The following is a 288358-nucleotide window of genomic DNA, read 5'->3' as shown; positions in this document are numbered from 1 at the left end:
AGAATCAACTGCTTCAGATTTTCCTTAGTTTCTGCTATGAGGGTTGTATTATTTGCATATCTTAAATGATTTATTTTCCTGCCACCAATCTTAATTCCAGAGGGATCTTTGTCTAAGTCAGCCATTCCCATAACATATTCACTATAATATTAAAAATGTAGGGGTGACAGTATACAACCCTGCTGCACCCCTTTTTCCACTCAAACACTGTCTATTTCTCCACTACTGAAGCTTCTTGGTTTTCATACAGCTCTCTTATCAAGAAGATTTGATGTTCAGGTATTCTCATTGATCTCATTACAGTCCACAGTCTGTTGTGATCCACGCAGTCAAAAGCTTTCTTATAATCAATAAAACAAATGAATACTTCCTTCTGAAATTCTAATGTTCTTTCCATAATCCATCTCATGTTTGCTATTTGGTCTCTTGTTCCTCTACCTCTCCTAAAGCCTGCCTGTTCTTGTGGCATTTCTTTATTCACATATGGCTTCAACCTTTGCTGTATCACTTTCAGCATAACTTTACTTGAATGAAATTAAAGTAATGGTTCTATAATTATTGCAATCTCTGGCATTTGATTTTTTTTGGGATTGGGATGATTTTCCAATCTCTAAGCCAGTATATTTTCTTCCAAACCTGTTGACAAATTTCAGTCAATATATTGACTACTTCATCCCCAGCTGCTCTCAATAATTCCACTGACACACCATCAGCTCCTGGAGTTTTTCCTTTTGGCAGTTGTTCCATTGCTGATATCACTTCACTTTTCATTATCATGGGTTCCTCAACATATTCTCCTTCAATAGTATTTTCTTTCTTGTACAAATCCTGTACATACTCTTTCCATATTTTTTTTCACTGCTTCTTCTTCCACCAGACATTTACCTGAATTACTTTTTACAACTCCAAATATAGGGATAAACTTCCCTGTAACATCATTTATTTTTCTAAGCAGATCTCTTGTTCTACCCATGATATTGCTTTCTTCAATTTCCTTGCACCTTTTGTTTAGATGTTTTTCCTTATCTTTCCTAGCCTGTCTTTGGAAATCTGTTGTCTAACCCTTTTTTTGTTTCTGTGAAGTTTCATTTTTCTTCTTTCCACTGCTATTTGAATAGCTTCTTCTCACAACCATTTACAATCTTTCTTTCTTGTTGCTTTATTAAGAGTATTCTTTGCTGCTTCTATGACTGTACATTTTATTTCTTCCCACAGTTGTTTTAATTCTCTTCCTGTCTTCTGCAAACTTTTTAATTTCTTACCGACTTCTAATTTAAATGCTTAATTATAGGATCTAAATCAAATCTGATACTGTCCTTTTGTTTTTTTCTTAGCCCTTAATTTCAATTTTACTTCAGCTATTAATAATTCATGATCTGTCCCACAGTTTGCACCAGGTAGTGTTTTAGCTGCTTGGATAGCACTTCTCCACCTACTGCCAACAACAATGCCTATTTAACAAGAGTTTTGCAACAGCACAGGTTCCAAGGGAATGGAAGGAGGGTAAAATTGTTCCACTGCATAAAGGTGGCGATAAGGCTGTAGCTTCAAATTATAGACTGGTCTGTATATCTGGAGTTGTGGTGAAGGTCCTGGAGAGATTGGTGAAAAGTAGGATACAGAAATGGGTTGATAACAGCAGTATTCTCTGTGGTTATCAGCATGGGTTTGTCAAGGGGAGATCATGTTTCACTAACTTACTTATGTACTATAACAAGGTGACAAATACCTTGGACAAAGGAGATGCATAAACAGTGGTGTACTTGGATTTTGCAAAGACTTTTGATAGACTGCCACATGAGAGGCTCTTAAATAAATTGAAACAGATGGGATTGGATAATAGACTTCTGTGTTGGATCAGTGACTGGCTGTCAGATAGGTATCAGAAAGTTGTATATGGGGTTGCAGTATCTCAAAAGAGAAAGGTCACTGGTGGTGTGCCACAGGGGTCAGTTTTGGAGCCATTGTTGTTCAATTTGTATGTTGATGATATTGGGTTGGGTTTAACTAGTGATTCCAGCTGTTTGCAGATGATGCAAAACTGGGGAGAGCAATGCACAATCAGACTGATGTTAATGCCTTACAAGAGGACTTGAATAGATTGCACGAATGGGCAGGTAAGTGGAACAATCAGTTCAATGTTGCCTAGTGTAAGGTTTTGAGATTTGGTAAGCAACGATGGGATGCAACGTACACACTTGGTGGGGAAACTTTAATGGAAGTAGAGGAGATGAGAGATCTAGGAGTGATTGTGGACAAGATGTGAAATTCAGGGGCCACATTTCACAAGTTGTGAAGACATCACATCGAATAATGGCAATGATGCGGAGAACCCTAACATGCAGAAATAGAGAGGTTATGATTCCATTTTATAAGGCCTTGATCAGGCCTCATATGGATTATTGTGCACAGGTTTGGTCACTGGGTTTTCATGGTGATGAGGATATGTTGGAAAGGGTACAGAGAAGATTCACAAAGGTAGTCAGTGGTCTTTGGAATGTGGAGTATGAGGACAGATTGAGAGAATGTAAGTTGCAGAGCCTCGTGAATAGGAGGAAGAGGGAGGATATGATTGAGACATATAAACTGGTCAGGGGTTGTTATCAGGTAGACATGGAAGAGATTTTTCATAGAATTGGAGAGGGAAGTAGAACAAGAGGCCATTGCTGGAAACTCTATAAAGAGGGCATGAGCAAAGGAGTGAGAAGCAGGTTCTTTGCATGGAGGGTGGTTTCTGAGTGGAATGCATTGCCTGAGTGTGTTGTGGATGTGGACACATTGAATCATTTTATGACGCAGTTGGATGAGCATTGTATGCAATAGTGAGTACCTCCCATGATGAGTCTCTGACTCCATGGAGGTCGGGTGTTGATAATAATAATAATAATATAATCCATCTGATTTCTGGTAGACATGGAAGATGTGTACAGTCTCCTGTTATGTTGTTGGAAGCAAGTTTTGCAACTGTTCTTTCTCATGCTTACATATGTTTAGGCGCAATGGAGATGAAAAAAAAATATAATTTCTTCTTTTTTTATGTCAATATCATTCACAGACGATTGTAAACTTATACATGGTACTAATGTACCATGTGCTCATATTATACTATATGAGCCAAATTACAATATTGCTTTTTATACCATCCTTTCTTTCATCAATAAAATATCATTTTTTATATACTATATTATATATTAATTCTTTATTTATTTTAATTTTAGCAATGGAACAAGCATGATATCATTGATTATACCTCCCAAGGATCAAATTTCCCGTGTATCAAAGATGCTTTCTGATGAATTTGGTACTGCTTCTAATATTAAAAGCCGTGTCAATAGGTTATCTGTTTTAGGTGCTATAACATCTGTTCAGCATAAACTCAAATTATATACAAAAGGTTAGTAAGAGATATAAATGAATACATCTTATTTTTTTATAATAATGCATAAAAGATAAAGACAATATCTTATATATATATATATATATTTTTATATAAAGATAATATCTTTATATATATATTACAAATATATACACTACCTACCAATAATTGTCTGGACATTTTAGCTGTGGTTAAATTCAGTCGGGGGTCTCTGGGGCCCCAGTCCCAGAACTTTTTTATGCACTGGACCCGGAACATTTTTCTGTTTTGTGACTTTTCTCCTTTAGTAATTAAGCCTAACATGAAACAGATAGCAATGGCAGGTTATTAAGATGTACATATGATTAGTGTGGTATTAACAAAAGATCATTTGACTGAAAGATAAAAGCATAGCTGACAATTGAGTTGAAATGCTAACTCTCTTCATCTGAATTCCATACGTGAAACTGCCATAACAACATTCACTATATATATATATATATTTCTTAGTTTTAATACGTTTACGAATTTTAACACGTTTGGTTGAATTTTATTGCTGCTTTGGGGCAGGCAAACTCACACACATCTAATTAATAACAATAGTTTTTAGTTAGATGCTGTACGCCCATGGATACGAGACCCTTCAACACTTCTGCTCATGTCAGAAGAAGGAGAATCCATTCCGATATTAGGGTAATCAATGCGTTTCGTGGGATGAGTGTTTATTATTATACGTCAGAAAATTAGCTTTCCTTTTATGAAAATTCTAGTTCTTAAAGTGGTAACTATTTTGCTTGTACAACAGTTGGAAAATTTATATATAAAGTACATGATTTCGCTTGGTAGTGACCAATTTGTACATCCTTTATTTCTTTCTCCCCTTCAGCATGAATTGGCTATTCTTGGCAAATTGCAGACTAGGTTCTCTGAAGTATGAGCGTACAATACTGTGTTTTCGGGTGCAACATATGGTTTTGCTTGAGTCTATACAGCATAGTTTTGAAGGGACATGTGATTAATTAATTAGTGTCATTTTTATCCCAGTTGTCTCTAATTGCACAATTTTTTGAGAAATGTATTACACAGACTGCTCATACCTTATTCACTGACATAATAAAATTACTTGTTTTTCTTGCCTTGTGCAGTATAGTGGCTGTTGGGGAGTGCATGTTGTTTACTGCTGCCAGCTAGTTACTGTCACCTGACGTGAACGTATTTCAGCTTTTTTCATGTTTAATTTCTTTTTTTGAAAAGTAAAATCAGAGCTGCGAGTTATATTCAAGTAAGTATGGTATTTCGACTATGGATAAGTACATTGGTACCTTCTTTAAACGGCGGAAAAATAACTCGGATGACAGTGATAATACAAAATGGATTTGTAATGACAGTTTGTGTGTAGTTTCTGAAGAGAAAGAGGTCTGTAACAAATTCTCAAAACACAGAATTCCCATGCAATATGCAATAATATGCAATGCAATAATATTAATACGCTTAAAGAAAAGAAAGATTTGCTGACTTGTTGGTCACTCGACCAGTGGATCGCATTCAAAGGTAAATACAATTGGGTATTTTGTAGGAACATGTTTCTGTTTTTTTGTAACTTTTCTTCCTTTACAGTAACTATGCCTACATTATTGTGTTATTATTCAACAATTATTTACAATTTTGAATGTGTATATATAAAGTCAATATCAACAGTTGCCTGATTATGAACTCATGATGAAAGGGACAGGTAGGTTTGGAGCTACCCCAGATAGCATTCAAAGGTAAATACAATTGGTTATTTTGTACGGGCCCTGGAACTTATTCGTTTAGAATTTAACCACTGCATTTTAGCAATTTACAATTAGTACGTTCACCACACCCTGCCATCAGACTGGGAACAGGTGAACCTTGATTCATCGCTCCAGAGTACCATTTTCCACTGGTCAATTGTGCAGTTCACACGCTCTTTGCACAGGCCAGATCAGCCACCTTGTTCATTGTTGTGATATTTGGCTTGCTGCTGCTCTTCTGTGGAAACCCAGTAAATGGAGTTCTTTTTGTACAGTATTAGTGCTCACTATGGTGTTACTGGCACTCTGGAACTTATCACAGGTGGTCTGTGCTGATTGTAGCCGGTGTTTGCATGCCACCCATTTTAACACCCTCCTGTTCCTGTCAGTCATTTTTGGCGGCTGCTCTGGGTGTTTCTTGCACTAGTGGTGCCAGAGCATCTTCATTCGCATCGCCAACTTTTGATTTTGGATGCTCCAGTTGAGCGGCAATGGCACATATGGATATGCCGCCAGTGTGACAGCCAATGATGACACCTCTCTCGAAGTCACTGAGTTCACGTCGTGTTGTCATACTACCTGTATTCAACTGCTTTGATGAAATACTGTTTCCTACTATCTGTACACTGGTTTTTTATGTTATTAAGAAACATAATGTTTCATTACTTCAAATAACAGGGATGTCTGAACAATTATTGGTAGTAGTGTACATATACACTGGTGTCCAAAACCTAAGGACAAACACTATTTCTGGCAATTACAACTGCAAATTCAGATGAATCAGCTTGTGGGCTAGGAGAGGTTTCCCTGCTCTCCATAGTAGACCAACATGCAGGAACAGGACACTTTATATATCACGATGATGAGTTGCAACAGAGAGCTAAAATCATGAATGGTATGCAGTATTAGTGCTTACTATGATGTTACTGGCACCCTGGAACTTATCACAGGAAGGGAGTGAAGTTCATGGGTGTAGGGCATGTGTTTGAGGGAAGAATGAAATTATACAGGTTCACACCTGTATAATTTCATTCTTCCCTTAGGTTGGGTTGCATTTAAATGGTTTTGGAGTGAGTGTACTGGAGAAAGTGTTGCTAGATGAAAGTACAGTGTGTGATGTGTGCAAGAGATCAGAAGAAAGAGATGAAAGGAAAAATCAGAATAATGGTACTGAAGAGACAGAAGTGTTTGGCAGTGGAAACAGTAGTAGTAGTAGTGAGAGAGAGAGAGAGAGCAGAGGAACAGGGAAACGGAGGGAGCTCGGTGGACAGGGAGACATGGCATAGGGAGAGTGGATGTTGAAAGTGGCAGTGAATGTGTGTGAAGATGGAGTATGTTGCAGTGTGGGTGGGGAAGTTGAGACTGAGCAGACATATGTTGTAAGTGTGATAAAGGTGACTGGGTAGGTGTGGTGGGGAAATCACAATCAACACATGGATTGGATAGGACTGGCTATAGACATAAAAATGAACTGCTGTGTTTATTTACAAATGTCAGGAGTATCAGAAATAAGGGGGATCAAATGGTTTCAGTGATTGAGTTTATTCGCCCGAAAATCATTGGAATAAGTGAAACATGGTTGAACGAAGATGATATTGTAACGGGAATAGAAATGGAAGGATACATTATTTTTCACGAGGATAGAAAGGGCAAGAAGGGAGGAGGGCTGCTGATGATAAGGGGAATTAAGTCCACATAAGGTAGATATGAAAGGGGGAAATAGTGGCAATGGTTATGAGGCAGTGTGGTGTAATGTGGAGGTTGAAAGGAAGATATATTTAGTTGGATGTTGTTATAGGTCTGGGAATGTGGACGGTGGCGATGAAGAAATGTATGAACAACTTGAATTAGTAAACAAAGGAAGGATAATTATTATGGGTGATTTTCATTATGGTGGTATATATTGGAATGAACAGGTACATTTGGGAATAAGGAAAATGAATTTCTAGAGTTCTTGAGAGATAATTATCTCAGGCAGCACGTAAAGGAGGGCACGCAAGAATCGAGAGTTCTAGATCGAATCATTTCATCAGAGGATGTGATTGTGAGAGGGGGTTTCACACTTTCCTCCAGTTGGTGAAAATGATCATGAAGTAATCACCTGTGTTGCGGCTAGTCGTGTGCAGATTTTTGTGAGGAAAGGATATATTTGGAATTATAAGGCTTGATTATGACAACAGCTCCAAGCTTAGGAGACAGCTTGGAGCTGTAACATGCAACGAAGAGTTGAGCGGTAAGGAAATAAATGCTGCATGGGAACTGACAAAGAAATACATAACAGCATCAGTGTGTGAATGTATTCCGAAGGCCAAAAAGCTGAATGAGGTAGGTGCAAAATGGATGAGTGTGGAACTTAAGCATGAAATCTGAAAAAATAAAGTACTGTACTTTGGAGGAAGTACAAGGTGAATAATATGGAGTAATAATTAGTCACATGAAGAGTATAAAAAATAAGCCAAGAAAATGACTCGGTTAGTAAGAAAAACAAAAGTAGAGTATGAGCAGAAGTTGGCAAATCAGGCAAAGAAAAACCCTAGAGTTTTTAGATATGTGGCAAGTAGAAGGAAGAATGATCATGCTAAGATGAAGGTGGCAGAATGGTAACAGCTGCAGAAGGCATTATTGATGAATTCAGTGATCAATTTATAAGTGTGTTTCATCTTGATCAGGGTGGAATCATGATAAGTGTGGAGGACATAGGAGGGAATGGCTTAATTGTGGGGGAGCAGGACATATTTGAGGAAATAACTAAGATTGATATCAATAAGTCAATAGGATTTGATGACATATCATCATGCATCTTAAGGGAATGTTCCAGGGAATTGGCTGTAGCATTGGCATGCCTGTTTAATAAAAGTCTTACAACAACACAGATTCCAAGGGAGTGGATGGAGGGTTAAATTGTTCCACTGCTTAAAGGTGGTTATTAGGCTGTAGTTTCAAATCATAGGCCGATCCGTATATCTGGAGTTGTGGTGAAGGTACCAGAGAGAGAGAGAGAGAATTGGTGAGAACCACATGACAAGCTCTTATATAAATTGAAACAGATGGGATTGGATAATAGACTCCTAAGTTGGATCAGTGACTGGCTGTTTGGATAGGTATCAGAAAGTTGTGTATGGGGTGCAGTATCCCAAAAGAGAAAGGTGTGCCTTTAGTGGTGTGCCACAGGGGTCAGTTTTGGGGCCATTGTTGTTCAATTTGTATGTTAATGATATTGGGATGGGTTTAACTAGTGATATGCAGCTGTTTGCAGATGATGCAAAACTGGGGAGAGCAATGTAGAGTCAAGCAGATGTTATGGCCTTATAAGAGAACTTGAATACATTGCTTGAATGGGCAGGTAAGTAGAATGATTAGTTCAATATCGAAAAGTGTAAGGTTTTGAGATTTGGTAAGTGACGATAGGATGCAAAGTATTGGTGGGGAAACTTTAATGGAAGTAGAGGAGATGAGTGATCTAGAATTAATGGTGGACCTGAAATTCAGTGGCCACATTGCACAAGTTGTCTTCACAACTTGTTCAGTGTGGCCCCTGAATTTCAGGTCCTTGTCCACCATTACTCCTAGATCTCTCATCTCATCACATTGGATAATGGCAGTGATGCAGAGGACCCTGACATGCAGAAATAGGTTATGATACCATTGTATAAGGCCTTGATCAGGCCTGTTGTGGATTATTGTGCACAGGCTTGGTCACCTGGTTTTCATTGTGACAAGGATACGTTTGAAGGGGTCCAGAGAAGATTCACAAAGGCAGTCAGTGGTCTTTGGAATGTGGAGTATGAGGACAGATTGAGAGAATGTAGATTGCAGAGCCTTGCAAATAGGAGGATGAAGGGAGATATGATTAAGACATATAAGCTTGTCAGGGGTAGTTATTGTGTCGACATGGAGATTTTTCATAGAATTGGAGAGAGGAGGGGTAGAATAAGAATTCATTGCTGGAAACTGTATAAGGAGGGTGTGCAGAAAGGAGTGAAGATTAGGTTCTTTGCATGAAGAGTGGTTAGTGAGTGGAATGCATTACCTGAGTGCATTGTTGGTGTAGACACATTGATTCAGTTAAGGCACAGTTGGATGAGTATTGCGTGCAATAGCATGTACATCTCACGATGAGTCTCTGCCTCCATGGAGGTCAAATGTTAATAATAATAATATACTCCACACACACACACGCACACGCACACAGAGAGAGAGAGAGAGAGAGAGAGAGAAGGAAGGAAGCAGATCTTTAGTAGCACTTATAAGGGTAGGAAGCTAAGCTTTCAGTGGGGCTTGAAAGCAGTGCAGAGATTGTATTTCTTTAAGACTCTGGCTTATTTTTCTGAAGTGCCTTGGACATAGGGGATAATGATAACATTACTAAAATCTTTCTGAAGAAAATGTTGAAGATTGGGAAAAGGATTGATTATTTTTTTGATACTGTGAGAGCTGTAGTCATTAGATATAAAAGTTTAATGTATGTGATTAAGTTCTGCTATAAGAGTGGATTCATTGGAATGAAGGTTATGGCTCTGTTTGGTCAGTGTTTTAATGATACCATATTGTTTAAAGGGGATGAGTAATTGGAAAGTATGTGAATGTGTGAATCCCTGTGTGGGTGGGCTTCCTGTATACTGAAAAGGACAGGTTACCATTGGATTGGCATGTTGCTAAGGTGTCTAGAAAGGCTAAACTATTATTCCATGGTAAACTGGATTCTAGGGTGAAGACAATTCAGGTAATAAAGGAAAAAGTCTAATGTGTCTTGGCCATGAAGTCAAATGGAGAACACATCATTTACATATTTTAACCAGATAGAACATTTGAGAGGGGCTGAGTCAAGAGCATATTTTTCAAAATATTGCAGAAAAAAATTGGCAAGAGAGGGTGAGAGGGGGAACCCACGGACGTATCCTCTATCTATTTATAAATTTTGTGCTTCCAAGAGAATAGCCAGAATGGATAGCAGAGGAAAACAAATCAGTAATATCAGGGGGGAACTTTGTTTATGGGATAAGGTTTCATTTAAGGGAATATTGGTGAAGAGTGAAGTGATATCAAAGCTAACAAAAATATTTGTATTATTTAACATTAAATTATCAATAGAAGTTTTAAACTGGATAGAGTTTTTTGTATAGGAAGTGGTACGACCAGTGAGGGGGAGGGGTAAGAGAACTTGCTGTTTTGCTAATTTATAGCATGAGAAATCTGTAGTATCTGCCCTGTAGATTCAAGCTAAATGTATGAGTGTGATGCAAGTTTCTTGCATTTAACTCTTGCAGAATGTTTTTGATGTCCTGATAATTTGTTTGCGACTATTACATATGAAAATTTTCAATGAAAGAATAATTAAGCATTCCATGTATGTTCTTAAGAGAGCATAACCAAATCACTATACTTTGTGTTTTAGATATTGCTGTCATCTGATTAAAGTTATATGAGAGGTAGCCTTGGATACCTTTGCACAGAATCAAATGAGAAAAAAACCTATGCTTCACCAGAATAAATATAAATTTGAAAAAAACTTTTTTTTAGAATCAGCAGCACATTTAAAAAAACCAGCCTAATATTAATAAATATGGTTGTATTAAATTTCCCAAGAGTTGGGAAACTTTAGCATCGTATACAGTTCAAGAAAGTTAACAACGTATTTCTTAATAAATAAAATTATTTACTTATTATCCTATATTTCACCGAAGTCAAATCGGCATCATCACGGGTTAATACACTTGTATTAGACACACAGACACACTTCAATTATGCCACCTATTGGCTTCAGTTGAGTGTTCTTGGTCATTGGGCTGAATGTCTGCAGATGAGAGTTTCCCATATGAGGGGGAGTCTGATACAACCATATTTGTTTGGGTTGGGATAGTTGGTAAGGGCTGCAGCTGATTCACGGAAAAGCCTCTCAAACTTGAATTTGCTTCAGTGGAGTAAGGTGGCTTTTTTTCAACAGATCCTATGCTGGGTATCCAGGACATGATCTGCTAATCCTGAGCAGCCATACAAGTGGAATCAGATATAATCCTGGTGCAAATGTTGGCTGTCCTACCTATTATGTTTGTTCAAAATAATTTCTTATTTTGTTTGTCCATAATAAGAAAGGTTGCAGCTGCAGTTTATCTGGTAAACTCTAGATAAATCCAGAGGTTGTAGCTGGTCTTTGGGGGAGTGGATAAGGGCTGCTTGGTTTGTAGGTGGTCACAAGATTGTGCTTTTTTAATATCTTAGCCACCTTTTCTGAGATGTCACAGATATAGAAGATGGTCATAGATTTGCTGTAATCTATGTTAGGGAAGGGGGGGGGGTTATGGCATGGTACATGGTGTGAAAATTCTTTGTATTTGTTGGGAGGTGTAGCCATTGGCCAAAAAAGTGATTTTTATGTGGATAAGTTCTGCATTGAGTGCATTGTTATCTTAGCAAATTAATTTTGTCCTGAGGACTAAGGTTTTTATAGTTCCAAATTGTTGGGAAGTGATGTGACTGTTGATGGATATATCTACCTGTGTGTGTGTGTGTGTGTGTGTGTGTGTGTGTGTGTGTGTGTGTGTGTGTGTGTGTGTGTGTGGGTTTTCTGCAGATGTGAAGGTCAGGGATCCATTTGGTTGTCTTGTAACTAGGTTGTCTCGGAAGAACAGACTGTTGTTACCTTCTATTTCTGTCATGAATTGCTGTTCAAATGGGAAAGGAAAGTGTTTAAGGTGTCCTGGCCATGTGGCCAAATTGCAAACACATTGTCCATATGGCATAGCTAAATAATTGGTTTAAGGGGAGAGGAATTTAGGGTATTCTTTTCAAATGTCTCCTTGAAAAAGTTAGTTGGAGGTGGGGGGGGGGGAAAACAGAGGTGAGCCCATGGCTATATTCTCGATTTGTTTGTAGAATTTTCCTTGCCAAACAAAATAACTCAAGTTCATAGTGAACTGACCTTTAAGCCAGTGTAGCAGAGTGTGAGGTCTTGTATACTGGACTTAAAAATGGGCCGAGTTTCTGATATGTGATGAGGTATTGCCAGTAGTATAGGAAAGCACTTTGGCTAAATGTTTAGCTTTGTAGGTAGTTGAGTCTACAATTGGGTGTAGAGGTACATAGACTACAAACTAGCTAAACTCTTAGTTAGTGTGTAGTCTATCTATCTATCTACAAACCTATCTACAAACTAGCTAAGGGATCTCATAAGCATAGCCAACAGCAACAGTGAAACAACGGGTCTTGTAACACTAGACCATGAAAAAGCTTTCGACTGCATTGAACATCCCTACTTATTCAGCTGCTTGAAAGCCTTCAGCTTTGGCTCAGGCATCATGCATTCTATTAAGATGTTATATGCTCAAAATGGTGTCCATTTTTAAAATTGCAACTTGGAATGTCAGAACTCTGTATGAAGCTGGCAAATTAAGAAATGCCACAAGAGAAATGAAGAGGCTGGGCATCCGGATTTTGGGAATTTGCGAGACAAGATGGCCAGGATCTGGAAAGTGTCAACAAGATAATACGACAATGTATTACTCTGGGAATGATGAGAACAAACATCGACATGGTGTAGCTGTAATAGTAGATGAAGAAATCAATAAATCAGTAATAAATTGGATTCCATTTTCTGAAAGGATAATGCTGTTACAACTTAAGGGAAACCCCATTAACATAAATATCATCCAAGCTTATGCACCCACAGCTGACAAAAGTGAAGAAGATGTTGAAGAGTTTTATGAACACATAAAAGAGATTAAAAATCTAACAAAGAAACATGATATAAACATAGTGATGGGTGACTTCAATGCAAAAGTGGTAAGAGAGGGTGATGGAGAAATTGTTGGCGAACATGGCTTAGGCACCAGAAACGACAGAGGAGATCGCCTAGTCCAGTTCTGTCAGGAAGAAGATCTAACAATAGCAAATACCTGGTTTAAACTTCCACCCAGAAGACTGTACACTTGGAAATCGCCTCAAGATAACCAACATAACATTGTCCGAAATCAAATTGATTATATACTGATAAATAAAAGATTCCACAGTAGTATAAAGAGTACAAAGACTTATCCTGGAGCAGATATCTCATCAGACCACAATCCCATAGTTGCAGAAGTACGTCTTAGATTAAAATCAGCTAAAAAATCACAAAAGAAGAAAAAGAAAATTGATGTAGAAAAACTGAAAGACCCGAACATAAATAAAAGTGCCAAGACACAGCTTAACCTGCGATTACAACAGATTAACATAGAAGAAAATAAAAGTGTGGAATCTCTTTGGAATAGCTTAAAGAATGCCATCGTAACAACAGGTATTGAAGAAGTAGGCTATGTGAATAATATAAAACAACAGGAATGGATGACAGATGAGATTCTTTCTCTTATTGATACAAGAAGAATGTACAAAAACAAAGACCTTGCCAGGTATACAGAAACACATAACATCATCAAGAAAAAAATAAAAGAAGCCAAGGAAAATTGGATGAAAAATTTATGTACTGAAATTGAACTGCTTCAGAAGAAACATGATAATTTCAATCTGTATAAGAAAATCAACGAAATTTCTGGAAAACTGAGGAAAAAGCAAATAGTGTCTCTAAGAGACGAAAATGGAAAAATAGTTCTAGAAGAAGAGAATAAAGCACAGATTTGGATAAAATATGTAACAGAACTTTTCAATGATACTAGACAGAAGCCTATAAATATAAAAGATAACATTCAAGGACCTGCAATCATGAAATTCGAAATAGAGAATGCTATACGAACAAGTAAAACAGGAAAAGCCAGTGGACCAGATGGTGTGCAAACAGAATTTTTAAAATTAATCGAACCAGATAACATCAAACTTCTTGAAAAACTATTTAATAAAATATATGAAAGTGATGAATTTCCATCAGATTGGCTCAAATCTACATTTATCACTGTCCCAAAGAAACCCAAAGCGAATTCCTGTGGTGACTTCCAACTTATTAGTCTAATGAGCCAAACATTAAAAATATTTTTGAAAGTAATTCCGAATCGTATTTATAGAAAAAGTGAAGAAACTCTAAGTGAAACACAATTTGGCTTTCGGAATGGTTTTGGTACTAGAGAGGCCCTTTTCTGTACCCAAATATTGATAAAAAATGCATAGAAAAACAGAAATCTGTCTTTATGTGTTTCATATTTTTTCAAAAAAGCATTCGACAAAGTCAGACACACTAACTTAATAGAAGTCCTTCAACAAATAAGGCTAGACGAACAAGACATAAGACTAATAAGAAATCTGTATTGGAATCAGTCAGCTACTGTTCAATTAGACAACATTACCACCAGTGATATTAACATCAAAAGAGGAGTGAGACAAGGATGTGTACTCTCACCACTCCTGTTCAACATATATGCAGAGGTAATCTTTAAAAAAGCATTGGAAGAATGTTCAGAGGGAATCACAATAAATGGAAAGCAAACAAAGTTTGCGCTTGAAAGTATCTTCAGGACTGGGGTAAGGTGGTACAACACCTTTGGTGTTGTACCCCCTTACCCCTGTCCTGAAGATACTTTCAGGCGCAAACTTTGTTTGCTCACACTTGGATAAAGGATTAAACTAAATTTATTATACTCTAACCAAGTGAAAAATAAACTTTCAATAAATGGAAAGATTGTTAACAACCTTTGATATGCAGATGACACCGTGCTAATTGCAGATAATATTATGGATCTCCAAAAACTCATTGACAGAGTATACATAGAAAGCCAAAGAATGGGAATAAATATAAACATCAACAAGACAAAATACATGATCATCAGCAAACATCCAGCCTCATCAATGAAACTGACACTCAATGGGAAAAATATTGATCAAGTGTCAAGATATAAATATCTTGGTTGCTGGCTTAATGAACGGTGGGATCCAGAAATAGATATAAAGACATGGATTGAAGTTGCACGGCAGTCCTTCATGAAAATGAGAACACTATTCTGCAATAAAGACCTAAACATGGAAGTCAGATGCCGAATGCTGAAATGCTACATGTGGTCTATTCTGCTCTATGGAGTTGAAACATGGACATTGAAGGCGACAACCATCAAGAAAATCGAAGCCTTTGAGATGTGGCTATACAGAAGAATGCTAAAGATATCATGGACAGAAAAAATTACCAATGAAGATGTCTTAAAATCCATTGGCAAAGCTAAACATCTTGTACAAATAATCAAGAAACAAAAAACATCATATCTTGGCCACATCATGAGAAACAGCAAATACCAACTTCTACAAACTATTTTGATAGGAAGAATTGGTGGCAAAGGAACTAGAGGAAGAAAAAGATTATCATGGTTTGACAACATCAAGACGTGGACAGGAAAGAGCAGTGCACAACTGCTCAGATTAGCACAAGAGCGCAGTTTGTTCGCCAAGATGGTCGCTGACCTTCGATAGAAGATAGCACAATAAGAAGAAGATATGCCAAAGCACACTTTTGCATGAAAATAAACAACAGACTTACCATGCTTAATCTACACAAAAAGAGCTCAATGGCAATTGTGTAAAGAGGACCAGAAAGTGGACAGCCTTGTTTAATGCCTCTGCTGTATAGTACAGATATGATAAGTCTGTTGTAAGCACACTTTTGCATGATGATGTTACAATTATAGCCCGCAAAGAACAGCATTTTCATAGTACAAACAGCATACCAACAATACCAAGCAGCCTCAGGAGCAAAACTAAATGTGCAAAAAGCCACAGGACTTTGGTGTAGCAAATGGACAAACTGAACCGATTTCCCAATGTCTGGTCACTGGTTTGCAGATGGAAACAAGTACCTGGGGATTTACCTAGGAAACACGTCCTCTTATGTGGATAAGAACTGGGAAACACTAATTAAGCATTCCAAGCAAGTACTAGGAAAGTGGGCAGCAATACGAGCCTCTGCCTCCACAAGAGGGAGAACAATAATAGTTAACCAAATAGCCACCAGTGTCCTTCATACACTAAAGATTCTCATGCCATTAGTGCAATTTATGAAACAAATACAGTCAACCATCTATCGATTCATATGGAACAAAACAAACTGGCTTTCCTATGCCAAGCTATGTACTCCTCTCAAAGATGGAGGACAAAACCTGACCTCCATTGACAACAGGATAACAATACTCTGCACTCGATTTCTCCTTAATACCCTATAACAGGAAATGGCACACAAATGTACCTACAAACTAGCTAAACGTTTAGCTCAAATCAGCTGCAGCCCTTATTAATTACCCCAACTTAAACAAATATGGTTGTATCAGACTCCCCCCCTCATATGGGAACCCTCATTCACATACAGTCAGCCCAATGACCAAGAACACCCAACCAAAGCCAATAGGTGGCATAATTGTGGGACTTGAGGTCTTCCAGTATCTCTCCTGTTTTTTTCATTTGTTACTGAAGTGTGCCTGCATGCACATGTCTAATACAAGTGTATTAATCCCTGATGATACAGATTTGACAGATATGACAAAATATTGGATAATAAGTAAATAATTTTATTTATTAACAAATACATTGTTAATTTCCTTAAAATATATGTGATGCTGGAGAATCAACGTATAAGTCTAAACACTAGGATTGGGAAATTCTTTAATTCTTAGGCCTTCTTACCAACAGCTAAGACTAGCCAACAGCACCCATAGTGTGCACCCCTTATTGGCCTTAGGTTTTCAGTCTAATCTTTACCACTTATTGTTTTGTGCAATTTTGTGTGTGTTTTTACAATTCTAATATTATTTCTATGATGAGTCTCAGTGACTGAGGTAAAATATGGGATTGATTAAATATGTTTTTAATTATTTATTTGTGCTGTTTTTATTCCATTAAACCTTATAATGAGATTCATTATTGAAAATTATGGAAACAACTACTGTGTTATAGTAAAACTTCACTTTAATATAAAACAAAAAAAAATTACTCCATGTTTCAACCTTCATATCAAGGCCATCATCTGGAGTATACACATATATACAAAAAAACAAGCTACACTGCAATCTACATGGTATGCTAAAGTTACAGTAATTTGTTCAATGGTTCATCACTTCTTTGTATATATGTGTATACTCTAGATGAAGACCTTGATATGAAGGTCGAAATGTCAAGTGATTATTTTTGTTTTGTATTAACTGAAGTTTTACTATAACATGGTAGTTGTTTCCATAATTTTTAATAATGAATGCTAATCACCATGTAACCATGAAGAAAGGGATTCTCATAATGAGATGTTCTGCTTATTTCATGCAACAGCAATATTTTTATTAACTTAAATAGCATTTCAGGTTTTTTTTTTCCTCTCTTATCCAGTTCCTCCAAATGGTCTTGTGATATATTGTGGTACAATAGTTACTGAAGAAGGAAAAGAAAAGAAGGTGAACATTGACTTAGAACCAATAAAACCAATCAACACTTCCCTGTATTTATGTGACAATAAGTTTCACACAGAAGTAAGAAAAATAGATGTTTAGCAATATTTAACATTTGATCTTAAATTTGATGTCTGATATTTTAGCAAGTAGATATGAGCATTGTGGCCTCTTTAATATTATACATATTTACATCTAAGTAGGTACTTATTATTATTATTATTATTATTATTATTATTATTATTATTATTATTATTATTACGGGTATCCCCATGGAGTCAGTAGACTCATCGCGGGAGACCCAAACTAGCAAAACAATATCTGTCATATCTCTTCTTGAATTCATTTACAGATGAAGAGCTCACAACAAAGTCAGGCAATGAATTCCACTCATTCACCACCCTCCAGGCAAAAAACCTTGTTCTGACACCTTTGTTAACCACACTCTTCTTTAATTTCCAGAGATGACCTCTTGTTCTTCCATCACTATCACACAGCTGAAACATTTCCCCTGCATCAATCCTATAAAAACCTTTTAGTAATTTGAATGTTTCTATCATATCCCCTCTTCTTCGCCTATCAGCCAATCTCTGCAATCCACAAGCTCTCAATCTATCAATGTAGGGAGCATTTTTTATATCACTCACCAACTTAGTCACTCTTCTCTGAACCCTCTCCACAGCCTCCTCATCTCCAAGGAATCCAGGTGACCAGACCTGAGCACAGTAATCCAAATGTGGAAGTATCAATGCTTTATAAAGGGGAATAATAACCTCTTTATCTCTGGATGTCAGTGTGTTCCTCAACAACCAAGTAATCCTATGTGCAATCTTGGACACCTTAGCAATGTGTCCTCTGAACTTCATCTCCTTATCTACCAATACCCCTAAGTCCCTAGCCTCATCAATCTCTTGGAGTACCTTTCCATCTATGTAGTACACAGCTGGTAATCTTTTAATCCCAAAATGCAAGACTTTACACTTTTCCACATTGAACTGATATCCATTTTCTTTTGCCCATTTTACCAGCTTATTTAAATCCTCCTGCAAACTTTCAACATCAGCTTGATTTTTTATTGCACTACACAACTTTGCATCATCAGCAAACAACTGAATATCTCCCTTTAAGCCGTTTCCTATATCATTTATATACAAATTAAACAACATTGGCCCAAGCACAGAGCCCTGAGGCACACCACCGGTCACCTGCCTCATTCTGGACTCGGCTCCTCCATACACCACCTTATGGTATCTCTCCCTGAGCCATTCTCCTATCCATATCACCAATTTAATATCCATTCCCATCTGCTCCAATTTGCGTAACAGTGTTCTATGGGGTATCCTGTCAAAAGCCTTAGCAAAATCCAGAAGTACCACTGTGTAGCCAGTTCCTTTGTCCAACTCTGATGTTATTCTATTATGGATAGTTAATAGATTGCTAAGGCAGGATCTACCTTTAACAAAACCATGTTGGCCTCTATAGAGTATCATATCCTGATCCACCCATTCTTGAATTTTGTCTTTAACCAACTTTTCCAATACTTTTACCACTACTCCTGAGATGGTGATTGGTCTGTAATTCAATACTGCAGTTTTAGAGCCACCCTTATGCAAAGGAACCACTTTGCCTAACTTCCACTCCCTAGGGACCATACCAGAGTTCAAACTTAAATTAAATATCCAGGTAAGAGGGGTTGACAATTCATTTGCACATTCACGCAACACCCGAGCTGATATTCCATCTAAGCCTACCGCAGTGTTTGCATTTAAGTTTCGCAATATATTTAATACCTCTGATTCTTTAGCTTCGATTCTCACATTAGGTATTGCTATAGGTATAGAGATATCCTCACTTGGGTGATAGACTTTTGAGAAGTGATCACTCAGTTACATCTGATTTTGTCACCTCAATACCATCAGCACCCACTAAGGTTATCCTTCCGAAGTCATTCTTCCTCTTACTTGCCACATAGCGGAAGAACTCTTTGGGATTACCCTTGATCTCTTTGGCTAAGGTCTTCTCATTATCTGATTTAGCTTTTCTTACTATGCTGGTAACCTTCCTAGCTTGAGCCTTGTACTGCTCATGGGTGTCCTGATCTCCCTTCTCCTTGTAAATTCTCCATAACATTTTCTTTTTTTGTAGTTCAAGCTTGATACTACTGCTCATCCATCTAATGCCTGCCTTGTTTGACCTCCTGACCATGGGGACACAATCTGATATTGCTTTCCTCAGATACCCACTGATTTTATCCCAAGCACTGCTAACATCTTTCCCTTGCAATATGTTCTGCCATGGGATGGCTGCAAGCTCACTCCGAAGCTTGTTATAATTGCCTAACCTGTAGTTTCGTACATACCCCTTCTTAATAGAAAAATCCACAGATTTTGCAACCTCCCAAGTCAATACCACATGATCTCTTTCACCAACTGGAGGTAACGAGGTCACCTTACTTATGCATATAACCTCTGAACCAATAACCAGGTCCAATACTCTCACAATAATAACACTCTCTCATAATAATAATAATAATAATAATAATAATAATAATCTTGCAGAGAAATATCTCGTATGTTTATTGTTTCTTTAAGCCACTTTTGTTTACAAGATGCAAAACGATTCTCAAAGAAAAAAATTAGTGAGAAAGCAAGAAGTCTGAGGTAAGAATCGAGATCATATGAATAATCAAGAGAAACAGCATAAAGAGAAAATTTTATATGGAGATTCTATGATTAGAGGATTAATTAATGAAAGCGTGACAAAATTTGTTTCCCCAGTGAAAAAATTAATAATATTAGTGAATGCTATCAGGATGCAAAAAGGTAAGGTGAAAGAATTAATTGTCTTGGTTTGCACTAATGACTTGAGAAGTGAGAAGTAGTATATGAGAGAGGATGTGAAGGAGTTGTTGGATGAAGCAAAAAAGAAAAACAAGACAGTGAAGATTGTAAGTCTCCTGCCATGCTATGATAGAGGCGAACTGAGGAGGAGAGCATTGATAGCCAACAAATCAATACACAGGTTGTCAAGAAGAAATGATGACCACTTTTGTTTGTGGACCTATTATCTGTGCTTGACAGACTGGACTTAAATAGTTTGTGTTAGTAGGTGTCGAGAGAGAGAGTGTGTATTTTGTTCACTGGGAGTGCAGAAGTGCAAAATCAGGAAAACTTAAGCACTTGGGGTCAGTGTGTGAAGGCACCCATGAAGCAAGTGATGTGAGGATGACCAACAAATGCAGGATCTAGTCTATCAAGTAACACTATCTAATAGGTTAGTCAGTTCAAGAAGTAAAGCTAATTGGGGCCTAAAGGGATGTTACAGTTTCTTTATACTAACGCTAGAAGCATAGGAACGAGAAAGTTTTTGCATTGGTTAGTACAATCCTGCCCAAAGTTATAGGCATTAGTGAGACTTAGTTAACAGCAAATGATATAGATACAGGGATAGAATGTAAAGGATTTAGTATTTTCAGGGAGGATAGAGAACAGACAGCTGGGGAAGGGTACAGTTGATGACAGCAGATGATGGCAATTTTCTTGGTGCAGTCTGGTATGAGATTGAGGCTAATAAGAAAAAATATACAGTTGTTTGCAACTATAGGCTGTGGTGGGCTTTGTCTGTACCGACTGGGCTGCAGAAGCTTATCTTGCTGATTAGAAACTGGAAATAGTATGAAAAACATGTTTGGTCTCAAGAATAGGGATTCCAGCTTATATAACCTTTGTTTACTCCCACTGTACCACCATACTACAGATTTTATGCGTTTCATGAAGAGGATTAAAATCAAAACATATTGTTATCAATAATACTCATCAAGCCATTCCTTAAACTTATTCACTGTTTACTCATTCACTATACGCTTCAGCAAATGCATTACACTCATCAGCCATGCTTCTACCCAGCAGAGATAGAGCAAGAGAAAATGTGCTGTCACTTGGCTAGGATTACTATACAAAGTAATGTGCAGAATGCAACAGGAATGGCATCAGCAGTGCTCTTGTAGCTATAGATAGCTTATTGATGTGAGACATTAGTAGAGGGTTATTTTATTATTATTATTATTATTCAGGCCTCCATGGAGTCAAAAGACTCATCGTGGGAGGTCCTTCCTAAAAAACACAAAGTCTATCAAGACTCATCGAGGGGAGGTTGTCCCCTAAGAAATACAAAGTCTATCATACCACTCCTTAAACTCATTGACCATTCTCGCTCTCACCTCTCCATCAAGCAATGCATTCCATAGTTCAACCATCCTCTTGCTCACAGTTTCCTTTCGTAACTTCCAGGGATGGCCTCTTGTCATCACTCCTTCACGCTGTTTAACCAAGTGAAAGAACTCCCCAGTGTTAACCCTCTAACCACCTCTCAACAGTTTAAAAGTCTCAATCATATCACCTCTCTTTCTTCTATCCACCAAACTTTGAAGTCCACATTCCCTATGAGCCGATGCTCATAACTGTCATTGTACAGTCCTGAAACCATCTTTGTTATCCACCTTTGTACTCTTTCCATAGTTCATTTATCCCCTTCAAATCCTGAGGACCAAATCTGAGAACAATAGTTGAAGTGTGGTCTAATCAGGGTCTTATATAATGGAATGATAACTGTTTTATCTCAGCGGGTCAGCATCCTTCTCATTATTGCAGCAATCCTCTGTATTACCTTCACCACCTTTGCAATATGTCCCCTAAATTTCAGGTTTCTATCAATCATCAACCCCAGATCTCTTGTCTCCCCTACTTCCTCCAGTATAACTCCTCCCATAGAGTATGCAGTGTCCCATCGATAAGGAAAATATATGTCAGACTCATGCAGTCTAATAGATATGCCATGGTTGACCAAATGGGTAAAATACAACAGTGGTCTATATATGAGCATCAGTGGCGGCTGGTGAAAATTTTAAGTGGGGGTGCTGCATATACAAAATAAAAAAAAATTCTTTTTTTCCTTATCAGTAACCAATTTATTAATAAATAAATTTACATATTAAAAAATTGCTTTATTAAAAATATTTCATGCTCACCACAAACAAACATCAATAATAAAAAAAATTCCGGTAATTGGACCACATGTTTATTAAGATAAATATCAATAAAAATAAAAATAAAAACCCAACAAGTTTCGTAAGTCATTCGACTTACATTTTCAGGGGTCAAAGGTAACTAAAAGTTTAAACACAAGAAATGAGAAATTACTCAAAATAGTTAATTTGATGCAGTTGTGGCCGTCTACCTGTTCATTAAATTAAATATCTGAATGCAGATTCAGTTCAGTACTAAGTTTGAACAATGCTGTCACATTCTGTTGTTCACATTCACATTGTCCAAAGTCTGAATTGGGTATATTTTTTATCAATGCAGACCAAACTTGGTATAGAATTAGGTCCTGGTTTTTGTTCCATTGTGTTGGAATTCTAAGCATGTTTGCAGCTTCTTTAAATTTTCTTATGTAACAATTTTTTTCAATGTAAGACATGCTTGTTTTTTGCCAGAGTACGTTATAGCCTGTGGAAGTTGTATGGTATGCCAGGCCTGATTTGTGTTCTCTTCTTTTTTTTGTACATCTTTTTGGTGTTCGTTCATGCGAATTTCCCTTGATCTTCCCATCTGTCCTACGTAGCAGATGCTACAGGAACAATGAATTTTATAAACACCTGGTTTTTTAAAGGATGATGTGGAAGTTTTGGGGGATGTAGAAATATTGAACTTTTTTTCAGAGGTAGAAAAGCAACTTTGATGTTATGTTTGTTTAGTAATTTGGCCATTTTGTCTATAACATTCTTGATGTATGGAATGATCGAGTTCTTGAAATCTTGCTTCTTTTTATTGTCTTAGCTTTATAACCATTTTTTTTTTTTAAGGATCTGTGTTAAATATTGAAATTCTTCATTTCTCTGTGCTGGAAATATTATAAGCTCTGTCCCTCGAAGTTTTAATTAAACTTATTTTTTGTGAGGGTGGTGGTGTGAGGCCCCATTAAGAAATCTTCCTATGTTGGTGGGTTTTCTACAGATGGAGAAGGATAATTTATTATCTTTTTCATTAACTTCTATTAGGACATCAAGAAAGGGAAGTTTTTTATGTTCTTCTTGTTCCAAAGTAAATTTTATGTTGTTGTGTATATTATTCAGGTAATCTTTGAAAGCAGTTAGTTCTTCTGTTGTTCCTGGCCATATGATGAAAATATCATCTACATAGCATATCTAAAAGTTTCGTATCTCACAGAAATAACATGTGCATGCACACAATTTATCTGTAAGCGACACTGCCCAAATGAGCAGTGTCGGAATCACTTGTAATGTGCAATCAAAAGCGCAAACGAATATCAGCGAGTCTATCTGCAATTGGCCGAACGTGATAATTCTGACACTGCGTTAGATCGCAGTGCATTTGTTTCATTTTCTAAAGTGTTAATTGAACAATTCCTATTATTAACTATTCGATCAATGTGAAAACATAATCTGTAACCTTTAACATGTTGTATTGCATTTATATAATGTTGTAAGCATTGTTATTATTTATAAACACAAACAAAATAAAAAAATAAAAATTTTCATTTTTTTCCTTGGGGTGCTGCAGTGTCACAGTGCTTATGTACAAGCTGCCACTGATGAGCATATTGGTCCCTGTCACAGATGGAATACAGAAACAGTTGACTTTACTGATTAATAATTTTGTCAGCTACAAAACTGGTAGAATGATTGCCACTTGATCATTGTTGTTGACAAGTGCATCCCTTTATGCCTATCTTTACTTCTAGTAATTTTTACTTCTAGCAGAATAATCAGCTGTATCTTAAGTCACTATAAGGATAACTTTTAACATACTTCATCGGCTTGTTTGGTCACCAGTATCAATTCATTTGAATATCTGCATGGATTACATACCTGCAAAAATATTTGGCATTTAATGTAGTCAACGTAATAGTCAACGTAATCAATGTAGTAAACGTAAGAGAGATTACGTTTTTCAACGTAATCTCTCTTAAGACTAATACATTTATTCCAGCAATGCTTCAGTGCCATTATCCTGTCCTTGTAGTGGTTCTCAGTAAGATCTGCAAAATACCCCTCTACAGCCAATCATCTCTTGATTCAAAGAAAAACGCTGACCAGTGAGGAAGAGTTTTAGTTTTGGGAAAAGATAGAAGTCAGAGGGAGCCAAATCTGGGGAATAGGGTGGGTGTTCCAACAATTCATAGTGCAGATCCCTTAATTTTTCATTGCCAAAACACCTTTGTGGGCAGGTGCATTGTCCTGATGAAAGATAATTTTTTTCTTCTGCAAACTAGGCCCTTTCTCATGAATTTTTTTATCTAGTATGGTTAAGAGATCGGAATAATATTCCCCGGTTATTGTTTTACCCTTTTCAAGATAATTAATAAACAAAATGCCTTTAGCATCCCAAAACACTGATGCCATGAACTTTCCTGCTGATGGAACCGACTTTGTCTTCTTTGGCATTGAACAACTAGCTTCTGTCCACTGTTTTGACTGCTGTTTAGGTTCTGGTGTGTAATGGTGAATCCAAGTCTCATCCATAGTAATAAACCGATGCATAAAATCAGTTTTATTTTTGCTAAAACGCTCCAAGTACTGATCAGAGATTTCCATGCGAGTGCGTTTTTGATCTGCTGTGAGCAAGCCCAGCACCCATCTTGTGCAAAGCTTTTTCATTTTCAATTCTTCGTGCAAAATATTATTATTATTATTATTATTATTATCATCATCCAGCCCTCCATGGAGTCAAAACACTCATCATGGGAGGTCGTTTTTAGGAAACACAAAGTTTATCATTCCACTTCTTGAACCCATTGACCATTCCCGCTCCAACCACTCTCTCAGGCAATGCATTCCAAGGCTCAACCATCCTCCATGCAAAGAAACCACTCTTCATCCTCTTCTGCACAGCCTCCTTTCGTAACTTCCACGGATGGCCCCTTGTAGTCGCTCCTTCCCGCTGTTCCACCAAGTGAAAGAACTCTCCAACGTCTACCCTATAACTGCTTCTCAACAGTTTAAAAGTATCGATCATATCACCTCTCCTTATTCTATCCACCAAACTCTGCAGTCCACATTGTTCTCATTGTTCACATATTGTTCTCAGATTTGGTCCTGGGGAACAAATCTGAGAACAATAGTCTAAGTCTGGTCTGATCAGAGTCTTATACAACGGGATAACGCTTTTATCTCTACAGGTCAGCGTGCTTCTCAGTATTGCAGCAATTCTCTGAGTTACCCTTACCACCTTTGCAATATGCTCCTTGAATTTCAGTTTTCTTTCAATCATCACCCCCAGATCTCGTCTCCCCCTAACTCCTCCAGTACAGCTCCTTCAATCAAGTATGCATCCTCCCATCGATGGATCCCAAACCTCAAGACTTTATATTTTGCTGCATTGAACCGACCCCCCCCCCCAATTCATTAGCCCATCTGTCTAGTTTATTCAAATCATCTTGCAGGGATGCCACATCTGCACTATTACTAATAACACTTCCCAGCTTCACATCATCTGCAAAGAACTGAGTGTCCCCTTGCAATCCATTGACAATATCATTGATATAAAGGTTGAACAATACAGATTCCAGTACTGAGCCCTGTGGAACCCCACTTGTAATCTTCTGCTTCCTTGATATATTGCCCCACCATACCTATCAGTCAGCCAATCCTGAATCCATTTGACTAATCCGACATTTAAACCCATGTGCTGCAACTTAAATATCAGCTTATCATGTGGCACCCTCACATGCCTTTGCAAAATCCAAAAAAATGTCAGTATATGCCTTTCCCTCATCACTTGCCACTTTATTATAAGCTCTTGTCACTTTATTATAAAAGGCAATCATATTACTAAAACAAGAGTGCCCCTTAACAAATCCATGTTGATTCTTACAGATAACATCTGCCCAATGCTGTATATAGTACCTCACTAATTTCTCCAAGACCTTAACAACTACTGATGACACACAAACAGGCCTATAATTAGACACTTCCAGTCCTTATGCAGCGGCACTATCTTACTTTCCTTCCATTCCGTGGGTACCTTTCCTGCAGCCAGACTTTTATTGAAAAGCAAAGCCAGGTCAACGTAGCTGTCAGGTCTTTAGCACATTCTCTCAAAACCCGTGGTGAAATACCATCCAGTCCAACAGCTTTACCGGTATCCAGAGTACTCAGTATTTGGAACACGCTCTCCTCTTGCACTTCTAAATATATAAATAAATATATCCTACTCATTCTTTTGAAATGTCTATAGTCTCAGCAATTTCATGCACTTTGACTCGCAGGTCATCCAATACCATATCGTGCACTTGATCAATGATTTCTGTTCTGGTGTTATTACACTTTTTTTTGGACGTCCTTCATGTGAATCATCTTCAAGGCTGGTATGGCCATGTTTAAACTCGGCAGCCCATTTCTTAATTGTCGAAAACAAAGGAGAAGAGTGTCCATAAACTTTTATGAACTTCGAATTAATTTCTTTTGGTGTTAAACCTTCTTTTTCCAAAGAATTTTATAACTGCACAATACTCAATTTTATCCATTTCAAGGGATACAGACAACACTTTTGCTTCAGACAGCTGTATAAAAAACTACTTAATAGAATGGATTATTATTATTATTATTATTGGTATCTCCATGGAGTCAGTAGACTCATCACGGGAGACCCAAACTAGTAAAACAATATCTGTCATATCTCTTCTTGAATTCATTTACTGACAAAGAACTCACAACTAAGTCAGGCAATGAATTCCACTCATTCACCACCCTCCAGGCAAAAAACCTTGTTCTCACACCCTTGTTAACCACACTATTCTTTAATTTCCATGGATGACCTCTTGTTCTTCATCACTATCACACAGCTGAAACATTTCCCCTGCATCAATCCTATAAAAATCTTTCAGTAATTTAAATGTTTCTATCATATCCCTTCTTCTCTGCAATCCACAAGCTCTCAATCTATCAATGTAGGGAGCATTTTTTACTTGCAATTTCACATTGATGCTTATGACAGATGTACCAACTTAGAAAAAAAAATCTTGCCAATAGTGTTGCCATCTATGGTCAAGGCCAAGAACTTTTCAGACCAACCTCGTATTTGGTTGTGATTCGTAAGTGAATCATAACCAAAGCAGGTGGTTATGATTCACTTAAGAAACAGTTTCAAATTGTATCATGGCATAAAGATCTGGTAGGGAAGGATGGTCACAGTGCATGGTAAGGAAGGCAAAATCAGGTTATGAGAAGAAGTTAGCGAAGCAGGCAAAAGGAAATGCCAAAGAGTTTTTCATTGACAAGTAGGAGGAAGAATGACTATGGAAGTCATCCTCCCTTTTATAAATATATCATAACTTTAATGAGTGCAGATGGTAGAGAGGTAGACGAAATTGTTAAGCTACTGAGTGACCATTTTGCAATGGTATATCATCCAGGTGAAAATATTGTTATGACAGAAGTGTCAATTACAGATGAGAACAAAGGTTGCTTAATTGTAGGCACTAAATATATATATATATAGTGCCTACAATTGCAAATGGAATGCCAAGTATACACTTGGGGGGGGGGTCTTTAAAGGAGGTAAAGGAAATGAGAGATCTGGGAGTGGTGGTGGACAAGGCCCTGAAATTCAGGAGCCACATTACACAATTTGTGAAGACATCACATCGGATAATGTCAATGATGCGGAGGACCCTGACATGTAGAAATAATGAGGTTATGATGCCATTGTATAAGGCCTTGATCAGGCTTCATATAGATTATTGTGTACAGATCCGTCACCAGGTTTTCATGGTGATGAGGATATGTTAGAAAGGGTCCAGAGAAGATTCACAAAGGTTGTCAGTGGTCTTAGGAATGTGGAGTACGAGAACAGATTGAGAAAATGTAATATGCAAAGGTCCTTGTGGGGTGGGGGGGATATGATTGATACATATAAGCTAGTTGGGTTGTTATCAGGTTGACATGGAAGATATTTTTCATGGAATGAGAGGTTGGGGGGGGGGGTAGAACAAGAGGCCATCAGTGGAAACTGGATAAACAGGGTGTGAGCAGAGGAGTGATGAGAAGGTTCTTTGCATGGAGAGTGGTTGATGAGTGGAATGCATTGCCTGAGTGTGTTGTGAATGTAGACACATTGAATCATTTTAAGGCACTGTTGGATGAGCAGTGTGCAATAGTGTGTACCTCCCATGATGAGTGTCTGACTTCATGGAGGTCGGATGTTAATAATAATAATAATAATAATAATAAATTTATTTGGTTGATTCTCCCATCATACTAGCTTTGTTTATTTTTATTGTCTATTTCCATATTCAATTTGCCATCATTCTCCATTGAGAATATAGTTGATGTTTTCTTCATTCCTGTCTACTTTCATAGTATTTGTTTTTTGTGATTTTCATGATAGTTCTTCTGCTTCTTTTTCTTCCTATGTTGGATTTTAGACCAAGTAGCCTGTTCTGGTCTCATGGTATTGCTTTTTTTTTGGTCTTACTATTCTTTTTCCATTTACTTTATATCCATATAGTATTTTAGACAGTCTGCTGTTGTTCATTCAGTTTCGATGTTCTAACCATTTTTGTTTGTATTTTCTTAATATAGCATTTAATTGGTTTTATATTCAGGGGACTGTAAAATTTCCTTATTTATTTTATGATCCTACTTGGTATATTTAACCGCTTTTCTGAGAAATTTCATTTCTGCTGTTTGAATCCATTTTTTTAAATTCTTTTTTAGGGTCCATTTCACTTCCATATCATAAAGTTAGTATAGACAGGATGTTGTATAGTCTGATTCTGGTGTGTTTTATACCAGGAATGGCTTAAATGTATTATTTATTATACCATTTACTTTAACAAAATTTGGTATTTTAATGTCTATATCTTTTTCATCTTCATATGATAAGTGGCATTCCAAGTATTTGAAAGTATTTACTTATTCTAATATTTTACTGTCTATTACTATTTTACTTTTTATTGGGTTTTCTCATTTGAAAGCTATTACTTTTGTCTTTACTTAATGATCTCTGTAGATCATTTAATCATTTAATGATCTCTGTGGATCATCTTTTGATGTAGCTAATACAATTTGATCCAGTGCAGTAGCACTGAATGGCATGTGAGCCTGTGTACTGTGTGAATGTGCAAGAGAGGTAGCAAACTACAGACCAATTAATATATCAGAGGTAAAAGTATTGGAAAAGTTGGTTAAATGTAAAATCCCACATTGGGTGGACAGGGATGCTGTGCTCTATATTGGACAGCATGGCTTTGTAAAGGGAAAGTCCTGTCTTAGTAATTGTGCTGTCACTTTATCATTTTATGATAAAGTGACAGCACAATTTAATAAAGGAAATGGCTACACCATGATATTACTAGACTTTCCAAAGGTGTTTGACAGAATACCACATGGAAAACTATTACAAAAGCTAGGGAAGATGGGAATGGATATGAAGCTAGTAGCATGGATAGGGGGTTGGCTGACAGACAGACACTAGAGAATAGTATATGGTGGAGTGGAATCTAGGCAAATGATGGTGACTAGTGCAGTACCTCAGGGTTTGGTACTAGGGCCACTACTCTTTAATTTGTATATCAATGACATAGGGAAAGATTTAAGAGGGGGGGATGCTCAGTTGTTTGCTGACGATGCAAAACTGGAGAGAGAGCAATAGTTGATAAAGGTGATGTAGATACCCTGCAGGATGATTTAAATAAATTAGCGTTGTGGGCAAAGAATGGTTGTCAATTTAATGTTGCAAAATGTAAATTTATCCATTTTAGGTTGAAAATGTTGCATGTGATGTATCATATTGATGGTGTAGTGGATTGCATGAAATTGATGAGGCTAGGAACTTGCAACTAATAGTGGTCACGGTTGCGGTTGCAGTTTGGATTTACACAGATTGTTATACTTTTTTTGATATCTTTACTTTTTATTTTTTGAAATTCTTCCTGTGTGGAAGCTTCTGAGGTGCCAGAGAGAATGGACCAAAGTTCAGTGTTAAATACAGCAGAGAGCTCTGATTGTAAGGAGCCATTGGTGGCGTTCATCTCAGAGAGGGTGGCATGAGTAGTGCCGATTTATTCCCGCAGTAGTGCAAAGCTGGCGCGGTTATATATGCAGAGGGCATTTTTGGAATGAAAGTTGATCTTTAGCTTAATGCAGTACTTTGGACAGACAGGTAAATCAGCAACCATCCACCTGGAGGAACACAAGTCATACATCTGCAACCACGACTATGGTCAGTCAGGCCTGGCTGGCCATGTCTTGGATACAACCCACAGGATCTCATGGCAAAAAAAACACCATGCTCCACCAGAGCAAATTCAAAAAAGAAAGACTATTTTTAGAATCAGCAGCAGCTCTCAGAAATCAACCAAATCTTAACAAATACAGTTGCATTAAGCTTCCTAAGATTTGGGAAACACTTATCATCAGAGATCCCACCTTACATTCCAGGCCACCTACAACTGCCCTTAGAGGGCACTCCACCTAGATAGGACTTTAGAGTCACCCACGTGGTTGGGCTTAGTATGTAGTATTTGTTATATGTTACATTAGTTTTTTGTAATCCCTGAAGAAGTCTCAGTGACGGAGATGAAATATAGGAAGTATTAAATTATTTTCTAATCCTTTCTGAGTACTGTATACAATTTATTAAGCCTCAAAACATGATGTCCTCACAGCACTTAAGCCTCTACACACGGATTAGAGTTGATGCCTCTTTCTGTATGCCTACCTTCTTGTATTCTGCAATAGATCTTACAATTTAGAATCAGTTAATGATTTTCTCTCTTACACACAATATGGCTTTTGTAGACATTGTTCAACTTTGGACCACTTAGTTCATTTAGAAGCATATTAGAGATGCATTTTATTATTATTATTATTATTATTAAGGCCTCCATGGAGTCAAAAGACTCATCGTGGGAGGTTCTTCCTAAGAAACACAGTCTATCAAGACTCATCGAGCGGAGGTCCCCCCCCCCAAGAAACACAAAGTCGAACATATACCACTCGTAAAACTCGACTGTTCTCGCTCTCACCACTCCATCAGGCAGTGCATTCCACATTCCATGGTTCAACCACCCTCCATGCAAAGAAACCACTCCTCACCCTCTTGCTCACAGATTCCTTTCGTAACTTCCAGGGATGGCCTCTTGTCATCACTCCTTCCCGCTGTTCAACCAAGCGAAAGAACTCCCCAGTGTCAACCCTGTAACCAACTACTGATGACACACAAAATGGCCTATAATTAGACACTTCCAGTCTGCTACCAGCCTTATGCAATGGCACTATCTTACCTTCCTTCCATTCCATGGTTATCTTTCCCACAGCCAGACTTTCATTGAAAAGCCAGGTTAAAGGCACTGTCAGTTCCCTAGCACATTCTCTCAAAACTCATAGTGAAATACCATCCAGTCCCACAGCTTTACTGACATCCAGAGTACTCAGTATTTGAAACACACTCTCCTCCTGTACCTCTAAACCTCGAACTTGCCCAATCCCTCTAGCATTAAAACTGACTCCTCCAAGATGAAATACTCCAATAAAGTGTTCATTGAACAATTCCACTATGTCCTCTGCATCAGTCACTCTTTCCCATTTTTATCCCACAATATCATTCTTCCACAGTCATTTCTCCTCCCACTGGCCACATATCTAAAAAATTTCCTAGGATTTTCTTTGGATCTTAGGGCCAATCTCCTCTCATATTCCAATTTCGTCTTCCTTACCATACTAGTCACGCATGTGTCTTATACTCTTCATGCATCTTATCTTCACCTGTGTCCTTATATCTCTTCCATAGCCTCTTTTGCATGCAATTCCTGTTTAATATTGTTTGTCATCCACTTTACTCCAAATTGTGTCCTCTTGTTCACTTGTTGTATACAACTTACCATTGCTGCTAACAAATATTCTTTCATAATTTCCCATGCACTAATAATATCCTGGCCTTCCAAATCCTGCCTCCATGAAACTTCCCCAAGTTGACGTCTTAGACTATTATAATCACCTGTCTTATAATTCCACATACGTTCCCGTCTCTTTGATACTCCTGCATGTCTATTCATTTTCCAAGTCAAAACCATATGGTCACTCTCTCTCTCCAACTGGTGGGAGAGATGTCATCTCAGTTATTATCAGCTCTTCTGATGCTATAACCAAATCCAAAACTCGTGAACCTCTTGTTCCCTCTATTACATGTTGCCTAAGACATTTTTCCCTCAAGAATTCTAGAAATTCCATTCCTAGAATTTCTTCTCCCTCTCTCCAGTTTATACTACTGTAGTTAAAATCTCCCATAACAATCATTCTTCTTGCACTTGCCACGCTCAACTGTCTCAACATCTCCTGGTCCCCACCCTCTGTGCTCCTTGGTATGTAGCAACACCCCACTAAATATCCTGTCTTGCCCACCTCCACCTCACGCTTTCAAAATCGTTAGTGCCACTGCCTTCCAAAGTCTCCACTCTTAGAGGACATAGGTCATCACTTATCATAAGCAGTACTCCACCACCATGTTTTTCCCTTCCTATCCTGCCGAAAAATGCTGTACCCAGTGACTTCTATTCCTGTCATTATATCCTCTTCTGTCAACCACGTCTCAGTGATCCCAATAATTTTTGGCCAGGCTGATGCTATCTGCACCACCAATTCCTCTCCTTTATTCTGGATACTCCTGGCATTAGTATAAAGCGGATAAATGCCGTTGTTTCTATGCCCAGCATTATCCCCTCGAGACTCCACTGGGCTCAGTGTTAGCTGATGTCGTCCCCTTTCTTCCAAGTACCCATTCCCACAAGAGGCCACCCCTGCTACCATCCTCCCTGGGACACACTGACTTTTTCAGAACAGCAATCTCTCCAGATGCCTACGTCCTTCCTCATTCAAATGTAAACAGTCTCTCACATACAATTCCTCTCTGTTCTCAAATGCACTCCAAGCATCCACATATTCCAGTCCTCTCTTGTCACACATTCTAGCTATTATGTCATTCAATATTACTGCTCTTCTGCTCAGTTTGTCATTATCATACCTAGGCAACACACATACACACACACTATCTTTCCTCTCTGTGTCTTCTTTCGTACCACCTCAAGCAAGAATCTCATATCTCTCGCTGCCCTATTTATACCACCACTCAAATCATTTGTTCCCACCATCACAATCATCTCATCCACCCTTTCACCTCTCTTAACTGCCAAAGCCACACTTTCTGTCGTTCCTCCTGGCAAACATTCCTCACGCATCCTATCTTGAACACCACGGATCATTGAGTCCCCATACATTATACCTCTTACCATTCCCTCTCTCCTATTGTTTCCATTTTCTCCTCTTCTTTCATTCTCAGACCTCTCTCTCATTCCCTCTCTCCTACTGTTTAGTGTTCTTTGACATGGAAAAAGCTTATGATGCTGCCTGTAGATATGGCATATTAAAAAATCTCTGTAACCTAGGTCTTAGACAACTCACTATATTTGTTAAAAACTTTCTGTCTAGCTGAGTCTTTCAGGTCTGAGTGAGAAGTACTCTATCTCGGCCATATCATCAAGAAGGGAGTGTTCCCCAAGGCTCTGTCTTACATATGACAGTTTTGATGTCAAAGTTAATTGAATCACTGAACAGCTTCTTCCCACTGTGGGCTATGTTGATGATTTCACTGTTTACTGTCACTCTTTTAACATGAGGGTAATTGAATGAGACCTTCAACAATTAGTTGATCATGTCTCTTCAGAGGGACAGCAAAAGTGTTGTATAAGAAATTAGAAATTAGAAAATCAGGCCAAGAAAAACCATAGAGTTTTTCAGATATGTGGCACGTAGAAGGAAGAATGATTATGGTAAGATGATGTTAATAGATGAAGATGATGAAATAGTAACTGCTGCAAAAGACATAGTTGAAGTACTCAGTGAACAGTTTATAAGGATGTTTCATCCTCATCAGGATGAAATCAGGAAAACCTCAAGTGTAGAAGACATAGGAGAGGATGGTTTAATTGTTAGTGAGTAGGAGGCATACAAGGAATTAAATAAGCTTGATGTCAATAAGGCAATAGGATTTGATGACACATCACAATGTGTCCTAAGGGAATGTTCCAGGGAGTTGTCAGTAGCATTGGCATGCATGTTTAGTAAGAGTCTTACAACAGCACAGGTTCCAAGAGAGTGGAAAGAAGGTATATTTCACTATAAAGGTGGAGATAAAGTTGTGGCTACAAATTGGCAGTCTGTAGTCTGTATGCTTGGAGTTGTATTTAAGATATATGGGAGAGATTAGTGAGAACTAGGATACAGAAATGGGTTGATAACAGCAGTATTCTCTCTAATTGTCAGCACAGGTTTGTTAAAGGTAGATCATGTTTTAATAATTTACTAATGTAATTTTACTTATTTACTTTTAACAAGATGACAAATGTACAGGACAAGAGAGATGTGTATACAGTAGTATACTTAGATTTTGCAAAAGTTTTTGATAGACTACGACACAAGAAGCTGTTAAATGAATCGAAATGGATGGGATTGAATGACGGACTAGTGAGTTGAATCAGTGACTGGTTGTCAGATAAGTATTAGAAAGTTGTGAATGGAGGGATGCAGTATTATCCAGAAAGAGGAAAGTTACTAGTAGTGTGCTGCAGGAGTCTGTATTGAGGTCATTATTGTTCAACTTGCATATTAATGATATTGGGATGTGTTTTACTAGTGATATGCAACTGTTTGCAAATGATGCAAAATTGGGAAGAGCAATGCAGAGTCAAGCAGATATTATCACCTTGCAGGAGGACTTAAATAGATTGTATGAATTGGCAGGTAGGTGAAATTGTCAGTTCAATGTTTCAAAGCACAAGGTTTTGAAATTTGGTAAGCAACGATGGGATGCAAAGTATACACTTGGTGAAGAAACTTTAATGGAGGTAGAGGAAATGAGAGACCTGGGAGTTATGTTGGACAAAACCCTGAAATTCAATTGCCATGGGCCTAGGATATAGCATGCATGATACCACAGAACGTGATAGCAATGTTCCAATACACATACAGTAATGAATTTATCATTTTTATTCTGGTTTATCAATTATTTAACAGTTGTGAAGTTATGAAAAACATCTGATATGTGTAATTAATTGTTAATAGGCTTTTGTTGTGTAAAACTTATGTACCACTATCCCTGATGATGTAAGTCTTACACATGAAACTCATTCAGTTTAATTGCTTATTTTTAATAAACCTCTTATTTTTGTTACAATGTGGTCTCAATACTGAAAACGTCCCACTGAACTGCATAACAACAGAAGCCTACATGTACATACTTTCTTCTTTTCCAAGACTGCTTCTTTACGTTTTTGTCTATCATGAAGTTATGGTTTTAATTTCCTTGTAAACAGTATCACTATGCTTGCTGAGTTAATCAATGTTTTCTTCGTGATTTGTTTGAAAATAAAAACCAAATTTTGGTTTTCTGCTTCCAAACTTTTTCATTTTTTCTTGAATAATATTTGTATATTTGTGTCACTTCTGAAAGTTGCTTGACTTTGAACCTTCTTACATATTATTATTATTATTAACACCAGACCTCCATAGAATCAAAAGACTCATCATGGGAATGATGAGTCTTTTGATTCTATGAAAAAAGACATCGAAAGCCCATCAAACCATGTTTTAAAGAACCTACTCCTTATGCCCCTGCTCATGCCCTTCTTATACAGCTTCCAGGTATTGTCCCCTAGTTCTACCCCCCCCCCTTCTCCCATTCTACAAAATATTTCTTTGATATCAACCAGGTAACACCCCTTTACCAACTTAAATGTATCAATCATATCCCCTCTCTTCCTCTTATTCAGGGCTTTGCAAATGGCATTCCCTCAATCTGTCCTCATATTGGACATCCAAAGACCAGTTATGATATTAGTCAGTCTTCTCTAGACCATGTCCAGTATATCCTCATAACCATGAAAACAAAGGGAATAAATTTTTGCACAATAATCCATACGAGGCTTGATCAAGGCTTTATACAACAGAACCAGAACCTCTTTATTTCTGCATGTTAAGGTCCTCTGCATCATTACCATTATTCAATGCGATGACTTCACAACTTGTGCTATGTATCCTCTGAACCACCACCACTGAAAGATTTCTTATCTCCTCAAATTCCTCCAAACTTTCCTCACCAAGTGCACACTTTACATCTCTTTGTTGCCTACCAAATTTCAAGACATTACACTTTGCAACATTTTCAGTTCCATACTGCTACCTACTAATTTAATCTATTTAAGTCCTCTTGTAATGAAGCAACATTTGCTTGATTCCTCATCACTCTTCCCAGTTTTGCATCAGCTGCTAACAGTTGAATATCATTGAATATCACTAGTTAAACTTATCCCAATATTGTTAATATACAAATTAAATAACAATGGTCTCAAAACTGACCCTTGTGGCACAAATTAAATGACTTTCCTCTTTCAAAATAGTGTTTCCCAATAAATGACTTGCTGATACCTATCTGATAGTCATTAACCTATCCAGCTAACTAGTCTATCATCCAGTTCCATCTGCTTCAGTTTAGTGACCAACATGTGGTGTGGCAATCTATCAAAAGCCCCAGCAGAATCTACCACTGTATATGCATCTCCCTTGTCCAATATATTCATCATCTTGTTATAGTACATAAGCAAGTTTGTAAAGCATGACCTCTCTTTAACATACCCATGCTGACAAGCACAAAGAATACCATTGTTATTAAGCCACTTTTTTATCCTACTTCTCACGAACCTCTCCAGTATGTTAACTACAACTCCAGATATACAGATCAGCCTATAATTTGTTGCCATAGCTTTATCACCACTTTTGTGAAGTGGAACAATTTTGCCTTTCTTCCAACAGCACAAATCCCAAAGGATGAGTGCTGTTGCCAAGACTCTTTAAACAGGCAGATGAAGGTTGTTGCTAACTCTTTGGAATATTTCCTTTAGGACACAGGGACACCTTTAGGATACCTATTGCCTCATTGACATCTAGCTTACTTAACTCCTCATATGCCTCTTGCTCACCCACTATTAAGTCTTCTTTCATTTTATTTAGCTTTTTGATCTTCAGAATACATTCACATCTATGTATTTCTTTATCAGTTCTCAAACCACATTGATTTCCTTACCACTCAACTCCTCATTCCCATGCTATAGCACCAAGCTGTCTACTAAGCTTCTCTTTCATCAGTCTTGTACTTCCACGTATATCCTTTCCTCACAGAAGTCTTCATATGGCTAGCCTCGACCAAAGGCTGTGTTTCAATATGAACTTAATTTTATCCTGCTCAGAACTAAATGGCAATCGCTTCCAATATCAGATCTCCTGTATCTCTTTGTATTATATAATCAGCATGAAGATATTATTATCAACAATAATATAGTCAATAAGTCTTTTCTTATTTCATTTGTCTTTTCTCCATGCGAATTATTATTAATTTTGACTGTCTGGCATTTTGGGTTCCACCAAAGCTTTGGATACAGTGGAAATCGAGATGATGTTTTCAGGATGGAGGCTGCTCTTGCCTGAACAATGTACTCTGTTAATACTTTACCACTTCTAATTATATATTGGGTTTTATCCTTTATCCAAGTGTTAGCAAACAAAGTTTGTGCCTGAAGTACTTTCAGGACTGGAGCAACTCATGGTAATGGTGATATAAGTTCTCATCACTTGCCTTAGTATCTCCCATAATGCAAAGCACATCTCCTTGTGGACATATAATGCTGTGCATTAAGGGAAGGGCCATTACCCAGACCAGTTTCGACCTTCATTGAGCGATGTTTAAGTAAAGACCTCTCTAAAAATTAGGTGGTCCCCTAGACACTCCCTATGAGTAACTGAAAGACCATCCAACTCAGTGGTGGCTCCACTCAGTGACAGGCTCACCCCACCACCAAGCAGAGCCATAACCTCAGTGGGGGGCCCCATTTGGGGGTAGGTTTCTGCCTGTTTCTGAGTGGGGCCCCCTGCTGAGGTTATGCCATAACCTCAGCAGGGGCCCCACTCAGAGACAGGCAGAAACCTACCCCCAAGCAGAGTCTCTCACATCTCAGGGAAAGTAACCACTTCTGTGCAAAAGCACATCAATGGGAGCCAGACCCAGAGGTGGTGATACTAAGGTGTAAGTAATGGAGGAGTGATATTTACCTATACGAGTTGCCAAAGGGTGTCACATCCTATTATTAAAATTCCCTGGATTAGAGATAAGTTTATGGAAGTTTTTTCACTTGGCTGTGCTACTAATTGTATATTGGGTTTTATCCCGTATCCAAGTGTTAGCAAACAAAGTTTGCACCTGAAGTACTTTCAGGACTGGGGCAACTTGTGGTTAAGGTAGTATAAGTTTTCATCACTTGCCTTAGTATCTCCATAATGCAAAACACATCTCCTTGGGGACATGTATAATGCCTATGCATTAAGGGAAGGGACACTACCCAGACCCGTTTTGACTTTTATTGAGGTCTCATCAGTTGGAGCTAGACCCAGAGGTGGTGATACTAAGGTGGAAGTAATGGAGAAGTCGTATTTACCTATACGAGTTGCCAAAAGGTCTCACACGCTATTATTAAAATTCTCTGGATTAGAGATAAGTTCTCTCACTGATGAGACCTCAGTAAAGGTCGAAACCAGTCTGGATAGTGGCCCTTCCCTTAATGCATAACTTTATCATGTCTGCAAGGAGATGTGCTTTGCATTATGGGAGATACTAAGGCAAGTGATGAGAATTATCCCACCTTTACCATGAGTTGCCCCAGTTCTGAAAGTACTCTGGGTGCAAACTTTGTTTGCTAACACTTGGATAAAGGATAAAACCCAGTATATAATCAGTAGCATAGCCAACTGGAAGAACTTCCATAAACTTATCTCTAATCCAGAGAATTTGGGGAATATTGATTGTTAAATGTTTAAGCGAATTAGTTGGGCAAGTAAAAGGAAGATGATCCTAATGGGAGATTTTAATTGCAGGAATGGATTCAAAAGAAGAAAACATATAGTAACAAGGAGAGTGAATTTGTTGAGTTTCTATGGGATAACTATCTAAAGTAGCATTTGATGGAAGCAACACGAGGTTTATGGTGTTAAATTTGGTGATATCCTCACAGGATGTGGTTGTGAATGAGGTATTAACACTACCACCTTTGGTGAAAGTGACCATGAGGTATTAGTTTGGAAGGTAGTCAAACAGGAAAAAGTTATTATCAAGAAGGTCTATATGTGGAACTATAAGGTGGGTGATTATCAGAAGCTCTGTAGTCAACCAGCATCAGTATATTGGGTTGATGAATTATGTAGAAAAGATGTTGACAGTGCATGGGAAATGATAAGGCAGTATCTAACACAAGCAATGCATAACTGCATACCAAGAGTTAAGCAAATACATAGAGTATGAGTTGGGTGAACGGTTAAATTATGCAAACAGTGTTACAAAAGAAGTTGTTATGGAGGAAGTACAAGAAGTTTACAGTGAACAGATGCATGAAGAATATAAAGTAGACCAGAAAAGTGACAATCATGGTTAAAAAAGAAAAAGTGGAATATGAGAGAAGATTGGCCAGTCAGGTCAATCATGCATATCAAAAAATCCAAAGGAATTTTTCTGCTATGCGACAAAGCAAGAGGAAAAATAATTATGGCAGGTTGATATTGGTGAATTGTTATGGTCACACAGTGACCATAACAAATGATATAGTGGAATCATTCGATGAACACCTCATCAGTGTATATCATAATGGTGTGAATGATGCTATGCAATGTGTAGAAGGGAGAAAAGAATTAGGAGAATTAAAGGTGAAAGAATCAGAGGTGAATCAAGTGTTGCTTGGGTTAGATATTAATAAGGTTGTGGGAATTATTATTATTATCTCAAGCAACTCCAAGGAGTCGACAGACTCATTGAGGGAGGCCCTAACATCATGTCAAGAGCAACTATTCGACATTCACACAGTATCTATCATACCTCGCCTTGAACTCATTCATGGTCATAGCACCCACAACAGACTCTGGCAGCTTATTCCACTCATTCACCACTCTCCAAGTAAAAAACCTAGTTCTAACGCCCCTGCTAACCACACTCTTGCCCAGTTTCCATGTATGGCCCCTAGTCCTCCCACCACCAATCCTATTCTCAAAAATATCTTCTGGATTAATCCTATAGAAACCCTTCAGTAATTTGAATGTCTCAATCATATCACCCCTTTTCCGCCTATCAACCAATTTTTGCAACCAACAAATCTTCAACCGGTTCTCATAAGGTTCATTCCACAGACCTGCTGTCATCTTGGTCACTCGTCTCTGGACCATCTCCACTTCCTCCCCATCACGAAGAAACCCTGGTGCCCATAACTGGGCACAGAAGTCCAGATGGGATCTTATTAAGGCTCGATACAGAGGAACAACAACTTGTTTGTCTCTGCATGTTAAAGTATTTTTCAGAAGCCAAGTGATTTGGTGAGCTGTTTTAGTCACTTTTGCAATGTGCCCCCTAAACTTCAACTCCCTATCCACCAACACTCCCAAATCGCTGGCCTCATCAATCTCCTGGAGTATGGTTCCACCAATGTGATATACTGCTGCTAATCTTTTCACTCCAAAATGCATAACTTTACACTTTGCCACATTAAATTGACATCCATTTTCCTAGCCCAATCCTCCAAACTATCCAAATCATCCTGCAAAATTTTGTCATCCTGTGCACTCACAATTGCTCTACCCAACTTTGCATCATCAGCAAACAAGTGAACACTCCCTCTCAGATCCTTTCCTATATCATTAATGAACAAATTGAAAAGTAGTGGTCCAAGAACAGAACCCTGTGGTACAGCACTAGTCACAAGCCGTCTTTTGGACTCCACTCCTGAATAAATCACTCTCTGGTATCTCTCCATCAACTACCCTCCTATCCATCTCACCAACCCTATATCCATCCCCATCTGCTCCAATTTACTGATTAGCGTAACATGTGGTATCCTGTCAAAGGCCTTGGCAAGGTCCAGTAGAATCACTGTAAACCCATATCCAGTTCAGCCGTCACTGTGTTATAAAACGTGAGCAAGTTACTGAGGCATGATCTACCCTTCACAAAACCATGTTGTCCCTCCCCCCCCCCATACAGTATCCCATTTTCATCTATTCAGTCCTGTATTCTTCTCTTGACTAATTTCTCCAAGACCTTGACAACGATTCCTGATATGCTAATAGGTCGGTAATTTACAACAGCAATCTTGGAACCTCCTTTATGCAGTGGAACTATTTTCCTCTCTTTCCACCCAGAATGGATGACATATCACCACGTATTTTTAAAGAATGTGCAAAAGAGTTAGAGATAGCCTTGTCCTGGTTCTTTAATGAAAGTCTTGCAGTGGGGGAGGTTCCTAAGAAGTGGAAAGGAGACAAAATAATGCTTCTCCATAAGCATGGTCTGAGAACAGAAGTTTCCAGTTATAGACCAGTCTGTATATCTACAGTTGTGATCAAAATTTTGGAAAAATTGCTTAGAGATAGAATACAGGATTGGGCTGACAAACATAAGATTCTCTATGATAGTCAGCAGGGATTTGTGAAGGGTAGGTCTTGTTTTAGCAATCTGCTTATATTTTATGATAAGGTGACAAATGTGTTGGATAAGGGATAAGAATATCACTGTATATAAGAATCATATACAGTGATATTCTTGGGCTTTGCAAAAGCATTTGATAGATTGCAACATGATAAGTTAGTGTACAAGCTGCGGAGGATAGGAATAGATAGTAGATAGATCAGTGATTGTCTCTCTGAACAATACCAGCAAGTTGTGTGTGATGGAGCCATGTCTCTGATGGAGCCATGTCTTTGAAGTTATTTACACAACCTGCACTCACAATGCACTCAGGCAATGCATTTCACTCACTAACAACTCTCCACGTAAAAAATCTACTCCACACATGCTTCTTCACCACATCTTTATACAACTTCCAGGGATAACCTCTTGTTCTTCTCATTTTAACATCCATTCTTTTTTATCATTTCTTCTGTATAAATCTGATAGAATCTCTTAAGAAGAGAACCCTGAGGCATGCCACTGATCATGGACTGCTACTGTTTAACTTATTTGTTAATGATATTTCATGTGGATTGATTGGGGATCTTCAAATGCTTGCCAATGATGCAAAGTTAGGTAGAATTATCAGGAGTAGTGCTGATGTTAATTCTTTACAGGAAGATTTGAATAGACTTTTAGCTTGGACATAGGAGTAGGATTGCATTTTGAATATTAAAAAATGCAAGGTGTTACACTTTGGGATACAGAGATATAAGGCTATGTGTACTGTATTGGTGGAGCTGTATTTCAGGAAGTGAACAGATTCTGGATCTTGGAGTGATGGTAGACAGTGGACTGAAGTTCTGCAGACACATCACACATGTTGTAAAGTTGGCACATCATATTGCTGCTATGATAAAAAGTACTTTAACATATAGGGAGGTGGTGGTGCCTCTATATAAGGACAGACCACATATGGACTATTGTGCTCAGATTTTGTCACCTAGTTTTTGTTGTGAGGTGGAAACACTAGAGAGAGAGAGAGTCCAAAGAAGTTATCAAGACTAAAGTGTTGGTTATGAAGAGCATTTGAGAGAATGTGGATTACAGAGATTGGTGGATAGGAGGAAAAGAAGAAATATTATAGAGACCTTCAAGTTAGTTAAGAGATTCTATCAGATTTATACAGAAGAAATGATAAAAAAGAATGGATGTTAAAATGAGAAGAACAAGAGGTTATCCCTGGAAGTTGTATAAAGATGTGGTGAAGAAGCATGTGTGGAGTAGATTTTTTACGTGGAGAGTTGTTAGTGAGTGAAATGCATTGCCTGAGTGCATTGTGAGTGCAGGTTGTATAAATAACTTCAAAGCTCATTATGATAGACATGTTGCTGGTTGAGTGGGTCACCCATGATGATTATGTTGACTCCATGGGAGGTTATTAAATAATAATAATAATAATAATAAATTTACTTTTGAATACTCACAATGCAATATTTGCTTAATTTGATTCATATCCACTTGTTTTTTATAAAGGAATTAACAAATAGCTAAAAATCTGAATATTTCAGTGTGTTTTTTTTTTCTTTCATGTTAATAAACCTGTCTGCTTTCTTCATATTGCATGAAAATCTCTTAAGCAGTATTGATTGATTATGTTGTATTTAAGATAGACTTGACTGTTTTTAAGACTAATTTTGGAAATTATTTTATTTATAATTTCAAAATGATGTTACATTTACATCTCTAAATGTTAAATCTTGCAGGCATTATCTGCACTTCTTGTAGATGATAACAAGTTTGGCTTTATAGTGATGGATGGAAATGGTACTTTGTTTGGCAGTCTTCAAAGCAATACCAGAGAAGTGTTATACAAGTTTACTATTGACCTACCAAAAAAACATGGTAAGATTTCAAATCATGTGCTGTGTTAAAGATTTTCTAAAACTATATTGGGGTTGGAACGATTACTTATAATAAGTTTTTTCACTTGGTTACAAAGTATATTATATGTAACAAGAAATTATGTTCTTGTTTTTATCCTATACTCAAATGTAAACAATACAAAGCATGCATGCAAAGTACCTTCATGACTAGTTGACTTCTATATAGAAGCTATTGACTGTACATCAATTGCCTCAGTATCCCATAATACAAACTGCACTTCCTTTCAGAAGTTTGCTTTGATTTGATCAGATATAGTTGTAAAAAAAACTTTCTACAACTATCAATAACTGGTTCAACCACTTCGTTGGCCAAGTGGTTAGCATATCCACTTTCCACCCAAAAGGCTGTGGATTTGAATCCTGCCATGGACATGGATGTTTGTGATCATCTGTGAAAATACTTGTGGTAGGGAGTAGATGGCATTGGTGTAGATGATGCAGTTCGCTGTAGTTGGTGGAGACGGAGAGTTGTAGGTGCCCTCTCTCAATGAATCTTTGGAGGTATCATTTAATGATGATGATTTTTTTAATACTTTATTATTATTATTATTACCCCAAGACCTCATGGAGTCAAAGACTCATCTGGGAGGTCCTTTTATCACACACACAGCTCATCATACCGTGCCTTGAACACGTTCAAACTCCTTGCAGACACCACACTCTCAGGCAAGGCATTCCAATCATTCACAACTCTGCACGAAAAAAACCTGCCTCTCACTCCCCTACTCACACCCTCTTTATACACTTTCCAGGGATGACCTCTGGTTCTCCCCCAATCTCCCACTATTTTCTGTAGAACTTCTCCAGCATTGATCCTATAACAACCCCTTAATAAGTTGTAGGTCTCTATCATATCTCCCCTTTTCCTCCTGTCCAGACTCTGCAAATTACATCTTCCCAATCTTTCCTCATACTCGACATTCCAGAAGTCAGAAACTACCTTAATCAATGGCCTTTGAACCCTTTCCAACATCTCTTCATCCTTCTCAAAACCAGGTGACCAAATCTGGGCACAATAGTCCATATGTGGCCTAATCAAAGCCTTATACAACGGAACAAGAATCTCTCTACTTCTACAGACCAGTGTCCTCTGCATCATTCCCAGAAGCCTTTGTGTTGTCATCATAATTTTGGCTATGTGTCCCCTAAATTTCAGATCCTTATCCACTGTCACCCCCAGATAGTGGATAAGGATTTCTTCCACCTCCAACAATATATTCTCACCAAGCATAAATTCTGCATTCCATCTCTGTTTTCCAAATTTTAAAACCTTACATTTTGCAACATTGAACTCACATTTCCGTGCCCAATCACTCAATTTATTCAAGTCTTTTTGTAAGGCCACAACATCTTCACTACTCTTCATAGTTCGTCCCAACTTTGCATCATCTGCAAACAAACTGAATATCTCCATTCAAATCTTCACCTATATTGTTAATATACGAGTTAAACAGTAATGGCCCCGAAACAGATCCCTGAGGCACTCCACTAGTGACTTTCCCTGTCCTAGATATCGCTCCTCCATATACAACTTGTTGATACCTATCAGATAGCTAGTCTCCAATCCAATGCACTAGTCCAATATCCAACCCCATCTGCTCTAGTTTGACTATCAATTTATCATGAGGTACTCTATCAAAAGCCTTTGCGAAATCTAAGTATATTACTGTGTATCCTTCTCTTCTGTCTAATGAAGCAGTCACTTTATTGTAATAAGTAAGTAGATTACTAAAACATGACCTCCCTTTAGCAAATCCATGCTATCCATCAAAGATTATACCATTGTTGTCAACCCAACTCTGGATCCTAGTTCTCACAGACTTCTCCAACAACTTAACCACAATACCTGACACACAGATAAGCCTATAGTGTGATGCTTGAGTTCGATCACCTTCCTTTATGAAGTGGCATCTTGCCCTCCTTCCACTCCTTAGGGACTTGACCGAGTGCAAGACTCGTATTAAAAAAATATGTCAAGACAGGTTCTCGCACATTGCTTCAGAATACTTGATGATATATTATCAAGTCCCACAGCCTTATTAGCATCTAGTTTACTCAACTCCCCATACACCTCTTGCTCACTTCAGTCTCTCTGCCCCATCATCTACTGCTCTCAGTCTCTCCATGAAGTCACATTCACGAGATTGAAAGACCTTTATGAATTGCTCATTAAGTATCTCCACCACACATTCTGCAACAGCTGTCTTCATACCATTTTCACCTATCAGTGTCATCCTTTCACAATCATTCTTTCTTTTACTGGCTACATATCAAAAGAACACCTTAGGATTCCTTTTGGCTTCATTAGCTAACTGCTGTTCATACCTCTCTTTAGCTATCTTCACCAACCAAGTCACCCTCCCTGCCTGGTCTTTGTAGACTGCATGGAATTGGTTATTTCCACTTCTCTTTTGCTGCCTCCACAATGCCCTCTTTCTCTGTATTACATGCTTAATCTCTTTATTCATCCATCTCACACCTACCTTATTTAACTTTCTCACCCTTGTAATACACTTAGACATTGCATTTACTAGATAGTTTTTGAAAATCCCCCAAGTTGTTGCATTGATCTCTTTTCCAGCTAACTCCTCATTCAATGCTACACCCGCAAGCTGTCTCCTGAGCTCTTCATAATCACCCCCCCCCTTGTAGTTCCATATATACGCTTTTCTCACAGAGGTTCTCATGGTCACTCTCAACCAATTGGTGGATGATTTGACATCTCATTTATAATTACATCCTCTGATGAGATGACCAAATCCAAGACCCTCAATCCTCGTGTGCCCTCTGTTACATACTGTCTGAGGTAGTTATCCCTCATAAACTCAACAAACTCATTTTTTGCTATCTCATCATTCCAGTCTATATTGCCCATAATGATCACCTTTTCTTATTTGCTTGACTAATTTGATTATACATTTCACTATCCCCACCATCCACATTACCAGGTCTATAACAACATCCAACCAAGTATTTCATTCCATTCACCTCTATCTCACACCATACTGTCTCAAAACCACTGGCATTATTTCCCTCTTGTATCCTACTTTGTATGGACATAACTCTTTCTCTATCATCAATAGCACTCCCCCTCCCTTTTTACCCCTTCTATCCTCACGAAACACATCATACCCTTCCATCTCTATTCCTGTCAGGATGTCGTCCTCTTCCAACCATGTCTCACTTATTCCGACAATCTTTGGGTGAACAAACACAGTTAATGCAACCATTTCATCTGCCTTGTTTCTTATACTTCTAGCATTTGTATACAAACACAACAGATCATTTCTGGATCTACAGCTAGTTCCACTGATACCACTCACTCAATGTCAATGTAATCTCTCCATGCTCGACTGGGGCCATTTTCCTTTCTGCTTATTCATTTTAAAACCCTTTTCAATTCAAACTGTTTCCTCTTGATCCCTGGTCATCCCATTTCTTTCCTGTTTACACATGCTCTCACCTCCTCTTGTAGCATCTACCATTCTCATGCTGTGAGAATGGTAGATGCTCCAAGTAGCTGTGAGAATGGTCTCCCTATTTCCCTGCTCCTCTTGCACACCCATTCTCTCATTTTCTATACTCATACCACTCACTTCCTCATTAAAAACCACCTCTTTAATCTCTCCTATCTTACTCTCCTGCTCTTCCACATCACTTCCCGCTTGATCTGATTCATTCTCTCTCACTTTACTCACTTTTCTACCTTCCAGCAACAGTCTCTCCAAGCAACTCACACCATAACCACTCAAATGCAGTTCATCGCTCCCATACAGTTCACTTCTTCCTTCAAACTCATTCCACACATTAACAAACTATGCTCCCATCTCCTCACACATTTCAGCCAGCATGTCTCTGATAAATTGCATGCATATGATAAAGAATTTAAGCAATGATACTATTTTCTTTCATGTGGTTCAAGAACAATTTCTAATTAATATCATTATAATTGCATAGTGTGCAATGCTATAACAGGATAATTCATGTCTTATTAGTTACAATTATAATATACCACCATAATTTATGTGTTCTATTGTTAAAGTTAATTGCAATGTAAACTGTAACATTGCATGTTGAAATTTAAAGTTTTTTTTTTTTTTCAAAGTTTGACAAAATATGATCATATATATACAGTACGTATATACATAATATGGTCATTCATATGAATAATATATAAATGTGTTTAATATCAATAATTTAAAAAAAATTTTTTTGACCTAATAACATTTTGTTTATTATAATACAGGGTATTTACATATATACAATAAAGTATACTATTACAATTTCTGTTCAGCACAAAATGTAGAATAGAGTGATTTTTTTTAATATAAATATACATTTTTTTTCAGTGTCAATATCATTGTTTATTTTTATACAGCCTATATACATATACACAATTAATAGTAGTAATAATAATAATAATAATTGTTTCTTTTGTTTCTTTGGGAGGCATTTCTGATTTCTTCCTCGAAGCTTTGTAGAGCTTATCCGAGGAAGATAATAGTTGGCGGTGGTTTCGTAGTTATGTTTCTATACCGGTTGCAATGTAGGTGTTGATTTTACTGTTTGTTGGTACGTTAAACTAATTAGAGAAACAGGAATTTCTCTCATTTTCATTCTCGCTATAATATATTTATATAGTGCCTGTTTCAGCTCTCTGTATGTACCTAGGTTTCTGTCGTTGAACGGCAGTTTGTTTATCGTGCCAGGTACGGGTGGCTTTGTAATAGTGATTGTTGTGCTTATATGTTATGTAGTTTGTTGACTGTGGTCTTGTTATCTGATATGTTGTTCTGGTTACTCCATAGGTTGGGCTGTAGTAATGTTTTAACATGACTGTGTAGTGGCATGTGTTTCATCTTAAATATTTTGTGTTCTGTCCGTGCTGCCTGCATAAGTGTGGGTTATTCCCAGAATATCAGTTTTACCATTCTATCTTGCAACCATTGTAACCTGTTAAGTCTGTAGTCTGTGCAGAATGCATATCATGTGATTGTGTATCTTAAAATGTTTTCACGTAATGCTTTATAGATTAGTATTTTTATGTGTGTCAGGGCAATGTTTTTTAATCGGTATAGTTTGCTTGCTATTATCCTAAGCTTGGTGTGTAGGTAGTTTATATGGCTATTCCAACTTTGATCAGCATCGAAGTGAAGTCCGAGATAGCGTGTTGTTTTCACCTGTATGATAGTTGTGGTTTCAGGTTCAGCACTTTGTTTATAGGAGGATGAATGTCGGATAGTGAGATATTTAGTTTCTTTCGGCAGGGTTTGGGGGTTTTTGAATATCATTAGCTTTGTTTTTCCAGGGTTTATATATATATATTTTTTCAAAATTCATTTTTACTTGGTTGGAATATTATATAAAAAAAAAGGTTTAATGACTATTACCGAGAGAAAAGATGACAAGACATATTTAAAAAAGATACTACTAGTTTACTAGTTTCATTACATGAACATCCTCGGGTATCACAATCAAAGAAGTATATAAAAAATTACAGAGACTTAAAATTGTACTAACAGAACAAGTATAAAAAACAGTAGCGTGTTTGAAAAAAATGCAAGTAGTTCCTAACAAACGAATACTATGCGCTGTCGCGAGTGCGCCAGTACTGAACAGAAGCAACGTGTGCATCAGAGAGATTGTGACTCAGGCTGTTGTTGATATGAGAGGAATCTAGAGAAATTTCCCTAGATTCAACAATCTTTCTTTCAAGTTCATGTCAATCTTTCTTTCTGATCTTGTCAACTGATGCAGGGAACTCTGTGAATCCAAGTGTTGGGAATGTTATGAAGAGTTAGATGCAGCAGCAGCATTAAACATGTTAACTTGCTCTCTGACATTAGGATTGGGAGATCCACCATTAATAGGAGGCTCTAGGGGAGGATGATCTGGAAGTGGTGGAGGTCTGTACAGCTCAGTATATTTTCCTTTATCAATACCACTCAAAACAATATCTTGAGCATATCATGTGTACAGATTCTTTGCCAAATATCATAGGCCTTTATATATTAGAATAAAAAATCGTTTAGAAATGTATACACTGGAAGATATGCATTTCACTAAGACTTTTGTTCTTTGGGTCTTCTCTCACAATAAATATAAGAATATTGTTGTACAACTCTCTTGGATCATCACTAGTATAGGCAGTTGGATCACTGATTAAATTCATAGGAAATTTTTCAACAATATATCCCACTTCATAATCCATGATGATAACATAATTTTTATCAAGCTTCAATTTCATTTTTTGGGTCCATGTTCCATTTGTTTTTTCCAAGTGTGTAATTTTTGAAGGCCATCCTTTGAAGTGAGGAGACCAATCTGATGACCTACTGAAAGTGTAACCAAATGATCCAGTGTATAAACTGCACCATCATTTTCCAAATTGCTAATAGTAGCTGAGTTATAGCAATTTGCATATTGCGATCGTGAACCTTTCATGTCTTGGATAATAATAATAAATAAATAAAAATTTATTTAAAAATTAAAACAAAATTAAAAATTATAATTTAAATTTCTAAATTTAATTTTTAAATTCCCTCATAAAATATATAATTGTAGTGATATAAAAACTGCATAATTACATATACATATTTTATGAGAGGTCTGCAGAAGTTCAGTTGTTATGTTCAATAGAACCTTGTAGATTATATTTAACTGCTACAGAAGACAAAGTTGACGTATTTAGTGAACACTTTATAAGGGAGTTTCAGTATGTCAGTAATATACTGGTCAGGAAACTGACAACTATTTCCCCTTATTATGTGTACAAATTCTTTGTCAAAATCATTTAGAAATGTTTTACTTTTTAATATTATTATTTTTGTACTGGCAGAGTTACTACCATATATATATATACATACACACACACACACACACAAAAGTTTGCAATCAAAAATCTAAAGAAAAATAAAGATATCGTAATCTTATGACAAGGGGAATGCAACTGTAGTTCTAAATAAAACAGATTACCGGGAAAAAATCTTAATGTTGTTAGAGTTGGATTGATAGAGACCCAATGAGAGAAATACACAACACTAATAACCTTCTACAAAAAGCCACAGAACTTCCAAGAAACATATGCCTTTCCACTCATTCATTACATTCACTCATTCCTAGGTTATATGGTCTTCCAAAGGTACACAAAGAAAACTACCCACTGAGACCTATAGTAGATAGCATTGACTCACCCACCTATAGGTTATCAAAATATCTAGCATCATCCTTAAAAGCTTTTGCAGGGAAATCTTCTCATATAAAAAACTCGACAGACTTTGTCTCTAAAATTAAGAATATAGAACTCAAGTCTTCTGACATCATGATGAGCTTTGACGTAGTAGCCCTCTTTACAAACATTCCAACGCAAGAAGTTCTCCATATTTTAAGTAACAAGATTTCAAAGAAGATGTTCTCTCTGCTATCTCATTGTGTTAATTCTGGCTACTTTGAATTTGAAGGTAAACTTTACAAGCTGGATAAAGGATTAGCAATGGGCAGCCTTCTCTCTCCAATACTACCGAATATCTTTTTTGAAGACTTTGAACAAAAGGCAATCTCCTGCTCTACTTTTAAGCCAAAAATTTGGATTAGATATGGGGATGACATATTCCTCATCTGGGAACACAGTATTGAGAATCTTCACACCTTTCTCAATCACTTAAACCACTTCCATCAAGACATAAAATTAACCATGGAGATGGAAGAAAATGGATCTCTATGTTTCCTGGACATTAAACTTACTAAAACTCCTGAGTCCATAAAAATCTCCATCTTTAGAAAACATACACACACAGACAGATACCTGCATGCGTCCTCACATCACTATCCGGCACAGAAGATGGGTATCATCTCAACTCTAGCTCATCGTGCTAGATCTGTACTGTCAGATGAAGAGGAACTAAAAAATGAGCTACAACATCTTAAAAGGACCTTCAAAAACAATGGCTACTCTTCAAAAAGTATCAATAAACAACTATACCACCGCCAACAAAACAACGTAGTAACGCAGGATGTCCGTCAACAAAACAACACAGAAATAAAGGACAACCCCCAAAGACTATATCTCCTTGTCATACATCAGCACGCTCTCCAAGAAACTGAGTAGAATTTTAAGAAAGTTTAACATAAAAACGTGCTTCTCTACTCTTCCCAAACTAAGATCAAGTTTAAGCAATCACAAACAAGCTCACAACCATCTACAATTCCCAGGTGTGTACAAAATCACATGTGACTGTGGAAAACCATACTATGGCCAAATGGAAAAGTCCATCCTCCTACGTCTCGAGGAACACCAAAGAGACATCGCTTACAAAAGAACTAGAGCTAGTGTCCTCTCAAGCCATGTCCTGTTTTCGGTTAACACAAATAATGAAGGCCACCAACATGAGATAAACTGGACAACAACTTCAAACCCGCACATATGCCACGACGAAGTAGAACGGCACATAATCGAGTCTAAAGAGATTGTCATGGACCCTCTTCATATAAACAGTAACCTCAGGCTATAATTTGCTCGACTCTTTTACCTCTGCTGTCAGATATTGGTGCACTCATGAAATCACATGCGCACAGGTTTCTAGCAATAGAACTTTAACACAGACTGTAGCTCCAGTTCAAAATAACTGTAGTTTAGAGTCGATTTTATATTTTTATAATATATGGTTTTATAGTGACTCAATTTTCTTTACAGTGTTTTTTAGCTTTCTATGTTCTATCATGCCTGAAGAAGTTGGCCACCCTGATGAAACGTTGCATATTTTAATAAATTTCATTATTTATTCTAATTCTCGGATCTCATTCAGTATATAAAAAGCATGAACATATCCCAATTCCGAGTCAACACTACTAGTCGTCATATATATATATATATATATACAGGGTGTTCGGGATAAATTTGACAGTTTCGTAAGGAAAAAGAAAATCTTCTTTGTATCTATTAAATTTAATGAATTGACAAAAAAACATTACAGGCAGAGTTAATTACAATACTATCAACAAGATTTACTCAAAATAACCACCATTAGCATCGATCACAGCTTCAATTCTGCTTCGGAACCTTGAACAAGCTGATGCTACAGTCTCCCTGGGAAGGGCCGCAAAAACTGTTTTAATTTTATCCATTAACTGGGCTTTTGTATTACTGGAAGTGCGATTGGTGTCTTTTTCAACTGCGCCCCATACAAAATAATCCATGGGGTTAAGGTCTGGGGAGTTTGGAGGCCAAACATTTGGACCGGTGAAGTCGTAGAAATTTTCAGACAACCATTTTTGACTTTTCCCAGAGGTGTGGCAAGGGGCCGAATCCTGCTGCCATACATACGGCCTACCATTGGCTACCCTTGTTATCCAGGGCTTGACTACAGTTAGCAACTCCACGAACAAAGCCCGAATTCCAATGCCAGGGTTCTTCAACACCTGTTCCTGCAGATTTGCGAGGAATTCTGCTGTACGAACGCAATCAGATCGTCTGCTAGGGATCTTTCTTCTTGCTACATCCTCGTAGTCACCATTGCAAGTCTCTAGTTCATGCCTGATTGTTTTTACTGTATTCAGGGAGCATTGGGCAGCAGTCGTAATATCCTTATTTTGATGGCGGGCACGAATCATCATGATACAAGTTATTCTCTTCCATGATTCAGGTGGGTTCCAGCTATCCATCCTTTCTGACATCTTGTATATGAATGAAGAAGGGTCCAAACTTTTAAATGAAGAGAAGTGTGTGTTAATACATGTAACTTACGGAAAAATATAATTAATTATAAATATGTCAAATTTATCCCGAACACCCTGTATATATTAGGATAACCAAGCAATTTTATATGCTTGGTTATTTTAGCACCTAATCCCAAGTATGCAAACAATTAAGTTTGCGCCTGAAACAAAGTTCAAGTCTAAAGATGGTACAACACCAGGGCAACTCATTGTAAAGGTGGGTAAAGCTTTGATCACTATTCTTAGTATTTTCCCATAATGTAAAGCACATCTCACTAGAAGATGTATACTGCAATGCATTATGGGCGGGGTCACTACCCAGACCGGTTTCAACCTTTTTTGAGGTCTCCTCAGTGAGTAGCTAGACCCTAAATACCAAGGTTTTAGTAATACAAAGCCTTATCAACTTTACCTATATAAGTTGCAACAAGGTGTATTAAGTTTTAATAAAAATCTCTGGAGGAGATATTGATGGGAATCTTGATGATGATATTGATGGGAATCTTGATGATGAGATATTGATGGGAATTGAAAAATCTCTGGAGGAGATATTGATGGGAATAAATTATTCCCATCAATATCTCCTCCAGAGATTTTTATTAAAACTTAATACACCTTGTTGCAACTTATATAGGTAAAGTTGATAAGGCTTTGTATTACTAAAACCTTGGTATTTAGGGTCTAGCTACTCACTGAGGAGACCTCAAAAAAGGTTGAAACCGGTCTGGGTAGTGACCCCGCCCATAATGCATTGCAGTATACATCTTCTAGTGAGATGTGCTTTACATTATGGGAAAATACTAAGAATAGTGATCAAAGCTTTACCCACCTTTACAATGAGTTGCCCTGGTGTTGTACCATCTTTAGACTTGAACTTTGTTTCAGGCGCAAACTTAATTGTTTGCATACTTGGGATTAGGTGCTAAAATAACCAAGCATATAAAATTGCTTGGTTATCCTAATATACAATATACCCAAGTTAAAAATTTATTCCCATATATATATATATATATATATATATATATATTCTGAACACATTCATTTTTACTCGGTAGAAAATATCATAAATTATTTTAAATGACTGATACCAAGAGATAAAGAGATGACATGGTTTATTTAAAAAGATACTACTAGTTTACTAGTTTTGTTGAATGGATCAACTTCTTCAGGTATCACAATCAAAGAAATATACAAAAAATAACAGAGCCTTAAAAATTTCATTAACAGTACTAGTCCAAAAAAAAAACAGTAGTACATTTTTAAAACAGTAATGCGAGCTTGAGTTCCAAACAAAGTGCACCAGTATTGAACAGAGGCAATGTGTGCATCAGACAGATTGAAACTTAGGGAGTTATTGATATGGGAAGAATCTAAGGCAATTTCTCTGGACTCGACAATCTTTCTTTCAAGTTCATCATAGCACACATGGATATTAGAAGTTTGTGTCCAGTCTACAATGTGTTGGCAGCCTTCATCTGAGTTAAAGGAGAAAAGAACGTGGCTATAGAGAGCGCTGACTCTAGTCCTGTTGTAGGAAATATCTCTACGGTGTTCTTCCAGACGAAGAAGGATGAATTTAGCAGTAGTATGGCTTTTTTCACAATCACATAAGATCTTGTAGATTCCTGGAAACTGAGTTGGAAGATGTTTCTCTTTAGGTTTACTAAGTATGGAGCGAAGTTTTGGAAGCATAGTAAAGCAAGTTCTGAAGTTAAATTTCTTGAGAATTTTAGCTAGTTTAGGAGAAAGAGAGCTGATGTAAGGCAAAGAAATAAAGGCACTGGGGGAAGAGGGATCTTCAGAAGCAGTTGTGTGACAGAGAGAAAGAAATGTTTCAATCTTATTAGGAGAGAAACCATTATTGATAAAAGTCTTTTTAAGAAAAAGGAGTTCATTTTCAATTTCTGTTTCTTCTGTTAGTAAAGATTTGGCCCGGTGTGCTAAGATAGAAATAATACCAAATTTTTGTGGAAGGTAGTGATGGGAAGAAGCATGAATATATCTGTCAGTATGAGTAGGTTTTCTAAAAATTGGAATTTTAATACTTTCAGAACATCTGGTAAGCTTCAGATCTAGAAAGGGGAGGCAGTCATCGGATTCCAGTTCGAAGGTTAGAGTTTTTTGGATAATTTGTTCTTAAGAAGATTTGAAAACTAGCCATTAAGAACAAATTATCCAAAAAACTCTTTGCTTTACTCTCCCATTGCATCAAGTCAGGATACTTCAAATATGACAATAAGATCTACTTACAAAACTCAGGTCTAGCCATGGGCAGCCCACTCTCTCTGATTCTCGCCGATATATTTCTTAACGATTTTGAAAAAAAAAAAAGCTATTAACTCCTTCCCCCTTTTTGGTATCATTATATAGATGATATATTCCTCAACTGGGAAGACAGTGTCAACAACCTCAATTTATTTTTGGACCACCTAAATAAGGTTCATGAAAAAATCTCTTTTACCTTCGAACTGAAATCTGATGACTGCCTCCCTTTTCTAGATCTGAAGCTTACCAGATGTTCTGAAAGTATTAAAATCTCAATTTTTATTTCTATTTTTATCTCTCAGCTTCCAGTCATTTAATCTACTTCAAATATATATATATATATATATATATATATATATATGTATGTATGTATGTATGTATATATATATGTATGTATGTATGTATGTATGTATGGAAAATATAGGCTGAGAAAAAAAAAATAATAATAAATAAATAAATAAATATATATATATATATATACATATATATATTATATATATATTTATTATTCTTTTTTTTTTTTTCTCAGCCTATATTTTCCAAACTGTTGGGTAAAGGGCTCTCCCATTGAGGGAGGGGTGGGTCTACTTCTCATGGTGACCCATTCCATCTTGGGAGAGTGTTTATACAGTTGTATGAATGAGTGTATATGAAGGTGAAAGACAATTATAATTGCAAACATCCATGCCCACAGCAGGATTTGAACCTGCAGCCTTTTGGCTGAGAGCAGATATGCTAACCACCCGACCGACTCCATAAACATATATATATATATATATATATCATCCTCACACGAGAGGTCCGAACATGACACGACAGTGCCATGTATGAATAAATGGTTAAAAGAAGGAAGGAAATTGTTGATATGTTTCATGAAGACATGAAAGTTGAAATCACTGAAGGAAAATAGCATGAGGAAGATTGCTCCTAAGGGCAAAGTCATAGAGAATGAATGAGGAGGAGGATGAGAAATTGGTTCAATAAGTGTGGGGGTAAGATGAACTGTATATGGGTGTGGACCAGTAGCTGCTTGCGTTTGCACATGATCAGAAGAAAGTGGAGGTGTGGTAGTGGCCAATTCAGTGGAAGAACTCCCATGGAAATACCTATACAAAAGATGCAGTGCAGCAACAGAGCATCCATGAGAAAGAGACTAGAGAAACTCAGTGTGTGTGTGTGTGTGTTAGAGAGAGAGAGAGAGGACAGCCAAACTGAAGCAAAAGACATTGTTGAGGTATTCAGTGATCAATTTATAAGTGTGTTTCATCCTGATCAGGGTGGAAGCATGAGGAACTTAAGTGTAGAGGACATAGGAAAGGATAGCTTAATTGTGAGTGAGCAGAAGGTATTTGAGGAAATAACTTTGATGTTAATCAGGTGATAGGATTTGATGTCATATCACCATGCATCTTAAGGGAATGTTCCAGGGAACTGGCAATAGCATTGGCATGCCTATTTAATAAGAGTTTTGCAACAGCACAGGTATAGACATATTTATTTGGATGTTGGAAAGTTGCTATAGGCCTGGGAATGTGGAAGGTGGTGATGAAGAAATGTATAAATTTAAGTATGTAAGTGAGAGTATTAGAGTGCATAAACAGAGGGTGAAAGAATTGATAGTTGTGGTGGGTACGAATGAATGGAAAGGAGATAAATTTTTTATGAGAGAGGACTTGAAAGTATTGTTAAAGGTAGTGAAAGAAAAGAGTGAAAGAGTTAGGACGGTGTGTCTGTTGCTACAGTACGACAGAGAGGCGTTTAGAAGGAGGACCATAATCGCAAATGACTTTATGCGCAGGTTATGCAGACGGTGTGGTGTGGAATTCGTGGATGTGTGGAATGAGTTTGATGGGCGAAAGGATTTATACAAGATGGACGGCTTGCATTTGAATGGATTTGGTGTGCGGAGACTGGAAAAAGTGTTGCTGAATGAAGTAAAAATGGATGTGCAGAACCAGGGAAACTAGAACTACCAAGGAGGGGGGGGTGGGAGTGGATATATGGACATCAGTGAGAGAGTTGAGTGTAAGAATGCATATAATGTACCCGAGCCAGTACTAAGGACAAGAAATCGGAATGGGATAGTTAGAATAGCGCATCAAGATAGGGGTGGGAAAAAGGGACCTCTGCATTTCATGTATACTAATGCCAGGAGTATTAGGAACAAGAAGGATGAATTTTTGGCCTTGATTTGCTCTTCCTGGCCACAAGTTATTGGCATCAGTGAAACATGGCTGACGGAAGATGATATAGTTAGTGGGATAGAATGTGTAGGTTATAGTGTGTTTAGGAGGGACAGAGAAAATAAAATGGGGGAGGGGTGTTATTGATGATAGCTGATGAACTGCAGCCAAGGAGAATTGAAGTTGTATCGCAGGATAGTGAAAAGAGCTCATTTGAGGCTATTTTGTGTGGGATTGAGATTGGCAGAAAGCTGCAAAAAAAGAAACAACTGTGGAGGGAACTTAAAGGAATAGGTGACCGGCAGACACATGAACAGTATAAAGCCCAGGCCAGAAAAGTAATGAGTGTGGTAAGAAAAGCAAAAAAAGGATTACGAAAGAGCACTGGCCCTGCAGGCTAAAGACAATCCTAAACAGTTATTTCGAAGCAAGTAAAAGAAAAAATGTATATGGCAGAATAATTTTAAAGAATGCCGATGGTAGGGGGGTAACCGAATCAGTTGATATAGTTGAATTACTGAGCGAGCACTTTGCAAGAGTATATCATCCAGGTGGTGACATTGCAGAAATGAATGAACCAAAAGCTTATACGGGAATTGTGATAATGAAGTGGAGGTGAGTAGTCTATTACAAAACCTCAATGTCAATACATCTGTGGGATTGGATGGTATAACAGCTCGTGTCGTACTTGAAGAAGCTAAAGAATTGTCAGTACCCTTGACCATTTTGTTTAATCTGAGTCTCGCATCTGGGTTAGTCCCGAGGGGGTGGTAAAGAGGGGAAAATAGCTCCACTGCATAAAGGAGGTTCCAAGACTGCTGTTATAAATTACTGACCGATTAGCATATCAGGAATCGTTGTCAAGGTTTTGGAGAAACTAGTCAAGAGAAGAATACAGAATTGGATAGATGAAAATGGGATACTGTATGGGGGACAACATTGTGAAGGGTAGATCATGCCTCAGTAATTTGCTCACGTTTTATAACACAGTAACGACTGAAATGGATAAGGGTAATGGGTTTTCAGTGATTCTGCTGGGCCTTTGACAGGATACCACATGGAACTCTAATCAGTAAACTGGAGCAGATGGGGATGGATATATGGTTGGTGAGATGGATAGGAGGGTGGTTGATGGAGAGATACCAGAGAGTGGTTTATTCAGGAGTGGAGTCCAAAAGACGGCTTATGACTAGTGGTGTGCTGCAAGGTTCTGTTCTTAGACCACTACTTTTCAATTTGTTCATTAACGATATAGGAAAGGATCTGAGAGGAAGTGTTCACTTGTTTGCTGATGATGCAAAGTTGGGTAGACCAATTGTAAGTGCACACGATGTCAAAATTTTGCAGAATGATTTGGATAGTTTGGAGGACTGGGCTAGGAAAATGGATGGCAATTTAATGTGGCAAAGTGTAAGGTTATGCATTTTGGGGTGAAAAGATTAGCAGCAGTATATCACATTGGTGGAACTGTACTCCAGGAGATTGATGAGGCTAGGGATTTGGGGGTGTTGTTGGATAGGGAATTGAAGTTTAGGGGGCACTTTGCAAAACTGGCTAAATCAGCTCATCAAATCACTTGGCTTCTGAAAAATACTTCAACAAGCTGAGACAAACAAGTTATTGTTCCTCTGTATTGAGCCTTGATAAGACCCCATGTAGACTACTGTGCTCAGATATGGGCACCAGGGTTTCTTCTTGATGGGGAGGAGGTGGAGAGGATCCAGAGACGAGTGACCAAGGTGATAGCAGGTCTGTGGAATGAACCCTATGAGAATAGGTTGAAGATTTGTGGGTTGCAAAAATTGGTCGATAGGTGGAAAAGGGGTGATATGATTGAGACATTCAAATTACTGAAGGGTTTCTATAAGATTAATCCAGAAGATATTTTTGAGAACAGGACTGGTGGGGGGAGGACTAGGGGCCATACATGGAAGCTGGGCAAGAATGTGGTTAGCAGGGGTGTTAGAGCTAGGTTTTTTACTTGGAGAGGGGTGAATGAGTGGAATAAGCTGCCAGAGACTGTTGTGGGTGCTATACCGTGCATGAGTTCAAGGCGAGGTATGATAAATACTGTGTGAATGTCGAATAGTTGTTCTTGACATGATGATAGGGCCTCCCTCAATGAGTCTGTCGACTCCTTGGAGTTGCCCGTAATAATAATATTTACAACTGCTTGTTGGTTAGTAAGTTCAGACATGTGGAGAGAGCATATTATATTTTTCTGCATAACTTGCACTTCGTAATTATTTGTGATAGGATTAACAAAAAAAAAATGTTTACCCTTATTTTTGAGCATAAAATTGTACAGATTTTTTCATTGCTAATTATTCTGATAAACATATCTCATGCAACATTCTTGATTATGAGTTGTGATGTGTAATACTAATTCCTGCTCCCAGATACTGAATTCCTCCCTTCCCTCCATGTTTCAGGATTGAGATGGCATGATAAAAGTGTCTGTATATGTTGTGCTTAGGAAGATTTTGTTTGTATTGAACATATTTTGATTGGCCAAACATTTCTTGTAAAACATAACAAAAAACAATCATTGCCATTTTTGGTAAGTAATGCATTTGCCCATTTCCATTTCAAAAAAAAATATTAAGAGAGACCTCTAGGGTGTCAGGAACTATTTTATTATTATGTAACACCTCCAGGGAGTCCCAAGACTCACCGAGGGAGGGCACCTACTCTACAACTCTCTGTCTCCACCATTCGATCCACCAACTACAATGAACCGTAACTACCATCATCACCTACACCAATGCCATCTACCGCCCACAATCACCACTAGTATTTTCACAGACAATCACAAACATTCATGCCCATGGCAGGATTCAAACCTGCAGCCTTTTGGCTGGAGAGCAGATATGCTGACCACTCAACCAACCAGGCCTACAATTATACGTTTTATGGGGGAATTTGAAATATATAATTTAAAAATTAAATCTATAAATTTAAATTATAATTTTTAATTTAGTTTTATTTAAATATAAATTTTTATTTATTATTATTAAGAGAAACCTCCAGAGTGCAGGAACTCATTGAAGGAGGCCACATACTAGACTGCTTGGAAAGATAAAAGAGAATAGTGTGACAGGAAGGGTAGTCAGTGTGTTGCCTAGGTATGATTGTGGTGAAATGAGGCAGAGAACAAGGATTATGAATGATATTCTGGTTGAAATGTGTGTGAGGAGATGGGAGTACAGTTTGTTAATGTGTGGAATGAGTTTGAGGGATGAAGTGAACTGTATGGGAGCGATGGACTGCATTTGAGTGGTTATGGTGTGAGTCGCTTGGAGAGACTGCTGCTGGAAGGTAGAGAAGTGAATAGAGAGAATTAATCAAATCGAGAGGGGGAGTGATGTGGAAGAGCAGGAGAGTAAGACAGGAGAGATTGAAGAAGTGGATATGAATGGGAAAGTGAGTGGTATGAGTATAGAAAATGAAAGAATGGGTGTGCAAGAGGAGAAGGGAAACAGGGAGGCTCATGGTGGACAGGGGTACACAGCGTGAGAAAGGTGGATGCTCCAAGAGGAGGTGAGAGCATGTGTAGGCAGGAAAGAAATGGGATGACCAGGGATCAAGAGGAAACAGATGGAATTGCAAAGGGTTCTAAAATGAAGAAGCAGAAAGGGAAATGGCCCCAGTCCAGCATGGAGAGATCACATCGAGTGAGTGGTATCAGTGGAACTAGCTGTAGATCCAGAAATGAGCTGTTGTGTTTGTATACCAATGATAGAAGTATAAGAAACAAGGAGGATGAAATGTTTGCACTAATTGCATCTGTTCACCCAAAGATTGTCGGAATAAGTGAGACATGGTTAGATGAGGATGACATCCTGATAAGAATAGATATGGAAAGGTATGATGTGTTTCGTGAGGATAGAAGGGGTAAAAAGGGAGGTGGAGTGCTATTGATGATAGAGAAAGAGTTACGTCCATACAAGGTAGAGATGCAAGAGGGAAATAGGGCCAGTGGTTTCGAGGCAGTATGGTGTGAGATAGAGGTGAATAGAATCAAATACTTGGTGGGATGTTGTTATAGACCTGGTAATGTGGATGGTGGTGATAGTGAAATGTATAGTCAAATAAGCCAAGCAAATAAGAAAAGGGTGATCGTTATGAGTGATTTTAATTATGGCAATATAGACTGTAATGAAGAGATAGTAACTGGAAGTAAAGAAAATGAGTTTCTTGAGTTTTTGAGGGATAACTACCTCAGACAGTATGTAGCAGAGGGCACACGAGGATTAAGGGTCTTGGATTTGGTCATCTCATTGGAGGATGTAATTATAAATGAGGTGTCAAATCATCCACCAGTTGGTGAAAGTGACCATGAGGTGATTACCTGGAGTTGACCAAGAGTTGACACCTGCCTTGACATATGACTGGGTGTGAGAACCTCTGTGAGAAAAGGGTATATATGGAACTAAAAGGGGGGGGGGTGATTATGAATAGCTCAGGAGACAGCTTGCAGGTGTAGCATGGAATGAGGAGTTAGCTTGAAAAGAGATCAATGCAGCTTGGGGGATTTTCAAAAACTATTTAGTAGATGCAATGTCTGAATGTATTCCATGGGTGAGAAGGTTAAATAAGGTAGGTGTGAGATGGATGAATAAAGAGATTAAGCATGCGATACAGAGAAAAAGGGCATTGTGGAGGCAGCATAAGAGAAGTGGAAATAACCAATTTCATGAGGTCTACAAAGACCAGGCAAGGAGGGTGACTTGGTTGGTGAGAGTAGCTAAAGAGAGGTATGAACAGCAGTTAGCTAATGAAGCCAAAAATAATCCTAGGGAGGTCTTTCGATATGTAACCAGCAAAAGAAAGAAAGAATGATTATGGAAGGATAACATTGATTGGAAGAAATGGCATAAAGACAGCTGTTGCAGAATGTGTGGTGGTGATACTTAATGAGCAGTTCATAAAGATCTTTCAATCTTGTGAATGTGACTTCATGGAGAGATTGAGAGCAGTTGATGATGGGGAGAAGAAACTGACTGTAAGTGAGCAAGTGGTGTTTGGGGAGTTGAGTAAACTAGATATAAATAAGGCTGTGGGACTTGATAATATATCACTGCGTATTCTGAACGAACATGCCAGGGAGTTGACACCTGCCTTGGCATATTTTTTTAATATGAGTCTTGCACTTGGTCAAGTTCCTAAAGAGTGGAAGGAGGGCAAGATTGTGCCATTTCATAAAGGAGGTGATCGAACTCAAGCATCAAACTATAGGCCTATCTCTGTGTCAGGTGTTGTGGTTAAGTTGTGGGAGAAGCTTGTGGGAACTAGGATCCAGAGTTGGGTTGACAACAATGGTATAATCTTTGATGGACAGCATGGATTTGCTAAAGGGAGGTCATGTTTTAGTAATCTACTTACTTATTACAATAGTGTGACTGCTTCCTTGGACAGAGGAGAAGGATACACAGTAATATACTTGGATTTTGCAAAAGCTTTTGATAGAGTACCTCATGATAAGTTGACAGTCAAACTAGAGCAGATGGGGTTGGATATTAGATTAGTGCATTAGATTGGAGACTGGCTATCTGATAGATATCAACAAGTTGTGTATGGGGGTGCGATATCCAGGAAAAGGAAAGTCACTAGTGGAGTGCCTCAGGGGTCTGTTTTAGGGGCATTACTATTTAACTTGTATATTAATGATATTGGTGAAGATTTGGATGGAGATATTCAGTTGTTTGCTGATGATGCAAAGTTGGGACGAACCATACAGAGTAGTGAAGATGTTGTGGCCTTGCAAGAAGACTTGAATAAATTGAGTGATTGGGCAAGCAAATGGGGATGTGAGTTCAATGTTGCAAAATGTAAGGTTTTAAAATTTGGAAAACAGAGATGGAATGCAGAATTTATACTTGGTGAGAATATATTGTTGGAGGTAGAGGAAATAAGAGATCTGGGGGTGATAGTGGATAAGGATCTAAAATTTAGGGGACACATCGCCAAAATTGTGAAGACAACACAAAGACTTCTGGGAATGATGCAGAGGACACTGACATGTAGAAGTAGGGAGATTCTTGTTCCATTGTATAAGGCTTTGATTAGGCCACACATGGACTATTGTGCCCAGATTTGGTCAAATGGTTTTTAGAAGGATGAAGAGATGTTGGAAAGGGTCCAAAGGCGACTGACTAAGGTAGTTTCTGACCTCTGAAATGTTGAGTATGAGGAATGATTGAGAAGATGTAATTTGCAGAGTCTGGTGGAGAGAAGGAAGAGGGGAGATATGATAGAGACCTACAAGTTGGTAAGGGGTTGTTATAAGATCAATGGTGGAGAAGTTCTACAGAGAATAGTGATAGATCAGGGGAGAACCAGAGGTCATCCCTGGAAACTGTATAAAGAGGGTGTGAGTAGGGGAGTGAGAGGCAGGTTTTTTTCGTGCAGAATTGTGAATGATTGGAATGCCTTGCCTGAGAGTGTGGTGTCTGCAAGGAGTTTGAGTGTGTTTAAGACACGGTATGATGAGATGTGTGTGTGTGATAAAAGGACCTCCCAGATGAGTCTTTGACTCGATGAGGTCTTGTTTAATAATAACAATAATAATAATAATACATGCATCAGCTATCACACTTATTGGCTGAATTCATTCACACTGCTTACACACACACAACATCCAATGGCAATCCATTCCAAGCATGTACCATCTTCTTCTTCTCTTTTTTTCAGCCATTTTCTGTCCACTGCTGGATGAAGGCCTCCTCCAGTTCTTTCCACCTTTCTCTGTTCTTGGCAATGATTGACTAATTTTCCCAGCAAAATTTGACAATTTATCACTCCACCATCCTCAGCCTCATTTCCCTTCTTTAGGAATCCAGTTCATTAGTATGGTGGTCCATCGCTCAGCTTCTCTTCTGGATAGATGTCCGGTCAATTTCCATTTTAGTCACTTGTGGTGAAGAATGATGTCAGTGATGCGAGTCTGGCTTCTTATCCAGGTGTTTTGCTTCTTATCTTTTAATGTGATGCCTAGCATTAACCTCTCCATTTTTCTTTGAGTTGTTAATTTATTTGCCAGTGCTTTTGTTAGCGACTAAGTTTCACAACCATATGAGATGACTGGAAGTATATACTGGTTAAATGTCTTCCTTTTTAAACAGTGTGGGACATCATTGTTTTGAAAAATGCTTTTCAATTTTCTGAATGCACTCCAGGCAAGTTGAACTCTCCTATTTATTTCCTTTTGGAGTCCACAGTTTAAATCAATGAGATGACCTAAGTATGTATATGAAGAGACTCTTTCCAAGAAATTGTTTTCTATTATTATGTTTTTTTTCTATTATTATGTTTTTTTGGTGTTACAAAATGATTAAACACGATTTTAGGTTTTTCTCTGTTTATCTTTAGACCGACTTTTCTGCTTTCATGATATAGGTCTTCTATCATTATATTAAGGTCTTCTGGAGTGTTTGCAAATATTATGATATCACCTGCATATCTTAGGTATGTTAAGTTTCTGTTATTAATTTTTATACCAAGGTCTGTCCAGTTTATATTATTAAATATTTCTTGAAGGACTGCTGTAAAGATTTTGGCTGATGGAGAGTATCCTTGTCAGACACCTTTTTCAATTGATATTTTATTGCTACTCGTGTGAAGGTGGATTATTGCTGTTGCAGTGAACTATATTGCCTGGAGGAGGTCCATATATTCTATAGGAACTCTCTGATTCTGGAGTGCTTTGATTATGCATTAGTTTTGATGGAATCAAATGCTTTTTCGTAATCAATGAAGGCTAAATAGAGAGGCAATTGGTTTTCTTCTGCTTTTTCTATTATTTGTTTTACTGCATGAATATGATCAATTGTGTTAAAGCCTTTAAGGAATCCTGCTTGTTCTACTGGTTGACTTGAGTCTAGAAGAGGTGTTAACTTGTTTGTTATTACTTTTGTGAGAATTTTGTACAGATTAGAGAGAATACTAATTACCTTAGTTCTTCTTTGTCCCCTTTTTTAAATAACAGTATCAGAGTAGTATTTTTCCAATTTTCTGGTATCTTCCCCTTTTCTAGACATAGATTTAGTAAGTTTATGACATGATAAATTATATTATTTCCTCCACATTTAATTAATTCTATGTGAATTAGGTCTTGACCAGGACATTTTACATTTTTCATTTGTTTTAATGTTTGTTTTTATTTCATCTGAAGTGAATGGAAGGGGATGAATTCCATATGTGATGGAGAAGAGTTATTTATAATTGATTTATCTATTGAAGGATCACTATAGAGTTCTTTATAAAATTCTTCTAGCCTGCTTAGGATTTTTCTTGGTTCCTTATTGTAGTTCCATTCTTATCTTTTATTGCATTTATTTGACTTTTGCCAACTGATAAATGTTTTCTTAGTATTTTCATATTTTTATTGTTTTCAATTGTTTCTTTTATTTTTTTAGTGTTGTAAATTCCTCACTGCAATATGGCATTACCTGTTGGGGAGGAGACTATTATAACAATCTGCTTCCATTAATAAGAATGCAAAACAGAATAATTAGAGCCATAACTACTACCGACTTTGCACATTCAACCAATGATCTGTATATCGTTCATAATATTCTACCATTTCAGAAACTGTATCTCTATGGTCGTCTGTTATGTGTAAAAAGAAACACTGAAAGTTTCTTGGTATATAATGTAGACTATGGATTGTCGAAACACGCTGGAAGTACCTAAGGCTAACAAAGAAATTTTTCATAAATCTTTTGAGTACGTTGTGATGAGCAGCTATAATAAACTTCCGAATGAAATTAAATCTATAACCTCAGAATATGTATTCAGAAAAAGATTGAGAAACTACCTTATGGGATTAAAGAATGTTGACAATTATTTTAAACGTATAGTATAAGAGATCATTATAACTCATATATCATAACCAATTAAAGTATTGATTTACAAATTGGTTCGTTTAATTAGGAATTAATATATATGCATTATTATAACTGGTAAGGGAGCCCTCTTAGATGCGATCCCTGGACTCTTAGTGTCTGTTTTGAGCTAATTGCTTTTTTAGTAACCAGTATGGCTATGGCCCTTGGTTACACATATTTGCATTAACTAACTTACATTACTCTAAACCAGTTACTTATCATAACCATTCGAAATATATTATATTCTACTGGCATATATGAGAAAACTTTTTATTAACCATAATAAAATAATAGCCAAAATAAGTGTTAGTACCAACAGAATGATACTTGAATTTTATTTTGTAACATTGTACTGTGCATTGAATTGTAATATTGTCATAATTATACAAGTTGAATAGTATAATATGTATAATTTGTATACGTGATGTGAATAAAGATTTAATTTAATAAGATCTTATTTCATTTCTCATATTTTTCCTTATTGTCTTGCATAGTTCTGCATATTTTATTTTAGAAATTAAGTTTTTGTCTTGTTTCATATTTCGTCTCTTTTTTTTTTAGTAGTTGTAAGGTTTCCTCTGAAAGTTTATGGTCTTTTTGTTGTTTGTTGCTTTTGAAGAATGCATTGGCTGCTGAGATTATTATTTCTGTTAGGTTTTTGCTTATTTTATTTATATCTTCTTCCTCAAATATATTTATTAAGTCTAGTTTTTCTTCATAATCTCTGATTGAGTTTTTCTTCATAATCCTTCTTGTTTTCAATAAGTTTTAAGTCAAAAACTTCTTGATTTTTTGTTGTTTAGCCATTTTATTCTTTCCAATTTGGGGTTTATTTTAATTTTGGCTCTGACCAGTCTGTGGCCACTTCCTGTTTTTACTTAATTTAGTACTGAGGTATCTTAAACTATTTCTTTATTATCACACAGTATATAATCTATTTCATTTTTTATTTCTCCATTTGGACATGTCCATTTTCTTTTAAGGGCTTTCTTAAAAAATGTATTCATAATATAAAGCTTGTTACTGATAGAGAATTCTGTAAGAGCCATTCCTGAGTTGCTGCTTGTACTATATATGTATGGTTCTATTGTATCTATTTGGTGAATGGGATGACCTACTTTGGTCATCCCATTCACCAAATCATGGTTAAAATTGCCCATTACTATAGTAAAGTTTTGATTGCTATTTCTTTTTTTATCTGCAGTGAGTCATAAAATGCAGTGTGGGATTAGGTGGCAGCATATATTTGGATGATCCTGATTTTAAGTTTAGAGTTTATTTTAAGTGTAATTTCTATTATTCTTTCATCTGTATAATTAAATTCTTCTATAAGGTGTGTAATTGTTTTCTTAATTAGAAATTCCACTCTGTATTGTCCTTTAGTTTTCCCGTAATAGTATAAGTAGTCTCAATTTTTTAGTTTTATTAAATGTTCATCCTGTCTGCAAACTTCACTTAAACCTATGATGTCCCATTTAATGTGTTTTAGTTCTTGCTGTAAGATGGTAAGGTCTTCCTCTTCTTTAAGTGCTTGACAATTAAATGTTCCTATATAGAGGAAAAGAGGATTGCATTGATTACTGTTATATTTATGAATTCTTTGGGCTATTCCAGTATTGCTTATTATTTGGGAAAGTTCCCCACTGCATCATGCTCTGGTCTCTATAAATGGTTTTGACCAGAGAAGTCATATAGTTGGGGAAATTTAGTTACATCCAGTGATTGCCCATTCTGGCCATGAGCTTTATGGCTTTTCTTTCTTCTTCTTGGCATTGTAGTGTAGGGGTTGTGGCCTAATCTCCTACACTGGCCACATAATGTCTTGGGAGATGCATTTTATAGCTTTCTACCAGTTCTTTGCTCAGTATCAACTTTGTGGAGGCATGATAGTAAGACTTCCTGGGTATGGCCCTCTGGATTTCACCGAAATATTGGCACTTCCATCTATATCAGTTCCATCAGGGTTTTTGTCTATGTTGTAGGTTGCCAGCCCACCATGGAAATCTATCCCAGGCTTAACTGTGCTCGACATGCTACAAGCATGATTGATAGCTAGTCAGCCAAGATCCTGGTAGGAGAACACAGCTAATCTCCCCCTTTAGTTTTATTGCATACCATTCATCCTCCATATGAGAAAAAAATCTAGCCCTCACCCACTTCTTAGAGCAGCATTCATTCTTAGCTTCCAAGGATGCCATCTTTTCCTTTCCCCACCCTCCTTAAAATGAAAAATTCCATCAACTGAAATCCGGTATGACCTTTTTAGAAGTTCGTAAGTCTCAATCATATCACCCCTCTTTCTCCTGTTTGCTAGTATCTGCAGTTTACAAATTCTCAATCTGTCTTTATAATCAGTATTCCACAAACCTGATATCATTTGTAACTCTCTCCACTGTTTCAGAATCACAACAGAAACCAGAGACCAGACCTATGCACAATAGCCCAAGTGAGATATTAGCAAGGACTTGTAAAGAGGCAAGATGACATCCTTATCTTTACATGTGAAAGTTCATTTCAGCATTGCAATTATCTTTTGAGTTTGTATTTTGCAATGTTTGCTACATGGCTTCTGAACTTCAACTTGCTATCTACTAACACTCAAAGATCCCTAGCCTGATCAGTTTCTTCTAGCATAATCCCACCAATGTAATACAACATTGGATATCTAATCATGCCAAAATGCATTACTTTTCATTTACTGACATTAACCTGACATCCATTTTCCCATTCCCACAGTTCCAACCTATTCAAATCATTCTGCAAGTATTGCATATCAGCAGCATTCCTGATTACCATGCATATCTTTGCATCATCAGCAAATAGCTGTATGTCGCCTGTCAAATCCTTCCCAATGTCATTAATGTACAGATCGAATAACACTGGACTGAGAACTGATCCTTGAGGCATTCCACTGGTTACCTTAAATCTTGCAGATTCACCCCCACCCCCATATACAACTTTTTCATATCTGTCAGTCAGCCATCCTCTTATTCAATAGTTTATAATCCAATCTCATATTCTCCAATTTATGAACCAGTCTTCCATGCTGTATTCTTTGAAAAGCCTTAGCAAAATCCAAACGTATCATGGTGTATCCATTTCCCTTGTCTAGCTCAGTGGTAACATTATTATATAATGTGATCAAGTTACTAAAACATGATATTCCCTTAGTAAACCCATGCTCTTCATTGCAAATTAGAGAGTCACTATCAACCCATTTCTGAATGCAAGCCCTAACCTTTATTTTCCAAAATCTTCCTGAGATGCTGATGTCTATAGTTAGATACATCAGTGTTTTCACCACCCTTGTGCAATGCGATTACCAGACAAATTCTTTCCATTCTTGCAGAGAATGGAAAGAATTAGTCCCTGTTCTGAGACTCAAATTATATAGCTTGCTCAAAGAAATAGCCAGTTCAGCTGAACACTCTTTTAGCACCCATGCTGATATCCCATCACTCCCTATTGTTGAATTCTTATTCAGTTTGTGCAATAGCTCTAATACCTCCTCTTCATATATCTGAGTTTTTCATCCAGTGAAGAGGTAGCAGTGAACTTAATGTTGCATACACAAAGTTGATAGTCTTTAGCAAAATGGGCACTCTTTAGTAGAACGACCTCTTCTGTATCTGTCACCCTCTCACCATCTGCATTCAGAAGAGTTATTCTTTCATATTCATTCTTTCTTTTACTTGCAGTATATCGAGAGCATTCTTGTGGGTTGTCTTTAGCTTGCAGAGCCAGTTTCTTTTCATAGTCAGACTTGCCTTTATACAACAGTTGTGACTCTTCTGGCCTGCTGCTTATAATTTTCATAACAGATATCATCCTTATGCACATGGTATTCCTTCTACACCATGCTTTTCTTATGAATCTCTTGCTTAATAAGATTACATATCCATTTGATTCCTGCCCTATTTATTCTTCGAACTCTCGAGACACATGCTAATATTGCATCATTTAAGTATTTTTTAAATGCTTCCCATGGACTGTCGATATTCTTCTCATCCATCAACCAGCCCCATTCCACTGAACTCAGTATGCTCCTCAGTTGGTCATAATTTCCTGCTTTGAAATTCAGCATGTAACCTTTTCTGAATGGAACATTCATAAACTTAGTCACTTCCCAAGTGAGTATTGAATGATCACTGTCTCCAACTTGAGGCAGAATAGTTACATCTTTAACTGAAATGCCCTCTGACACTATAATCAAGTCTAACACTCTTTGACCTTAAAATTTATAATTTAGAAATTATAAAATTTATTATTTAAATTAAAAACAATTAAAATAATTTTAAATTGTTTAAAATATAGTTTAAAATATAACAAATAAGAATATTAGATAATGTTGCAGCATTCTGTTGTGAATCTTGTATTTATCTTTAAGTGTTTCTGGTTTTTAAAATATATTTTATAATTCTTTAAGCAAAATAAAGAAGATTATATAACTAAAATTCAATTATAGATCAAAACTAAAATGCACATATCTCTTTGTTCTGCATGTAGGGCGTGGTGGTCAATCAGCTCTACGATTTGCAAGGCTGAGGATGGAAAAAAGGCACAACTATATCAGAAAGGTTGCAGAAATAGCAACCCAAATGTACATAAGCAATGATAAACCAAACGTTGCAGGCCTAATTTTAGCTGGTTCTGCTGATTTCAAACATGAACTCAGACAGTCAGACTTATTTGACCCTGTAAGTGTGTTCATTTATTGAGTTCTATCTGTAATTTTTGATATTCTTGTGAAAGTCTGACATTGTATATAATAATCATAAAATATTTAGCAATTAACTAAATTTAAAGATTAAACATTTTTTTTATATATTATTATATGTATGTATGAATATCAAGAGACTGCAAGCCAAAGTTTTGAAGTTAGTAGATGTATCATATGGTGGTGAGAATGGTTTTAATCAAGCTATTGAACTTTCTGCAGAAGTTTTAGCAAATGTGAAATTTGTTCAAGAAAAAAAAATTATTGGTGAGCTATTTTTCAATGTATTCATGTTAAAAATAAATGTATTCATTTTTTTTTTTGCAATTTTTTTTAGATTATTAATAATACTTCATATTTATTGACTCATATGATTATAAGAATTTCATGCACTTTCTTATCAAATTTAAATGTATTTACAAATTGCTATGAATGAACTGAAAGGAAGAAATACCATAACTTCTAAACTCTGAGTAAACTTGTTTTTTCTAAAAAAAAAAATATGACCTATGTTGTGTGTTAATTCATTCAATATCATTTCAAGAGATGTTTGCTGTTAAAGTATAATATTTTGTTGAATGATTTGTCATGCCACATAATTGATTTATGGCACAAGTTTTTGATGATATAAATTTATTTACACTTTAGCTAATTCTATTTAAACTCTCATCTTGGAACCTTCCTCAGGTGCACAATAGATATACATACACTCTGGATTAGAGATAGTTGATGGAAGTTTTTTCACTTGGATATGCTACCAATTATATATTTGGTTTAATCTTTTATCCAAGTGTAAGCAAACAAAGTTTGTACCTGAAGTATTTTCAGGACTGGGGCAACTCGTGGTAAAGGTGGTATAAGTTCTGATCACTTGCCTTAGTATCCCATAATGCAAAGCACATCTCCTTGCAGACATGTATAATAATAATAATAATATTATTATTATTATTATTATTATTATTATTAAACAAGACCTCATGGAGTCAAAGACTCATCTGGGAGGTCCTTTTATCACACACACACATCTCATCATACCATGTCTTAAACACACTCAAACTCCATGCAGACACCATACTCTCAGGCAAGGCATTCCAATCATTCACAACTCTGCACGAAAAAAACCTGCCTCTCACTCCCCTACTCACACCCTCTTTATACAGTTTCCAGGGATGACCTCTGGTTCTCCCCTGATCTACCACTATTCTCTGTAGAACTTCTCCACCATTGATCTTATAACAACCCCTTACCAACTTGTAGGTCTCTATCATATCTCCCATCTTCTTTCTCTCCACCAGACTCTGCAAATTACATCTTCTCAAACTTTCCTCATACTCAACATTCCTGAGGTCAGAAACTACCTTAGTCAGTCGCCTTTGGACCCTTTCCAATATCTCTTCATCCTTCTGAAAACCCGGTCACCAAATCTGGGCACAATAGTCCATGTGTGGCCTAACCAAAGCCTTATACAATGGAACAAGAATCTCCCTACTTCTACATGTCAGCATCCTTCGCATCATTCCCAGAAGTCTTTGTGTTGTCTTCACAATTTTGGCGATGTGTCCCCTAAATTTTAGATCCTTATCCACTATCACCCCAAGATCTCTTATTTCTTCCACCTCCAACAATATATCCTCACCAAGCATAAATTCTGCATTCCATCTCTGTTTTTCAAATTTTAAAACCTTACATTTTGCAACATTGAACTCACATCCCCATTTGCTTGCCCAATCACTCAATTTATTCAAGTCTTCTTGCAAGGCCACAGCATCTTCACTACTCTTTATGGTTCGTCCCAACTTTGCATCATCTGCAAACAACTGAATATCTCCATCCAAATCTTCACCTATATCGTTAATATACAAGTTAAATAGTAATGGCCCTAAAGCAGATCCCTGAGGCACTCCACTAGTGACTTTCCTTTTCCTAGATATCGCACCCCCATACACAACTTGTTGATACCTATCAGATAGCCACTCTCCAATCCAATGCACTAATTTAATATCCAACCCCATCTGCTCCAGTTTGACTGTCAACTTATCATGCGGTACTCTATCAAAAGCTTTTGCAAAATCCAAGTATATTACTGTGTATCCTTCTCCTCTGTCCAAGGAAGCAGTCACTTTATTGTAATAAGTAAGTAGATTACTAAAACATGACCTCCCTTTAGCAATTCCATGCTGTCCATCAAAGATTATACCATTGTTGTCAACCCAACTCTGGATCCTAGTTCTCACAAGCTTCTCCAACAACTTAACCACAACACCTGACACAGAGATAGGCCTATAGTTTGATGCTTGAGTTCGATCACCTCCATTATGAAGTGGCACAATCTTGCCCTCCTTCCACTCTTTAGGAACTTGACCAAGTGCAAGACTCGTATTAAAAAAATATGCCAAGGCAGGTGTCAACTCTCTGGCACATTCCTTCAGAATACGCGATGATATATTATCAAGTCCCACAGCCTTATTTATATCTAGTTTACTCAACTCCCCAAACACCACTTGCTCACTTACAGTCAGTCTCTCCTCCCCATCATCAACTGCTCTCAATCTCTCCATGAAGTCACATTCACAAGATTGAAAGATCTTTATGAACTGCTCATTAAGTATCACCACCACACATTCTGCAACAGCTATCTTTATACCATTTCCTCCAATCAATGTCATCCTTCCATAATCATTCTTTCTTTTGCTGGCTACATATCGAAAGAACTCCCTAGGATTCTTTTTGGCTTCATTAGCTAACTGCTGTTCATACCTCTCTTTAGCTACTCTCACCAACCAAGTCACCCTCACATAATGCTATGCATTAAGGGAAGGATCACTACCCAGACTGGTTTCGACCTTTATTGAGGTCTCATCAGTGGGAGCCAGACCCAGAGGTAGTGATACTAAGGTGGAAGTAATGCAGAAGTTATATCACCATATACCAGTTGCCAAAAGGTGTCAACATCCTATTATTAAAATTCTCTGGATTAGAGATAGTTGATGGAAGTTTTTTCAATTGGCTATGCTACCAATTATATATTTAGTTTAATTCTTTATCCAAGTGTAAGCAAACAAAGTTTGCGCCTGAAGTATTTTCAGGACTGGAACAACTCGTGGTAAACATGTTTACCACGAGTTATTTGCAAGTGTTTGCTTACTTGGATAAAGGATTAAACCAAATATATAATTGGTAGCATAGCCAAGTGAAAAAACTTCCATCAACTATCTCTAATCCAGAGAATTTTAATAATAAGGTGTTTACAGCTTTTGGCAACTGGTATATGGTGATATGACTTCTGCATTACTTCCACCTTAGTATCACCACCTCTGAGTCTGGCTCCCAATGACGAGACCTCAATAAAGATCGAAGCCGGTCTGGGTTGTGACCTGTGACCTTTCCCTTAATGCATAGCAGTATACATGTCTGCAAGGAGATGTGCTTTGTATTATGGGATACTAAGGCAAGTGATCAGAACTTATACCATCTTTACCACGAGTTGCCCCAGTCCTGAAAATACTTGAGCTGCAAACTTTGTTTGCTTACACTTGGATAAAGGATTAAACCAAATATATAATTAGATATATATACGAGTATGCTAATATAAACCAAACATCATCACTCTTAATGCAGCTGTCATAATTTTTCCTCTAGTATTAAAATTATAATAAATTGTATAAATCTTTAGCCTAATAGCTCAGATGTTCAGATGATGTGCTTGTAAATGGAGTGTCTAATGTTCTCCCAGTTGGCAAGAGTGACAATCAGAGCTGTGGAGTCGGAGTTAGAGTCAGAAGCAATTCTTGGTTACTGGAGTCAGAGTTGGTAAAAATGCACAGACTGTGACTCCTAATGAATTTAAATTGTAATATTAATAATATGTTAAAATTTTCTATTTCATAGATAATAATTTGAATGACCTATTTTTTTCAGGTTATATTTTTAGAATATCTTTTAATTTCAAGTTCTTTGCAAATTTCAAAATAAAACATATTTTATGATAATTTATATATTATATTAATGAAAGTGGCATCTCATGAAAAAATTCACAATGGCAAAAAAAAAAAAAAAGTATCAATAAAGTCTGCTGTTTCTGAACATTTTACAATAACAACAGATAGGAAATATAATGTTTCAATGTATTATAGAAGATGGTGATTATGAAAAAGCATGTGATGCAAAAATTAGTAGATTTTGTGGTTCTGATAAAAATGTACCTACAAGAATATCACATTTAAAAAGACACTTGCAACGTTTCATCCTAAAGTGTTAGAAGCTGTGAATGAAAAAGACAGCAATAAAAACATTCCCGCTACTTCAGAGCTAAAAAAAGATCAGAAATCTACTGGAGGGCAAACACAACTACCAAAATTCTTTACATCTGAAAACATTATTGTAACAATAATGCCAGAAAAGTTTAAAAACCAGATCATTGAATGGCAGTGAAGAATAGTGTACCTCTATCCTTTCTTTTCACAACCAGTCTTTTTAGGCTCAAGTGGTTAAATGGCTAGAAAACTTGCAGTCGGAGTTGAAGGTACCATGAATTGAGGAGTTGGAATCGGAGTCGAAGGTTTTTATGTACCGATTCCACAGCCCTGGTAGCAATAAAGTGATCACCTGTGTTTAGCCAGTTATATTAGAACTTCTATTAAGAAGGGATATATGTGGAACTACACAGCCAGTGATTATGAATAGTGTATGAGACAATTAGGAGCTATAGTGTGGAAAAAGGAATTGAGTGGAAACGAGACAGATAGAGCTTGGACATTGATGAAGAGCTGTTTAACAGCAGCAGCAGTCACTGAGTGTGTACCAAAGGTGAAGAGACTAAATAAGATAGGAATAAAATGAATGAATGAAGGGACTAATCATGAAATATGGAAGACGAAGAAGAAGAAAGCACTGTGGAGGCAACACATGATAAATGTTGGTAATAATCAGTTGCATAAAGAATACAAAGTGCATGCCATGAAGGTGACTTTCTGAGCAGAAACTAGCCAATCAAACCAAGAAAAATCCTAGCAAGTTCTTTCAGTATTTAGCAAGTAAAGAATGACTATGGCAGGATGATAGTTGATGTCAATGGTTGATTACTAACTGATGCAGGGGATATAATCAAAGTATTCAATGAGAAGTTCATCAGAGTATTTCATCCTTATGAAGGCCAAATCATGAGAGGCTGGAGTGAATAAGGAATGGTAGAGGGGAGGGGCTGATGGTGAGTGAGCAGGATGTATATGAGGAATTAAGAAAACTTGATGTTAATAAGACAGTATGACTTCATAACATATTACTTCCAAACACACTTATAGTGTATGTTTGAAATTAATGCTCTATGGAATTAATGACAACCTTGGCAGACCTGTTTAACATGAGTCCCAAAGGGGTGGAAAGTGGGAAAAATCATCCCACAAAAGGGAGGGGGGGAAGAATAAGTCCAAGGCTACAAATTATAGGCCAGTCTGTGTGTCTGGAGTTGTTAAGTGTTAGAGAGGTTGTTGAGGACTAGGATTTAGAATTGGTTGATATTAGCAGTATTCTTTATGATGGTCAGTAAGAAAAAAGGAAGATGCATATACAACAGTATACTTGGATTTTCAAAGGCAATAAATTCAAAGGCCTTTAAAAAATCCAAGTTATATGCATATACTTGTATATGCATCTCCACAACAAGCTGGTAACTAATTTGATGAATGGGATTGGATAAGAGTCTAATGAGTTGGACAGTTAATTGGCTGTCAGATAGGTATCAGCAGGTATGTAGAAGTGGTATCTCACAAGAGGAAGATATATAGACCCAATATAGACCTCTGTGGCATTAATGCCACAGAGGTCTATATTGGGCCCACTATTGCTATCTTGTACGTTAATGATATTGGGACAGGCTGAACTGCAAATATTCAGTTGGTTGCCAATCATGCAAAGTTAGAAGAACTATGAGGAGCAGAACAAATGTGACTTTGCAGGAGGATCTCAATAGACTGTGTGAGTGAGCAAATCAGTGGAGCTATCAATTTAATGTTGCAAAGTGTGTCTTGATATTGGTAGGCAAGGTTGGGATGCAGATACAATTAATGGCAAAATTTTGAAGGAAGTAGAAGACTTAAGAGATGTGGGAGTGATGGGCAGAGACTTGAAGTTTAGGGGCCACATTGGTAAACTTTGTAAGAATATCACAACAGATTATGGCAATGATAAGGAGGACCTTGACATATAGAAGCAAAAAATGTTATGGTTCCCTTGTATTAGACCTTGATCAAGCCACATAAGTACTACTGTGCACAGATTTTGTTGATAGTTTTCAAGAGGATATATTAGAGAGGTCTAGAGAAGATTCACTAAGTTGAGTTTGGGTCTGTGGAATGTGAAATATGAAGACAGATTGAGGGAATGCAACTTGCAGAACCTTGTGAATAGGAGGAGTAAATTAGAATATGATTGAGACATATAAGTTGCTGAGTGGTAGTTACTAGATTAATGTGGTAGAAATTGAAATTTTTCATAGAGTAGGAGAGAAGAGTAGAATAAGAGGTCATTCCTGGATGCTATATAGGAAGGGCATGAGCAAGGGAGTGAGAGGCAGGTATTTTGCATGGTAATAGTTGGTGAGTGGAATGCATTGCCTGAAAGTGTGGTGAGTTCAGAAACTGTGAATAGGTTTAAAGCATGGTTCGATGATCTTTTTGAATGAGGGACTAGACCTCCCCTTGATGAGTCTTTTGAATCCATGGAGGTCTGATGTTAATATAGCTTTCTGTGGTTTATCTTCAGAATTTGTAATTATTATTTGGTCGTTGGCAAAGAGGAGAGTGTTTAAGTTTACTGTAGAAGAAAATTTAATTCCTGGATGTAAATTTTTATTCCATTTTATTATTATTTCATTTAAGTAGATATTAAAAAGAGTTGCTGAGAGGGGACATCCCTGTCGGACCCCTTCGTTTATCTTTCTCGTATATGATAGCGAGTGACTTAATCTTATTTGTATTTGATTATTTTTATATATACTTGTGATAGCTTTTAGGAAATTATTTGGTATTTGTCTTTCTTTTAATATGTTAAATAATGTTTCTTTTAACTTTGTCAAATGCTTTTTCAAAGTCAATAAATGCAATACATGTTTCTAAATTGTATTCGCTTCTTTTCTCTATTATTAATTTTAAGCAAAAGGCTGGGTCTATACATGATCGTCCTTTTCTAAATCCATTCTGTACTTCTAAAGTTTTCAGAATATTTCATTAATTTGCTATTTAAGATTCTGCTATATATTTTGTAACAGGAATTTAGTATACTGATACCTCTATAGTTTTTAGGGTCACCTCTATTACCTTTTTTAAAGATAGGAATCACAATTGCTTTTTCCCATTCTATTGGGGGGGGGATACCAGTTGAATAAATTTTATTTAAAAATAATAAGAGTCTTTCTTTGAATCTAGTTCCTGCATATTTATATAGTTCTGAACCTAGCTTATCTTCTCCAGGTGATTTTCCGTTTCTTGTTTCTTTCAGGCTGATTTCTAATTCTTCTTTAGTTATTTCCTTTTCATTTTCGTTAATTGTTTGCCAATTGTCTTTTTTAAAATATTTGTCTGTCCACAATTCTGTGTAGTAATTTAGAAATTCTTCTAATTTCAATTCAGTGTTTAATTTTATGTTTTCTTTGGTATCTGCATTTAAGTGTTTCAAAATTTTATATACATTGGGTCTTATTTTATATAAATCATGTTCTAAATTAGAAACAAATTTGTTCCATGATTCTCTATGTCTTTTTCTGACTTCTCTTTTAGCTATGGCTCTTATTCTTTTATATTCTATTTCATCTTCTAATCTTTTACTGCTTAACTATTTGTGATAGGCTTCTTTTTTCTTTTTGATTATTTCTTTCATTGTATCATCCCAGATCTTCAGTTTTTTCCTTTTATTGAATTTTTTGGTCTTTCCTAAGCTTTCATTTGCTGCTGCATTTAGTATTGTTTTTATATTAAGCAATTCTATTTCTATTTTTTCATTTTGTTTTATTTTGTCTAGATATTGGTTAATTCTTTGTTCATATAGCCATTGTACATTTGTGCCATTCAATAGTCTAGTTTTATAAACAAATATTTCAATTTTTCTTTCTGTTCTTGTTACTTGTAGCCATTTAGGTGGTAATCTTAATTTTATTTTAACAAGGAAGTGGTCACTGCTTATTTCATATCCTCTGTGAACTCTAACATCTAGTGAAAATTTGATGTCTTTTCATTTAGTATAAAGTAATCTAATATTGATTTCCATCCTCTTGCTGCCCAAGTATATTTATGTATGTCTTTATGTTTATAGAAGGAATTCATTATTTTTAGGTTATTATAAACTACAAAGTCAATCAATTTTTTACCATTCCTGTTTAGAGTATGTTCTCCATGTATTCCTGTATTATTATTAATTTTCGTGTTTCCAATTCTTGCATTTAAGTCTCCTGCTAAAATTATGTAATAATTTTTATTTATGTTATTATATATGTTTTGTAGCTGATTATAAAAATCAATATTATCTTGCTCTCTTAATTCTACTAGTAATTCTACATAATTCTACTAGTAAGCTGACAGATTTTGAAATTATAATATGAATTATTTTAGCCTAAGAGTCGTAAGTATAGTCCAAAATTCTCAGGGTCATTTCTATCCAGAGACAAGTTGGAATTCGTGTCTGGATAGAAATTCTATTGAAACTGTACTGATTAATGTACTGGTAGCTAAATAAAGCATCTATTTCTTCCCTCTTGTTACATAGTTATCCTCAGAAACATATGAAATAATTTTCTTCTTTCTGTCTATGTGGATTACTCTCTATTCTTAATTATTATTATTATTATTACCCAAGACCCCATGGAGTCAAAGACTAGGAGGTCCTTTTATCATACACACAGCTCATCATAACTTCAAACACACTCAAATTCTCTGCAGACACCACACTCTCAGGCAAGGCATTCCAATCATTCACAACTCTGCATGAAAAAAACCTGCTTCTCACTCCCCAACTCACACCCTCTTCATACAGTTTCCAGGGATGACTTCTCCCCTGATCTCCCACTATTTTCTGTAGAACCTGTTGAAAGTGTTAGCTTGGTCCACCTTTGCTATGAGTTGCCTGGTGTTGTACTACCTTACCCCAGTCCTGAAGATATTTTCAGGTGCAAACTTTGTTTGCTCACACTTGGATAAAGGATTAAACTAAATTTATTATAGTCTAACCAAGTAAATAATAAACTTTCAACATCTTTCTCTAAATCCAGAGTAATTTAATAAAAAGTTGGCATACCTTTTGGCAACTCCTATAGGTAAAGATGACCTCGCCATTGCTTCTACCTGGTATCTGCACTTCTGGGCCTGGCTCCCACGGAAGAGACCTCAATAAAGGTCGAAACTAGTCTGGGTAGTGACCCTTCCCTTAATGCATAACATTATACATATCTGCAAGGAGATGTGTTTTGCATTATGGGAGATACTGAGATAGGAGTGATGTTAGTTTGGTCCACCTTTGCTACGAGTTGTGCAGTGTTGTACTACCTTACCCCAGTCCTGAAGATATTTTCAGGTGCAAACTTTGTTTGCTCACACTTGGATAAAGGATTAAACTAAATTTATTATATTCTGTAGAACCTCTCCAGCATTGATCACATAGCAACCCCTTAATAACTTGTAGGTCTCTATCATATCTCCCCTCTTCCTCCTGTCCACCAGACTCTGCAAGTCGGTGGACAGGAGGAAGACATTCCAGAGGTAGTTCGTCGGTCGCCTCTTCGTCAGGTGACTGATCTTAGTCAGTCGCCTCTGGACCCTTTCGAACATCTTTTCATCCTTCTGAAAACCAGGTGACCAAATCTGGGCACAATAGTACATGTGTGGCCTAATCAAAGCCTTATACAATGGAACAAGAATCTCCCTACTTCAACAAGTTAGTGTCCTCTAAACCACAGAAACCTATGCCTACAATATAACAATTGTTATTATTATTTCTCAGGCATCTCTGTGGATTCAAAGACTCATCATAGGGGGGGCCCACTCTAGCCATTGTTAACACAACACATAGCATACCTCTTCTTGAACTCTTTCACTGATGATGCACTTGCGACCATTTTTGGCAACCCATCCACCACTCTCTAAGCAAAAAATCTAGTTCTTGACACCTTGCTAACCACTTATACAATTTCCATGGATCACCTCTTGTTCTCTCCTTTCCTGCCATGTACTGAAAAGAGTCTTTGGTGTGTCAATCCTATAAAACCCCTTTAATAACTTTCATCATGTCTGTTTCTATCATGTCCTCTCTCTTATTCCCCTATCAGGTAGTTTTGAAACCCACAGACTTTCAATTTATTCTCAAATGGAGTATTCCATAGAGTTGCCATAATCTTGGTCACTTGCTTTTGAATCCTTTCCACCACTTCTTCATCCCCACAGAAGCCATGCAGCCAAATTTGTGTGCAGCAATTCATATGTGACCTTATTAAAGTCTTGTAAAGGGCAATAATACCCACATTATCCCTGCTTATCAGTGTGTTCTTCAACAGCGAGGTAATCTGATCTGCTGTTTGCCACCTTTGCAGTATTTCCTCTAGACTTCGACTCCCTGTTCATAATAACCCAGAAATCTCTGGCTACATCAATTTCCTGAAGTTTACTTCCATCAATATAGTACATAGCTTTTAATCTCTCCCCAAAATGCATCACCTTACACTTTTCCACATTGAACTGACAGCTATTTAAATCATCCTGTAGGATCTCCAATACCTTAATCACCATTCCTTAGATACTGATTGGCTTACAATTTGCTACTTCTGTCTTGGAGTCTCCTTTATGCAGTGGGGCTATTTTGTTCTCTTTCCACTTCATTGGCACTTTCTAAGTAGTGAAGCTTAAATTAAACAGCTTGGTCAGAGCAGCTGATAATTTCCTTGCACATTCTTGTAATATACAGGCTGATATGGAATCTAATCCCATGGCTTTCACATTAAGGTTCTGCAATATCCTAAGCATCTCCAATTCTTCAACCTCTATTTTCCTATCAATGTCATATCTGGCATTGTAATATCACTACCTAGATGATATACCCTTGCAAAATGATTATTCACAGTGACTCAACTGTTTGGTTTGCTTCAGTTATGTTCTTACTATCATCACTTTTTAAAGCCATTCTTCCATAGTCATTCTATCTTTTACTTGTTGAAAGAACTCTCCAGTATTTCTTTTGGCCTCGTCAACTAGCTTCCTCCCATAATTATCTTTGATCTTTACCATAACAGGTTAATCTTCTTTCCTGTTCTGTACATCTTATGACTATGCTGATCCCTTTTTTTTATGATCCTTCAACAACTTTTTCTTTTTCTGCATTTCAGCTGGAAAGGTAATAAAGACAATCCAGAGAATTGCTGCAGTATTGAGGAGGACATTGATCACCAGAGATGGCAGTTCTATTGTATAAAGCTGTTATCAGACCTCATCTGAATTACTGTGCTTGGATCTGGTCACTTAGACTTAAAGGGAATGAAACAACTGTGCAGAGGGTACAGAGGCAGATAACAAAATGATATGCGACTGCAGAGCATTGATCGTGAGAATAGATTGAGGACACGCAAATTCTGGTGGAAAGGTTATGAAGGAATGATATAACAAAGTAAGTTTTTTATATGGCGAATAGTAGGAGGATGGAATGCATTGCCTGAAAGGGTGGCAAGAGTGCAGACAATGAATGTTATGGTATGATATGCGTAGTATTGTCTAAGTCAGATCTCCATTCTTCATTTTTTTTTGGACCTTCGTTTTTTGATGTATTATCTCCTGGACATCCTATTTTTCCAACATCTCACACTTCTCAAAAATACAGTCAGTTGTAATCATTAGGTAGCTAGTAAGAATGTTACATATATTCTAATAAATTGTGTTTTCTGCCATGAATATATATTCATGGCAGAATAATATATATATATATATAATATATTAAATATTTAGCAACATGAATATGTTCCATAGAAGAGCCTTCACAATCAAAACTGACATGTATTCAGATTGAATATACTTTGTTTATTTGAACACATATGTGAGGGAAAAAAATTAGAAAACTCTTTTGGTACAGCTAGCAACTTTGTGATATATCCTGCTAAAATGAATATTCCAATATACATTTCAAGGCAAATTAGAATATGAATGAAAATGCCTTTCTTCAATATTATTAAAAAATTACATTAAATTAAATAAATACATTAAGATCAATTTTTAAAATTTATGTTTATAATAGATTTCTTTATTTATTTTAATTATATCTCAATTTAGGTGGCTATTTTGATGAAATTTTCCATGATACAGGTAAATACTGCTTTGGAGTAGATGATACATTACAAGCACTAGAGATGGGTTGTGTAGAAGTACTTATTGCATGGGAAAATCTAGATACTGTTCGTTGTATTTTCAAGAATCAGGCAACAGAAGGTAATAACTATTCTGTATTTTTTATTATTTGTTCTGATTAGAGCCCAAAATCTTGTAGATGAATAAATAGGATTGTAAATGACTGACCCTGAATCACATAGAATAATATAGGGCATGATTATAAATTTATAGTTTTTAAGACGAGTTCGAACCTGCCTGGGAGAGACAGAAAGTTTTCCAGTGACAGTTGGCTTGCATCAAGGGTTAGCATTAAGTCCGTTCCTGTTTAATATTGTGATGGCGGTGGTGAAGGAGGAGGTGAAAGAAGACACGCCTTGGACTATGTTGTTGTATGCAGATGACATCGTGCTGTGTGTGTAGAATCAAGAGAAGAAGTGGCAGTTAATTGGAAAGTTGGAGGAAAGTACTGGAAGAGAGAGGTATGAGAATGAGCAGAAGTAAGACAGAGTATGTATTGCAAAGTGGATGGCAGCCAGGAGACAGATCTGGAGCTGGAAGGAGATGTCATCAGGAAGGTCAGTGACTTTAGATACTTAGGTTCAACAATAAAAGAGGAAGTGGGATGCAGGATGGAGGAACTGGAGAGAGATGGCTGGAGTGCTATGCGATAAGAGGGTGCTGATCAATCTAAAAGGCAAAATCTACAGGACAGTAGTGAGACCAGCTATGACATATGCTATGTATGGAAACTGTGACCCTGAGGAAAAGCAACATCAGCAGGATGGAGGTGGTGGAGATGAGAATGCTTAGGTGGATGTGTGCGGTGGGACCAGAAAGGATCGTCTGAGAAATGACTATGTAAGGGGAACAGTGAAAATTACAAACTTAGGAGCAATACAGGAGGCAAGGCTGAGATGGTTTGGTCATGTGACAAGGAGGGAGGAAGAGTATGTGGGAAGAAAGGTCATGCAGATGGATGTGCAGGGGAGGAGGAGGTGCGGACAGCCAAAGAAGAGATGGAGGGAGATGGTGGAGGAGGATTTTGAGGATGAAGAACTTGGATGTGGCTACAGCCCAAGACAGGAGGCTGTGGAGGAGATTCACCACAAATAGCAACCCTACTTAAGTGGGAAAAAGCTGCAGAAGAAGAAGAAGACATTACATGTTAGCTACTATTAGAGGCAAGCTCTCAAACATTCTGTTAGTAATATTCCCAAAGATAAATCAGTTGGTAGCTTGGATAAAGAGATAAGACGATTGACAGAAATCATTGAGTTGTGTTTGGAGAAGAGTGATAATGATAATGTGTTGTACCACAAGGTTCTGGGATTGGTGTCATCTAATTTGTGTGTATGTGTGTGTATATATATATATATATATATTTTTTTTTTTTTTTAAAGAATTGAATGACTAGAACCAAGATTTAAGTAAAAAGGTTTTAATATTAAAACTAGTTTCGGCTTGTAACAGCCTTCATCAGGTGACATTATAAAAGAGAGAAAAAGAAAAAACACTGAAGCTTAAATAAACTCTGAACAGCATAGAGAGTCAATTATGTATAATTGCCGAAACTAGTCGTGTTTTAATATTAAAACCTTTTTACTTAAATCTCGATTCTAGTCATTCAATTCTTTTTAAAAAAAATGTATGTTAACTGAGTTAATGATCGTTCTTTCATATACGACACCATCCCATTACCACAAATTTATCATTGCCTGCAAACAATTATTGCTTTCAAATGCTGAACCATATATATATATATATATATATATATATATACACACACACACACACACGAGAGTGGTCTGAAAAGTTATTATTATTGTTATGGGCGACTCCAGGGAGTCCTTAGACTCATCGAGGGAGGCACTAAACATCATGTCCACACAACTATTCGACATTCTCACAATATCTATCATACCTTGCCTTGAACTCACTCACTGTCATAGCACCCACAACAAACTCTGGCAGCTTATTCCACTCATTCACCACTCTAAAAGTAAAGAACCCAGCTCTAACACCCTTGTTAACCACACTCTTGCTCAGCTTTCATAGATGTCCCCTAGTTCTCCCACCACCAGTCCTGATCTCAAAAATATCCTCTGAATTAATCCTATAGAAATCCTTCAGCAATTTGAATGTCTCAATCATATCTCCCCTTTTTCGCCTATCAACCAATTTCTGCAACCCACAAATCTTCAACCTGTTCTCATAAGGTTCATTCCATAGACCTGCTTTCATCTTGGTCACTCACCTCTGGATCCTCTCCACCTCCTCCCCATGAAGATGAAACCTAGGTGACCAAATCTGGGCACAGTAGTCGAGATGAGGTCTTACCAAGGCTCGGTACAGAGGAACAATAACTTGCTTGTCCCTGCTCGTCAAAGTATTTTTCAAGAACTAAGTGAATTGATGAGCTGATTTAGCCACTTTTGCAATGTGCCCCCTAAACTTCATCTCCCTATCCAGCAACACTTCCAAGTCCCTGGCCTCATCAATCTCTTGGAGTATGGTTCCACCAATATGGTATACTGCTGCTAATCTTTTCACCCCAAAATGCATAACCTTACATTTTGTCACATTAAATTGACATCCATTCTCCTTAGCCCAGAACTCCAATCTATCTAAGTCATCCTTCAAGACTTTGACATCTTCTGCATTCACTATCGCCCTACCCAACTTTGCATCATCAGCGAACAAATGAACTGTTCCACTTAGATCCTTCCCTATATCGTTAATGAACAAATTAAACAGCAGTGGTCCAAGAACAGAACCCTATGGCACACCACTAGTCATAGGCCATCTTTTGGACTCTACTCCTGTATAAACTACTCTCTGATATCTCTCTCCATCAACCACCCACCTATCCATCTCACAGCCTAACAATGAAAACAGGAATTTATAATTTCAAAATTATTTTTATTTTTCAACATAATTTTCCTTAACACTAATACATTTATTTCAGTGATGTTCCAGTGCCATTATCTTGTCCCTGTAGTGGTTCTCAGTAAGATCTGCAAAATACCTCTCTACATCTGCAATCACCTCTTGATTTGAAAAAAAAATGCTGACCAGCAAGGAAGGTGTTAGTTTTGGGAAGAGATAGAAGTCAGAGGGAGCAAAATCTGGGGAATAGGGTGGATGTTTCAACAATTCATAGTGCAGATCCCTTAATTTTCTCATTGCCAAAACATCTTTGCAGGCAGCTGCATTGTCCTGATGAAAGATGTTTTTTTCTTCTGCAAACCAGGTCTTTTCTCACGAATTTTTTTGTCTAGTCTGGTTAAAAGATTGGAATAACATTCCCCAGTTATTGTTTTTACCCTTTTCAAGATTGCCTTTAGCATCCAAAAACATCGATGCCATGACCTTTCCTGCTGATGGAACTGACTTTGTCTTCTTTGGCGCTATACAACCAGCTTCTGTCCACTGTTTTGACTGCTGTTTGGATTCTGGTGTGTAATGGTGAATCCAAGTCTGAAATATAGTAATAAATCAACACACAAAATCAGTTTATTCTTATTAAAATGCTCCAAACACTGTTCAGAGATTTTCATGTGAGCGTGTTTTTGATCTGTAAGATGGATCTACAGATTTGTGTAAGTGGACACCACACTTGCTGTGAGCAAGTGTGGCATCCATCTTGCACAAAGCTTTTTCATTTGCAATTCTTCATGCAAATATATCCTACACGTTCTTTTGAAATGCCTACAGTCTCAGCAATTTCATGCACTTTGACTTGCTGGTCGTCCAGTACCATATTGTGCAATTGGTTAATGATTTCTGGTGTTGTTACACTTTTTGGACATCCTTCCATGTGGATAATCTTCAAGGCTGGTACGGCCACATTTAAGCTTGGCAGCTCATTTCTTAATTGTTGAAAACAAAGGAGAAGAGTGTCCATAAATGTTTATGAAATTCAAATGAATTTTTTTTTACATTAAACCTTCTTTTATAAAGAATTTTCTAATCACACGATACTCAATTTTATCCATTAAGAGGTACAGAGAAGACTTTTGCTTCAGACAGCTGTATAAAACAAACTACTTGATAGAATGACTTGCAATTTCATATGGATGCTTATGACAGATGTACCAACTTAGAAAAATAAATCTTGCTGCTAGTGTTGCCATCTATGGTTGAGGCCGAGAACTTTTCAGACCACCCTCATATATATATAGTTCAGCATTTGAAAGTAATAGTTGTTTGCAGGCAATGATGAATTTGTGGTAATTGTAGAGAACTTTGATGTGTTGTTGCTACAGGAGAATTTAAATAGGTTGGTGTTCTGGGCAAATGAATGGAGGTACCAGCCAGTTATGTTACTGAGTGTAAAGTTAGGCCAGAGGAGCAGAATAAGGTGTATTTTATTGTATTGAGGAAACCTCACTCAGTGAGTGGAAGAGGCAGGACCTCTCCAGTACCTTAACCACAAGTCCAGGCACTCAGATTAGTCTCACTTTTAGTACCTGTGTGTATGTGGGTGGGGGAAATTTCACATTTCTTTGGGATTTTTGTCCTGTTGCAAGACTCTTGTTAAATAGGCTGCTGTTGACTCTCTGCTGCATTTCCTTAGGACATACAGTGATCTGTCATCAAGTCCTACTGCCTTGCTGGGATCAAGTTGAAGTGGGATAGGGACTTATTCGCTATCAGTTCTTATCCCACCATATCCTCTATGCTCAAGCTCCTCATGATGTCACTTATGAAGGTGAAGTACCTTGATGAATTGCTCATTGAACACCATGATTATATCCTCTACAACAGTTACCAATCTACCATTTTCATCAATTATCATCTTCCCATCATCATCTTTTCTTCTGCTTGCTATATTTATCAAAAGAACTCTCTATTCTTCTTCTTCTTGGCCTGATTACTAACTTCTACAGAGGTGTATTTGTTGACTACTCAACAAATACACCTTGATACAGTCAAGGTGTATTTGTTGAGTAGTTCATAGGTTCATCTGTTATGGTGAGTCAGTAGGAGGGATACGAGGAATTAATCTAACTTGATTTTAATAAGGCAGTAGGACTTCATGACAGATCACTGCATATCTAGTCTGCGCAGTTAACAGTGGCTATGCACTTTGCAATCATATGCCTGAGGAACGAGTGTCCTAGGTTCGATTCCTGTCAGTGACGTGAGGAGCTTAAGGATCTTCCTCAGCCACAGCCAAGTTAGCCAGTCTTGTGTGTGGACAGCAGGGTTTTCCCCCCGCAAACAGGCAAACTGGCCCCCGTGAACACACACGGATACAGTCAGGAATACTTATGACAATCCCTCCAGCCATAGGTCTGAATTGTCAGCTATGCCGGTCCCGAGCCCAGATAAAAAATGGGGGGGGGCGGTTGAAGTGGTGCCGTACCTCTCCGTAAAAAGAGCTCATGGCTGTTGAATCACCATGCAAAATGAAATGAACGAACGAACTGCATATCTTAAGGAAATGTTAAAAGCAGCCTTGACATACTGAATAACAACGGTATTGCTACAAGACAAGTCTCAAATAAGTGGAAAGAGGGTAAAATTGTTCCACTTCACAAAGGAAATAAGACTGAGGCTACAAATTATAGATCATTCCAGTCTAGACTTATGGTTAAGATACTGTAGAGGTTGGTAAAGGCTAGGATAGAGATGGATTGTACATCTCTTCTTTGTGATGGTCAACATGGATTTGTTTAAAGGGGAGTTATGTTTTACTCTACATTTATTGTCCATACCAAATGAGTTTCTCTCCTGTCCTGCTCTTTTTACTCCTCATGCAACTGATTATCATTATTATTCATCTTGTTCTCCTTTTACAATACTTTTTTCTTCCAGAAATTTAGCCTTCTGATCTATGGAATATACATTCAGAATTGCTGATCTTAAGTAGTTCTTGATCAGCCTAAACATTTCATAAATAACTCTCTCCTAAGCTTTTCATAATTAGTGGAATTTTAGCTCCATGTATATCCTTTGTATATCAGTTTAAAGTTCTCACAAATCCCAGGCTTTTCATAATTAGTTTCATTGTAATTCCATGACTATCCTTGTTCCTCAAAGAAGAACCAGCCAACAATATATTATACTATATATTATTATTATAATTGATTATTACCATTATGCATCCTGTGCTCCTCCAAAGTGCCTTCTTTCAGATTTCATACTTAATTCTGTCACTGATCCATTTTACACCTACTTTATTTAGCTTTTTGATCTTCAGAATACATTCACACATTGATGCTATGTATTTTGTTGTCAGTTCCCGATAAGCATTATTTTCTTTCTGCTCAACTCATCATTCTGTGTTATATTTCCAAGCTGTCTCCTAAGGTTGTCATAAGCACCAGCCTTGTAGTTCCACATGGCTAGTCACAAAACAGTTAATCACTTCATGATCGCTCTCACCATCAGAGAGAAGTGCAGAACCCCACGTAATCACATTCTGTGATGAAATGATCAGATCTAAAACTCTCGATCCTTGTGTACCCTCCTTCACATATTGCCTGAGATAGTTGTCACTCAAGAACTTGAGAAATTCATTCTCCATATTTCCAAATGCTATCTCTTCATTCCAGTCTATAATTCCATAATTAAAATCACCCATAATAACCACCTTAACAAAAGTCTTACAACAGCACAGGTCCCATAGTAGTAGAAGGAATGCAAAATTGTTCCACTTCACCAAGGTGGTGATAAGCCAAAGGCAACAAATTATAGGCCGATCTGTATATCTGAAGTTGTAGTTTAGGTATTGGAGGGATTGGTGAGAGCTAGGATACAAAAGTGGGTTGATAACAGTAGTATTCTTTGTGCTTGTCAGCATGGGTATGTTAAAGAGAGGTCATGCTTTACAAACTTGCTTATGTACTATAACAAGGTGATGAATGTATTGTACAAGGGAGATGCATATACAGTGGTGCACTTAGATTTGCAAAGACTTTTGATAGATTGCTACACCACAAGTTGGTCACTAAACTGAGTAGATGGGACTGAACTGGATAGGTAACAGGCTATCAGATAGGTATCAACAAGTTGTGTATGGGGGGGGGGGGCACTATCCCAGCAGAAGATTAAAGTCACTGGTGTACCACAAGGCTGGGTTTTGGGACCATTGTTATTTAATTTCTATATTAATGATATTGGGATGAGTTTAACTGGTGATATACAACTGTTTGCAGCTGATGCTAAACTGGGGAGGGTGATGAGGAATCAAGCAGTTGTGGCTTTACTGGAGGATGAATAGATTGTAAAGGGGGGGGGGAAGGACAACAGTATGGCACTGTCAATTCAGTGTTGCAAAGTGTATGGTTCTGAAATTTGGTTATCAACAATGGGATTCAAAGTATGCACTTGGTGGGGAAATTTTGAGGAAGTTGAGGAGACAAGAGACCTTGCAGTGGTGGTGGACAAGGATCTGAAGTTCAGAGGTCAAATTGCACAAGTTTTGAAGTCATCACATCAGATTATGGCAGTGATGCAGGACTTATGTGCATAAATAAAGAGGTTCTGGTTCCATTATATAAGGAATCCTTAATCTGGTTCCTTAATCAGGCATCATATAGGTGCACAAATTTGATCCTCTGGTTTTCATGGTGGTGATGAGGATATATTGGAGAAGGTCCAGAGAAGACTGACTAAGATGATAACTGGTCTTTGGGTTGTGGGATATGAGGACAGATTGAGGGAATGCAATTTGCCAAGCCTTGTGAATGGGAGAAGAGAGGGGGATACGATTGAGACATTTAAGTTGGTAAAGACTTGTTACCAGGTTAATGTGGAAGAAATTTTTTATAGCATGGGAGAAGGGGAGGGGGTAGAACAAGGAACCATCCCTGGAAGCTACAGATGGGGGTACTTGATATTGTCTGTAAAGAGATGGAGAGGTGTAAAATTGATTGGGCATTACAGAGGCCAGGTGGAATGGAGAAGGTCATTTCAAAAGAAAGGATGGTAAGCTAGTTGTTTATTCAAGAGGTGATTCAAAGCATCATGAGGTAGCTGTGATACTGAGAAAAATTCAGGCAAGACTTCTGCTTCATTATAATCCCATTACAGTAATGACAGGATACTTTGTATTAGACTTATCTAATACTAATACTAACTTATCTAAATACTTTGTATTAGTCTCATCTTACCAATGTGTCATTCGTGGTAGTTTACGCATCCCACACAAATAGACTGATGAAGAGAGTAAATACTTCTACCAGGATATATATACCAAAACAACCTGTAGGTTTTGGGATGCCTACAAAGGAGGGATGTACTTCTTTTATCTTAGGGGACTTTAATGCAAAAGTGGGAAAAAGTACGAGAAACAGGTCTGAGTGTGGCATATTTGGTCTGGGTGAACATGACATCCATTGTGAAAGACTGTTGGAATTTGCCCATTTTAATAGATTAGTTATTTCGATACCTGTTTTCAGAAATATCCACAATGGACCTATACTTGGACATCTAGCATTGATAGGTCAAGGCACCAGATTGATTACATCCTGGCTCTCCAATGGTGAAATACAAGCATCTTTGATGTGCATACGTGTCCTAGAGCAGACTGTGGTATAGACCAATAGCTAGAAAGACAGAATATTCCAAATCAGGCCAATTCCACTAGACAGGATGTTAGAGTAATCCCTACCAGGTTCACAGAAGAAACATCAACACAGTTGGATAATCTTTTGGAGACTCGTGAAGAGAACTAAACTGAAATGCTGTGGGAAAGGAGTAAAGGTTATAATACAGCATACAGCTAAGAAGTATTTAGACTTAGTTAGAAGACCAAGAGACTCATAGATATTGGATTCAACATGGGATCTGATTGAAATGAGGTGGCTGCAGAAAGAAAGAAACACAAACAAGGACTGAAGACAATAAGAGATTACACAGAGAAGTCAGAAAAGCCATCAGGCAGGAGAAGGAAAATTTTTATGTTAGCAAATGTGAAGAGATAGAATAGCAGTTGAGGGGGCACAATTATAAAAGGATGTTTTGTTTAGTTTGTGACCTAAAGCACAAGTTTAAGCCAACATTGAATGGAATCAAAGACAGAATGGAGCTGTACTAATAGAAGAATTGAAAATTAAAAACAGATGGAAAGAATACTGCAAGGTACAGCAGAGATGATAAGGAAAATTTTATTTGGAACCTCTTCCATTTAGGCATGAGGTTGAAACAGGTTAACAACCATAAGTACCCAGGTGCAGATGGATTCCCAGCATTTTTAGATTGACACTAAAAACACTCTTATTAGTTCAATAAGAGTGTTCAGAGAAAGAATCATGGCCTACAGACTGGAAGAGGTTAGTTTTCACACCACTGCAAGACAGGAGATATGATAGATTGCATGTGAGCAAGATTTTTATTACAGATCATTCGAAATAGGATTGAGGCCAAAATTGAGACGGAGATGCCTGAGGAACAAGCAGGTTTTAGGAAAGGCATGGTTACCAGAAATCAGATCCTTTGTCTTAGACAGAGCATAGAAAATATAATGAATTTGGATTCCATATGGTAATGTGTTTCATAGAATACTCTAAAACTTTTGACTGTGTTCAGCATATGAAATTGTGGAAGGAAATGAAAATAATGGGCTTTCCTCAACTCATTACCAGGTTGATATTTAACTTATACGGTAAGCAAGAAGCTACCATAAAAACAGGTTTTGGATTAACCCATCAGTTTCAAGTTGGCAAGAATGCCTACTTTCTCCTCACCCTTTTTAGTATTTATGCTGAGGACATCATGCGTATAGCATTGGATGAGGTTAAGACAGGAATACAATAGGCAGGTTGTTCAGTAATCTGAGGTATGCTGATGATACAATACTCCTTTGTAATAGCAAGGAAGAACTAGAATGAATTCTTGACAAAGCTTATGAGATCAGTAAGAACAGAAGACTTCAACTTAATCCTAGCAAGACAAACATTCTGGTTCTCAGAGAAATTATAGACTGGGAATCTCCTAAGAAACAAGTGTACCTTAACAGAGAAAGAACTGAGGAAGTCAACTGGTTCAAGTACCTGGGATCCATTATTAATGTGAAGAATTGCTGTTCAAAATACATTAAAAGAAGATTAGGAATGACTAAAACAATAGTCAGATACTTGTCTAAAATCTGGAAGAATGAATCTATCTCCACAGGAACAAAGTTAAGAATTCTGGACTTATGGATGTGTGTGAACTTGAAACCTAAAGAAGTCTGATAGGAAAAGGATAGCTGCTTTTGAGATATGGTGTTACAGAAGGCTGTTGAAGATATCATATACTGAAGGCAGACAAATGGATGGAGTGCTATAAGAACTTTAAAGTTCTTTAAGGATATTTACAGAAGGAAAAACTAAAATACTTCAGACATATTGAAAGAATGCAAGGAGGATTTCTCAAAACAGTAATAGAAGATAAAGTTGCTGGAAAAAGAGGAATGAGTAGACTCTCAATGAGATAGATGGATGGTGTGGTGTGTCTGGAGTGACTGATCTTTAGAGTTGAATCCTCCAGAAAAGAATGCAACAGGACCACCTGGTGAGAATAGGTTTGGCACATCACCGAGTAATGAAGTAACCATACAGCATCTGATGATGTCCAAGGAATAGATCATATTAAACAAAAAATGATTTGTTTAATATGATCAGTGCTGCATAGCATAATTGGTGAATACTGTATAATATGCTGTGGTATCTCTGCTGTAAAATAACACCATTAGATTAAAACGAAGAGAATGTTGTTAATATCTGTACAGTATTTATTTGATATATGTCACAGTCATTGGTTTCATGGAAAATATATCCCTAATGATGAGAAATTCTGTTTCAGAACAACAGATTATATACTTGACAGCTGAACAAGAGAAAGACAGGTCTTGCTTCAATGACAAAAAAGTGAGTATAAATATGATTCTTTTTTGAAACTCAGTTGTAAATAATATGTTAATAATGTATAGTATGGCATTGTTATTAAAAATATTCTATTCTTTCATTAGTTCTCATCTTCCCCTTGTGTGTTAGGCTCACCAGCTTGTTAGGGGGGATTAATAGCTCACTAGCTATTACATCCTAATGCAGGGGTGGCCACAACATGGCTCGCGAGCCGCATGCTGCTCACGTCCATGCATCACACGGCTCTTCACAATCTACCAGGAAAAAATAAACAAAAGAGAAGAGAGAGAGACTATTTTACTATAGGGTTAATAAAAATTACTGCAATAAAAAAGTTCAATTAGAAACACATTAAATAAAGTTTACTTTGAACGATTAGAATAATTTAACTACGTTGACAGCCACGGCAATTTTCAGGATTCGGGTCTCAGAAGCCAATTTGATTTAATCATATAATATTATTCAAAACCCTAATTATAATGCATAATAATCACCAAAAAACATACAGAATGTGTTTTTTTGGAAAAAAAAGTCTCACAAGTTATCTCGTAGTTGACATATGTAACAGAAAGTTCTTTGCAGTAGCCAACTATGAGTTAATTTGTACTCAGACACGCTTCGACTTGTCGTTGTTTCGCTAAAGCAGAGTTAGCGATATGTGTGTAAATTTGTCAGTAGTGAATCAAACTCAGTCGAGTACATTACATTTACTTCTTTCTTGAGTATTTTGTTTTCTAATTATTATTATAATATATATTTATAACCCCACAATATGGATAAGAAAAGACCACTGGCTCAATTATAGAATATAGAATTACATATTATAGAAATATATATATATATATATATATACATAATGCGGTCAAATTTTTTCATAAAGTAACTAATTCTAACATTTGGGCAAATGCATTGGAAAAGTTTGAGGAATCTCAAGTGGTTGTTTGTGATATCTCTGAGTTATTTGATCAGGTTTAGTGCAAAGATTTATTAAGTAATTTTTCATCATATGACCTGTTTTCTGCCTTCGGCAAATGGGTTGTCAACTTTGTGTCTGGATGCACTTTGTATCATGGTAGATGATCTTTATCCTCAAACTTTGCAGCTAATACTGTTGTATCACATGACTCCATTCTTTCACTCGCTCTCTTCCTTCTGTGTCAACAACCTGTCTGATTGACTATAAATCTAATACATAGTTTTGGTGTTGACCAGTTCACTGTACATCTTTTTTTTTTTTTTTTTCATTTGACAACCCTTATAGTACACAAATTACCAAAATGTCCAGATTATCAACTTCTAAACTCTCCCTCCTGCAGTGAGTCTTCAGACTCCTTGGAGGTGTCACGAATAATAATAATAATAATAAACCTAAATTCTGATCTCTAAACCATTCTTCAATGAGGTGCTGATAATATGGTTTATTTCGATAGTAGCAAAAACACAATCCTGTTTTATTTCTCACAAAATAAAACTAATGTTTTTCTTCTAACTTTTGACAAACACCCAAATCTCTTGAAAAGAAGAAATTTCTCTTCATGGAATTATTCTAACATCCAATTTTTTGTAATATTTGTAAGATGCTTATGCTCTTGGCATAAATGTATTTCAAATATCACTTCCTCTGCATCCAAAAAATTTGATTTCTTTATTGCTTAAGATATTGTACTTCTGAAAAGCTATTAATTCTATACAAATGGCCTAGTTAACCAAACGGTTAACATCTCCATCTACTTCCCAATGAATACATCATGAGCTTGAATCAGACTGCAGGTATGGATATTTTGCAAATATCTGTAGTGGAAGACCACCACTCTGCTCACTGAAGTGGCTTGAACAAAAGTCCATCCACTTCAGAACCAACAATAATTACATATGATAAGTTTTCAGCCTTGTGTGAGTGGGATTCACATTAAAAAAATAAAATAAAATACAATTCACATATTCATCTAACCGTTAAATAATGTTACACATTTTAAAATGGATAACAGCACTCAGTCATTCATTATTAAATAGTATTCATGTAATATCATGCAGCAGTATTAATTCAATCCCTAAAAATGCTTCACCCAGTAAAGAAGAGAGCAATTAGGCCAAATATTGACAAATCTCTTACCACTTCATTCTGCTCTCCAAAAATATTTCCATGGTTACTGTTCATTGGAATTATTATTATTATTATTATTGCACAGCCACCTCCACAGAGTTCCAAGACTCATTGTGGGAGACCTAAACTATCAACACAATATCTATAATATCTCTCCTTGAAACCATTAACAGACAAAGCACTCACAACTGACACAGGCACCCATTCATTCACCACTCTCTAAGCAAAAAATCTAGTCCACACACACACCCTTCCTAACTACACTCTTACTGAACTTACCGGGATGACTTTTTGTTTTGTCTCCACTAGCCAAGTGTAGAAACATTTCCCCTGAATCAATCCTATAATATTCTTCAAGCAACTTAAAAGTTGCTATCATATCCCCTCCTTTTTTGCCTATTAACCAACTTTTACACTCCACAAACCCTCAATTTCACAGCATCACTTCCCCATCTTGGTCACTTGCTTCTGGATTCTTTCCACCACTTCCCCAAGAAACCAAGATGACTAGATCTGAGCACAGTAATCCAGATGTGGTTATATAAAGACTTTACAAAGAGTAAAAATAACTCTTTCATTTCTGCTTGTTAGTGTGTTCTTCAATAACCAAGTAATCCTGTGAGCTACCCTGGTGATTTTAGCAATATCTCTAAACTCCAATTCTCTATCTACTACTATCCTCAAATCACTGGCTTCATCAATTTCCTGGAGTACAGCTTGTAATCTTTGTATCCCAAAATGCATAATTTTACACTTTTCCACATTAAATTGACATCTGTTATGTTTTGCCCATACTATCAGTCTATTTAAATCATCCTCCTTGATTAACTATTACTCTATCCAATTTGCATCATCAGCAAACAACTGAAATTTCCTTTCAAATTATTTCCTATATCATTTATGTACAAATTAAACAGCAGTCATCCAGGTACAGAGCCCTGCAGCACACCACTAGTAACCAGCCTTCTCCGGGATTCTGCTCCTCCATATACAGTACTACTTTTTGGTATCTGTCAGTCAGCCATCCTTTTATTCATATCATCAGTTTCATATTCATCCCAATTTGTTGCAGTTTGAGTAACAGAGTTCCATGCAGTATCGTGTCAAACACCTTTGCAAAATCCAGCAGTATTATAGTGTAGCCATTCTGTTTATCCAGTCCAGCTGTCACTCTATTATAAAAAGTTAGATTACTAAGGCATGACTAATCGTTTACAAAGCCATGCTTCCCCTCATAGAGTATTGTATTCTTATCCATCCATTCCAGAATTCTCTTTTTACCAGTCATGAGATACAAAGAGATACATCCCTGAAAGTTGAATAAAGGTGTGGTTAGTAGGGGTTTGAGGACTAGATTTTTTTGCTTGGAGAGTGGTGAATGAGTGAAATGAGTTTCCAGAATCAGTTGCGAGTCCTTTTCTGTTAATGGGTTCAAGAAGAGGTATAATAGATTGTGTGGATAGATTGGGTCTCCCACGATGAGTCTTTGGACTCCATGGAGGTACCTGTATAATACTACTACTACTAATAATAATAATAATAATAATAAATTGGTCTACAATTTGCTACCACAGGCTTAGATTCTCTTTTACGCAAAGGAATTATTTTGTCCTCCTTCCACTCTCTTGGGACTTTGCCAAAGATGAGAATTAAATTAAACAGCTTAGTCAAAGGCATCGCAGTTCCATTCTCATCAAATGTAGCCAATATTCCATCACTACCTCTACTTTTTCAACTTCTGTTCTCACATCAGTCCTTGCCACCTCTGCCATACAATATCTTCACTTGGATGATATATTTTTGCAAAATGATCACTCAGTAGCTCAGCAATTTTATCTGCTTCTGTTACCTCTCTACTTTCTGCACTCATTACAGTTATCCTTTCATGGTCATTCTTCCTCCTACTTGCCACATAATGCAAAACCTCTTTGGAATTTCTTTTCGCCTGTTCAGATAGTCTAATTTTGCCTTCCTTACCATGCTGGTCACCTTTCTTCTTATATACCTTTCACAACATTTTCTTTGTTTGCAGCTCAGGCTTAATGATGCTACTTATCCTTCTAACTCCTACTCAATTTACTCTCCTGACTTAGGGTATACAGTGTGGTTGCTTCCTCCTTACCCCTTGGCTATTCCCCATGCACTGTGAACATCCTTTCCTTGCAGATCTTTATACCATGGTACTCCTCCAAGCTGCCTCCTAAGTATCATAATCACCTGCCTTGTAGTTCCACATATCTTCTTCTTCTCCCATAGTCCTAAATGAACTGTTGGGTCATTCATGGCTGGTAGGTGATACTCTTTGCTAGCTTCCTCCAGTCGTCTCGGTCTCTTGTTCTTGATGTCAGTTGAGAAAGGGGGGAATTTGTCCATTTTTTGATGTTATCAGTCCATTTTAATCGAGGTTGGCCCCTAACCTTTGATCCCAGAATGATTCCTTTTAGTGCTTGCTTTGGAATGCCATTAGCCCTCTCCACATGTCCGAACCATTTCATCTGTCTTCTTCTGATGACTGTCAAAATATTTTCCCTTTTTCTCCCATCTATTGAATCAATCAGTTTTCGGACATTTTCATCAATTCTCAAAAGTCTTCTGTAAGTTTTCATTTCGAAAGACAGGAGTCTCCTCTCATCTTCCTTCAATAAAGTCCAGGCCTCACAACCATACAAGAGGACAGAATTTACATATACCCCCCTTCTTAAATGTAATTTTCACATGTTTTACTACCTCCCAAGTAAAGACCACATGATCATTTTCCCCAATTGGAGACAATGTAGCCACCTTTGTTATGGACAGGTTTTCTGATCCTATAACCAGATCCAACACTCTCATACCCCGAGTCCTCTCCATCACATTCTGCTTCAAGTAATATCTCTCAATAGATGTATACATTCCAATTCCTTCTTGCCATGTAATCTTTCCTCCCTCCAGTCTGTGTCTCTGAAGTTGAAGTCCCCCATAATAATTACTTGACTTGTACTAATTTGCTGATGCATGTCTTCCACATCATTCCTGGTATCCCCTAGCCTATATAGCAGCAACCAATTTTATATTTTTATTTTTATTTTTTGCATAAGAAAACATGGCGACAAAGACATTGATGTTGGCCGATATCAACATGTATGATTTAATTCAATGTATTCTTTGTTTGATGTATTCATTGCTGAGAGTGAATGGTGTGTGGTATGAGAGCAAAAACAGAGAGAATGTTTTGTAAACAAATATAAAAAATGTGAGTCATGAAAGAATGAAGCGAATGATAAGGAGTGTCAAGGTGCCGTGCAGAATGCAGTAGTGGAAGCAGTGAGTGATAGTGCACAAAATATGAATGTGAATGAAGAGAGTGTGAATGAAGTAGTTGAAAGTAATGTGGATGACTAGAAGCTAGCGTGGAACAAAACTGCACACTTGTGCGGACTCCTTCGCAGGACAAAATGTGAGCTCAAGCGACTGGGGAAATGATTGGGGAGTGATACAAAAGGATGGAGCATGAAAGAAAGAGTGAATAGGAAAAGCATGAGAAAATGGGAAAAAAAGGGAATAGTATTATTATGGGGATTCAATGATAAGAGGTGTAATTAAGAGAAAGTGATGAAAACACACAAACAAGTAAAGATAAGGAAGTTATTATTCCTCTTTATAAGCTATGTTTCAGCCATATCTTGACTATTGCACACAGATTTCGCCACCTGGGTTTCTTGGGGACTAGGAGGTGGTCGAAAAGATTTAGAGACAAGTGACCAAGATGGTGGACAGGTGTGTGGAATACTTCCTACAAGGATAGGTTGAAGGTTTGTGGGTTACAAAATTTAGTTGATAGGCAGAAAAGGGGGGGGACATGATAGAAACATTTAAAATATTAAAGGGGTTTTATAAAATTGATACACATGATTTTCAATATATGACAAATAGTCAGAGAACTAGGTGCCATCCATGGAAGTTGTGTAGAAGTGTAGTTAATAGGGATGTGCAGACCAAGTTTTTTGTGTGGAGAGTGGTGAGTGAGTGAGTGGAATGGATTGCCAGAATTGGTTGTGAGTTCCCTGGTGGTGAATGGATTCAAGGAGAGGTATGATAGGATTTGTGTGTATGATGGTTGATTTGGGTCTCCTGCGATGAGTCGCTGAACGTCATGGAGATGCTGTAAATAATAATAATATTTTGTCCTATTGGCCTCATTCTCATCAGATTGACTTAACACGACTACCACCTACTTGACTGACTCCTACTGTTGTTGGCTACAATTCATCTACTATCATCAACAGTACTCCACCCCCTGTTCTGTCTAGTCTATCGTTCCTGAAAACACTAAATCGATCATTCAGTCCCTGTAACTACATCATCTACTGTTAACCAAGCAATGTTTGGAAACGTTGCACTAACAATGCCAAAAACTTTTCTCTCTTGTTCCTAATACTTCTGGTATTGGTATATAGAAACTGCAGTATTCCTTTAGGTCCCCAACCACCTTTACTTCCTAAATTGACTATCTATTCAATATTTTTGCATGAGAGACTAGATTCTGCACTTGTTAGTCATTCTCATACTCATTTGCCTCATATGAGTACACCTTCACTCACTCACTCACACACACACACACACACACACACACACACACACACACTTGTCTGCATCCTCCCTAATTTCTTTAGTTTTCCTGGCTTCCACATTCTCAGTGAACAAAGCTTTCTCTGGACACCTAACTCCGAATTCATTTAAGTGCAGTCCATCAGCATTGTACAAATCTTTAAATCCATCAAACTCAGGCCATAGGTCCACAAACTCTACATTGTTCCTTCTGCACAATCGTGTTAGTTCATTAGCTATCATCACTATTCCTTCTCAGTTTACCTCTGTCATAGCATGGCAGCACACTCACAAACTTCACCCTCTCGCTCGTCTTTCAGTAATGTGGACTTTCTTCCAATAACTCTTTCACATATTCCCTCATGCAATACTTCTCACCTCTCAGATCACTGGTTCCAGTAAAAACAAGTAATTCTTTCACCTTTCCTTTCTGCATTCTGACAACATAACTAATATTATTAATTTTTTGCACCCTGGAAATGAGATTTTGTAGCGTTTTTTTGAATTAAATTAACTCCCTTATCATAGAATCAGAATAAAAAATTATCTGCTTATGCTCCTCTTGTTTATTCTTACAATTTTCTTTTTGCTTCAGACCTGCTTTTTTCTGTTCTCAGCTCGACTAATCTCTTGCTGTTGCTGCTGCCTTTCAATCTTGCGCTTTATCCTGTGAAGGACTACATGGAAGCGAGACATTTCTTTATTGAGGTCTTCTATGTTGTCCTGAACTTCTGTCACCAGAACTTTCGCATACACTATCTTACTGTTACTTTCAATGACCTAATTTATACCTCGTTTAAACCTGGAACCCAATACTTAAAGTTTCATGGCTTGATTCTTCTTCATTGTTTTGCTTCCAATAACACGCACCTCTAGCCCGTAAAATATCTCCAACACACTTTCTCTCTCTCTCATACCACAGTCCATTTTCTCTTGGCAATGAATACATAGTGCGCACACTACATTTCACAAAATCTCCCATGCCAACCCCCCCCTGCACAATGGTGTCTTGGTTGGCATTATTCTTGTTTGCATTGGTGCCATGAATAATACAATTTACCTATTGCACACAATATAAATATATCAAAAATAAATAAATACCACACAGTTATACACATGAATACTACAATCAAAATATCATTAAATCAATATTAAAACAATGACTTAGCTACAAGTTGACAATCACATTGTCCATCCAAATCTCCACTAAGAGTGATTGAGGAACTGGATATGAAGAGTAAGTGAACAAAAGAGCTAGTAGTGGTAGTAGGAATGAATGATTCAGTTGGAAACAAGGAGAATATAAAAATGAATGGTATGTTAGTGGAAATGTGTGAAGAGAATGTCATGAAGTTTGTGAATGTATGGAATGAGTTTTAGGGATAAATGGAACTATATAAGAATGATGGACTGCATTTGAATGGTTTTGGTGTAAACAATCTGGAAAAGCTATTGCTGGAAGTGGGAATAATTACTTCAGAGAATGATATTAGCAAGTAAGAAGATGGAAAAGCAAGGTAGGGTAGGAGAGAATTGAAGGAGTGCTTATGAATGAAGAAGCAAGTAACGTGAGTGAGGAAAATGAGAGAACGGGAGTGCAAGACAGACAGGGAAATGGGGAGGTCAAGGTGGACGGGGGGAGACAGCATGAAAAAGGTAGATGCTGGAAGTGAATGTGTGAGTAGACAAGAAAGGAATGGGTTGGACTGGAATGTGGGGAGTGCATTTGGGTCTAGAGAGGGTTCTGGGATGGATAAATGATAGAGAGGAATGGCTGGGAGAAAAAATGGAGGAGTTCCATCTAGGAGTTCGATATCAGTGGAGCTTATAATGCAGAAATTAACTGTTATGTTTGTATTTTTGAGGCCATATAGTGTAATGTACAGGTGAATAGATTGAAATATTTGATTGGGTGTTGCCAATAATGTGGAAGATAGTGACAATAAAATGTATAAGCAAATTTGCCAAGAAAATAGGAAAATCACTATGATGATATTCATTATGATAACACTGATTTGGATAGATAGTATCTGGATGTAAAGAAAATTAATTTCTTGAGGTATTGAGAGACAGCTACCTTAAGGAGTATGTAACAGAGGGCACATGAAGATCTTTGATTTAATCATCTCATTAGAGGATGCCATTATATATATATATATCAGATGACGAATCTCTCTCTCTCTCCAGTTGGTGAGAATGATAATTAAGTGATTGTGATGTTTGAGCATTGAAAAACAAAGGAATTGAATTCATTGCTTTATTGAATACGTTGTGGCCTAAGATAGTTGACATTAGTGAAACCTGGCTAGCAGAATCAGAAATTGTAACTGGGATCGAGTGTAAAGGGTGTAGTATTTTTAGGAATGATACAAAAGAAAGGAGAGTACTATACTACTAATGATATCAGATGACTTGAGTCCAGTTAGGATAGAACTCATGAAAACAATAATGGTTTTAATTTCCCATGTAGCAGTGAGTTTGAGGCTATTTGGTGTGAAGTGGAGGATGAAATATATCATAGGGTATTGCTAGAGACCTGGTGGTTCAATTGCAGGGGATGATAAAATGCATTACCAATTTACCCTGATGGGTACTAAACAAGGGATCACTAAGGGTGAGTTTATTATTCAAACACTGATTGGGTAGATGAGAAATCTCATGATAAGAATGAAGTAGAATTTATTGAGTTGTTACGAGACAACACTCTCAAACAGCATGTGAAAGAAGGAACTTGAAGTCAGAGTGTTAGATTTATTCATAGCATCAGAAGGGATCTCTGTTAAGAATATGACTATTTTACCACCAGTTGGTGACAGCAATTATGCTGTACTTTCCTGGGAAGTAGCTAATTATATTGATGTTCTAATTAGGACCAGTTACATAGAGAACTACAAAGTAGGAAATTATGATCAACTTAGGAGAATACCATTTTTGGTGGTGTGATATCATATATTGAATGGGGAAAATATCAGCAATTCATGGAAATCTTTGAAAAAGTGCCTAAATAAGGCAGTGAATATATCCCTGGAGCTCGAAGAATAAATAGGGTTTGAGAGAAATGGATGTGCAATTATTAAGCAAGAGATCCATAAAAAGAAGATTATGTGGAAGGAATATCATGAGAATAAGAGTGAGAGGAGTTATGAAATATATAAAATGCAGGCCAGAAAAATAACAAGTATTGTGCAGTAAGCTAAATTGGAGAATAAAAAGATATTGGCTATGTAGGCTAAAGGCAATCCAAAGTAATTTTATAATTATGTCATAAGCAAAAAGAGAATGAATTCAGAAGAATAACTTTACTGAATGCAGATAGTACTTACTGTCAGCAGCTAATGAGATTGTTCAATTAATAAGTGCCCACTTTGCTATGATATATCAACCAGGTGTATGTAACATGGTGAATGCTACTATTACATTGGAAGAACAGTTAGAGGTGCATGAGAATGAGGTTAAAGAGCCTGTTGACTAACCCAGATAAGAATCCGGCAATAGATGCAAATGGAATATCAGCACATATGCTAAAGGCATGTAGAGCTTAATTGGTTAGGCCGTTGATATGTTTGTATAACTTGAGTTGCAGCACAGGAGAGATGCCCTAGGAATGTATGATAGTTCTGTTTTACAAGGATCATACAAAAACCAATGTGCTGAGCTACTGACCTATCAATATCTTTGGAGTAGTGGTGAATATTTTAAAGTCACTAAAAACTTGCATACAGAAATGGATAGACAGACAAGCTATACTCTGCAAGGAACAGCATGAGTTTACTAAAGGAAGGCCATGTTTTAGCAATTTGCTCATATTTTGTAACAATGTTATGGCCATGTTGGATAAAGGGAATGGATACACTATAATACTGTTGGATTTTGCTAAAGCATTTGATAGGATACCACATGAAAGGCTGTTGCATAAACTGGAGAATATGGGTTTGGAATATAAACTCTTGACTTAGATAAGTGGACGGTTGACAGAGAGATATAAAAAATTGGTATATGGCAAGTGTGAATCTACCAGATTTAATCTTGGCTTGCACATCCCCTGAGACACTTCGCAAGTGCGGCAGTAGGTGGCCTCCTAGGGGCGATTCCTGGACACCTTGGTGACTGACTGGCCTGTTATGCTATTCCTCCCTTCCAGGGTTAGCAGCCCTGGTAGGGTTAAGTTTCCTCACTTGCAATAACTCATCAGATGAAGGCTCCGACTCTTATAGGCCGGAGCTAGGAAACTCGTCGAGTGTGAATCCAGATGTCTGTTTCTTGTTTGGAGGTGATCCTGCCATCCATCCCAGCGGCGTCCTCAGGAAGAAAGTTAAAAGAAAGCTCTGCAAAGACTGTCATCAACCCATTTATTCAAGTTCTCATCATGCTTGTTCTGGCAGTCAAGGAGTTCCCAATCTCAGACACTTCATATGTCAGGTCTGCGATCGTGCATTCTCTACTGCAGTTGGCCTTGGCGTGCATCGCACCTTGAAACATCCAGCTGAAGCCAACGCTGCAATAAGAACAGAGCGCGTCGAAGCATGTTGGACTGCCGAAGAAGAAAAGATCCTCGCCACACATGAGATTGATTTGATGGCTCGAGGGATAAAGAAAATCAATGAGGCTTTATTTAAGACGTTCCCATGAAGATCCTTGGATACCATCAAGTGTCATAGATGGAAAGCCAGTTACAAGCCTTACTTCAAGAATTGGCAGCTCATCTGCCACAAGTAGGGACAGGTAATATCTCCATATCTCCTGTCCCTGCCTCTCCATCTTCCAGCCACCATCCTGCTGTTGAAGAAGAGGCTTTGATTCTCAGACTGACATCATCTCTAGATGATCCTCCTCTTCCAGAATATAACTCAAATTCTTAAATATCTTATCCAGACTCACCTTCTGGGAATGGATATCACAGATCGGTTGAATGAACACTTCATGCCTCATCAACATCAGCCTATGTCTCATTCTACAATGACTTTGTCAAATAGGAAGCAGAGGAAGAGGACTTATGCAGCTATGCAGGCCCTCTATAAAAAGAATAGAGGGCAATGTGCCAAAACCATCCTTGACGGTACTTTCCCTCCACCTCTAGCAGACTTACATGATGATTTTGTCAAATTCTGGAGTACAGTCTTTTCTGCTCCACCTCCACACTTCCCTGATTATGATGACCATCCTACAATATTGAGGTCCATTCCTGTCCTTCAAATATACCAGCCTGTCTCCATCCAGGAGATTAAAGCAGCTCTTCCATCCAATTTCTCTGCCTCCGGACCTGATGGCTTTCCTGCATCTAGGCTTCAGAAGGTGCCATTGAAGATTCTTCAAGACTTAGTGAACATTCTCCTTTCCAGTAAAGTAATACCACCATACTTACGTGCTTCAAGAACTATCTTCATTCCAAAGAAAGAAACTTCAAGCTGTGCATCAGACTTTAGACCCATTACCATCTCCCCTGTGTTACTTAGACTCTATCATAAAATATTAGTTAAACAACTTCAGCATTATATACAGCATGATTATAGACAGAGAGCTTTTGTCCCTTTGGACAGCTGTGACGAGAATATATATCTTCTTTCTTCTCTTCTCTCTGATTCCTGACGCCACCTTAACCCTGTGTATATGGTGTTACTGGATCTCCAAAAGGCCTTTGATAGCGTCTCCCTTCCTGCTCTCCTTCGAGCACTGTCTGTTGCTGGATGTCCAGAACCCTTTCTTTCCTATGTTATGGAGCTATACTTGGGTAGTGTTGTGTCCTAAATAAACTAAGAAAGAAGATTTAACATGAATTATTCAGGAACAACTTTATTTAAATATAGGCAGAGAATGTGGTGTGTTGGCTATATACTGGAAAGGTAAATTTTTTGTATATAACACTAAATTAGGAGTAAGAAATTGTATAACAAATGAAAGAAAATTGTAAGACCTAACCTGTTGTGCATAAGGGTTAGATAAAGAAATTAATTAAAGTGTTACATTTATTTAAGAACCCCATTTCATGTGTTATAAGGTAGCAAAACCTGTAAGCCAGAGTCCAAAGGTCACCTTTTGACCGTCTAGTGTTATGTATACCAGGGGGGGGAGAAGTTATGAGAAAGAGAAACCAGAGCACTTTCCAAGAAAAACACAACAAGCGCATGTGCAATGTAATAGAGGGAGCTGGACACCGTGACATAAACCCACGTGACCGCGTTGGCGGGCATCACTATAGCTGAAAAACGCCGAGAAGAGAAAGAAAACAAAAGGGTCAAGCAACCCCCACTCGAGGCTTTTTGGTTCCGGTTTCCTGATCACTCGGATCTTGGTCCAGTCCGCACCTACAGAGAAGTTCCAGGTGGTCGTGGGAGGTATGAGGCATCTGTCGTAGCATACCAAATAGGGCTAGCTATTTCCTTGGACTAGGATAGCTGTGTTATGTCGTGCGACGGAAGAACCAAGTGGGCCCCTTCCGTTCTGGCTAAGCTCCTGAGCCATATCGTCCTTCCCACGGAGAATCCGGCTGTACGGTTTGTAGTAGGTGATCAGACAGATAGCAGACTGGGAACCTTGATGTTCTAGACAAGGCAGAAGAAAGCATCGAGTGTCATTCCAGGGATGGTAACGTAGACTCTTGTGATATATTTTTCAGTTGAGAAATTGTGTGCTTTCTAGAGAACAATTTTGTGTAGTGGACTTATTTCATGGAACCTTAAGATACTGTCTACAACCTGGCATGGGCCCATTTTGTTTGAGAACTGTCTGCCTAGAAAGGCCATGTTTATTCTGTATGAATTAGTAGTAATGTGTTAGATAATATAACTAGTGACCACGTGAGTGTAGAAAGTGTGATAAGTGTTAATGAGATAATGTTAAGTTGCATATAGAGGTGGTCCAAGCAAGTTCATGTATTTTGTTTATTAGTATTGAACCAAAGATATTACTTGAGAATGATTCAGATTACTTAGTAGTAATGCTACTTGTATAAGTTCTTTTATTAATAAATATGTTTCTTAATACCTGCCTGATCTGATTTAGTATATGAATTCAAACAGCTACTCATAAAATGACTATCGAACTTAGCAGGAAGAACCCACGTGTATGATTAAACAAAGCGGATCACGACTGCATGTAAGAATTTAGTGAACAGAGATTAGATTTTATTATAGTTTAATTATTGTGTATCATTCTGAGAGAGCCATCCTGGATAAGAGTCTCATCTATCCTCGGTATTGGCTGGCGCAGTTAAAATATAAATTTGTCAATGCTTATCGGGTGGACAGTCTCAGGAGATATGTTAATGGTCACGTCCCATACAAGGACAAAGCCCTAAACATTAAGTAACCTACACGTGGTTAAACTATAGAGAGGCCAAAGAACTGCTTGTTTAAAAAGGGGAGAGATTTAAGTAAAAGAAATGAAATAAGTATAGAATAAAGTTTAAAAGGAAAGATATACGAGAATAAAAGATTAAATTAAATCTTTATAACCGCATTATAGGACCTCTGCGGGTTTGCGTAAGCCAGACTTAGTGATTAAAAGAGATGGTGATGTTTGGGTAGTTGATGCCCAGGTGGTGGGAACAGGACACCTACTAGCCTATAGCCATAATAATAAAATAAATTATAAAAATAACCAAGATCTAGTTAGTAAGATACGAGAGGAGCATGGGGCAACTCTAAGGTTTACCAGCGCCACCATTTCTTTACATGCTGTATGGAGTGCAGATAGTTATAAGGACTTAAAACAGCTTGGGCTTACGCAGAAGGATATAAAAGTTCTTTCCTTGATGGCCCTTCAGGGCACACTGGTGACATGGCGTTGCCCCCAGAAAATGACTACAATGATTACTAGAACAGGCATAGGGTAAAACACTTGTAAAGGCCTATATCAAGTCTGGACGTGATGTAAGGGGTAGTACTACCCATAACCAGTACAAAAAAAAAAAAAAAAAAAAAAGACCAGTGGTGTACCCCAGGGTTCAGTCCTTGGGCCATTGTTATTCAATCTATATGTTAATAACATTAGGAAAGGTCTAACAGGAGATGTGCAACTTGCTGATGATGTGAAGATAAGCAGGGCAATGGGACTGATATCCAGCACTTACAGAATGATTTCAATAGGCTGGAAATTTTGGCAAATGAAAACAGCTATCAGTTTAATGTTAGTAGCTCTTCCATAATTTGTTCTTTAAGGTTAAGAAATAATCCATTTTGATGGTAGAGGCATTGCACCCTGTGTCCAACAAGATGTCACACTTAGAGCCTATGATATCTCCTCTAATTCTCATCATTCTTTCATTAGATGTTTGATATTTCAGAATTCTGTTATTTCTTCTGTGGGTTACATATCGAAATTTTGAGTTCCATCTGCTTATAGTAGTTTTCCTTGTTATGGAAACAATTTCTGGCGTAATGTCCAACTTTGTTGCAATTATAACACTTAAGAGGATTTCTTTGTTTTGTCTCTGTTTTAGATTGAGGAATAACAGACATCTGTTGTCTAACGTCATCTAGTCCTTGAATTACTTTACTTAGACTAGTTAAAATAGGTCGGCTTTGTTTTTCCACTTCCTGTTTAATCATCTCATTAATTTTTCCAACAGTGGGGTTTTGATTTTCTTGAGACTTCAAGGAATTAGCTGATAATTGTTTCACAACTTCATTAAGACTATCTATTATTGGTTGATTCAGTTTATTCACCTCCTGGTGAATTATTACTTCTGTCATCAGTTTCTTGTCAAATTGCTCCTTACCTTCAGTTATGCAGTTAACATTACTTGAGTTTTCTCCAATATCCTTTGCTTTCCCTTTTTCATCCTTATTTCTCCTTTCAATTCCTGATTAGTTGAAGGAACAATCAGTTTTATTCACAACATTCACAAGACTTACATTGGTTGAGGGATAAAGGTCTCCTAGTATTTGTTCTTTTTCCTTAACACTTTTGAGACACTCTTCCAAGGTAGAAATTTTCTTCTTATATGCTGTTTCTCTCAATTCTTGCCTAAGACCTTGCCGGAACTGTTGGAATACAGCCCAATCTAAGTGAGGTTTATCTTCATTAGTAACACTCAAACTGTTAGCTAGTGTCAATAACTGATTGTAAAAATCAATAACAGTCTCCTTATCCTTTTGAACGACTCTCTGTAACTTCCATAAATTAGGGCCTACACTTTTAAGTTTACAAAATTGAGACAACAAGGTCTCTTTAAATTTAGAATACTCAAAAGTTTCCCGAAGTATTGGAGAAGAATTTAAGAATGTTTTTGCTTTACCTATCAATTTACTTCTGATTAGAACTAGTAGTTAAAAATCAGTCCAGTTTGCTATTTCTCTAAGTTTTTCAGCATAGGTAAAAAAAAGTAGTACATCATCTGATTCTTCACCTGAAAATTGGGGAAAGACTTGTTGTGGGTTCACTGTACGAAAGAATTTACTATCACAGAGCTTGATGTAACAGCCATAGTGATTAATGAATTACTAATTTAAATAATACAATCTTTCTATTTTAAAACAAACTTTTATCTTTGCCTGATTCCAGATTATAACCAGTTCATTGTGATTTATTTAATTTACTTTCTAAAATTCAGGGAGTAATTCCACGATTATTATTACAAAGCTAAATTCAGTCTCTTAACTTATAGTTGTTAAATTACTTCTTATCGATTAAATCACATCCTGTAGACTGCGCCATTTGTCGTGACGTTGTTCTTCTCATGTTCAAATCCACCATCTTGTTTAGGTCACTTTCATAAAATAAAACACAACTAATTGTAAATTGATCCCCAATCCAAGGGTAGAGAAATTTCTATTATACTGCGCCACTCTAATAGCAGGATCAATTCAAAGTTAATTAGCAGTCTCCTCATTCATTCTGGCCGAAGTATTTGTTTTCTACTTGGGATTCCCGCAAGATTCGAATTTTTGTGAACGGTGCAATAAAAGGGAATTCAGGCAAACACAATAATTAGATTAACAAAATGAAATATTTAATATAAGCTATATAACACATACATAAATTTTACTTCTAATTTTAAACAATAGAAGCAAGTCAAACATTAGGTTAATTCAATCTCACATTAGTTCAATCTTCCAAACCTTTACATACACTTTCTCAGTTTCTGAGTTACGAAGTTCCTACACTTAATTAAACATAATAGAACTTCCTATCTAATCAGTTTCCACACATTTCTCAGCCATGCTATAAGTTCAAAATTATTGCAGGCACTAATAGCTGTAAATATTTCTCAAGCAATTCTTATCTTTAATTCTCAATTTCGAAGAATTTCCACAGTTAAGATCAGGTTAAACATAGCGTAATTAGCACTCAATTCTTCATGCATTGAAATAATTCAATATGATAATCCTTACCAGAATTAGTTCCTAGTACATCAACTACGTTGTGAATATACTTCTAAAATATATTTATTTCACTTAAGAACACATTTATAAGACTTATCCACAGTTATAACTAAAACACTATTAATCGCACTTTAGAACTCTAGACATCAACTGTAGGACACTTTAATTATCCTTGTTATCACTCATTAAACAATTAAACACTGTGCAGTTCTCCTTAGGGCAAATTAGAAATAAGTCGTAATTCTAGACCAACTGGGTTTATTCAGAATTCTTCACTGAACGTCCAGCTTTTTGTATTATCCGATCACGGCATTAATTTCTTTTTATTATTACTGCTGACTTCACCTTCAGCTAACTATAAGATTCAAACTTCTGCCCTTGAGAACCCTTCATTTACTTCCACTTCTCTAGTTTATACCCTTGCTTCCTTTCACTTCAAAAATTCCGTCCTAACTCTCTCTTACCTTTTTTTTTTTCTTTTTTTATTATTCTTCTCCCAGCTCACGCTCTGTTCCACTCACGCTCGTTTACTTCATGCGTTTCCATGACAACAAATAAACGTAAACATTTTCGTTAATGTTACATAAGGCTATACCACTACATTGAGTTAATAAAAACACAATAAATAGAATATTAGAGCTACTTAATCAACTCTTTCATTTCGCATACAGATAACTATAATAAAATTCACGTTACAATATATATATAAGTTACAATAAATTATACACATACTATTGTTTAATTAATTAATAGCTGATTAAATTCAGAATAAATACTTAAATAATAATTCTTAAATAAGGATTAATGAATAACTTTTATACAAGTCATGATTAATATATAATAAACAATGTTAAATGTGAATGAAAAAAACAAAATACACAATATAGTTTCATTCACAGTTTAACAGTTCACTGTTAAGAAAGGGATAAGAACTAGATTTTTCTCTTGCAGACGAGTGATTGGTATAGTTTGCCTTTATACTGCCTCTTAGCTCTTTTACCTCTGATTACTGCCATGGCATTGACATTTACACCATTTTTATGTCTTTATTTTACACTTACTATACAAAGCACTATTAGTTACTCTACTTAGCTAATTTTATTTCTTTTTTCCTTACCCTTTCAACTTCTGCATTCTTATGTCTGCTATTTACTCTTTCATCCCCATATTTTCAAGTATTCTGCTTACTCTTTTGTAAAGACTTTATCCTATATTATTTAAAAGGTGTGTATCGAAAATCAATATATAAATAGATCAGTAATATATAAGTAAATTTGAATCGCAATTAATTAATTATAATAATCAACATGTATGCATTTTCTAGACTGGAGTAGATCTGGAGCTAGTAAAATCCATACCACTATTAGAATGGCTTGCCAACAATTATAAGAATTTTGGTAAGTTAATTTAAACGATAACATTAAATGTTTTCAAATATAATGCATACTTTTTATGTTAAATGTATATGAAGCTGAGATATTTTAAAAGGCATTTATGTAAATAAGCACTCTTTTTACCTCCTCAAGATATTTAACATCAATAAAGTGGCAGGGAGGAAGAAAGATTAGTGAAATGATTTTCACTTTCAATTATAAGTGAAAAATTGTACAGCATTTATTTTTACCTTAGGTGCAAAATTAGAGATTGTTACTGACAAATCACAGGAAGGATCGCAGTTTGTGAAAGGATTTGGTGGCATTGGGGGTAAGTTATATTTCAGAATTTTGAAAGAAGTACTATAATAAATAAAATATAGTTTATCATAAAAATTCCTTTGACACCTGAATGTTTTTTTTAAATCAGTCTTGCCTACAAATAGCCGCAAACCCTATAGTATATTAGTACTGCAGGTGGATCAAGAGAATAAGCCAGAATCCCTACTGTGGAGTTGAAATGGGGTTGTGTTGTCTCTTCAGGGACAACATTTGCTTATTCTGATTGATCAAATTCCTGATTTGTATCACCATAGAATGTACAGAATATTATGATAGTACCACACGAGTAAGTTTGCATTATGGCTAACTTCCTATTAATAATTTTCTTCCAAATTAGTCTGGGTTTTTTTTCATTCTTCTAACAGTTGAAATATACCATCTTAGATTAGGTCTGCTCACGCATTCTCAAATGCTAAAAATGTCAAGTTCCTTCCTAATATCTTCATATCATTTGTTCACTCCCTTAATTTTCTAATCTTTGATCAACTGTTTTATTTCTAACCCAACTCTCTCTCTCTTCTTTAATATTATATTTAAAGCCAATCGATATTTTCCACCTTATCACTGAAAGTGCTGGCAAGCCCTTTAGAACATTCTTAAAATAAAACATTAAAAAAAAAAAAACAGTTACTTCAAACATATTTTGACAGTAATTTTACGTCAAACTAATTTAGGTGGGATAGGAATTGGATAATGTATGGAGATAGATGCTGTTACTACCTAATAAAAATGGTGTAAATGTCAATGCCATGGCAGTAATCAGAGGTAAAAGAGCTAAGAGGCAGTATAAAGGCAAACTATACCAATCACTCCTAGTGAAATGCTGATAATAAAACATTTTCCATCTATGCACATTTATTTTATATAATTATGTTAAATACAAAAGGTATATTTTAAGGTAAATAATTTTTGCATGATTTTATTTCTGAGGCTAAATGAGGATTTCTTTTTTTCTTAGGTATTTTACGATACAAGGTGGATTTCCAGAGTTTTGACTTGCTCGATGAAGTAGAGGAATTTAACTTGGAGGGCTTATAATTAGTTCATGTGGTATCGCAAAAAAATCACTTAAAATCGGCTTACAGAATTGACTAGAAATGTGGTATAAGACATTTGTTGCTAATTTAATTAATCAAGCATTCACAAAACAATCAAGTATGGGATGTTTTTTTTATCTATTTATAAAAGAGTATTTTATTATATCTAGCAAAGTTGCTGTATAAAAGATACCCATTATGCATAATATTCTATTAAATTCCATGTATAACTTTACACATATTTTTATTAAAAGCATATATATTTTTATTAAAAGGACAGTGGCAAATTTGTGACACTTAATAGCACTTGCCACTCCTTAAAAAATAATAAACTTATACTGAAAAAATTATGAAAAACCAAGCTAACTCTTGATAACAGTGTCATTTAATGAATATTCTTAGGCTTACAAATAAAACTTAATTTTATTTTAAGCTGTAATCATGATTTAAAAAAATACATATTTTTATTAAAAGTACATATAGTTCTTACTTATAAAGACAGGCAAATTTGTAACACTTAAGAGCACTTGATGCTCCTTAAAAAATAAATAAATTTATAGTGACTGTTTGAATGAAAAAACAAAGCTACTTGTTGGTAACAAAATTGTTTAATGAATATTCTTAGCTTTGCTAATAAAATAAAATTTTAAGCTATGATCATGGTCTGCTTCCTTTTTTCGTATTAGGCCTATTGGCCTGTTTTGGAGCTATCCTAAGCCCTTTCAAGCTGTACCCGTCCTGAGGATAAGGTGGCTAGCCCTATGCCTCCCAGTGTGTACTATGTCTGTAGATGTGTGTGTGTGTGTGTGTTCACAGGGCTGGTATGCTGAGGAAAAAACCCCAGATAAACTAGGGAGAAAAACCCTACCGTCTACACTCAAGACCAGCTAACCTGGTTATGTCTGAGGAAAATCCTAAGCTCCTCATGTTGGCGACGGGAATCGAACCCACGACACTCCTTTCCCAGGCATATGGTTGCAAAGCGCATAGCCACTCGGACAGCTATGAGCATGGTATTGATGTGATACATGCCAATAACTTATACCAATTAAGTTTTTTCCTTATTACAGAATCTAAATGCTTGATTTTCTACCTTGTAATGACTAGTACACAAGCAAGAGAAGAAAAATCTTTAAAAACATGTGATGTTTAACTATTTACTGCCAGCTTCCTGTCTGGACGCACACTATGTGTAATGGTAAATGGCTCCCTATCCTCCCACTATCCAACTAATGCTGGGATCCCACAAGGTTCAATTCTTTCACCGACCCTCTTCCTTCTATACATCAATGACACCTACTTCAGTTGACCTCCAACCCAATACACAGTTTTGCAGATGACAGCACATTGCACTCCTCCCTTTCATTTGATAAACCTTACTCTACACAATTCACTTCAACCCACAGAACATCAACCACAACTTCCCTTAACACAGACCTCCAAAACATCCTCCGATGGGGGCTCAGAAAACATCGCAAACTTCAATGCTAGTAAAACCCAGTTCTGTCTTATTTTCCACAAGAAAGAACCATTTTCCCCCAGTAACAATTTTGTTACTGGGGGAAAATAAGTGTTATTTTTGATAACACTCAAATCCCCAGACAAGACGAAATTTCTCTTCTCGGAATTACCATGACATCAGGCCTCTCCTGGCATAAACACATCACAACCATTGCATCCTCAGCTTCCAAAAAACTAGGCTTTCTCTTTCGCTCAAGATTAAGGTTAACAGTTTTCACTTCAAAACAGCTGTTAACCTTATACAAATCGCAAATCCGCCCAGCTATTGAATACTGTTCTCACATTTGGAGTGGGGCTCCTAAAAATTCCCTCAAAATGCTTGACTCAATACAGAGGAGAGCAATTATACTGATAAATGATCCATCTCTTACCAACTCACTCCCTCCCACTTTCACATAGATGTTTAATCTCTGCAATTTGTATATTCTACAAATATTTTCATGGAAAATGCTCATCTGAAACAACATCAGTAATTCCCCCACTCTGTACTAAACCCACTGGAACATGTACAACCACCTCCCAACATCCCTTCACAGTACACCTTGAAACCCATAGAACAAGTTTCTTTTCCTCCTCCTTCATCCCTGCTATTGCTGTACTGTGGAACAATCTTCCCCCTGAGGTATTTCCCAAGGAATACAATATACAGGCTTTCAAATCGAATGTTAACAAGTTCCTCCTTTCCCATCCCACTACCCAATATATGGTACTAAAGCATTATAGGTTGACCAGCCAACCTCTCATATATGGGCCCAACATTAAAAAAGAAAAAAAAAAATATTGTACCTCAAGGAGACATGAGTTATTGTGGTTGGAATGAATTATCATATTTTCAAAATTGAATACAGAGATGTGATAAAATTAGGGATATTGCACAAGTGAAATAAGAACTAAGCAAGCAGTAAACACTTTTAAATATTATTTTTCAAGTATTTTTCTTTTTCTTTTTTTGTCTAAAATCTGGATCTTCTGCAATGCAGTAAGTATTATTTTTCCTGTTATGTTATGTCATGTTAAATATTTACATTAAGATATTTTAGCATTGAGTTATAAGTATAACAGAGCAATTACTGGAAAGGTTCCTGGTTGTATGCATTTAAATTAGGTAGAAAAACTGCTGCACATGATGACTTAATAAAGCCATAATGAATATTACTTTATTACTTAATACCTAAACAGAAATGAGTCTGTTTAAATATTTCTTTTTGGACTCAGTATTTGACAGCAAATGATCCAGGAGAACAACTGTTCCTATAATTTTCACCAAGAAAATTATGAGTATACTCTTAAATCTAATATCTATTCAATATAGATTGCATATGACAGGGGTCGGCAACCTTTTCAGGCTCGCGGGCCACATTCAACTTTTATTTTTGATAATCGGCCGGAAGCGTTTAATTAAGAGAAAATAGTGAGTGAAAAAAATACTTAAGTTATCCATTTTTATTATATCAATCTTAAATAAACACAGAAATATTTAAAATACCTGATATGAGACAAGCATGAAAATGAAACTCAATGAAAATTATTATCACGTAAAAACAAAGTAATAGAGTTCATGCATCGCAACATGTGTGTCTCCCTGCTTAATGTGACTTTTGTGATTGTTTTCCCTTAACCAGATTATCTTATATCTACTTTATAACCTGAGGTGCAAATTCGAATCGAAGCATGCAAATTTTCATCAGTCAGTCGAAAAGAATATTTATTTTTTCTAAAACTCATGGCAGAAAATGCTTTTCGCAAATATATGTGCTTCCAAATGCAACTATCATCTTCTTTGCAAAACTGATTAATCCTTCAAAATTTTTGGTAATCATCTATAAAAGTTTTGGATATTTTCTAACGAAAATGCTTTCTTTAATGTTTCATTGTGTTGTAATTCCAAAACTTCCATCAATAGTTGGTTTGGTACGTCATCAATGTCAACATTAAAACGGTTAAAAAATAATCACATTTCGATGCTATTTTTATGAAAATTCCGTTTGTAAATCTTCAATGATACCAACAAAAGTTTCCTTTTGCGTTTGTCATCCAACTGTAAGTGCAGATTTGCAACATATATAATCATGTAGATTTTCTTCGACAGACATAGTTTGCCTTTGAAAGCTTTTATGTCAGAAAAGAGCTCTGCTAGTACCTTGGCCATGCAGGTTCAAATTAAGTTCATTAAGGTACGTTGTAATATCTACCATCAGGGGTGCACTGGCCATATTGCGATGTACACAGGCACCAAAAAGGAGGAAATACTTATAAAAAAACGTTTTTTTAAAGTGATTTTTTTTATTGGGGGGGGGGGTATAGGGGCCCCAACTAAAGTTTTGTACACAGGCGTCGGACACTACTGGCACGCCCCTGTTTACCGTAAATGCAAGAGACAATATGTTTTTTATCAGATAGTTGTGTAACGTCCTTATACTCAACCGATTCATTATGAATATTTTCCTTCTTAAACATGTTTGGCTGAGCAATCAAAGAAGCTTCTAATTTATTAATGATTTTTTCTAAGCTCACAGTTCAAATCCTTGTAATGGCTTTCATGTTCATTCTCATAATGAAGTCTGATATTATATTCTTTCATAACAGCAACACTTTTATGACAAATAAGACAAAGGGGCTTAGCTTACCCCATTTTCAATAAAGAAATACCTGCGGTCCCATTCATCATTAAATCTTCTTCCTTCATCTGCAATTTTACGTTTTCTTAAACCCGTTTTCGAAATTATTTTTAACAAATATATATGATGGGGAACGCGACTGCAAAAGTGCACTAAAATCTTGGTTGTCGTTGGATGAAGTCGCCTTTGTTATCCCCACTCATCATGACTGACATGGTTGACTCGTGCCAAGTTGCAGGGCGATATCACGAAGTATCGGCATCAAATTATTTTTAATTTATTATCCATATTATGAAATGTATTATTTAAATAATTCAACATATGGGCCACATTCCATGTAAGTATGGTCAACCTTTTATGGGCTGCCGGTTGCCGACCCCTGGCATATGGTATCAGTATTTTCAACTATCAAGGAAGCTTGGAAGGCTGTGTGTGTACTGTGTGTCATGCTGTTTAAAATGACAGATGAACAGCAAGGTCTGGCTGATTGGAAAAGACCTGAGTTTGATTCTCATTATGATGAGAGGAATTTTGATATGGACTTTTCAATTGAAAGCAAGTTAGCCTATTTCACATAAAAGGTAGCAGGACCCCCTCCCCAGCAACTCATGTTTCTCATCTTGAATATAGGTAAATTGCCAGAGAACAGAGGCAATTTACAGAAAAAAATACTGTTAGAGGGCATTGATGGCATTGTGAATAAATAATAGATAATGGCGTTATGTGTAGATGGAGAATGAGGTGGTGTATAACAGAGAACCCTCCTGCAATGAGTCAAATGGTATGTTGTAGGATTCATTGTGGGAGGTCAGTGCTATACAACACAAAGTAATATATCACACCATACCTTAAACTCATCCACTTTTTGCAATTTTACTACCATCTCAGGTGACACATTCCATGCTTCTACCACTGTCCTTGAAAAAAAACTGACCCTGCCCTCTTACTTGCCACTTCCTTTTGCAACTTCAGTGGATGGTCGTTGTTCTTGTTCCTTTTCATTGTTCTACCATATGAAAAATATCCCTAGTGTCAACCTGATAATAACTTTTCAACAACTTGAATGTCTCAATCACACACACTTAACTCTGTTGTGTTGTGATATGTTCAAAAATGCCTTTGCAAAATCTAAAAAAACTGATAGTATATGCCTTATCCTCATCGACCACTCTTATTATTCTATTGTAAAATGTACCCCTTAACAAATCCATGCTACATAAATAATATTGCTCTCATCTTCCGAATTCTATGTATGACTCCTTTCTAATTTTTTCAAAACCTTAACAACCATAAAAGAAATACAAACTAGTTTATAGTTTAACACCTCCATTCGCCATTACGGTTATGAAATGCACACCCCCCCCCCTTCATTTCTCAGGAACTTGCCTTAATGCAAGACTTTTATTAAAAGCATAGTTAATGGTACATTCAGTTCTTCTTTGGCCTTTCTGACATCTGGTGCTCAGTATTCGGAATACATCCTTTTCATTTACTTCTAAAACCCCACCCCTCCTGATGTCTCTAGGAATAAAGTCTGCTTTAACAGATGGATTACTCTAATAAAGTAATCATTAAACAGCTAAACTTTGTCATCTGCCTTGATCACCAAAGTCCCATCTCCATTCAGCAAGGTAATCATCGAGATTCATTCTTCTGGACTTGTAGCACTAGTCTCCTCTAATACCCTAATTTTTCTCCCTTTACTATACTAGTCACCTTCCTTGCCTAAGCCCCATATTTCTCATACAACTGTTCTCCACCTCTCTCTTTATGTGCCTTCCATAATCTTTTCCATCTGTAATTACTGTTTAATTTCTCGAGGTCAATTCAAATCCTTCACTTGAGGTATACAATCTGCCATTGCTGTCATCAATTTTTTTTTTAAGTATCTCCCATTCCAACCACTATTCCTTCAAATTCTTTCATTCACTGTATCCAAGCTAGTTTAAGTCTGTTATAGTTGTCTGCTTTATAATTCCACATAAATTCCTTCTACCTTGATGCTTTACTTGATGCATGCCTATTCCTCCTTCATGTCAAGACTACACTGTCACTAAATGCAGGTAAATATGTTATAGTCAAATCCTCTAATGCTATGACCAAATTCTAAACTTCGTGTTCTGTCAACCATATGCTGCCTAAGACATTTGTCCCTCAAAAAGTCCAATAATTCAGTTCCCAGTTTATATTGCTATAGTTGAATTCCCCCCAAAATGTTCACTTACTTTGCACTTGCCAATTCTAAATATCTTGTCCTATAAACTTCTACCACACCATTTACTCTCAAAGCCATTAGTGTTATTTCCCCTCTGATTCTCTATCCTGCTTTCACTGATACCAGAGACACTGAATGAATGAATGTCACAACTTTATTCCCTTTATTCCTAATACTCTTGGCATTTGTATACAGAAAAACCAATGCACTGTCAGTATTCAAAAAACTATTATACTCCATGCATACTCCACTTGGCTCTGCAACGAGGCCATCTTTTCTATATTCCATCCTTGCAGTTTTAGTTTCCTTATTCTAACACATTCACGTGCTCAGAAAGCAACAGCAGCCTGGTTGGCCAAGTAGTTAGCATACCCGTGTTCCAATCCTGCTGTGGGCATGGATGTTTATGATTGTCTTACTTGTATACTGCTATAATCTTTGATATGACCTTTGCTGTTCTTGCACTATTCAAACCATAATCATCATCAGAAAGCAACAGTTTCTCCAAATGCATTTGTTCTTCTATGTTCAAATGTAATTCACCTCTTGAAGCTCCCTTCTATTTTCCATATATCCATCCATCCACATATTCTATATCTCTCTCTCTTCCTACACATTCATGCTATCATCTCATGCATTATCACTGCTCTTCTCCTCCACTCTGCATTATCATACAGAAGCAATACTGGTACTATCTTCCCTCTGACACAATTCTGCGACACTGTCCTAATCTCAAATCTCTTATGATATGATTCATGCTACCTCTCCGGACATTCATACTAACCATCACTATCACAATCATCTCCTCTACATTTTCACCTAGCTTCATTGCTATACTCTCCATCATTCCTCATCATGAATCCAGGCAAGCACTCTCTACTTTGCACACACATACCCAAATCTCCATACATGAACAGCTTCATTCGTTCTTCTCTCACTGGCATCCCTCACCCTCTGCTTTCAATCTCTCTCTCTCTCTCTCTCCTTGCTCCCACACTCTCTCATCTTTCTCTAATTTCTTCTCTTTCCCCATCTCCTTTACTTTTGCCTACTTCTTTCTCTCAAACACTTCTCTCACACTCACTCTCATTCTCCTCATACTAGCTAACCTCTCTAGTCTCTTAATCTCTTCATTTACTTTTTCAACTCAGTCTTCATGCCTTAATTAATCTGTTATTTGTCTTCTTCTTTCTTATCCATTAGATGATGAGTTGAGTCCCCGTGTGCAAATCTTTGCCATCTGATTCTATCCCTGGCCATTTCTGTCATCTCTCTGAAGCTTGATAATTGTGACCTTTCCTTGAAAGACTAGCCAAGTTCTTTTTGGTCTGCCTCTTGATCTTCTTCCTAAATTAATTCCATTCAAAACTATATTTGGTAATCTTTGAAAGGATATTCTCTGAAGGTGTCCAAACTTTAAGAATTATAGCTATGATATTTTCTCTACAGTTTAATTCGGGTTTGACTTGCTCATTTGTTTTGTGTTCTGACCAGTGAGTCTTATTTATTTTTCTTAAGAATCTCATTTCAAATGCTTTGATTTTCTGTATTTCTATCTGATTGAATGTCTGAGTCTTGGCTCCATATGCTGCTGTAGGTATAATAATGTTTTTTTTTATAGTGTTTTAACTTGAGATGTTTTGAAATGCTGTTATTTTTCCATATTTTGTTTAATTTATTCACATTAGACCACCCTTTGTTACGTAGCATTTTACTGTTTCTCTGTTGTTGAGGTTGTGAGTAATGAAATTGCCAAGATATGTAAATTGCTTTCCTTGTTCGTGTATGTGATTTTCTAAGGTTTATTGAAATTTTTTCCTCATCTCTTCCTATTTTCATTGTTTTAGTTTTGCTTGGATTGATTTTCATTCCAAAAGTTTTACATTCTTCATTTAAAATGTTTATTGTTTTTTCCAATTGTTCTTTAGATTCTTCAAGAATAATAATATCATCTGCATACTTGATGTGGTTGATATTCATGCCATTTATTTGTAGACCTGGTTCTTCAGCTATGGATTTGCATATTTTTTCTAGATAACTAAATTTGGTGAGAGTGGGCAACCTTGCATGACTCCTTTTTCTACTTTGAATTTGTGTTTTTTTTTTTTTTTAAATTAAATTTGACAGTTGTTTTGTTAGTTTTATAATAATTTGCAATAAAGGTTTGTATGAGGGTGGTTTGAAAAGTTCTTGGCCTCAACCATAGATAGTAACACACTATTGGCAAGATTTTTTTTCCCTAAGTTGGTACATCTGTCATAAGCATTCATGCGAAATTGCAAGTCATTATATCAAGTAGTTTGTTTTATACGCTTGTCTGAAGCAAAAGTGTTGTCTGCATTCCTTGAAATGGATAAAATTGAGTATCATGCGGTTATAAAATCCTTTGTAAAAGAAGGTTTAACGCCAAAAGAAATTCATTTGAAGTTCATACAAGTTTATGGGTACTCTTCTCCTTCATTTTCGACAATTAAGAAATGGGCCACCCAGTTTAAACGCGGCCATACCAGCCTTGAAGATGATCCATGTGAAAGACATCCAAAAAGTGTAACACCAGAAATCACTGATCAAGTGCACAATATGCTATTGGATGATCAGCGAGTCAAAGTGCATGAAATTGCTGAGACTATAGGCATTTCAAAAGAACGTGTAGGATATATTTTTCATTTGCAATTGAAGAATTGCAAATGAAAAAGTTTTGCACAAGATGGGTGCTGCACTTGCTCACAGCAGATCAAAAATGCACTCGCATGAAAATCTCTGAACAGTGCTTGGAGCATTTTAACAAGAATAAAACTGATTTTGTGCATCATTTATTACTACGGATGAGACTTGGATTCACTATTACACACCAAAATCCAAACAGCAGTCAAAACAGTAGACAGAAGCCGTTGTTCAGCGCCAAAGAAGACAGTCAGTTCCATCAGCAGGAAAGGTCATGGCATCAATGTTTTGGGATGCTAAAGGCATTATGTTTATTAATTATCGTGAAAAGGGTAAAACAATAACTGGGGAATGTTATTCCGATCTTTTAACCAGACTAGACGAAAAAATTCGGGAGAAAAGACCCGGTTTTCAGAAAAAATCATCTTTCATCAGGACAATGCACTTGCCCACAAAGGTGTTTTGGCAATGGGAAAATTAAGGGATCTGCGCTATGAATTGTTGGAACATCCACCCTATTCCCCAGATTTGGCTCCCTCTGACTTCTATCTCTTCCCAAAACTAAAATTCTTCCTTGGTCAGCGTTTTTTTTTTTTTTTTTTTTCGAATCAAGAGGTGATTGCAGCTGTAGAGGGGTATTTTGCAGACCTTACCGAGAACGAACCACCACAGGGATGGGATAATGTCGCTAGAATAAATGTATTAGTGCTAAGGGAGATTATGTTGAAAAATAAAAATAATTTTGAAATTATAAATTCGTTTTTTCATTGTTAGGCCAAGAACTTTTCAGACCATCCTCGTAGTTCTGAATCACACCTAGAACTACAGCTAGTCATAGATTTTAAGATGTCTATCATTTTGTTCCTATCATTGGAATCAAATGCTTTAGAGGTCAATAAAACTACAGTATATAGGTAAATTGTATACCCAGTACTTTTCAGCCTACCATAGACTAAAAATATGGTCTATGGTAGACTTCCAGGTCTGAATCCTGCTTGATCTTCTCCTGTTGTCTCATTCATTAAAGTCTGGATGCTATTTTGAATAATGTGTGTGAAGATTTTATAGCTATGAAATGGTTCAGAATTATATAAATATGCAGGAATAAGGTTCAAAGAAAGACTCCTATTATTTTTAAATAAAATCTATTCAACAAGAATGGAAAAAGGCAATTGTGATTCCTATCTTTAAAAAAGGTAGTAGAAATGACCCTAAAAATTATAGAGGTATGTGATTGATATTCCTATTATATGGAAGCAAAATCTGACAAGAAAACAAAAAAGACAAACAAAGATTAATAACAGCTGAAATGAAGTTTATGAGAAAAACTGCAAAGTATATTCTGTTCAATCACAAAAGAAATGAAGAAATTATGAAAGAATTAAATCAGGAATCAGTAACAGAAAAAATTAAAAAATATAAACATAAATGGATGGAACACATTGAAAGAATGAAAGCAGAAAGATTATCAAAATGAGCCTTAAATTATAAACCACTAGGAAAAAGAAAACCAGGATGTCCTCTTAAGAGATTCACCAATGACTTCTAAGGCTGAAACAGGCCATTTTAGGCCTAAACCTTTGACAAGCATGATGATGAAAAACATTTATTTATGCATAGTCATGCTGGATTATTTTAAGAGGAGGTCATCAGCAGTCAACTACTTCACCACAATCACTATGGTTTATACCACTCTAGATACAAGTTGATCTCCTATCCTACATCACTCGCCTTTGGATACGTACCATGGAAAGGTGTGTAGAAACCTGAGCATTTCATGTCATTGGGTTTTAAACAGATATTTTTTGTAATCAGTAGTCAGCTTCCTCATTAGCAGTTCAGTGCCATAGTAATTTTATTATTTTTTTTTTCTCTTTTCAGATTTCTCTGCCAATGCTGAAATGTCTAAGGATTATTTTTTGCCTACCTTATCTGTCTATTTATCTCTAACCATTTCTGTCCTAAGTATCATATCCTCGCTCAGTCTCCAAAACTTACTCTCTTTTAATGTTCAAGCTATTACCCCTCACTCTCTCCACAGAGTCAAGTATAAATCTTGACTTAATTTAGTGCCTCCACGCTGGAAAATTAATTAAAACTTATATGCTTTTTCACTTGCCCATTAGTACTATCATATGTGCTACATATGATAGTATATGATAGTATACATATGATATAACTACAGTGTAGTTATCATTGGTACAAATTTATATATAAATAGCAGAGCAAGCAACCATTTAGTTTTGTGTAGTGACAGTATAACTAAATAATCAGAGAAACTTAAAGCATTTTGTGTAATTTCTGAAAAGCCAGTAACAGTGCTTAGGCAGACTATTCTGACTATTTAATTACAATGGTATCAGTATAAATAGTTATTCTGGATTTACCTAATAATGAACAGTTAATTTCTATCTAAAATATGTGAATTATATTATCAGTAAACATGTTACTTCTCTAGTGTTGGCCTGTGTATACTTATATATTCTGACTATGTATTTATGCTTAATACATAGCAATTCTTTCATAAAAAATTGGCCCACTTAGAACATAATTCCAATCTATGATATTCCTTTCTATTTCAAATTATCAACAAAATATTGTAGTCAACTGGAGGAACCAAATAATTAGTTTCTGAGTGGAGTGTAATATTGTGAACATCCTTTAAAACAATAATGATATGGTACTTCATAGTTTGTTACAGTGACTAAGTTTACTACAACAGTATTTGCTACAGTGAGATTTTTTTAATGCATTTTATTGATAACCGTAATATAAATATGCAAGTGATGCACCTGATATGGCAACAACTGCTAATTTAGCAGGTTTTTTTTTTTGTTGTTGTGTGAGAGAGAGAGAGATCAGATTAATACAATGCCTTCTCTACAATGTCTTTCTTATATATATTTTATTAGTCTTTCTTGTGTTTTTTTTTCCCAAAAAGTAATTTTTCAATTTCCATTACATCTTTATATAATTCTACATGAACCACCTCTATTAGTGAAGAACATATTTTGAGAAGCCAAATAAAATTCTCTGGCAGATGCTCTAAATAATTTTCTAAATTTCTGTGAGTAAAATGGATTAACCAGTATTTACAACAAACACGGCTAAATGTAACGTTTTTCTTCTTTTCTTTTTTAGTACCTGAAACTTCTGCATCGTCATTAATAACCGACTTAGTTGTCCTTTTTGACACACTCTCATTTTCAAAGTGTTCTGAGAGAGACTCCTTGTTTATCTTTTTCCAAAGGGAATATTCTTTCTTTTTTGGTTTTGTAATATAAGCGAGAGAATTAGAAGAAAAATCTGTCATCAAATTGGCAAAACTTGGTGCAGTGGAACCATGATACTGTTGGGAACTGCAGGCTTGTTTTATGTAATGCATGACAGCTGCTGTGAAAGGAAAACTGGAAGGGGGGCACTGCTTCATCTCTCTCTTACTGCCAATCAGCAAATCACTAAATGGTTTTTTTAACATTTTGCGGAAGGTCTTTTCTTTGATTGGACCTGAAACAAGTAACAAAGAAAACTTGTGAGCTTTGGTTGTTTATATCTTTGCTTAAACTAATTACTGATAACTGGACAACACAACAAAACTTCACTACATAATAAGAATAATAATAAACAGACTGCTGAATATTGTTTATTTAAGGATTAGGTTAACTACATATTATCTACTTTCCATAAAACTCACATTCTGTGATTGTTTGCCAATGACATTACAGTCATTACTGTATTTGTTCTGCATTTACAGCTATTAAAACAAATTGGTAACTTCATATATTCACTTTTCTTACTTTTTTGTATGAAAAGATATTATTTTGATATTTGAACAGCATCAGCAATCTTACAAAAATAGCATAATGAAATAATGCAATAATAATGACAAATACCTGTTGGTTTTCTGCTCAGGACATGGACTGGTTATTACTAACACAATATTCCAACATAAAAATGTGAACAAATTCACATGGAGAGAAGAGGCAAGGAATAAGAAAAGTCTCATTGACTATGTTATTGTTGATGGTGATGTTTTCGTCCTGGTGCAGGACACCGGTGTACAGAGGATTTGAAATTGGAAGTGATCACTATTTAGTCTTGAGCAGGATAAAACTGAATTTCATATTGAAAAGAATAACGCGGATAAAAGTTGAGCAGATCTCAGATGTGAACTGTAGACTAAAATACACAAACATGATTGAAGAAAAAATGAAAGAGTTTGAGAACACCAACCAAACCTTGGAAATTCAGTGGCAAGCCCTGAAGATTGCCACTGAATCTTCAGTGATTGATTCAGCCAGAGAGGCATGTGGTAAGATTGTCTGTAAGGATAGAAAAATCAGAACTTCATGGTGGACACAGGAAATTAAAGAGGCAGTGAAAGAAAAGAAGAAAGCATATCAAAACTTCCTGGTAAATAAGTCAGCTTGTGCTCTTAGAGAATACAGAGACAAATGTAAGAAAGCTAAACACTGTGTAAAACTAGCTAAGCAAAAGTCATGGGAAGACTTTGGTTAGAACATAGAAAATAAATATCGAGAAGATGGCAAGATATTCTAGAGATAGTTGAAGAAGCTCAGAAATGGAAGGAAAGAGTGCTGTAAAAGGAATTAGAGATGATAAAGATGACATGAAAACAGGAGAAAAAGATATCCTTGAAGTATGGAGTAATTACTTTGAAAAATTGCTAAATGAAACAAGCAGTGATGACAGCACAGTGGTAAAAAACACTGACCAGGCATGCAGTCAGGAATACATATCCATATTTGAAGTAGGAAAAGCCATCAAGAGCATGAAATGTGAAAGGTAGCAGGAGTATATAATATTCGACCAAAAATGCTCAAGTATGGTGGTATAAAAAGTCTTACAGTGGCTGCATTGCATAGTTCAGAAGGAATGGACAGAGAGACGAATTCCAGATGATTGGAGTAGAGCTCTAATAGTACCCACATATAAAAAGGAAAATAAAACTGAATGTGAGAATTACAGAGGTATTTCCCTACTGAATGTTCCTGGCAAGATTTATGCCAGTATACTTCATAAACAGTTGAGAAGGATCGTGGAAGAGAAGCTTGGTGAAGAACAAGCTGGATTCAGGCCAAATAGAGGCTGTCAGGATCAGATTTTCACTTTATGATAGATAGTTGAGAAATCATGAGAATATAACAAAGATCCGTATTTAAGTTTCAGAGATCTGGAAAAGACATATGACATGGTTCCAAGAGAGGCAGAAGCTATTCGAAATGCTATAGTTGTATGGTGTCAATGTATTATATCAAGCAATACTTAGTCTTTATTCGAGTTGTAAGTCAGCAGTTAGAATTGAATGAAGTACAGAAAGATTGTTTAATGTTAAATCTAGTGTCAGACAAGGATGTACATTATCCCCTCTGTTATTCATTATCTATATGGATCACATTATGCAGGAAAGTGGTATTAAACCTGATATCAATGTCAGCTTTTTGCTTTATGCAGATAATGCCATACTTCTAAATAAATCCGGTACAAGTCTTCAAGATTCCTCACTAAACTGAATAACTGTTGTAATCGATATGGTATGAAGGTCAGCACCAACAAGACAAAGACAACGAAGCTGAGAAATGGTGTTACACCCTGATATCTTAAGAATGTAAAATTCTCAGCTATCATGGTGTAACATGAAGAATAAATAAAATAAATTTGAACCCTGCATAAAAGATAATAGTTGAATTAATTAAAAGAAAAAGAAAGATTCTTGCATCCAATAAAATATATAAAGTATAAAGGTTTTGTTTAAACTAATTAACAAAAGAAAGAATATATTAATATTGTGATATGATTTAAATGAGAAAAGTTAAATAAATAAGACAGAAAATGATTAGTCACAAGAGATGGTATGTGAGAGGCTAGAGATTAAGTTATTAACTAAGTTCATAGAAAAATTTTAGAAAGGGGATTAAATTAGAGGCTAGCAAAGGAAAACAACAGACTATCGCTCAGGGCCGATTCCCGGATTGAGACATGTTACGGGCTTGCCGATCAAATGACGTTTGGCAGAAAAACGGCACCGTAATTGGTCGGTGAAGTAAAAACAAGTAGGGGGCAGAGAAAAGAAGTTAGAAAAAGTGCCGTTAGGAGAACAGGTATAAAAGGGTTGGAAACCCCCACCCCACAAGGCTTTTTTGGTTTTGATTCTGTTCCAAGGGAGCCCTTCACAAGCTCTTTCATAGGGATTTCACGGTGATTTCCTGAGTGGCGAGATTGGAGTTATATCTCCGACGCCACAACACGGAAACAAAAGTGAGCGGAATCTCGGTTCCGTATTTCCTATATGTGAGAAGTGAAGAATGCCATAAAGTCAAAGAAAAGGAAACATTCTTTGAGTTTCGACTTCAGTGACAACTACGAGAAGGGGAAAGAAGTAAAGAAATCGATGTCCACAGCCGATATATAGATGACAACTCCAAAGGGAGCGTAGAAGAAGCAGATTATTGGTGAGGTTATATCAAGATAGTTCAATCAGAAGAAGGTAAAGGTCCATATGAAAAACCCAAGAAAAAGGTACTGTAAAATATATCTAATGTTAACTAAAATTTGTCTGTGATAAGTATCATTATTCTAATACGGAACTGTTGAAGTGACCAAGGAAAATTTATACTAGGACTTTAGTATCTGACAGAATATATTAAAAGTAAGCTGGCTAGTGTTAATGTTATGTGAATAATTAAGTGTCCTGAGAATTTTGCATGTCTATTGTAATGTATAGGAAAGCTAAAATGTCATAGTTGTGTGTTAGTGAAAGAAAAGGTTTAGATAATCTACTTAAGTCTGAATAGTTAAATAGTGTGAATTAATCTTATTTGTCCATGTCAAATGAATTTACGTGTTGAATGTGTATGGCGGCATGATCGTAATACTAGTTATGTGTTAGTGCTATAAATGATTTAATTAATCTACTAAGTTTGAATAGTTAAATAGTGTGAAGTAATCTTATTTGTCCATGTCAAGTGAATTTATGAGTTGAATTGTTAAGGCGACATGATCGTAATACTCATTATAGGATCATAGCCTAATTACTTGTAATAAGCTAATGTTAGTTTATAAGTATTTAGTTTAGCATTAAATTGAGTAATCACTAAAATTGAAATTGTACCATGTTAAGGAATTTAATAAACCTTTGTTCAATGATAAAAGAGTTGTCTGAAATTGCTGTCCAATGCACCACTTGAAAAATTACGAACCTAATCACGCGGGAAATTAATGTTAAGAAACGAGATAGTGTCACGACTGCAACATAGTTACACTTTCAGATATATTTGAGTTTTTTCTCCCTGTTTATGTATATAATATCTTAAACTAAATATCCCAAAAGGCGCAGTATAAATACAAATATTAGGGGTACTAAGGGGAGAAATAACTTAAATATTAGTAAAAATTTTGGTGATATCTCATGCGTAGATAATAGAAGAACATAGATAAGAGGAAATAACTAGATAGAATAAGAATCGTAAAATGGGACACAACATAAATGGCGCAGCCGGTAGGATATAAAGTATAAGAAAGTTAATAGAATAGAATAAGAAGAATAGGTCACAACAATGGAGAAAAGAGTGAATGTAAAAGAAATTAGAGATGATAAAGGTGACATGAAAACTGAAAATGAGAAAGAAAATAGTCAGGAGCATTGAAAATATCAACTGCATTGTGAATTGAGAACCTATTGAACAAGTGAAACATTTCAGCTACTTAGGCACGATTTTTAGTGAAGATGGTAAATTAAATATGGAAATAGACAACAGAATCAACAAAAGCTGGTATGGTAGGAAGTCAACTGAATAAATTAATATGGAATAAGAGAGAAATTAGTCAAAACACTAAATTAGCTATATACAAGACACTGTTCAAACCAATTTTAACTTATGGATCTGAGAGCTGGATCAGAAATAGAACACTTGACCAAAGACTAGAGACCGCAGATATGAGAGTCCTGAACAGATGGAATCAACGGCAATATAATATTAAAAATGAGAATATTAGGAAAGAACTTGACATTGTCAGCATCCAGGAAACTCAGGTGGTATGGTCACTTAAACAGAATGGGTGAGGAAGATTAGCAAAACAAGTGTTCTCTGCCAGGTTGGCAGAGAAAAAGATCCAGAGGAAGATAAGAGATAGGTGGATTGATATGGTAAGAAGTGCCTTAGAAGATAAAAATATAAGATCTGATAATGTTGGAGTCTTGACAAGTAACAAGACTGATTTGAAGGAAAATTAAAGATTGGAAGTTAGTAATGATGTAAATTTTTCACATAGTACTATCATATCCTATACACTCCTTGAGGGTACATGGCAGGAATATTATCATCATCAATGATGATGATATACACACACACACAAGGGAGGAGGCTGAAAAGTTCTGATAAACACCTAGAACCAAAATTATATTAATGCAACTGATATAACCACAAGAAATAACATAATTTAAAGCCCTTTAATCCCCATGTTTCATCTAATTGTAATAATTTGTTCTTTTTCTTTTAGGGTATATAAGAAGACATGTCAGAGGTTTTGATCATCACAACTTTTCAGCACACCCTCGTATATATATATATATATATATATATATATATATATTAATCTCCCCCCCCCCCCCATACAAAAGGTAGAAGAAACTATAGCACATTATTATCATGGGATGGGAAAGAAGCCTATTGACATTTTGACATGAAGAAGACTATTTCAGAGGATGAAGGTATTTTTCTGTTGCCAAACTACTTGATGGCCTGTGTTGTTGTTGTATGGGATGCCAAACCTGCCAAGTCTGAACACATAAAGATTCCAGCAATCTTTATGTGTTCAGACATGCAAATCTCCCCCTAACCTTCCTGTATGGCTTACATAGTAAATGCCACAAGTGCAATGATGTCATAAATGCCTGGTGTTTTCATGGGATGATATGGAGGTTTGGTGGATATAAGAACTTAGAGATTTTATGCAATGGTAAAAAAAGCAACTTTAATGTTCTACTCACAGAGCAACTTGAAACTTTGTCTGTTACATTCTTGTTTCTTAAAATCTTGTTTAAATAAAGTAACTGTCAGAACTGTAAGGCGTTGGAATCTTTTAATAGGGTGTTCATTACCACTGTTGCATTCGCTTTGTCTGCTTTAACTATGGCTATGTTTTTATCTCGTCATTATTTATCTAAAAACATGCGACCTCAATAACAGAAGCTTTCTACAGAATTGCTAAACCACAGAAACTTACATATTCAAGTTGTATACCTGTCACACTGTGAGTGGGATAGGGATTACAATCTAGAAGTCCCACTCTTTAAAGACCAAACAGTATGTTTTCAAGCCATTTCGAGTCTCCAATAAGTAAAATGACAATCTCTCACTTGGCAATGAAAATTATCAGCTATCTGAATTAAGTATATATTATAAAATAAGTATAAATGATTTTAGTACATGATACAGAATTTAGATATTTACCATTCTACAGTATATCATGGATTTGGAAACATGGTATAAAAATTTTCATATATACATCTTTATGATTAAAAGTTTTACTTACAAAATGAACTTTTTTTCAAATGTGATTCCTTAGGGTGCCAAGTCTGAACTGTTTCTAGATAAAATGATGAAAGGGAATCTGAGTCCAAAACATCATTCCTATTGGCAAAGAAAATTATTTTTCTATCAATAAATGCACTGGTTAGCAAGACTGAACATAAACACCACCTAAAAAACATAAAAACTGAAATAACAGAGCTGTAATGCATCAGATAGAGAATAATATTCATAAAATGTGTAGTTCAAACACACCTTAAAAAAATTTTTTTTGATGGACATTTTTAACATGGAATTATAAAAGAATTTAATTCCTTATGCATTATATTAAATATAATGCATAAGGAGTTGTTTATACTGAAACATAACTGTGGTGATGTTCAAATAATAAAACATATGAAATTAAAAAGAGCTTTCTTTAAATAAAAATATACTTTCCCTGTGCACATGCACACATCTTCAGATCTGGACTTCAAATCATTTCTTTAAGAAGGAAATCACTGAAAAAATTTTGAAAGATTCTTTTTAAAATAAGACTCAATACCAGGGCTGATCAACAACATCTCATCAATTCTGAATGTTTTTTTTTTTTTTTTTTGGGGGGGGGGATAATTAACATATATGAGTTACTCTGAGTTATATCCTTCAGTACAATTGCTACCCCCACCAATTGTATGCAGTAATTCCAGCAATCTTTCCATATTCAACACATCTCTGGTACGCCTGTTTGAGAATGGCCACTGTATTCCATGATTGTATACCCATGGCAATTTGAAACTGTTTCCCTTCATGGTACTTTTAAGTTTTAAGCCCAAGAAAGAGGAAGATATCACAATAAGTAAGACAGGATGGGGAAAAGTGGGAATGCTGTGCTTGTCTATGAATTCCTATAGACTCTACAATTCTGGTATGGTGAGAAAAACAACACCTGAAGACAATTTGTGATGGTACTCCTAATGATAGTCTAACACAATTGAGATTTTGTGATTAGTTTCTAATTAGCAACTTTCTTCTAAATTGGCTATCATTTGTCAGGTCTCTGGGTGATCAGATATTTGGATTCTTTAAGGTAATTATATCAAATTGCATCAATCCAAACAAGGGAAATAAGGCAGAACTGTGTTTTTTTGGGCACTGAAATTGACAAGGCTATCCAAGCCCCATCAAAGAATGGTTTTAATATCAGAATTTAGGATTGCTGAGGTTGCTCTATAAGTTGTGGTGGTTTGTGTGGTGCAAGGTTAGTCAAGTGAGAAGGAGAAATGTAGTATACTGTCATCAGCAAAACTGTGTGTTAGACTGGTGGTTTGATATACAGAAGGAAAAAAGTGGGTCAGAAGACAGAACCTTGTAGGACTCTGGCATTAGTTGCAATTAGAAGATAGGTAACTGTCCACCATCATGCACAATGTGCAATCATAGAGGAAGCTGGAAATCCAATTGCAGAAATTATGGGACAAATCAAATGATAGTAACCAACTTATTTGTGCAGACCCAGTCAAAAGCCTTGAAAATATCGTGTAACTAATTTCACCAAACTTTTCCATAGCACTTATCCAGAGGTGGATGACAGATGCATTGTTTGATCAGCATTGACAGAACCGATATTGGCAATTATTTATTAGTTGAGTACTTTCAAGGTAGCACAGGAATTGGGTGATGATGATGGTTTTCTGCATTATGTTGGAGAGGACAGAGGCGAGAGAGAGAGATTGAGTGGTAATTTGTGGTAACAAACTACCACGTACAACCCATTTCTGAGAAATGGGTTATACATGGACAATTTTTAAGATGTAGGGCAGATATCACTGTAATAAGAGGGATTAAAAGGTGACATGTAACAGGAGTCAACTTTGGAGCACAAATCTTTAGGATCAGGGAATTTTTTGTATCTAATTTGAACAGAATTTTTTTCTCAACACTCAGTGCTCCTGTAATTTTTCCTGATGAAATGTCAGAGGAGCACTGAGTGTTTGAAATGGTTGGGGGGACATTTATCAAAATCAACTATGCATGCATTTTGAGGGCAAGTATGAGCCAAGACACTCATACTTTTCCTCATCACCCACAGAAAAGCCTTTGGCTTTCCTGTGGGTAATCATGATGCAATAACTGAGGTGGTGTTGAGTTAAAAGTTACGGCCAATTGCTTTGGTAAGAGATCAAAAAGCATGACTGCTGTTTGGATATGATGCAAGTTTCATGTGTTGGGATCTTTTGAAATCAGTTTTCGATGAATTGATGATTTTTTTGAAGCTGTTTTGGACTTTCATGTAAGAAATTTGTACAGCTTTGGCGCATTCTTTGGAGTACAGGCTTACTTAGGGGATGAGAATTTAGATATTTTATTTATTTGTTTATTTTTTAATAACCTTGCACATAAAACGTCACAACACCTATAACACAATGCTGCCATGTGTAGACAAGTCATTATTAAGGAGAAAGAAGTAATATATTAATGTTTCTTAAACATTATGTTTGTTTGTTTGGTATGTTTGGAGCCTTACAGTGTATGAGTGTTGACCAGTGGCTGCTCTAATACTTACATGATTAGAAGAAAATGGAGCAATGGTAGTGACCAGTTCAGTGGAACAATGCCCACAAAAATAACTATAGAAAAGGCATAATGCTGAACACAGCACTTATCAAAAAGTAGATGAAAGTCTGTGTGTGAAAGAGAGTCAACTATTAAGCAGATTGTCCTCTTCTGTATATCAAAAATTTCTTAGACAGATTTGGGGCACACTACCCCAAACATGAGAACAATATTTCAAGGTTGGTTAGAATGGGGAATATATGCTTCCATACTAGTTAGGATTACTTTGTAATGCTTTTTTGACATATGCTTAAGCTGAAGGTCCAAGAGAATGAGACATAGAAGTCATCCAACTTGGCATTCTTATATAAGCCAGACAACTCTTGGTTGTGAATAATAATGTGGGCATTGCTCTGTGGAAGAAGAGATAAGCATAAGGTTGTGGTCTGAATTACCTAAGGGAGATACAACCTTCACAGTATATATGGAGGCATCACTAGCAAGGAAGAGGTAGTGTGTTTGAGGTTTGTGTAAGGTCATTTGTGATGGCAAATGTCTTGGCACTTCTAACTACTTGCTTTGTGCAGTTGGAAAAGGAAAGCTAGTTGATATTGTGAACATTAAACTCTGAGGAAGATGATCTCACTGTTAAGAAAGTTGGACTAAAGGATGTTGACATTTAAAGAGAGGAAGTTAAATGGTTGGGAGAGCAATAAAAACAAAATGTGAATTTGACAGTGACAGAAATTTTCAGTCAAAGAAGATCATAATCAGGAGATTTCTAACTTGAATGCTTTATGGCATGGTATATCAAGACCAAATGTATCCACAAACCCTAACTACCCTTGAGTTGAAAGGAATCAAAGGGTGTGTATTTAGGAAAGTATTATTTATGTGGGTATTCCATGGAGTCAAAAGACTCATCACAGGAGACCCACTCTGTCCATTAACACAATACCTATTGTTAAATGTTTTGTATTTCTATTATATATTTCTACTACCCTGCTTTGTCTTTGTGTTCTTTACTTAAACCTCTGAAATATCATGAATGGTTGACTGCCAGCATTTATTTATTTCTACTAGATCGTATGTTCTCATGTTTTATAGTCAAATAAATTTATTTGTTTTATGACTGTGCCAGTGTTAGACTATGTATTCAGTGAAAGATTATAAGATTTTTAAATTAAAGACAAAGCAGATATTGTTAGCATTCCCTGTTTATGTTAATCTTTACCTTTAATTAGTCATGGCTTGATTATTCTTGTGCAGGTTTGAAATTTTTGAGATAGTGCATCAACAGAATCAGTCCAAAGTGTTGTTCACAAACCATTTAATTAAATCAAAAAGGAATATTTACACAATACTAATAATGCTAAAAGGTTATAGTACTAATGTTAACCTTCTGTGAGTAGGAACCACATAAAAAGGTGTGTGGGGGGGAGGGAACTTTAAGGTGGGAAAGAATTGTTCGTTTATGGAACAAGAAAGCCAGTTTGTATGGACATGTTAAAAACAGCTTTTTAAAAAGTGAAATAAAAAATTAAAATTAAACACAGTCATTTTGTGAGATTAAGGCATAAACTGCAATATGGCTGAGTAGTTATTTTAGAGAGTATTTGCTCTCTAACCAACAGGCTGTGGATGTTGGTGACTGCCTTTAGGTGGAAGATGAATTTCATCACCTGGTGTGAGACCACCACTGCACTTATTGGATGGAGGGCTGAAAAAGTTTCATGTTTGATCTCTAAAAGCAGAGTTTCTGGGCTATCTATGAAGATAAATAAAAATACATAAAGATTAATAAAAATAGAAAAAAAAATCCTTAATCCACTCATAGTACAAATGTACTGTGGAGATTTACAAAAAACTTTTGTAGGAAGAAGGAACCACACTAAAAAAAAAAAAGTCTCTCTTTTCTTTACTCCGCCATAGAAAAGCAAGTTCGTAAAATATACTATACTTAGCATACGCATATGAAAATTAATTGCAACTTTCCCAAACATTGTATGCTATTATATGTAAATATAGACATAGAAATAAAGGCATCTCAAAACTTTTGAAGCACATTTTTATCTGTGTTTTTTTTTTTTTTTTTATAATTTGTGGGCCACATGAAAAGTGGGATATAGGATACAGAAGCACTGAAAAGTGAGACTTCATTCAAAAACTTCATTCCCTCTTCTCCTAAGGAGGATACTTCACAAATTGAAAAATAATTTAGGTATCACAATTGCTTTTTCTCAAGGTAAAAAGCAATTGTGATACCTATTCTAGTTGAACTCAATTCTATTCTATTAATATTCTTTCATTAATATTTCTTTGTACCAAGTCTTTGTGCAAGTAAACAACTTTTTTCACAAGAATGAAAGGAAGAAACACATCCCTGTGAAGTATATCAGTTAGCAACATGGAGAAAGTTAACTTTCTGATATCTACTATTTTAACAATAATAGATAGTCATGTTGTCAACTCAGCTCATCACATAGCTCAGAAGCTTAGCATTATCCATAGGCTCAAGAAAAGAGCTATATAGTATACGACAGACAAGGATGACCTACTAACGGAATTAACCACAATATCCAGAGAACTTTCTTTAAATGGTTACCCAAAAAGACTCGATAACAAGATTCTCTTTACTGATATACCACATCGACAACGTGATGACGTCCAATACATCAGTACAATTATGATTCCTTTTGTCAGCAACCTTTCCAAAAAATTAGCTAACCTTTTAAAACCACATAAGATCCGAGTGGCATTCAAACCAATCAACACTATTCGGAAATTTTTAAGATCACCGAAAGATCCTCACCCATTCTACAAGTACTCTGGAGTATATAATATACCTTGCTCATGTGGTATTAGTTACGTAGGTCAGACCTCTAGAATAAATCACGTTAACGAGACACGCACATTGTCACGCACAATACCAATTTTTTGTATGAATTAGAACCATCAGTTATAACCTAGTCTGTAACCTTCATTTTAGCTTACTAGTTTGTATTCCCTAAGGATGCTAATAGAAAAAGATTGGCGAAACATGTAAGAGGATAAAATAAAGCTACTTGACAAAGATTATAAAAAAAAAGTGTAATAGTCTTAATAGATAGTCATATTACTGATATAATAGTACCACATGTAGTCATGTTACTGATATGTACCCTTGAGGGTACATATATGCTGGTGTCCAAAACCTAAGGACAAACACTATTTCTGAAGATTACAACTGCAAATTCAGATTAATCAGCTTGTGGCAATTTGTATAACTAACTGATGAGTTTGAATAGAAAGCGGATACACATTAAAATATTTGAATTGCATGCAAAGGGGTCACGTGGTAGCACTCAACAGGATAAAAGGCAAAAGGCTGCACACTAAGAAAACTGTGTTTGAAGGAAGCTCATTTTGTGAGGGAATAAAGTTGCAAACTTGGATGTCTAGTAATGTCTCAAAGACATCGTCTAGATCAGTGGTTCTCAAACTGGGTGCCGCAAGTATGCCACAAGGGTGCCGTGAAATTTTGAATCGTTTATTTGAAAAAAGCAAAATATTCAATTGCCACAAATAACTAAATCAAAAACAAAAAAATTATATATTTTGATTTTAATGGATGAAGCGCATATAAAAATTATCATTTTTTGTATCACTCTTATATTATATCCTGGGATTTCATTAGATCACCGTGTGTCGTAGTAACTAGATATGTGACGGCACATAAATACTGGGGAAAACGAACTAATGAATGGTTAATTGTCCTGCTGTCTGTTTGAGTATTTCTCTGTTCAATGTGACAAGTATTATACATGATCATTTCCCCTAAACAAAAATCATGAGTCTTTTGTCATCAGTGAGAATAAATGAAGTACGATATTAAAGTCGTTAAATTCAGTGAGTAGAGGTTTTTCTTATTGTTACATATTCCAACTATAACGAGAGACATCGTAAACAAATGTTTTTCCTTTTTCCTTTTTAGTTTAAATAAAATCTGTTTTCTTTTAAACACGCTTTCCTTCATATCTTTAATATCTGTAACATCAATTTATTTATGGGTTATATATACGAGTCTTTCAGAATCAATTAATCGGCACTTTACTCTCTATAAAAAGCAAATAATACTAGGGGTGCTGTGAAATTTATTTATTGATTTTAGTGTGCCGCCAGACAAAAAAGTTTGAGAACCACTGGCCTAGATGATTTACACTGGGAAGAGTTATTGAGAGCTTGAAGAATTACTGATATTGCCAGAGAGTATGGAATCTCACATAGTGTTGTATCCAGGCTCTGGGCAGAATTTCAAACAAATGGAATATGCTCCAGAGATTTGCTAAGAGGTCACTCACTCTATCATGAAGTATGAAGACAGATTTTTGGTTATAACAGCAAAACGTAAGTAATGCAATGCAGCAGGTCAGCTTGAAAGTTGGCTCCATTCAAGCACAGATACATGGATATCTCGACAAACTGTGACAAGTAGGCCTGTAGTTTGCATTCCTTTATCCATAGCTCATCGTAGAGCACATTTTCAGTGGTGTTGTATCCATAAAAATTGGACAAGAAACAAATGAACTAATGTACTCTTTACAAATAAGAGTCATTTTAGTCTTACCTCTGATAAGGGATAGATATGGCAATGCTGGAGGTCATGATGTAGGAAGGCATTATGCTTGATGGACACACCGAGCTACAAATGCTAGAAAGAGGAACTATGACTGGTGAATGATATTTTAACAAAGTTATTCAAATGTCATGTTTGATTGTTCTATGGTGGTGTAGGCAAAGAATTCATTTTTATGGATGACAAATGCCACACCACATCATATACGAGCAGCGGAGATACTTCTGGAGACTGAGGATATTAATCAAATCGAGAGGCCAGCACACTCCCCAGATCTCAAACCCATAGAACACATTTGGGGCGCAATAGGGAGATGTATTGCTGCTCGAAATTCCCCTCCAGAAAACAAACAGAGCCTTATTCCTCTGTGAAGGAAGAATGGGCCAGTTTGCCTCAAGAATTCCTGAATCACTTGGTACCGAGCATGGTACAACGTTGTGAGAACTGCATTCACAGTTTTCTGTAAGCACAGTACATTAATTCCTTAACTATATCTTTAGGAAATTTATAACTTTTGCCAAAAAGTACTGCAATTTAACACTTGTACAAAATTTCTAACACATTTTTTGTGTAATATAATTTATTAGTATGCTGACAAATTTATGTCCATATTTGGCTGTTGTCATGAAAATTTTTTTATATACAGGTAAAAATGCAGTTTGTCCTTAGCTTTTGGACAGCAGTGTATTAATATGATGATAGTATTACATGAACAGCTTGAATCATTACTAACTTCCCATCAACAATTTTGATGGCAAGAAAAAGATTTTCCTATCTTTTTCTTGCCATCCCAACTTTAAATACCTGCATTGCTAACCTTTCCTCTTCTATTCCATTTAAGTGACTATACCACTCAAGATTAGCTGTGCTCACACATTCCTGAATGCCAACAATGTCGGGCTATTCTCTACTATCATTTTTAATGATTCTGTAGAAAGTTGTTGTTCCACTTAGACAACAAACTTGCAGGGAAATTATATTCTTGTTTAATCATTTAACCATGTGTAAGTAAACAAATTTTTGCATATGATGTACCTTCACGACTAGGCTACTTGTATATAGATTCTATATACAAGTTCTATGCTACTGCTACTTCGCATGCAAACTTTGTTTGCTTACACTTGGATAAATGATTAAACAAGAATATAATTTCTTAGCAAGTTTAATTTAATATGATTCTGATATTAATGCCATCCTTCACTTGCTTATTTTTTCAAAAACCAGCAACTGCAATTACTAGTTTTTGATTTACTGTTTTATTTCTAACCTAGCTCTCAGTTCTGTAAGTTAAAGCTGATTTCAACTATCTTGTATACAACTACTTTAGTATTTTCATTAAATTCTCTTATTCCACATAAGTATTCAGTTCATTCCTCACTATACAAGCTTTGCTTATTCTGTTGTCCACTTCCATATTTAATTTGCAATATGCACTAAAATCTCTGCCTAAATAGCTGAAATATTTGACTTTTTATGTGACTGTAATTCTCGCATTAAGTTTTATTTCCCTTTTTATAAAATGGTACTAAGAGAGCTCTGCTCCAATCACCTGGATGACCCTCTGACCAGTCGTTCTGAATGATGCAATGCAGCCACCATAAAATCTCCATATATTTGAGCTTTTCTGTCCGAATTTCATCTACTCCAGCTGCCTTTCCACATTTCAGGTTTGTGATGACTTATTCTACTTCAAGCATGGATATGTATTCCTGACTGCATTTCTGTTCGGAGTTTCTACCATCATGCTAACACTGCTTATTTCATGTAGCACTCTTTCAAAGTAATTACTCCAGACATCTAGAATATCTTTATCTTCAGTTTTCATGTCACCTTTATCATCTTTAATTCCTTTTACAGTATTCTTTCCTCCATTTCTGAACTTTTTCAATAGCCCATATTTTGCCGCCTTCCTGATATTTATTTTCTATGTTCTTACTAAAGTCTTCCCATGATTTTTGTTTAGCTAGTTTTACACAGTGCTTTGCTTTCTTACATTTTTATCTGTATTCTCTAAGAGCACAAGATAACTTACTTGCCAGGAACTTTTGATATGCTTTCTTTTCCTTTACTGCTGTTGTGTCCTGAATAAACTAAGAAATGTTTTAACACGAATTATTCAGGACACAACTTTAATTAAACATTGGCAGAGAATGTGGCATGTTCGCGATAGATTAGAAAGATAACTTTATGTATATAAATCAAAATTAGAGCGAGAAATTGTACAAAATTGTATAAAAATGTTTGTAAGACCTAACCTGTAATGCATGTGGGTCAGATATAAGAATTAAATAAAGCTGTTAATTCTATTTTAGAACCCCATTTTATGTATTATAAAGTAGCAAAGCCTGTGAGCCAGAGTTCAAGGGCCACCTTTAACCATCCTGTGCTATGCATACCAAAAAGGGGAAAAGAGAAACTAAAGCACCTTCCAAGAAGAACACAACATGTGCACGTGCGATGTTGTAGAGGGAGCTGGAAGTAAACCCACGTGACCGCGTTGGCGGGTATCGCGATAGCCGAGAAACACCGAGAAGAGAACGAAAACAAAAAGGGCAAGCAAACCCCACTCGATGCTTTTTTTGGGGTTCCTGTTTCCTGACCTCTCTCGGACGTAGCGTCCAGTCCGCTCTGATGGAGAAGTTCCTGGCTGGCCGTGGAAAGCATTGGTTCATCTGTCGCAACGTTTGAGAACGGCCTAGCTACCTCCTGAGACTAGGATAGCTGTGCGATGTCATGCGACGGAGGAACCAAGCAGATGCCGTCCATTCTGGCTATGCTCCCGAGCCATATCCCCTTTCCTGCCGAGGTTCTAACCATATAGTTGATCGAAATTGATCAGACGAAAAGCAAAGTGAAGAAGCCTTGATGACCAGCCAAGGCAAGAAGAAAGACATAGCATCAATACAGAGACGTATTGATGCTATGTAAAGACATAGCATCAATAAGTCAACAATAAAGTAGACTTTTATATTGTGATTTCCAGTTAAGAGTGTGTTACCCTAAGAAAGTTTGTGAAGTGGACTAATTTTATGGAACTTTAAGAACTATCTACAACTGGGCCCTGGCCCATTTGTTTGAGAATTATCTGCCTAACAAGGCCATGTTTATTTTGCAGGAATTAATAGTAAATGTGTAGAATGATATAACCAATGACCACGTGAATGTAAAAAGGTGTGTTAGATATCAATGAGATAATGTTAAGATATTTATAATGGTGGTCTATGCAAGTTTATTTATATGCTTTGTATATTAGTATTGAACCAAGGATCCTATTTAATAATAATTCAGATTAATTAGTAATAATGCTTACTTGTATGAATTCACTATTTTATTAAACATGTTTCTTAGTACCTGCCTGATATATGAATTGTTAATATATGAAATCAAACAGCCGCTCATAAAACATTGACAAACTTAGCGGGAAGAACCCACGTGTATGATTAAACAAAGCGAGCCACGACTGCATGCAAGAATTAGTACTGAACATAAAATTTATTATAGTTTAATTATTGTGTATCATTCTGAAAGCCATCCTGGCTAAGAGTCCCATCTATCCTCAATATTGGCTGGTTCAGTTATAATATAAATTTTGTCAATGCTTATCGGGTGGACTCTTTTAGAATGATGTGTAAATGGTCACATCCCACACAAGGACAAAGTCCCAAACACTAAGTAACCTACATGTGGTTAAACTATAGAGAGGCCAATAGGACTGCTTATTAAAAAGGGGGAGATTTAAAGAAAGAACGGAATAAGTGTAGTGTGTCTTAAAATTAGAAGATTATATATGGGAATAAGAGATAAGTTTAACAAGGAAGTAATAAGAATAAACAGCACATAAGAACCAAAAATAAGCTAAGTAGCGATGCAACACTGCCTCTTAGTCCATCATTTTGATTTCTCTATCCTTACAGACAACCACACAACATGCCTCTCTGGCTAAATCAATGAATGTTTTCTTCAGGATTTGCAACTGAATCACCAAGGTTTGGTTCTTGTTTTCAAACTCTTTCATTTTGTCTTCAATTATGTTTTTGTGTATTTCAGTCTACAGTTCACCTCTGAAAGCTGCTCAACCTTGATTCATTTTAAAACTTTCTTATACACTCTTCTTTTCAATATGAAACTGAATCTTATCCTGCTCAAAACTAAATAGTGATCACTCCCTATTTCAAATCCTCTGTATGTTCTTGTGTCCTGAACCAGTGGGAAAACATCGCTATCAACTATAACATAGTCAATGAGACTTTTCTTTTTTCTTGCATCCTCTTTCCATGTAAATTTGTGCACATTTTTATGTTGGAATGTGGTGTTAGTAATAACTAATCTAGCAGGCATTTACCATTATTATTAGCTCTAAGCTTTTCTCTAAATTTTTTCAAAACATTTCTATGTCTGCTGTTTAGGTCTCCAACAAGGACCAGCTTTGCCTTTTTCATTGCACCAGCTGAATTCTCTAATTCCGCAAAAACTTCCTCCATTTCTTCCATGGTAGAAACTTCTGTGGGACCATAAGCACAAATAAGTTTCATTGTCCAGTTCTCCATTCTGATATTTACCCATCTATGGCTTAATGGAGGTCCTTTGATACATACCAAGGGATGCATTTTTTTAAAACTTCCTTTAGAAATTTTTAGTTACTGAAAAATTGGGGAATAATCCTGCATTTATATGTAATAACTAGGCAACAAAAATCTTAAAGAGTAATCAAAATTTAAATAAGAACACCTTGTATCCCTTAAACATCTTTAATGTACCCATATAATACATATACCACACTTTGGAAAACACTGTCCTATAATCGTGCTTTTTTGAAGTCCATCAGATTGTATTCCATGCCCACGTTGAACAGCAACTTCAAACAAAGTTGAGTAGAGTAGACTACCTCTCCAGTGCTTATGCTATTTTCACAGTGATACCTGACAGGGTGAAATACCAGACTATTAAATAAAGGCGTGGTTGTGCTATTTTGACTGGACTCTTTAACATTAGTATTATTACCAAGGATGAATGATGGGTTAGATAATTCAGAACCCCTGCTGTAGAGACCACCAAGCATTAATCTTTTCAAGCCACTTCAAGGTTTCAAATAAGCAGTGTGGCAGTCTCATGCTAAAGATGATCTACTACCTAATGACATTCACAAATATTCTATGCCTGCAGTGGAATTCAAACTGCCTGTTGTAGACAGCAGATTTTCTTATTAACTCATATATTTTGTTACACAATAAAAATATGAAGGTGCTTAAAAGCAGAGGAAAAAAATGAAGCACTTCAAGTAAAGATAAAAAAATTTTACTTTTTTTTTTTTTTTTTTTTAATGGAATTAACAGGCAGGTGTAATGAAAACACATCACAAAAATTAAGATTTCATTGCTGGGAGTTAGAAAATAACATTTATCTCAGGATGATTTTCTGGTAAAAGTAATCATATAAATAATAATGGAATATATATCACCTTAAGTGCCTTAAGTGTTTAGTTCATGCCAAATGTGAGACCAGCATGATTATTGGGAAGCCTTAAGTGGCACAAAAAAAAAGTTCCAGGTTTGGTCTCTCTTAGATCACTTGTGATAATATAAGCATAATAGGTTACATTTCATGGATGATACACACACACACACACACACACACACACACACACAGAAAAAATATATATTATGGGCTACTCCATGGAGTCCTTAGACTCATCAAGGGAAGTCCTAAACATCATGCACTATCCAATATTCTCATAGTAACTATCATACTTTGTTTTGAATTCATTCACAATCGTGGCACCCACCACAGACTCTAGCAACCTATTACACTCATTCACAACTCTCCAAGCAAAAAAATCAAGTCCTTACATCCCTGCTAACTACACTCTTGCTTAGTCCTCCCACCACTAGACCTGTTCTGAAAAATTTCTTCTCTATTAATCTTTAAAAACCCTTCAGTTTATCTCAATCATATCTGTAACCCATTAATCTTCAGCCTGTTATCATAAGGTTCATTCCATAGAAGTGTTACCATCTTGGTCACTCGCCTCTGGATCCTCTCCAACTCCTCCTCAGTGCCAAGAAACCTAGGTGATCAGATCTGTGTGGCAGTAGTCAAGATGGAATCTTACCAAGGCTCGATAAAGAGGTATCATAACCTGCTTGTCTCTGCTCATCGCAGTATTCTTCAGAAGTAATCCTATTAGCTGCATTTAACCACTTTTCGCAATATGCCGTCAAAACTTTAGCTCCTCATCCACTAACACCCCCAAATCCCTGGCTTCATCAATATGGTACACAGCTGGTAATCTTTTTGCCCCAAAATGTTACATTAAACCGACATCCATTCTCCTTTGCCCATACTGCCAGTCTATCCAAATCATCCTGCAAAATTTTAACATCTGTATTAACTATTGCTCTCTACTCAATTTTGCATCATCAGCAAACAACTGAATAGTTCCTCCCAGATCCTTTCCTATATCATTAATGTGCAAATCAAATAGTAGTGACCCAAGAACAGAGCCCTGTGGCATGTGACTAGTCACAGGCCTTCTACTGGAATCTACTTCTAAATATACTACAGTCTGGCATCTCTCCATTAACCATCCTCTTATCCACTTCACTAACTTTATATCCATTCCTATGTGCTGTAATCTATTAATTGGAATTCCGTGCAGTATCCTGTCGAAAGATTTGCAAAGTCCAACCACCTTTATCCAATTCAGCTGTCACTATATTATTAAAATGTGAGCAAGTTAACTGAGGCATGACCTACCTTATCACAAAACTATGTTGTCCCCCTATTGTCTATCAATTCCTATATTTTGCTATTAGACAGTGACTCCTGATATTCCCCCTCCCCTCTTTCCATTCCTTTGAGACTAACCCAGAGCTGACTTAGAAGATTAAATAACATGGTCAACGGCACTGCTCATTCATTAGCACCTTCTCATAAAACTTGAGCTGGTATACGATCTCCCATAGCTCAATTTACATCAAAGGTTCTGTAATATAATATGCTATGCACTTCCAGTTCATTTACCTCGGTTTCCATATAACCCTTTGTCTCTCTCTCATTACTACAGTATCTCCACCTGGATGATATACTCTTGCAAAGTGTTTTCACTTAGTAATTCTACTACTATTTCACCTGATTCGATGATCTCCCTACCACTGACAATCATTCTGCCATAAACACTCTTCCTTTTACTTGCAACATGCTGAAAGAACTCTTTGTGATTATCTTTGGACTGCATTGCAGTCATGACACTTTTAAAACATTGTATAAATTCAGGTTATTTTGTATACAAGGATACTATCTACAAACAAAACTAGACCTGGCAACAGAAAACCCTATCTCCCAAGCTTGGGAGGATGGATGTAAACATCACATCCCTCCATCTCTATTCCTCTCAGGATGTCATCCTCATCCAACCACTTCTCACTTATTCTAACAATATTAGGGCAAATGAACTCTATCAATGCTAAACTTTCATGTCCCTTAGTTTGAATACTTCTGATATTCGTAAACATACATAAATACTAGCTCATTTCTGGTTCTATAACAAGTCCTACCAACCCCACTTCTCGTATATGATTCCTCCATACCCCCGCTCCCCTCAATTCCTTTCTATCATCACAGATAGAGAGGAATTACACCTTTTCTCAGACCTAAATGTTGCCTCCACATCCTTGGTCATCTCAACCCTTTCTTGCACATTTACACATCCCCTTCTGCATCCCACACAGTATCTTCCTGTCCACAACGGCTCAGCTCATTTCCTTGTCTGCCCTGTGTTCTCTCTCTCTCATTCTTTTCATCATGCCACTCATCTGTCCATTCACAAGCTCTCTTACCCTACTTTCCTGCTCTTTTGCATCACCTTGATTTCCTCAGGCTTTCCTTCACTTCAATCATTACTTACTCTCACTCTCTCTCTCTTCCTTCAACAGTTTTTCCAACTGGCTTACACCAAATCCATTTAAATGTAGCTTGTCTCTCATCCAGCTCCATCTGTTCTTCAATGATGAACATATTATGTAGCATTTTTTGAAGTAGCTGTATTTAACTACTGTTTGACACTAAAATTAAGTACATGTTCCTAAAGTGAAATACATTTTTAATTCTCTTGTGAACAGTTTTGAAAATAAACTATACTCTGAAACAATAGGCTGCTAACACCCCCCCCCCAAAACCATAGCTGAATGTTCAAGTAACATATCTGCCCTTTTCTTCCTTCAAATTGTTCTTTCTTTCTAAGTTAATTGCATCTGATAATTTAGAATTTTTCAATAATAAAACGGAACTATAAATTATTGAAATTGAAATTATTGTGGCAGCAAGTCTAAATGCTCAACATAGATTACAATTTTTTCTCAAGAGCATTCGAGAAATCAACTGAAATAATTAAATATCCTCAACAATGCAACTCAAAACAAGGGATGATTCTACATCAAGTCTAGTCTCTAATTCAACATGACATGTACACATTTACCAGTAGTTCGCAGCAGATCACAATACTAGATAGCAAACAATTGAAAGAACCTGTTAAAATCTTTTTAGCTTATTTGTGTATTTCTCCTGATAATGTGAAATGCAAGAATTTTCATGAAACTAGTAGTGATCAATAAGAATTATTCTTTGCCATTTGGTTCATGTGGAATAAGAATGGCAAAAAACATTTCTAATATGTTCTCAAGCCACAGAAGACTACACAATGATAGCATGCAATAATTTAGAATTTTTCGACAATAACACTGAACTGTACTTATGAGCTGTTAAAACTTAACTATTTCCATGAAATTATTTTATAATTCTTTTTCTGGTAAAATGTTTGAAGTTTCATTCACTGATTTACAGTTTCAATGATTTGCCCTTCAATAAACTGTGTTTTAGTGAACAACAGATAATTGTTGTTTTGAGGAACTGCCTTTCTAGGAATTGCTTTTCAGTTAACTGCTGTTCAATTAATTGTCATTTGGTAAATTGTCTTTTGATGATTGTTTTCAGTGAATTTTCTGCACATCATTACAGACAAATCAAAGAATACATAAAAATAGCTCTGTCCAATCATGCACTAATGCTATGATGAGACTAAAAAAAAAAAAAATGCTAGAATCCACGGAAATAATGATCAATTCTGACCACATTAATTAAATCTCAGTTACAGCTTATCAGATTGTTATTCTGCTGCAATTCAGCTATGATGACTGCACACATGTAACCAACAATAACATTAAGTCCACAATAGTTTCAAATGACAGCAGTCCATCTTTATAGACGATCACCATATATTTTAATGTTTATTTGTGTCTGAATCTTTTGAACAGGCAAGCTTTAGGAGAGGTAGAGAAACTAGAGACCAGATAGCAAACATGAGATCGATTACGGAAAGAACAAAAGAATTTCAGAAGGAAGTATTCACCTGTTTTGTTGATTATGAGAAAGATGTGATTGTGTGCATCACAACAGACTGTGGACTGTAATGAGATCAATGGAAATAACTGAGCATCTAATTTTCTTGATAAGAGAGCTGTATGACAACCAAAAAGTGCCAGTAAAAACGGTCTTTGGAGAAACAGTGTGTTTGAGTAGAAAAAAGGGGTTCAACGGGGTTGTATACTGTCAGCCTATCTTTTTGACATTTATAGTGAATACATTATGATAATGGCTAACTTAGACAAAATCCAAGCCGGAATTAAGATTGGTGGCTGAAAAATAAATAATTTAAGATATGCAGATGATACAACTCTTATAGCAGAAACTAAGGAAGATCTGGAGTGGTTGATCCTATTGGGTAAGATTTAATTTAAAAATCAGCAAATTAACTTTAAGTTATTTGGAAGTTTATTTTCCACTTGGTTAGACTATAATAAATTTAGTTTAATCCTTTATCCAAGTGTAAGCAAACAAAGTTTGCACCTGAAGTATTTTCAGGACTGAGGCAACTCATAGTAAAGGTGGACCAAGCTCTCATCACTCCTTGTCTCAGTATCCCCCATAATGCAAAGCACATCTCCTTGCGGACATGTATAATGCTATGCATTAAGAGAAGAGCCACTACCCAGACAGGTTTCAACCTTTATTGAGGTCCCATCAGTGGTGATGCTAAGGCAGAAGCAATGGAGAGGTCATATTTACTTATGCAAGTTGCCAAAAGGTGTACCACCTTATTATTAAATTACTCTGAATTTAGAGAAAGATGTTGGAAGTTTATTTTCTACTTGGTTAGACTATAATAAATTTAGTTTAATCCTTTATCCAAGTGTAAGCAACTCATAGTAAAGGTGGACCAAGCTCTCATTAAGTTGCCAAAAGGTGTGCCACCTTATTATTATTAACATCTTTCTCTAAATCCAGAGTAATTTAATAATAAGGTGGTACACCTTTTGGCAACTCGTATAAGTAAATATGACCTCTCGATTGCTTCTACCTTAGTATCACCACTTATGGGTCTGGCTCCCACTGACAAGACCTCAATAAAGGTCGAAACCAGTCTGGGTAGTGGCCCTTTCCTTAATGCATAGCATTATACATGTCTGTAAGTAGATTTGCATTATGGGAGATACTGAGACAAGAAGTGATGAGAGCTTGGTCCACCTTTACTACGAGTTGCCTCAGTCCTGAAGATACTTCAGGCGCAAACTTTGCTTACACTTGGATAAAGGATTAAACTAAATTTATTATAAGTTTAAGTTGATTTAAATCAAATTAAATTAAATTTAAGTTAATTTAAACATCAGCAAAACAAAGCTGATGACCTCTGGCAATTTAGATTAATTTATAATAGAGGGAAATAAATTAGAGATTGTTGAAAGTTATGATTTGCTGGGATCCAGAATATGAAATGATGGTAAATGTGAAGATGAAATTATAAGAAGGATAGTCATGGGGAAAAAAAGCTACTGTATGTCAAACCTGACAAAAATTATGAAAGATAGAATAGTGATTTATAAAGCCAAAAAAGTCAGAATTGTCAAAGCAATGGCATTTCATCTCAATAATAATTCAGCTTTTGCATCCATACGTGATGTATGGATGTGAAAGCTGAATTATTAATGAGATGAAAGACAGAAATTGATTCATTTGAATTATGGGTGTGGAGGTCTCCTCCACACCCATAATTCAAATATGCTGCCACAGATTCTAAAAACAGCCTTTCTTTTTTGAATTTACTATGGTTGGAGCATGGTGGTTTTTCTCCAGGAGATCTTGTGAGTTGTATCCAAAACATGGTCTGCAAGGCCAGATTAACCATAGTCGTGATTGCAGATGTATGATTTCTGTTCTTCTAAATGGATGGTTGCTGATCTGCCTGTCCGTCTGAAGTAGTCAAGCCTGCAGGAACAGGGTACTTTATAATGCTCCAGGACCCTGAGAGAAGAGGGAGCTGATCTTTGGTAGAACAGATAAGGGTAGCAAGTTTATGGTGGGGCTTAAAAGCTATGTAGAGGTTGTTTTTTAAGGGCCTGACTATTTTTTTTGATATAGGGTGATGTTATTTGAGTGTGTGTTCCGAGAGTTAATTGTAATCCCTGAAGATGTCAGAGAGTATAAAGACAGAATGCTCCTTGGAGGCAATAATTGCTAAACAGAAGTTAATGTACTTTGAACATATTATGTGAGCATATGAATCATTGGAAAAGGCAGTTATGTTGGGGAAGATTGAAGGCATGAGGATAGGAAGTTTGCAAAGAGTTCAATGGACAACATAAAGAAACTTTTTAACTTGGACTTACAATTGCTGAAAGAAAAGACAAGAAACCAAGAAGGATGAAGAGCCTTTGTTCACAGATCACCAAAAGTCGAAAATGACTGGATGGCACATATCAACAAACTGAATCTTTTTGTTGTTTTATTTTTGACGGTATATATCAGAACACAAAATTATAAGTAAATAATTTATTGACTTATTGCTGATATTTCGCTGGTGTTATAACTAGCATCTTCAGAGCACAAAAACACAGTTTGTCACAATAAACTGAATCTTTTCTTCTGTACTTCTTGTGCACCAGATAAGTCCTCAAGAGTAGAACAAATCTAGTCATAAATTTTTTTTAATAATAAATAGAACAGTTTAATCTATATTTTGTGTTCCATCAGATTAATTGATTGAAAAAAATTATTACATCTATATAAACACACACACATACATATATATATAAATACGTAGGCTGTTCAATAAGTTATGACTATATTTATACAGAAAACAAATTACCTTTAATCATCCTCATTTACAGTCTTTTTCAAAGTAACTACTGTGAGACGTGATGCATTTGTCCCAACGTTACATCCACTTCTTAAACACATGTGAAAGTCCTTTTTTTGAGAGCTCTTTTAAAACCGCCTCCGCAGCTTTTACAAATGCTAAGAGGCCGCCATTTTTTTCAAAATGGCGGCCTCTTAGTGGTTTCTTGAGCTGAGGAAACAGCTAGAAATCACACTGTGCGAGATCAGGACTGTATGGAGGGTGTGGTAGGATATCTATGTTGTTCTTCTGCAAAACGTTCACTACACAACCAGCAATATGTGGCATTGCATTATCATGGTGCAATAAGAAGCCATTCTTCAGCAATGGATGCTTCCTTTTGACGTGCTGTACCATTTTCTGTAAAACATCCGCATAGTATGAGCCGTTTACAGTATTCCTGGGTTCTACAGCGTGTTGGTAAACAATGCCTTCGTAGTCAAAAAACATTATGGTCATAACTTTACCAGTTTTTGCTTTCTTGGGAGTAGGCGAAGACGGATGCTTCCATTCACTGCTTTGTTGTTTCATTGTAGGGTCATAGTGATACAACACGTTTCAGTCCCAAATGTTCAGCCATGATTGTGTGAACACTTCTCACAGAAATATTCAGGACAACATGCAGCTGGCGTACTGTAATTCTGCGATCCTCCTTGATGATAATCACTGCTGTGTTAATCATTGTCTCTGTGATGGACGTTAAAGGTCTTCTCTCACGTTCAAGATAGATCTTCCACATTTTGCCTTCCTTTCTTAAAAGTTTTATGCCAGTGAAAAACACTTGCCCTCGACATTGCTTCATTGTGGAAAGCTGTATCATGTTAAAAGTGTCCGATGCCGATTTTTGCAAACGCACACAAAATTTAATTGCATAACGCTGTTCCAAGGTCGCTTCCATTTTAACGACTAGTCGCAGCTCGTAGGCGCGCCGAAACAAGCTTGCGTTTAGTCACGTGACACTCTGGCACATCAGCCCGTATACGCCATCTATCAACCTCTTTTGTTAATACAGACAGCAACATTTCTTTATTCCACAGAAATTAATATTGTGATGAGTGGTTTCGTGACAGTAAAATTAGTCTTATTACTTATTGAACAGCCCTCGTATATTACATACATACGCAAGTGCACACATTAAACATACCAATTGCAGCATGGGATATTTCTGCTGTTCAGAAAGTTCATCTTCAATTTCGTATGCTGTTCCCATTCATCCCAGATGAAGAGTTTATCTTTTGAATTAAAAAAAAAAATTAGATTATTATTAAAATATAATATAAGAATTACATTATAAAAAGAATTTCACATAGATTGTGAAACATCTGTAGTCTAAATAAATAAAATAAAATCAGTGAAACATTGGGTTCTGTAAATGATTTAAAAAAGAAAAAAATCACTATTTTAGCATTCACGGACTATATTTAATAAATACTATGCACTGATATGGTGCATTCAATTATATTATGAACTACTTAAAGAAACATACTATTTTAAACTCAATATGGCAATTAACGGAAGATTCCAAAATTCATTAGAATGAAATTAGCTTGAAGTAACTAAGAACCAAAATAGATGCCACATAATTGTTCATCTGCTAAATACAGATATATTAATTTTTAACTTAACCTGACTAACATAATTTTAAGGATGGTGGATAAAGAGTCCTAACCCAGGTTAAAGAAAAGTTAATATGAAATTTAATCAGATAGCTATCACTTGGCATTGTCACCTGCTATAACAAACATTAAAAAATTAGTGTAAATGTTTCTAGCCATCTCACTCAAAAAGAACTAAATGTTTTGGCTAAAGAGTCATGATTATTTCTGCTATTCTTTTATTCAACAGATAGAGGCCTGCATAAAATTTCTATTATATGGTTACACTTCCAAATATGACCTATTCTGAGTTAAAAGCTTTTGAGCTCTTTAATTTAAAGAGCTCAAAGCTTTTATCAGCTCATGATTACAAGAGCTGATAAGGAGAATGCAATAGTACTAGAAAAGAAAAGAATACTGAAGGAAGCTTACCTTCCTTCAGTATTCAACATCAAAGAGTGTTTTACATACTTAAATATAAAGAGCTAATCAGCTTCATTTCGGTGATATAAACAATATTTTAAATTAAGGGGATATAAAATCCACATTGTTTTAAAACTGAATAAGAAACTCAAAGATTGGAATCAGAGAATTTCATGCCAGATATAGTAAACTATAAAATATCGGCAATCCTAGCGTGAGCTAATGCAAGTGACCCTAGTACGTAGTACAATATCGGACAACTCGTTGCAAAGGTGGGGGAAGTTCAGATCGCTATTCTTAGGTATTTTCCATAATGTAAAAACACATTTCCTAGGAAATGTATGCTGTTATTACATTATGGAGGGAGGTCACTACCCAGACCGGTTTCAGCCTTTTTTGAGGCCTCATCAGTGAGTAGCTGATGACCATAATACCAAAATGTATAGCGAAAAGAACTTATATACTCTGCTATACGAGTTTCCAAAGAGGTGCAACCATTAAGTTACTTAAATATAAAGAGCTAATAAGCTTCATTTCGGCGATATAAACAATATTTTAAATTAAGGGTATATAAAATTCACATTCTTTTAAAACCGAAATTTAGAAACTTTTGGAAACTATAATAAATTTAGTTTAATCCTTTATCCAAGTGTAAGCAAACAAAGTTTGCGGCTGAAAGTATCTTCAGGATTGGGGTAAGGTGGTACAACACCAGGGCACTCCTTGCAAAGGTGGAGCAAGCTACCAACACACAACATTAGACATATCCGCAAGGAGATGTGTTTTGCATTATGGGAGATACTGAGATAGGAGTGTTTGTAGCTTGCTCCACCTTTGCAAGGAGTGGCCTGGTGCTGTACCACCTTACCCCAGTCCTGAAGATACTTTCAGCCGCAAACTTTGTTTGCTCACACTTGGATAAAGGATTAAACTAAATTTGTTATACTCTAACCAAGTGAAAAATAAACTTTCAACATCTCTCTAAATCCAGAGTAATTTATTAAAAAAGGGTGGCACACCATTTGGAAACTCCTATAGGTAGAGATGACCTGCTAATGCTTCTGCCTGGTATCTCCACTTGGGCCTGGCTCCCGCTGAAGAGACCTCAATAAAGGTTGAAACTAGTCTGGGTTGTGGCCCTTCCCTTAATGCATAACATTAGACATATCTGCAAGGAGATGTGTTTTGCATTATGGGAGATACTGAGATAAGACTGTTGGTAGCTTGCTCCACCTTTGCAAGGGAAGAATTCCTGATGATTGGAGTAGAGCTCTAATAGTACCCATATATAAAAAGAGAAATAAAACTGAATGTGAGAATTACAGAGGTATTTCCCTAATGAGTTCCTGGCAAGATTTATACAAGTATACTTGAGAAACAGTTTAGAACAATTGTGGAAGAAAAGCTTGGTGAAGAACAAGCTGGATTCAGGACAAATAGAGGTTGTCAGGATCAGATCTTCACTTTACGACAAATAGTTGAGAAAGCATAGGAATATAACAAAGATCTGTATTTAAGTTTTGTCGATCTGGAAAAGGCATATGACAAGGTGCCAAGAGAGAAGCTATTCAATACGCTAGTTATATGGTGTCGATGGGGCATTATATCAAGCAATACTTAGTCTTTATTTGAGTTGCAAGTCAGCAGTTAGAATTGAAAGAAGTACAGGAAGATGGTTTAATGTTAAATCTGGTGTGAGACAAGGATGTACATTATCCTCTCTGTTATTCATTATCTATATGGATCACATTATGAAGGAAAGTGGTATTAAACATGATATCATAACATAGGCGCTTTGCTTTATGCGGACGATGTTATACTTCTAAATAAATCCGCTACAAGTTTGCAAGATTCCCTGACTCAATTGAATAACTGTTGTAATAGATATGGTATGAAGGTCAGCAATAAAAAGACAAAGACAATGAAAATAGGTAGAATCGTTGAAAATGTCAACTGTGTTGTGAATGGAGAACATGTGGAACAAGTAAAACATTTCAGCTACTTAGGCACGATTTTTAGTGAAGATGGTAAATTAAATATGGAAATAGATAACAGAATCAACAAAGCTGGTATGGTAGGCAGTCAATTGAATAAATTCATATGGAATAAGAGAGAAATTAGTCGGAACACTAAATTAGCTGTATACAACACAGTGTTCAAACCAGTTTTAACTTAAGGATCTGAGAGCTGGGTCAGAAGTAAAACACTTGACCAAAGACTAGAGACTGCAGATATGAGAGTCCTGAGAAAGATCAGAGGTGTGAACAGATGGCATCAATAGCAATATCATATTAAAAACGAGGATATTAAGAAAGAACTAAACATTGTCAACCTCCGGGAATTTTCCTGGATGCTGACAATGTCTGATACCTGAGATTAGCTCTGCTAATGCAGAGTTAATCTCAGGTGGTATGTTCACTTAAACAGAATGGGCAAGGAAAGAATAGCAAAGCAAGCGTTCTCTTCCGGGTTGGCAGGAAAATGACCCAGGTATAGGTGGATTGATATGGTACAAAGTGCCTTAGACGAAAGAAATATAAGATCTGATAATGTTGGAGTCTTGACAAGTAACAGACTAATTTGGAGGAAAATTGCAGATAGGAAGTTAGTAATGATGTAAATTTATCATGTAGTACTATCATATCCTGTACACCCCTTGAGGATACATATCAGGAATATGATGATGAAGATGCCTTTAGCATTCCAAAACACTGTTGCCATGACCTTTCCTGTTGATGGAGCTGAACAACCAGCTTCTGTCCACTGTTTTGACTGCTGTTTGGATTCTGGTGTGTAATCGTGAATCCAAGTATCGTGATTAGTAATAAATTTTTCAAGCAAGTGCATTTTTGATCTGCTGTGAGCAAGTATGGCATCCATCATGTGTAAAGCTTTTTCATTTGCAATAATTCAAAACACCGATGCCATGACCTTTCCTGCTGATGGAACTGAATTTGTCTTTGGCATTGAACAACCAGCTTCTGTCCACTGTTTTGACTGCTGTTTGGATTCTGGTGTGTAATGGTGAATCCAAGTATCATGCATAGTAATAAATTTTTCAAGCAAGTGCATTTTTGATCTGCTGTGAGCAAGTATGGCATCCATCTTGCATAAAGCTTTTTCATTTGCAATTCTTCATGCAAAATATATCCTACACGTTCTTTTGAAATGCCTACAGTCTCAGCTATTTCATGCACTTTGACTTGCCGGTCATCCAATATCATACCGTGCACTTGATCAATGATTTCTGGTATTGTTACACTTTTTGGATGTTCTTAATCTGGATCATCTTCAAGGCTGGTACAGCACGTTTAAACTCGGCAGCCCATTTCATAACTGTCGAAAAGGAAGGAGAAGCCATTAAACTTTTATGAACTTCGAATGAATTTCTTTTGGCATTAAACCTTCTTTTACAAAGAATTTTATAACCACATGATACTGAATTTTATCCATTTCAAGGGATACAGACAACACTTTTGCTTCAGACAGCTATATAAAACAAACTACTTGATAGAATTACTTGCAATTTCACATTTTTGCAAGATGTACCGACTTAGTCGAGGCCAAGAACTTTTCAGACCACCCTTGTAACTCACTTTACCATAACAAAGAAAACTAAAACAGTCGGTGAGATTATACAGACAGAAACACAAACCTTTGTGTTTCTGCAGCAAACCAGAATTCTCCAATTCTGGTTTGCTGCAACCAAAAATGAGAATTGGACAAGAAACTTAAATTGTGCCTAGAATCAGACAGAAGGTTCTACTAAGGAAGAAGTTGGGGAATTTTTCGTGTAATTGGAGAAAGGAGTTGATGTTAAGAAAAAACAAAAGCTTGTCCTTGGGAAATTTAAAAAGCCAAACAGAAAATCAATGCCACAATAGAAATCTTTTGGGAAAAGTTTCAGAAAATACTGTTGTAACAATTTCTACATTCTCTTAACTCTTACAAACCCATTATTAAATTTATGTCAGAGGTTGAGAATGATGGAAAACTTCTGTTCCTTGATGTTTTCATCATGGAAAAAGCCAAAAGTGGTGCTACTCTTAATATGTATCAAACCTTTACATATAAGTTTACTGTATGGGAAGATCTTTGATCTTTTTTTACCATCCTTCTCAACAATTAAACATAACACACACACTAAAGAATAAGCAAATAAGCAGTTTTTATACGCAAAATGATGACCAACTGAAGAGAGAACTCCAGACTCTATAATTTCTTTCTTCTCAATGGCTGTTTCTAAGAAAACAGTTGATAAGGTTTTATTTTCAAACTACTGCACATAAACCAATTTTAAATCAATTCAAACTGTTTATAACCCCCTGAGGCAGGTCTCCTAAAGATAGCACACCTTTCTACCAATACCCAGGGGTGTATGTATATATATATATATATATATATATAGAGAGAGAGAGAGAGAGAGAGAGAGAGAGAGAGAGAGAGAGAGAGAGAGAGTTCCATGCCCATATGTGGTTTATCCTACCTAGGACAGACAAGCAGTGGATTTGAGGTGAGAAAGAAGCAACGTGTTATAGATGTTGACCATAAAAGAAAAGACAGATCTGGTCTGGCCAGTCATACTTCTAATACCAATCATGCAGTAATAAGTGGACCCTTTCAACCATGCCTTGTTTAGAAGAGAACTTTTACTCCAGACTTCTGAAGGAATGTGTTGCATTCATCCATTTGCATGGATCACTGAATAAAAACCAAGGACTGACACTTTGTGATGTATGGAAATCTTTCAACATTAGAGGTTTCAATTTCACCAAATAATCATCTTCCACCACTAACTGCAGCCAGTTTATGTTTAATGTCTAGCATCACCTATTTGTACTGTAACAGTGTTTCAGCATTTAATCAACTTTCTGATCTTTGTACTTATATTTGTTTTCATGCATCTAATCCTGAAGAAGCCACCAATTCTCTTTTAGTTATTGATGTAATTAATTTATTAAGTTATGACTAATAAATTCCTGTTATCTATGAATAGAATAAGTAATGCTGATGAGAGGAAGTGAGATGAATAAATTTATGTAGAAGAGAGAAATCAGCCAAAAGGTTAAAGTAACAGTATATAAGACAGAGTTCATTCACAATATTTGATTTGAAGACGACAGAAGTCAGTGTTTCGAATCAGTTGTAGAAAGAGGGTAAGATAGTTCCATTACATAAATGTGGTTCCAAGACAGAAGTAACAAATTACAGACCAATCAGTATCTTGGGAGTGGAGTACTGGATATGTTGGTTAAAGGAAAAATTCAGAAATGGGTGGATAAGAATGTGATACCTATACCTATGGGGACACCAGCATGGTTTTGAAAAAGGTAGGTCTGCCTTAGTAATTTATTCATATTTTATAATAAAGTGACAGTAGAATTGGATAGAGGAAATGGTTACACCACGATACTGCTAAACTTTGCAAATGCATTTATGAACTTATAAACTTTTATGAACTTCGAATGAATTTCTTTTGGCATTAAACCTTCTTTTACAAAGAAATTTATAACTGCACGATACTCAATTTTAGCAGCCTTATGTGCCTTATTTAGGAATGGAAAGACTTGATGACGACGACTCAATTTTATCCATTTCAAGGGATACAAACAACACTTTTGCTTCAGACAGCTGTATAAAACAAACTACTTGATAGAATAACTTGCAATTTCACATGGATGCTTATGACAGATGTACCAGCTTAGAAAAAAAAAAAACTTGCTGATAGTGTTACCATCTATGGCTGAGGCCAAGAACTTTACAGACCATCCTCGTAGATGATGCAAAATTGGAAAGGGGAACAGTTGATAAAAGTGATGTAGATATCTTGCAGGATGATTTAAATAAATTGGTAGCACAATCAAATGACAATGTTTGTCAATTTAATATTGTGAAATGTAAGATATCGCACTACAGGATGAAAAGATTACATACTTTTTATCATAATGATGGTACTGAATTAGAGAAAATTGACGAAATTAGAGATCATCTGGGGGTGATGGTAAACAGAGATCTGAAGTTCAGAGGATATACTGCAAAACAGCACAGAGCATTACTTGAATGTTAAAGAACACACCAACAAGTAAAGATAGTGAGGTTATTATCACTCTTTCCAAGGTTATGGATTTAGTCTTATCTTAACTATTCCAGATTCAGCTACTTGGGTTTCTTGGGGACTGGGTGGTGTTGGAGAGGAGTGACCAAGCTGGTGACATGTGTGTAAAATTCTCCTTGCAAAGAGATTGAAGATGTGTGGGTTGCAGAGTTCAGATGACAGGCAGAAGAGATTATTACTAAAGGGATTCTATAAAACTGACACAAAATAATTTTTTCAATACATGATGAGTAAGTAGAGATCAAGAAGTCACTCCTGGAAGATGTGTAAGAGTGTGGTTAGTAGGTGTGCGCAGACAGGATTTTTTGCTTGTAGTGTGGTGAATGAGTGGAATAGATTACCAGAGGTAGTTGTGATTGTTCTGATCGCTCCAACATTATCAGATCTTATATTTCTGCTTTCTAAGGCAATTTTTACTGTATCAATCCACCTATATCTTGGTCTTCCTCTGGGTCTTTTTCCTGCCAACCTGGCAGAGAACACTTATTTTGCTAATCTTTCCTCTTTCATTCTGTTTAAGTCAGCATACCACCTGAGATTAGCTCTGAAAACAGTGTTAAGTTCTTTCCTAATATCCTCGTTTTTAATATGCTATTGCCATTGATGCCATCTGTTCACGCCTATAATCTTTCTCAGGACTCTCATATCTGTGGTCTCTAGTCTTTAGTCAAGTGTTTTATTTCTAACCCAACTCTCAGATCCATAAGTTAAAATTGGTTTGAACACCATCTTGTATATAGCAAATTTCTGTTTTGACTAATTTCTCTCTTATTCCATATAAATTTATTCAGTTGACTTCCTACCATACCAGCTTTGTTAATTCTGTTGTCTATTTCAATATTAAATTTACCGTCTTCACTAAAAATTGTGCCTAAGTAGCTAAAATGTTTTACTTGTTCTATAGGTTCTCCATTCATGATGCAGTTGATATCAATGTCAACTCTATTTGCCTATTTTCATTCTCTTTGTCTTGTTATTGCTAATTTTCATACCAAATTTATTGAACAGTTATTCATTTTAGTTAGGGAATCTTGCAGACTTGTGCTGAATTCATTTAAAAGTAGAACAACATCTGCTTAATGTAAAGAGTTGAGATTAACATCTCCAATTTTGATATCAGGCTTAATACTCTTTTCTTCATAATGTGATCCATATAGATAATGAATAACAGAGGGGATAATGGACATCCTTGTCTGACACCAGATTTAACATCATACAATCTTCCTGTACTTCCTTCAATTCTGACTGCTTACTTACAACTCAAATAAAGACTAAATATTGCTTGATATAATGTCCCATTGACATCAGTTAACGTACAATACCGGCTTTGTTGAGTCTGTCGTCTATTTCCATATTTAATTTCTCGTCTTCACTGAAAATTAATTGTAGCGTTTTGAATAGCTTTTCTCTTGGCATCTCTTCATATGCCTTTTGCAGGTCTACAAAACTTAAATACAGATCTCTGTTATATTCTCACAATTTCTCAGCTATTTGTCGTAAAATGAAAATCTGATCCTGACAGCATCTATTTGGCCTGAATCCAGCTTGTTCTTCACCAACTTCTCTTATATAATCCTTCTTAACCGTTTTTCAAATATACTTGCATAAAACTTACCATAAAACTTAAGTTAGGGAAATACCTCTCAATTCTCACATTCAGTTTTATTTCCCTTTTTATATATGGGTACTATGATAGCTCTACTCCAATCATCTGGGATTCGTTCCTCTGTGCAAGCCTTCTAAATGATGCAATGCAGCTACTGTAAGAATATCATCTACTCCTGCTGCCTTTCCGCAATTTCAACCTTTTGATGGCTTTTCTCCTTCAAGTATACGCAGCTATTCCTGATTGCATGCCTGGTTGAGTGTTTTTTTTTTACTACTGTGCTGTCACTGATTGTTTCATTTAGCAGTTTTTTTGAAGTAATTGCTCTATACATGGATATCTTTCTCCAGTTTTCATGTCACCTTTATCATCTCTAACTCATTTTACAGCACTCTTTCCTCCAATTCTGAGCTTTTTCAACAGCTTCCAGAATATTTTGCCACCTTCCTGATATTTATTTTCTATGTTCTTGCCAAAGTTTTCCCATGAATTTTGTTTTAGCTAGTTTTATGCAGTGTTTATCTTTCTTACATTTGCCTCTGTATTCCCTAAGGGCACAAGCTGACAAGCTGCCAGAAACTTCTGATATGCTTTCTTCTTTTCTCTCACTGCCTGTGTCCACCATGGAAATTCTGAATTTTCTATCCTTGCAGACAACCTCATCATATGCCTCTCTGGCTGAATCAATGTTTTCTTCAGGGCATGCCAGTGAATCTCCAAGGTTTGGTTCTTGTTCTCAAACTGTTTCATTTTTTCTTGAATAATATTTGTGTATTGTATTTACAGTTCACATCTGAGAGGTGCTCAACTTTTATTCACTTTAAAACTTTCTTACATATTCTTATTTTTGATATGAAATTCATTTTATGCTGCTCAAGACTAAATGATGATCACTTTCAATTTCAAATCCTCTGTACACTCTGGTGTCCTGCACCAGTAAGAAAACATCCCTATCAACAATAACAGTCAATGAGACTTTTTTTTAATTCCTTGCCTCTTCTTTCCATGTGAATTTATGCACATTTTTTATGTATAATAATAAAATAGTTAACTTATTAATCTGAGAGTTGCTGCATTAGAAATAATGCAGTTGACAAAGCATAGAGATAACAGATAGAATAGTTTTTGAGAAAAATAAAGGGAATAAACACATGGCATAAATTGCAGAAACATATTAAGCATGAAGACGTTAGGAAGGAACTTGACGTTGTTAGCATTCAGGAATGTGAAGCCTAATCTAAGATGCTTTTATTTAATCTCCCTAAAAACATTGGAAGGCGAAGGTAGTTTCATTCAGTTAGAAGTGCATTAGAAGACTGAAATAAAAGATCTTAAAATATTGGTATCCACAAATGGCAAATTAATTTGAAGGAAAGCTGTTGATAGAAAAGGAAATTAAGAATAATGTAAACTTAAGCATGCAGTACAATCAGGAATTTGAAGATGATGAATAAAATTTTCACCTTGGAGAGCGCTAAAAAATTGATGCATCCTATCGAAGTGATAAAAAATGCTTTCTGATATTACAACAAACTTCTGTGTTGGTAATAATTCTAAAAATAAAAAATGGTATCCCTCTTCTGTCAACAATAAAAATGTAATGTTACTGTTATCTGGCCTGGTTGACTGAGTGATTAGAGTATCCACTCTCCAAACAAGAGGCTGCAGATTTGAATCCCACTTTAAGCATGAATATTTGTGATTGCCTATAGGTGGGAGATAATTTCACTGACCAATGTCAGACCACCACCCTGCTTATTGGAGACCTGAAATGACTTGAAAAAGTTCCATGTTTGGTCTCTAGAGCAGGTTTTCAGATTGACTCTCTCTCTCTTTCTCTCTATGTGTGTGTATATATATATATATATATATATATATACATATACACACACACACACACACACACACAAAATAAAAAATAAACAAACACACACACAAACATCTATATATATACACACACACACACACACACACACACAAGGTTTTCAGATTGACTCTCTCTCTGTCTATATATATATACACACACACACACACACAAAATAAATAAACACACACACACACACACACACACACACACACAAACATCTGCATACGACTCCGCATTCTTAGCCAATGATGCGCTAGAAGTCACGCATCAGTTTGATTGCACCATTAACCGCTACAAAGATCTTGGAACATAAAAGGGGTGCGTATGACTTTGAAAAGAGGAAACAATCTTTACCTTCATTATATAAGATGCACCCCATTTTTAAGATGAATTTTTAAAGTAAAAAAGTGCGTCTTATACACTGGAAAATACGGTACACACACACACACACACACACACACACACCTAAACCTCTTTTTATGCGAATTTTTTTTACGCGAATTGGGATATCAAAAATAATTTTTTTATGCAATTTTTATTCACTTTTACGTGACCAACCTAAAGTCTAAGTTAGGAAAAGCATAATTCAAGAAAATTCTGAGAATTTTGTAGAACTGCATTCTTGTTTCAATTAAGAAAATTCTAAATTCTTACGAATTTCATTTATTGGGAATTCCCCGAATTACATAACTGACTGCGCATAAAAAAGCAGTTCTTAGCAGTTTGAATTTGGTGTCTGAGTAGACAACACAGTTACCGCATTTTTTGCATTTGCATTTTTTAAGTGAAATAAAAATAAAAATTGCATTATAAAATTAATAATTTTGCCAAGAAATAATAAATGGTAAGCTATATGTAATTTTGAAACTTTCATTTCATTGACCGAAGATTTTAATCCAGCCCTCACATGATGTTGCTGATAACCAAAAAAAAAAAAAAAAAGGGAAGCCGTTTCCTGGGATATAAAAATTCAAATTTTAGATCGTCTTCAAACTGGGGAAGGTGCGACGGCTGCAGGTAAGCATTTTGGCATCTGTGAATCAACTGTCAGATCTATAAAGAAAAATGAAGAGGCTATTAGAAAAGCAGTATGTTCTGGTACAAAACTGAGTGCAAAATTATCATCATACACAAGAGATGTTGTTCTAGAAAAGCCCGAAAAGGCGTTAGTGATGTGGATAGAAGATAATGTACAAAGAAGAATGCCAGTCAGCTGACAGAAATTCCATCAAGCAATCAGCATTGAGATTTTATGAACAGATTAAAAAACTGCAGCCAGATACTTCATCTCAATCGAGGAAAAAATATGAATTTCATGCAAGCAACGGTTGGCTGGCTAAGTTTATTAAAAGACATGCTCTTCATAATATAAAAATTAAAGGTGAAACGGCTTCTGCTGATGAAACAGCTGCTAAAGCATTTCCACAAAAACTTGCTAAAATAATTGAAGATAGAGGTTACACTCGCGAACAAGTTTGGAATATGGATGAAACTGGCCTTTTCTGGAAAAAAATGCCAAACAGAACTTACGTATCAAAAATGCAAAAAACTGTTGGTGGGTTCAAAGCAGCAAAGGATCGCATAACACTCTATTTTGTTCAAATGCTTTAGGAGATCGGATGTTAAAACCACTGCTCATAAATCGACCATTAAGACCACAGCCAATGAAGGGCATAGATTTTCATTTTTGCCAGTTCATGTTTGTGCCAGAAGTTAGAAGCTATTTGAATGACAAGGGTCTCGAATTTAAAGTGCTTTTGATTCTTGATAATGCACCTGGTCATCCTGCCATAGAACACCCAAATGTGCAATTTTTTTTTCTGCCGCCCAATACCACATCATTGCTATAACCTCTAGATTAGGGCATAATTATGACTTTTAAAACATATTATGTCAGACGAACATTTCAGTACATTTTGAACAAGCTAAATGATAAAACACTGTCAGTTATGGATGTGTGGAAAAAAATTTTCAATTATAGATTGTATCGATCAGGTTCGATTATCATTATCTGAATTGAGACCAGAAACTATGAATGCATGCTGGAAAGCTATTTGGCCTGCATGTGTTAAAGAGAATGCTCCTGTTCCCTTCAATCATACTGCAGAATTCCCCAATATAACAAGTTTGGCATGTGAAATTGGCTGAGAAGGATTCGATGATCTTACGTCAGCAGCTATCGAAGAACTGTTAATTGATAAACCTCTTAGTGAAGATGAAATAGTTTCTGAGACCTCTGAAAGCGAATAAGTTAATGATAATTATCAAGATAATCCTACTTTTACTGCTGATATAATTAAAGAAGGTCTTAAACTGGCCAGTAATTTAGGCAATTATTTTGTCCGACATGATCAAAATGAAGAACGTGCTGGGAAGTTTTCACATGAGCTTAAGTTGTTAATGTCGTCATACAGAGAATTATATCGCGACTTATCTAAAGCATCAACACAATGATTAATAACTGAGTTCATGCCTAAAACTACTGAAACAACCAGTGGTACTTTTGTTCAAGGCATGAAGAAGAATTCCACAAGTCAAGGCGGAAGTCGATGACGATAATACCATATCTAGTAGTTCTAGTGATATTAGTCTCATAAAAATGAGAGCTTTCGTGTTTATTGTCAGAAACTGATAGCGAATAACAATTTTTTTATAGAATCCTTAGCAAACAACTGAAATGTATGTTTTTTTTAAAGTTATTAAAATTCATTATATGTATGTGTGTTCTCCATGAAATGTAAATAAAAATCTTATGATCCTAATGAATTTAATGTTAGTTTTTTTCATTATTTTGCTTATATTTCAGGTTTAGAACCAATCTTCCATTTTTCTATGGAGTCAGTAGTTCTTTTTACGCAAATTCTATTTACGCATAATTTTTAGGAACGTATCTATCGCGTAAAAAGAGGTTTAGGTGTATATATAAAATTAAAATAGGGAAAAAAATCATTAACCCACCTATTGTAAGAATGCACTATCATCATCGTCATCATCATCAAATTCCTGCCATATACCCTCAAGAGATATATACATGATATGATAGTACTACATGAAAAATTTACATCATTACTAACTTCCTATCTACAATTTTCCTCCAAATCAGTCTGTTACTTGTCAAGACTACAACATTATCAGATCTTATATTTCTATCATCTAAGGCACTTTGTACCGTATCAATCCACCTATATCTTGCTTTTCCTCTGGGTTGTTTTGCTGCCAACCTGGCAGAGAACACTTGTTTTGCTAATCTTTCCTCACCCATTCTATTTAAGTGACCATACCATCTGAGATTAGCTCTGCTAACACATTCCTGGATGCTGACAATATCAAGTTCTTTCCTAATATCTTTGTTTTTAATATGATATTGCCATTGATGCCATCTGTTCAAGCTCTAATCATTCTCAGGACTCTTATATCTGCAGTCCCTAGTCTTTGGTCAAGTGTTTTACTTCTGGCCCAGGTCTCAGATCCATAAGTTAAAATTGGTTTGAACACAGTCTTGTATACAGCTAATTTAGTATTCCGACTAATTTTTCTCTTATTCCATATGAATTTTTTAACCAAAATACAAAATGAAAGAATGTACTATAGGTTTACAAATAAACCTTTTATGTGTGGGAGCCACATTTTAAAAAATCTGAAAGATGAAGTAAATGCTAGCATAATTTTAAATGCAAGTATTTATAATTCTCAATTATCCAACCTTCGAATGACTGATTCTTCAATTAGATGATGGTTAGTGTGTCAACCAACTTCTTGTAAAGAGAAATGTAAATAGTTTGTTATAGCACAGGTGTGCTGTAGTTAATTTAGGGGAAAAAAGACTGATTCCTCTGCTGCCATTTCCCATAAACCAAAACAAATGGTTAGAAACAGAACAGAAGAAAAGGAATAAAGGTAATTGAAGGAAATAACAAATGATGGAAAAAGGAAATAGAACAAAGGAAATGGTGGAAAATCATACAATCATGACAGAATATAAAGAATTAGCAGGAATCAAACATAAAGAACACAAAACAACAACATGAAGTACAAAATAAATACGAGGGAAAGGTATATGAAAGAACTAGAAGAGTAAGAAATTATAAAAATGAAAATGCAGAAGTTATGTTTCAGTTTTGAAATATTAGGTTAGAATGAATTATTGTCACTTACCCGGAAACTTGGGTTTTTCATCCCTCAGAACAGGCAAACTTGCCCCGTGAACACATGTTGCTACAGTCAAAAATACATGCTTCATCCCTCATTAGGAGGACTCAAACGGTCCTCGGGGTGGTCGAGGAACCCCATAGGAATAAAAATTTAAAAAAAAAAAAAAAAAAAAATCCGAAATCTTCATAAACTAAATAAGTGCAGTAGCCTGTACCATTAACCACGCTACCGGCCAAGACGTCTATAGACGTTCACGTTATCATGGATGCGAAGTGCTTATTAAAATTATAATACCATTGTTACAACAATGAAATATATGATGGATACGAAGCGTATGCGGATGCGTATTTGATCCATAACGGCCGGTAAGGTGGTTAAACTCCAAAATAACCTGAAAATTCTGCAGAAACTTTATAATTAGTCATCCCCAATTACAAAGAGAGAGAAGATAGAAATGGTGAACATTAGTCAGCTTAAGAGGAGGGGAAAAGTAATGGCACAGATGGACAGATGGTGCAAACAAGTCAGCTTAAAATAGCATTGGTTCTATGGAACTTTTCATAGTTCATTATAGTTTACAGTTTTACTAATTATCCTGCTTATTGGTACACCCAGTGGACTTATATTATGTAGTTTTTTTTTCTTTTTTTTTTTTTTGTTCTATAAGTGGAGATTAAAGAAAAAAAAAGGAGGGGGAGGGTTAACTACAACAATATGTACCACTACTATACAGTCAACTTTTGCTATAGCAAATGCCATTATAATAACAAACTATCAAAAAGTAAAATGCCTAGGCATAATGTTATTCTAAAGGAAACTCACTATAATAAACTATTCACTATAACAAACTGTTTCTCTGAGTTTGCTATAATGAGTTGACTATACTATGTCAACTCATTATGATAGTGTTTTTCCTCATTTCATCTTCCATTTACCATAGTGGACTGTTCTACATTACATACAGAAACCTAATTAATGCTGTGATAAAGTAGTTAATGTTATCTTCATAGTGCACTATATCTATTAATTGGATGTCAATCTAGACAGTTTCCTGTTTTTGTGGAGGGATGAAAAATCTTTATAAGATTTACATCTTAGATAGGGTTTTAATCCAGGTCTTTCCAACACTGCAGAGGCTATCATGCCACTACAGTGTTTTAAAAGATCTTAAATGATGATAGTTAAAATACACATGCAAGCACAAGTGCACTTGCACAAAATGGTCAGGACTGTATGTTTTCAGATTAATGATAATGTTCATCTGGTTTGATTGGGATTATGGCTACATTATATTATATCTGTTAAATGTGTATGCTCTTTGGACAGTTTTTAATGATTTTGCATGATAGAGTTCGCCCACCGTTTGTAGGTCTCTTTTTGTCATCTTGCCAAGAATAGTTGATTCATGCTGAAGGGAAGAAAGAAATGAAGGATGTACGAATTGGTCGCCAACACACGAAATCATGTGCTTTATAGGTAAAATTTTCAAACTGTTATACAACCAACATAATTAACTACAATAATCATAAAAGAGAAGTTAATTTTCCGACCTGTAATAATAAACAACTCATCCCACGATACAGACTGATTACCCGATTATCGGAATGGATTCTCCTTTTTCTGACATGCGCAGAAGTGTCGAAGGATCTCTAATAGGTGGGCAAACAATAAAACCCTTCCATCTTTGTATAAAATAGCCTAACTCACCTTCAAAAGAAAGACTGTTATAAAGGTTTTGCATTTACTGAACAAAATTCCAATTCAGATCTTTCTGATCATGGGGCAGTGCTGTTGTTACCAACTATGCAACAGAAGATCTGTCACAACAAACTTATAAAAATATTTTGCATATTAAAGCAGCAGGTGATATGGCGGAGCTGTTTTGTATTTTTCAGATTAGTCAAAATGTTCATCTGCTTTCATAGTGAAGAATTTATGGAGACACAACACACGTGTTAGAATAATTACTTTACTTAACATTAGGAGAGTAACATTCAACATTTTGACCACTGTACTGAGGTCATCTTCAGGAAAAATACGTATGCATAAGATACAAGCTATATGACACTGCATTATACAAAAGTAAAATGAATCTAAATGCTTGTTAATCTTTTAACCTAGCCTGACCTCTTCTGGGATAAAATAAAATAAAATAAATAAATAAAATTAAATTTAGATTAAAATAAATTAAAAACAGAACTACATTAAACATTTCTAAATTCCTCTCATATTGTGATTTTCTTCTGGACTCGTTCTGATTGCTATAAGGGTTGCAGATGAGTTCTCCACATTCTTGGAATGATTAATCCATCATTTTTTTTTGGTTTAGATAATGGTTTAGCATTTCACAAGCTTCTTTGAAATTTTCTCTCAAACCAGGTTTTGGTGAGGTGTAGGGACTTGGTGTCTTTCCAGTCAATTCTGTGGCATGTTTGGACTGCGTGATCGATAGGCCTGTTTTACCACAGTGGAGGTATTTAATGTATTGTTTGTGTTTGTCTTTTCTGATTGGGATAGTGCATCCTGTTTCCCTTATGTAAGGTAGGTTACGGGTACACTGGATTTTGTAAGCCCCTGGGTGGGCCAGGTATGGAAGAGCTAAGAAAATTTCTTGTCAGGGGTTTGAAGGTAGTCTTAATGTTGTATTTAAATAGTGTTAAAAAAAAAAAAAAAAAAAAAAATCAGCTAATGCCTTTTTTGTTCCCATATAGGGAGTAGGCGAGGCCGTTTTTAAGCCCTATCTAACTTTTGGAGACTGAGTGGGCAGTTCAATCTCCACTGGTAGCCAATCAGAGATGGCTGGCCCAAGGCTATCACTAATTAATTGGCACACAGTGAAGAAGGTGGCTATTAAGTGCCGCCATCTGGTGGTCCATAACCCTAACACAATATATTTAATGTCTGAAAATAGTGTGGGTTCAATGGCCGATTTTCTTGAGTTTACGGGACGAAAAACCCGCTAGCCCGTGCCAGAGATCGACTAACTCTGGAACCGGTTGAGAAAAGGCTTAGAAAAAAGTTCCTCTAGTCTGCAACTAGATTCGAACGCCTTTCGATGAAAACATGGGGCCAAATGGCAAAAATATCATTAACATATCCGAGTCAGACTTTAGGCCGGCCGAATCTGATCCACAAAGTAATGCAGTAAGATGAAAATTTAAATAGTATTCTGTATATATTTTCTGAAATGTTTCTGATATAGGGTATGGCTATGGCATTCTTGTAATGTTATGTAATGTAATTTCTTGTAATGTAATGTAATGTTGTAATTAGAGCAAATTGTTAGGGCTCTGTGTTTGAGGATGCTTATGACTCCTAGTTTTTGTGTTGAGATGGTGGTATGAATTTTTATGTATGTATTGGCCCATGTGTGTAGGTTTATGGTAGACTGTGAAGGAGAGACAGCCTGAGAGAAGACATGGATGCCTGTGTCTAGAAAAGGAAGAGAGTTGTTTTTGATTTCGATGGTAAATTGAATACATTTGTATTGTTTGTTCAGGTGGCTTAGGAATGTATTTAAAGTTTTGCAGCTATGGGGCCAAATGGCAAAAATATCATCAACATATCTGAGCCAGACTTTGGGCTTTAGGCCGGCCAAATCTGATCCACAAAGCAATGCAGTAAGATGAAAATACGTGTTTCCATGTTAATTAATCGGCTAGCCTTACTAAAACGATGTAGAGTCAGCAACTTAATACATAACTGCATTAAGTTAAAAAAGAGGTTTACTTCATTCAGCTAAAGCATTCTGTATTTATGCCTGTTTAGAAAAAGTTTTGTTCAGAGAACAGATCCACGAGGCCTGCAAAAACTTAGCAGTTACCCAAGCCAACATCTTACAACAAAAATTAGAGCTATCCAGCTACATGAATTCCAATATTTTGGATATTCTGGACAGGATTACAGACGACTTGGCCAAGCACATGTTACTTAAGAACAACAAAAAAAAAAAATTATTAGCAAAGTTTCAAGCACTAAAACAACAAAAAAGCAACAGACAATCCAAATGCTATATCCAGAGGAATAGCTAATTACAAACCAACCATACAAGGAGCAGCCAATCACCTATGAGCAAAGTCAGGAGCAACCAACCACCAATGGACCACAGCCAAGTTATTAACAAATCTACAATCTTAATGTAGGAGAACTCGAACTTCTGGAAAAAGGCCTGTTAACAGATTTTATTTCATTTATCATATCGAAAGAAGTCTAAGATCCCTTCCCTCCAATTTAGTAGAAAAATATGAATGGAAACATCATACATATTAAACTCTAATAAACAACTAAGCTGCAACCTTGTGGGTCAGATTCGGCCAGCCTAAAGCCCAAAGTCTGGCTCAGATATGTTGATGATATTTTTGCCATTTGGCCCCATAGCCACAAAACTTTAAATACATTCCTAAGCCACCTGAACAAACAATACAAATGTATTCAATTTACCATCGAAATCAAAAACAACAACTCTCTTCCTTTTCTAGGCACAGGCATCCACGTCTTCTCTCAGGCTGTCTCTCCTTCACAGTCTACCACAAACCTACACACATGGGCCAATACATACATAAAAATTCATACCACCATCTCAACACAAAAACTAGGAGTCATAAGCATCCTCAAACACAGAGCCCTAACACAATTTGCTCTAATGAGCAAGCTCTGAACCAAGAATTCCAAATCATTAACCAGCCATTTGTAAAAAATAGCTACAATAAAAAAACGGTTCACAAAATCCTCCATAAAAATGCCACTAAAAGCAAAAAATATTACAATGCCATATCCTTTATTTGAGGCATTTCAGAAAAATAGACAGAACACTACTTAAATACAACATTAAGACTACCTTCAAACCCCTGACAAAATTAAGAAATTTACTTAGCCCTTCCAAAGATCCCTTCCATACCTGGCCCACCCATGGGTTTACAAACCTGTAACCTACCTTACATAGGGGGAAACAGGCCACACTATCCTAATCAGAAAAGATGAACACAATTAAATACCTCCTATAGTAAAACAGGCCTATCAGACCACACACTCCAATCATGCCACAAAATTGACTGGAAAGGCACCAAATCCCTACACCGCACCAAAACCTGGTTTGAGAGAAAATTCAAAGAAGCTTGTGAAATGCTAAAACATTATCCAAACCTGAACAAAAATGATGGATTAATCATTCCAAGAATGTGGAGGACTCATCTGCAATCAGAAAGATAAATCAGAAATTATAAAGAGGTCAGGCTAGGTTAAAAGATTAATAAGCATTTAGATTAATTTTACTTTTGCATAGTGCAGTGTCACATAGCTTGTATCTTGCACATATGTATTTTTCCTGATGATGACCTCAATACATAGGTCGAAACGTCGAATGTTACTTTTCTAATGTTAAGTAAAGTAATTATTCTAACACGTGTGTTGTGTCTCCATAAATTCTTCACTATGAACTGACCACCATGTAACCTTAAAAGAAAAAAGTTCATCTTCAGTAGAGTAAAAGCGTACAATTGGATAAACATGGCATAGAATTGCAGACACAGCACAGCTTAGCATTCTGGATAGATTAATAAGACACACAAAACCTAAATTAACTCTTTTTCATAAGCTCTATTACTGTAATTATTTATTCAAATATTTATATATTTTTAAAACTTACCACATAATAATGATTTTTTTAACTTTCTTGCATACTTGCTTAGTTTCCTAGATGATAAAATATTTTTTTAGCATTATTATACATAATAAAAGTTAAAGGTCAGCAAAATATGAAGTAATTCTAAAAAGTGATTTATGAAAAATTATTTATCTCAAAAATCCCACTTATCTTACAAATTGATCTAATTTATTCAATCCATGTTTGCATGGACTGTATGAGTGAGGTACTAGGAATATAGTCATTTTAAAAATATATTAAAAATAATATATAATTTTTTCTATGAAAAATAAGAACAGAGACATATCTACATGTTTTATGTCTATCCTCTGATGCTATCAGAGGAAAGTGCACTGGAAAAAAAAAACAAGATAAGCTCCAAAGACATAAAAATAATTTAAAATCTATATTAAAAAGTGTAGATATATCAGAAACTCCTTCAAGCCAGTGCAGACACTTTAGTCTTATACAATCTTCAAAAGACAGTGTTCCTTTCCAAAAATATCCTATTGTCTAGAAGATCCCCTTGTCCCAAAGAAGTGAAATGAAGTGCACTGAAAAATATAAATAGGATTTTTGGTCAGTGCGAGATGGTCATTTAAGCAGTGTAGGAAGACAGCACATAGAAGTAGAGAACACGGGAGAGGAAGCCATCAGCTATGAACAAACACAGAAGAAACTGGCACCCTATCTGCCAATTGCAGAAGGCAGATGACTACATGATGGTAGGACTAGGCCAAACCTGAATAAATACCCTGGAAATTTTGAGAGGTGATTGCACAAGTTTCTCCCAACATTTCCATTGGTTATGTCCAGAAGTGGCAATATTGTGGAGCAAAACTTACAGAATTCATGCTCATGGTCATTAATTAATTGATGGACCCCTACATAGTGAAGAAACTAGCTGATGATGACCAAATGTATGCAACTAAGTATGTCAAAGATAGTATTAGCATTCTCTGACACAGGATTAAATCTGGCAAATGAATTGCAGAGGTTACCAGATGAAACTTGGTGAGAAATAAGAGCTCTAAACCAAAGCTGCCATTTCTTACAGAGCTTCATTGGTCTGCATTTTGCCTTTAGAAATGTACATTGTTAATGTTTTTATATCATTCTATCCACTTTACATCAGCATAAATGTTGATATAAAGGATACATGAAACAAGTGCAAAAAATCAGCTAAATGCCTAAGCTAGCAGCATATGTGCAAACTAATATCAGCGTATGGACCAGAAAGCTGGATTAGAAAGAAAAATAATTGCTCATTGAATGAAATATACAGACAAAAGCAGATGACATAATGATAAAATTCAATAATGGAAAAACATTTACATATGGAAAAATTAATATTTAATACTTGCAGAATTTTCAGCTGGTTTTCACAATTTGGAGAAGTCATCCTAAGCCACACTCCTCATTCATGTTTCATGAATTAATAATTATCAAAATTTATTTATTTGAATTCTACTAGTTGTAAATGGGACTGTTCTCCAGCAGTGAATAGCACACATCACACTAAGTGTTGTTCTAATTTGCTTCTCTTTTCATCGGTATGTATTAACAATGGCTAAGAAATCCAGATGAAAATTCTACAAGTATTAAATATTAATTTTTCCATGTGTATTTCTCCGTTATTGAATTTTAATCATTATGTCATCTGCTTACATCTCTATATTTAATTCAATTTGTATCCTCTACAAAGAGTGCATTTATAAGAAACATCAGTTTTGGGAAAAGAACTGGTGAAGACAGCTAAATGTACTAACAGAATAAACTTTTTAAAACATTGCAGGAGAAGACAAGGCCAGTAATTCCAACTTGTAAAAAGAAGTTTTTCATTCTCCTCAAGCACACAGTATTTATTGGCATGAAAAAAAAAACTGTTTCATTAATCATCACATGACTTCTATTATGGCAGAATTATCTCATGTTTTATCCCCTGAAGAATACATTACTGTTTCTGGAATTTCTTCAGACTTAGTAGAAAAAGTTTTTATTACAGCTAAACTAAACACTATCATATTCAAAATTTTCAGTCACTTGTAAATAAGAAGAATAAGAAAAATAAGAATCCCTGGAAGTTGCAAACCACTCCTCACCCTCTGTAAGCAAGAGGGTGAAGAGTGGTTTCTTTGCATGGTGGGTAGCTGAACCATGGAATGCATTGCCTAATAGAGTGGTGAGAGCATGAATGGTCAATGAGTTCAAGGAGTGGTATGATAGACTTTGTGTTTCCTAGAAAGGACCTTCCACGATGAGTCTTTTGACTCCATGAAGGCCTGAATAATAATAATGATAATAATTTGCTCAGCACTCAATACTAACACCACTAGAACAGTTATTAATACAGGGATTGAATGCAATGGATTTAGTATTTTCATTTTCAGGGAGAATAGAGTAAAAAGTACAGGCAGGTGGGGTACTGTAAAAATAATTATAATTTAAAATTATGAATATTTTTACAAATTGTTTATGTTAATACATTATTAGTTTTGGTTTCGAAACACGTATATCAGCACTTGCGATGTGCCCGTTCTTGATATTATTACTATTGTCAAAATGAAATGTAAACCATTTGAAAATGGATGTACTTACTAGAATCTGATAATTGTGATTTATTTTTATTGTAAAGTGTTGAGAGATTTGTATATTGTAAAGACATTCTCTTTATGTTAACGGAGATGTGTCAGCCATTATACCTAACTTCTTGCTTGCCACTTTCAGTGCGCATGCTCATTGAGGAGTTTGATGGGTGATTGACAGCTAACAGAGAGAGTGTTCGGTATCGAGGTAATGGGAAAAACAAGAGAGCTAATGGAAGTTTAAGAACGCAGACCGGAGAAATTTTGTTCTTATGAAGTTTATTTAGTTTTATGTGACAGTCAGTTGGAAGAATATTAGTAGATTCCAAAAAGGAACAGTAAAACTGTGAGTCTAACTGGAAGAGTTGAGACTGTCAACAAGTAATTAATAAATAAAAAAGGATTTGCAGTCGATGTTCTAAAGGAATGTTCGAGGAAATGCTGATTGGAAATTTTCATCTGTCTTAAGGACGGCGGTTATATTTGTTATTTCTACTGAAAAAGGCAATGGAATTAGCTCAACATAGATATGTTGTTTATGAAGTAGTAGAAGAAACTTTTTTCCTCCGGTACAAAAAAATTAGTAAATTGTGCATCAAATTGAACTGCAAGAGGTAAGAATATTTATACATCGGTGAAACGGGAGAAATAATATTGTGTGCTATATAAGGGGAAAAAAAGGATCCATGGAAAAGAAGGAAAATGTTAGTATTTTTGGTAAAGGCCCTAACAAAAAAAATGACTATGAACATTTTTGTTGTTGTGAAATAGTCTTGGTGGACGTGATTAAGCATATGTTGACCTATGACTGCAATACTAACAGTTTTTCATGTGGCAGTGAGTTTGAAACCATCTAGTGTGAAGTATAGTCTAACAAAATCAGATACATTGTGGGGTGTTGTTACAGACCTGGTGGATCGGTTGCTAGTGACAAAGAAATGCATTACCAAATAAAGATTATGGGTGTGAAAAAAAGTAATCATAATGGAGGACTTTAATTATCCTAACAGTAGCTGTGAAATTGCATGAGAAGAATGAAACTGAATTTATTGAGCTGTTGCTAGATAACTTTCTCAAGCAGCATGGGGGGAGTAGTTAAAAATGTAACTATTCTGCTTCCAGATGGTGATAGTGATCATGCAGTACTCACTTGGGAAGTAAGTTTATGAATGTTCAATTCAGAGAAGGTCACATGCTGTACTACAAAGCAGGAAATTATGACCACCAGAGGAGTATGCTGGGTTCTATGCCATGGTATCAGTTGTTGGATGGAAAGAATATCGATAGTGCATGGGAGGTGTTTAAAAAATACTTAAATGATTCAATATCAGAATGTGTTCCTGGAGTTTGAAGAATAAATAGAGTAGGGACGAAATGGATGTGTAATCTAATTAAGCAAGAAATTCATAAAAAAAGATTATGCAGAAGGAATACCATGTGCATAAGGATGATGTCAGTTATGAAAATTATAAGCAGCAGGCTCAAGTGTTGTTTGGAAAGTTAATTTAATTTAAGGCCAACCCAAAAGAATTCTATCATTATACTGCAAGTAAAAGAATGAATGAATTTGAAAGAATAACTTTACTGAATGCAGCCGATATGTGGGTGACTGATGCAGAAGAGATTGTTCAATTAATGAGTAGCCAACATATGGTATAGGCAACACTGAAACTCATGCTACCGCTTCACTGTATGAAGAAACTCATATGTATGAAGAAGTACAAGAGCTGTTGCAAAAATTGAATAAGAATTCTGCAATAGGAAATGATGGGATATCAGCACAATGTGATCACTTTGCAAGTGTATATCATCCTAGTAGAGATTTTGAACTTGACGATGTGACAGAGACTGATGGAAGACCTGAGGCAGATGAACTAGAGGTGGTGCTCAACATACTGAAAAACATCAACATGAATAGAGCAGTGGTATTGAATGGTTTAAGTCTCAGCTCTGGAAAGATAACAAGGGAGAGTAACCAGACTAGATGAAAATATTCGTGAGAAAAAACCCGGTTTGCATAAGAAAAAAAATCATCTTTCATCGGGACAATGCACCTGCCCACAAAAGTGTTTTGGCAATGGGAAAATTAAGGGATCTACACTATGAATTGTTGGAACATCTACCCTATTTGGCTCCCTCTGACTTCTATCTCTTCCCAAAACTAAAACCCTTCCTTACTGGTCAGCGTTTTCTTCGAATCAAAAGATGATTGCAGCTATAGAGGACTATTTTTCAGATCATACTGAGAACCACTACAGGGATGGGATAATGGCTCTGGAGCATCACTGGAATAAATGTAATAGTCTTAAGGGGAATTATGTTGAAAAATAAAAATAATTTTGAAATTATAAATTTGTTTTTTCATTATTAGGCCAAGAACTTTTTGGACCACCCTTGTATCATGATACTTCTGGCCATATGACAGAATACTGTATGGAAAATTATTACATAAGTTGAAGCTAATGGGAATAGATAGGAAGTTGTCAGCATGGATAGCAGACAGATACCACACACAATGTATGGTGGAGTAAAATCTAGGAGAATGAGTGTAACTTGTGCAGAGCCTCAAGGCTCTGAATACTATGACCACCATCTTGCGCAAAGCTTTTTCATTTGCAATTCATTCATCATACAAAATATATCTTACACGTTCATTTGAAATGCCTATAGTCTCAGCAATTTCACACACTTTGACTTGCCAGTCATCCAATACATATTATGAACTTGATCAATGATTTCTGGTATTGTTACACTTTTTGGATGTCCTTCATGTGGATCATCTTCAAGGCTGGTATATGGCCATGTTTAAACTCGGCAGCCCATTTCTTCATTGTCAAGAACGAAGGAGAGGAGTGCCCATAAACGTTTATGAACTTTGAATGAATTTCTTTTGGCATTAAACCTTCTTTTACAAAGAATTTTTTAACCACACGATACTCAATTTTATCCATTTCAAGGGATACAGACAACACTTTTGCTTCAGACAGCTGTATAAAACGAAACTACTTGATATTTCAAGAATGACTTGAAATTTCACAAGGATGCTTATGACAGATTAACCAACTTAGAAAAAAAAAATCTTGCCGATAGTGTTGCCATCTATGGTCAAGGCTGAGAAATTTTCAGGCCACCCTCATAGTATGGTGTCAACTATTATGGGATTCCTGAAATTTGTCCAATAGTTGATTGTGGTGGTGAAATAAAAAAATAAACTGATATCACACCGAGTTTTACAATAAGCAAGCCAATGGTATTAGTAATACAAAATATTTGAAACAACAAATTTGCAAGCACTCACTTTGTATTATGATGACCAGTGATGTAGAGTGTCAGATTTGGCTGTGTCAGTTTCTGATGCAAGATGAACAAACTTGATATAGATCATAACTTTTTTGTTGTTACACTGATTAGTGCTGCTTTTTAACATTCCCAATGATTATTTGAATGCTATTTTAAATAAAATGTAATAAATGTAGGCCATTTCTCTATATTGCCGTAGTACTTCAGAGTAATCATCAGACACGTTAAAAAAAAAAAAAATGAACATAACAAAAAAAAAACAAAGTAGAATCCTGCATTAGGTTTAATTGTTGTTCATCAAAAACCTAGCACATGTAGATCTTGGGCAGACAGCTAATCACATCACTAGTCATCATAACACAACATGAATAGTGGATGGGAAAAATTGTTAGTCTATTTATTTTTTTTAAACTGTTAGCTTGCTGCTGCAAAAAGTCAGTCTTGTTTCATTTTATGAAATAAATGCTATGCTATAAATAAAGAAACTGACAAGTTTATTGCTCTTCTCTTACCTCTCAAAAATGTTATTCAACCCAAACACAGCTTTCATGGCTACCAAAATATATGCCATAGCTTGCTTTTCATAGCATGGTATTGAAGATGAATGAATAATATATGCTTTACTATGCCACATCAACTTTTTAATAATAGGCACTAATTCTTCTGAAAAAAAAAAAACATAATCAAATAAGTATAATTTTAAAAATAGAAATACTTTTAATAACTAGTCATATCTTATTACTCTGAATTGATAATACTTTGCACACATACAACTGCTTGTAGATTATTTACAGATATTAAACAGCAGCAAAGTCCGAGTGTATCTGAAAAGCTAACCAGATAGGAGTAAAAATGGATGATGAAGAGATTAAGCATGCAATCTGGTAGAAGGAGACTTTATGGAGGCAGCACAAAAAGAAATGTAATAATCAGTTACAGGAGGAATATGAAGAGCAGGCCAGGAGAGAGAGACTTGGTTGGCAAGGACAGCTAAAGTGCAGTATGAGCAGAAATTAGCCCAATCAAGCAAAGAAAAATCCTAGAAATCAATATGTGTGCGTGTGCAAATAAAAGAAAGAATGATTATGGGAGGATGATGTTGATGAAGAAAATCATCCAAAAACACCGATGCCATGACCTTTCCTGCTGATGGAACCGACTTTGTTTTCTTTGGCACAAAGAATAACCGACTTCTGTCCACTGTTTTGACTGCTGTTCGGATTCTGGTGTGTAATGGTGAATCCAAGTCTCATCCATAGTAATAAATCGATGCACAAAATCAGTTTTATTCTTGCTAAAATGCTCCAAATACTGTTCAGGGATTTTCATGCGAGTGCGTTTTTGATCTGCTGTGAGCAAGCATAGCACCATCTTGTGCAAAGCTTTTTCATTTGCAATTCTTCATACAAAATATATTCTATACATTCTTTTGAAATGCCTATAGTCTCAGCAAATTTCACACACTTTGAATCACCGGTCATTCAATACCGTATCGTGCACTTGATCAATGATTTCTGGTGTTGTTACACTTTTTGGACGCTCTTCATGTGGATCATCTTCAAGGCTGGTACGGCCACATTTAAACTTGGCAGCCCATTTCTTAATTGTTGAAAATGAAGAAGAGTTTCCATAAACTTTTATCAACTTCGAATGAATTTCTTTTGGTGTTAAACCTTCTTTTGCGAAGAATTTTATAACCACGCGATACTCAATTTTACCATTTCAAGGGATACAGAAAACACTTTTGCTTCAGACAGCTGTATAAAACAAACTACCTGACAGAATTCTTGTAGCAAGGCTTATACGTTGGTCATACATAACTGGTAATTAGCTTAAGGAATTAACAACGCATATAACGGATATTAAAATGTTTAAAGCAAAATATTGAAGGTATTTAATGAATACCTTCAATATTTCAGCAACGTCACGTTGCCATCTTCAGGAACATACAAATATGGTATGTGCGTGCAAGCACTAACAAACGCAAATGAAGAAGGCAAGAAACTAATATTGTTCCTAAAATCCTAATGGTGCCTCCCCCCTCCCCCCAAGCAGGCTAATTGGGTTGTCTTGGCCATTGGGCTGAAGTTCTCATAATGTAGGCTTCCCAAATTTGGGGTAGTTTCATGCAACCAAATTTGTTGAGGTTTGGAACGTTTTTTAGAGCTGCTGATGATTCCATGAAAAATCTTTCGTACTTGAACTGGCTGCGGTGTATTATTTTAGTTTTCTTCCAACGAATTCTATGGCGGGTATCTAAGGCATGGTCTGCCAGCCCAGAGTGGCTGTACTGGTGAAACTGGATGTAGTCTTTGTATTCTGAAATCCTGATATTCGCTGTCCTGCCTGTTTGGCCAAAGTAGGACAATTTACAGCTGCAAGGGACCTGGTATACACCAGATAGGTCTAGGGGAAGTGGTTGGTCTTTGGTAGAGCGGATAAGGGATGCCAACTTTTTATATCGTCTATAACACGAAGTCAGCTCATATTTTTTGAAGATATTGGTTATTTTCTCAGAGGTGCCCCAGATGTAGGGGATGGCGATAGATTTAATGTAATCTTTATTGTGGAGGGGGGGGGTTTACTGGTTTTAGTATTTTTTTGATTTTTGAGGGGTTGTAGCCATTGGCTAAGAAAGTGTTGAGGATGAAGCAATCTCACTGGTTCACCAATTATCTTAGCCAGTTCTGGACATGTTTTAGAGCACTTCCCCTAGACCTACTTGGTGTATACCAGGTCCCTTGCAGCTGTAAATTGTCCTATTTTGGCCATTTCACATGGATGCAACTTAGAAAAAAAAATCTTGCCGAGAGTGTTGCCATCTATGGTCAAGGCAGAGAACTTTTCAGACCACCCTCATACCTTGGAAAACCCAAGAAATATCACTACCATCATTATGGCAAATCAGGATTGGGAGACCATATTTTGGATACCTCTTCACACAGGATTAGATGGAAGAAAACCAAACATGCCATATATAGAAGTCATTACTCAGCTCAGCAAAGCTAGTCTTAGTGTCAGCAGTAGCTATGAAGCATTCTTGTAACCTTAATAAGAATGGCTGCATTAATCTGACATTTTTGTTTTGACATGTAATTTTTGCTCCAGTCTATTACTTCTGGAAAAGAAAAAAAGTCAGCAGTGGGTGAGTGCATCTCACTGAATTGTGAACTGGGTTCACAAAAGAATGCTGTTTCAGGTCCTGATCAGTGAAAAGATACATTAATGTCTAATTTATCAACATGACACATAAGCATTATATATTGATGTTAGGTACACTTGAATGTTGAAGACTACAGTAGGTCCTCGATATCTATTCCATATGGACTGGCCTTGCTGGCTAATAGCTTTCACAACCAACAGGGGTGGAGTTCAAATCCAAATATAGCATGGCTGTCTGTGAAAGTCATTGGCAATAGATAAATTTTCACTATCCAAAAGATGAAGCATTGTGCATATTGAAGGCCTGAAAATGGCTTGAAAAAATACTGTTTAATCTCAAGAGCAGAGTTACTTGTTATCTAACTTGGAGTCCGTCCATGGTATGTATAACAGGTTTACAATCTTTCATGAATGGAAATCACCTAAAAAATGTGTGCGCGCGCGTGTGTGTGTGTGACACCTTGAAAAAAATAACTAGATCTAAAATGTATAAATCACATAATAAACTCTCTTAAAGATCTAATAGTTGCTCATATTTTTCTTGTCATAAAACATCCTTCTTGTAGAACACTGTTTTCTAGAGAAGAATATCACTGACTAATTTAATTGATTTGCAAGTAATCTGATTATTCCTTGCAAAAACAAGCTGCACATATACTTTAAAAGAACCATGAGAGATAATGCCTTATCAATCTTATCTCTACTTCATTAGCAAATTATTTTATGAAATGTTTAAAATGTCAACTCTTCAATACTATATTCCCACAAACCCAGCATGCTATGCTCCACATGGATGATATTTTGTAATGCTCAAAGAACACCAGATTACTAGTTTTCAGACAAAATTAACTTCATGTATAGCCTAATTAAGTTCACTATTGAAAATGTGCATTGATTCTAATGTATTTTCTAAATCTGTTTAGAGTTTCTCATGTGAATCACAGAAATTATTTATTCTTTCTGGAGAAGTAACAAAAAAAAAAAAAAAAAAAAAAAATTATGAACTAAGGTTAATCTTAGTTTGATCTGGTTATTAATGTAAAAAAGTTATTCTGTTCTTTAACTGTAAACAAAAGCTTGACATTATGTTGGAAATATGGCATTGATGCAAGTATGGTGAACAGTCTATTCAACTCAAGTAATTCACTCTTGTGAGTGAATTTTACATAAAGTGAAATTTCTTAGAGAAAGTTTTTTTTCTTTCCAATATCTGTATTTGATCAGTTTACATTTTTTTAAAATTTAAAATGATAAAAAAAATTAAGAAGAAAAAAAATTTTAAGTAACATTAAAGTAGTACATTTCTGTACCCAACTGAAGAAATCGTAGAAAGTCTTCATATTCTCAGCAATGTTGCCAACATTGGAGTCATCACATTTAAGTTACTTTTTTAGAAGGAAAATATTCTGAAATGCTTGTAGAACATTCTTGAAAGACCTTTTAATGTTTTTTAATGTAATCACATCTTTTTTTTTCTATCAAACAATCTAAAACTTCTACATATTATTCTAAAAATGATGAGAGTGTGCCATTTGCCACCAGACGCTGATTGTAAGGTAATCAACGTCTGGTGGGAATTCCTTACCTCTTGACTATGAAAGAACCACAAAATTTTTTGTGAAAATATCAAACTTCAAAAACTGTACTCTTTTAGGTATTAACCATATAATCCATTGGAAGTAGTGTTTTCCTCCACTCAGGCAGTGTTGCACAGCATGGAAGATGAAGCTAAATTTGAATTAAAAATGCTTTCCCTATATGAATTTAGAGAAAGCATTAAGTTACTTTCCATACATTTTCTACTTGCACTGCATGCTTCAGATTTTACACTAAGCTGAACAGCAAATTTCAACCTCCACACTGCATGACAAGGCCCAAGCAGGTGGACATGCCATGGCTAATCAACATCTAGTTGTGTTTTTTTTTTTTTTCGAAACACCTATCCATGTCCCATTATAAAAAATAAGGAAACTAATTTCATGCTTTCCAATTACATTTTTTTACTAATTTCATGATTTTTAATTTAATTGTTTACTAATTCTGAATGCTTTATAGTTGCATTTTCCTCTAAATGATTATTCATATTTCCTTGTGCAAAAATATGGAACTAATTGCATGCTTCATATTTAACATGAAGCTGAACAACAAACTTCAACCTCCAAAATGCCATGCTATCAACACCTAATAGTTTTCAGAGTTTGATATATTAATTAAAAGCATTGAGCACCAAAAAATTCTGTGGATAATCCAAACAAAATTACAAAATTTTTCATTTTTATGAAAATTTTGAAATTTCCAGCGGGGGGGGGGGACTTATACACTTTTCAATTCAATTTTGCACTACTTGCATAATTTTCACAACTCATATAAAAAGAGTTAAGTACTGGCAAAGGTATGCACTACATAAAATATCAAGTTATAATATTTCAAAGAGTGAAAATTTTGCATAAATAAAGCAAAAAAACACCCAGTCTTGTTTACACAAAACTGATGATTAGGAGAAAATCATATGTGAGACCATCAACACAGTTAAATCTTTAACAAAGATTAAATATCAAGTATGAATTTTAACTTTTAAGCAGTGATAATTTAATTTTAGCTTTTATATAGTGATAATCTTCTAACAGCATTTTAAACATGAGCTTTCAGAATAGCCATGAAGCATTAAGCTTCTGATGTGTGTTGGGAATACTCTATGGGTATCCTACTAGAAGCAGACAAACCATGATGAATTCCTGTAGTTCTACCAGATTTATTGGTGGCAGATCCCTATCATGAACATCTTAACATCCCAAAAATGTTTAACAGGCTTCAGATCCATTTTCAGTAGCAAAGTCATTATTGTGTTCCTGTAGCTATTCCTGGGTGATATGTGCCCTAACATTGTGTGTCATCCTGTTGGAATCTAGTCTAAGATGCAAAGAATTTTCATAAGGGCTTTTCAATTGAAGGTGAGTTAGCTGGTCTCATATAAAGATAGTAGAGTTCTATTCTCTAGGAAACTCAGGTTTTTCATTCCATTAAACAGGGAAACCAGTAAGAACACATACAATTTACAGTTATAGTACACTGGTTTCATAACTTGATTACTTTGGCTAAAAATCCAAAACAATCCACCAAACTGCTGAAAACTGCTATCACATGCATGGTAAATGATCAGTATGAATGGGTGTATATCATTCAGTACAGTTTTGTTCTATTGGTATCAACGGGCATTAACGAAGTGCAAGAAAAACACATCCCCAAACCATCACTCTACTGCCTCTTTCTTGCATTGTTGTGATGAAGCATACTGAGTCCATATTATTCATGCTGTTGTCACAATACAAGAGTGTAGAGTAACTACAGGAAACAGGATTCATCACTCTGTGTGACCTTTCTCCAGTCCTCTGGTCCGATGTCAATTTCTTTGCCTATTTTAGCCATAACTGTATGTTTCTGTTGGACAGGGTTTGATACTTTTGTAGGATATCTGCTATTTAGCAATATCAGATTATCTTACATTTTGTATTAAATTTTTAGTGGCGGCTAATTTTAATTAAATGAAAAGGAAAGGATAACATATAGTTTTATTTTATATATAAACATTTCCAGGCAGAATCATTGAAAATGTCAACTGTGTGTTGTGAATGGAGAACCTGTGGAACAAGTAAAACATTTCAGCTACTTAGGCACGATTTTTACTGAAGATGGTAAATTAAATATAGAAATAGACAACAGAATCAGCAAAGCTGGTATGGTGGGAAGTCAATTGAATAAATTCATATGGAATAAGAGAGAAATTAGTCGGAACACTAAATTAGCTGTATACAAGACAGTGTTCAAACCAATTTTAACTTATGGATCTGAGAGCTGGGTCAGAAGTAAAACACTTGACCAAAGACTAGAGACCACAGATATGAGAGTCCTGAGAAAGATTAGAGGTGTGAACAGATGGCATCAATGGCAATATCATATTAAAAATGAGGATATTAGGAAAGAACTTGACATTGTCAGCATCCAGGAATGCGTTAGCAGAGCTAATCTCAGGTGGTATGGTCATTTAAACAGAATGGGCTAGGAAAGATTAGCAAAACAAGTGTTCTCTGCCAGATTGGCAGGAAAACAACCCAGAGGAAGACCAAGACATAGGTGGATTTTAACGGTACAAATTGCCTTAGACGATAGAAATATAAGATCTAATAATGTTGGAGTCTTGACAAGTAACAGATTGATTTGGAGGAAAATTGTAGATAGGAAGTTAGTAATGATGTAATTTTTTCATGTAGTAGTGTCATATCCTGTCATATCCATCAAATTCCTGACATGTACCCCTTGAGGGGTACATGGCAGGAATTTGATGATGATGATGATGTAAACATTTCCTAAATATATAACAAAAATGCATTATTTCTTGTAATCAGAATTTTTTTTACTAATGTTACATATAAGAGAAATTTTGATATAGTTACAGCATAGTTTATTTCTGTAGCTTAAACCTTGAGAAAAAAAAAATATTGAACTTTCCAATTATGTTTTCATGGCATTAAAGAATTGTAGTCTTGTTTACAATAAGTGATTATTTTTCTTTTGTCTCACCACCATGTTGCTTGTCATGCAGCTAGCAGTGCACTTGTGTGAAGTTTATATCTCTAAAGAAGAAGTTGAATTAGTGAGAGAAGAATAGAGTTGTTGTTGCATGGATTAGAACAGAAAAGATGTTTGGAAACGTTGAAAGTTTACGGGAGAAATATGGTTTATTGACAGGCAGTCTTCTTGAATGGCAGGCAGTCTCAAGTAGAGTAATGTGGGCAAATATGAGAATGGGGAACTGGACAATGAGACTGATTTGTGCCTATGGTCCCACAGAAGGTTCTACTAAGGTAGAAGTGGAGGAATTTTTTGAGGCTTTAGAAAAATCAATTGACACAATGAAAAAGGAAAAGATGGTCTTTGTTGGGGATCTAAATAGCAGAGTAGGAAATGATTGTGAGACATACAAAAATATTTTTTTGGAAAATTTGGAGAAAAGAGCAAAGCTAATAATAATGGCAAATATCTGTTGGATTTCTGCTCAGGACATGGGCAGGTTATTACTAACACCATGTTCCAAAATAAAAATGTGCACAAATTCACATGGAGAGAAGAGGCTAGGAATAAGAAAAGTCTCATTGACTATGTTATTGTTGATAGTGATGTTTTCTCCTTGGTGCAGGACACCACAGTGTACAGAGGATTTGAAATTGGAAGTGATCACTATTTAGTCTTGAGCAGGATAAAATTGAATTTCATATTGAAAAGAATAACATGTAAGAAAGTTTTAAAGCGAATAAAAGTTGAGCAGCTCTCAGATGTGAATTGTAGACTAAAATACAGAAATATTATTGAAAAGAAAATGAAAGAGTTTGAGAACAGGAATCAAACCTTGGAGATTCAGTGGCAAACTCTGAAGGAAACATTGATTGATTCTGCCAGAGAGGCATGTGGTGAGGTTGTGTGCAAGGAAAAAAAATCAGAACTCCCTGGTGGACACAGGAAGTTAAAGAGGCAGTGAAAGAAAAGAAGAAAGCATATCAAAAGTTCCTGGCAAATAAGTCAGCTTTTACTCTTACAGAATACACAGACAAATGTAAGAAAGCTAAACAGTGTGTAAAACTTGCTAAACAAAAGTCATGGGAGGACTTTGGCAAGAATATAGAAAATAAATATCAAGAAGGTGGCAAAATATTCTGGAGTTGTTGAAGAAGCTTAGGAATGGAGGAAAGAGTGCTGTAAAAGGAATTAGAGATGATAAAGGTGAAATGAAAACAGGAGAAAAAGATATCCTTGAAGTATGGAGTAATTACTTTGAAAAACTGCTAAATGAAACAAGCAGTGATGACAGCACAGTGATAAAAAACACTGACCAGGCATGCAGTCAGGAATACATATCCATACTTGAAGTAGAAAAAGCCATCAAAGGCTTGAAATGTGGAAAGGCAGCAGGAGTAGATGATATTCGACCAGAAATGCTGAAGTATGGTGGTATAAGAGTCTTACAGTGGCTGCACTGCATAGTTCAGAAAGCCTGGACAGAGGGACGAATTCCCGATGATTGGAGTAGAGCTCTCATAGTACCCATATATAAAAAGGGAAATAAAACTGAATGTGAGAATTACAGAGGTATTTCCCTACTGAGTGTTCCTGGCAAGATCTATGCAAGTATACTTGAGAAACGGTTGAGAAGAATTGTGGAAGAAAAGCTTGGTGAAGATCAAGCTGGATTCAGGCCAAATAGAGGCGGTCAGGATCAGATCTTCACTTTACGACAAATAGTCGAGAAAGCATGGGAATATAACAAAGATCTGTATTTAAGTTTTGTCGATTTGGAAAAGGCATATGACAAGGTGCCAAGAGAGAAGCTATTCAATACGCTGCAGTTATATGGTGTCAATGGGGCATTATATCAAGCGATACTTAGTCTTTATTTGAGTTGTGAGTCAGCAGTTAGAATTGAAGGAAGTACAGGAAGGTGGTTTAATGTTAAATCTGGTGTGAGACAAGGATGTACACTATCCCCTCTGTTATTCATTATCTATATGGATCACATTATGAAGGAATGTGGTATTAAACCTGATATCAAAATTGGAGATGTTAATGTCAGCTCTTTGCTTTATGCGGATGATGTTATACTTCTAAATAAATCCGCTACAAGTCTGCAAGATTCTCTGACTAAATTGAATAGCTGTTGTAATAGATATGGTATGAAGGTCAGCAATAAAAAGACAAAGACAATGAAAATAGGCAGAATCATTGAAAATGTCAACTGTGTTGTGAATGGAGAACCTGTGGAACAAGTAAAACATTTCAGCTACTTAGGCACAATTTTTACTGAAGATGGTAAACTAAATATAGAAATAGACAACAGAATCAGCAAAGCTGGTATGGTGGGAAGTCAATTGAATAAATTCATATGGAATAAGAAAGAAATTAGTCGGAACACTAAATTAGCTGTATACAAGACAGTGTTCAAACCAATTTTAACTTATGGGTCTGTGAGCTGGGTCAGAAGTAAAACACTTGACCAAAGACTAGAGACCGCAGATATGAGAGTCCTGAGAAAGGTTAGAGGCGTGAACAGATGGCATCAATGGCAATATCATATTAAAAATGAGGATATTAGGAAAGAACTTGACATTGTCAGCATCCAGGAATGCGTTAGCAGAGCTAATCTCAGATGGTATGGTCACTTAAATAGAATGGGCGAGGAAAGATTAGCAAAACAAGTGTTCTCTGCCAGGTTGGCAGGAAAATGACCCAGAGGAAGACCAAGATATAGGTGGATTGATACGGTACAAAGTGCCTTAGACGATAGAAATATAAGATCTGATAATGTTGGAGTCTTGACAAGTAACAGACTGATTTGGAGGAAAATTGTAGATAGGAAGTTAGTAATGATGTAATTTTTTCATGTAGTACTGTCATATCCTGTACACCCCTTGAGGGTACATGGCAGGAATTTGATGATGATGATGATGATATGGTTTAAACATTCTTAAACGAAAAAGGTGAAAAAGAGCATTATGACAGAAATAAATAGTATCTCAAAATTAACAGATGAATTTCTTTTAAATGAAGCTGAGTTGTGGCATAGATAAAAGTGATTATAATTTCTCCTGAAGTAACTAGCAGTTCCTATTCTTCTCTCACTATGTTATGTACTACAGCAAACATGTTCTAGTTAAATACTGAAAACCTGAACATGATATCTTTTTGTTTTCAAAGAAAAACGGGTATGAGCTAATTATATTTCTATGGCTACTATTAACAGTGGAAGAAAGAAACTGTCTTATAAGTTTGATGCTTGTGCATTCTCATCAACTCCTGTGATCATGAAGAGAAGAAATCTTGTGTGGTCTTTATATTCTTTAAGTCTGATATTAAGTTTGTGGGCCCTTTTCTCTGGGGGAGATAAGTTCTTAGTTATAAGGCACATTTGTACATAGCACTTGCTAAACAAACATTTTACACACACTTTTAAAGCAATACATAAATTTACACTAATATTAATTGTTTGTAACTAAAGATATTATTTTTATTTTCTTTGTCTCTCCCTCAATCTCTTAACTTATTATAATGATAATTTCCTGGATCCAAATATAGAAAATGATGGTACAACATTACAAAATTTCATGCCGGCTGGGGTTTCGCATGGCTAAAAAAGGCCCCCCGTTGTATTCGCCAGAGAACCAGGGCAAACATCGAAAAGTCAGCTACTGGAACATCTGAAAGCACACCCTAACTCAACATCACCAGAGTTAAAGATCAGTGCTATCAACATAAGAAGCCTGAATGGCAAAGAAATGGAGCTAGCTGAAGAATTAGATAAGTACCAGATAGACATAATAGAGGTGACTGAAACAACAAAGACAAAAACTGGTGAGATCTTTCTGAGCAATAAATACAAAATGTTATATTCAGGAAATGACAATCAAGGAAAAGAAGGAGTAGCCATAGTATTCAACACAAAATACGAGGCTAATCATCTTGAATGGCAGGAAGTCTCAAGTGGAGTGATGTGGGCAAATATCAGAATGTGGAATTGGACAATGAGACTTATTTGTGCCTATGGTTACACAGAAGGTTCTACTAAGGTAGAAGTGGAGGAATTTTTTGTTGCTTTAGAAAAAGCAACACAATAAAAAAGGAAAAGTTGGTCCTTGTTGAGGATCTAAATAGCAGAGTAGGAAATGATTGTCAGACATACAAAAATATTTTGAGAAAATTTGGAGAAAAGAGCAAAGCTAATAATAATAATGACAAATACTTGTTGGATTTCTGCTCAGGACATGGACTGGTTATTACTAACACCATTTTCCAACATAAAAATGTGCGCAAATTCACATGGAGAGAAGAGGCAAGGAATAAGAAAAGTCTCATTGACTATGTTATTGTTGATAGTGATGTTTTCTCTCTGGTGCAGGACACCAGAGTGTACTGAGAATTTGAAATTGGAAGCGATCACTATAGTCTTACTACATATATAGTCTTCAGCAGGATAAAATTGAATTTCATATTGAAAAGAATAACATGTAAGAAAGTTTTAAAGTGAATAACAGTTGAGCAGCTCTCAGATGTGAACTGTAGACTAAAATACACAAAGATTATTGAAGAAAAAAATGAAAGAGTTTGAGAACAGGAACCAAACCTTGGAGATTCAGTGGCAAGCCTTGAAGAATACCATGATTGATTCAGCCAGAGATGCATGTGGTGAGGTTGTCTGCAAGAATAGAAAAATCAGAACTCTATGGTGGACACAGGAAGTTAAAGAGGCAGTAAAGGAAAAGAAGAAAGCATATCAAAAGTTCCTGGCAAATAAGTCAGCTTTTGTTCTTAGAGAATACAGAGACAAATGTAAGAAAGCAAAACACTGTGTAAAACTAGCTAAACAAACATCACGGGAGAACTTTGGCAAGAATATAGAAAATAAATATCAAAAAGGTGGTAAGATATTCTGGAGGTTGTCGAAGAAACTTAGAAATGGAGGAAAGAGTTCTGTAAAAGGAGTTAGAGATGATAAAGGTGACATGAAAACAGGAGAAAAAGATATCCTTGAAGTATGGAGTAATTACTTTGAAAAATTGCTAAATGAAACAAGCAGTGATGACAGCACAGTGGTAAAAAACACTGACCAGGCGTGCAGTCAGGAATACATATCCATACTTGAAGTAGAAAAAGCCATCAAAGGCTTGAAAAGGCAGCAGGAGTAGATGATATTCGACCAGAAATTGTGAAGTGTGGTGGTATAAGAATCTTGAAGTTGCTGCACTGCATAGTTCAGAAAGCCTGGACACAGGGACGAATTCCCAATGATTGGAGTAAAGCTCTCATAGTACCCATATATAAAAAGGGAAATAAAACGGAATGTGAGAATTACAGAGGTATTTATCTACTGAGTGTTCCTGGCAAGTTCTATGCAAGTATACTTGAGAAACGGTTGAGAAGAATTGTGGAAGAAAAGCTTGGTGAAGAACAAGCTTGATTCAGGCCAAATAGAGGCTGTCAGAATCAGATCGTCACTTTACGAGAAACAGTTGAGAAAGCATGGGAATATATCAAACATCTGTATTTAAGTTTTGTCGATCTGGAAAAGGCATATGACAAGGTGGCAAGAGAGAAGCTACTCAAATCGTCTACAATTGTATGGTGTCAGTGGGGCATTATATCAAGCAATACTTATTCTTTATTTGATTTATAAGTCAGCAGTTAGAATTGAAGGAAATACAGGAAGATTGTTTAAAGTTAAATCTGTGTCAGACAAGGATGTACATTATCCTCTCTGTTATTCATTATCTATATGGATCACATTATGAAGGAAAGTGGTATTAAACCTGATATCAGAATTGGAGATGTTAATGTCAGCTCATTGCTTTATGCAGACTATGTTATCCTTCTAAATAAATCCACTACAAGTTTGCAAGATTCCCTGACTAAATTGAATAACTGTTGTAATAGAAATTGTATGAAAGTCAGCAATAACAAGACAAAGATAATGAAAATGGGTAGAATTGATGAAAATGTCAACTGTGTTGTGAATGGAGAACCTGTGGAACAAGTAAAACATTTCAGCTACTTAGGCACAATGTTTAGTGAAGATGGTAAATTAAATATGGAAATAGACAGCAGAATCAACAAAGCTGGTATGGTACAGTCAATTGAATAAATTCATATGGAATAAGAGAGAAATTAGTCGGAACACTAAATTAGCTGTATACAAGACAGTGTTCAAACCAGTTTTAACTTATGGGTCTGTGAGCTGGGTCAGAAGTAAAACACTTCACCAAAGACTAGAAACCGCAGATATGAGAGTCCTGAGAAAGGTTAGAGGCGTGAACAGATGGCATCAATGGCAATATCATATTAAAAATGAGGATATTAGGAAAGAACTTGACATTGTCAGCATCCAGGAATGCGTTAGCAGAGCTAATCTCAGGTGGTATGGTCACTTAAACAGAATAGGCTAGGAAAGATTAGCAAAACAAGTGTTCTCTGCCAGGATGGCAGGAAAATGACCCAGAGGAAGACCAAGATATAGGTGGATTAATACGGTACAAAGTGCCTTAGACGATAGAAATATAAGATCTGATAATGTTGGAGTCTTGACAAGTAACAGACTGATTTGGAGAAAAATTGTAGATAGGAAGTTAGTAATGATGTAAATTTTTCATGTAGTACTATCATATCCTGTACACCCCTTGAGGGTATATGTCAGGAATTTGATGATGATGATGAAATCTGTGATATTAATTTAAAAGTTCATGAACTACTCAGGTATACTAGTCTAGTATATAATGACAAACAGGACAAGACATACACCTTCAATGGTTGTCTGCTATTATACTCCTTTTAGAGTGACTAATACAGATGAATTCAAATACACTCCCCCATAGTTCCAGTACCATATGATATTTGATCCAACTGTAACATGTCTATTGAACTTCATGAGCCTGTTAAGCTTCACCTATCTCACATCAATTAGCTGCTTCTGACTATATTCTCTAAATGAAAATGTTTTCCATTTATCACATCATTCTTGGTACATCTACGATATTATTGTAGGTAACAATCTAGCAGGACAATGAGTTTCTGACAGTTCTAGGAAGAGATAGTTTACTAATGCATTCAATTCCCTATTACATAATGTTGGATGAGCATACTATCAATATATGGGGCCAGCTTTACACTAGCTCAGTAAATTAATTAATGCCGGTGTACTACCCCAGGGCTCAGTGCTGTCACCTATATATATATATATATATATATATCAATGATCTCTCTCTCTCTCATCTAATCCTATTCCTAGCTTTGTTTATGACAGTACTCTCACTGCTCTTTTTCATTTTCAAAAGATGATGCAGTGTTTGAGTAACTTGCACTATAAGCTCTTCTTTAATCAATATCACATAGACAGATCTTCTTGCCATTCTCAAGTGGGGTGAGGATAACCTGGTGAATTTTAATGCCACCAAAATGTAATCCTGTTTCATTTCTAAGAAAAAAGACCATGCCCACTCTCTCCCTCACTTTTGACAATATTCCTTGACAACTAGGACTGTTTTCTCTTCTTTGGTTAACTCTCACATCTAATCTATCCTAGTATAAACATATCAGGTCGATAGCTTCTTCAGTCTCCAAAAACCTTGGAATTCTTTTCCATTCCAAACAGTACTTCTCTCCTGTTCCCATATTTCAGGTTAATGTACCTAAAACTTCCCTTGGAATGCTTGACTGTATATAGAAGCAATCGATTCACTTAATTGATTGATGATCTCTCCCTCAAAGATCCTCCAATCACTCTCTCATAGAGATTTCCATGGACACTGCTCTCTGAACTGGCTTCTAGCATCCTCCACTTTCCTGTACTGATATACAAATATGAGCAACTGCCAGTCAACACCCATATACAATTCAGCTCCAAACTCATGAAACCAATTTCTCATCATCTGCCTTCATTTCCTACATCTTTGCTCTTTGGAAGTCTTTCCCACAATGACTACAACATCATGTTATAGATTTTAGGCCTTCTTGTGTGTGTGGGGGGGTGATTTAAAAATAAAAAAAATAATAATAAAATGAATAAAATCATTACTTCTCAATGAGTAAAATTAGTTACATAAATCAAATTTAAATAATATTGCTTCTTTTTCTCCTCCATCCTGGAATCGCATGTGACATTAATATGCTTACGGTTTCTCTAAATTTTTATGTTGATTACATTTAAAATTAATAGAAAAAAAAACCTTACCAGGTAGACCAAGATCTGCAATAAACCGCATTACAACAGAAAGAAGTGGGCGATGAGGAAGATTAATCCCAATAAAAGAAGCCAACTTGGAACTCAATAGCAATACCCTATCCATTTTAGGAGCTATAAACTGTTTTAAAATACAAGAAGAAAATCAGAGTAAAAATACAAGGAGAAAAATGAAACTGCTCACATTTAATACTCAAAATGTTTACATACATTAAAAAAGTTAAGTTAAACACACTTAGTGGCCAGTTTATTATTATTATTAATAACATCAGACCTTCATAGAATCAAAGGATTCATCGGGAGATCCACACTTTCATGATCATCCAACACATCATCCAACCATGTCTTAAACCCATTCACAGTTTTTGTACTCACAACATCTTCAGGAAATGCATTTCACTTACTAACCACCCTCTTCACTCCCTTGCTCACATCTTCCTTATACAGCTTCCAGGGGTGGCCTCTTGTTCTACCCTTATCTCCCTCTACTATATGAAAAATCTCCTTCATATTTATCTGGTAACAACTCCCTCACCAACTCATGTCTCAATCATATCCTCTCTCTCCTTCTATTCACAAGGTTCTACAAGCTGAATTCCCCCAAATCTGTTCTCATATCCCAAATTCCATAAATCTGAAATGAACTTTGTGAACATTCTCTGGACCCTCTCTAATATATCCTCATCCCCTTGAAAATCATAAGACCAAATCTGTGAACAGTAGTCCATATACAGCCTGATTAAGGACCCATATAAACTATACTTTCTTTACTTATATATGTCAAGGTTCTCCTCATCACTGTGATAATCCATTGTGATGTCCTTACAATTTTAGCTATGCAACTCCTACACTTCGTCTCTGTCCACCATCACTCACTCCCAGATCTCTCATCTCTTCTGCCTCCTTAAAAATTTCTCTGTTAATTGTATACTCTGTATCCCAACCTTGCCCCTACCAAATTTCAAGATCTTGAACTTCACAACATTATAACTGATGACCAGTGGCAGCTAGTGAAATTTTAAGTGGGAGTGCTGCCTACACCAAATAAAAAAAAAGCATTATTTTTTCCCTAATCAGTAACCAATTTATTAATAAATAAAGCTACAGATTTATTTATTAATAAATTGGTTACTAATTAGGAAAAAAATGATTTTTTTTTATTTTGTATAGGAGCAGACCCACTTAAAATTTCACCAGCCGCCACTGCTGATGACTCTGATCACTTGCCCACTCTTACAGAGACTACTGAGATCCTCCTGCAAAGTAGCAACATCTGCTCTGCTCCTATTCTTCCCATCATCAGCAAACAACTGAATATCTCTAGTTCAGCCTGTCCCAATATGAGTAACATACAAGTTAAACAATAACTGTCCCAAGACAGACAGACCCCTGTGACACTCCATTAGTGACTTTCCCCTTTTAAGATACCGCACCCTTACACACAACTTGCTGACAACCAATTACCCATCCACAATAGTCTCTTATCCAATCCCATTTGTTTCAATTTAGTTACCAGCTTGTCATGTAACAATCTATCAAAGGCCTTTGAAAAATTCAAATATACCATTGTATATGCTTTTTTTTTTTTTTACAATCACACAGTAGTACAGAGTCAAATAATCTAGAAAACCTTTATCAACTGTAAGCAAACAAATTTTGTGCATGATGTACTTCACAACTAGTAGTATGTAGAGGATAATGACTCTAGAAACCAAATTTTGTACTTTTCAAACCATTTCAGGCTTCTAAGCAGAATCGTAATCTCAAAATAGGTAATGAAAATTCATAAGCATCAATATCACTTTCTACCTTAAGGCTGTGGGATTTAAACCCAGGGCCTGAAGGTGGAGAGCAAGGACACTATCCACTTGGCTAAGAAAAGAACAGTAATCTGGTCTGCATGGACTGCAGCAGATGTATGTCAATAACATCTCGTCATCTCACAGATGTTCAATAGTGAGTAAACAGGTCAATAAAGAACGATAAAGTTACTTATATGCTGCTGAAACCATTCTAGAATGATCTGTGCCAGGCAGCACTGCAAGTTATCCTGAAGGATGGAATTACTACCAGAATTTTTTATTTTTTTTTATAACAAACTTTCAATCCATAAAGGCTGTTGAAAATTTAGTACGCATCAGTAACATTTTCTTTCATTACTACATGGTGATCAGCATTCAATATGGTAAAATTATGACGACTATTACCATGTTAGAGCAACAATTGTAATTTAATATAAACCCAAATAATTACATGATGTGATCTAATAATCCAGGTATGTAAATCACATAAACATATTTTTACTATTAATTTGTTCTATTTAGTTAATAAATAGCATGACAGATTTAACTTACATATATCTTTTTTTTATTAGTATAAAATTTTTGCCCTAGTATCAAGGGCATCTTCAGTATGATTTATAAATTGAACAGAACAGAAATCAACAATATAACATAACAATATATTCAACAATAAAATGCATGAATTGCACATACATTCCTATACGTCAAGATATTTATTTAGTACTCAACTAGTTTCATGAAACTATAAATTAAACATGCCAGAAATTTTATTCTTCTATAATCCTTTATCCAAGTGTAAGTATACAAAGTTTGAGCATAAAGTATCTTCCCAACTAGATTACTTGTGCATATAGGCTAATGACTTCACATCAATTACCTCAGCAAAGCAATCATCCTTTCAGACATGTAGAATGCTATGCATTATGGGAAAGACCACTACCCAGACCGGTTTTGACCTTTATTGAGATATAATCAGTGAGAATCAGCCCAGGAGAAGTTATCGAGGTTGAATTAATGCAAAGGTCATATATTTACCTCTTTTCACTACTTGTATCTGTACTTAAGGGTCAAAGCTGTATAACTGAGAGGACACCTCCACAAGCCTTTAAAGGAATGTGGTGAACTGACCAGGGCTTCTGATCTAATGTCCAATCCTCACATTCTCTTAAAAATTGTATTCTTATTGGCTTAAACCACAATGTCAAATGACGGTACAACATGACAGAATTTCATGCAAGCTGGGACGTCACCCAGATAAACAAGGCCCCATTGTTTTCGCCAGGGAACCAGGGTGAACAGCAAAAAGTCAGCTACTGGAACAATTCCTGAAACACATTCCAACTCGACATCACCAGAGTTCAAGATCACTATGAACATAATAAGAATGGCCTGAATGGCAAAGAAATGGAGCTGGCTGAGAATTGGATAAGTACAGATTGACATAATAGGGGTGACTGAAACAAAAAAGACAAAAACTGGAAAGATCTTTCTGCAATAAATACAAAATGTCAGGAAAAAGGAGTAGCTATAGTATTCAAGAAGATTAGCCACAACACTAAATATGTAGCTAATCTTCTTGAATGGCAGACAATATCAAGTAGAGTGATGTGGGCAAATAGCAGAATGGGGATTGGACATTGAGACTTATTTGTGCCTATGGTCCCACAGAAGGTTCTACTAAGGTAGAAATGGAAGAATTTTTTGATGTTTCAGAGAAAGCAACTGACATGATGAAAAAGGAAAAGTTGGAAAGTTTTTTAGGCCCCATGTGTTGAGGCTTAAGTGTTGTGAAGAATTCATGTTGAAAGCACTGAGAAAGGATTAAAACAAATTTTAATGCTTCCAATATTTCGTTTCAGTCAGAGAGACATCTTCAGGGATTACAAATAACTTTTTATAACAACACACACAAATACAATGTGTATTTGTGTGTGTTGTAAAACGAGTAAAACAAGTGAATGAAACTAAAGTCCTATCTAGGAGGTGTGTCCTCTATGGGCATTTGCAGGTGGCCTAGGATGTAAAGAGGGATCTCTGATAATTAATATTTCCCAAATTTTGGGAAGTTTTATGCAACTGTATTTGTTTAAATTAGGTTGATTCCTAAGTGCAGATGCTGATTCAAAAAACAGTCTTTCTTTTTTCAATTTACTATGGTGGATCATGGTGGGTTTTTTTTCATGGTCTGCAATGCCAGATTGACCATAATCGTGATTGCAGATGTATGACTTGTGTTCTTCTAACCGGATGGTTGCTGATCTATCTGCCTGTCTGTCCAAAGTAAGCCAGTTTACAGGAACAAGGTACTCAATATACTCCAGGTACTAAGAGAGGATGGAGCTGATCTTTGGTGGAACGGATAAGGGTAGTAAGTTTATGGTGGGGCTTAAACGCTGTATGGAGGTTGTACTTTTTTAATGACCTGGCTATTTTTTCTGATGTACCATGGATGTAAGGTAAGGTGATGGCATTTCTGAAGTCCTTTTGAAGAGATGGTCAGGGAATGGGAAAGGAATTTATTATTTTTTTAATTCCGTAATCACTGTAGCCATTGGAAAGGAAGGTGTTGTGTATGTGTTTCAGTTTGGTTGAAAGGGCGGTTTCGCTGGAACAAAGATTGCGAGCTCTACTGGTTAGAGTTTTAAAATGCCATATTGTTGAGAGGGATGGTGGTGGGAAAGTTTGTGAGTATCTGCCTGTATGAGTAGGTTTTCTATATACAGAGAAAGAAAGGTTACCATTAGGAAGACATGTTACTAAGGTGTCTAGGAAGGGTAAACTATTATTATTTTCCTTTTCCATTGTAAACTGGATTCTTGGATGTAGGCTATTGAGATGACTGAGGAAGGAGTTTAATGTGTCTGGGTCATGAGGACACCTAGATAGGACTTTAGTTTCACTCACTTGTTTTAATTATCATTATATTGTATTTGTATGTGTTGTTACAGAAGGTTATTTGTAATCCCTGACGATATCTCTGTTATTGGAAGCATTAAAATTAGTTTTAATCCTTTCTCAGTGCTGATAATATTCCATTAAACCTACAACATGAATGAGTTTTTTTTTAGGTAGATTAAGTCTTCATATTCCTGAATGCTAATAATATCAAGTTCCTCCCTTCCTAATATCTTCATGCTTAATATGTTGCTGCAATTTATGTCATCTGTTTATTCCCTTCATTTTTCTCAAAAACTGTTCTACCTATTGACTTTAGTCTTTTTCAACTGAATTATTTCTAACCAAACAACTCTCAGAATAATAATAATAATAACTTATTATTATTATACATAAAAAATGTGCATAAATTCACATGGAAAGAATAGTCAAGGAATAAGAAGTCTCATTGAGTATGTTATTGTTCAAGGGATGTTTTCTCACTGGTGTATGAAGTGTAAGGAGGATTTGAAATTGGAAGTGATCACCATTTAGTCTTGAGCAGGATAAAACCGAATTTCAAAAGAAGAACATGTAAGAAAGTTTTAAAGTGAATAAAAGTTGAGCATCTCTCAGATGTGAACCGTAGACTAAAATACACAAAACCAGAATAATTATATTGAACTTCTTAACCACAGAAACCTGTGCAAGAATATACAAACATTATTCAAGAAAAAATTAAACAGTTTAAGAACAGAAACCAAACTTTGGAGATTCAATGACAAGCCCTGAAGAAAACATTGATTGATTCAGTCAGCGAGGCATGTGGTGAGGTTTTGAGCAAGGATAGAAAAATCAGAACTCCATGGTGGACACTGGAAGTTAAAGAGGCAGTGAAGGAAAAGAAGAAAGCAGATCGAAAGTTCCTAGAAAATAAGTCAGCTTATGCTCTTAGAGAATACAGAGACAAACGTAAGAAAGTTAACTGTGCAAAACTAGCTAAACAAAAGTCATGGGAAGACTTTGGCAGAATAATTATATTGAACATAAAAAATAAATATCAGGTAGCAAAATATTTGGAAGCTGTTGAAAAAACTCAGAAATGGAGGAAAGAGTGCTGTAAAAGGAATAAGAGATGATAAAGGTGATATGAAAACTGGAGAAAAAGATATCCTTGATCTATAGAGCAATTGCTTCAAAAGAACTGCTAAATGAAACAATCAGTGACAGCACAGTACTAAAAAACACTCAACAGGCATACAATCAGGAATACATGTCTATACTTGAAGTAGAAAAGTCATCAAAAGCCTGAAATGTGGAAAGGCAGTGGGAGTAGATGATACTCTTACAGTGGCTGCATTGCATTGTTTAGAAGGCTTACACAGAGGGAGGAATTCCAGATGATTGGAGTAGAGCTATCATAGTACCCATATATAAAAAGGGAAATAAAACTGAATGTGAGAATTACAGAGGTATTTCCCTACTGAGTGTCCGTGGTAAGATTTATGCAAGTAAACTTGAGAAACGGTTAAGAAGGATTGTATAAGAGAAGTTGGTGAAGAACAAGCTGGATTCAGGTCAAATAAGGCTGTCAGGATTAGATTTTCATTTTATGAGAAATAGCTGAGAAATTGTGAGAATATAACAGAGATCTGTATTTAAGTTTTGTAGACCTGAAAAAGGCATACGAAGAAGTGCCAAGAGAAAAGCTATTCAAAATGATACAATTATATGGTGTCAATGGGACATTATATCAAGCAATACTTTGTCTTTATTTGAGTTGTAAGTCAGCACTCAGAATTGAAGAAAGTACAGGAAGATTGTTTGATGTTAAATCTAGTGACAGACAAGAATGTCCATTATCCTCTCTGTTATTGATAATGTGATCCATAATAACAGAGAGGATAATGGACAATGGATAATGGAAGAAAAGCAGTATTAAGCCCGATATCAAAATTGGAGATGTTAATCTCAACTCTTTACTTTAAGCAGATGATGTTATACTTTTAAATAAATTCAGCAAAAGTCTGCAAGATTCCCTAACTAAAATGAATAACTGTTGTAATAAATTTGGTGTGAAAATCAGCAATAAAGAGATGCAATGAAAATAGGCACAAACATTGAAAATATCAACTGCATCGTGAATGGATAACTTATAAATCAAGTAAAACATTTCAGCTAATTTGGCAAGATTTTTAGTGAAGATGGTAAACTGAATATGGAAATAGATAACAGAATCAACAAAGCTGGTATGGTAGATAGTCAAGTGAATAAATTTATATGGAAGAGAGAAATTAGTCAAAACACTAAATTAGCTTTTTTTAAAACAGTGTTCAAATCAATTTTAACTTGTGGATCTGACAGCTGGGTTAGAAATAAAACACGTGACCAAATTACTAGAGACCACAGAAATGAGAGTCCTGAGAAAGATTATGGGCATGAACAGATGGCATCAATGGCAATACCATATTAAAAATGAGGATATTAGGAAAGAACTTAACATTGTTAGCAGAGATAATCTCAGGTGGTATGGTCACTTAAACAGAATGGAAGAGGAAAGATTAGCAAAACAAATCTTCTCTGTCAGGATGCAGGAAAAAGACCAAGATATAGATGGATTGATACAGTAAAAAATGCCTTGGAAGAAAGAAATATAAGATCTAATAATGTTGGAGTTTTGAAGGATAACAGATTGATTTGGAAGAAAATCGTTGATAGGAATTTAGAAATGATGTAAATTTTTCATGTAGTACTCTCATAATATCCTGTACACCGCTTGAGGGTACATGTCAGAAATTTGATGATGTAGTGAAAAGCTATCTCTTTATTAATAAAGTACTTTGGATCAGATATAGTCATAGAAAATGTTAAAAAACATTTAATTTTCTTGACCAAAAAGCTCTGGAAATACTTTTATTGGGATTATATTGATCAAGTGCATATAATAACAACTAAGTTAACAACTTCAGGGTACATCAGTTATGTACCCTGAAGATGCCAACAGACTAAGTTGGTGAAACTAGTTGCTATAACTTAGTTATTATATGCACTTGATCAATATAATCCCAATAAAAGTATTTCCACAGTCATAGAAAAGTTCTAACAAAGTGAAAAAAAAAAAAAAAAAACTACAGGAATTCATCATTTATCTAAGCAGCTTTCATTCCTCAAATCAAATTTAGTTCTGAATTAGAAACAAACAGATCTTTACCATTTTTGGACAAGCTCATGGCATGACCAAAGCAAAACAAGCTGTGGTAAAGTTCCAAGGGAATGGAAAGACGGCAAACAATTCCCTCTCATAAGGGAGGTTCTAAGGCTGCAATAGCAATTTATACACAAATCAGTATCTCAGGCATTAGGATAAAAGTACTGAAAAATGGGTCAAAAAGATAGTTCTATGGTATTCTGTCAAATGCCTTTGCAAAATCCATCAGAATCATTGTGTAGCAATTTTCTTTATCCAGCTCAGCTGTTACCCTATTCTTATCCACCCATTCTTGAATTCTCTTTTTGACCAATCTGAAAAGCTCTCGGCCTAACAATGAAAAAACAAATTTATATTTTCAGAATTATTTTTATTTTTCAACATAATCTCCCTTAAGACTAATACATTTATTCCAGCAATGCTCCAGTGCCATTATCCTATCCCTGTAGTGGTTCTCAGTAAGATCTCCAAAATACCCTCTACAGCTGCAATCACCTCTTGATTCGAAAAAAAAAAAAACTGATCACCGAGGAAGAGTTTTAGTTTTGGGAAAGAAGGAGCCAAATCTGGGGAATAGGATGGATGTTCCAACAATTCATAGTGCAGATTCCTTAATTTTCCCATTGCCAAAACACCTTTGTGGATAGGTGCATTGTCCTGATGAAAGATGATTTTTCCTTCTGCAAACCGGATCTTTTCTCACGAATTTCTTCGTCTAGTCTGGTTAAAAGATCAGAATAATATTCCGCAGTTATCGTTTTACCCTTTTCAAGGTAATTAATAAACAAAATGCCTTTAGCATCCCAAAACACTGATGTCATGACCTTTCCTGCTGATGGAACCAACTTTGTCTTCTTTGGCACTGAACAACTGGCTTCTGTCCACTATTTTGACTACTGTGTGAATTCTGGTGTGTAATGGTGAATCCATGTCTCATCCATAGTAATAAATTGACACAGTTTTATTCTTGTTAAAACGCTCCGGGCACTGTTCAGAGATTTTCATGCATGTGTGTTTTTGATCTGTGGTGAGCAAGCGTGATACCCATCTTGCGCAAAACTTTTTCATTTGCAATTCTTCATGTAAAATATATTCTACACGTTCTTTTGAAATGTCTATAGCCTCAGCAATTTCAGGCACTTTAACTCGCCAGTCATCCAATACCATATCGTGCACTTCAACCATGATTTCTGATGTTGTTATGCTTTTTGAACATCCGTCACATGGATCATCTTCAAGGCTAGTATGGCCACGTTTAAACTCAGTAGCCCATTTCTTAATTGTCAAAAACGAAATAGAAGTGTGCCCATAAACTTTTATGAACTTCGAATGAATTTCTTTTGCCGTTAAACCTTCTTTTACAAAGAATTTTATAACTGCACAATACTCAATTTTTATCCATTTCAAGGGATACAGACAACATATTTGCTTCAGACAGCTGCATAAAACAAATTACTTGATGCTCATGACAGATGTACCAACCTAGAAAAAAATATCTTGCCGATAGTATTGCCATCTATGGTCGAGGCCGAGAACTTTTCAGACCACCGTCGTAGTACAAATGGGGATGATTATGCAGATAAGAGTGTGACTGCTGGACAGACATCAAAAAGGTGTATATGGAGGGGCAGAAACAAGGCAGAAATACGTGACTAGTGGTGTACCAAAAGGTTTAGTGCTGGGACCACTACTGTTTAATTTGCACATAAGTGATATAGGAAATAACCTAAAAGGAAATATTTCATTTTTTATTGATTAGGCAGAGTAATAGTTAATCAAGGTTATGTGGTCTGCACGGTTAGCTTAGTGGCTATGCACTTCGCAACCATATGCCTGGGGAAGGAGTGTCCTAGGTTTGATTCCCATCAATGACATGAGGAGCTGTAGGATCTTCCTCAACCACAGCCAGGTCTTGAGCGTGAAGCAGGGTTTTTTCCTCAAGTTTATCTGAGGTTTTTCATCCCACAAGCAGGCAAACTGGCCCCCGTGAACACACACGGATACAGTCATGAATACTTAAGACAATCCCTCCAGTCGTAGGTCTGAACTGTCAGCTATGCAGGTCCCGAGCCCGGATAAAAATAGGGGAGATTGAGGTGGTGCCGTACCTATCCATAAAAGGGGGCTCACAGCTGTTGAATCACCATACGAAATGAATGAATGAAAGGTTATGTGGATAGTTTGTAAGATGATTTAAATAGCCTATCAGTATGGGCAAAAGATAATGGATTTCAGTTTAATGTGATGAAATGTAAATGTATGCATTTTGTGATAAATAGATTACAAGCTGTGTATCACACTGATGGAACTGTATTCCAGGAAATAGATGAAGCTAGAGATTTAGGTTTAGTAGTAGACAGAAAGTTAAAGTTTAGAAGACATATTGTTAAGGTTACTAAAGTAGCTCATAAGATTACTGGGCTACTACACACTAACAAGTAGAGATAAGGAAGTTATTGTTCCACTTTATAAGGCCTCGATACGTGTACATTTGGATTATTGTGCTCAGGTCTGGTCTCCTGGGATTCTTGGAGAGAGATGAGGAAGTGGTGGAGAAGATTCAGAGGCAAGCAACTAAGGTGAGTACTCTGTGGAATATTCCCTATGACGATAGGTTGAGGGTGTATGGATTACAGAAGTTGGTTGATAGGAGAAAAAGAGGAGATATGATAGAAACATTTAAGTTACTTAAAAGGGATTTATAGGATTTATGCAGGGGAAATGTTCAGCACTTGGCTAGAGGGGCCAGAACAAGAGGTCATCCCTGGAAGTTGAATAAAGGTGTGGTTATAGGGGTGTGAGGACTAGATTTTTTACTTGGGGAGTTGTGTAAAGAATATAAAAAGAGAAATGAAACTGAATGCGAGAATTGCAGAGAAGTATTTCCATACCGAGTGTTCCTGGTAAGATTTATGCTAGTATACTTGAGAAACGGCTGAGAAGGATTGTGTAAGAGAAGTTGGTGCAGGACAAGCTGGATTCAGGCCAAAGAGAGGCTGTCAGGATTTTCGTTTTACGGCAAATAGCTGAGATATTGTGAGAATATACATGGAATGGGTTGCCAGTCAGTTTTGAGTACTTTGTCTCTTACCCCCCCCCCATCAACTGGCCATGACATCTATAGATGTCAGCTAAATCTGGATATGATTCTGTAACACCTATTGAATAACATGGATAAGAAGTGCAATTTGGTCTCACTATTTCATCCACCTCGGCTGGTAGGGAGGTTAATGGGTTCAAGGAGTGGTATGATAGATTGTATACTTAGGTTGGGTCTCCCTCAATGAGTCTTTGGAATCCATGGAGGTGCCATTACAATAATAAACTAATTTTCTGAATATCAGTAGGCAGTGAGTCCTTTCCACTTCCACCATTCCACTCTTAGTGAACTCAGAATTATCAATGAACCAAGGCTTTCGGAAGAGAGGTTGAAGAAAACAACTGTTGCCATCTTGTGGTCCTAAATCCTAGCATGTATATATGAAACAGTATGAATTCTACGGTCGATTTTTTTTTGCATTCAGGTTTAAAAACCTATGTTCTAGGAGGGAAAAAACCTACTTGCCTGTGCTAAAGATTGATTAGCTGGGAAATGGTTGAAGAAAGGCCTATCAAAAAGTTCCTCTAATCAGTAGCTATGTTCTTTCTGCAGGAAGTTTAGCACTCTGAAGCAAATCCATTTAACAAGGCTACACAGGTCACTCAAAATAATTTTCCCTTCTAAATTTCCTACCAGAAAATTTATCTTTCTTGAATATTTTAAAGCATGCTATTCTAATTGGCTTACTTTTTCCAACTGTGATAAGTATTCAGATGACAGAAATAGTAAAACATGCATTTCCTAATATCAGTGATTCACTCAAGTGGGATAGCACCCCGGTTAAGAAGAATAAGTAGTTATGCTTTATAATAATCACATCTGGCTCTTTTTTATCAACATTTTCACTTAGCATAAGAGAACAAAGTCTGCCTGTGAAGTAACTTCATCACGAGTTTTTTTTATATCAAGAATGATACCTTTGTATCATCATAGTAAAAGTCATTTCACAGCCCATCTTCAACAAATAATGCAATATCACTATAGTAACATATTCATTAGTACAATAATTCAGTTCTGGACTGAATTCCTTGATAGTCCAGGATTGCTTCAGCCCTGGTCAATCTTGCTGGTTTCATTTCATCCAATAAATTGCTGGTTTCATTGAATGAAACAGGTCTTCTATAGAATGAATTCATCTGCTGTCATCTGAAACAATTTTGTATAATTTTAAATCACTTTGGTTAATTTGAGGATGCAAAATGACCAAGGTGACTAGTATCTGCTTCACTTTTTTTTTCTATTCTTTTATTATTCAGAAAAGTGGTTTTTATATTAGACATTTCTACATTTTCAATGAAATTATCAATTCATGGATACCAAGATAATGCATCTGCCAACAGCTTGCTGTAGTAGCTCAGCTAATAAAAATCGCCACTTGTTTAATAGAGACCTATAGCAAGTGAATACCATGTGTAAGCTGAGGTCAAGATCAGAGTAATCTCTTATTTTTCTTGTAAAGCTGGAGGTTGTAGTCCTTGGAAAATACCTCATGGGAAAGGATATATAAATGGGAGTAACAGGTAAGATGAGTTCAACTGTAAAAGGACGTTGGGCAGCAGCTGTTTGTGTTCCTGTAGGTTCAGCAGAAATGGTGGGGTGTGGGGGGAATGGTGCTAGTTCTACCGAATAGTGACCATGAAAAATACACATAGAAGAGACGATAGTGGCTGAAGTGAGTCCATAAGAGAGGGTTATCAATCAACTGAACCACTATCTTCTGGACTGTGTTAAGAATTTTTAGAAAAATCTTAGGTCACCATCCCAAATGTGAGAGTAGTATTTCAAGGTTAGATGAATTTGATATTTGTAAAGAGTAAGCAACTGGACAGAAGGGAAGTAATGTCTTGAACAAGTTTAACTTGAATAATTTGAAGTATATATATGCTACAAAGTGATATGATTATGCCAGGAAAGACTCAGAGTAAAAGTCAGTCCAAGAAGAGAGATCTGGTCTTGATATGCATGATAATCAGTTAGAGCAACTGAGTGAATTGATACTATTTTCCTCTTTAAGCGAGTGATTAATCAGTTAATGCAATTTTTTTACGTTATGCAAAATTTTACATAATGTGAAATTTTTTTTTTGTCGACAATCTGCAGCGAGCAGAAAAGCTGGACGTCATTAAGAGACATGAAAGTAGTGCTAGTAATACAATGATTGTGTGAGACCTGGGATACAGCGAGTCTACAGTTGGGACTATATTAAATAAGAGCAAAGAACACAACGAACAAGAAAAAGTTGCTACTGCTTCTTTAAGCATGCAGATCATCCAAAATAGAAGCCTTTAATAGAAGATTTTAATGATCGGGATGGAGTGTCTTCTATCACTCTGGATTAAGGATTACAACCAAAAAAGAATACCTCTTAGAACAGGGAATATTCAGGCAAAAGCTCTCAATATTTTTACATCACCGAAAGAAACCAAATTTCAAGAGGAATATGAAAGCTTTAATGCGAGTAGAGGATGGTTTGACTGTTTTAAAAATCGAACTGGACTGCATAACATAAGAATAACTAAGGAATCTGCTAGTGCTGATAAAGATTCTGCAGCCAAGTTTCCTGAAGACTTGCAAAGGATAATACAGGAGGGTGATTATGACGATCAGAAAATATTCAATGTCGACGAAATTGGTCTCTTTTGAAAGTGTATACCAACAAAAACTTTCCTAGCTAAAACTGAAGTATCTCAACCAGGATACAAAGTATCTAAAGATGGCCTTATGCTTTTATTAGGAGGCAATGCGGAAGGCGACTTTAAACTCAAGCCTATGTTAGTTTATCGTACGCAAAATCCAAGATCTAACATTATTGAAAAAGAACTTGGATTTGAAATTGAATGAACTGGATAATAAAGATGTGAGAAACTTGCTCCATTCCCATTCAGAACAGTTAAATGAGAATGATCCTCTTCAACTAGAACAGAGTGCATATGAAGGAGATAAGGAGTGCAAACAAGAAGAGAAAGTAACTACTAAGAAGTTAACTGCAAAAGAACTTGAGCTAGTTTTCAATCACATTGAGTATGCTAAGGAAATTTTGTTTGATGCTGATCCTGATATGGAATGAAGCTTCGAAGTCCACCGAAATCTTGATAAAGTGATCACAAGATTTTAATGATCGAGATGGAGTGTCTTCTATCACTCTGACAAGATCAAAAAGTCGAGCATGATTCAAACATCTTTACTTAATTTTTTTGTAAAAAAGTATCTCAATCAAATGTTTAGACATTAAATAAAAAATTAAGTAATTAATTTTTATTAACTTTGATGATTTTATCCTCTAATATAGCTTATATTGTACTTTACACCCTTGAGGGTACATGGCAGGAATTTGATGATGATGATGATTGTAATTTTTTCCCCAAATTTATACTAATTGATGGATGAATTATATTTGCTGTTTTAAGGATACTTGTGACATAAGACTGAATGATAAATGCATGTAAATACAAGAAAGATATTTAATTAACCAGATATTTCGGTCTGGAAATAGCAGACCATCCTCAGTGGTATTACAAGAACAGTTATAAAAAATACAAGCTAGAGTATTAACAATAGATCATTTAAAATAGAACAAGTTGCGTGATGTTATATCACTAAGTATGAAACGGAATATTTTCAAGTAGAGACATGATTAAAAAAATAAAATAAAATAATGAGAAATCTTGATTAGACTTTCCCAGATTTTTGATATAGATATACAGTCATTACGATTCAGGTTGGGATGATAGAACAAGGCCTCCACACTTTCCTTGAACAAACGTTCAAACCTATAACGGGATCTATGTAAGAGGCAAGTCCTGGACCAAAGGATGTTGTGGTCAGTTTCAATCCCATGCTGAGCCAATCCAGACTTTTCAGGTTTGTTATGAGGAATAGAGGATTGATGTTCTTGGATTCTTTTTTCAAGAGAAAATCCAGTCTGTCCAAAATAGGATAGATCACAGTTGCACGGAATTTGATAAACTCCAGGAAGAGATAAAGTTGAGCGTTTGTCTTTAGGAGAAGGAAAATGAGAAGACAATTTGTTAATAGGTGAATAAGTAGCTGTTAAAATCATATTTCTTTAAAATTCTTGCGAGAGGTTCTGAAATACCGGAGATATAAGGAATTGGCACACTCGACGTATTGAAACTTTGTTGTTTTGTGGAGGATTATAAGAATTGAGAAGATGTTGAGTACTTTTTTCAGAAAAGCCATTGATGGGGTGGGGGGGGGGGGGGGTGGGGGGGGGGGGGGGTGGGGGGGGGGGGGGGTGGGGGGGGGGGGGGGTGGGGGGGGGGGGGGGTGGGGGGGGGGGGGGGTGGGGGGGGGGGGGGGTGGGGGGGGGGGGGGGTGGGGGGGGGGGGGGGTGGGGGGGGGGGGGGGTGGGGGGGGGGGGGGGTGGGGGGGGGGGGGGGTGGGGGGGGGGGGGGGTGGGGGGGGGGGGGGGTGGGGGGGGGGGGGGGTGGGGGGGGGGGGGGGTGGGGGGGGGGGGGGGTGGGGGGGGGGGGGGGTGGGGGGGGGGGGGGGTGGGGGGGGGGGGGGGTGGGGGGGGGGGGGGGTGGGGGGGGGGGGGGGTGGGGGGGGGGGGGGGTGGGGGGGGGGGGGGGTGGGGGGGGGGGGGGGTGGGGGGGGGGGGGGGTGGGGGGGGGGGGGGGTGGGGGGGGGGGGGGGTGGGGGGGGGGGGGGGTGGGGGGGGGGGGGGGTGGGGGGGGGGGGGGGGTCCATTAAGTGGCCAATAATAAGTCCAACTTGTGTCGAGCATTCCATCTTGCAACGTGGAATGCATTCCACTCAGATATTCTGCTATTTGAAAGAATATCTGAGTGGAAATATGCTTGAGAAACATTTACTCTACTTGATTTTTTTTTTTTTTTTTTTTTTTTTTTTTTTTACACTGCCAAAACTTCATTAGTGACATGCATGGAGATCTATTAGTAAGCAGTTATCCATTGCAAGATTGCACAGCAATTTTCTCTGGTCAACAAAAATTTTTTCTACAGTTTTATTTTTCCTGGATCTACGTTCTTAAAGAAACACTGTGAAGCAACTTTTTGCATCCATCTAAGAGGCTATGCAGTGCCAACTGATAGTTGCTCTAACAATATACTACTTAAAATATACAATGTAACCATAATGTATAAATTGCTAAACTGCTCTATTTCATATTAACTACCCATCCATATGGATGAAATACATCAACCATCTTATGCTTTGTATCCATGTTTTAATATATGTAAACAATTACCTTCTGAAACAATTATATACCACATCATGCTGGTAGATGGTTAAATGAAAGGTAACCATGGCATTTGTGCAGTAAGAAAATCTGCATCAAAATGCAGAAATTTGGCTCTCTGACAAGCTTTTGCATTAGAAGATTAACAAATTTTATTTATTCAAGTATAAAATATCATATTTATTCCTTATTACTGAAATTAATGTTTACAGTAGTTAGCAAAATGTGACATACTGTAAAAAATAATCATAATTTATAATTACGAATCTTTTTACAATTATTTCTCTATGTTAGTATATTATTAGTTTTGGTTTCATAACACGTATATCGCACTTGTGATGCGCCCACATTATTGATATTATTATTGTCAAAATGAAATGTCATTTGAAATTGATGTACTTACTAGATTCAGATGGTTTGTAATAATTTTTAATCTTCTTTATTGTAATATAAAATTGTTAAGTATTGAGATATTTATTGTGGTTTATGAAGACATTCTGTTTATGCTAACAGAGATGTATCAGCCATTATACGTACCTTCTTGCTTACCATTTACATGGAGTGTGCATGCTCGCCAAGGAGATTAATGGGCGATTGATAGCTGACAGAGAGAGAGCGCGTTCAGTATCTGGGGAAAACAAGCAGAGAGAAAATGGAAGTTTAAGAACACAGATCAGGGAATTTTGTTTTAGGAAGTTTTTAAGTAAACTTGACAGTCAGAATATATATTAATAGCATATTCTGAAAAGAGAATCATAACAAGGCAAATCCTTTGACTAGATTGGTGAAACTATCAACAAGTGAATAGCAAATAAAAGGAGATTAAGTAAACACTTTATTTCAACGTTCAAAGAAATGCTAAATGATAAGTTTGGCGTTCTTTCTCAAGGATGTGATATTGATTTATTGGAACAGGTGATGTAATTAGAGGAATACAAAACTGTAAAGTGGCTTTAATGAAGTTCTACTTTGATACAGTGTTTATAAAGTAGTAAAGGAAACTGTTTTTCTCTAGATGAATTTATGATTTGTGTGTCTTGTAATAAAACTGCCCGAGGTAAGAATATTTATACTTCAATGAAACAGTGTACAGGGGTGCTTAAGAGTCAAAGCTGTATAACTGAGAGGAGACCTCCACATAGCCTTTAAAGGAATGCGGAGAACCGACCAGGGCTTCTGACCTAATGTCCAATCCTCACCTTCTCGTGGTGCACCCTGTTGGGTATCTACTTTGATACTGAACGAACGAGGATGGGCTGGCAATTTGGGATTTAGCCGACCAAATTGTATTCTTATTGGTTAAACCAAAATAAAAAATGATGGTACAACATGACAAAATTTCATGCCGGCTGGGGCGTCGCCCGGTTAAACAAGGCCCCCGTTGTTTTCGCCAGGGAACCAGGGCAAACAGCGAAAAGTCAGCTACTGGAACAAATCTGAAAACAAACCCCAACTCAACATCACCAGAGTTAAAGATCGGTACTATCAACGTAAGAAGCCTGAATGACAAAGAAATGGAGCTAGCTGAGGAATTAGATAAGTACCAGATCGACATAATAGGGGTGACTGAAACAAAAAAGACCAAAACTGGTGAGATCTTTCTGAGCAATAAATACAAAATGTTATATTCAGGCAATGACAATCAAGGAAAAGAAGGAGTAGTCATAGTATTCAACACAAAATATGAGGCTAATCTTCTTGAATGGCAGTCAGTCTCGAGTAGAGTAATGTGGGCAAATATGAGAATGGGGAACTGGACAATGAGACTTATTTGTGCCTATGGTCCCACAGAAGGTTCTACTAAGGTAGAAGTGGAGGAATTTTTTGACGCTTTAGAAAAAGCAACTGACACAATGAAAAAGGAAAAGTTGGTCCTTGTTGGGGTTCTAAATAGTAGAGTAAGAAATGATTGCGAGACATACAAAAATATTTTGGGAAAATTTGGAGAAAGGAGCAAAGCTAATAATAATGGCAAATATCTGTTGGATTTCTGCTCAGGACATGGACTGGTTATTACTAACACCATGTTCCAACATAAAAATGTGCACAAATTCACATGGAGAGAAGAGGCAAGGAATAAGAAAAGTCTCATTGACTATGTTATTGTTGATAGTGATGTTTTCTCCCTGGTGCAGGACACCAGAGTGTACAGAGGATTTGAAATTGGAAGTGATCACTATTTAGTCTTGAGCAGGATAAAATTGAATTTCATATTGAAAAGAATAACATGTAAGAAAGTTTTAAAGCGAATAAAAGTTGAGCAGCTCTCAGATGTGAACTGTAGACTAAAATACAGAAATATTATTGAAAAGAAAATGAAAGAGTTTGAGAACAGGAATCAAACCTTGGAGATTCAGTGGCAAACTCTGAAGGAAACATTGATTGATTCTGCCAGAGAGGCATGTGGTGAGGTTGTGTGCAAGGATAAAAAAATCAGAACTCCGTGGTGGACACAGGAAGTTAAAGAGGCAGTGAAGGAAAAGAAGAAAGCATATCAAAAGTTCCTGGCAAATAAGTCAGCTTTTACTCTTACAGAATACAGAGACAAATGTAAGAAAGCTAAACAGTGTGTAAAACTAGCTAAACAAAAGTCATGGGAGGACTTTGGCAAGAATATAGAAAATAAATATCAAGAAGGTGGCAAAATATTCTGGAGGTTGTTGAAGAAGCTTAGGAATGGAGGAAAGAGTGCTGTAAAAGGAATTAGAGATGATAAAGGTGAAATGAAAACAGGAGAAAAAGATATCCTTGAAGTATGGAGTAATTACTTTGAAAAACTGCTAAATGAAACAAGCAGTAATGACAGCACAGTGATAAAAAACACTGACCAGGCATGCAGTCAGGAATACATATCCATACTTGAAGTAGAAAAAGCCATCAAAGGCTTGAAATGTGGAAAGGCAGCAGGAGTAGATGATATTCGACCAGAAATGCTGAAGTATGGTGGTATAAGAGTCTTACAGTGGCTGCACTGCATAGTTCAGAAAGCCTGGACAGAGGGACGAATTCCCGATGATTGGAGTAGAGCTCTCATAGTACCCATATATAAAAAGGGAAATAAAACTGAATGTGAGAATTACAGAGGTATTTCCCTACTGAGTGTTCCTGGCAAGATCTATGCAAGTATACTTGAGAAACGGTTGAGAAGAATTGTGGAAGAAAAGCTTGGTGAAGAACAAGCTGGTTTCAGGCCAAATAGAGGCTGTCAGGATCAGATCTTCACTTTACGACAAATAGTCGAGAAAGCATGGGAATATAACAAAGATCTGTATTTAAGTTTTGTCGATTTGGAAAAGGCATATGACAAGGTGCCAAGAGAGAAGCTATTCAATATGCTGCAGTTATATGGTGTCAATGGAGCATTATATCAAGCAATACTTAGTCTTTATTTGAGTTGTGAGTCAGCAGTTAGAATTGAAGGAAGTACAGGAAGATGGTTTAATGTTAAATCTGGTGTGAGACAAGGATGTACATTATCCCCTCTGTTATTCATTATCTATATGGATCACATTATGAAGGAATGTGGTATTAAACCTGATATCAAAATTGGAGATGTTAATCTCAGCTCTTTGCTTTATGCGGATGATGTTATACTTCTAAATAAATCCGCTACAAGTCTGCAAGATTCTCTGACTAAATTGAATAGCTGTTGTAATAGATATGGTATGAAGGTCAGCAATAAAAAGACAAAGACAATGAAAATAGGCAGAATCATTGAAAATGTCAACTGTGTTGTGAATGGAGAACCTGTGGAACAAGTAAAACATTTCAGCTACTTAAGCACAATTTTTACTGAAGATGGTAAACTAAATATAGAAATAGACAACAGAATCAGCAAAGCTGGTATCGTGGGAAGTCAATTGAATAAATTCATATGAAATAAGAAAGAAATTAGTCGGAACACTAAATTAGCTGTATACAAGACTGTGTTCAAACCAATTTTAACTTATGGATCCGAGAGCTGGGTCAGAAGTAAAACACTTGACTACAGACTAGAGACTGCAGATATGAGAGTCTGAGAAAGATTAGGGGCATGAACAGACAGTACCAATGGCAATATCATATTAAAAACGAGGATATTAGGAAAGAACTTGACATTGTCAGCATCCAGGAATGCATTAGCAGAGCTAATCTCAGGTGGTATGGTCACTTGAACAGAATGGGCGAGGAAAGATTAGCAAAACAAGTGTTCTCTGCTAGGTTGGCATGAAAACGACCCAGAGGAAGACCAAGATATAGGTGGATTGATACGGTACAAAGTGCCTTAGACGATAGAAATATAAGATCTGATAATGTTGGAGTCTTGACAAGTAACAGACTGATTTGGAGGAAAATTGTAGATAGGAAGTTAGTAATGATGTAATTTTTTCATGTAGTACTGTCATATCCTGTACACCCCTAGAGGGTACATGGCTGGAATTTGATGATGATGATGAAACAGTGTAGATGAATGTGTGGACAGACTTATGTGTTCGTCGAACATGTTGTTTATTATTTTAACGGTATAATAGAACACAGAAACTAAGTAAATAATTAATTTAATGACTTGATGCTGATATTTCGCTGGTATTATAACCAGCATCTTCAGAGCACAAAAACACTGTTTGTCACAATATGCGAGACTGAAACAACATGGTGTACTTAACCAAAATTGTAGCAGCAACACAAAGACTAGAGTCCTGATTTTGGCGCCCTCTATCTGAAAAAAAAAAAAAAAACGCTATCATATATTACTAGAGTCCTAGAAAAGTGCTAGTTTTTTCTTAATATGACTGTCTCCCAGATCTTCGGCAAGTTAATACAGCCATATTTGTTGAGATTTGGAGTGTGTTTTAGGGCTTCTGTCGCCTCTAAGAACAATCTCTCTGATTTATATGGGTTTCTGTGTAGTACTTTTGTGTTTTTCCAGTTGATCCTGTGTGCAGGGGTATCCAGAGCATGGTCTGCTAGGCCCGACTTCCCATAATGATATTTCCGGATGTATCGTTTATGTTCGCTGATGCGGATATTCAGAGTTCTTCCTGTTTGACCGTAGTAGGCTTGATTGCATGAGCAGGGTACTTGGTAGACTCCTGGATGTGATAAAGGAGGAATGCTGTCCTTGGGTGAGCGGATGAGGGTGGCTAATTTGCTACATGGTCTGAATGTGGTGCGTAGTTTATGTTTATTGAGGATTCTTGAGATCTTTTCGGATGTGCCTTTAATGTAGGGGATGGTGACTGTTTTGTTGTAGTTCTCTGTGGTAGATGGTGGGAGGGGTTTCTTAGAAGTGTTTAGTATTTTGTTTATTTTTTGTGGATTGTAGCCGTTGGCCAAGGTGTGGCGTAAGTGAGTCAGTTCAGCAGTCAGAGCCTTGTCATTTGAACAGATTGCTCTCGCTCTATGGGTTAGCATTTTTAATATGCCATATTGTTGAGAAGGATGATGGTGTGATTGTTTGTGTAAGTATCTGCCTGTATGTGTGGGTTTTCTGAAAACTGAAAATGATAAGGAACCATCTGGGAGACGTGTGATGAGTGTATCCAGGAAGGGCAGACAGTTGTTGGCTTCCAGTTCCATAGTAAAGTGGATTTTTGGATGTTGGCTATTTAAATGTGCTAAGAATGTTTTCAATGTCTCAGGGCCATGTGGCCAAATAGCAAGCACATCATCAACATAGCGTAGCCAAAGTGTTGGTTTGAGAGTGGCTGTATTGATTGCTTGTTTTTCCAGGTGTTCTATGTAAAAGTTGGCTAGGGGGGGAGAAAGGGGGGAGCCCATGGCTGTCCCATCAATTTGTTTGTATATTTTCCCTTTCCATGTGAAATATCCTGCATGTATTGTGAATTTGAATAGTTCAAATATATCAGGGGGGAAGTGTGACTTCAGTAGATTGAGGGTTTCTATTAGTGGTACATTTGTGAATAGTGAAGTGATGTCAAAGCTTACTATTAAGTCTGAGCTTTTTAGGGTGAGGTGTTGTAAGATGCTTTTTAGGTGTGCTGAATTTTTGATAAAGGAGGGAGAATTGTTAGTGAGAGTGGCTAGTAGCTTCGCTAAATGTCTAGCCAGTTTGTATGTGGGACTATTTATACTGTCCACAATTGGGCGTAGGGGTGTGCCTGGTTTGTGAATTTTTGGTGATCCATAGATCCTCGTTGTTTTAACATGGAAAGGTTTGAGTTTGTTAACTGTGTCTTTGGGCCAGGAAGTGACTTTTTTTAATAATTTTCGTGCCTTATTCTTTTGTGTGTTGGTAGGATTGCGATCTATAATTTTGTATGTTGACTGATCTTGTAATAGTGTGTGCATTTTGTTTTCATATTCAGTGGTTATAATACCAGCGAAATATCAGCATCAAGTCAATAAATTAATTATTTACTTAGTTTCTGTGTTCTATTATACCGTTAAAATAATAAACAACAAGTGTAGATGAATGCAGCAATTTATGCTAAATAAGGAAACACTGCATAGTCCCAGGGAAGTTAATAAGAAGTTTTATATTTTGAAAATAAAGGCCTAATAAAGAAATGGCTCTAATGAACATTTATTGTTTGTAGGAATTCATTGTGGAAACAAAATGTTCAGATTGATAGACTGATTTATGTGAAACAAACTATTAATAGAATGAATCACAGTGAGAGAGAGAGAGAGAGATAATGAATTTATTCTCTAAGATAAAGGAGATCTCTAAAGCATATTTTTATTTTAGAAGGCCTTGGATCCAAATAGTTTTATAGTGATTACTTTTATTTTATTTACAATATATATTGTTTTAGTTTCATCAAATGTATATTTTTTTTTATTTGGTCTTGAGTCAGTGATTTTCCAGATTCTAAAAGAAATAGTTAAAAGTCATTGCACCAATCAGAATTGAACCCTTGTGTAATTAATAAACACTTTGAGTAAAAATCTCTTTACAGAGATAAAGTAAAGGATAAATAAAACAATGGTGCAGCTGATGGTTTTTTTTTTTTTTAAATAACTGAAACAGCTGAGCAGACATAATGATAAAAATAAACAATACAGTATCCAATTAAGCAAGAAAATATATTAAATTCTTACTGGTGTTAACATTCTCCAATCTTTTCCTTGCAGTTCCATTGCTGCAGGAAGATGATGAGATGCATCTAGAAATGGAAAATGACTCTGTTTTATCCACCTGAAAAACATTCAAATAATCTATATATATGTATACAAATGAAAATATTATGCACAAAATATTAAATTTCATAGACCTTTCCAATAAACACTGGAAAGTTATTTGACTATTCATCATACACTTTATTCTTATGAAAGTATTCAGCCACATGTTGCTGCAAAGCACACACTATCAATAAACTGAATAAGTATTGCTACACTACTTATTCAATTTCTAAATAACTATTAATGTGTACAATTTGATTAGAAAGGGCCTGATTCAAACTGAACCATCTAGAAGAATACATATAAGGCAAACAACTAAAGGTGATCCAGCCAATCATATACCAAGATAAGGTATATGAGATAAGGTTTCCCTCCAAACAACTTGGGCGCTTCTCTTCTGTAAAACAGACAAACCAGCCGAAAAACATGCATACACGCAAATGACAGATCAGATTATGGAAATAGGATTAATTTCCTGGTAAACAAACATTTTGATTAATGTCAAGACACTTGACCATAACAGGTCACCTAGCTTAACATACTCATCTGGTATCATGCCTTATGTTGCATCAGTAGCATAAAACATGTCCTAGCATTAATGTTAATATACAGTATATGAATGGAAGATTCAGTGACCAAAATATTAGACACCTGCCACTATGCAAAAAGGAATCCATCAAGAAGATTGATATCCTCATTCACATGTGCAAGATCATCATCATTAGTGTTCTGTCTCTTGACAGGTCCAATGATATAACTCAGCAGATTCTCTTCCCCCAATTTCTTCTGTCTCTTGCTTCCTCCTTCATGTGCAAAATAACAATCATAAATTGTGACCTGGGTGACTTAGAATGGGAGGGATAAAGGAGAAGCCAGAAAAAAAGGAGATGGAAACCCTGCTCTATCAGGGTGGCCACATGTAACTGTCACAGATATACTAAGAATAATATTATAAACAAAAACCATTAATCAATAATAAGCATGTGGGCTGAAACAGATGACAAAGCAGAGGCAGATGGGATCCTAAAGTCAATAAACATTCTATAAATGGTCAAAGACTATGCAAACAATCAAGGTTAAAAAGGAATGTATCTGAATGAGTGTGCATGTGTGTGTGTCAGACATAATCTGAATGTATTGCAGTATAACAAAGACAACCACTGAGAGTACTATGCTTGTCCAATGTAAATAACACATATGGCTAAGATGGATAAAGTAACATGCCTACAATGTTCCTTGTACCTACAAGACAACGGTATAGACAAACTGGAAGAACATCTACCTAGAAGAACACGAAAAAAATACCCAATCAGCTACTATAACTATGATCAGTCAGGTCTAGCTGATCATGCCACTGACATTATCCACTGTGCACTTCATCACAGCAAGTAAACTTGTTCAGAATCTGTGGCTATTCTTAAAACAATCTAACTTAAATAAATATGAATGGGTGAAACTTCTGATGTGGAAACTATAATTTGGTGACCTTCCAGCCCAACAATGGAGCAACTGACTAATGGCCATAGAAGATGACCTTCCTTATGACTTCTTGCTCTGAGTCTAATCATTTCCATTTCTTTTGCATTGCCTGTGTATACTACACTGTCACTAACAGCCTCATTGACCAAGTGATTAATGCACTGCTCTCCAACAACATGGCATGGGTTCAAATCCCACGCCCCACTTATTGGAGGTCTGCAATGTCTTGAAAAATTTCATGTTTAGTCTCTAGTTAAGCAGGATTTCTGAATTAGGTAAAAATTAAATAAAAAATAATAATAAGAAGAAGAAGAATAACAAAAAATAAAATACTTAGCCTACCCATGCTGCTAGTTGATATTCTTTAGAATACTTTGCAACTTTTTTTTTTTTTTTTTTTTTTTTTAAATTTCAATATTTCTTGAAATTTTTTTCTGGTTTTATAACCATAGTATCACATATTTATCATGCTATCTTTCATGGTAGTGTAATATTATAAAACTTACAAAGCATGGGAATATGGAGGGACTCACATATATACATACACACACACACACACATTAAAACAAAGAGCCTCTGAACACAGTTCGTTTCAATAATGCCCACTGAATGGAAAAACCTAGGTTTGAATCTCATCCAAGAGGTGAAGAACTGAAATTGAAGATTTCCACCTACAGTTGAAAGTCCTTTATCAGGGCTTTTCAACTGTGAGTGAGCTAGCCAGTCTCATATGGAAGAGGCAGAAATTTTTCTCCTGGAAACTCAGGTTTTTCATTCCATGATCAGTCAAACTGGGCATGAGAACACATGCAATATACAGAGAGAATGCATTACAATCAGTAGCATTATACTTGTTTCACAAAATGGTGCTCGACTTGCCTGCAGGTACTGGCCTCAGGGCCCCTGTCATCTACGCTAAATAAAATAAATAAACCTTTTAAAAAAAAAAAACAGGGGTGCTTAAGGGTCAAAGCTGTATAACTGAGAGGAGACCTCCACGTAGCCTTTAAAGGAATGCGGAGAACTGACCAGGGCTTCTGACCTAATGTCCAATCCTCAAATTCACGTGATGCACCCTGTTGGGTATCTACCTGGATACTGAATGAATGACGATGGGCTGGCAATTTGGGATTTAGCCGACCAAATTGTATTCTTATTAACTTAAACCAATATACAAAATGATGGTACAACATGACAAAATTTCATGCAGGCTGGGGCATCGACCAGTTACACAAGGCCCCCATTGTTTTCACCAGAAGACCAGGGCGAACAGCGAAATTCAGCTACTGGAACAAATCTGAAAGCACACCCCAAAGCAACGTCACCAGAATTAAAGATCAATACTATCAACATAAGAAGCCTGAATGGCAAAGAAATGGAGCTAGCTGAGGAATTAGATAAGTACCAAGTTGACATAATAGGGGTGAATGAAACAAAAAAGACAAAAACTGGTGAGATCTTTCTGAGCAATAAATACAAAATGTTATCTTCAGGCAATAACAATCAAGGAAAAGAAGGAGTAGCCAGAGTATTCAACACAAATTACGAGGCTAATCTTCTTGAATGGCAGTCAGTCTCAAGTAGAGTAATGTGGGCAAATATGAGAATGGGGAACTGGACAATGAGACTTATTTGTGCCTATGGTCCCACAGAAGGCTCTACTAAAGTAGAAGTGGAGGAATGTTTTAATGCTTTAGAAAAAGCAACTGACACAATGAAAAAGGAAAAGTTGGTCCTTGTTGGGGATCTAAATAGCAGAGTAGGAAATGATTGTGAGACATACAAAAATATTTTGGGAAAATTTGGAGAAAAGAGCAAAGCTAATAATAATGACAAATACCTGTTGGATTTCTGCTCAGGACATGGACCGGTTATTACTAACACCATGTTCCAACATAAAAATGTGCACAAATTCACATGGAGAGCAGAGGCAAGGAATAAGAAAAGTCTCATTGACTATGTTATTGTTGATAGTGATGTTTTGGAGCAGGACACCAGAGTGTACAGAGGATTTGAAATTGGAAGTGATCACTATTTAGTCTTGAGCAGGATAAAACCGAATTTCATATTGAAAAGAATAACATGTAAGAAAGTTTTAAAGCGAATAAAAGTTGAGCAACTCTCAGATGTGAAATGTAGACTAAAATACACAAAGCTTATTGAAGAAAAAATGAAAGAGTTTGAGAACAGGAACCAAACCTTGGAGATTCAGTGGCGAGCCTTGAAGAAAACCCTGATTGATTCAGCCAGAGAGACATGTGGTGAGGTTGTCTGCAAGGATAGAAAAATCCGAACTCCATGGTGGACACAGGAAGTTAAAGAGGCAGAGAAGGAAAAGAAGAAAGCATATCAAAATTTCCAGGCAAATAAGTCAGCTTTTGCTCTTAGAGAATACCGAGACAAATGTAAGAAAGCTAAACACTGTGTAAAACTAGCTAAACAAAAGTCATCGGAGGACTTTGGAAAGAACATAGAAAATAAATATATGAAGAGGATGGCAACATATTCTGGAGTTTGTTGAAGAAGCTTAGAAATGGAAGAAAGAGTGCTGTAAAAGGCGTTAGAGATGATAAAGGTGACATGAAAACAGGAGAAAAAGATTTCCTTGAAGTATGGAGTAACTACTTTGAAAAACTGCTAAATGAAACAAGCAGTGATAGCAGAGTGGTTAAAAAACACTCAACAGGCACACAGTCAGGAATACATATCCATAATTGAAGTAGAAAAAAGCCATCAAAGGTTTGAAATGTGGAAAGGCAGCAGGAGTAGACGATATTCGACCAGAAATGCTGAAGTATGGTGGTATAAAAGTCTTACAGTGGTTGTACTGCATAGTTCAAAAGGCCTGGACAGAGGGGCAAATTCCCAATGATTGGAGTAGAGCTCTCATAGTACCCATATATAAAAAGTGAAGTAAAACTGAATGTGAGAAATAAAGAACTATTTCCCTACTGAGTGTTCCTGGCAAGATTTATGCAAGTATACTTGAGAAACGGTTGAGAAGAATTGTGGAAGAAAAGCTTGGTGAAGAACAAGCTGGATTCAGCTAATAGAGGCTGTCAATATCAGATCTTCACTTTATGACAAATAGTTGAGAAAGCATGGGAATATAACAAAGATCTATATTTAAGTTTTGACGATTTGGAAAAAAAAAATGACAAGTTGCCAAGAGAGAAGCTATTCAATACGCTATAGTTATATGATGTCAATGGGGCATTATATCAAGCAATACTTAGTCTTTATTTGAGTTGTAAGTCAGCAGTTAGAATTGAAGGAAGTACAGGAAGATGGTTTAATGTTAAATCTGGTGTGAGACAAGGATGTACATTATCCCCTCTGTTATTCATTATCTATATGGATCACATTATGAAGGAAAGTAGTATTAAACATGATATCAGAATTGGAGATGTTAATGTCAGCTCTTTGCTTTATGCGGATGATGTTATACTTCTAAATAAATCCGCTACAAGCCTGCAAGATTCTCTGACTAAATTGAATAGCTGTTGTAATAGATATGGTATGAAGGTCAGCAATAAAAAGACAAAGACAATGAAAATAGGCAGAATCATTGAAAATGTCAACTATGTTGTGAATGGAGAACCTGTGGAACAAGTAAAACATTTCAATTACTTAGGCATGATTTTTACTGAAGATGGTAAATTAAATATAGAAATAGAAAACAGAATCAACAAAGCTGGTATAGTGGGAAGTCAAATGAATAAATTCATATGGAATAAGAAAGAAATTAGTTGTAACACTAAATTAGCTGTATACAAGACAGTGTTCAAACCAGTTTTAACTTATGGATCTGAGAGCTGGGTCAGAAGTAAAACACTTGACCCAAGACTAGAGACCGCAGATATGAGAGTCCTGAGAAAGATTAGAGGCATGAACAGATGGCATCAATGGCAATATCATATTAAAAACAAGGATATTAGGAAAGAACTTGACAGTTAGCATCCAGGAATGCGTTAGCAGAGCTAATTTCAGATGTTATGGTCACTTAAACAGAATGGGCGAGGAAAGATTAGCAAAACAAGTGTTCTCTGCCAGGTTGTCAGGAAAACGATCCAGAGTAAGACCAAGATATAGATGGATTGATAAGGTACAAAATGCCTTAGATGATAGAAATATAAGATCTGATAATGTTGGAGTCTTGACAAGTAACAGACTGATTTGGAGGAAAATTGAAGATAGGAAGTTATTAAAGATGTAAATTTTTCATGTAGTACTATCATATCCTGTACACCCTTTGAGGATACCTGTCAGGAATTTGATGATGATGATGACGAAAAAAAAAAAAAATTACATAAAGTATCACAAACCTGAGCAGTAAACTCTTCCTTGCATGAGAGATTAAATTAATAGTTCTATATTTCTTGCAATCTTTCATATCTCCCTTCTTATGCAGTGGTATGAAAACTGACTTCTTCCAGTCTCTAGGCCATGATCCTCTCTTCTATATCTTTGTAATCAATCTATGAAATACTCTTACCCCTCCATCCCCTGTGGCCTTAATTAACTCTGCTGCGATACCATTTGTACCAATGGCGTTATTGTTAAGCTGTTTAACTGCTCTTTCAACCTCGTGTCTAAGTGGAGGAGGATCCATATTGAAATTTTCCTGATAAGAAGACTCCTCCAAATTTTCCTTATCCAACATTATCAGATCTTATGAAAGCACAGACATTTTGGTAGAGAAAATGTCAATTTTGTATTTTAAATTTTGACTAGAAAACGGAAGTTTTTTTTTGACTAACTCCATGTTACGTATCACTATTGTTAAAGCAATAACAATATTTTATATCAAAAACAATCTTAATCTTCAAAAGATAGTGATGTTTACATCAGATGGGACACATGTTATTCTTGGAAAGATAATGATGTGGCAGCAATTCTTCAACAAGAAATAAAGCATCTGTCTTAACATTGCATTGTCCCCAGAGAAGACTTGGGATTAAACGATACATGGAAATAAAGTGTCAATCATGCAGGATATAGAAACACCGTTACAAAAAAGGAAAGCTTGGAGAATTAGCCAATGTCACAGAATGTGATGTTTTGTCATTTAGACAACTAAACAAAGTGAGATATCTGTCAAGGCATTTTACCATAACTGCTTTAATGAGAAATCATGAAGTTTTAATCTAGTATTATAAGGGCATGTTAATGAATGCAACGATATCCATCCAACCAGTAAGTACTGCCTGAAGACTGACCAATCTACAATATTAAGTACCGTTAATTGTTCTTAATGATGTTTTAGAAGATATGGTACCTCTCTGTAAATTCGTTCAGACAAACTGTTGAATACAATTGAAGCACTGCAGAATGCAAAAGTAAAAATAAACAAGTTAAAGTCACAGCATCTTGACCATATTGTTTATTAGAGTGATAAAGTAAAAGTTCTGCTTTCATCTATAAGCTCTGATGTTGAATAAACTTACTATTCTATTCACTGAAGGTGTGTGTGTGTGTGTGCGCGCACATGTGTAATCACTCGGACAACAGATTTCTTATTGATGAGTTAAGAGAATGGCAACCTTTTGGTTCCCTTGCTATGGTGAACACAACCGATTTTTAATTTGGAGAATTGGAGAAGAGAATGTTAAATGGATAATAAAAAAATACTCAGCTACTATTACAATAAACAAAAGTATTGCCACAATAATATCGCAGCAGTACTGTGATTTGAAATGTGTTGTTTCTGAGAAAATTAAGAGTGGTTCAATTAAGTAAAGTCATTCACTGACATGTTGAACTACTTGCTTAGAAACAAATAATTTGAAGAACTATCAATTCTTTTTGACATCTGGAGAACATTTCAAGCTCCTAGTGCTGAATGTAAACATAGATTTTACAAACGTCATGAATTCCATAAAATATAAATTTGAAACAGACTAGAAGTTGAACATTTGAATGATCTAATGAGGATGAAGACTCATCTTTCATCTGGGTGTAAAATTAATCCAGACAATGTTTACAGTCAATGAATTAGTCAATATAGTTGAAGGGTAGATGAGAAAAAGTTCCCAAAGCATGAAATAATTTTCTTTGTTGTATTAAATTTTATTGTACCATTCAATTAGTAATAAAATCAAAAGTATGTAGATTTTCAATTTTCATTGGAAATATTCGTATTATGTATATTACAAAAAAATCTGAAGTGTTGCGCACTCATCAAGGTATGTAAAAATTTTCTGCTCAGAGCAGTAGCAGGAGTGCACAACTATATAAAAAAAAAAAAAATAGAGGGAACATTACTTAAGGGTTAAAATGGATAAATGAGACTTCCACATATCCTATAAGGCATATAGAGAACAGCCTATAGCTTCCAACCCAATGTTCAATCCTCACCTTCTTGTGGTGCACTTAGTTATTTTAATATAGGCATGATATGCCACAACAACTGAGGAATCAGCTGTTTTCTTTACCTACTTCCAATACCAGATGACAAAATGATTCTATCCCCAACAAGCCAAGTTACACTATATGATGAGCAAAAACCACAGCCTAGAGTTCTGTTTGTGTAGATTATACTATTTATACCAGATTCATACAAAATTATGACATTAGCTTTTGTAATAGCAGCTAATTTATTTATTTTATTTTTTACGAGGGTGGTCTGAAAGTTCTGGGCCTCGACCATAGATGGCAATACTATCAGCAAGTTTTTTTTTTTTCCTAAGTTGGTACATCTGTCATAAGCCTCCATGTGATATTGCAAGTCATTCTATCAAGTAGTTTGTTTTATACAGCTGTCTAAAGCAAAAGTGTTGTCTGTATCCCTTGAAATGGATAAAATTGATTATCGTGCAGTTATAAAATTATTTGTAAAAGAAGGTTTAACACCAAAAGAAATTCATTTGAAGTTCAAAAACATTCATGGGCACTCTTCTCCTTCATTTTCGACAATTAAGAAATACGCTGCTGAGTTTAAACATGGCCATACCAGCCTTGAAGATGATCCACATGAAGGAGGTCCAAAAAGTGTAACAACACCAGATATCACTGATCAAGTGCACAATATGGTATTGGATGACTGGCAAGTCAAAGTGCATGAAACTGCTGAGACTATAGGCATTTCAAAAGAACGTGAAGGATATATTTTGCATGAAGAATTGCAAATGAAAAGCTTTGCGCAAGATGGGTGCTGCACTTGCTCACAGCAGATCAAAAACGCACTTGCATGAAAATCTCTGAACAGTGCTTGGAGCATTTTAACAAGAATAAAACTGCATTGATTTATTACTACAGATGAGACTTGGATTCACCCATAACATCCCAAAATCCAAATAGCAGTCAAAACAGTGAACAGAAGCCAGTTGTTCAGTGCTAAAGAAGACAAAGTCGGTTCCATCAGTAGGAAATGTCATGGCATCGGTGTTTTGGGATGCTGAAGGCATTTTGTTTATTAATTATCTTGAAAATGGAAAAACAGTAACCAAGGAATATTATTCCAATCTTTTAACCAGACTAGATGAAAAAATTCGTGAGAAATTACCCGGTTTGCAGAAGAAAAAATCATCTTTCACGACAATGCACCTGCTCACAAATTTTGGCAATGGGAAAATTAAGGAATCTGCACTATGAATTGTTGGAACATACACCGTATTGCTCAGATTTGGCTCCCTCTGACTTCTGTTTCTTCCCAAAACTAAAACTCTTCCTCGCTGGTCAGCGTTTTTCTATTAAGAGGTAATTGCAGCTGTAGAGGGGTATTTTGCAGATCTTACTGAGAACCACTACAGGGACGGGATAATGGTGCTGGGGCATCGCTGGAATAAATGTATTAGTCTTACGGAGATTATGTTGAAAAATAAAAATAATTTTGAAATTATAAATTCGTTTTTCATTGTTATGTTGAGAACTTTTCAGACCATCCTCATACATCAACCCAATATAAGAGTGGTTACAAAAGTGGGCAAGTGATAAGGAGAAAGAAGGAATCGTAATGTGTTTCTTGAACAGCTGGAAGTTGTATTCACTGGGCAAAACAGTATGAGGAAAAAGCTTTCCTAAAGAAGAAGGATAGATGGAATGAACAAAAGATGATGAGAAAATGATGTGATAAATTTGTAACAGAACTGTGTACAGATGTTGATCAGCAAATGCTTATGTCTTACAACATATAAGATAGAAATGTTTCTGCATTTTCATTTGAAGTTCAAAGAAGTTTATAATATATATATATATATTAGAAAACAATCAAAGGGAGTTTGTAAGGAAGGGAGGGAGGAATCATCTATTAAATGAACTGCCCTCTTCTGGATAAAATCAACCATTCTTAGGGAGGATTTGATGCCCCTTTCCCAAATATGAGAATAGTATTTGAAGTCCAGTGGATTTGGGATTTATAAACTACTAAGAGTTGAGTAGGTGAGAAGTGATGTCTTGAATGAAAGAAGATGAGGAGACTATACATGTGATGTTCTTGTTTCCCAGGACTAAAAATAAAAGTTAATGGAAGAATTAAAAATTGATATTGACTGGGATATAAGAATATTATCAGAAGTAACGGTGAGAGAAGCAAGATCCTTCCTGTGATAAATAAGACAAAACTGTGTTTAGATAGAATTGGAAGGCACTAGATGATCTTCATCCCACATGAGAATGGCAAGGAAATCAGTGGTTATAGAAGACCTAGAAGACCTCGAGACCACAGGGTATTGTGAATGAGGAAGAGGAATGAAATATAATGCCATCAGTAAAATTGTGGACAGGATTTGAGGTTAATGAGAGAAGATCATTAATGTAAAGGAGGAAGAGTATAGGTGAAAGCACAGAGACCCGCAGTACTAGGTGCTCTAACATTGACAGAGAAATTTGATGAGAAGAAACTATCCACCATGACAAGAAATTAATGAACAGAGAGGAAATTGGCAACCTCATCACAAAAAGCAGAAGGAAGCCATAAGATAGTAGCTTGCCAACCTTACCCACCTTTGAACTCAAACCTTTCATGGTTTGAGTTCAAAGGTGAGTAAGGTTGGCTAGGAAGTCTGCTGTAGAGCGAGAGTAGGTAGCAGAACCATATTGGTGATTACTAATCAAATGGTGCAGGTAGTGAAGAAGTTGGGGGTTAATGAACATATAATTTCAAGAGTAATGAGGTGGGAGCAATGGGCCAATAGTGTGATGGCTGACTTTTATCTCCCTTTTTATGAACAGGCCGAATAAAAACTTGCTTGCATCCTATTGGGTAGTACCAGAATGAATATAACAACTTGAAGTGATGAAAGATAAGTGTTAATTTCAAAGCACAAGTTTTTAGCAGAATCGGGACCATCTATACCAGGAAACTTATCAATATCTACATTGAAGATTTTTTTCGGCAAAAGTTAAGAGAAAGCATGTGGTGAGTGGCTCATTGTAAAGTGGAAGGTGATTTACCTTATTCATCAAGACAAGAGCTGGAGGAAGAGACTCATGCCAAGAGGTTATCCTTATTTTTAAGTGATGTTGTCATGTACTATATGGATGTGATGGAGATAGAAGCATGATAGGGCAGAGGTTTCATCCAAAAAACAACCTGTCTTATTACTTGGCAAGTAACAAGACAGGTTGATTGTAATCTGAGCAGTCTGCAAGTTTTTTTGTTTTTCATTTTACACAAACTATGGACTCTAAACCGTTTTCTAAATAATTATTTTAATTTCCCGACATTTCAATCTTCATATTAAGGTCATCATCTGGAGTACACACACACACAAGTTAAATTACATTTCAAACAGTATGCTGAAGAGACAATGATTTGATAAATGGTTATTCTACAGTAGAATATATAAATATACAGAGACAAGCTAAATTACATTTCACACAGTATGCTGAAGATACAATGATTTGATCAATGGTTATTCTACTGCTTCTACTGTAGAATAACCGTTTATCAAATCATTGTCTCTTCAGCATACTGTTTGAAATGTAATTTAGCTTGTCTCTGTATATGTGTGTGTGTGGGGGGGGGTGCGTGTGTGTACTCCAGATGATGACCTTAATATGAAGGTCAAAATGTCAGGAAATTAAAATAATTATTTAGAAAACGGTTTAGACCTTAATAAGAAAATCGAAATGTTGGGAAATTAAAATAATTATTTAGAAAACGGTTTAGACCTTAATAAGAAAATTGAAATGTTGGGAAATTAACATAATTATTTATAATACTTAACTTATAATCATTAACATCGTTAATGATTTTTTTATTAGATGTTGCTGACTATAGTGTAGTGTGAGCTAAATGTCACACTGGGGTTTTTGATTTGAGCCATTTAAGATATGATGAATTTTATCTTGTACTGTTTTGGCATGTTCGTTGAAGAAAGAGGTTTATGTTGAAGTAGTGGTTTAAATAATATCGAACATTACTTAATTGTTTCGCATATATCAAGTTAATTTCATTTTCATTTCAAATATGTCCTAAATGCTAATATATTTTTAAATTTAATTTGTATATAATGCAAATTATTAATAAATGCATAAAATTAGCTTCTACTAATTAAAATATTATAATTTGCAATTGAGCACAACATAATTTCCACTTAATCTGTGCAAAAAGAGATAAAACGAATTTATTTTCATGTAATTTTCACTGCAGAACTCTTGCTGTAACAAACTATTTAAAAATCCTGGCCATAATAATGCTATTCTCAAGCAAATTCCTTTGCCTCTTATGAGTTTACTGCAAAGAACTGAATGTATATTTACTATATTTTAAGGACAATTTTTACAACTGACTCAATATAAATCTAGGAACAGTTAAAATTACTTTAAACATACCTTATCAAGTCAGACAACAAAATTTCATCCTGAATCAGTAATAAACCCAAGTGGCAAAAGCATAGTGTTTTTGTCAGATTCATTGAGTCAGCATACTTTTCACAAAATTTAAATCCTTTCCTTAAAAAATCTTTATGTCCATATCGTTTCTGTTCATCCTATAAGTTGAAAAACATCTTAATTATACAATTACCGAACAATTTTTTGTCAAGTAAATTTCTTACATAATTCTTAAAAACATTTTAGCTAGTCGTGATATTGAATTTCTTTGATATTATCTAACATATCAATTAAGATACTAAGAAAATAAATTTGTTCTGTTTTTGATTACTATTCAGATCTAATTCTGCAATTTTCATTATTTTAATGCATTTGTTAACACAATTATAGCATATATTCTGAACTGGCTAATAAATAGTGAACATATACAAATTTCAGATTTGAAATCTGACAACTTACTAAAGGTTTACGTAGCATCATAAGATTAATTATCATTGTTTTTGAGACCATCTTCCCCACGTCTTCCTTTCTCAAGGGATGCAAAAAGCAGTGTATATATCAGGGGTGAATATTCAGGGCATGCTAGGTGTGTGTGTGTGGTGCACATCACAGAACAGTAATATCACTGATATCATATTTTTGCATTTATTCCTGTTAAAGATTCCCCTAATTGTGTCCAGGCTTCATATCATTCCTAAAATTAGACACAACATACTAATGCTTCATGAAGAGGACATATTCAGCAATAGGAACTGATGGGATATCAGCATGTATGCTAAAAAGTATTCCTCCCTTTTTTCTCCCCCATCCCTATTGAGGCGAGTTGAGCCCCCTCATGGGGGGGGGGGTTAAGAATTTATGGCTGTAGATCTGTGTGTGTTCACGGGGCTGGTTTGCCTGCTTGCAGGATGAAAAACGCCAGAGAAACTGGCGGAAAAAACCCCACTGTCCATGCCCAAGACCGGCTAACTTGGCTATGGCTGAGGAAGATACTCAAATTCCTCATGTCTTTGACAGGAATTCAAACTGGGACACTCCTTCCCCAGTCATATGGTTGCAAAGCACACAATCACTAGACTAACCGCGCAGACACCAGGCTATTTAATACGAGTCTCAGAACAGGGAAGATTCTGCAGAAATGGAAGGAATGTATGGTAATTCCATTACACAAGGGTAGTGCAAAGACCAATGTATCCAACTATTGACCGATTAGTATCTCAGGGGGGTGCTTAAGGGTCAAAGCTGTATAACTGAGAGGAGACCTCCACATAGCCTTTAAAGGAATGCGGAGAACCGACCAGGGCTTCTGACCTAATGTCCAATCCTCACCTTCTCGTGGTGCACCCTGTTCGGTATCTATTTTGATACTGAACGAATGAGGATGGGCTGGCAATTTGGGATTTAGCCGACCAAATTGTATTCTTATTGGTTAAACCAAAATAAAAAGTGATGGTACAACATGACAAAATTTCATGCCGGCTGGGGCGTCGCCCGGTTAAACAAGGCCCCCGTTGTTTTCGCCAGGGAACCAGGGTGAACAGCGAAAAGTCAGCTAGTGGAACAAATCTGAAAACAAACCCCAACTCAACATCACCAGAGTTAAAGATTGGCACTATCAACGTAAAAAGCCTAAATGGCAAAGAAATGGAGCTAGCTGAGGAATTAGATAAGTACCAGATCGACATAATAGGGGTGACTGAAACAAAAAAGACCAAAACTGGTGAGATCTTTCTGAGCAATAAATACAAAATGTTATATTATGGCAATGATAATCAAGGAAAAGAAGGAGTAGCCATAGTATTCAACACAAAATATGAGGTTAATCTTCTTGAATGGCAGTCAGTCTCAAGTAGAGTAATGTGGGCAAATATGAGAATGGGGAACTGGACAATGAGACTTATTTGTGCCTATGGTCCCACAGAAGGTTCTACTAAGGTAGAAGTGGAGGAATTTTTTGACGCTTTAGAAAAAGCAACTGACACAATGAAAAAGGAAAAGTTGGTCCTTGTTGGGGATCTAAATAGCAGAGTAGGAAATGATTGTGAGACATACAAAAATATTTTGGGAAAATTTGGAGAAAAGAGCAAAGCTAATAATAATGGCAAATATCTGTTGGATTTCTGCTCAGGACATGGACTGGTTATTACTAACACCATGTTCCAACATAAAAATGTGCACAAATTCACATGGAGAGAAGAGGCTAGGAATAAGAAAAGTCTCATTGACTATGTTATTGTTGATAGTGATATTTTCTCCCTGGTGCAGGACACCAGAGCATACAGAGGATTTGAAATTCGAAGTGATCACTATTTAGTCTTGAGCAGGCTAAAATTGAATTTCATATTGCAAAGAATAACATGTAAAAAAGTTTTAAAGCGAATAAAAGTTGAGCAGCTCTCAGATGTGAACTGTAGACTAAAATACAGAAATATTATTGAAAAGAAAATGAAAGAGTTTGAGAACAGGAATCAAACCTTGGAGATTCAGTGGCAAACTCTGAAGGAAACATTGATTGATTCTGCCAGAGAGGCATGTGGTGAGATTGTGTGCAAGGATAAAAAAATCAGAACTCCCTGGTGGACACAGGAAGTTAAAGAGGCAGTGAAGGAAAAGAAGAAAGCATATCAAAAGTTCCTGGCAAATAAGTCAGCTTTTACTCTTACAGATACAGAGACAAATGTAAGAAAGCTGAAAAGTGTGTAAAACTAGCTAAACAAAAGTCATGGGAATACTTTGGCAAGAATATAGAAAATAAATATCAAGAAGGTGGCAAAATATTCTGGAGGTTGTTGAAGACGCTTAGGAATGGAGGAAAGAGTGCTGTAAAAGGAATTAGAGATGATAAAGTTGACATGAAAACAGGAGAAAAAGATATCCTTGAAGTATGGAGTAATTACTTTGAAAAACTGCTAAATGAAACAAGCAGTGATGACAGCAGAGTGATAAAAAACACTGACCAGGCATGCAGTCAGGAATACATATCCATACTTGAAGTAGAAAAAGCCATCAAAGGCTTGAAATGTGGAAAGGCAGCAGGAGTAGATGATATTTAACCAGAAATGCTGAAGTATGGTGGTATAAGTCTTACAGTGGCTGCACTGCATAGTTCAGAAAGCCTGGACAGAGGGACGAATTCCCGATAATTGGAGTAGAGCTCTCATGGTACCCATATATAAAAAGGGAAATAAAACTGAATGTGAGAATTACAGAGGTATTTCCCTACTGAGTGTTCCTGGCAAGATCTATGCAAGTATACTTGAGAAACGGTTGAGAAGAATTGTGGAAGAAAAGCTGGATTCAGGCCAAATAGAGGCTGTCAGGATCAGATCTTCACTTTACGACAAATAATCGAGAAAGCATGGGAATATAACAAAGATCTGTATTTAAGTTTTGTCGATTTGGAAAAGGCATATGACAAGGTGCCAAGAGAGAAGCTATTCAATATGCTGCAGTTATATGATGTCAATGGGGCATTATATCAAGCAATACTTAGTCTTTATTTGAGTTGTGAGTCAGCAGTTAGAATTGAAGGAAGTACAGGAAGATGGTTTAATGTTAAATCTGGTGTGAGACAAGGATGTACATTATCCCCTCTGTTATTCATTATCTATATGGATCACATTATGAAGGAAAGTAGTATTAAACATGATATCAGAATTGGAGATGTTAATGTCAGCTCTTTGCTTTATGCGGATGATGTTATACTTCTAAATAAATCCGCTACAAGCCTGCAAGATTCTCTGACTAAATTGAATAGCTGTTGTAATAGATATGGTATGAAGGTCAGCAATAAAAAGACAAAGACAATGAAAATAGGCAGAATCATTGAAAATGTCAACTATGTTGTGAATGGAGAACCTGTGGAACAAGTAAAACATTTCAATTACTTAGGCATGATTTTTACTGAAGATGGTAAATTAAATATAGAAATAGAAAACAGAATCAACAAAGCTGGTATAGTGGGAAGTCAAATGAATAAATTCATATGGAATAAGAAAGAAATTAGTTGTAACACTAAATTAGCTGTATACAAGACAGTGTTCAAACCAGTTTTAACTTATGGATCTGAGAGCTGGGTCAGAAGTAAAACACTTGACCAAAGACTAGAGACCGCAGATATGAGAGTCCTGAGAAAGGTTAGAGGCGTGAACAGATGGCATCAATGGCAATATCATATTAAAAATGAGGATATTAGGAAAGAACTTGACATTTTCAGCATCCAGGAATGCATTAGCAGAGCTAATTACAGATGTTATGATCACTTAAACAGAATGGGCGAGGAAAGATTAGCAAAACAAGTGTTCTCTGCCAGGATGGCAGGAAAACGACCCAGAGGAAGACCAAGATATAGGTGGATTGATACGGTACAAAGTGCCTTAGACGATAGAAATATAAGATCTGATAATGTTGGAGTCTTGACAAGTAACAGACTGATTTGGAGGAAAATTGTAGATAGGAAGTTAGTAATGATGTAATTTTTTCATGTAGTACTCTCATATCCTGTACACCCCTTGAGGTTACATGGCAGGAATTTGATGATGATGTATCTCAGAAGTGGTGATGAAGATTTTGGAAAAATTGGTTAGGGCTCGCATTCAGAAATGGGTTGACACTGAGTCTCTACGTTGCAATGAGCAAAATGGGTTAAGGGAAGTTCATGTTTTAGCAACTTGCTCATATTCTATAACAACATTACCATTGAACAAGACAAGAGAAATGGATACACCATGATACTTTTGGCTTTTGAAAGAATACAGCATGACAGACTGTTGCATAAATTGGAGAATAATGGTTTGGATTATAGAATATTAACATGGATAAGAGGATGGCTGACTGACAGATATCAAAAAGTGGTATATGAGGGATGTAAGTCTGCAAGATTTAAGGTAACCAGTGCTGTACGACAACGATCACTGTTTGGTCCACTGTTATTCAATCTATACATTAATGATATTGGGAAGGATTTGACAAGTGACATACAGCTATTTGCTGATGATGCAAAGATAGGTAGGATAATCAGAAATGCTGCTGATATGCAGTCTTTGCATAATGATTTGAATAGGCTGGAATTGTGGGCATGGGAAAATGGATGTCAGTAAATGTAAAGAAATTCACTTCGGCATGACTAGATATCCAATGTCGTATTATATTGGTGGGATTATGCTTGAAGAAACTGATGAGGCCAGGGATCTTGGAGTGTTAGTAGATAAGAAGTTGAAATTCAGGGATGTAGGAAAGATCACAAATACTACTCAAAAGATAATTGCAATGCTGAAACAAACATTCACATGTAAAGATAAGGATGTCATTTTGCCTCTTACAAGGCCGTGATAAGATCTCACTTGGACTATTGTGCGCAGGTCTGGTCTCCTAGTTTCAGTTATGATTCTGATACATTGGAGAGAGAGAGAGAGAGAGAGTGCAAATGAGTGTTAAAAATGATATCAGGATTGTGGAATATTGATTATGAAGACAGATTGAAATGTAGACTGCAGATACTAGCAAACAGGAGAAAGAGGAATGATATGAATGAGACTTACAAACTTCTGAAAGATTCATACAGGATTTCAATTGATGGAATTTTTCAATTTATGGAGGGTGGGGAAAGGACAAGAGGGCATCCTTGGAATCTGAGAATGACTGCTGCTAAGAAGAGGGTGACAGCTAGATTTTTCTCTCATAAGATGGTACGTGATTGGAATGGATTGCCATTGGATGTTGTGAGTGCAAGCAGTGTGAATGAATTCAGGAATAAGTATGATAGCTGGTGCGTGTAGTATGTGGCCTCCCTAGATGAGTCCCTGAAGGTTCTCTTAATAATAATAATTAAACATTTCATCACATTTGTTTTAATAGCCTGGATGTGCAGTCATAAATACATACACCTTTAAGCCCTTTGAACAGATATGCAGATGGTGCAGCAGGTCAAATTCTTAGCATTCCAGTGCTTTTAAACCACCCAGAAGGTGAGCTGAGACAATAGCATCTAGAAATCAGTGGCTGTGATTGGTTATTGTATCAACCAATCAAAATGAATGTTGTCATTTGTCATGTGTTGCTGTTTTTGTTTTCTGAAATTCATTTGTCTTGAGCGCAAAAAGTGTAAACTGACGCGATAGGCAAGTTTTCAATATATAATATTCCATAAATTTATAACTTTTTTTGTCCATATTTACAATGGGAAACAATGTTGATGATCTAATGAATATCCTGTTTTCTGCCAGAACTTTTGCAGATTGTATGACTATAGTTGAAGGAGGTAAGCCTCATCCTTCTCTTCCATTTACTGAGCAAGCATAAAGATGCAAACATTAAGTACATTAGACACTTCTCTATTTCACAATACAATATAGTAGAATGGTTAACTGGATGTGAAGTGTGGTCAGGACTTTTTTGTTGGCCTTGTTTATTATTCTGCAGAGAAAAAGGTGTTGGAATAAGCGTGGATATTCTGACCTTAATCATTTAACAGTAGCAGTGCAAAAATATGAGCACTTCCAATAACATGTTCAGTCATTATTAAATCTTAAGATGTTTGGAAAACAAAGAATTGACATTCTCACTGAAAAACAAAAAAAAAAAAAAAATTTAAGATACCCATCATAGTGAAGAGGTAAAGAAAAATAGAGACATTTTAAAAAGATTAATTGATGCTGTATGCTATTTGGCTAAGCAAGATCTTTCTTTGAGAGATCATTATGACGAGTCTGAAGATTCAACTAATTGAGGAAATTATATAAAATTTTTAAATATGCTCCATGAATACGATCCTCTTTTAGACAGTCATTTAAAGGAACTTCTTCCACAGTACAAAATTATATGATTAGCAACAGAAGTGAATCAAGTGGGTGTTGGAACTGGCACACCTAAATGAACTGATCAACATTATTAGTTTATTGGATTAGCCTCTTCCTATAGTTTTTAACTGAACTACTAAATGTATATAGTGGATGTTTATTATTGTTAGTTATTTATACTTTTCAAACAAATCTCTTTCCCACTCCTCATTTTTTTTTTTTTTAAATTATGCCTGAAATGTGCCATTAATGAAAGTATATTTACTTACACTTATTCTTTCCTTTACATTTCCCATTCTCACATGACTTATTAATGATGGTTCACATATTAACACCTTTGAGCAATTGAAATATACCACCCAAATATAGCATTCTCCTTCATTATTGCTTTCTAATATATCTTAAAACAAACACATTGTGCTCCCACTTAAGCAGTCAGTACCATCGACAGGATGTAGCACAGAGGCAGCCTGCCTCACGGCACAATTTAATAAGGCACTTGTTCAGCCATATTGCAATAGGCGCTGTCACTACGCTAACAATTCCTGTTAGTGTAGCAAGTGCTACGTTAACAGGAATTGTAAGAGGAGGACATGGTTTGTAATTTAAATTTAGAAGAGCTTATAAACAGTTTTATTGTGCGATATTAAAGTTTTATTGTGTGATATCCCCATAGAGCAAACATTTAATTAATATTAAGTAATCGTTTTGCATTAATGTTTCTCTTGTAATAAAAACAAAATAGCAATTCGAGATTTTCTTATATTTTTGTCTTATAATCCATCTGGGACGATATTTAATTGTTTACCCCAGAGCGCGATCTAATCTGGCAACAGCCCTGTACGCATTGGTTACAATTAATTCATAAATTAAAGTATTCAGAGTTATTCTGCAATTAATTCCACTGAACCAATTAAGATGAGCGCTGATACAGTATTCATTCTTAAAACTTTCATACATCGATAAAAATGCAATCATACAGTCATATTGACATGAATTTTTTAGTGCAGGTTGCATAAGCCACATGACAACACACCCAACCGAAATGGGCACATAACACCACTGATATATATCTTATTATTATTCCTTTCCTCCTCTTTTACCTTGTTGTGTTGAGGATTTTCTATTCATTTAACTGCTACTGTATCGAGGATAAGGTGGTTAGCTCTATGCCCCCATATAGTCATCCTCGACTTAAATCTGCTCAAGTTACGTCCATTCGAAGGTACATCTGTAATCCCATAAGGGAAATAAGATTTTTGACTCTACTTTTGAATAAGACACAAGCAAGCATAAAGTAAAAAGGTTTCTATTTAGCAACAATGCATCATGCGCAATGGCAACATGGCATGCAGCGGCAGTCAGCAATCGGCACCTGTCTTTAACAGTTCTTCTGTTGATTTTGTGTTTGAAAAATAGGTTATTTTGTATTATCGTTAAATATTTTGTGATATTTTGTGTAACATGGTCCCTACATTTCCAATCAAAAAACCTAGTGAAGAATCACAGAAAAAGAGGTGAACAATTCATCTTGAAATGAAGTTGCGAGTTATAAAGCAACATGAAGCTGGTAAGCCCATCAATGTGATCACACATGACTTTGAATGATCTTATTCTACAGTGACGACCATTTTGAAAAATGAGGATAAAATAGTAGAGGCTGTGAAAGGATCTGCTTCCATTAAATCCACAATAGTGATGAAGCAATGACAAGATCCTATTGGTGATATGGAAAAGCTACTTGCATCATTGATAGAGGACCTGATCCAAAGCACATGCCCCCTTAGCACTAAGACCATAACTGCTAATGCACCAAGTCTCTTCAGCATGTTGAAGGAGAAAGCAGGACCTGATTACAACTATGAATTCAATACTTCTTCCGGTTGGTTCATGAATTTCAAGCAGCATTTTGTACTGCATAATGTGAAATGCATGGTGAGTCTGCAAGTGCCAATGAGAAGGCTGCCAAGGAGTTTGTGGAGAAATTGGATAAAATTATTACAGAGGAAAATTATTTGCATACAGCAAATATTTAATATGGATGAGACTTCTTGTTTTGGAAAAAAAATGCCTGAACAGACATTCATTCACAAAAAACTAAAATCTATGCTTGGTTTCAAAGCTCTTAAAGACCATATTACGATTCTGTTAGAGGGTAATATAGAGGATATAAACTGAAACCATTTGATATGGCACAGTAAGAATCCATGAGCCTTCAAAAACATTACGAAGAATACTCTTCCAGTTCATTATCAGAGCAATAAAGAGTCATGGATGACTCAAAAATTGTTTGAGGATGCCTTAATCAACTGCTATGTGAGTGAAATGGAAAGCTATTGTGTGAAAGAAAATGTAGAACTTAAAATTTTATTAATTCTAGATAATGCTCCAGGTCATCTGTCTTACATTGATGATATTCACCCCAAGATCAAGGTAATGCTTCTCCCCCCAAACACTACTTCACTAATCGAACTGATGGATCAGGGAGGTCTTACAGTTTTAGGGTCAAAGCTGTATAACTGAGAGAAGACCTCCACATAGCATTTTGACTAACTTTTTCTTATTCCATATAAATTTGTTCATTTGATTCCTACCAATATGTGGAAAGGGCTTCTGCAACCTTACCATAATTGCTTTGGTATCTTTATAATAATCTGTAATAAAGGTTTATAATGCTGAATCTAACATCACAGTTAAGATGTTCATCATTTTGTTCTTGTTAATGAAATCAAATGCTTGTTTGAAGTCAATAAAACTGCAATATGTAGGTAAGTTGTATGTCCAGTACTTTTCAGTCAGGCTATTAACTGTAAAAATATGGTCTATAGTAGACCTAGGTCTGAAGTCTGCTTGATCTTTACTATTCTTTCAGTCATTAAAGTCTGGATTCCATTTTGAATAATGCATATGAAGAATGAATTATAAATTATCAACAAAACCTTTACAAGCAATGACCGCAAAAAAAACAATAACACACTTCAAAATAAAAGTTAACAATAATGCCATAATCATTCCACATCAAAGAAACAACAAAAAGCAAGTGTGCCATATCTGGGCTACCAGACCTTGCCATCTTACATAGGTGAAATTGGCAAAACACAATACTAGTACAAAAATAAGAACACAAGAAACATATTAGCTTCGATAAATATAGGCAAGATCCTTCTGATTAATATGAAAGGGATTACTCATCTCCTCTAAGGATTTCCTTTTTCCCAGCCCAATCAAGAGTGTACCAATCTGGGATACCTGACTTGCTTTACATAAGAAAAATACAATGGACAATACTAGTATGGAAAAAAAAATACAAAAAACACATAAGATTCAATAAAAGCTGTAGTTATCGTGGACACCAATGAGTACAACAAAAAAAATTTTCTTAAGATTAGTCCACTTACCAGGAGATTTCCCAGAACCTTACTAACAGCCAAATTAGCAAACTTAATTCCTTACTTAACAAATACAAGGATATATCAAGCAGAATACTACATATAAAGTAAAGAAAGGGGGGAAATTCTTAAATGTTATTAGTTTCTATAATCCCAAGAAGGGAAACTAGAAATAGAAGAATTTTATGATGATCTTCAAAATACAATAGACAAAATAAATAAAATGAAATATGTGACAATAATAGAGGATTTAAATGCAAGAACTGGCAATGTGACTATTCCAAATTTTAAGCCATTCTAGACCAAAAATTCAATGAAGAGATCATTAATGCAAATGGAAAGGATCTACTTTGGTTTTGTATGAATAATGAATTGTAAATAAATAATACATTTTTTGATCATAAAATACAACATAAAATAACATGGGAGAACACAAGAGGGCAAAAATCTGTAATAGATTACATTACAACTAATAGAGAAATCATGCCAGAAAAAGATTATTGCTGTACGAGTTCTAACATCAGCAGATATAGGAAGCAACCATAAGTTAGTTCTTGGAAAAAATGAAACTATCAAAGACAACAAAGAATAAAACAAAATGAAACATAACAGAAAAGAACAAAATACATTACAGAATTACTTTCGGATGAAAGCATTATACTTAATACCAGAAAAGATTGTTAGATAAACTGGAAACGAAAACAAACAAACAGTAGAAGAAAAATGGGCAGCATTTAAAGACGTTTGTACATGAAGCAGCAAAAGAAACATTAGAAGAAAGAACAATTGGTACAAAAACTAATCAAAGATGGACAACAGTTTAAATAAAAGATAAAAAGTTGAGTGAAAGAAAAAAAAATCACATTTCACATGTATCTACAAAACAAATCAAATACTGATTTATGAAGAATATAAAACTAAACAAAATAAAGTAAATAGTAAGATAAGAGGCAGTGAAGGAAAAGAAGAAAGCATATCAAAGGTTCATGGTAAATAAGTCAGCTTGTGCTCTTAGAGAATACAGAGACAAATGTAAGAAAGCAAAACACTGTGTAAAACTAGCTAAACAAAAGTCATGAGAGGACTTTGGCAAGAACATAGAAAATAAATATCAAGAAGGTGGTAAGATATTCTGGAGGTTGTTGAAAAATCTTAGAAATGGAGGAAAGAGTTAGAGATGATAAAGGCGACATGAAAATGGGAGAAAAAGATATCCTTGAAGTATGGAGTAATTACTTCGAAAATTTCTAAATGAAACAAGCAGTGAATAAGCACAGTGGTAAAAAAACACTCAACAGGCATACAGTCAGGAATACATATCTATACTTGAAGTAGAAAAAGCCATCAAAGGCTCAAAATGTGGAAAGGCAGCAGGAGTAGATGATATTCGACCAGAAATGCTCAAGTATGGTGGTATAAAAGTCTTAAAGTGGCTGCACTGCATAGTTCAGAAAGCCTGGACAGAGGGACGAATTCCCGATGATTGGAGAAGAGCTCTCATAGTATCCATATATAAAAAGGAAAATAAAGCTGAATGTGAGAATTACAGAGGTATTTCCCAACTGGGTGTTCCTGGCAAAATATATGTGAGTATATATTTTGCCAGGAAATGGTTGAGAAGGATTGTGGAATAGAAGCTTGGTGAAGAACAAACAGGATTCAGACCAAATAGAGGCTGTCAGGATCAGATCTTTACTTTACGACAAATAGTTGAGAAAGCATGGGAATATAACAAAGATCTGTATTTAAGTTTTGTCGATCTGGAAAAGGCATATGAGAAGGTGCCAAGAGAGAAGCTATTCAATACGCTACAGTTATATGGTGTCAATGGGGCATTATATCAAACAATACTTAGTCTTTATTTGAGTTGTAAGTCAGCAGCTAGAATTGAAGGAAGTACAAGAAGATGGTATAATGTTAAATCTGGTGTGAAACAAGGATGTACATTACCCCCCCCCTTGCTCTGTTATTCATTATCTATATGGATCACATTACGAAGGAAAGTGGTATTAAATATGATATCAGAATTGGAGATGTTAATGTCAGCTCTTTGCTTTATGCAGATGATGTTATACTTCTAAATAAATCTGCTACAAGTCTGCAAGATTCCCTGACTAAATTGAATAACTGTTGTAATAGATATGGTATGAAGGTCAGCAATAACAAGACAAAGATAATGAAAATAGGTAGAATCGTTGAAAATGTCAACTGCATCGTGAACGTAGAACCTGTGGAACAAGTAAAACATTTCAGCTACTTAGGCACGATTTTCAGTGAAGATGGTAAATTAAATATGGAAATAGACAACAGAATCAATAAAGCTGGTATGGTAGGAAGTCAATTGAATAAATTCATATGGAATAAGAGAGAAATTAGTCGGAACACTAAATTAGCTGCACACAAGACAGTGTTCAAACCAGTTTTAACTTATGGATCTGCGAGCTGGGTCAGAAGTAAAACACTTGACCAAAGACTAGAGATCGCAGATATGAGAGTCCTGAGAAAGATTAGAGGTGTGAACAGATGGCATCAATGGCAATATCATATTAAAAACGAGGATATTAGGAAAGAACTTGACATTGTCGGCATTCTGGAATGCATTAGCAGAGCTAATCTCAGGTGGTATGGTCACTTAAACAGAATGGGCCAGGAAAAATTAGCAAAACAAGTATTCTCTGCAGGGTTGGCAGGAAAATGACCCAGAGGAAGACCAAGATATATGTGGATTGATACGGTACAAAGTGCCTTAGACGATAGAAATATAAGATGTGATAATGTTGGAGTCTTGACAAGTAAAAGACTGATTTGGAGAAAAATTGTAGATAGGAAGTTAGTAATGATGTAAATATTTGATGTAGTACTATACCTGTACACCCCTTGAGGGTGCATGAGAGGAATTTGATGATCATGATGATGATAGGTAAAATAAGGAAAATCAAATGAGAATACTGAAATAACTACTCCAAAGAAATAGAACGCTTTTTTTTTGGCACTCAAAGAAAAATCTGGAGAATAATACAAACTTAGAAGAATGAACTAAATGAAAGTATAAGCTAACAAATACTAGATTGGATAAATAGAAAAATGATTTTCAAAATCTATATACAGAAAAGAACAATGATAATATTAGTTAACCACCTAACCGGCCATTATGGATAAAATACGCATCCTCATACACTTCGTATCCATCATATATTTCAATGTAATATCAATGGCATTACAATTTTAATATGCACTTCACATCCATGATAACCTTGACGTCTATAGACGTCTTGGCTTGTAGCGTGGTTAATTAATTATTCATATGTGATGTCATTTTTATGACATATGATCACTTTCATACCTTGTTGGGTTTTGGAAGCGAAGCCTTCTGCTAGAAGAAGTGGTAGGGTCGCAGATGTCGTTTTTGCAAAGAATTACCAGGATGGTCACAAACATCCATGCCCCTGGGGGGGGGGGGGGGGATCCACGGCTGGAGAGCAGATATGCTAACTACTCAGCCAATTTGGCTGATCCTAACATAATATAAATTAACAATAATGATGTTTACATAATAATGGTACTTTTTGAAGTAACAGAAAAAGATATTGAACACACTCTCAAAGAACTTAAAAACAGAAAATCAGCTGGAATGGATAAAATACAGAATAAGCATTAAAATATGGAGGAGAAATAATTATCAAAAGAACTATGTCATATTCTATATAATATTTAAAGGACCAACGAAAAAAGCTTAACAATATCAATCTTTAAGAAAGGAAACAGGACAAATCCAGAGAACTACAAAGGAATAGACTCTGCACTACATTAAAATTATGCATAAAAATAATTGAAATTCGACATAATAGGGGTGACTGAAACAAAAAAGACCAAAACTGGTGAGATCTTTCTGAGCAATAAATACAAAATGTTATATTCAGGCAATAACAATCAAGGAAAAGAAGGAGTAGCCATAGTATTCAACACAAAATACGAGGCTAATCTTCTTGAATGGCAGTCAGTCTCAAGTAGAGTGATGTGGGCAAATATGAGAATGGGGAACTGGACAATGAGACTTATTTGTGTCTATGGTCCCACAGAAGGTTCTACTAAGGTAGAAGTGGAGGAATTTTTTGAGGCTTTAGAAAAAGCAACTGACACAATGAAAAAGGAAAAGTTGGTCCTTGTTGGGGATCTAAATAGTAGAGTATGAAATGATTCAGACATACAAAAATATTTTGGGAAAATTTGGAGAAAAGAGCAAAGCTAATAATAATGGCAAATATCTGTTGGATTTCTGCTCAGGACATGGACTGGTTATTACTAACACCATGTTCCAACATAAAAATGTGCACAAATTCACATGGAGAGAAGAGGCTAGGAATAAGAAAAGTCTCATTGACTATGTTATTGTTGATAGTGATGTTTTCTCCCTGGTGCAGGACACCAGAGTGTACAGAGGATTTGAAATTGGAAGTGATCACTATTTAGTCTTGAGCAGGATAAAATTGAATTTCATATTGAAAAGAATAACATGCAAGAAAGTTTTAAAGCGAATAAAAGTTGAGCAGCTCTCAGATGTGAACTGTAGACTAAAATACAGAAATATTATTGAAAAGAAAATGAAAGAGTTTGAGAACAGGAATCAAACCTTGGAGATTCAGTGGCAAACTCTGAAGGAAACATTGATTGATTCTGCCAGAGAGGCATGTGGTGGGGTTGTGTGCAAAGATAAAAAAATCAGAACTCCCTGGTGGACACAGGAAGTTAAAGAGGCAGTGAAGGAAAAGAAGAAAGCATATCAAAAGTTCCTGGCAAATAAGTCAGCTTTTACTCTTACAGAATACAGAGACAAATGTAAGAAAGCTAAACAGTGTGTAAAACTAGCTAAACAAAAGTCATGGGAGGACTTTGGCAAGAATATAGAAAATAAATATCAAGAAGGTGGCAAAATATTCTGGAGGTTGTTGAAGAAGCTTAGGAATGGAGGAAAGAGTGCTGTAAAAGGAATTAGAGATGATAAAGGTGAAATGAAAACAGGAGAAAAAGATATCCTTGAAGTATGGAGTAATTACTTTGAAAAACTGCTAAATGAAACAAGCAGTGATGACAGCAGAGTGATAAAAAACACCGACCAGGCATGCAGTCAGGAATACATATCCATACTTGAAGTAGAAAAAGCCATCAAAGGCTTGAAATGTGGAAAGGCAGCAGGAGTAGATGATATTCGACCAGAAATGCTAAAGTATGGTGGTATAAGAGTCTTACAGTGGCTGCACTGCATAGTTCAGAAAGCCTGGACAGAGGGACGAATTCCCGATGATTGGAGTAGAGCTCTCATAGTACCCATATATAAAAAGGGAAATAAAACTGCATGTGAGAATTACAGAGGTATTTCCCTACTGAGTGTTCCTGGCAAGATCTATGCAAGTATACTTGAGAAACGGTTGAGAAGAATTGTGGAAGAAAAGCTTGGTGAAGAACAAGCGGGATTCAGGCCAAATAGAGGCTGTCAGGATCAGATCTTCACTTTACGACAAATAGTCGAGAAAGCATGGGAATATAACAAAGATCTGTATTTAAGTTTTGTCGATTTTGAAAAGGCATATGACAAGGTGCCAAGAGAGAAGCTATTCAATACGCTGCAGTTATATGGTGTCAATGGGGCATTATATCAAGCAATACTTAGTCTTTATTTGAGTTGTGAGTCAGCAGTTAGAATTGAAGGAAGTACAGGAAGATGGTTTAATGTTAAATCTGGTGTGAGACAAGGATGTACATTATCCCCTCTGTTATTCATTATCTATATGGATCACATTATGAAGGAATGTGCTATTAAACCTGATATCAAAATTGGAGATGTTAATGTCAGCTCTTTGCTTTATGCGGATGATGTTATACTTCTAAATAAATCCGCTACAAGTCTGCAAGATTCTCTGACTAAATTGAATAGCTGTTGTAATAGATATGGTATGAAGGTCAGCAATAAAAAGACAAAGACAATGAAAATAGGCAGAATCATTGAAAATGTCAACTGTGTTGTGAATGGAGAACCTGTGGAACAAGTAAAACATTTCAGCTACTTAGGCACAATTTTTACTGAAGATGGTAAACTAAATATAGAAATTGACAACAGAATCAGCAAAGCTGGTATCGTGGGAAGTCAATTGAATAAATTCATATGGAATAAGAAAGAAATTAGTCGGAATACTAAATTAGCTGTATACAAGACTGTGTTCAAACCAATTTTAACTTATGGATCTGAGAGCTGGGTCAGAGGTAAAACACTTGACCAAAGACTAGAGACCGCAGATATGAGAGTCCTGAGAAAGATTAGAGGGGTGAACAGATGGCATCAATGGCAATATCATATTAAAAATGAGGATATTAGGAAAGAACTTGACATTGTCAGCATCCAGGAATGCGTTAGCAGAGCTAATCTCAGATGGTATGGTCACTTAAACAGAATGGGCGAGGAAAGATTAGCAAAACAAGTGTTCTCTGCCAGGTTGGCAGGAAAACGACCCAGAGGAAGACCAAGATATAGGTGGATTGATACGGTTCAAAGTGCCTTAGACAATAGAAATATAAGATCTGATAATGTTGGAGTCTTGACAAGTAACAGACTGATTTGGAGGAAAATTGTAGATAGGAAGTTAGTAATGATGTAATTTTTTCATGTAGTACTGTCATATCCTGTACACCCCTTGAGGGTACATGGCAGGAATTTGATGATGATGATGATGATGATGAATAATTGAAAATATAATAAATAATTTAACTAAATTCTCAGATGAACAACAAGAATTCAGAAAAAACAGATCAACAATGGATGCAATATTTATAGTAAAGCAAATAACAGAGATCAACTGAATATAATAAACCTCTTTACATTTAGACAAGGTGATTCATAAGTCCTACCTTATTTAATTTAGTAATGGATGAAATAAAGATGTAAACGAAATGAAAAATGTGGAATACAAATTAAAAATAAAAAACTAAGAATAATTGGATGCTGATATAATCTTACTAGCAGAAAATAAAAATATGAAGATATCAACAGAAAAAACTAAAACAATGACAGTTGCCAAGGTATCCATAAGATGCAAATTAGAAATTAAAGGAAGAATAACTGAAGAAATGAGTATAAAATTAAATATTTAGGAATAGAAATATACAGTTATGGCATCACACAAAATGAAGTAATAAAAGTTGGTAAAATATCTAGAGACCTCAACACGGCCTCATCTGGAAGAATAAGAACATAAGCAAAGAAACAAAAATAAGAATCTATAAAGGCATAATCAGACCAATACTGACATATGCAGCAGAAACATGTGTAGCAACTACAAAAATTAGATAAATCAATGAGACTAGTGAGATTAATAAAAACTGAAAATGTAACAATATTAAACAAAATCCAGAGTTCACAAATCAGAGAAAATTTAAAATACCACCAATAAATGAGTGGATCCAAAAATGGAAAGAATAAACAATCATAAAAAGAATGCAGGATAACAGATGAGCAAAGAAAATAAAGAACTGGATACAAAAGGGAAAATGAAATAGAGGAAGACCAAAGAAAAGATGGCAGGATGGTCACTGAAAACAGAAGCACTACAAGCATTTGTGCTTAATAGTGAAAAGAAGAAGCAGAAGTTATATAGATAGACAGTATACATTTGAAATTATTTAACAGATATACAAATTTGGATTTCGATGGATGATAATTATGATAAAACTGCATCAAGATGGCACATTAAAATGTCAGTTACACCAGTAAAAGTTGCTTGCCTTCAATTAGCATGCACATACTAATTTATCTAACTCAGAATGCCAAACTAATGCTAATGTGCTATAGATTTAAAATGGACAAGATACACAAAAAAACATGAGCCTAACTAAAATTTCCATCAGTTTGATCATGCAGGGTGGCCCATAAGTCAAAGAACATTCCATAGAAGGGACCTGTCTTTGTTAAGCCATGAAAGGCATTTACGTGATGTTTTTTCATAACTAATAAAAAAAAAAAAAATCTGGTAATGTTAAAAAACTTATGGTTGCTTCACAGAGACAGGCCCTTTCTATGACATGTTCCATAACCAGGCCACCCTGGATTAGCAAGGCAAAGGGAATGTTATAGAGATAAAAAGCAGGACACAGTGTAAAAAGTTTGCTCTCCTATAAATGATACTTAACATGCAATGGGCTTACTTTAACTTTTCTGGCAAAAGAAGAATAAAGTTTATTAGATTTCTTCATGAAATCAAATGGAGCAGCTGTTGATTGGCAAAGATCTGCATTGACTTGTGGCATGGATTCACTTAATTTCACCTTCTTTGGTTTCTTTCCTTGATTCTAGAATATTAAAAAAATTATTATTATTGAGAAAAATTAGAATCTATTTCAAAATTATGCACTTTTTTAACTTTTACAATTCTACTACAAAAAAGTATTTTAAGAAAAACATGAGCAAATAAAATGTACATAACCATGGAAATGCAGTGCATTAATAAGAGAATTATGCATTATTAAGCATTAATAAACAGTGCATTATCAGCACTATACCCTCAAAAGTATAGTGTTGAGAAGTTGGAATCACCTGACATCAGTGAGTAATATAAATTCCAAATTACTAATTCCTTGAATACTTTCCTAGAAGAATTCATAAGCATTAATAATAAATACAAAATATTTTCCAAAACTATTTTAGAATCAGCTGATACTGTAATAGGATAATCTCAGAGGATAATCAAACCGTGGATTGCAGAAGACATTTTAAAGCTAGGTGATCAAAGGAGAACCTTAAAATCCACTATAAACAAGGATAATGATAGCAGGGTTAAATATAAAGAATTAAACAAAATTAAAACAGCTAAAACCAACTGGATTCTGAATAAATATGGAAAGAGGAACTACAAAAAAAACAACCCTAGAAGTGCTTTTCAAATGATACGGAGATTAACAAATCCCTCACTAACACAAATTGGCCAATTGAGGATGAAAACAGCAAGCTTTTGACTGAAAAAGGATGAAATCTTGCAGTCTTGGCATGATTACTGAAGCTAACCTTTTCTCAGAAGCTTTAAAGACATAAAACAAATGACACTAGTTGAAGGAAACTTTCCTATTTTAAGAGATGAAATAGAAGCAGCAATTAATTCCTTGGAGATGGGAAAATCACCATGCATAAATGGAATAACTTCGAAACTACTGAAAGCGCAGGGGGGGGGGGTACTAGTCGCCCTGCTCAAAATTGGCCAAGATGTGTGGGACAATGAATCAATTAGTGCATCTCTGTTCGGATTCCGATTCCTAAAAAAGGGAATAGTAAAAAATGTAGCAATTATAGAACTATCACTTCAATCAGTCATCCGAATTTTCCTAAAAGTCTTACTCTTCTAGGATTGAGAGGAAAACAACATACTTTCAGAGCGCCCAGCAGGAATACAATAGATCATTTATTTACAATACAACTCATTGTAGAAAAATATATTGAATATAATAAAATACTATGTCACCTATATTTAATAGATATACAAAATTTAATAGATATACAGAAGGACTTTGATTCAATATGGCATGAGGCATTGTGGAGAATACTGAGCCAATATGAAATAGATAATAAAATAGTATGCCTAATTAAAACGTTTTACTGTTAATAGAAATCGGTGCTAACTACAGCAAACCTTTCAAAATGGAAAGAGGTATGCATCAAGGCTGCATACTTTCGCTGATGCTTTTTAACCTTTATTTAGGACACACAATAAATTCAGCCTTGGAAAACAGTGGTATTGAAATTACAGTTAGCAACAAAAAAAAGTCAATATCTCAGATTTGCCAATGACATTGACCTAATAGAGAATGAACATCATTTACAAGAATTAAGACACTTAACTGAAGCCATTGGATTGAAGATCAGCATTCACAAATCAAAAACAATATCTTCACGCAATAACCCTATGAAAATTTCAGTTATGATAAAAAAATTAGAAGAATTAGAAAGATTCACTTACTTGGGAAGTATACAACACAGAGATGGCTGGTCTAAACATGACATTAAAGCATGCATTGCTAAAGCAACTGTTGCCTTCAGAGATTACAGCCAGTTTGGAAGGACAATAAAGTACAACTAGCTACAAGAATCTACCTCATTGATACCCTTGCTAACTCTGTCTTACTATACGGATATGGACAAAGTTAAAGGAAGATTAGAAAAGATTGTTGGCCTTCAAGATGAAGTGCTACAGAAAACTTTTGACGATACCATATATAGTACACATAACAAATGATGAGGTCAGAAGGAAAATCTGCTCCATTGCTAGAACACAAGAAATTATCATCACTAAAATATGCTGGAAATGGCTCCAATGGCTGGGCCACATACATAGATTACCTAAATTAATGGTAGAGGGATTGACTTCTGGTTTTTACCAGAAGTCAAGAACAACCTAGAATCACCTGGATAGATAATATTAAAAAGTGGACTAATTCTTCCTTCTCCACTTTGTTAAGTAGATCTCCAGAAGGCCAAGCAGGTGTTTTTATGTGGGTGAGTTCTGTGTTGAGTGCAATGTTATCTGAGCAAATTAATTTCACCCAGTGGACTAAGGTTTTTATATAGTTCCAAATTGTTGGGACAATGGGGGGGGGGGTCTGTAGACTGTGAAGATCAGAGATCCATTTGGCTGTCTTATAACTAGGGTGTCTAGGAAGGGTAGATTGTTGTTACTTTCTATTTCTTTTGTGAACTGGATCCTTGGATTGTTAGGTGTTCAAATGGGATATGAAAATGTGTAAGGTGTCCCAGCCACGTGGCCAAATTGCAAACTCATTGTGCACATAGTATGGCCAAATAGTGGGTTTAGGGGGGGGGGGGGAATTTAGGGCATTCTTTTCAAATGTGTCCATGAAAAAGCTAGCCAAGGGGAAAGAAAGAGGGGAGCCCATGGCTGTACCCTTGATTTGTTTGTAGAATTTTCCTTGCCAAACAAAATAGCCTGAGTTCATAGTGAATAGAAACAGGACTGAGATATTGGGAGGAAATTCTGCTTGGATAAGTGCCAAGGTGTCCTTAAGTGGGACATTTATGAATAAGGAGGAGAAATCAAAACTGACCATTAAGTCAGTGTTGAGGAGTGTAAGTTCTTGTACACTCAACTTAAAATGGGCTGAGTTTTTGATATTTGATGAGATATTGCCAGTAGTACAAGAAAGCACTTTGGCTAAATATAAAGCTAGTTTGTAAGTAGGTGAGTCTATGCCATATACCAGTGTTTCTCAAAGTGTGGTACGCGTATCCCCGGGGGTATGCAAAAGGTCGTTAAGGGGTACGTGGCAATTTTCAGCCATGCATAATTAAAGGAGTCATTATATTTTTCGACAAACAGTGCAATTAGAGACAACCAAGATAAAATGGCACTAACTAATGAATCACATCCTCTCACAAAAACTGCTGTATAAACCAAGCAAAACCATATGTTGCCGGTGGAACATATGGTTTTGCTTGACACCACCCCTGTCGTTAACTTGTTAAAACTAAGAAACATATAGTGAATGTGTTTCAGATATTATGGAATTCGGTTGAAGGGAATTAGCATTTCAACTCAACTGTTGAAATGGTAATTTGTCTTTGGTTCACGCGATCTTTTGTTAATACTGCACCAATCACATGCAGTTCTTCGCTGCTCTATGTATCTCAAGTCTTGTAAATTACTGGTAATTTTTGCTTGAAATAATGGGAAAGAAGATGACGCTATTTGGGTAGATGACTTTGACGATGCACACAAAGAAACTGTTCTTGATGCCAAAAGTAGTGATAGTGAGTAGGAACTTCTTGGTAAGTCGCACTATTTTCAGTTTTTTTCTGAAAACTTTAGTTTCCGAAAATTCCTGCACGTATCTCGCAACACGATTTTTTAGCTTTAATTTTGGGAAAAAAGTTTAGAGTTATATTTGAGTAAATACAGTATTTTTTTTTAGCTTTCAAATTCTTACGTATGGATCATTGGTTAAAGAATGGATTTATTAAACCCCCAAAAGAGAGCAATATAGCAAATACAAGTAGCTGTAAGCAACAAGAAAACGTTGATATTGCATCTGGATCAAATGAAATTGATGAGTGTGTCGTCTGACATCTCTAGAGAACCAAATTTAAAAATAAATCATATTTTTTGTTTACATGAACACATAAATTCAAATAAAACAGATATTTAATTACTATTTTTAATTAATTTAATTTTAATTAATTAAAATTTTAATTAATGAATTTATTTTTTTAAATAAATTAGGGGTACTTGGTAATAATGAAAATTTAAGAAGGGGTATGTGGATATCTGAAGTTTGAGAAACACTGCCATATACAATTGGACTGAGATACTTCCTCTTTATGGATTTTTGAAAGTCCATAAATGTGGGGAGGGGGTCTGGAATTGTAGGGTTTTTAGTTTGTTGGTCACATCTGCTAGGAAGTAACATTTTTTAAGCCTATGGATGGTTGTAATCTGTGTATAGATAGGGTCATAATTTAGTAAGCAGTAGGTGGATTGATCTTTAAGAAGGGTGGTAATTTTTTAATATAATCTGTATTTTAAAATGATACCTGTCTGCTTTCAGGATTAGGGGAATTCAGGAAAATGAAACACAGAACTCACCCACATAAAAAAACACCTTTTTTGGCCAATGACTACACCTACCACCAAATAAAAAGAATTTAAACACCCACGGATCCAGTTCACAACAGAAACAAAAAGTACCAACAGTCTGCCCTTCCTAGACATCCTAGTTACAAGACAACCAAATGGATCTCTGACCTTCACAGTCTACAGAAAACCCAACAAACCACACACATACACACAGAGGTAAATACATCCATCAACAATTGCATCACCCCCTACCTCCCAACAATCTGGAACTATAAAAACCTTAGTCCACCAGGCAAAATTAATTAGCTCATAAAATTACACTCAACAGAACTCACCCACATAAAAAATACCTCTCTGGCCAATGGCGCACTTCCCACCAAATAAAAAGATTTTTAACACCACGTATCTGCAACCCCCCCCCAGCCTCTTTCAAACATAGATTACAGCAAATCTATCTTTATTCCCTATATTCGTGGAATCTCAGAAAAGGTCAAGATCTTAAAAAAGCACAATCTTGTGACCAATTATAAACCACACAAATAGCTAGCAACTCTTATCTGTTCCCCCAAATACCAGCTACAACCTCTGGATTTACCTGGAGTGTACCAGGTACCCTCAGCTGCAACCATTCATATTATGGAAAAACATGTAGGACAGCCAACATCCGTATATCAGAGCACCAGGATTACATCCGTTTCAACCACCATGGCTGCTCAGGATTAGCAGACCTTGCTCTGGATAACCAGCACAGGATCCATTGGAAAAAAAGCTAACTTACGCCACCAAAGCAAATTTAAATTCAAGAGGCTTTTCCTCGAATCTGCTGTAACTTTTACCAACTATCCTAACCTAAATATGATTGTATCAAACTGCCTCTCATATGGGAAGCCCTCACTGGCAGAGAGTCAGCCCAACAGTCAAGAACATCCAACCAAAGCCAATAGGCAGCATAATTATAGGACTTTAGATCTCTTCTGTATCTCTCCTATTTCATCTTTGTCACTTTGAAGTGTGCCTGCATGCATGTGTTTAATACCAGTGTATTAATTCCTAAAGATGAAGATTTAACTTCAGCAAAATATAGGAAGTAATAATTAAATATTTTTAGTTACTATCTAGTCTACATTGTTAATTTTCTTAAACAATATGATGCAGGAATGAGCTTGGATAGCATATATAATAGTAGGAACAGAAAAGAAAACCATTAAAATCATACAAAAATATGCACAAACCAGCACTGATAATGTAATACATATCATAACTAAAATTATGTAACTAATTGTAAATAATGTAAATTTTTTACATTTAAATACAAAATGTAAATAACATAACTGATATCTAAAATAACATTCTTTTTTGAAAAGCATACTAGGTTTCCTCTTTTCCTTTTTTGAGAGTTGCAAACATTTAAAACTGTTCTGCTATCACCACATACAAATGATCTGCCTTTTTTAGATTTGCTGACTGTTCCTTCTACATCCAGTTCCTTGTTTCCAAGGACAACTTTCAAATCTCTATAAATAATAATAATAATAAAAGTAATTATTAAACAAATCTATTTCTATGTAATGTTATAAATAATGTTACACATACAAAAAATATGATATGCCATTTAAAAAAAAAAAAAAAAAAACATTACCTAAGTCTAGGAACTACTCCTAAGCGAGGTGTCCAACCATTTTTAGCTTTGTTTTCCATAAATGCAATTTCACATTTCTGAAGATAGGATGACCATAGCTGAAGTACAACTGGCTGAAAGAAAAAAAATAAGCGAAGTCTACCTTAATTAATACTGTAAATTCAATTCATTTAATTAATAAATAGGCATATTAAAATGTACACAAATATGTATATAAAACACGTTGATGCTATATTAAATCATTATTTCTTGCATCTTGCAAATGTCATATCTGACCTTTTCAATTACCCTTACCAAATGTTTTCCTTTGCATTTTGCAAATAAATAAGTTTTCATTCTATTAGTAAGGATTTCATCAGCACTGACTGATTTCTACCGGAGTAGAATTTTATTTTCTATTTTTTATTCTTTGTTTCTAGACATTCTTTTTCTCCTCTCATGATTTTTTTTTTAAATTTCAATTTACAATACTGCTCATAGCATTTCACTAAATGAGATACCTTCTGGATCCTTAGACTATTTTATCAGTTTTCCTGTTTAAATCCATTATCACCAAAAGCACACCACACAGGAATTTTATAATCTTCAAAATAATTAATATTCTCAGTAAAAGTAATCATAAAGGTGACTGCTTTTAGCTGTAAACACTATGACTGATTATTTGGGAGTGATACAAGAATGCCACCTTTATTTCCTACCAAATATTTATTTTTCAGATTAAGCTCAAAATTATTATTTCGGACGACTTGATAATGCTGAAATATTTGACAATTTGACATCATCATCAAATTCCTGCCATGTACCCTCAAGGGGTGTACAGGATATGACAGTACTACATGAAAAAATTACATCATTACTAACTTCCTATCTACAATTTTCCTCCAAATCAGTCTGTTACTTGTCAAGACTCCAACATTATCAGATCTTATATTTCTATCGTCTAAGGCACTTTGTACCGTATCAATCCACCTATATCTTGGTCTTCCTCTGAGTCGTTTTCCTGCCAACCTGGCAGAGAACACTTGTTTTGCTAATCTTTCCTCTCCCATTCTATTTAAGTGACCATACCATCTCAGATTAGCTCTGCTAACGCATTCCTGGATGCTGACAATGTCAAGTTCTTTCCTAATATCCTCATTTTTAATATGATATTGCCATTGATGCTATCTGTTCACGCCTCTAATCTTTCTCAGGACTCTCATATCTGCGGTCTCTAGTCTTTGGTCAAGTGTTTTACTTCTGACCCAGCTCTCAGATCCATAAGTTAAAATTGGTTTGAACACAGTCTTGTATACAGCTAATTTAGTGTTCCGACTAATTTCTTTCTTATTCCATATGAATTTATTCAATTGACTTCCCACCATACCAGCTTTGCTGATTCTGTTGTCTATTTCTATATTTAGTTTACCATCTTCAGTAAAAATTGTGCCTGAGTAGCTGAAATGTTTTACTTGTTCCACAGGTTCTCCATTCACAACACAGTTGACATTTTCAATGATTCTGCCTATTTTCATTGTCTTTGTCTTTTTATTGCTGACCTTCATACCATATCTATTACAACAGCTATTCAATTTAGTCAGAGAATCTTGCAGACTTGTAGCAGATTTATTTAGAAGTATAACATCATCCGCATAAAGCAAAGAGCTGACATTAACATCTCCAATTTTGATATCAGGTTTAATACCACATTCCTTCATAATGTGATCCATATAGATAATGAATAACAGAGGGGATAATGTACATCCTTGTCTCACACCAGATTTAACATTAAACCATCTTCCTGTACTTCCTTCAATTCTAACTGCTGACTCACAACTCAAATAAAGACTAAGTATTGCTTGATATAATGCCCCATTGACACCATATAACTGCAGCGTATTGAATAGCTTCTCTCTTGGCACCTTGTCATATGCCTTTTCAAAATCGACAAAACTTAAATACAGATCTTTGTTATATTCCCATGCTTTCTCAACTATTTGTCGTAAAGTGAAGATCTGATCCTGACAGCCTCTATTTGGCCTGAATCCAGCTTGTTCTTCACCAAGCTTTTCTTCCACAATTCTTCTCAACCGTTTCTCAAGTATACTTGCATAGATCTTGCCAGGAACACTCAGTAGGGAAATACCTCTGTAATTCTCACATTCAGTTTTATTTCCCTTTTTATATATGGGTACTATGAGAGCTCTAGTCCAATCATCGGGAATTCGTCCCTCTGTCCAGGCTTTCTGAACTATGCAGTGCAGCCACTGTAAGACTCTTATACCACCATACTTCAGCATTTCTGGTCGAATATCATCTACTCCTGCTGCCTTTCCACATTTCAAGCCTTTGATGGCTTTTTCTACTTCAAGTATGGATATGTATTCCTGACTGCATGCCTGGTCAGTGTTGTTTATCACTGTGCTGTCATCACTGCTTGTTTCATTTAGCAGTTTTTCAAAGTAATTACTCCATACTTCAAGGATATCTTTTTCTCCTGTTTTCATTTCACCTTTATCATCTCTAATTCCTTTTACAGCACTCTTTCCTCCATTCCTAAGCTTCTTCAACAACCTCCAGAATATTTTGCCACCTTCTTGATATTTATTTTCTATATTCTTGCCAAAGTCCTCCCATGACTTTTGTTTAGCTAGTTTTACACACTGTTTAGCTTTCTTACATTTGTCTCTGTATTCTGTAAGAGTAAAAGCTGACTTATTTGCCAGGAACTTTTGATATGCTTTCTTCTTTTCCTTCACTGCCTCTTTAACTTCCTGTGTCCACCAGGGAGTTCTGATTTTTTTATCTTTGCACACAACCTCACCACATGCCTCTCTGGCAGAATCAATCAATGTTTCCTTCAGAGTTTGCCACTGAATCTCCAAGGTTTGATTCCTGTTCTCAAACTCTTTCATTTTCTTTTCAATAATATTTCTGTATTTTAGTCTACAGTTTACATCCGAGAGCTGCTCAACTTTTATTCGCTTTAAAACTTTCTTACATGTTATTCTTTTCAATATGAAATTCAATTTTATCCTGCTCAAGACTAAATAGTGATCACTTCCAATTTCAAATCCTCTGTACACTCTGGTGTCCTGCACCAGGGAGAAAACATCACTATCAACAATAACATAGTCAATGAGACTTTTCTTATTCCTAGCCTCTTCTCTCCATGTGAATTTGTGCACATTTTTATGTTGGAACATGGTGTTAGCAATAACCAGTCCATGTCCTGAGCAGAAATCCAACAGATATTTGCCATTATTATTAGCTTTGCTCTTTTCTCCAAATTTTCCCAAAATATTTTTGTATGTCTCACAATCATTTCCTACTCTGCTATTTAGATCCCCAACAAGGACCAACTTTTCCTTTTTCATTGTGTCAGTTGCTTTTTCTAAAGCCTCAAAAAATTCCTCCACTTCTACCTTAGTAGAACCTTCTGTGGGACCATAGGCACAAATAAGTCTCATTGTCCTGTTCCCCATTCTCATATTTGCCCACATTACTCTACTTGAGACTGACTGCCATTCAAGAAGATTAGTCTCGTATTTTGTGTTGAATACTATGGCTACTCCTTCTTTTCCTTGATTGTTATTGCCTGAATATAACATTTTGTATTTATTGCTCAGAAAGATCTCACCAGTTTTGGTCTTTTTTGTTTCAGTCACCCCTATTATGTCGATCTGGTACTTATCTAATTCCTCAGCTAGCTCCATTTCTTTGCCATTCAGGCTTCTTACGTTGATAGTACCGATCTTTAACTCTGGTGATGTTGAGTTGGGGTTTGTTTTCAGATTTGTTCCAGTAGCTGACTTTTCGCTGTTCGCCCTGGTTCCCTGGCGAAAACAACGGGGGCCTTGTTTAACCGGGCGACGCCCCAGCCGGCATGAAATTTTGTCATGTTGTACCATCATTTTTTATTTTGGTTTAACCAATAAGAATACAATTTGGTCGGCTAAATCCCAAATTGCCAGCCCATCCTCGTTCGTTCAGTATCAAAGTAGATACCCAACAGGGTGCACCACGAGAAGGTGAGGATTGGACATTAGGTCAGAAGCCCTGGTCGGTTCTCCGCATTCCTTTAAAGGCTATGTGGAGGTCTCCTCTCAGTTATGCAGCTTTGACCCTTAAGCACCCCTACGACAATTTGACAATATATAAAAAATTATTATATAATTTTTCTTAGTTGTAGGACTTGTCTTGAAGAACATAACCCTACTAATCTCATAACTAATCTTCACTGTAGATAAATTGAGTCTAATCTATTCCAGGTCATCTCTCATACTAACAAAAGAGCTAACAGACAAAAGGCAATTATTTTTACATTAAATATGTTCAATTAAATATTAAATAAATTAAAAATATGAAAATCATTAAAATGGTACACATGAAAGAAAAGATTTTGAATATGGAGGTTAATCAAAATAATCTCAGCATATACGAGGGTGGTCTGAAAAGTTCTCAGCCTAACAATGAAAAAATGAATTTATAATTTCAAAATTATTTTTATTTTTCAACAGTAATCTCCCTTAAGACTAATATGTTTATTCCAATGATGCCCCAGTGCCATTATCCCATCCCTGTAGTGGTTCTCAGTAAGAGCTGCAAAATACCCCTCTACAGCTGCAATCACCTCTTGATTCAAAGAAAAACGCTGACTAGCGAGGAAGAGTTTTAGTTTTGGGAAGAGATAGAAGTCAGAGGGAGCCAAATCTGGGGAATTGGGTGGATGTTCCAACAACTCATAGTGCAGATCCCTTAATTTTCCCATTGCCAAATCACCTTTGTGGGCAGGTGCATTGTCCTGATGAAAGATGATTTTTTTTCTTCTGCAAACCGGGTCTTTTCTCACAAATTTTTCGTCTAGTCTGGTTAAAAGATCGGAATAATATATTCCCCCGTTATTGTTTTACCCCTTTCAAGATAATAAATAAACAAAATGCCTTTAGCATTCTAAAACACCGATGCCATGACATTTCCTGCTGATGGAACCGACTTTGTCTTCTTTAGCACTGAACAACTGGCTTCTGTCCACTGTTTTGACTGCTGTTTGGATTTCGGGGTGTAATGGTGAATCCAAGTCTCATCCATAGTAATAAATTGATGCACAAAATCAGTTTATTTCTTGTTAAAACACTCCAAGCACTGTTCAGAGATTTTCATGTGAGTGCATTTTTGATCTGTCATTTATGTCAGTATACTTGAGAAACGGTTGAGAAGGATTGTAGAAGAAGCTTGATGAGGAACAAGCTGGATTCAGGCCAAATAGAGACTGTCAGTATCAGATCTTCATTTTGCGACAAATACTTCAGAAATCATGAGAATATAACAAAGATCTAAGATGAAAAGTCAAACGGCTATTTTTTTTCTGGCGAAGTTGATAAATTAACGGGATAAAAATCCCTTATTGTTTTTCAGTTTTTCAGCCAGTATGCTTGGATTCGCTGATAGTTCATCGGCATGAAACGCTTAGATTGTAGTTTTCGATCTTAGAGTTTCGCATACTCGCTGAAAAACAATAAGGGATTTTTATCCCCTTAATTTATCAACTTCGCCAGAAAAAAAAATAGCCATTTGGCTTTTCATCTTAGTAATAATATGTTATAATATAATATAGTGGCACACCTTTCTGGCATTCGTACTTGAGAAATACTTGAGAAATCATGGGAATATAACAAAGATCTAAGATGAAAAGCCAAATGGCTATTTTTTTTCTGGCAAAGTTGATAAATTAAGGGGATAAAAATCCCTTATTGTTTTTCAGCCACTTACGCTTGGATTCGCTGATAGTTTGTCGGCATGAAGCGCTTAGATCGTAGTTTTCGATCTTAGAGTTTCACATACTAGCTGAAAAACAATAAGGGATTTTTATCCCCTTAATTTATCAACTTTGCCAGAAAAAAATAGCCGTTTGGCTTTTCATCTTAGTTATAATATGTTATAATATAATATAGTTGCACACCTTTCTGGCATTCGTATAGCGAAGGTATGCAAGTTCTTTTCACTTAAACTTTGATATCATTTAGTTCTAGCTACTCACTGATGAGACCTCAAAAAAGGTTGAAACCGGTCTGGGTAGTGACCTCTCCTCATAATGTAAAGCAGTATTACATCTCATTGGAGCTGTGTGTTTTTACATTATGAGAAAATATCAAGAATAGTGAGGGAGCTTGCTCCACCTTTCTCATCGAGTTGCCTTGGTGTGGTACTACCAAGTGGTCACTTACACTTGGATTCGCCGATAGTTCGTCGGCATGAAAAGCTTAGATCGTAGTTTTCGATCTTAGAGTTTCACATACTGGCTGAAAAACAATAAGGGATTTTTATCCCCTTAATTTAATATAACAAAGATCTGTATTTAAGTTTTGTCAGTTATATGGTGTCAATGGGGCATTATATCAAGCAGTACTTAGTTCTTATTTGAGTTGTAAGTCAGCAGTTAGAATTGAAGGAAGTACAGGAAGAATGTTAAATCTGGTGTGAGACAAGGATTTACATTATCCCCACTTTTATTCATTATCTATATGGATCAAATTATGAAGGAAAGTGGTATTAAACATGATATCAAAATTGGAGATGTTAATGTCAGCTCTTTGCTTTATGCGGACGATGTTATACTTCTAAATAAATCCGCTAAAAGTCTGCAAGATTCCCTGACTAAATTGAATAACTGTTGTAATAGATATGGTAAGAAGGTCAGCAATAAAAAGACATAGACAATGAAAATATGCAGAATAGTTGAAAATATCAACTGCGTTGTGAATGGAGAACGTGTGGAACAAGTAAAACATTTAAGCTACTTAGGCACGATTTTTAGTGAAGATGGTAAATTAAATATGGAAATGGACAACAGAATCAACAAAGCTGGTTTGGTAGGAAGTCAATAGAATAAATTCATATGAAATAAGAGAGATATTAGTCAGAACAATAAATTAGCTGTATACAAGACAGTGTTCAAATTTTAACTAATGTATCTGAGAGTCAGATCCATAAATTAAGAAGTCAGAAGTAAAACACTTGATCAAAGACTAGAGACCACAGATATGAGAGTCCTGAGAAAGATTAGAAGTGTGAACAGATGGCATCAATGGCAATATCATATTAAAAACGAGGATATCAGGAAAGAACTTGACATTGTCAGCATCCAGGAATGCATTAACAGAGCTAATTACAGATGTTATGATCACTTAAACAGAATGGGCGAGGAAAGATTAGCAAAACAAGTGTTCTCTGCCAGGTTGGCAGGAAAACGATCCAGAGGAAGACCAAGATATAGGTGGATTTTTATGGTACAAAGTTCCCTGGATGATAGAAATATAAGATCTGATAATGTTAGAGTCTTGACAACTAACAGACTGATTTGGAGGAAAATTGTAGATAGGAAGTTAGTAATGATGTAAATTTTTCATGTAGTACTATTGTATCCTGTGCACCCACTGAGGGTACATGGCAGGAATTTGATGATGGTTTTCTTTGTGTTAACCTTAGTCCATACTCTTCATAAAAGTTTTCAATTCTTTGAACAATTTGTTGTAATCCATTTTCACTTTCTGCCATCACCAGTACATCATCAGCATATCTTAAGTTATTAATGATTGTTCCATTTATTTTTATTCCTTCTTCTACACTCTCAAGTGCCTCTCTAAGCATCTGTTCACTATAAAGGTTAAACAATAATGACGATAATTTGCATCCTTGTCTAACTCCTCTCTCCACCAGGAATTCTCCTGTTTCCTCTCCATTTACATAGACTGATGCTGTTTGTGACCAATATAATCTCTTTAAAATTTCCAAGTCATAACAGTCAATATCAATATTTTCTAGAATGTCAAAAAGCCTTTTATGTTTCACTGTATCAAATGCCTTTTCAAAATCTAGAAATCCCAAAAACAACTTTCCACCATGGTTTAGTGTTTTCTCCCCAATAATTCTTAGACAAGTTACAGCCTCTCTAGTTCCTCTGTTGGTTCAGAATCCAAACTGTTCCTCATTCATTTCTTTTTCTATTTTACTCTTAATTCTCTCCAAAATTATTTGTGCCAGAATTTTTTCTGTGTGAGTTATAAAACTTATCATTCTAAAATTGTTACAGTCTAAAACTCCCATCTTTTTTGGAATGGGGATAAAAATTGATCTTCTAAACTCCTCTGGTAATTCTTGTACCAACTAAGAAAAAAAAAAAAAATCTTGCTGATAGTGTTGCTATCTATGGTCAAGAACTTTCCAGACCATCCTCGTAGATTGATCAGTACCGCCTTAACACATAGCACTCTAGCCATGTCTAGATCTCTCCAGTTCCTCCTGTATTCAATATAACACTGATGTTCATTAATTCCTTTTTCCACAGAATGGCCTGTCTGCTGCCCAAAGTATGTCAGATTACATACTCTCTAATCATTAGCTGGTAAATGCCAGCTAATAATACAGGTGGAAGTTTGTCTTTAGTAGATGGCAACAGATGAGAAATTTTGTTGATCAGAAAATACATGGGAATGAGATGATACTTCAAAATTCTTCCAATCGGTTCTGAGATGCCAGCAATATAAGGGATTGGAACTCTGTGATCTGTTGAAGTATCCTGAGGGGTTGGAACATAGGAGTCAATTATCTGCTGGATTTGATTAGGATTGCAACCATTAAATTCCATTACAGTTTTGACAGTGATAAGTTCTTGTTGTAAGCTTGGGGGAGAGGAGCACGCATTATGTGCTCTATTAATTAGATTTGATAATACCAATTTCTTGAGAGGTGTGATGAGCAGACTTCTGATGAATGTATCTGCCATTAAAGGTAGGTTTTTCGATAAACATTGATTGATAAATTCCCAGAGGCTGTGCATGTAAGAAGGATGTCCAAGAACAGTAAACTACCAGCATTTTCTTTTTCCATGGTGAATCGAATGTGGGGACGAAGGCTATTGATTTGTTGTAGGAAAATGGTAAGTTCATTTTCAGAATGAGTCAAACAGCAAAAAACATCATCAAATAATGAAACCAATCGGAGATTGTGGATGAATGGATGAGAACAAGGTATCTTCCAGATAGTTCAAAAAATAGTTTGCCAAAGGTGGGCTGCCAGAGGGCTGCCCATCAAATTCAGGGCATAATTGGTGATACTTCTTCAAAATTCTACCAATCGGTTCAGAGATACCAGAAATATAACGGATTGGAACCCTGCGGTCTGTTGAAGAATCCTGAGGTGCTGAACATAGGAGTAGAATTTTGAAGAAGTATCACCTTATTCCCACATATTTTCCTATCAACAAAATTTCTCATCTGTTGCCAAAACTACAAAAAACAAACTATCATCTCTATCATTAGCTGGCATTTACCAGATACCTTGTGAATATAATTTGACATACTTTGAGCAGATAGGCCATTCTGTCAAATAAAGAATGCATGAACATCAATATTATATTGAGCATATGAAATCTCAAAAGTCTGGTCTGGCACAACATAGTATTGACACTAAAAGAGGATCCAGTGGAATGAAGCTCATCTTCTCCATAGAAGCACCTTTAAATATGAATACCTTTTCAAAGAAAGTTGCGAAGCCCTTTTATATTGGCCAAATCTGAATCAGAACGATTCTCTCTCTCTCCCAAAAGTTTGAGAGATATTTATGTAACTATCAAAAATAGTTTTTAATAATATTATTTATTAATATTAATTTCTAGCACACAGCAACATTTTTTAATTGGTAAACCACCAACTGTTGTATGTATTTATTCCCTTTTTTTGATTTGCTTGTTTCTACACACTGATGATGTACTATAATTTTCAGTACAAAATATCTGTACTTTCATTTCATTAAAGTTAATTACTGTGGTTATCATGTAAGTTATTGTTTATAGTAATGCACAGGTACCTTTAAAGATTAGACTTATTATCCTTCATGGGGAAGAATTCACTAAACAAATAGGCAAGTTAGGAAAATTATTGGTTTTACAAGATAAGCTTCATGCTTGGATTGCCTGTCTCAAAAAATGTCACCACATGAAAGTTATTCCTACATTTATTAGATTTAGAAAAACTATTCAGTCACCTGGAGGTCATGTAATTTATATTCATGGAAGTTTTTCCTTGATATGGAACCAACTTTGAGCGACTATAAAACATTTAGCATCTAATATTCAGTCTATTTTAAATCTTGAAAGAAGGATTTCAGCTACTCTGGATGAAGAATTACTGGATATCGTTCTACGTGTGTCTAAACAATCTTTAGTTGGTTCTTATGAGAGGCACTGCCACAGACTGATGCAAAAATATGAATCATTGTACTGCAAGTCAAAAAATTACTTCTGACAATACACCTACTAATAAATGGGTTGTGAACATTTCTGGACATCTCTTTTCTGATTTTGCTTTGGTGCTAAACTCATTCCGTATCTTGATTTTTTGCATAACATTGAATGCAATCTGTCGGAATTTTAAAGCGAGGATGCTAATAAACTATGATTTGAAGTTGCTGCTTTACTCTTTAAAAGCGAATTACCTCCATGTAATTTATCTAGTGTTGAAACGCTGTTTTCATTAAGACAAAAGAACAATATATCTATTTTGAAAGCAGATAAAGGAAAAGCTGTAGTGGTAATGGATAAGGCCGACTATGAGAGGAAGATAGACTGCCTTTTACAGGATAACTCCACCTATCAAGAAATTAGTTATAACCATACAAAAACACAAATTAAACAATTAAATAAGCTGCTTGTTGAACTTGTTAGTTGGGATCAAAATACTTTGGACAAGTTGCACACTCATTTTGGAAGAACTCCTCGCTTATATCGCCTCCCAAAAATTCATAAAGGTTATCCAGTAAGACCTATTGTGAATTGTATTGACACTCTCACCTATAAAATTGCTAAATTTCTGTCACGTTTATTAACCGTCAATACTACACAATCCAGATTGTTCATTAGGAATTCCACAAGTTTTCTTGAGAAAAATCAAGGATATTCAAATACAAGAGTTAGATTTGTTAGTCAGCTTTGACATTGTTTTCCTCTTTTGGTAAACATTTCGCTATATGACACTGTTAATTTACTACATGATGATTATCCTCCTGATATTGCAAGGATTTCTGAATTTGTTATAGAATCAGGATATTTCAGCTGAAAAAACAAGATCTATAGACAAGTTGAAGGCAATGCCATGGGCAGCCCTCTGTCTCTACCTTTGGCAAACTATTTTTTGAACCATCTGGAAGATACCTTGTTCTCTTCTATTCATCCCCAACCCTCTCATTGGTTTTGTTATGTCAATGATGTTTTTGCTGTTTGGCCTCATTCTGAAAATGAACTTACCACTTTCCTACAACAAATCAATAGCCTTCATCCACATTCAATTCACCATGGAAAAAAGAAAATGCTGGTAGTTTACTGTTCTTGGACATCCTACTTAGATGCACAGCCTCTGGTAATTTATCAATCGATGTTTATCGAAAAACCTACCTTAACTGGCAGATACATTCATCAGAAGTCTACTCATCACACCTCTCAAAAAATTGGTGTTATCAAGTCTTTAATTAATAGAGCACATAATGTGTGCTATTCTCCCTCAAGCTTACAGCAAAAACTTCTCACTATCAAAACTTTAATGGAATTTAATGGTTACAACACTAATCAAATCTAGCAGATAATTGACTCCTATGTTCCAACACCTCGGGACTCTTCAACAAAATGCAGGGTTCCAATTCCTTATATTTCTGGTATCTCTGAACCAATGCTCGACTCAATACAGAGAAGTGCAATTAGACTTATCAATGATCCATTCCTTAACAACTGTCTCCCCCACTTTCACACAGACGTTTGTTCTCTGCAATAAGTATATTCTACAAATATTTCCATGGGAAATGCTCATCCGAAATAACATCAATAATTCCCCCACTCAGTACTAAGCTCACTGGAACATGTGCAGCTGCTGCACACAATATCCCTTCACAGTACACCTAGAAACAAAACAGAACAAATTTCTTTTCCTCTTCCTTCATCTCTGCAACTGCTGCACTGTGGAACAATCTCCCACCTGCTGTGTTTCCCAATTTAATACAATTTAATACAATTTAAATTGAATACAATTTAAAGTCATTGAAATCAAATGTAAATAAATTCCTCCTATCCCAACTCACCACCCATACACAGTACTAATGTACTATAGGTTGACCAATCAACCTCCTTATGGGCCCAACATAAAAAAAAGTAGAATTTTGAAGAAGTATCACCTTATTCCCACATATTTTCTTATCAACAAAATTTTTCATCTGGTGCCATCTACAAAAGACAAACTGTCACCTCTATCATTAACTTGCATTTAACAGATACCTTGTGAATGTAATCTGACATACTTTGGGCAGACAGGCCGTTCTATGGAAAAAATAATTAATAAACATCAGTATTATGTTGAATACATGAAACCTCAAAAGTCTGGTCTTTCATAACATATTATTGACACTAAACACAATATCCAGTAGAATGAAGCTCCTCTTCTCCATAGAAGCAATTTTAAATATGGATGCCTTTACATAGAAAGTTGCAAAGCGCATTTACATTGGCCAAATCTGAATCGGAACAACTGTCTCTTTCCCAAAAGTTTGGGAGATTCTCATTTAATGTAACCATCAAAAATAGTTTTTAATAATATTATGTATTATTAAAAACATGGCAACAGTTTTTAATTGGTAAACCACTGACTGTTGTATGTACTTTGTATTAACTTTTCTTTGATTTGCTTGTTTCTATGCACTAATGATGTACTGTTATTTTACAACATATCTGTACTTTAATTTCATTAAAGTTAATGTGGTAACCGACCAGGGCTTCTGACCTAACGTCCAATCCTCACCTTCTCGTGGTGCACCCTGTCAGGTATCATCTCTCTGGATACTGAACAAATGAGGTTGGGCTGGCAATTTGGGATTTAGCCAACCAAATTGTATTCTTATTGACTTAAACCAAAATATTAAATGATGATACAACACGATAGAATTTCATTCCGGCTGGGGCGTCGCCTGGTTAAACAAGGACCCCCCCCCCCGTTGTTTTCGCCAGGGAACCAGGGCGAACAGCGAAAAGTCAGCTACTGGAACAAATCTGAAAGCACACCCCAACTCAACATCACCAGAGTTAAAGATCGGTACTATCAACATAAGAAGCCTGAATGGCAAAGAAATGGAACTAGCTGAGGAATTAGATAAGTACCAGATCGACATAATAGGAGTGACTGAAACAAAAAAGACAAAAACTGGTGAAATCTTTCTGAGCAATAAATACAAAAAATCTTATATTCAGGCAATGAAAATCAAGGAAAAGAAGGAGTAGCCATAGTATTCAACACTAAATATGAGGCTAATCTTCTTGAATGGCAGGCAATTTCAAGTAGAGTGATGTGGGCAAATATCATAACGGGGAACTGGACAACGAGACTTATTTATGCCTATGGTCCCACAGAGGGTTCTCCTAAGGTAGAAGTGGAGGAATTTTTTTTGAGGATTTAGAGAAAGCAACTGACACAATGAAAAATGAAAATTTGGTCCTTGCTGGGGATCTAAATAGCAGAGTATGAAATGATTCAGACATACAAAAAATATTTTGGGAAAATTTGGAGAAAAGAGCAAAGCTAATAATAATGGCAAATACTTGTTGGATTTCTGCTCAGGACATGGACTGGTTATTACTAACACCATGTTCCAACATGAAAATGTGCACAAATGCACATGGAGAGAAGAGGCAAGGAATAAGAAAAGTCTCATTGACTATATTATTGTTGATAGGGATGTTTTCTCTCTGGTGCAGGACACTAGAGTATAGATGATTTGAAGAGTTGGAAGTGATCATCATTTAATCTTATGTGGAAAGGCAACTGGAGTAGATGATATTAGACCAGAAATGCTCAAGTATGGAGGTATAAAAGTTTTACAGTGGCTACACTGCATAGTTCAGAGGGTCTGGACAGAAGGACGACTTCCAGATGATTGGAGTAGAGCTCTCATAGTACCCATATATAAAAAGGAAAATAAAACTGATTGTGAGAATTACAGAGGTAATTCTAACACTCTACTGAGTGTTCCTGGTAAGATTTATGCCAGTATACTTGAGAAACGGTTGAGGATTGTGGAAGAGAAGCTTGATGAGGAACAAGCTGGATTCAGGCCAAACAGAGGCTGTCAGGATCAGATATTCACTTTACGACAAATAGTTGAGAAGTCATGGGAATATAACAAAGATCTGTATTTAAGTTTTATAGATCTGGAAAAAGCATATGACAAGGTGCCAAGAGAGAAGCTATTCAAAACGCTACAGTTGTATGCCAGGTTGGCAGGAAAAAAGACCCATAGGAAAACCAAGATATAGGTGGATTGATATGGTAAAAAGTGCCTTAGAAGATAGAAATATACGATCTGATAATGTTTTAGCTTTGAAAGCTAACAGATTGGTTTGGCAGAAAATTGTAGGTAGGAAGTTAGTAATGATGTAAATTTTTGATGTAGCACTATCATATCATATACCATATGTCAGGAATTTTATGATGATGATGAAGTTAATGTGGTTACCGTGTAAAATTGTTGTTTATAAGGCAAGTTGATAAATCAGCACTCTGGGGTGAGATCAGAACAGGCACCTCTAATACAAAAAAAGTTTTTTCCATGACTCCAAATGGTACCCATTAGGACATGGCACGTAGGGTGAAGGCACCACTCACTCCACTCATGTCGTGGCATGGCACGAGTGGAGTGAGTGATGCCTTCACCCTCGGACTACTCAGAGACTAATTGGTGATCATCGATTTTGGGGAGGGCCATCCCTGGAAGTTGTGAGGGGAAGCTATGGGCAAGAGGGTGGGAAGCAGTTTCTTTGCATGGAGGGTGGTTAAGCAGTGGAGCGCATTGCCTGATAGAGTGGTGGGAGCGGTCAATGAGTTCAGGAAGTGGTATGATAGACTTTGTGTTTCCTGGGGGGAAGACCTCCTGCAATGAGTCTCTTGACTCCATGGAGGCCTGAATAATAATAATAATACTGTTCCCACACTTGGGGATGATGCACTTAAGACCTGCCTCAAATGCTTGATTGTATTCAGAAGCAAGCAATTTGGTTAATTTATAACCCTTTCCTCACTAATTACTTCCAGTTACTTTCTCAAAGACACTCTGTTGCTGCATTATGTCATTTCTATAGGTATTTATGTGAACACTGCTCAAATCAACTTGTCACTACCATCTCTCAACTTTCCTCTAATCATATACAAACACAGCTGCTGGTGAACAACCATATACAGTTCCACTCCAAACTCACGAAACCAATTATTCATCCTCTGCTTTCATTCCTTCTCTTTGAAACTGTCTTCTGCATACTGTTTTCCTCAATGAATATAAACCTCAGGTCTTCAAGAAATACATTAACACATTATTTTCTTCTTTCTAACTACTTGCCTGCCCACAGCACTATAGTGTACTGGGACTTGGGACCTTTCATGTTTGGGACTGATATAAAAATCCTTTTTATAAAAAAATCTGATATAAGCATCTCCTTTTTAGGATTACACATGCTGGAAGGTATTTATATATGCAGTCACACCACCATCCATCCCAATAGTATGGCATCCTAAAAACACTCGCACACAGAGCCAGAAGCTCTTGTCTCAGAATTCAGTTATCTTCACAATACATGAAGATAACCGAGTTCTGAGTGAATATGGCTATTAGCTCTATAAAACAAACAAAATACTGCATGTTCCCATCCTCCCCACAATTGACACACAAGATTCCAATAAAACTATTAATATCTCCTATATCCAGGATATACCAGCTGAAAAGATAGCTGAAGTTCTTTGAAATCTCCACGAAACTTTCAAATCATACATTCAATTAGTAACCTTCATCCTCTTCCACATCCTTGAGTGCATAAGATTCCTTGTGTCTGCAAATTTAACCTATCTCAGACAGACTGACAGATCTCTTAACATCCATTGTTGATGAACATAAAAACTACATTCCCAATCATCTCTGAGCACATTAGGACTGGCAGACCATGCTCTGGTTATTCCTTACTGAATTAAAATGGAAGAAGACAACTATACAGCATAGAAGCTGCTATAGGTTTGAGAGACTATTTTTACATTTAGCATTAGATATGAAAAAACACTCCCATAACCTTAGTATGTATAGCTATATTAATTTGCCAAAGCCAAGAGACACAGCTATTCTAAGATATCACATCTAGCCTGACTTCTTGGAATTAACTTTGTTTTTATGTAATCCCCAGACAGGACATTAAGTTCCTTTCCAGTTACAATTTGAATCTATTTCTGAAACAATCTGAGTACTCTGTGTTTTAAGACAGTTGTAATTTGTGCTCTGAAGATGCAACTTTGAAATCCAGCAAAATAATAACTCAATAAATTATTTATGGCCTATGTAGCTCAGTGGGAGTGGTGCTTGCATCCTCTGCGCTTGGTCGCTCGAAGTTAGACTTAAGTTCAAGTCTAGTCGCCAACTGGAGGAACTTTTTCTAAGCCTTTCTTCGGCTGGTTCCTGAGTTAGTTGATCTCTGGCACAGGCAAGCGGGTTTTTCCTCCTGAAAACTCAAGAAATCGACCATAGCACTCACATTATTTCAGACAGTAACATATCTCATTAGGGTTAGATACCAAGAGATGGCAGCACTTGCTTGCCAGCCTCTTCATCAGTGGCTGCTATAATTAGTGATAGACATGGGCAAGCTATCTCTGATTGGCTACCGGTGGAGATTGAGCTGCCCATTCAGTCTCCAAAGAGCTAGATAGGGTATACAGGCCTCGCCTACTCCCTATAAGGGAATAAAAGACGTTAGCTGATGATAAATTATTTATTTTTGTTCCTATGGTGTTGTTTATACCATTTCATGATATAAACAACACCGTTAGGAATAACCACCAAAACCTAATTTGTACATTAAATTTACCATATTCTACTTAAGTAGAACATGATAAATTTTGTAGCAGGGAGGGAAAAAAATGCAGAGGTAAATTCTCCAGTTATATTAAATAATGACCATCCAAAACCAACCTTTAATTGAGGAGATGCTCCAAAGTCAATCAGGGTCTGAACCTGTCTGCAAATCAAAATATTGAAAGCCTGGGCTGTGATCCACATTTCTCCATAGTCTTGGCTCTGTTTTTGAAGAGTCTTTCTTTGGTCAGAAGTATAAATTGCATGGATTCCTTTAATATCTTGATATTCTTCTTTTTCTTCAGCTCTCAAGATCTACAATTTAAATTAACATCTAAACAAGCACTGTAGATTAATACAAATTAAATATGAACAATTCAGAATACTTATTTACTAAACATCGCAACTTTTATTAGCTGTTATTTTTATTTAAGGAAAATCATTATTACTATTGCTCTGACATAAGCAAAAATTTTTCTTAATCAAAAAGCAGGGTAATACTATGCCAATTTTAAAAGTATACACAATCAAAAATAAAAGCACTGATAAACAGGAATATCTTTCCTGAATAAAATAAGCTACCCTAAATTATTTTTGGTGCTAAATTAGAAAATCAGCTTAGAATTCTCCAACAATATTATTAAGACAGCATCCATGGTCTCAATATAAAATTGAACTGGGTACTTTGTAATATATATATTTCATTACTTATACAGTGCTTTTATTAAAAAAAAAACAGGTACCAGTACACATTTTCTGCTAGCAGGAAAGTTAACCATTAAAAACATACCATATATGTATCATGCATCACTATTAATAAATGTGCTGGTATGTGTACAACCCCCCCCCCAAAAAAAAAAAACACTGCTAATACATATGCATTAACCAAATAAGAAGAAACTAGAGCTTGTATTTTACATGTATTAAATCTGATTAATCTCATCTCATCATCTTCCATTTATCATGTCAGGAGAAACTGTATATCATAACCAAGAAACTTGGCTTCAGAGAAACCATAATAATGCTCATGATAGAGTAGTTACCCCTATCAGCATAATGAACAATGTCTGTCAATGTGTTTTCAGGCTGAGGTTTGCCTGTTGTAGGGGAAATTAGGGTAAATAAACCTACAACAAGCATATGGGACTGGTTATTAACTCATCGTTATTATAAGAGTAACCTCCTTGGAATCAGTAGATTTATTATGGAAAGCCCACTTAACTAGTAACATGTCTATCATATTGAACCTTGAAATGATTCACATTCACCACATTCACAAATAACTCCACCATTGCGTTCCACTCACCAACCACTCTCCATATAAAAATCAAATCCTTACACCCTTCTTCATCACATATTTACATAACTTATGGATGACCTATCCACCAAACTCTGCAATCTACATTCCCTCAAATGCTCTGCATAACTAATACTCAGGAGTCCTGATTTCACTTTGGCCATTCATCTCTGGATCTTCCCAAGTGTTTCCACATTACAATGAAAACTAGGTGGCCGAATTTGAGCATAACAATCCACACATGGATTGTTATGCTCAAATTCATTATGCTCTGACCAATGCCCGATACAGAGGCACTATCACCTTCTTATTTCTGCAAGCTAATGTACTTCTTATCAGAGTAGTAATACAATGTGCAGTTTGTGACAATTACAATTTGACCTAGTAACTTTAGCCCACTGTCTATTCCATGTCCCTCTATTTCACATTAAGATCCCAAATCTCATCTGCTTCCTGATGCACAGCTCTGCCAATATAGTATGCAGCCTTATATCTCTACACCCTGAAATGTAGCACCTTGAATTGATTAAAATTAAGCCTCATGGCCAATTTTGCCACAGAGTTTTCATTGCTACTTAGCATGTGGCCATACCATCTTAAGCATACCTCTTGCATCTTCTGTTATCGGTGCAATGCCGAGGATCTTACATACATTGATGTTTCGTATTCAGTCAAGTCCTGGTGGCGCCAAGTGTCCATCTCAGCATTCTCATTTCCATGGTATGGAGGATTTGTTCATGTTTCTCTGTTGCTGGGTAGCATTCTGCTCTATACATGGCTACTCTCTAATGACCATTCTATAGATCTTTGATTTTAAGTATAGTGGGGTCTTCTTATCACAAAGAACTCCAGTGAATGCCACCACTTCATTCAGGCAGCATTGGCTTGGGCTTCAGCATCTGTTGTTGTAATGCCATTTAAACTAATGCTGGACCCTAGGTATTTAAACTGGGTGCATTTGTTCAGCCCCACACCATCTATTGTAAGTGTGCAGTCAGTTTGGTCACCTCCTTACATATATTCTGTCTTCTTGGTATTAAATCTCATTCCAAACTCAAATAAGCAGGTTTTCCATTTCTGCACGAGATGTTGGAGTTCATTTGTGATGTAGTGCTAAGTATTACATCATCAGCATATAATAGTGTTCCAGGAATATGGCTTCTGAATATCCTTGGTTAAAGTGTCCATAAAAAAGGAGATGAAGAGCATGGGTTGAGAAGGCAGATTCCTGGTGAAATACCTTTATTGGGAAGATGTTAGAGTTTCCTGTAGCACAATGTAGTGTGCTGGTGACATTTTGATATAGCATTTTTATGAATTGCACATAGACTTTTGGTACATAATGTGTTCTCAATGCCATCCAGATGAGGTTGTATGGTATATGGTGGAATGCCTTTTCCAGATCTAGGAAAGCCATGTGGATGTCTAGATGTTTCTCCATTAAGAGCTGAATGACATGGATCGCATCTGTTGTTCCACAATTTTTAATGAATCCGCACTGATCTGGTGAAATTTTGATGATGGCTCTAAAGGTGCTCATCAAGAATCCATTAAGTATAAGTTCTCATCGCTTGCCTTAGTATCTCCCATAATGCAAAGCACATCTCCTTGCAGACATGTGTAATGCTATGCATTGAGAGAAGGGCCAAGGCAAGTGATGAGAACTTATACCACCTTTACCATGAGTTGCCCCAGTCATGAAAGTACTTCAGGTGCAAACTTTGTTTGCTAACACTTGAATAAAGAATAAAACCCAATATATAATTAGTAGCATAACCAAGTGAAAAATCTTCCATAAACCTATCTCTAATCCAGAGAATTTTAATAATAGGGTGTGACACCCTTTGGCAACTTGTATAGGTAAATATGACTTCTCCATTACTTCCACCTTTGTATCACCACCTCTGGGTCTGGCTTCCACTGATGAGACCTCAATAAAGGTCGAAACCAGTCTGGGTAGTGGCCCTTCCCTTAATACTGAGCATTATGACAATGAGAACTTATACCACCTTTACCACGAGTTGCCCCAGTCCTGAAAGTACTTCAGGTACAAACTTTGTTTGCTAACACTTGGGTAAAGGATAAAACCCAATATATAATTAGTAGTATAGCCAAGTGAAAACACTTCCATAAACTGATCATATATCTGTTGGTAGTGCTTAGCTTTGACTGAAGCAACCTCTGCTATTGTTAGAGATTTTAGGTTTTGGTATCTTTCATAATCATCAGTTTCTTGTCTTTAGCCAGATCTTATAGGTTTCAATTTCACAGTTTGTTACACGTCAGGGTTCTACCATCAGGTTTGCTTGTCAATGAAATGCAGACCTGGTTTTGCAGTTCCTAGTCCAGCTGCAGTGCTAGTCTTCATGTGCTCAGCTAATGTGTTTAAGATGTTATTTGTTGTTTGACGTCTGTAGTCAGTGCTTCTAGAAGTTTTCAGCTGGGCTTCATGTCCCGTTAATTTCCACCATTTTATATGATTTGTCTTTATGGTTGGTGTTATACAATGCTGGTGTAGACAGATCTGTGTATCTAGTACTAATAAAACAGTGTTGGGTAGTTGTCATTCCATCAAAATGCTGATGGAATGACTTTTAAATCTATCCGTTTTAGATAATGCCAACGAACAAATTAAAAATCAATTTATGTGGCTCAAGATAAATGTGCCCAAGTCCAACTGCAAAGTCATGGACTTGGGAACATTTTAGGATGTTAATAACTTCCTCATTTCATACACTGCATCCTTGTCTACCATGCACATGTTCAAAGCTATCTCTTGTGCAGCCATCATGTCCATTTAGATCAGTGGTCACCAAAGTGGCGATATAACATTGTTAGGGGTCGATAGAAAAATATAAAACATCATTGTATGGGTAATATTTAATTTGCTTAGCTTGAATTATCTCCATCCTGAATGACAACGCAATTAAGAGTGAATCGTAGGAACAGCGACATGAATAGGACCTGTAAGGTGGAGCAAGGTCATGAAAATAGTTACGGAGGCCAATCAAGTAGGCAAAAATGATGTATTTACCAACAAGCATCTTTTTTGTTTATCCTATTATAATTAAGTAATAGTAAAATAGAGGGGGGGAGGGGGTCGATAAAAAGTCGAGAAACTCTTGAAGGGGTCGACGGTCAAAGAAGTTTAGTGACCCCTGATTTAGATCTTCTTCAATGAATATCTGTGTGTGTTCATATTTTAACTAAGTAAAGCCATGAATTTCAAGTTGGCTTTTGAGTTTTTGCAAGGAAATGCTTCAATCTCTTAGCTTCAATTTTTTCATGTATTTATATGCCATACAAAGTAAGCTGTGCATTTTTAATTTACTGCACGAAGATGATGTTGCAAAGTGTAAGGTCTTGAAGTCTGGTAAGCAAGAATGGGACGTAGGTTATCCAATTAACAGGGAAATTTGATGGAAGTGGAAGAGATCTCAGTGGTGGTGGATAGAAACTTAAAATTTATGGGAGGAGAGGATCCAACTGCTAAAATTTTGAGAACATAACAATGGATTGCAGAAATGATGAGGTGGTTATGTTTGACACTGATATGTAGAAATAAAAGAGGTTGTGATCTCTTTGTATAACACCTTGATCAGGCCACATATAGACTACTGTGTGAAGGTTGCCTGGTTTTCAAGGATATGATGAAATCTTAGAGAGAGTCCAGAGAAGATTCACTAACTCTATATCTGGTCTCTGGAATGTGAAATATGAAGACAGATTGAGGGAATGCAAATTGAAAGTCTTCTGAACAGAAGAAGAAAAGTGGATGAACTGAAACATATAAGTTGATGAGTGGTTGTTACCAAATTAATACAGAGGAGATTCTTCGTAGAGTACTGTATTTACTCGAATATAACTTGCACTCACGTATATTTCACACCCATGATTTTACTTTACCTAAAAAGAAATTAAAAGAGTTTTGCATATACCTCGCACAAAAAAATTTAACACTTGAAGAAATAGAGAGTGAATGTTGTTATGGCAGTTGGAAATATTTTGGAATTGGTTGAAGAGAATCAGCATTTCAACTCAACAATCGCCTACTTGCCTTTGTTGTTGAGTCGCGCACTATTAATACCACACCAATCATATGTGAGACTGGAAATAGCGAGAGTGAATAGTAGATTCTTGGTAAGTAATACCCATTTTCAGTTTTTTTTTAAATCATGGTGATCAGATGATAATAAAACTGTTTAATTACAGAAGTATTGTTGCTAAAGATTCAAATACATCATGTGATGAAGGTGAGCAGCCAATCATATAAATAATGTTCATAATTAAAATTTAAATACATTAATTTTATAAATAATGTGAGCAATTATAAATTATAATGAATACTGAGAATTTAATTATAAACGTCAATTTAATTTTTTCCTGAAAAACTTTAGTTTCTGAAAATCCCTGCATATATCTCACACCATGATTTTTTAACTTTCATTTTGGACAAAAAAAAGTTCGAGTTATATTCAAGTAAATACGTGAGAAGCACATTCTATGTATGAAGAGTTGCTGGTGAGTGAAATATGCTGCTTGAGAATGCAAAAACTGTGATTGAATTTAAGGCACAGTTCAATGATCTTTTTCATGAGGTCATCATAGACCTTGAGTCTTTTGACTCCATGGAGATTTGTCCGTTTGTCATGTGAGGTTACCCCCAATTTTTCTCCATCCGTTCCCTTAAGACCAGTTGAAGTTGTGCCCTCCAATAAAGAACTTCTAAGCATGTATTTTTGACTGCAGATCCATGTGTGTTCACAGGGCCAGTTTGCCTGTTCTGAGGGACAAAAAACCCTCTACCTCCATATGAGACCAGCTAACTCACCTTTAGTCGAAAGAGACCAGATAAAGGTTCCTCATGTCATAGATGGGAATCAAACTCAGGTCTTTCCAACCAAAGGGTTTCGTCTATACCAACTGAGCTATGGAGGCTCTGACTCCATGAAGGTCTTCCAATGATGATGATAATAATAATAATAATAATAATAATGACTTTTCTTTCTTTTAAGGTTACATGGTGATCAGCATTCATATTTACAAATTTAGGAGACACAAAACACACATGTTGAAATGATTATTTTAATTTTTATTAATAAAATAATCATTTCAGCACGTGTTTTGAGTCCCTAAATTTGTAAATATGAATAATAATGACTTGCTTGATTGATTAAGATTAATTGATTGGTATAATAATCATCAGCATAAAGACTAAGTTTAATACCTGACTTTTGATAAGTTATAATGCCACTTTCCTTCATAATATAATTTATGCAGAGATGATTAACAGTGGAGAAATCATGGCATCTTGCTTGAAACCTGGTTTTGCATCAAACCACCCTATACATCCTTCAAATCAACTGAAGTATAGAATGTACACTGCTTTGTATAACGTCTGTTTACACCATATAATTGTAGCATTGCAGATAGCTTGTCCTTAGCTTCTAATCATGTGAACAAGGAAATTTAAAATATACAGGTAAACCTCATATAACGTGGCTTTGATATAATGCGGTCTACAAACTGTAGTAACCCTTTATGTTTTCATATAGTTTTCAACCCATGACTTAAAAATCAAATTTTATCTTCGTTAAATTTGCTTCTGTCCGTATCGCGCATGTAGTTACAAGCAGTGAATTTATATTAGGGGAAATACCCTTTAGCATGCATGTACATCAATTATTTACCGTATAAAGTGTTCATTGTTGAAAATTGTCTTAGTTTTCTGCCAGGAAAGTGCATTAAAAATCATAAGTGTGTTAATCTCAAGGTAAGCACTTTATTTTTTGGTGAGTTACATACAATATGTAATGCTTTTCTTTTTTTATGTAAAAAAAATTATTTTTATAGTAATGGCCACTTAGAGCACTTTTGCGATATGTGCGTTTGTTAATAGGGATAAACCCACACACTGTAAACTGCCAAGGTAACAACTGAACAAGACTGAAGATACATTTAGTTTCGATAAGCACATGAGACTCAACCTTCGAACTCCTTCATAAGTGCTCCAATCTCTTCAATGGTGAATTAATTGATGGGAAAATAGATTTAAATGAGGAGGAACTGGTACAATTAATAGATGATGTCGAACCAAATGGTGGGGAAAGTTCTGCCGAGGATTCTGATTGTGATGAATCCATTAAAGAATTCAGTTTAAAGAAATTAGCAGAAGGATTGGACTTGGCAAGAAAGTTATTTTATAGATAATGATCTCTCAATGGAGCGCTCTGGAAAATTCACAAGACAATTGGATATTTGTTTAGCTCCGTATTATGAACTTAATAAAAAATTGCAGCACAGTGGTTAGCAAGGTCTTATTACTGACTTCTTGATAACTAAACCAGCCGAAGTATGCAATGAGAATTATACTAATGATGTCCAAGAGATTTCAAGTGATGACGACGTCCGGCCACTTGTAAATAAAGAACATCTACAAAATGTTAGTTTTGAAGAGAGTGATGACAATTAAAATATGCACTTTATTTTATTTTGCCTAAAACATTTATGCATTATGTGCAATGAAGTTTACATACAATTTATAATTTTTTATAAGTTTATACTATGTATTTGTTTCATAGTTTATATGTTTTCTTAACTTTCATGAATTACCTGAATTAAATAAAAATATATTTTTGTTGAATATGTCATTGTTTATATAATCTTTAAAAAAAAAAATTTTTGGGAACCTACCTAACCTTACTTTTTCTATATGATCTGAGTCTCACATAACGCGACACTTTTGTGGAAACTAACATCCACGTTATACGAGGGTTACCTGTATATACATGGAATAAATAAATAAAGAAAATTATGTAAAATCAAACTGGTACTTAAATCGGCATATCAGAATGAGCTCTTACTTGTGACTGGGTATTACACTCACTACAATAATATAATCCTTCATGATGATAAAAATCATGTCCTTGACAAACGTGGCAGTCTGGCATTTTTTATTTATTTATTATTTTCTTGTAGGCTATCTGAAATGTATTAAAAATGAAAAACACATATCATAAAGCTGATACAATAAAACTTGAAATTAAAAGGAAGTGTTTGAATAATTTTTTAAAAATGCCAATGATATTGTATTTACATACCTATAATCCTTGTAAAAGTAATGAACCAAAAAACTGAAATTCAGTTGCTTTTTCCTTTTTATTTTATTCCACACAGAACAGTCTGATAAACATACAGACTACTAGTTGCTGTGATTGGATTACTGGCTGGGAAGTGTTATTTAAAAAACTATTAATATTTGGTTTAGATAATTAATATTCAAGACAAATGTTAAAAAATAATAAATAAATAAAAGCTTGATCTTCTCCACATCTTCCCAATGATGCTGTAGTGAGCTAATTGCTAATTAGTTTTTTAATTAATATATAGTAGGCATCTATAATGAAGAATAAATTGACTGTCCTCCATCATTTTAGAAAGAATCTAAAGGAAAATCCAAAGTGGCTAAAATTCTCCAAATCACCTTCTAATAAAGATCAAGGCACACATGAAATAGAGTGTTTTAAGTATGGGAGGGAATGATTCGACTAGATCTTTAATGCAAGAGAGAAACATGATGCTAGCAGGTCAGTGACTTTCGAGTAATGCATGCTCTGATGAAAAAAGACGGAAAAAAAATTGCAACCAAAGGCACAAAGCAAGTTTCTGCTTTTCATCTGTTTGAAATTAAGTAGGCAAATGGATAAAAAGTTTGCATACAGTGTATCATATTAACAGTACTGAATTGTAAGAATTTTTAATGAGGTTAGGGACATGGGGATATTTGCAAAAGTTGATAAAACAGCTCAAAGGATTACTTGGATGTTGCAAAACACACTAACAAGTAAAAATAGGGAAGTTATTATCCTTCTTTATAAGGCTACGATTAGACTGCATCTTGATTATTGTGCACAGATTTGGTCACCTGGGTTTCTTGGGGGAGTAAGAAGTGGTAGAGAAGATTCTGAAGTGACCAAGCTAGTGACAGGTCTGTGGAATGCTCCCTATGAGGATAGACTGAAGATGTGTAGGTTACAAAATTTAGTTGATAGGTGGAAAAGAAGACATGATATATTCTTTTTTAGCTATGAAGAGAATATAAAACATATGTGTTATAGAGGAACACAAACACAGGAAGGCTGTGCAGCCTAAGCTTAATCTATTGAAAAGACATTGATCATGGAACTGAAGGAAAAACCTTCATTTCATGATAATGTGCTAACACAATTCCTAAAGAAAAACATAGGATCGGAACTTGTGGTAAAAAAAAGCCTTTCTTTGATTCATTCTGGAAAAATGATAATTTCCCAAGTGATTACTTTTTCTGATTTCAGTGTGAATTATATACAGCTGTATTTAAAAATTGTATCAAAATTCAAATTATCCATGTCTCACTCTAGTATTTGCCAATCTGACCTCACCAAGAAGCATAAACCCTTTGTTTCTCAGAAAAATGGCATGCATGAAGCCATTTTTGTTAGCATAGCTATTGTTCATTTGACCTTTATGCTCTCCATATTTAAAATTATATCAACACGTTGTCACGTTCGCACCTGGATGTCTGTCATTTCTTTATTCCCTAGGAGGTACTAGCTTTTAGCATATGTATGTATGCCGCTTCCATGTCGAGCAGTCGCATTTTCAAAAAGCTTATATGGTATGTTAGTCCAACTTCCATAGTAGAATTTTATTTCTAAAATTAACATTTGTTAAGTGTCTGGATGATATCGAATATCTCAAATGTAATTCAAACTGATTTCAAGTTATATATGTGTGTGTGTGTGTGTGTGTGTGTGTGTGTGTGTGTGTGTGTGTGTGTGTGTGTGTGTGTGTGTGTGTGTGTGTGTGCATTTTGCTTTTCATAAATTGAGTGCTTTCTGTATCCAATGACTGTATTACAAACAGCAGCTACACATATTTTCTGGAATTGAAAATTAGAAACAGATTTTAGGACAAATGTGTTCAATTAGGTGTTATGTTTAGTGCTACAATAAATCTGTTCTGTTCACATGAATGCAGCATAGCCTGTGGGAGCAGAGTGTCTTTCCATTAAGTGTGTTCAAGTTATTTTACACTAATTGTTCCTAAATATAGCACGCGTGTTAAATATCTGTTTACTGCAGTGATAAACAAAGCTAATTGTTTTCCTTGCTTGTGCAGTATAGCATCTGTTGAGGTTGGAAAGGTTTTTTTAACATTATAGGGACATTTTTATTCATCAGAAACAACAGATGGTAAAAATTTACCTATTCCGGAATAAAAATGAATACTTATGTGTATTATAAGAAGTTGATGATCTACAAAAATACCAGCATATGTGAGATTGATAAGACAGAAGAGCAGCTGATACTAAAAAAACTAATTATACAGTAAATCAAAGAAATTCTTAAAATGAAGCGAAATATACACAAACCAGAGAAATACACATAACATGCACAGCAAATTTCACAAGATGATTTGCTGCTCCATCATACCACATGTACTCCTGCCATGCCTATATTAATCACTTGATCAACATTATTAGTTCATTGGATTAGCCTCTCCCTACAGTTTTTAACTGAACTACTAAATGTATTAGTTACTGTTTACTATTAGTTAGTTTTTTATACTTTGCAAAACAAATCTCTTTTCTTCTCCTCGTTCTTTTTTTTTTTTTTTTAATTATGCCATCATAAATTCACTTATTCATGTCTAGACTTTATAGGATCACATGCTATTCCCTCTACCCAGCAACTTATGGGACACACATATCACAAATGTTAATTATTAATAATTCGTTTACCATTAATGAAAGTATCTCTACTCACACTTTTTTTTTCCTTTCATTTCCCATTCTCACGTCTAATAAATTACGGCTCACATATTTTCACTTTTGAGTAATTCAAATATAGCAACCAAATAGAGCCTTTATTTCATTGTTGTTTTCAAATAAATCCTAAAACAAATAGATTGTCCCCCCACTAAATGCAGAATTGGTTACAATTAATTGATAAATTAAAGTACTCAAAGTTATCCTACAATTAATTGCATTGGACCAATTAAGATGAGCACTGATGCACTATGCACTCTCAAAACTTTCATATCGATAAAAATGCAATCATATGGTCAAACTGATGTGAATTTTGTAGCACAGGTTGTCTAACCCACACAACAGCACACCACCAGTGGTGTAACTTGAGCTTTTGCCACCCAGGGCAGTTCCTGAGTTTGCCACCCCTCTCAATACTTACCAAAAATACTACAAAAAATTCAAAACGACGTATAGAGAAATAAATTAAAACACTATGTTTATGTTTATTTTAGTTGTAAGTATAGTTGTTAAAAACTAATTAGTAATTAAGTAATAAAATTACTAAGTTAACATAAAATAATCATCGAAAAATAAAATTGTGTCTCAAGTGAAAAGTGTTGCTCCCCCCAGCTATGCCACTACAGCACACCCAACCAAAATGGGCACACAACGCCACTGACACACACACACAGAAAAAAAGGTGAGGGAGAGATAAAAATCAATTGGTAATGTTCTAATCAATTGATTTGCTAGGGAAACTTTAGCAAATAGCACTATTTTTAATTTTCAGATCTTTAATTACTTAACCAATGCATGCATATATTATCATCATTGTCAAGTGTGTATATGTATACACACACGTATTATATGTGCATAGATATATAATTACATATAACTGCTTCAGAAAATTAGAAGTTCTACTCCTCTATGCATTAAGGATATCACAGGAAATTAGGGGATCCAGAAGTTTCAAATATGGCCTGCACAAACCAAAAACCAGTATGTGAGAACAGAGATGGGCAAAATGTATAATAATATTATTATTGAGGGAAACCCACACTATCCATCAGCACAATACCTATCATGCATCTCTTTAAACCTATTCACTGTTTGGGTGCTCACAACCATGTCTGGCAATCCATTCCACTCATTCTCTACTCTCCAAGCAAAGAACCTGGTCTGCACACCCTTACTAACTACACTCTTAGACAACTTCCAAGCGTGAACCTTGATTCCCCCTACTCCCCATGTACTGAAAAATTTCTTTTGTGTCAATCTCATAGAATCCCTTTAGTAACTTATAAGTTTCGATCACATCCTCTCTCTTCCACCTCTCAGCTAAATTCTGCAACCCACACACCTTCAATCTATCCTCATAAGGTACATTCCACAAAACCTGTCATGAGCTTGGTCACTCATCTCTGAATCGTCTCCACCACCTCCTGATCTCCTATAAACACAGGTGAGAAAATCTATGCACAGTAGTCAACATGTGGCTGAGTGTTGGATCTTGTTATAAAATCAGAAGACTTGTCCATAACTAGCTACATTGCCTTTAATTGGGGAAAGTAATCAAGTGGTCTTGACTTAGCAGGTAGCAAAAATGTGGAAATTCCAGTTAAGAAGGAGTATGTGGAACTATAAGGCAGGTGACTATGATACACTTAGGAGGCAGCTTAAAGTAGTACCATGGCATAAAAATTTGCAAAGAAAGGATATTCACGATGCATGAGGGCTAGTCAAGGGATATCTGGAGGAAGCAATATCGCACCGTATACCCTAGGACAGGGGAGTAAATTGGGTAGGAGTTTCATAGATAGATAATATCATTAAGCAAGCCATATTGCTAAAGCAGCCAGGATAGCTGCTCACAAGGTTACTGAAGAACACACTAATAAGCAGACATCAGTTATCATTCCTCTTTATAAAGCCCTGATCTGGATTACTGTGCTTAGGTCTGGTTACCTTAGTTTTGTGGGAATGAGGAAGTGGTGGAGAGAATCCAGGGCTGAGTGACCAAGATTGTGAGAGTGGCTGTGGAATGCTGTCTATGGGGGCAGATTGAGGTTTGATTGCAGAAGTTGGTTAATTGGTGAAAAGGATGGGGGGGGGAGATATGATAGAAACATTTAAGTTACTTAAAGGATTTTAGTGGATTGATGCAGGGGAAATGTTTCAGCACTTAGCTAGAGAGGGAAGAACAAGAGGCCATCCCTGGAAGTTGGGTAAAAGTGTGGTTAGCAAGGGCATGAGCATTAGATTTTGCACTTGAAGAGTGGAAAATGAATGGAATGGATTGCCTGAGTCAGTTATGAATGCTTTCCTATTAATGGTTTCAAGGACTGGTATGACAGATATCAAGTTTGATAGTTTGGTCTCCTGTGATGAGATTTAGGACTCCATGGAGATACATGTGTAATAATAATAATAATAAAGATGCTGTTTGCAAGTAATTTTCTTATTTTATTTGTTTGTATTATTTTGAAATGGTAATATAATTGTTAGTAATATTATGATTTGACACCTTCAAAGACTCTTCGTGAGAGGGCACTCCACTCTCTCACCATCTCTCCTACTACTTAATTCTTCCTGTAAACAATTAAACATAACAACCATATTGTCAACTACCACCAACAGTATTTTTATCTGTCGGTGTTTTTTTTTTCTCATGGCCGATTTCCTTGTGTGCAGGGTGAAAAACCAATGTTTTTCACCTTGCTGAAAAAACCCTGCTACCATCATATGAGATCAGCTAACTCACCATCAATTGAAAAAGCCTATACAAATATTGATCTCACCAGGATGAGAATCGAACTCGGGTCTTTTTTCATTCGAAGGGCGCAATATTCCCTTTTTCTTACAGGCGGATTATCACCTAACTTATTTTATGGATATTTTTTTTTATATTTTGTTGTGCTTTATACTGTTATTTCAAGAGAAACATACTTAGTGACTTCAAATATACGTGTCACGTGGCATTGTTGATATTTCGGTTACCGGAGAGTTCTGTACTTATTCCTTCCATTTTAATATGTAACTATGGATATGGATATTTTTTTTTATATTTTGTTGTGCTGTATACTGTTATTTCAAGAGAAACATGCTTAGTGACTTCATATACGTGTCACGTGGCATTGTTGATATTTCGTTTATCGGAGAGTTCTGTACTTATTCCTTCCATTTTAATACGTGACACCCCCCCCCCCGGTGAATCTTCACTTTTTGGAGGCTTGGAAACAATCTAATAGTAATAGAATATTATTATTGTTGTTGTTATTGTTATCTCCATGGAGTCAAAAGACTCATCGCGAGAGGCCCAGAAACATCGTTCAAAACATAACATACCTCCGACAGTACAACCAAAATTTCACCATAGAAGTAAGAAACACCATTAACCAAAGGCAAAATAAAACGTATTACATCATAATAATAATAACTTACTTACGCCACACTTACTTTTGTGAAACACACTGCTTTAAACTGATCTTTTGCTTGAAAATTGCGAGGCCCCTATTTGTTTCCTATCCCACAGTGGGGGTCGTAACGATACCAGAACTTCCGTGAGCTGATATCTTTAAGAAAACAAATAATTGAGAGTTAACACATTCGGTGTCATTAGCGTTTTTAATCGTCAAACTGGAATTTGTATATGTACTACTGTCTCTTCTAATTGTAAGACGCACGTGTTTCTATGCCGCATACCTCAGTCTTAACTGGGCGGTCGACACGTGGGATGTGTGGGTACTGCGACAAGATAATTCTGAATAGCCTGAGGACTAAATTAATGGCAATGAACGTGTTAAGGTTGTTATGGGCATAGCAACCTCAGCTCCCAATTTTCTAGACAGAATATTTCGTTACCTGGATAATTTATTACTATTTCCATTCGTTAATTATGAAATCTCTTGTTTTTCATTTTTGTGAGGAGGAAGATTCTTTTATCTTCGGCCTTTCTTGCCAAAGACAATATAAAACATATTATACCATTTAAAAAAAAAAAAACTCATACTTACATTGGTGAAACACGTTACTTTAAATTAATCTATTGCTTGAAAATGGCGGTCCCGCATCTGTTTCCTACCCTACGCTACTATACGCATGTAACGATAACAGAACTTCCGGCTGTTGCTAATCATAAAACACAATATTGGGAGTTAAGGGTCTGTGTCAATAGCAACCCATCTCTGAGTATGCTATACAAAATATTTCGTTACCAGGAAATTAATTGTTATTTCATTCGTTAATTATATATATATATATATATATACTTTTTTTTTTGTACGGGGGATGAAATTTTTTTTATCTTCTATTGAATAATAGAAGTTTACTAAAATAAATAAGGAGACTGAAGTAGCTACGTGAAAGTTTACATTAACGGTTCGAGCTAAAATTGATAATAATAAATAAGAACACAGAAAAATTGAATCAGAAAATAGACTAGGTAGAAAACAAAAAGTTTTGTTCTGAGTATCCCCAAAT

At 36.0% G+C, this 288358-nt stretch overlaps 2 protein-coding genes across 5 annotated transcripts in view; one reads left to right on the top strand and one right to left on the bottom strand.

Moving 5' to 3' along the window:
* The window catches only part of LOC150092338 (eukaryotic peptide chain release factor subunit 1-like), a 166482-nt gene extending 51131 nt beyond the window's left edge, over positions 1-115351 (top strand). The window contains exons 4-13 of one of the 2 annotated variants that reach the window (XM_090415155.1): positions 3219-3394; positions 17407-17546; positions 43780-43918; positions 71516-71706; positions 71864-71993; positions 84020-84175; positions 94871-94935; positions 113270-113342; positions 113575-113649; positions 114619-115351. In XM_090415155.1, the coding sequence (XP_090271281.1) occupies positions 3219-3394; positions 17407-17546; positions 43780-43918; positions 71516-71706; positions 71864-71993; positions 84020-84175; positions 94871-94935; positions 113270-113342; positions 113575-113649; positions 114619-114698 (1225 nt within the window). In that variant the 3' untranslated portion in view covers positions 114699-115351. The remainder of the gene's footprint in view (positions 1-3218; positions 3395-17406; positions 17547-43779; positions 43919-71515; positions 71707-71863; positions 71994-84019; positions 84176-94870; positions 94936-113269; positions 113343-113574; positions 113650-114618) is intronic. The other variant, XM_090415156.1, reaches the window with a different exon arrangement.
* An 11200-nt stretch (positions 115352-126551) lies between these two features.
* LOC150092337 (TATA box-binding protein-associated factor RNA polymerase I subunit B-like) lies at positions 126552-287999 on the bottom strand. Of its 3 annotated transcripts, none has more exons than XM_090414965.1 (14): positions 287893-287999; positions 280953-281072; positions 272910-273107; positions 255894-256006; positions 255624-255768; positions 249825-249968; positions 231446-231603; positions 219110-219206; positions 195852-195981; positions 180439-180589; positions 174045-174091; positions 153787-153874; positions 133271-133368; positions 126552-127222 (listed from the first exon to the last, which is right to left on the bottom strand). In XM_090414965.1, the coding sequence occupies exons 2-14, from the start codon at positions 281037-281039 to the stop codon at positions 126624-126626; spliced, it is 2055 nt and encodes a 684-aa protein (XP_090271091.1). In that variant the 5' UTR covers positions 281040-281072; positions 287893-287999; the 3' UTR covers positions 126552-126623. The 3 variants fall into 3 exon arrangements, with proteins under 3 accessions (XP_090271091.1, XP_090271092.1, XP_090271093.1); XM_090414966.1 differs by lacking the exon at positions 287893-287999 and adding an exon at positions 287336-287492; XM_090414967.1 differs by lacking the exon at positions 195852-195981 and having other exon boundaries at positions 219110-219174.
* Positions 288000-288358: the final 359 nt, after the last annotated feature.

This window comes from Typopeltis vanoorti, chromosome 26 (genome assembly GCF_054136105.1).
Source record: "Typopeltis vanoorti isolate ZY-2024b chromosome 26, IOZ_Tvanoo_1.0, whole genome shotgun sequence".
In the NCBI taxonomy this organism is placed as follows: domain Eukaryota; kingdom Metazoa; phylum Arthropoda; class Arachnida; order Uropygi; family Thelyphonidae; genus Typopeltis; species Typopeltis vanoorti.
This window is presented reverse-complemented; position numbering and strand designations above follow the sequence as displayed.

Coding starts and splice junctions, on each gene's coding strand:
- LOC150092337 (XM_090414965.1), bottom strand. CDS start 281,039: ATGCCAGACTGCCACGTTTGTCAAGGACATGATTTTTATCATCATGAA. Junction 273,108..280,952: donor AGTGTAATACCCAGTCACAA/GTAAGAGCTCAT, acceptor TTTAAATTGTAG/ATCTTGAGAGCTGAAGAAAA. Junction 180,590..195,851: donor TGCAGATCTTGGTCTACCTG/GTAAGGTTTTTT, acceptor TTTTTTTTTCAG/AAGAATTAGTGCCTATTATT.